The sequence below is a fragment of the Aedes albopictus genome, chromosome 3 (assembly GCF_035046485.1).
Source record: "Aedes albopictus strain Foshan chromosome 3, AalbF5, whole genome shotgun sequence".
Classification (NCBI taxonomy): Eukaryota; Metazoa; Arthropoda; class Insecta; order Diptera; family Culicidae; genus Aedes; species Aedes albopictus.
In genome coordinates, this window is record NC_085138.1 from 247,193,098 (window position 1) to 247,481,455 (window position 288,358).

Consider the following 288,358-nt stretch of genomic DNA (forward strand, 5'->3'; position numbering starts at 1 on the left):
TCACTGCCGTCTGCATCTGCTCTTTTCCAATCAGGACTGCATGAATTGGAAGATTTGAAACAGTATTTAAACATTGATCTGAATACGCTGCTTAAACGTCGCTTAAGGTGTCCCTGATAAAAAATATCATAAAAATACGATAAATTTTATTGTTACAACACCATTTTTTCGAAAAATATTCACCATTAGACATATTGTAATTTACACGGCACACTTACCATCACCCCTATTGTTCTATACCATTCAGCGAATGGTAAATGGCACTTTTACAATAAAAAATGGTGGTCGTTATGTATCTTAACCATAAAACTTAGAGAAAATTTTCATACACTGTTTCGCGAAAAACAATAGAATGTATTGTGTTTTTATGAGACATTTTTAGGGCAATTTTCAAAAGATAACAATATATCTTAATGTTTTTTCATTGTTCTTACAATACAAATACAATTAATTGAATGGCGTCAAATGAATCGTTGTTACAATAAAAAATACAATAATATTTGTTGTTATTTGTAAGCAGTTTTCGCTTTTGAAAACCCATAGAATTTATATTTCCCGCTAACATTTATATCCAGCATTTACGAGCACTAACGTCCGCCAGAATGATATGCACATTTTATGATAAGAATCAAACACTCTGATGTCTGTCTGGTATATATTGCTTGGCAGTTGTTGATAAGATCTATCTTCAATCTTTTCAAATAACTGCCAAATATCACAAGTCAGACCTCAGGTCGTATCTGTAAATGCTGGAGAAAAATGTTACCGAGAAATATTAATTCTTTGGGTTTTCAAAGGCGAAATCTGTTTACATAACAACAAATATTATTGCATGTTTATTTTAACATCGGCTCAATTGAACCCATTAAACTAATTATATTTGTATTGTTATCAATGGTAGTTTACTATTTACTAGATTCCTTTAATTTATTGGAAAACATTAGAATAATCATTGTTCATCTTTTTCTTGTCGTAACATCCTCACTTGGATAAACCTGCTTTTCAGCTAGTTTTCTATATGTACTTCCTCAGTTATTCATTGAGAGCTTCCTCTGCTACACGGCTTGACGTCTGTCAGTCGTTGAAATTTTAGCGAAAAACATTCGATAACCGAATCATCTACTGTACTTAAATTTAAAACGAAATCTATAAAAAATATGTCAAGTGATTTTGTATTTGATTATACAAAACATGATCCAAGCAACAATAATATTTATAGTTATTTATTTGTTACGAATTGTTTTTAAGTGTAATTAAGAATAAACTATTTTTTAATAAAAAGTCCATGAGAACTTTACAGGCACTTTTGCAACTATTTAAAACAACTTTAATTAATGTTTACTGATAGTAACTTTAAATTATTATAGAACTATTGAAAAACAATCGAATCAATTAGTCACTAATAAAGCTAATGTTCACTTATTGTACGAACTATATGGGCTTGATTTTTATTGTAAAAAGTAACAATATATCTACTATGTGTTTTATTGTGAACAATAAAACCAGTCATTTGTTAATAATATTTACCATGTAATGAATGGTAATTTTTTATCCGGGGTGTTATTCGACTAATTGTTTACATCAACACTGAAGCTGATCAACGTTTGATTAATCATGTCCGCAACGTTTATTCGTGTAAATAAAGTTTTCAGTAAGCTTTGAGCAAAACGGTGAGTCGATAAGGAGAGCGTCCAATATAGCTCTGGTCCTCACAAGTTCCTACCTCATGCTTCCACGGGTCAAGCGATGACAAAGACCGCCAGCTAAGAGTTGTGTGCTTAGCTGGTAGTGCAGCCTGGGCACTGTTGTCCTTCTGACTTCAGCTAGATTGAGGAGGTACGATCCGAGTGTCTGTTCACCAAGGAGGTGCGGCTCAAACAGCGTCTGTTCTGGCATCCAGCGGCTGAGTAAGAAACGCTGCACCACGCCCAGCTAGATCCAAGGTGGTAGCCCCATCAGCGTGGTCGTCCCAGTGTTGGTTGGGACGTTAAACAGAACTGGCACGATGGCCCTCCGGCGAGACAGGAGTGTTGGCGTAGGCCCAATAAGCCACCCGTAAAAATCCCCATTGCGAATAACATAGGAGAAAATACGACTCGATACAATCGGCAAAGACCCACGCGACGAAATAAGGACTACGATTGGAAACTTGGAACATGGAATTGCAAGTCACTAGGTTTCGCAGGATGTGACAGGATAATCTACGACGAACTACATCCCCGCAACTTCGACATCGTGGCGTTGTAGGAACTTTGTTGGACTGGACAGAAAGTGTGGAAAAGCGGGCATCGAGCGGCTACCTTCTACCAAAGCTGTGGCACCACCAATGAACTGGGAACAGGATTTATAGTGCTGGGCAAGATGCGACAACGTGTGATCGGGTGGCAGCCGATCAACGCAAGGATGTGCATGTTGAGAGTTAAGGGCCGTTTCTTCAACTACAGCATCATCAACGTCCACTGCCCACACGAAGGGAGACCCGATGACGAGAAAGAAGCGTTCTACGCGCAGTTAGAGCAAACATACGATGGTTGCTCGCCGCGTGACGTGAAAATCGTTGTCGGCGACATGAACGCGCAGGTAGGAAGGGAGGAAATGTACAGACCGGTAATCGGGCGAAACAGCCTGCACGCCGTATCGAATGATAACGGCCAGCGATGCGTAAACTTTGCAGCCTCCCGTGGTATGGTAGTCCGAAGCACCTTCTTCCCCCGCAAAGATATCCACAAAGCCACCTGGAGATCACCCGACCATCAAACAGAAAACCAAATCGACCACGTTCTAATCGACGGTAAATTCTTCTCAGATATAACCAACGTCCGCACATACCGCAGTGCGAATATAGATTCGGATCACTACTTAGTCGCTGTATGCATGCGCTCAAAACTTTCGACAGTTATCACCACGCGTCGAAGTCGAACGCCGCGGCTCAACATCGAGCAACTTCGTAACGTAGAAGTGGCTCAAGACTACGCGCAGCAGTTAGCAGTGGCCCTACCACGCGCAGCAGTTAGCAGTGGCCCTACCAACGGAAGAGCAGCTTGGCGCAGCTACACTTGAAGATGGCTGGAGGGACATCCGATCCGCCATAGGTAGTACCTCGGCTACAGCACTAGGTTTCGCGACTCCGAATCACAGAAACGACTGGTACGACGGCGAATGTGAACAGTTGAAAAAACGAGAAGAATGCAGCATGGGCGAGAATGCTGCAACACCGTACGAGAGCGAATGAGGCACGTTACAAACAGGCGCGGAACAGGCAGAACTCAGTCTTCCGGATGAAGAAGCGCCAGCAGGAAGAACGAGATCGCGAAGCGATGGAAGAGCTGTACCGCGCTAAGGAAACACGAAAGTTCTACGAGAAGCTGAACCGCTCGCGCAGAGGCTTTGTGCCACAAGCCGACATGTGCCGAGATAATCACGGGAATATTCTCACGAGCGAGCGTGAGGTGGTCGAGAGGTGGCGGCAGCATTACGATGAGCACCTCAATGGCGACGTTGCAAGTACCGAAGGTGGCGTGGTAACAGATCTAGGAGTACGTGCACAGGACGAAAGACTTCCGGCCCCTGACCTTCAAGAGATTGAGGAGGAGGTTGGCCGGTTGAAAAACAACAAAGCCGCTGGAGCAGATCAACTACCAAGCGAGCTTCTAAAATACGGTGGAGAAGCACTGATGAGAGCTCTACACTGGGTCATTACCAAGATTTGGGAGGAGGAAGTATTACCGGAGGAATGGATGGAAGGTATCGTGTGTCCCATCTACAAAAAGGGCGACAAGTTGGATTGCGGGAACTACCGCGCGATCACACTACTGAGCGCTGCCTACAAAATACTCTCTCAAATTTTATGCCGCCGTCTATCACCGATTGCAAGAGAGTTCGTGGGGCAATATCAGGCTGGATTTATGGGTGAACGCGCTACAACGGACCAGATGTTCGCCATCCCCCAGGTGTTGCAGAAATGCCGCGAATACAACGTGCCCACACATCACTTGTTCATCGATTTCAAATCGGCGTATGATACAATCGATCGAGAACAGCTATGGCAGATTATGCACGAATACGGATTCCCGGATAAACTGATACGGTTGATCAAGGCGACGATGGATCGAGTGGTGTGCGTAGTTCGAGTATCAGGGACACTCTCGAGTCCCTTCGAATCTCGCAGAGGGCTACGGCAAGGTGATGGTCTTTCGTGCTTGCTGTTCAACATTGCTTTGGAGGGTGTAATAAGAAGAGCGGGAATAAACACGAGTGGGACGATTTTCACGAAGTCCGTTCAGCTGCTTGGTTTCGCCGATGATATTGATATTATTGCTCGTAAATTTGAGACGATGGCGGAAACGTACATCCGACTAAAGAGTGAAGCCAGGCGAATCGGATTAGTCATTAATGTGTCGAAGACAAAGTACATGATGGCAAAGGGCTCCAGGGAGGAATCACCGCGCCCGCCACCCCGAATTCATATCGACGGTGATGAAATCGAGGCGGTTGAAGAATTCGTGTACTTGGGCTCACTGGTGACCGACGACAACGACACCAGCAGAGAAATTCAGAGGCGCATTGTGGCAGGAAATCGTGCCTACTTTGGACTCCGCAGAGCTGTACGATCGAATAAAGTTCGCCGTAACACGAAGTTGACTATCTACAAAACGCTGATTAGACTGGTAGTTCTCTATGGGCACGAAACATTGACCCTACGTGGCGAGGACCAACGTGCCCTTGGAGTTTTCGAACGGAAGGTGTTGCGTACCATCTACGGCGGAGTGCAGATGGAAGACGGGACTTGGAGAAGACCAGCTGCTGAGAGAACCAACCATCGTCCACACCGCGAAAATCGGGAGGCTACGGTGGACGGGTCACGTCATCAGGATGTCGGATAGCACCCGACTAAAATGGTTCTCGAGAGTCATCAAACCGGTACAAAAAGACGTGGTGCGTAGCGAGCTAGATGGGTTCAGGTAGAGGACAATCTGCCATGGACCGAGTAGAATGGAGACGGCTACTATGTACAGCAGAGGCCACACAGGCCTTAGCCTGACCGGTAAGGTAAGTAACTTCCAATTCCACTACAGGTTCCTTCGGAAGTTGCACAAAGAGTTTTGTGTAAAACTCCTCCAGGGAATTCTATAGAAATTTCATCAGAGATCTGCCTTATTTCTTCCAGGACTTTTATTTTTCAGAATAATCCTTCGGAAATTCCCATAAGCATTCTCCCAGTCGATCTTCCAAGGATTTATACCGAAACTTTCTTTGAGGTTTGCTTTAGAATTTGTTCCAGGATTTTTTCAAATATGAATTTCTGTTAAAAAATCTTCCTGGGATTTCTTTAGGAATTCCTCCAGGGACTCCAATTCGAAAAATTGTGAGATCCATTCGGGATTTTTTTGCAGGGATTCCTATAGAAACTTTCGTAGGGGATCCTTCACAATTTTTTAGGAATTCTTTCTGAAAACCCATGGCTTTTATTATATATTCGATTAATAATTTCTTCCAGATATATCCTTACAAATTTCTCCAAGGATTACTTTGAAAAACTTCCACAGATTTCTCGAAAATTGATGATAGCATGGACCCTTGCTGAAATTCATCCTGAAAAAATCTCCCAGGGATATTTAAAGCAATTCTTTCGGGGACTCCTTTTTAAACTCTTCGTAGATTCAGTTTACAAAATCATCCAGGAAATTCTAAAAAAAAAAATCAGTCAGACATTCTTTCACAACATCTTCTAGAAATTCCTTCAAACTTTAGAATGTCTTCCAGAAATTTCTCCCACGACTCCTTAAGAAAGTCTTGCACGGATAGTTAAATACTTCAAGAATTCCTTTCAGAAAATCTTGCATAGATTGTTCCAGAAATTCATCTACACATTTGTTCAGATTTTTTAGATTCCTCCAGGCATTTTTGGAAGCACTCATCTAGAAAAGTTTCTCAAAAATACTCCATGGATTTTTTTAGAAAAAAGTTTCACGGATGCATTACCATTCAGAAATTCAGAATTTCTCAGAAGGTTTCTAAAGAATTTTCTCCAAGGATTGCTTTTGAAAATTCTACAAGAGGAAATTCCCCAGATTTCTTCACATTCTTTTAGATATTCCTTCAAGACATTTCTCTTCCATAAATATCTCCAAATATTTCCTAAGAAAGTCTTAGAAAATCCTCCAAGGATTCCTTCAGACATTTTTCTACACATTCTTTGAGAGATTCTGATAAGGTTTCTTATGGAAAGACTGGAAGACATTCTTGTAGACATTCCTGCTGAAATTCACTCAGAGATTTCATCAGAAATTCTGCCGGGGTATTGCTCTATGTATTTTCTCAAAAATTTCTCTAAGTTCCTCTTAGAATTTTTCCAGGAATTCATAAAAATTTCTTAGGATTCTTATTAGGTGACTTCTTTAGAGTTTTTTTTATTATCTCAAGAGATTTTGTTACATATATTAGGTATTCATTTTGGAATTTATTCAGCAAATCCATCAATGGATTGTTAAATTATTCCTGTTTTTTTTAGAAATTCTTTCAGGAGTTCTTTTAGAATTTTCTTCAGTTATTTTTTTTTAAATTTCTTCTGAAATTTCATCAGCGATATTTTCGGAAATATGTTTAGATACTTCTTCAATATTTCCAGAATTACCTACTTCATAAATTTCAGTAGGGGTATCTTCAAAAATTGTTCCATGAATTCTTTCAGAAGTTGTTCCAGCAGTTCCTTCAGGAATTCATCAAGGGGAATATAGGTTTCAAAAGGTCCTCAAGACGTTTCACACTGATGACCTGAAAGACGCTGTTCATAAACTACGTAGACTCATTTTTGGTCATCTCAAGTACAAAAGTCTACAAAATTTTCGAAATATGTATGGACCGTACACTTGGGTTTTATTTGCTTGAAGATGCCCCAATGAAATTGTGAGTTCTACAGTTCTAGGTACCGAACTTCCAATCGGTCGAATTGTCATCTTACATAGCACGCGCCTAATTTTGGATCATCCATCTTCAACCGACTACACTAAATCGTTACAATAATGATAATCTATGGCGCTGTCCTACGAATGGGGCAACCACCCCCTCCGGAATACGGCCATAATTTCCGTTCGTGGGTGCCCTAGAGCCTTCTCACCATCCATCGTTTACAGCTGTGCTGCCGAGGTTCAGTGCATAGCGAGCCGCTCGAACGTGGTGCACGTGTTTTCGAGAGCCGAAGCCACCGAACGCTAGCTGTGGAACACTACTAGGTACCTATACACTGTGTTTTCCGTCCCAGCAACATTGCTGCAAAGCTGCTTTCCACCCGCGCGTTTTTCGTATCGCAGCCTCGCTCGCAGGGGATGCAGCAGATTTTCCCCCAAGTGCTCTATATAGGAGAAGTGGAATAATTTAATTCGAGGCATTCAACTAGCTGGCGGTGGTTTTGGAGCGGCGGCCGGGAAAAGCTACTTGTCTCCAGGAAAGAGTGCTTCAACGGACGAAGAGATTCCTATAGCTTGTTTGCGCAAAATATTCATGTTTGTACCCTCGGGCGGTTTTGTCAACATTTAGCTTGGGGCTAAACTATTAAGTGGATTCTAGTGGAGCGCAATTAGAGGATTACACGGTATTGCGGTGTCAAGTGTGGTGTTAGGTATTTATCGAACATACATTGTCCAGAGTGCTTCGTTTGGACCGGAGTGCTTATCGGTTAGTGAGAATTGGTTTGGATATTACATAAGTTTGGCCAGCTGGAACCTTTGGTGGAAGAGAGACTTTTCCCTTTCAAACAGCTGTTTGCACTGCGGACGCCATTGTTTGGTTAAAGTTTGTCTTGTCCATGATTGGAGTCGATCCACGTTGGATAGTGGAAGGAGGATTCGATGCTGTCGGTTGTGTTTGCACGATTTACTGTGTAGCTGCATGAAGTAAGCTGTAGTAGTTACTTTGTAATTTGAACAGTTTAATTTCCAATAGTGTGTTCTGGCGTGCAAAACGATTTGTTTCCGGTTGATGTTTCTTAATTATTCAGAGTAGCATATGGGATTTATTCGGTTGTTTTTGTTTCTTCAGATTGTTTTATGATTAGTATCTTGTTTGGAACAAATTGCTCAAGGTAAAACTTTTTTCTTCCATTTTTCTGGCTCTATGTTCACTCTGGAACTTGACCTGCCTCTCTTCAATTTAGTGTTGTTTTTGCATCTCCATTGTTTTTTTTTATTATCGTACAAATTGGAACGAAGGTTCTCAGAAATTATTTTTTTCATAGATAGGGTTCTTATGAACAAGAATTTAATTGAAAAAAAATCAGGGTCGCCTACTTTTCCGGAAAACTCCAGTGGAAAACAAACATTTTCCACTGATACCACCTACTTTGAAAAATCATAACTCAATGCTTAGTTCATCTAGACATTTTTTTTGTGAAATCATAAGCTCTCTCAGCAATTAAAAAAATACAAAATAAAAACTCTTTCCATAAATTTTTCCACCTTTGTAGTCCGGAAAATTTTTCTTAAAAATATTTTCGAAAGGAAATTTTATAAACTATATTCTGAAAAATTTTCACGATGTGGTTTTTCTCCGTTCCTGGGTTATGACAAGTTTTGTGGAAATTGTCCAGATGTGCTAGGTATATGAGTCGTTTGTTTAAAAAAAATCATAACTCCAGAACGAAGCATAGTAGATACAATGTTTTTTATGTGAAATCGTAAGCAATTTTTCTCAGCAAATAAAAAAAAAATACAAATTGAAAATTGTTTTCCACAAATTTTTCACTGTCGGAACAACTATTTTCGAAGTCCGGAAAAATTCCCAAAAAATACATTTTTGAAAGGAAATTTTATAGGCTATACAGATCGAAAAAAAAAAGTGTAAAATTCTGTGACATATGATGCACATAATTGGAGCGTGGGATATCATAGAAGTTAAAAAGACATATCATGTAAAATTCATGAAATATCATGTAAACTTCCATTTCCTCTGAGAGTTTACATGACATATAACACAAATTTATATATCATGTAAACCATCATAACATTAAGTTTACATGACTTAAATGAAGTTTCCATGACGTGTAAATATATAAATATGAAACCAAAGGAGTTTGGTACTGCAGCGCGTGAGGGTCAATTGTCGGGACGGGTGTTCTTGGTTGACAGCGATAACGGATCGATGACATGGAATCTGATGCTTGTGGACTTTTTTTTTTAAATTTTTCATTTACCAAACTATTCTTACTCAAGAACAGTTAGGCCGGAACAAATCTCAATTTCTTCTTTTGTCACTTTACTCGTTGACTCGCCAGGGGGGGATGATAAATAATAAACGTATTTGATGAAAAATTACCCAAACAATTTGGCAAAATCGTCAAACTCATCGGATTTGTTAAGAAATTTTCTCGACAACTCTAATTTCAGTACATTTTTTTTAAATTTTTGAATAATTTATTTGTGTCCCCCTTCAAAATGTCGAATTCCGACCAAAATTTTCCGAGGGGCCCCCCTCGGTGACATAAGAGAAAATCGAAATTTGTGTCAGCCTTACTCTTGCTCAAAAATGATTAATTGAAGATAACTACAATTAACATATTTGATTTACAACATGTGATAATGTAAGCCTAAAAAGTGGGTGTCAATAAACTGCGCGCCCAATGGTCATAAGACAAAATGGCTAGAATAGTAAAAAATACTTTAATTAGATGAGAAACCAGGCCATACTAATCCAGAGCCTTGTAATTTTACATGCTAGATGTAATAAGCGCATATACATGATGATATTGTAGAGAAAATTTAAAATGTTATTTTATCAGATATGGAATTTAGCGACCTGTGTACTTTTTAGTGGTTTCAAAATTTTGATTGTCTTCAGCTTCAGTTGCCGTCTTGTAAAGATGAGTGACCAAAATGGGATTTTTTAAAATAACTTTTCAGAAAACTAGTTTGTTAGAGATCACGGAACGTTAAAACACAGATTGGTTAACATCAAATGGACGAAAATGAGGATTGAAGTTGAAAAACACTTTCGCATTATTCCCTGCCGCATACTGTATATGATCAATTTGACTATGGAATGCTTTGATAAAACCATCATGAAAACAAATAAAACCAAATAGAATCAAGATTGTTACTTGGGCATTAATGCCACATATTCCGCCGTTATGTTCTAGGCAGAGTTGAAAAACATCGGAACTCTCTGTTGACTGCTTGACCACCTTCACTATCAATCTATTGTAATGGAGGCCGGTCAATATCAAGACGGTAATTGAAAGCTAAAATGCACAGATCACTTTGCGGTTTACAACATAGTTTTTTTTTTCTTCACGCTTCAATAGAGACGAACCAGCCAAGGGCTGAAAGTCTCTTTAATAAAGACAAATCAATCAAATCAATTCTTCACTCTTCAGGCTGTATTTTACTAGCTTTGATAGCAAGATTCATGTAAAATTTAATAAAAAAAAATGTAGGCAAGTGAAATTTCCCCTACCTACTGTTATTTTAAACGCTAAAAGGAGTTTGAGAAGACTAGGTTGTTTTTTATTTTCTCAAACAACGTTGACTACTCCTTCAGTATATTTACACCTCAGGAGTCTAAAATGGCGTGATTTGATGAGATCGCTTTAGTTTTGTCAAGATTTTGTTCTCCTACACATATTTATCGTTAGCATTGATTTTGTTCACTTCCGTAATTTCGATGAATCACCCAACGCTGGGTCTACAACACCACCTGTAGTCTCTAATGTGGTCTGAGATTATTTTTTTGCTATGGGTCATTTTTACATCCGGTGGGACACCCGAAACTAGTTCCGGAACACTACCGGTTGCCCAAATATGGTTTGAGACACCGATTTACCGTTCATTAGGTTATCAAAAAAGCTGCTATTTGATGAACCGCATGTATGAGTTCGATTCATTTTTACATTTGATCACTTCCGGTAGGGCACTCGGAACCGGTAACACTACCGGTAGTAACTTATGTGGTCTGAGCTTATTGTTTGAGTAACCGTTAATCAAGTTATCGACAAAGCCGCGATTTGATGTACCGTAAGCATGGATTTGATTCAATTTTACATATTAGCACTTTCGATGGGACACTAGGAACCTGTTCCGGGACAGTATCGATTGTCTCAAATATGTTCTGAGACTAGTTTCTTGTTAACTGTTTAGGGTAAACAGGTATAATATGCTCCCCCCCCAAGGAAGAATGGAAATATCTCTGCACTCGTCACCGTATTTTACTCAATCAATGCATTTATTGATTGAGCAAAGTGTTAGCTAAGTGTCCCAGCTACGGTATAATATGATCCATAACAACGGGTTAGAATGCCCCTCTGTAGTGGGGCATTACGCTCCATAACAAACGTCAAATATCGGAACTGAGATCAGCTGATGCAGTGCATTGGCTGTGAGCCATATTTTCCAGCTGACGATGGGGCATATTTCCCGTTTGAGTGTGACTATGAAAAAACTTAATATTTACAAAATTTAATTACAATATTCTTATTTTAACTGCAGAGGTAATATTGTACAGTCAGATCTTTTTTAACGCGGTTTTCATTTACGCGGCCGCGTAAATAAGAAATTCCATACAAAAAAAAAAATCATCGTCTTATTTTTGCATGATTCGTTGAGAAATGGGGAGACTTTTTTACGCGTTTTATCGAATTTTGAACTGAGATTTTTTTACGCGGTACGTATCCCCCGCGTAAAAAAAATCTGACTGTATCGACTTTTCGAACCCACTTCGAATGAATGTAAACAGTTTCGTACCTTTTAATTCCACCTTATTTTGCTTATCCTTTGACAGATACGCGTATTTCGACTACCACTTGTAATCTTCCTCAGTGTCAGTTATCCACAGTGGATAACTGACACTGAGGAAGATTACAAGTGGTAGTCGAAAAGGGGCGCATTATACCTGTTAACCCTTTCAGGTTTCCTAAAAAAACCGCGATTTGATGTAGCGCATGCATTGGTTTGGTTCTTTTTCACATTTGATCAATTCCGTCGGAAAACCCGGAACGAGTTCTGGAACACTACCGGTTGTTTCTAATGTGATCTGAAGCTAATTTTTCTGTAAACCGCTCATCAGGTTATCGATTTGATGTGTCGCATCTATGGGTTTGATTCTCTTTTAAATTTTACCATTTCCGACGAGACACCCGGAACCGGTCCCGGAACACTAGCGGTTGTCCCAAATATGGTCTGAAATTATTTTCTTCCAAACCATTGATCGGGTTACCTAAAGAGCCGTGATTTGATGTGTCGCATGCACGGGTTTGCTTCGCTTTTACTTTTGCCCACTTCCGGCGAGAACCTGGAACCGGTTCGGTTCCGGAACACTACCACTTCAGATATGGTCTAAGACAATTTTCCTGCTAATCGTTTATCAGGTTATCGAAAAAGCCGCTATTTGATGTGTGGCATGCATGGATTTGGTTGACTTTTATATTTGGCCACTTCCAGCGGGACACCCGCAACCGGTTCCGGTACTCAACCGGTTCAGATATGGTGAGAGACTATTTTCCTGCTTGCCATTCATCAGCACATCGAAAATGCCGCGGTTTGATGTGTCGCGTGCATGGGTTTATAGCGTTTTTATATCTGGCCCTTTCCTGGGGTATCGGTCCAGAACACCTAGATGGCCATAACTCCGGAATGGTTGGACCGATCCGAACCATTTTCAATAGTGTGGTCTGGCCAAAGTCTACGCTCCACACAAATTTCAAAATTTTTGTATGAACAAAAGGTTACGGGGGGAGAGGGGGGGGGCAAATTTTGGTCAACGTGGTTAATGAACAGCCCCTATAGCCTTTCTAGTACACCTAGTGTACGAAAAAGGGAAAAAAGTTAAGTTTCTTGTTTCATTGATATATACCTAAAATTAAAATTTTACGAAATTGCGCAGTTTGTGACACCATTCAACACTAAATTTTGTTATGGGATGAAAAAAAATAGGAGGGTTTTTTTTTTTTCCTTCTAAACCATAGGGGGATAAATCGTCGGTTTCCTGCAATAGGGGCACAACTCAAAAAATGTAAATTTTCAGAATGAGCGTTTGAAAATTGGCAACTTTGAAGCACCTCCTACAAGTTCACTTATTTCTCTCAACATTCGACAAAAGTAAACGAATTTCGATTGTTGTATCATGGGAAGGATCTGCAGGACTATCTGTTTCATGAATTTTGGATAACTATTTTTCATCGACTATTGAAAAAGTTGACTGATTTTGAGTTGTGCCTTTACTGCGGAAAGTTGGTGAAAATGCCAAAATCTCACGTATCTTTATGAATTTCGGAACGGGTCTTTGTGAGAGGAAAGTTTACATAGTTTTTCATCATTTGTCATCAAAATCTCAAAAATGACAAATTTTGAGTTGTGCCCCTATTGCAGGAAACCGACGAAATCTGCTCATCAGACACCCTAACAGGAAGGTTAGGGTAGTGTGGGGTTAAGGGCGTCTTCTACGATGCCGGTAGAAGCCAGGACTACTCTCTCCTCGACCCACTAAAACACATTCCTATGGTCGCCAAACCCTACGTCTCTCCGGAACCACCAAGAAGGTATTGCTTCAGAGAGGGGCTAGTGCATATCGCACCCTCAAGGTTAGCTGCCGTAGCCTAGCAGCAACGAACATCGATGACTCGCTCTGGAGAGTCCATCACGATAGCATGCTGGCGCTTAGCCAGTTTCCCGAGTGGTCCTCGCCACTCCCTTTGTCCTCGGAAGGCGGGCAGGGTCAACCCCGCCCGCGCCCTACTGCTGAGCGGACATCAAGAACTGATGCCCACGTGCAACCCGATCTGACCTGCCCGTAAGGAATGGTATCACTACCCTTCAGGCCCTATCAGATGCACCCGTAGGTTGCAGACAGCAGGGTCTCACCTACCCCGACCCTTGCCGGGGACCCCTTTCCAACCGCGGGCTCAGATCCAACCCAGTAGACTGACGCCATGACAGCACCGCTACCGGGACTTCCTCTCCGCGGCCACTTAATCGCTGTAAGGGTCGATCTCGACCGCAGGGCACCGGTATGACCTACGAAGCCGACTTCGAACCCCTGGACCACCTCTTGTACTGCATCTGGACTAGCCATTCTCCGAGTCCACGCGCCACCTCCTCTGTAGCTCCCAGACGATATGGGTGATAGCCGTTGAAACGGCATTCCAGCTAATCTCATCCCTACACATTCTCTGGACCAAGTTGTCCGGAGTTGTGTCCTCCCCGCATGTGGCAAGCATGCGGTCACGCATTGTGCGAAAACGCGGGCACACGAACAAAACGTGTTCCGCCGTTTCCTCTAAACCATTGCACACTGGGCATTCGGGAGAATCCGCATGCCCGAAACGGTGTAGATACTGTCGGAAGCAACCATGACCTGTAAGGACCTGTGTCAGGTGGAATGTAACTTCCCCATGGCGCCTATTAATCCAACTATCTACCCTCGGTATCAACCTATGGGTCCACCTTCCTTTGGTGGAACTGTCCCACGCGCGCTGCCATTTGACCATAGAGGCCATCCTGACAGTCTTGCGTATGCCTCTTGTGCCGCGCATTTCGAAGCACTCCATGTCCTCACTGATAAGAATGCTGATGGGCACCATACCAGTAATGACACAGAGAGCGTCGTGTGACACGGTACGGTACGCGCTTGCAACCCTCAGACACATAAGCCTGTAAGTACTTTCCAGCTTCCGTCGGTAGCATTCAGTACTTAGCGCGGTACCCCACGCCGGGCCGCCATACCTAAGTATGGACGTAGCAACACTAGCCAGAAGCTTGCGCTTACTGGCGTACACCGCTAAGCTATTGGACATCATCCGGGACAGTGCCGCAATAGCTGTGGAGGCTCTTTTACAGGCATAATCGACATGGCTACCGAAGGTAAGTTTATCGTCGATCATCACGCCCAAGTGCTTGACAGAGCGCTTCGACAGGATAGTGCACTCTCCTACACTGATCTCCGTCTGCTGCGCCGACTGCATGTTGTTAACAACCGTCACCTCTGTCTTGTGGTGAGCCAGCTCCAGTTTTCTGGACCGCATCCACGCCTCCACAACCTTGATCGAGTGGTCGGTAGTCAACTTCACCTCCTTGATCGTTTCACCGTAGACTTCGAGCGTAATATCGTCGGCAAATCCAACAATCACCACTCCCACTGGGTACTCTAACCTCAACACATCGTCGTACATGACATTCCATAACACCGGACCCAGGATGGAACCTTGCGGGACTCCTGAGGTTATGTGAAAGCACTTCCGACCCACCTCCGTGTCGTAAACTAGTACGCGATTCTGGAAGTAGCCGCCGAGAATCTTGTACAAGTACTCCGGTATCCCCAGACGCAGGAGCGCATCGGCAATAGCAGCCCAACTGGCGCTATTAAATGCTTTCCTTACATCCAGAGTCACTACCCCGCAGAAGCGAATTCCCCTCCTCTTAGGCTCGAGTGCTTTCTCGGCGGTTTTTGTAACCGACAAGATAGCGTCTACGGTGGACCTCCCCTTCCGGAAGCCATACTGGTTACTCGAGAGACCATTTACGCCCTCAGTGAACTTCAACATTCTATTGAGGATGATCTTTTCGAGCACCTTCCCCGCCGTGTCAATCAAGCATATTGGTCTATATGCCGACGGGTCTCCGGGTGGTTTCCCCGCCTTTGGCAATAGTACCAGGCTCTGCCTCTTCCAAGCTTCTGGGAAAACTCCCTCGTCCAGGCATTTCTGCATAGCAGACCTGAACATCTCGGGAGCTTCTGCAATAGCTACTTTTAAGGCCAGGTTCGGAACTCCGTCCGGACCTGGGGCCTTACCTACGCTAAGGGACTTAGCTATCCCCGCAAGTTCCACATCGGTGACCCTTTCCTCATCGCCAGCCCCAGTCCCCGGCTGTCCTACGAAAGGAGGCCAAGGACTAGGATCATGACGCGGAAAAAGTCCTCCAATGATCCCCTCCAACATCTCTGGAGATTGCTCTGTAGGAGCCATCACACCTCTCGTCTTGGCCATAACGATCCTGTAGGCATCACCCCACGGGTTCGTATTGGCACTCTGACAGAGACCCTCAAAGCAGGCCTTTTTGCTTGCTCTTATCTCGGTCTTGAGCGCGGCTTTTGCAGCGGCGAACACCACCCGCCGTTCGTTTCGCTCTTCCTCTGATCGTGCTCGCTGCATCCGCCGCCTAGCCCGTAGGCAGGCGCGGCGCAGGTCCGCAATCGCGTCGGTCCACCAGTAAGCCGGTGGCCTCCCATTTCTAGGGTGGACTCGCCTAGGCATGGTCGCATCACACGCACGTGAGAGCACCGCTACCAGCTCGTCGCCGTCTAAACCGATTAAGTTTCGCTCACGGTGGAGCGCTTCCCTAAATACCTCTTCGTCGAAGTATGATGTCTTCCACCTACGAGGGCTTGGCCTTGGCCTAGCCGCCTCTTCTTCTATCCGCTGTCTGCTGTTGTTGTAGTCGATACTGTAGCGAACCGCCAGGTGGTCGCTGTGAGTGTAGCCATCATCTACTCTTCAGTTCGGACTACTTGTTAGGCCAGGACTACAAAAGGTCACGTCAATAATTGACTCCGCTTCATTTCGACTATAGGTACTCTTGGTACCGACGTTAGCCAAGTCGACATCTAAGATGGCCAGTGTTTCTAGCAGGATCTGACCCCGCTGGTTCGTGAAACGGCCCAGGCATTAAAGTCACCCGCTATTACCACCGGCCTTCGCCCTGTTAGCACGGTCGTTAAGCGGTCCAGCATTTGCGTGAACCGCTCGATCGGCCACCGCGGAGGCGCATAACAGCTACAGAAGAAGACCCCGTTTACTTTGGCGACCACGAAGCCCTCGTAGGTAGTAGACACCAACTCCTGCACGGGGTATTTACCCGTCGTCCATATCGCCGCCATTTTCCTGGTCCCATCCGAGGCCCAGTTGCCGTTGCCGGCGGGTACTCGGTATGGGTCCGAAATGATGGCGATATCCGTCTCCCACTCAGAAACCGCCTGACAAAGCAGTTGCTGAGCCGCATCACAGTGGTTCAGGTTCAGCTGCGTTACCTGCACTGTGATTTGTTGTTCACTGCGGCTTTCTTAAAGGCCGGGCACCCTGGACCACCCATCGGATGTCTGTTGTTCGAGGTTTTCCCGGTACAGATCATGCAGATGGTCGGACTCGTGCAGCTTTGGGCCTTATGACCTTCAGCGCCGCAAGTGTCATAGTGAAAGAATTTTTGAAAAATATTGGACCGGGCCTTCACAGTTCAAAACAGAAGTTTGTATGGAGAACTTGGGGTGTTCAATTGATATGCGCATTATAACGCGCTGTGCTGTTAGGCGTTAGGCAATAACGAAACTAACCCAAATACCGAAAACGCCTAAAAATATGCACGGCACGTTCCAATACACATATCAATTGAACACCCCAAGTTCTCCATACAAACTTCGGTTTTAAACTGTGAAGGCCCGGTCCAATATTTTTCAAAAAAATTTCACTATGACACTTCTAGGGTCCCACACCCCTGTTTTTTTTTTCTCATCCCATAACACCAAATTTTGTAAAATTTTGTCGAGCAGTGTGATTAATAATCTAGTTCAGTCAAACTTATGCAATGGGCGAATCACAAAATCACTTGTCGTCTAGCTAGACGGACGTTTCTCTGAATATGCATTTATTTTGAAATATTTGTACTTTGAACGATTGTGTGTTGAACCATATGAGCTGGGGGTCCTGTTTTGGATACCTTTTGCTATAAATTACCTATTTTTATCTTAATATAATTGAAATTTTGTTCACGGTTAAATTCTGATACGGTGTCCAACTGTGTACACAAATTAGGTCTATTGATTTCAAATTGATTTGATTATAGTCCAATAACCCATTCGTCAATGCATGCTGAATGTGTTATGATGGCTCGATGAATCTTGAATTCCACATTTCACGTGTTCACGACAGTGCAAACCAAGGTGCAAACTCAATAAAGTTGATTTTTATTAAACATCATTAGACGAGAGAAAGGTTACATACAGCACATGGTGGATGGCCAACCTTGAACAATAGTGATAGTGATAACTGAAAAAACGTTTTCGCGCAAAACAGGATTATACGCCGGAAGCAAACAGCTCTTCTAGGTGAGTGAGTACTAATCTATCCTTCCGTTGTATATTTTGTGTTGTTTCTCGCTGTCGCACTTAGCCAACTAATTAAGATGGACATTTTCCCCAGGCACCGTGCAGTTGCTTTCCACGTACAATTAATTACTGGAAAAATAAAAAAAAACTCAAAACAGAAGCATTCAATTTGCATATATTTTTGTGCTTCACTTAAGCCATATTGTTCATCAGTGTCGCGCCAACAACAACTTGTGAGTGGATCAACGTTGACGTTGTGTGTATTACCTACTTGGTATGTCGCATCCGACGGGAAACTTTGATGATGTTTTGCTAGCTGCTGAAAAAAGAAATCTGAAAACTTATTAAGGACGAGACATGATGCCCATTTTCTGTCTTCTTCGGGTGAGAGGAGGAGGATTTGGATACAGTGATCCATATAAAAAGATTGTTGGTCTTTTTACGCAGCAGATGGAGAAAAAAGTAGCATCTGTATATCCAAACAATCATATTTATTTGATAATTTAAACAATACCGATTCATTATCACTGAATGAAGCCATTCATAACGGAAATAAAAATAGTCAAAGCATTTTTTTCTAGTCCCTGTCGTAGCTCGAGGAATGGTTTAACGTGGTTCAAGTGGAGCAATCAACACAGCCAGCGAAGTGAGAGGTGGCTCAAATTTGCGACGACTACTTCGCAAGAAACGAAGGCCTATTTTGTCCCGATTTGGCATTCTTGCAGAGTAGCTTTTGGGTGGTACGGGATTTTTAGTGAGCGTGGGTTCGTTGCAATACGGATGGATGATTTTGGATGGTTCATTTTCACGGAAATGTCGTTATTTTTTTGGCAGCAACGAAATAAATTCAACAATATTGTGATCATAGAACTAACATAATAAAAATTGTTCAATTGAGTGAACCACAGTTTTTGACACGCTCAACAAACAGCGGGTTTTCTTAATAAAAGCAATACATTAGGTTCATATAGATTATAGGCCCAAACAAAATGCGAAAATTTTAAAAGACACTGAAAAGCTGCTGGAGCAAAATGCAACATGAGGTGTAGCAAAACTACCTCTGGCATTTCGCGCTTTGAATTTTAATGAATTACCATGCGGCCCCATCCAACTGTTTTTTCTTTTTTTTTTATAGAAAAAGGAAATCTGTTGATCAAATACCCGAGATGTGGGTCCACGGTTTATGTGGATTTCGACTCACTAAAACCACAGACAAACATACGTCTCACTCTTCTCACTTCCCATCATTTGCCTCTTTAACGTATTATTCAAGTATTCCGTAGTTCGCAAATCGCTCGTTCATGGCCCTCGCATCGTTTTTGCTCCTGTTTGACGTTTGCTCACTATCGCCATCTACTCAGTGGGTTTGCGAACCACAGCGTAATTAGCATTGGGCGATTATGTGATGATACGTGTGTTTGTCTGTGCTAAAACCTTATTTTCTCTCTTTCTTACCTTCGCGGTACGCCCGTTAGGGATGGCTGCGAGAAGAGGGGACCGTACATACACTCTAATGGTAAGCGTTCCACCATCTACCGCCATAAGTTGTTCTCTTTCCCTCCGGAGGATTGGGTCTTGGCTAATACTTAGACTACCCTTTGGGTTAAAGCTCCAGGATCAGAAGAGGCCCAACACAACTTGCTGTTGTTCAACCCGCCATCTTCTCTGTAGTTCAAGTACGAATACCACTTGTCCGTTCAACAATGATATCCGGAGTGATATCTCTACCGCATATCTCTTGCATACTCGACTTTTGCTCCACGAAGCAAGAACATTCAAAGAGCACATGTTCCGCGGTCTCTTCGCAGTTCGCTCACTCCGGACATGCGGGGAACCTGCATGTCCGAATCTGTGCAGATACCACCTAAAGCACCCATGGCCTTACATATTTGAAGTGAAAGTTCACCCCGCCATGGGGCCTACTTACCTTACCGATCAGGCTAAGACCGGGGTGTCTCCAGTTCCACACTCTGCGTAGGGTCCGCCGATCGTCCTCCACTTGGTCGACCCACCTAGCTCGCTCCGCGCCACGTCATCTTGTACCGGTCGGATGACTCTCGAGAGCCATTTAAGTCGGTTTGCTATCCGACATCCTGATGACGTGAGCCGTCCTCCCGATTTTAGCGGTGTGGACGATGGTTGATTCTTTCAGCATCTGATGCAGCTCGTGGTTCATTCGTCTTTTCCAAGTTCCGTTTTCCATCTGCACTTCGCCCTATATGGTACGCAATGCCTTCCGTTCGAAAACCCCAAGGGCGCGGTGGTCCTCTGCACGTAGGGTCCATGCTTCGTGACCATAGAGGACTACCGGTCTAAGCAGCGATTTGTAGATAGTTATCTTCGTGTGACAGCGAACTTTTGGTCGATCGTAGAGTTCTGCGGAGTCCAAAGTAACCTCGATTTCCTGCCACAATGCGTCTCTGAATTTCTCTGCTGGTGTCGTTGTCGACGGTCACCAGTGAGCCCAAGTACACGAATTCTTCAACCGCCTCGATTTCATCACCGTCGATATAAATTTGGGGGGCGGGCTCGGTGATTCCACCCCTGGGGCTCTTTCCATCTTGTACTTTGTCTTCGACACATTGATGACTAATCCGATTCGCCTGGCTTCACTCTTTGGTCGGATGTACTTTTCCGCCATCGTCTCAAATTTACGAGCTATAATATCAATATCATCAGCGAAACCTAGAAGCTGAACGAACTTCGTGAAAATCGTCCCATTCGTGTTTATCCCCGGCCCCGCTCTCCTTATTACACCCTCTAACGCAATGTTGAACAGCAAGCACGAAAGACCGTCACCTTGCCGTAACCCGCTGCAAGATTCGAAGGGACTCGATAGTGTCCCTGATACTCGAACTACGCACATCACTCGATCCATCGTCGCCTTGATTAATCGTATCAATTTATCCGGGAATCCGGGAATGTTCTCGATCGATTGTATCATACGCCGATTTGAAATCGATGAAAAAGTGATGTGTGGGCACGTTGTATTCGCGGCATTTTAGCAACACCTGGCGGATGGCGAACGTCTGGTCCGTTGTAGCGCGTTCACCCATAAATCCAGTCTGATATTGTCCCACAAACTCTCTTGCAATCGGTGATAGACGGTGGCATAAAATTTGAGAGAGTACCTTGTAGGCAGCGCCCAGTAGTGTGATCGCGCGATAGTTCCCGCAATCCAACTTGTCGCCCTTTTTGTAGATGGGACACACGATACCTTCCATCCACTCCTCCGGTAATACTTCCTCCTCCAAAATCTTGGTAATGACCCAGTGTAGTGTTTTAACCAGTGCTTATTCACCGTGTTTTAGTAACTCGCATGGTAGTTGATCTGCTCCAGCGGCTTTGTTGTTTTCAACTGGCCTACCTCCTCTTCAATCTCTTGGAGGTTAGGGCTGGATATCTTTCGTCCTGTGCACGTACTTCAAGATCTGTTACCACACCACCTTCGGTGCTTGCTATGTCGCCCTTGAGGTGTTTATCGTAATGCTCGTAGAACTTTCGGATGTCTTTAGCGTGGTACAGCACTTCCATTGTTTCGCGATCTATTTCTTCCTGCTGTCGCTTCTCTGGGAGACTAAGTTCTAACTAACGTGCCTCATACGCTCTCGTACGGTGTTGCAGCATTCTTCTCATTTTTCAACTGTTCACATTCGCCTTCGTACCAGTCGTTTCTGTGATTCGGAGTCGCGAAGCCTAGTGCTGTAGCCGAGGCACTACCTATGGCGGATCGGATGTACCTCCAGCCATCTTCAAATGTAGTTGCGCCAAGCTACTTTTCCGTTGGTAGGGCCACTGCTAACTGCTGCGCGTAGTATTGAGTCATTCCTACGTTACGCAGCTGCTCGATGTTGAGCTGCGGCGTTCGACTTCGACGCGTGGTGATAACTGTCGAAAGTTTTGAGCACATGCATACAGCGACTAAGTAGTGATCCGAATTTATATTCGCACTGCGGTATGTGCGGACATTGGGTATATTCGAGAAAAATTTACCGTCGATTAGAGCGTGGTCGATTTGGTTTTCTATTTGATGGTCGAGTGATCTCCAGGTGGCTTTGTAGATTTTTTTCCGGGGAAGAAGGTGCTTCGGACTACCATACCACGGCAGGCTGCAAAGTTTACGCATCGCTGGCCGCTATCATTCGATACGGCGTGCAGGCTGTTTCGCCCGATTACCGGTCTGTACATATCCTCCCTTCCTACCTGCGCGTTCATGTCGCCGACAACGTTTTTCACGTCACGCGGTGAGCAACCATCGTATGTTTGCTCTAAATGCGCGTAGAACGCTTCTTTCTCGTCATCAGGTCTCCCTTCGTGTGGGCAGTGGACGTTGATGATGCTGTAGTTGAAGAAACGGCCCTTAACTCTCAACATGCACATCCTTGCGTTGATCGGCTGCCACCCGATCACACGTTATCGCATCTTGCCCAATACTATAAATTCTGTTCCCAGTTCATTGGTACATAGAAACACGCTCGGTATGAGCCTGTGTTACCCTTACTGAAGGAATCACATTATCTCTGCCAGCGTCATTATAAAATATAGGTACCATGCGTACGGGTTTTAGGTGGATAATGCCATAAAAATGTCATTTCGTTATTTGCTAATTTCTTTTCCCTTAGTCGGAAATGTTAATCGATGACATCGCTGATCATCCAGCATTATGGACTTGTGATGTGTACGAACAGGAAATTTACAGCGGAAGTGGTGTAAATAGAAAAATATCATGACATTTTTTTTTAAATTCCGCGACATTTTCCGTCCCTGATTCTGTGACGATAAGGTATACATGAAAGGTCGATAACAATCGAGCTTTTTACACTGTCTAATGCTCCGGTCCAGATAGCCATAGCGGTAAACGTGCGGGTATTCAGCAAACCATGCAGAGAGTATCGTTTTATATTTCCGATCGATCCAGAAACTTTTCGTTATGACCATGTCCTTGACTTCCTTGAGCATATAGTATCTTCGTGTTCGACATACGATGTCGATATACACATGCTAAATAACCATTGGAAGAGGAAGCTCTCAGTTAATAACTGCGGAACCGCTCACAGTTTAAGGTGATGAAGGCTTTGTTTCACGTGGGGCGTTGCTCCTATAGGAGGAGACTCAAGTAACATTTTAAGTTTTGTTCAGCTCCATAAGAGATCTTCATGACCAATTTTATAAAACTTGCAATAAAACTGATTTATACATCAAAGTTGAAAAGTTTTCATTCTCGAAAAGAGGTTACGATGATTGTTATTTTTTTTTTTATTCAACAAAAATTATGACAGCTCAAGATGTAAGTAGAAAGCGATCATTTCAATGTAATATTGTAGTAGTTATTGTGTTGATAGAAACATAAAATTAATGCGCTTCGAAAATGGTGAATATTATCGTCTTAGAATGAAATAAATCAACTTGTTAATTTAGTAAAATTATCTCGAATCACAAGAAAACTCAGCTGAGAGAGATTATTTATGTGGGCAAGTTATGGAAATGGCGGCAAACTATCAATTCATTGCTAATTTGAGCAAAATTAACTATTTTCAATTCACATCAGCATCACCTTTTTTTTAATATGGCGACGACCATAATTAGCGAAAATAAAACGAAAGCAATTTTACTTTTATGATGACCGCAATAAACCCAACAGTGTCGTAGTTTCTACTTTTTCACCAACAGATGTCGTTACTAATCGAACGGATCGCCATCTGTTGAGAGTTTTTTTTAGTTTTATTTTGGTAATGATAAATGCCAGAAGGTTTACATATCGGAGAGTTTTGTTTACTCTTGAAATCTGGCTATATGGATATCTTCAAATATACTATAAAACATTTCATCAATGGTTTTCATAAAAGTAGTCATAACACTGTGAGATTTAATTATTGTTAGAATTGTTACTTGGGGAAGAAAAAGAGCTCTGGTTGTACATTTTCATGTACTTGGTGTAATTGTGCTTTTTTTGTGGTTCAATGCTTCAGACATAGTTATAGTGATAAAAAGTATGCAATTCAAAGATCACATACCCTGACACAGAGCGACTGCGAAGCGAAAGAAAAACTTTGAACGCATAACAAAAAGTTTGCTCAACCAGGAAAATGTTTTTTTTTTGCTGACCTGACCTTCCGGTAGGTGCAGTCAGGAAAAAATGTAGCAGTTTATACTCACGCCGGGACACCAATGTTAATTTGTTCTAAGGTCAACGAGGGCTCATATATAGTTTGTACATAAGTTTTAATATCGTGTGCGAACTATGACTTGGATCCATAAATATATTTCTAATCAATACAATGTATCTTAACCTTTGGAGCCAGATTGTTTCGCCACTGCTGTGGTGTCGGCAACGTTCAAACGTCAAATTTTCTGTGGGAGTAAACAGGCCAGCATAAATTCGTGCAGTGGACCATTATAACCCACCATGCTTTATATCATTTAAACCAATGTAACATTTTGGGCGTCAGTAATCACTTCTGCTCTTACATCGATCAGACATGACCCTGCATATTTGTCAGAAACATTATCCTTCTATCAAGGATGAGAACACTCACTTGCAAAGAGTTACACTCACTTGCAGTTTTCTCAGCTCAGAAGCGTGCAATCAAAAAACGATGTGTGGACGACGTTTGCCTGGTGATTTTGTCTAAAACTTTGCCGAATAGAGTAGGGGTAGGTCGCACACGCATACCGAAGTCGTGAGGGAGCTGCGAAGGCAACTCTCCACGAGGTGAATGTAAATTACACTCACCTCGTGGAGAGTCGCTTTCACAGCTCTGTCACGACTTTGGGATCCGTGTGCCACCCCTACTCTGTCCGGCAAAGTTTTAGAAAAAACCACAAGGCAAAACTCGTCCATACATCGTTTTTTGATTGCACGCTTCTGAGCTAAGAAAATAGCAAGTGAGCGTAATTCTTTGCAAGTGAGTGTTCCCATCCCTGCCTTCTATCGCACTTTTCAGTGTCCGTATAATTCGCATTGAGCAAACAAAAAAAAGGTCTAATATTGCGGAGATTCCACCTGTTTAGGCTCCTGCGCGAAAATTAGTTGCGAGGATTTTTCTTGCGTGGGCCCACAGATATAAAACCAGACCGTGTCCTGGTGAGTCACATTTGACTTTTACTGTGCGAACTGTTTTCAAATTTTCTTTGGGAGTGAGCAGTACGCCAGATTCGTGCAGAGGCTCATTGAAAGCTACTGTGTGGTCTATAGTGTTTATTGGGCTATGGCGGTTTGTGGTAGGTCAGGAATGTTAGGTACGTACCGGTGATGTGCTGGCAAGCGCTCGCTGATGGCTACTGACGACAATGGCGGCTGAGGGCGTCGGTTCAAGTGCCAAGTTGAATGGCGGATCTGATGGTGGTCTGGCTTGGCAAGTGGGATGGCGTCTCCCCTGTTGTAGGGCCTTTTTCGTGATCTAGGCTTAGCTACGGGTTCTTCCTTCGTTGGCAAGATCGATGGATCGCAGACGAGACCGTATTGGCCACACTGAGTAAGTAAAGCAATTCTGCCCTGTCGATTTAAATTATGTGAATATGCTATCTATGGAGGATTTTAAATTTTTTATGGAGTATTTCATATTTTCTATGGTGCAGTTTGATAATACTTATGGAGAATTCATCTATTTTCTATGGTGCAATTTCCATTTTTTATGCTGCAATTTAATTTTTCTGAGCAATATTCAATTTTCTATGAGTACAATTTTAATTTTTTATGAAGCGTTTGCATTTTTCTATGGAGCATTTGTATTTTATTATGGAGCGTTTCAGTATTATTTATTGGTGCAAAATTTCACTTTTAATGAGAAAATTTTATGTTTTACCGGTATATTTTTTAAAAAGTATGGAACGTTTTCAATTATTTATGGAACATATGTTCATTCTTTATGGAGCACTTTTTGATTTTCTATGGAGCGTTTCTATTTGTTTAGGGTTCATTTACAAATGTCATAACGCCAAAATTGGCCTTTTTTGACACCCACCCACCCCTTCGTAACATTATTTATATGGGAAGAAAAAAATTTTGTTCGAGCTGTAACACCATGAAGTACACCCACCCACCCCCTCCTGCGTTATGACATTTGTGAACAAGCCCTTACGGGTGCAATAAATAGGCTGCTAAAGTTAACCCATTTCACCACATTTCGAAAAAATGAGGCAATTTTGTGTTAAGTTTTAGTATGTAAATTTTAACAAATATGTGTGGTTCAATGTCTATGCAGTAAGTACCAAAATAAGTCAAGAAGAATTAAAATTAAATGAAAGATATCAGCAAACCACTTTTTCATGTTTTACGATAGTGACCCCAAACTTTTGACCGATACATCATTTTGAGGAGTGACCCCAATCATTTGGTCGATGACATCAAAAGTTAATTTACTTAATAACTTTTTTTTCTTGATTTTTTTAGCTAAGTTAGGAAAAAACAGTTGAAAGCTAATAGAAAATAAGTTATATTACCACTCTCACCTCAACATTTGGTCGGCCCAATTTCCAGCGACACTGCCGTAAGTTTCAATTCATTTTTTTTTTGAAAACTTGACTACATTAACTGCCACAGTTGACTTCCACCCGCCGCCCATTTTAACCACAGTTTATTCAGATTCAGATTAAACATTCTACCAAGCTAATACAAATTACATTTTTTTAACCCTCTAATATCCAACCCCGCCTTCCGACGAGGTATATCTTGAGCATTTTTGAAATTTTTGTTACGTGGAAAACCATTTTTTATATTTTTGGTTGGACTGTTCTGTATAGGGTGACGATGGATATTATCGGCAGGTTTGTTCTCTTCGTCATGGTTTTTTTTTGTGGGCCAAATTGCCTAGAAACTCATATAACTCAGCTTGGTTGGGAAGGATTTGAGGCCAACTCTGAGACCTACAGGTTTCAAAAAACCCCCCATGACGAAGAGAACAAAACTGCCGAGAGAGAATACGTAAGTTCCCCTATCTCAAAATGGTTCTTGGTGTATTTTAAAGCGTATATACATTTTTTTTAAATCATCGCAAATTATGTTTTAGTCACCTTTTAGAATAAAAAAAATGGGTATTAGAGGGTTAACTAACAAAACTTACTATTAACCCTCGAGTGATCGTGCTGTTGTATTTTGTACAACACGCTGAAAAAAATCTCGCTATTTGTATTCAATATTAGCGTGGAGTTGGCGGTGGTGGCAACTGCACGAGTTACGGAAGGTTTAAACCAAACACTAATCAAACAAATACTACAGTTTTCTTACCAAAATGCACAAAATTTAAATAAATCTGGGGATCTTGTAACTAAACGGTTACTAGTGATAAGAGCATCTCTAGCATCATACACAATCGTGTGATGACTTAGGCGTCAACAAAAAATCCAATAAAGTTTTTACCACAATATTCTCTGGGATCATTTCTCTGCACATCACTTACAATTAATTTATTGTCACAAATTATCCTATCCTTCAGATAGCTAAGCTAAAAATTGGTTTAAAAAACAAAGCTTTACATAATAAAAAATATGCTTCTGTATGCAAATTCTGAACTGTCTTCAACCCTAAGGGAGCGTCCATAAATGACGTAGCTTTTTAGGGGGAAGGGGAGTCTGGGATTGTGTGACGAGCCATGTATTAGGTATGGGAAAATATTCTACAAGGGGGGAGGGGTGTAAAAAATCGACCAAAAATGCTACGTCATTTGTGAACGTTCGCTTAATGAATTCCAAAAAATGAACTGAAGCTTGGATTTGTTTATGTTATGTCATGGTAATGTTCATCCTCTTTTGAAAAGAGACACTGCTCTATCCTGACAAAAATACAAAAATAACAAACATAATCAAATAACGTTCATCACCTTTGTTTTAAGTAGGATAATAATGGGAGCACCGTACTGAGGATGAGAATCATTCCCCTTGGTTTTCTTTCTTATATTTTGCATGGTTTTATATTATCGCAAAAGCTGAATCAGATGACGACGAAAAAGCACATGCTCGTCCGCTCAGGCACGTGTCTTCGAGTATTTTAACATGTGCCAGAAGTCAAGCATAAGGGTCTCCGCATACAATCAAGTAATCCATTGTATCATTCGTTTTCCCGTGTAATCCACAGATTATTATTGATATTAATGGTCCATTCAACACAGACCGAAGCACCACCAGCTGGTGTAGAGATACGTTCAACTCCTACGCCTGATTGGGTAGCCTGCCATATGCTTTTGCCGAAACCAGCCAGCAATGTAATCGTATTTATTGGATCGATTATTTACAAGTTACTTACAGGATCACGCCATAATCTTACCAATAAAGCAATCAAGTGGTCTTTGAATGATTGATTAATAAGCTAGGAATGAAAGATCTATTTTTATTTATTGCAGAAATTTTCTGATATAACATTTGAAAAGAACTCAAAAACTGAAACATTATTGACCCTAGTAGGATTATGGGGTCAATATGACCCAGATAGGCACGCTGAACGTACACTACGTCATCGAGGTGCGAACAACCTAACATCTTAGGAGGGTTAAGGTGAACTTGAGTATTACCGCCAGGTTTGTTCTCTTCGTAATAAAGGGTTTTTGACGGTCAAATTCAGCTTGGATGGGAAGGATTTGAGGTCAACTGTGAGTTCAGCAGGCTCCAAAAAAAAAAACCATGACGAAGAGAACAAAACTACCGAAAACACGAATATTTTTTTTTATTTGAAAAATGTCTAAAATGGAAAAAAATGTTTTGTCTGGGTAAAGTTTACGGTCCATATAAATGTCGCAAATATCGTAAATACAATAAATAGTCAAGTTGGAGGGCGGAGGGGGGTAATCTTAGATGTTCAGAAATGAGTTTGTAATTAATAGACAGCGCCTAGTAATAGAAATAAGTTGGCATCTTCTAAACCACGAGGCAAATGTTTAGAAGTGAAGGGAAGTAAACATTATTCTGTGAGCATGTAACAGTAATACCGATTTGTTCGTTTATCTGCGTATAAATTTTCTTATTCTTGAAATTTTTGAACATTGTACTTGAAATGTTACCCATATGTAAGCTAATACCGCTTAGCACTAAAATGTGTAAGACCAAAACCTACTCAAAAGTGCTTAATTTCCAGGCCACACAAAAAATGTGTAACGGTCACAAAATCACCTCGTACACTCTTCTAAATGCGAAATGTCTTTTTTTTGTGTTCACCAAGGTGACAAGAAAACCTAGGCAAATTGTCGTACATTTTTTTTTTGCAATTGCACTATGGGCCAGAAATCAAAATTTCGCGACAAAATTCAAAAAAGTTGTTTTTCTAAGACCAATCAATTTTCATATTTGCCCAAATACTATGTTTGATTATATACCGACTGATTTTTTCGATTTGTAACAAAATTGTATTGTTTTTTTGTATGGAAAAATTTCTTTTAAGCGAAAATTCTCGATTCAAACCAATTTTCAGAAAAATGTTATTTTTTGTGAAAAATGTGCCCAACAAGTATAACGCATACATTTCCTAAAAGTAAATTTACTATATTTTGCACATTTGGTTCACAAATTGCGATGCTTTAAAGATTAAAAATAAATTTTAAAATATTTTGCTCAAATATTACGGTTTATTAGCCAATGTGTTCCAAAAGTAGGAGTATTCGACCGTATTAGACATGCAACCGGTCTAGGATGCTAGTTTAGACTCTTCTTAATCGAATGCTTCCGGACTTTTTGCTTTAATTTTACAATATTTCACGCTGTGCTTCATCTACTCTTGCCATTACGACACAATGACTTTATGGCTTGCGAAACAATATACATAGCAACAAACAACTACCATTCTGGAAGATTTTGTGTCAGATATAAATGTGATTATAAGCTTTTAAATCAAGACCACACACTTACTCAATGTGCAAAGTTTCGGTATATCAATCCGTGTGATCAATTAGAATTTTAAATTAACTCAACGTTCAAACTTATGTACAGATGGATACATTAATCATGAACGATTCATTATTAATGACACGGCATTTTAAATATTTCAAGGAAAATCAAACATTTCTATTTATCGCTAATATATCCATCCCACTTGCACATATGTACGAAGAGCGAGCGTAATTTATTTATTCAAATACCGGCTCCGAGTCATTTAGCCGACTGTCATTTAGGTGATTGCCGCTTGGCCGAACGCCATTTGGCCGAAAGGGTCATTTGGCCGAACGCCATTTGGCCGAAGAAGAAACGATCGAGCCACTGTTCTCTACGTCAATATAACTCAAAAGTCAAAGTCGCCTTTGATTAAAATTTGAGCAAGATATTGTAAAAATTTAGTTTAAACTTAAAGATATTGGAATTTGTGCATCAAATATGCAAAATATACTAAATTTATTGTTAGGAAATCTTTTTCTTCTTCTTTATGGCTCGACGTCCCCACTAGGATTGGTCCGCCTCGCTTCAACTTAGTGTTCTTTGAGCACTTCCACAGTTATTAATTGAAGGGCTTTCTTTGCCTGCCATTGCATGGAACGGGTATCAAACCCGCCGTCTCCAGATTGGCGATCCATGGCCTTAACCACTAGGCTAACTGGAGACCCGCTGTTAGGAAGTGTAGGCATTATATTTGCAGGGCGCAATTTTCACCACAAATTACATTTTTCTTAATATTGATTAAAATTGGGAATTTCCGCTTACAAGAAGTTTCTCCATACAAAAAACGATACAATTTTGTTACAAATAAAAAAATCAGTCGGCATATCATCAAACATAGCCCAAACAATCATACATATATAACAATCGATTGATCTAAATAAAAAACAACTTTTTTGAATTTTGTCGCGAAATTTTGATTACTGGCCCATAGTGAATTGTTGACGTAGGAGCTGATTTTTTGTGTGGTCTGGAAATTATGAACTTATGAGTAGTAGCGTGGGTCATCGGAACCGATTTCTCAGATCAAAGCTTTTTCGGTTTCATTTCGGGTCCTGAGTATCTGTGCAAAATTTGAGCACGATCGGTTGCGTCTACACTTTGCACATTGCAATTGAAATTTGTATGGGATTTTGTATGGGAAAACATATTTTTTTGGATTGTTGTCATAAGTTGAATAAGCTTGTCTGAAACTATTTAACCAATGGTGTAAAATTATAGCCTAGGATGTCCTGAAAAACTTTGTCGAAGACCACAAAACGATCCAATGCTTGTAAATAAAGTTATATTTAACAAACCGCATGCATGTGTTTAAGTTTAAACATGTAAACTCGAGCAGGAGAAAATAGCTGAAGAATAACTAACTCAGGTATGGAAAACCGAATACCTACAACCTGAATGAGGTATTAAGTAGCCCTGCATCAGAGGTGAAATACCTAAAATAATAACTGGTGTGTATTCTGTGCATAACGCGTGAATGATGACTTCAGGTATGGCAATACCTAAATAATAGTCGTCGATTTTTTCATACAAATAGCGATTTTTTCATAATTGAATAATACCTCAAGCAGTCCTCAACACCAAACCAATAACTCATTGAGGTATTGTATCAATACCTACAAAATACCAAAATAAGTTATTTTCAATACCTGGATAACCGACCAATACCTTGTCTTGGAATGATACCTGACTTTGGTATTCTCCAATTATGTGTCAGTTATTTATTCCTGTTCGGGAAGGAATAACAATAGCAACAAAATCATGCTGTTTCGGCAAGCAATGCCAACGCAATAACTTATTTAATAGTCATCAGGTCACTTCATGGTTTTAGACAAAGTTTTTCAGGACACCTTAGGCTATGTTTTCACATCATCGGTTAGGTACATAGTTTTGGAAAAATTCGAGCTTCTCTTGAGAGAAATGCAAAAAAGTATGTTTTCCCATGCAAAATCCTATACAAACTTCAAATGCGATGCGCCAAACGTAGACATAACCGATTGTGCCCAAATTTTGCATAGTTTTTTGGGTCCTGAAATGGGACCTAAAAACTATGATCTAATGGGATGTCATCCAAGGTTGCAACCATTCATTTGCAAAAAAATACATTCATTTGCTATTATCTCAGTTCAGAAGCATGCTATCGAAAAACAATGTATGGATGAATTTAACCTTGTAGATTTATCTAAAAGTTTGCCGAATGACATTGGGGTTGCACACGTATTCCAAAGTCGTGAGCGAGCTGTGAAGGCGACTTTCCACAGCGTGAATGAAATTTATATTCACCGCGTGGAGAGTTGCTTTCACAGCTCGCTCACGACTCTGGTATACGTTTGCGACCCCAATGTTATTCGGCAAACTTTCAGATAAAACTACAAGGTTAAATTCATCCATACATTGTTTTTCGATAGCATGCTTCTGAACTGAGATAATAGCAAATGAATGTAAATCTTTGCAAATGAATGGTCGCAACCTTGAGGTAAAGCTTTTAAATGTCTTCTTATTCGAGGATTTGGTGGGTGGATGACATCTGCACCACTCACCGAGTAGCAGCAAACCAGGTTTTATGATGCGTTCAAACTGTGATGGGACAAAAGTCCCTATAGAAAAGAAAAACGTGACCAGTCCGCCCGTCGACACCTGATACCTACCTACAACTAAAAGCTTCTTGGAATACATCAAAATTTGTAATGCTAGCAGTCACTCTCTTGGTTAAAGGGCTGTCTAGAGTTGCTCAAGGAGCAATCCCTTGTTTCTAGCGCACAAACAAACAAAAATAGTACACCTAGTTTCTTAATGTTTTCAAAATCACGAACATTTTACAATGCAGGAAATATGATTTTTTTTTTCATTTTTATTAACGTGTATTTTAACTTAAATGCTAATTCTACACTTAACTATAAATATGAATAAATTGTATAAGATTATGTGGTACGACAACAACAACTAAACAGAAACATGTAATGTTTCTGTTTAGTTGTAGCTAGGTACTCACTTCTTAACCTTATCTAGTTTACAAAAAAAAACACACACACAAAATAAAATCGTTTATTTCTATCGATGACCAAAATGGATGATGCATAATTACATGCAGGTTTTGAAATCGTGCTTAATATAGTTTTTAGTAGAACAGTTTTTGGGTTTTACCTGAAAATCAAGCCCTACATTTAAAAAAAAAATGAAATTAACAAAAATTCAAATATCTTGCGTTGCTGTAAACCTTTTCATTTTTTTTTGCATGAACGGAAAGCTGAATATAAGATGTTTTGACCATCTAAACAAAACTTTTGTATCGGATTGGTGCAAGTCAAGATATTGGTGAGTGGATACGACAACATCCTAATACTTTAGCGAAATTTTCAAAAAATGGTTCAGATTTTTATCAATATGAAAAAGGTACACCTAAACCTCGTTTTACTTACCTTACCGGTCAGGCTAAGGCCGGGGTGGCCTCTGCTGTACATAGTAGCCGCCTCCATTCCACTCGGTCCATGGATGTTTGTCTCCAGTTCCGCACTCTGCGTAGGGTCCGCAGATCGTCCTCTACTTGGTCGACCCACCTAGCTCGCTGCGCTCCACGTCTTCTTGTACCGGTCGGATGACTCTCGAGAACCATTTTAGTCGGGTTGCTATCCGACATCCTGATGACGTGACCCGCCCACCGTAGCCTCCCGATTTTCGCGGTATGGACGATGGTTGGTTCTCCCAGCAGCTGATGCAGCTCGTGGTTCATTCGCCTTCTCCAAGTCCCGTCTTCCATCTGCACTCCGGCGTAGATGGTACGCAACACCTTCCGTTCGAAAGCTCCAAGGGCGCGTTGGTCCTCTGCACGTAGGGTCCATGTTTCGTGCCCATAGAGGACGACCGGTCTAATCAACGTTTTGTAGATGGTTAACTTCGTGTTACGGCGAACTTTATTCGATCGTAGAGTTCTGCGGAGTCCAAAGTAGGCACGATTTCCTGCCACAATGCGCCTCTGAATTTCTCTGCTGGTGTCGTTGTCGTCGGTCACCAGTGAGCCCAAGTACACGAATTCTTCAACCGCCTCGATTTCATCACCGTCGATATGAATTCGGGGTGGCGGGCGCGGTGATTCCTCCCTGGAGCCCTTTGCCATCATGTACTTTGTCTTCGACACATTAATGACTAATCCGATTCGCCTGGCTTCACTCTTTAGTCGGATGTACGTTTCCGCCATCGTCTCAAATTTACGAGCAATAATATCAACATCATCGGCGAAACCAAGCAGCTGAACGGATTTCGTGAAAATCGTCCCACTCGTGTTTATCCCCGCTCTTCGTATTACACCCTCCAAAGCAATGTTGAACAGCAAGCACGAAAGACCATCACCTTGCCGTAACCCTCTGCGAGATTCGAAGGGACTCGAGAGTGTCCCTGATACTCGAACTACGCACATCACTCGATCCATCGTCGCCTTGATCAACCGTATCAGTTTATCCGGGAATCCGTATTCGTGCATAATCTGCCATAGCTGTTCTCGATCGATTGTATCATACGCCGATTTGAAATCGATGAACAAGTGATGTGTGGGCACGTTGTATTCGCGGCATTTCTGCAACACCTGGCGGATGGCGAACATCTGGTCCGTTGTAGCGCGTTTACCCATGAATCCAGCCTGATATTGCCCCACGAACTCTCTTGCAATCGGTGATAGACGGCGGCATAAAATTTGAGAGAGTATCTTGTAGGCAGCGCTCAGTAGTGTGATCGCGCGGTAGTTCCCGCAATCCAACTTGTCGCCCTTTTTGTAGATGGGACAAACGATACCTTCCATCCATTCCTCCGGTAATACTTCCTCCTCCCAAATCTTGGTAATGACCCAGTGTAGTGCTCTCACCAGTGCTTCTCCACCGTATTTTAGAAGCTCGCTTGGTAGTTGATCTGCTCCAGCGGCTTTGTTGTTTTTCAACCGGCCAACCTCCTCCTCAATCTCTTGAAGGTCAGGGGCCGGAAATCTTTCGTCCTGTGCACATACTCCTAGATCTGTTACCACGCCACCTTCGGTACTTGCAACGTCGCCATTGAGGTGCTCATCGTAATGCTGCCGCCACCTCTCGACCACCTCACGCTCGCTCGTGAGAATATTCCCGTGATTATCTCGGCACATGTCGGCTTGTGGCACAAAGCCTCTGCGCGAGCGGTTCAGCTTCTCGTAGAACTTTCGTGTGTCCTTAGCGCGGTACAGCTCTTCCATCGCTTCGCGATCTCGTTCTTCCTGCTGGCGCTTCTTCATCCGGAAGACTGAGTTCTGCCTGTTCCGCGCCTGTTTGTAACGTGCCTCATTCGCTCTCGTACGGTGTTGCAGCATTCTCGCCCATGCTGCATTCTTCTCGTTTTTCAACTGTTCACATTCGCCGTCGTACCAGTCGTTTCTGTGATTCGGAGTCGCGAAGCCTAGTGCTGTAGCCGAGGTACTACCTATGGCGGATCGGATGTCCCTCCAGCCATCTTCAAGTGTAGCTGCGCCAAGCTGCTCTTCCGTTGGTAGGGCCACTGCTAACTGCTGCGCGTAGTCTTGAGCCACTTCTACGTTACGAAGTTGCTCGATGTTGAGCCGCGGCGTTCGACTTCGACGCGTGGTGATAACTGTCGAAAGTTTTGAGCGCATGCATACAGCGACTAAGTAGTGATCCGAATCTATATTCGCACTGCGGTATGTGCGGACGTTGGTTATATCTGAGAAGAATTTACCGTCGATTAGAACGTGGTCGATTTGGTTTTCTGTTTGATGGTCGGGTGATCTCCAGGTGGCTTTGTGGATATCTTTGCGGGGGAAGAAGGTGCTTCGGACTACCATTCCACGGGAGGCTGCAAAGTTTACGCATCGCTGGCCGTTATCATTCGATACGGCATGCAGGCTGTTTCGCCCGATTACCGGTCTGTACATTTCCTCCCTTCCTACCTGCGCGTTCATGTCGCCGACAACGATTTTCACGTCACGCGGCGAGCAACCATCGTATGTTTGCTCTAACTGCGCGTAGAACGCTTCTTTCTCGTCATCGGGTCTCCCTTCGTGTGGGCAGTGGACGTTGATGATGCTGTAGTTGAAGAAACGGCCCTTAACTCTCAACATGCACATCCTTGCGTTGATCGGCTGCCACCCGATCACACGTTGTCGCATCTTGCCTAACACTATAAATCCTGTTCCCAGTTCATTGGTGGTGCCACAGCTTTGGTAGAAGGTAGCCGCTCGATGCCCGCTTTTCCACACTTTCTGTCCAGTCCAACAAAGTTCCTGCAACGCCACGATGTCGAAGTTGCGGGGATGTAGTTCGTCGTAGATTATCCTGTCACATCCTGCGAAACCTAGTGACTTGCAATTCCATGTTCCAAGTTTCCAATCGTAGTCCTTATTTCGTCGCGTGGGTCTTTGCCGATTGTATCGAGTCGTATTTTCTCCTATGTTATTCGCAATGGGGATTTTTACGGGTGGCTTATTGGGCCTACGCCAACACTCCTGTCTCGCCGGAGGGCCATCGTGCCAGTTCTGTTTAACGTCCCAACCAACACTGGGACGACCACGCTGATGGGGCTACCACCTTGGATCTAGCTGGGCGTGGTGCAGCGTTTCTTACTCAGCCGCTGGATGCCAGAACAGACGCTGTTTGAGCCGCACCTCCTTGGTGAACAGACACTCGGATCGTACCTCCTCAATCTAGCTGAAGTCAGAAGGACAACAGTGCCCAGGCTGCACTACCAGCTAAGCACACAACTCTTAGCTGGCGGTCTTTGTCATCGCTTGACCCGTGGAAGCATGAGGTAGGAGCTTGTGAGGACCAGAGCAATATTGGACGCTCTCCTTATCGACTCACCGTTTTGCAGCCTCGTTTTACGTCCACTATTGGCTTAGCCAAATAAAGTTCTGCTGCCAAAATAATAATTAAAATAGACATTTTTTTTTTATTTTTGTACACTTCTCCTAATCACTGAGATGTTTTAAAAAATATAAAAATGTTGAGTTTGCTCATTGTCTTGGCGGTAGAATTATTTGTCGCTTAGCCATGCATGGACGTAAAAAAAGGACGAGGTGTAGTTTAATTTTTTTTTCAGTGTGAGTGCAAGCCGTCTCTTGTTATTAGCCGCCTTCGCCAATATATATATATATATATATATAAGTTATCGCATCAGTTTGCCCCAACTCCGAAGAAGCCATACTTAGCCAACTAGGAGACATCCAACAACAACAACAACAGTTAGCAACATCGTTAGCAACTTTGAACGAGGCACACAACGGACGATGAGCAAGATCAGCAGTTTCCACGGAATCCACACCTGTCTTCAACCTTACTGAAACCAGCATGTCAGCATCGCGCCACCGGACGACGCGATCCAATTACACATATGGTAAATTAGCCAGGGAACCATTCCTCTTCCTAGGCAGGCCTCTGTAAGCTTAAAATAATAAACGACAGTTAGTCTTTATCCATTAATCGACGAGTGCAGTTCTGTTTTGTTTTTTTAAAAACCCCGATCCAAAAGCCGAACTCAAAGCTGGCGCAGTCTCGACTTGGGGGATAGCCACCCGTTGTGTTTCATAGTGAAATCGTAGTGTGAAAGCAGATAGGAAACATTGTGTTCATCTAGAAGCTGCAACAAGCGATCATCACCGGCAGAACCAACGTAGGAAGAGCGCCCCAAGGAACCAGAACGCTCGGTAGGCCCGACCAAATCATCTTACCCGCTCTTGGCGTCGCTGGCTGCATACCAGTCGACTCGAGGTAAGTGATCTTTTTTTTTTTATCTATTCAGTGTTAGTTATAAGAAGTGAATAAAGTGTTAGTTATAAGAAGTGAATAAAGTGTATGATAACTAGGAATATGGAGGCTTTACAAAGGTTGGTTGATGAACTCACCAACCAAATGGAGGCTCAACGGCTCCAAATACAAAATTTGGAGGAAATTAGGCAGGCTTCGGCGGTCCGACCTGTCCCTTCAGTAGTGTCACCTACAAACTTCGATGCATCTAGGATTCCTGATGCAATTAAAATGGTCGTACCGTATGCCGGCGACCCCAAATTACTAGCAACCTGGCTGAAATCAGTCGAAGATAAAATTAAATTTGCGGAAGCAACTTGCCCGTCACAGCAAGACATCGCACAGTGGGGAAAAACCGACCCAAAAAGGCACCTAATTATTGCGGCTGATTGCGATCTTTGAAGTCCATCTTTTCCGAATGGAAAAATGCCAAGGAATCGATTGGTGATAGTTTCATTTACCGGAATTGAGTGTAAGTGTCCATTTTGCCCCATTTTCCCCTAAAAAACACTGTTTTTCTGAATTAAATAATGGTTGCAACTGATTGCGGCTAACCAACCAATTTTTTATTGATGTAGAATTGACAGGTGCATTTTATGGGGCATACCTCAATCTGTGTCTTTGACTGGAAGTGCTCATTTTGCCTCATTTTCCCCTAAAAATACTGTTTTTCTGAATTAAAAAATAGTTTGAACTCATTGCGGCTAACCAACCATTATTTTTTTGATGTAGAATTAACAGGTGCATTCTACGGAACACACTTTGATTTGTGTTATTGACTGAAAGTGCCCATTTTGCCTCATTTTCCCCTAAAATAGTGTTTATCTGAATTAAAAAATAGTTTCAATTGATTGCGACCAACCAACCAATTTTTACCTGATGTAGAACTAACCGGCGTATATTTTGGGGTGCACCTCGATATATGTCATTGACTGGAAGTGCCCATTTTGCCTCATTTTCCCCTAAAAACACTGTTTTTCTGAATTAAAAATTAATATCAACTGATTGCTGCTTACCTACCATTTTATTCTTGATGTAGAATTGACAGGTACATTTCATGAGGCTTACCTCGATCCGTGTCTTTGACTGGAAGTGCCCATTTTGCCCCATTTTCCCCTATAAATACTGTTTTACTGGATTAAAAAATAGTTGTAACTAATTGCGGCTAACCAACCAATTTTTACCTGATGTAGAATTAATTGACGCATACTTTGGGGCACACCTTGATCCGTGTCATTGACTGGAAGTTCCCATTTTGTCTTATTTTCCCCTAGAAATACTATTTTTCTGAATTAAACAATGGTATCAACTGATTGCGGCAAACCAATCAATTTTTACTTGATGTAGAATTAACCGGCGCATATTTTGGGGCACGCCTCGTTCTGTGTCTTTGGGTGGTGGTGCCTATTTTGCTCCAGTTTCCTCTAAACCACGGATTTTCTGGATTTAAAAATAGTTTCAATTGATTGCAACTAACCAATATTTTTTCCTGATCGAACTATGCATACTATGGGTTACACCTCGCGCTATGCGTTAGTCTGAAATTGCCCGTTTCTCCCCATTTTCCCTCAAAATGCTGTTTTTCTTCCAGAACTATCTCCTCCGTCGTTTCCTTTCGCCGGATGCACCGTAACATCGCGGCTTTACGCTTTTTCGACACTCGTGGCATGTTTACTTTGATTTTTGGTTTGCGTCGCTCGGATGGTTTATTATTGTTTTCATTTTTCGGTCGTGGGCAGTGTTGCCGATTTGAACATTTAAATTTTAGTCACTGAGCATAATGATTTGCTTTACACATAATTTGATGTGACAGAATAAAATACTGTTATCATTTTAATAATATAATATTAAACCTATTTTTCACACGCTCAAAGTCAAGCTTAAAGTTCAGAAAAAATGAGATTTTTTTTCTTCTTATGAAGTTTGTATCTTAATTTATTTGGCATCACTGGAAATGATGATTGATGATTCAATACCCACACTCCTGAATGAGTAGTGTGTGGTATGAATGAAACTGAAAAAGAAGTTGCCGTGTTTGATTCGAGTTATATTTTGATGAATTATGAAGAATATTCAATTAAGTGATATGAAATGCGGTTTAAATAGTGAGTTTATGTGTAATAATGGCTATGATACTTTTTTAGAACTGTGCGAAGTGTTGAAGTGTTACAAATCACCCATCAAAATAGTGGTCACCAAAGTTAATAAAAACACCAAGAAGAAGAAGAGTAGAGCACCGGAATGCGTGATTTTTGTGGCAGGTAATGGATTTCAATAATGAACAATTTAAAACTTGCTCCGTTTGATGGAATTGATCGGTAATTGTTCAATCTATTATGTGATACAATCTTGTTGAAATATTCCAAGTAAAACTAGTGGAATTTTGAAGTTATTCAAAACAAGCTGAATTTTTACGCACACAACTACATAATTACGTCAATGATTATCAATACGCCATATTTGACTGATACCGTAAACGGCCTTAAAAAGTTTGTTCCAACTAACTAAAACAGTGCTTTAGGGGAAAATAGGACAAAATGATAACTTCCAGTCAATGACACAAAGTTTGTCTGACAATATGCACTGATCAATTCTACATGAGGAAAAACTTGTTTTGTTAGCTAAAATTAGTTGAAACTAGAAAAAACAGTGTTTTAGGGGGAAAAACGTGCACTTCTAGTCAATGACTCAGAACAAGTTGTGCCCCATATATGCATCGTTTAATTTCACATTGGGAAAAAATGCTTGGCTAACCGCAATTAGTTGGAACTATTTAGGGGAAAATGGGGTGAAACGGGCAATTTCAGACTAACGCACAGCGCGAGGTGTATCACACAGTATGCATAGGTCGATTCTACATCAGGAAAACTTTATTGATTAGCTGCAATCGGTTGAAACTATGTTTAAATCCAGAAAATCCGTAGTTTAAGGGAGAATGGAGCAAAATGGGCATCACCACCCAAAGACACAGAACGGGGTGCACCTTAAAGTATGCGCCGGTTAATTCTACATCAAGTAAAAAATGATTGGTTAGCCGCAATCAGTTGATACGATTGTTTAATTCAGAAAAATAGTAGTTTTAGGGGAAAATTAGACAAAACGGGTACTTCCAGTCAATAACACAGATCAAGGTGTGCCCCAAAGTATGCGCCAATTAATTCTACATCAGGTAAAAATTGGTTGGTTAGCCGCAATCAGTTACAACTATTTTTTAATCCAGTAAAACAGTATTTATAGGGGAAAATGGGGCAAAATGGGCACTTCCAGTCAAAGACACGGATCGAGGTAAGCCTCATGAAATGTACCTGTCAATTCTACATCAAGAATAAAATGGTAGGTAAGCAGCAATCAGTTGATATTAATTTTTAATTCAGAAAAATAGTATTTTTAGGAGAAAATGAGGCAAAATGGGCACTTCCAGTCAATGACATATATCGAGGTGCACCCCAAAATATACGCCGGTTAGTTCTACATCAGGTAAAAATTGGTTGGTTGGCCGCAATCAATTGAAACTATTTTTTAATTCAGATAAACAATATTTTATGGGAAAATGAGGCAAAATGGGCACTTTCAGTCAATAACACAAATCAAGGTGTGTTCCGTAGAATGCACCTGTTAATTCTACATCAAAAAATAATGGTTGGTTAGCCGCAATGAGTTCAAACTATTTTTTAATTCAGAAAAACAGTATTTTTAGGGGAAAATGAGGCAAAATGAGCACTTCCAGTCAAAGACACAGATTGAGGTATGCCCCATAAAATACACCTGTCAATTCTACATCAATAAAAAATTGGTTGGTTAGCCGCAATCAGTTGCAACCATTATTTAATTCAGAAAAACAGTGTTTTTTAGGGGAAAATGGGGCAAAATGGACACTTACACTCAATTCCGGTGAATGAAACTATCACCAATCGATTCCTTGGCATTTTTCCATTCGGAAAAGTTGGACTTCAAAGATCGCAATCAGCAGCAATAATTAGGTGCCTTTTTGGGTCGGTTTTTCCCCACTGTGCATCGATCGTGCTATGCCCCTATGGACTAGCATTATACGAGACAAAATCGTTGATAAAGCTAACGAAGCTTTGGTGTCAAACCATACTCCGGTTGTGTGAGCTGATATACAAAGCACTTTGAGAGAATATTTTGGGGACAAGAGAGATCTCGGTACACTTGTCACCAAAATATCATACCTTCAACAAGGCTCGAGAAGCATTACCGATTTCTATAATGAATGCAGAGAACTTTTGGCGGATATAATAGCCAAGATTTCTCTCGACAACGACACGGCGGCGTGTGCTAAACCACTAGTGACAAGCTATGAATACATGGTAACCAACGCGTATATTGATGGTTTGAATGAGCCCTACTCGACACTCACTAGAGTGTCTCGTCCGGCCTCATTGAATGAAGCGCATCAAAGCGCAATAGAGCAGTACAACGCGTCTCAACGAAAAAAGGATAAGTTCCCTAAACAACCAGCCACTTTTCAAAAACCAGCCTTAAATAAACCACAAAATAGCTGGCAAAATTCTAGACCACCATACAAACCCTTTCCTTCAGTTCAGCACACACCCTACGGCAATAGATTCCCACCATTTCCATCGCTAAACCCATCATTTAACAGATTCCAAGGTAATGCGTCTTCAAACAATGCGTCTCCGCCACCTCAAGCGATTAAACCCGATCCATCGGGTCCAAATAGATACCCTTTTGGTCAGAACAGTTATAAGCAAGTAGTTCCTTACCAAAGGACAGCACCTACACAAGTAAATTCGCACGAAAGTTCGGAAGACATTCCTACCGAACTCCCCTATGCCGAGGATCCTTACATCAACAACCCACAACAGCAAGAAATTTATCCACAGACGGAACAATGTGATGAGCTAAATTTTTGTACAGATCCGGATCAACAGAACCCGGAATGAAAAATAATTTCCTTCCGTATCTAGAAATACCCAGAAGAGACGGCAGACCTCTGAGATTTCTAGTTGATACGGGGGCAAATAAAAATTACATTACCCCTGAGCTAATACCTGCTAGTAGTATTGCAACTGGACCCCAGCAAAATATTAAGAACTTGAGCGGTACGCATCGTATTAATCAGTACACATATGTGAATCCATTTGTCAACTTTATAAAAGACCTACCTAAATTAAAATTCTTCTTGTTCCGATTCCATGATTTTTTTGACGGATTGATCGGATTTGAATCTCTCCGAACTATCGGTGCGGTAATTGACACAGCATCGAATACCCTTGCAATAAACAATACAACGATAACATTAAAAAAAAAGTTCCCAACTAAGGAACAACTCAACTTCCACGAAGGCGAGACCTTAGTGAAAGAATTTCCCGTTCGAATAAAGGATGGTGATTTCTTAATTGAACATGACATTATGATTGGTCCAGAAGTCATTATACCCTCAGGAGTATACAATGCTCATAATGGTATAGCCACCTTCCCGTTGATCAACCAGAGTAATAAACCAGCAGTAATGAGCATCGACAACGAGGCGATATTTACAGAACTCCTGAATTTTGAAGAGATTGCTCCTAGCCAATCTTCCAAAGATAAAATAAAGGTTAAATTAGACCTTACGAAAAACATTCGAACGGACCATCTAAACAAAGAAGAAGAAGAAAAACTCTTCAAAGTTTTAAAACAGGTTCCAGAGGTATTCTACACAAATGATGAAAAATTAACATTCACCAATGCTGTAAGACATACCATTCACACGAAGGACGAATTACCCGTCTATTCGAAAAACTATCGCTACCCCTTCTGTCATAGAGAAGAGGTCCAAAAACAAATCGTACAAATGTTGGACCAAGGAATAATTCGTCCATCGAACAGTCCCTGGTCCTCGCCAATATGGGTCGTACCCAAGAAGGCCGACGCTTCGGGTACAAGGAAGTGGCGACTTGTAATCGATTACCGGAAACTCAACCAAAAAACCACCGATGATCGATACCCTATCCCCAATATCACGGACATACTCGATAAGTTGGGGAGGTGTCAATACTTTTCAACCCTGGACCTTGCTTCAGGGTTCCATCAAATAGAGGTCCATGTAAAAGACATTCCAAAACTGCGTTTAATGTCGAAGGCGGACACTACGAGTTTGTCCGAATGCCTTTTGGACTGAAAAACGCACCTGCCACGTTCCAGCGGGTGATGGACAACGTTCTCCGAGAGCATATCGGGGTACGTTGCTTAGTGTATATGTTTACAGTTTACAGTTTACAGTTTACAGGAACACTTGGTTAACCTCAAAAAGGTTATGAAGACACTTCGCAAATACAATTTCAAAATTCAAATTGATAAATGCGAATTTCTTCAGAAAGAGGTAGCCTTTCTCGGACACATTGTTACTCCCGAGGGAGTGAAACCTAATCCAGAGAAAATAAGTGCTATTAAAGGTTGGCCATTGCCCAACAACGAAACTGAGCTTAGAGGATTCCTGGGAGTAGTTGGTTATTACCGCAAGTTCATCAAAGACTTTGCACAGATAGCCAAACCCTTGACCCAGCCGTTACGAAAAGGAGAAAGGATTGAACATACGCATGAATTTGTTTCCGCATTCAATCGGTTGAAAAGTATTCTAACTAGTAGCCATGTGCTACAATATCCAGATTTCTCCAAGCGATTCATTTTAACAACGGATGCTTCTAACTACGCGTTAGGTGCGGTTTTATCTCAGGGCCCCATTGGCCATGATAAGCCGATCGCATTCGCCTCGCGCACGCTCACAAAAACTGAGGAGAACTATTCGGCTATCGAAAAGGAGCTCCTTGCTATTGATTGGGCGTGTAAATATTTTCGGCCATATTTGTTTGGCCGAAAGTTCACTCTTTTTACTGATCATAAGCCGCTCACTTACGCTCTAAATCTCAAGTCACCAAATGATAGGTTGATCAAAATGAAATTGCGTTTAGAGGAGTTTGACTATGAAATCCAGTACAAACCGGGCAAACAGAATGTGGTAGCCGACGGATTGTCTAGGATTTCACACGAAATTAACATGAATGAAAGTGAATCATCATCATCATCGGATTCAGAGACGGTACATTCAGCTGAATCAGATAATGAAGACTTAATCCGCATGGTCGAAACACCGCTGAACTTTTTCAAAAACCAAATTCTTATTGAAAAGGGAGAAAAGAATGAGGAAAAATACGAAGAGATATTTCCAGGAATCTTCAGGCGGACAATGACGCGTGCTTTCTTCGGAGTCCCTATTGCAGTAAAAATCTTCCGCGAATACATGCACCCTACAAGAGTAAATTGTATTCTTTGCCCGGAGGAATGGTTGAACATCATGCAAGTGACCTACAAGAATCACTTCTCACGCGCTAAAAGTTTCAAAATAAAATTAACACAGTTAATTTTACAGGACGTCACCATAGAAGAAGAACAAAATGACATCATTGAGGACACACACCAGCGTACCCATAGAGGAGCAGTGGAGAACTACGAAGTCATTAAGAAAAAGTTTTACTTCCCTAAAATCAAGGACAAGGTACAACGCTTTATCAACCTCTGTGAGACGTGCCTTGAGAGTAAGTACGAAAGAAAACCTTACAAACTCAAATTTGCCGAAACCCCTTTACCAAGAAAACCTCTCGATATAATCCATATTGATATCTTTATATCAAGCCCTAACATATTCCTTTAGATAAACTTTCAAAATTTGCAATGTTAATACCCTTAAAATCCAGGTCTACACCAGACGTAAAACGCGGCCTCGTTAAATTAATTTCAACATATGGAACTCCTTCCATGATAGTATGGGACAACGAAGCTGCGTTCAAGTCAATTGAAGTCCGAGGACTTCTCCAAAGGTTAAGAGTGCAGTTGTATTACACCCCATCGAACCACAGTGAGGTCAATGGAACGGTAGAACGATTCCACTCTACCCTTAACGAAATATTTATTTGCATTAAAAATAAATATGACGATCTCTCTAATAAAGAAATATATCGCATCGCAACTACTTTGTACAACTCTACGATTCATAGCGTTACTAAATTAAAACCAATTGAAATTTTCTATGGCATAAAAGAAGGAGAAGAGAGACCCTTAAACTTGGAAACCATACTAGAAAACCGCAATAGAATCTTCGACGAAATTATAGAAAAACTACAAAAAAACCAACAACAAACATTAGAAAACAGAAACAAACACAGAGAAGATGATCCAACTTTCATTAGAAACGAACGAGTCTACAATAAAATTCAAGGTATCAAAAATAAAAGAAAAGCCAGGTATAAAAAAGTTGTAATTAAACATAATAGAAGGAAAACTTACGTGGATCACAGAGATATTAAACTGCATAAAACCAAATTGAAACGGAAGAGGAATCCCTTACATAATTAACCATATAGTCTCAAACCTCTATCTAACCTACTAACACCCTGCTATATTTGTTAATTTACAGACCGGAATAATCCCCTTACTGATATTGACGATCACCCTTACTCAAGCACAAAAACTAACCATTAGAAACCTGCACGACGAACCTTTATTGCTTGTAAAGGAAAGACATTGTAAAATTCAAACTGGAACAATTAAAATAATCCACCCGATAAACCTGTCTTCTATAGAAGAAACAGCGGAGATCCTGATTAAATCATCTTACCATAATAATGCCCAAACTACTAATCCACTAACAAATATTTTAAAGTATCCAGCTTTCCACGCTCGCCATAATGGCGGATGCTATAAAATAATTTGACAGTATCTGTGCCCCAGTTGAACTGAAATTATTAAACAATATTCTTAGCAACCCTTGACTACCATGGAATATGTTTTGTTGACCGGTAACTACCGAGAAAAATGGCAAGAAATCAAAAAGTGTCCAACAAATAAAATTTGTGATTTTATTGTCCTAATTAAACTAAATATTTTCTATTTTAGGTTTTGTAATACAGTCAACTCTCCACAACTCGATATCCAAGGGACCATCGAGTTATAGAATTATCGAGTTATAGAACATATGAAGAGAAAAAAATCTGACGATCAAAAATCTCGAAATTAGGTTTTAAATGCTGTTTTGAGCTGGAAATTCTGTGTTCAATAATTTTACTTCTTGAATTAAAAAAATAACCCTGCGCAGTGGTCTGAAAGCCGTATCTGGTTGGACAAAATTGTTTACGTCTAAATTATTAGTTTAGGCTGTATGCTGTCTTTGGAAGGGTATCTTCAAAATTATTGTGACAATTTTACAATATTGAAAAGAAGTAAAATTAGGGTGGCCTAGATAATTTTCAAGACAACAATGTTAACCTTCAAGTTTTTCCAAATATATAAATTTGTTTCCCAAATTTCAGAAGAACTTGATTTCAAATAACTTCAAAAACTTCAAATAACTGAACTGTAATTCCATCGCTTATGGTTCAAGAGATTTTATTCTTTTAAAAAAAGTTAGGGTGGCACCTAAAAATGAGTTTCTTTTAATAACATTTTATTCGTTGATTGCTCGCAAATACGTTTTTCTGAGTACTTTCAGAGCGTTCAATATTCAACATGTTTCTCAAAGACAGCAAAGTTCTATATCTTCATTTTTTTTGGTTTTTCGGGGGTTTCTTCTTAAACCGGTTTATTTTCGACACCTAATATTTCAGAATGCTGGAAATGGATTTTCAATCTCTGAATATGAAGTACAATGAAAAAGCTTTTATTTTTATCTTTAAATAATGGAAAAAGTTCTTTGGTTCCAAAAGATTGAATATCTACTTGCACTACTCTCAAATATTTTAAAGTCAAGAAAAGAAGAAAACTACTAATTTTTAAATTAAAGATACACAACTTTTATGTCTTTGGGAAAGATGTAGAATATTTAATGCTCTAAAAGTGCTCAGAATATAGTTTGCACTAGAAATCAGTGAATAAAAAGTAATTGAAAGAAAACCTTTTTTTTTATGTCAGCCTAACTTTTTTCATTGAAAATTTTGTCTTGTTCAACCATAAGAGATAGAAATATGATTTTTGTTTCGGAGAAGTTGTTTTGAATTAAGTGCTTTTCAACTTTGGTGCTGTCCAAAAACCAAGTAGACTTTTTTCAGGGCATCTCAGACCACCCCCTCCCCCTCGTAGACTTTTGACCATACACAATTTTCGAAATTGGTGTGGAGCGTTGACTTTGACCAGAACCCCCCTCCCCCCTAAAAGTCTTCGTAGTTTATGGACAGGCCCTTTGTAGAATACTGTGGATTGCACTATCTAAAAAAAAAACTAAATGTATAGTTGACATCGTGGTTTATAAAAAAAACTGGACCACCCTAACTTTGCAATATAGAAAAAAAAAACACGTGAAAAAATATGAACAAACTTTCGTAAAGACAGCATATAGCAAGAACTATTAGTTAGGCGTGAAACTTTTCTTTCAACTTGGTACGGCTCTGAGCCCGTTATGCATGACATATTAAAAAGTAAGAATTTAACAATTTTTAAAAATTGTAGTTTTCGTCTTCTCAAGTATTAATCAATTGCAAACTATTTCAAATGGTTTCATAACTATACGTCGTTTATTATGCACTAAGTGTATTGAACATTCAATCTAACATCGAGTTATAGAAGTAAAATTATACATAGCGTGACATCGACCAAAGGAAGCATCGAGTTATAGAAATATCGACTTATGGAGAGTACGGTGTATGGAAAAGTGAAAGGACTGACGAATCCATCGAGTTATAGAAAATATCGAGTTGTAGAACATCGAGTTGTGGAGAGTCGACTGTATAAGAAAATGACTGAGTTAAATCTTCATTCTTTCTAACTTGATTCCGATCGACCACCAAGGATCCCACTTCAATAATTGAGTTAACCCAAGATCCTGACTGGTGAACCCGGAGTAGTTGTGCGGTCCTAGATGTGGACTGGCCTTCCTGGGTGGGTACTCAAGACCTTCTACCTCCCGGGTCCCAGGGCGTGTTAGTAGAGGAAAGCTTCAGATGCGGAAGTCCTAAAACAAATATTATTGAAGATTCTAGGCGGTGGGCGGTGATGGTGTGCAGTGCACCACATGCTAATGTAGAGGAGGGTGCCACACCTCAAATTTTCAAAAGCTCAAACCTGGGGAACCGATAGTTGGATTGCGCTGAAAAGTTGATCGTTTGGTTACCCGCTGATGGTGACCAATCGATCAACTTTTGAGCGCAAACCGACCCTCGGTTCTTCAGATTTGTGCTCTTGAAAATTAAAGGTATGGCTTCGTCATATCTTTACCTTCTTCCGCCATTCATGTGAAAATCTATAACAATTTCTTGCAGGACTCAAGCAGGACTTCTAAATAAAGAAATATTTGGTGTTCCGGGGGATTTCCTTTCGGGATTATGAAGAAACATCGAGTGACATCTGTCGGAGATTCCGTAAAAACTAAAGAATAATTAACATTAGAGATATCATAGAATTTAAGAGTTTTTTCCTTACAGGAAGATACAAAGAATATTTTGACGAAAATCAATGGGTATCCTACACAAGTTTTCAGAAGAAATCTTGAAATTCTAAGTAGATTTTGAAGATAGCGTTGTTGTCGTACGGTAACATTTTGTTTTATTCTGGTACGATGTGAGACGGTAAATTTGTTAAAGACAGCAACGTCCAAATGAAATCGGTGGCCAAAAAAGTGTCGAGCCAAGTCTTTCTTTTTTTTTGAAAGTGTTGGAGGTTTCAGGCTAGTTTAGACCACCATGACTCTGATAAGTCCCAAGATGAGACTGGCAGATCAGCGAAGCTCTGCTCCACCAATCCTGCAGGATTTTTCATCATTTTTTTCAACGCGGCCTTACCCACGTCGACCACATGGCGAGCATACAACTTAGCGGAACCCTGGAGCTGCCCGCCATCTCTGTGAACTCCAAGGTGACCGGGGCTGCCCGCCTAGTACGAAAGCATCAAGCTAAGTTCTTCGGTGGTCCCATACGACTTCTACAGCCATCCGTGTCAGCAAGCACCGGAGACTACCCGACTGTTACTGTGGACAATAGTATGGGACAAATATCAAATTCTCGCTCCAGTCGACTTTTTAGATTCCATTTAGGTCCCATATGAACTGTGCAAAATTTCAGCGCGATCAGTAAAACTATAATTTAGCGCAAGCGTTTCAAAGTTTTCATAGGATTTACTATGGGAAAAGTTACACTTTCAGATAAAAAATCCCAGAGGTCGCCCTTTGTCTCCTTAATTCAAATCGATCAACGCTTCTTGTAGGAAAATCATTTATGAAACTTTCCTTCGAAGACCGCAAAACAATTGGATGCTTGTAGAAAAAGTTATTGATTTATTACCGATTAGTGATCCAACGAGCGGCTTTTTGTTTTGTTTTATTAGCAGCACTGTAGCTGCTGCCTTGGTTGCTGCTGTTTCCGGGGGTGGTGATGCCTCCCGTCACCCCATGCAACAACGGCAGCAGCAGTGCTGCTGATAAAACAAAACAAAAAGCCGTTCGTTGGATCACTAATCGGTAATAAATCAATAACTTTTTCCACAAGCATCCAATCGTTGTTCGGTCTTCGAAGGAAAGTTTCATAAATGATTGTACTACAAGAAACATTGATCGATTTGAATTAAGGAGACAAGGGGCGACCTCTGGGATTTTTTGTTTGAAAGTGTAATTTATCCCATAGTAAATCCTATGCAAACTTTGAGCCGCTTGCGCTAAATTATAGTTTCACCGATTGCGCTGAAATTTTGCACAGTTCATATGGGACCTAAATGGAATCAAAAAAGTCGACTGGAGCGAGGATTTATTTTTTCCATACAAGCGGGTCCCATACTAGTGGACAATCGTTGTCACGTCGCCACGCATTCACGCCTTCTCTCCGCCTCCGGTAAGGCCGTCGATTCGTGACGCCAGAAGCCGTCTCGCAGGTCATCGTCAAGCTCTCGTCTACCTGCACGTTCATCAAGTGTGGTGATTCGAAACCGTTGCTCCACTGTGTCGCCCGGCCCATCCATCTATGTACTCCTCTACGGACTTCCACATTCGATACTGGTTCAAAACCGGTGCCTACCGGTGTTTCCGGCCCATTCATCGGCACCCTCCTCCAATAATAACATTTGTTTTTAGGCCTCTCACATCTAAAGCTCTCCTCTACTAACACGCCCTGGGACCCGGGAGGTAGAAGGTCTTGAGTACCCATTCCGGAAGGCCACTCCTCGTCTAGGACTGCGCAACTCCTCCGAAGTCACTAATCAGGATCTGGGTTGATTCAATGATTGAAGTGGGATCCTTGGTGGTCGATCGGAATCATGGTAGAAAAAAAGAAGATTTTACTCAGTCATGTATTCACCTTTCTTAAATTACAAAACCTAAAATAGAAAAATGTTTAATAAGGACAATTAATCAGATATTTTATTTGTTGGACACTTTTTGATTTCTTGTCATTTTTCTCGATAGTTACCGGTCAACAAAACATTTTCCATGGGAATCAAGGGTTGCTAAGAATATTGTTTAATAATTTCAGTTCAACTGGGGCACAGATACTGTCAAATTATTTTATGGCATCCGCCATTATGGCGAGCGTGGAAAGCTGGATAAAGCGAAGAAATTATACAGCAACATATATCAACTGAAACCTCAACCACACCACCGATCAAGGAGGTGGAACACCGTTGGAACTGTGTGGAAATGGATCGCGGGAACCCCCGACGCATCTGATCTCCAAGCCATCAATACTACGATGAACGACTTGATTGACCAAAACAACCAACAGATCATAGTTAATCAAAATCTCAACACTCGGATTCAGCAACTTACTCACGCTATACAGGAAGTAACCAATCAGGCCAACCTAAACGACTTGCTAATGGACGACATCGAAACAATTACATCCATCGTAAACGTAGATATTCTCAATCAGCTGCTCGAGGACATTCAAGACGCAATTCTGCTCTCAAAAATGTCTATTACTTCAAACAAAATCCTATCTATTCGAGAAATTACAACGATAAGAGAACTTCTTCAAGACCAAGGAATTAACATTCACTTACCGGATGAAGCACTACAATACGTTACGCCAAAATTCGCAACGAGTCATGGAACATTATTATATTTTATGCATGTACCACTGTTAGAGGAGAACACCGCGGAAATCATCAGAATATACCCAATCATCAATAGTAATCAATCAATCATCCAATTCCCAGAATTCATAGTCAAAAGTGGTAACCGTATTTTTGTCACACAAAATCCGGAAGACTTCGTTCAAAAATCTTCATTCTTGACGGATCTCGGGGACGAATGTATCAAACCGTTAATAACCGGAGTGAAGCCTAAATGCAACGTTGTATTCAATAATCAAACAATAATCAAACTAATTTCTGACAACACCATTTTGATATCCAATATAAGGAATCAAACATTAGAATCAACCTGCGGACCAGATAATCGAAGCCTAGAAGGAAATGTGATCATCAATTTTGAAAACTGCACAATACAACTCAACAACGAAACATTTAGAAACGAGGAATATATCGGCGAGCCCAATATCATGTATAACGCATTCTATAATCTCAAACCAAACTGGAAGCTACAGGAAGACATCGATTTAGGAAAAATTCATCACGACACAATACAAAACCGACGACACCTCGAGCATGTATACCTAGAACAAAATAATCTCAACTTTAAGTTTTGGAGCCTGTTTGGAGGATTTTCTTTTACCGGAATTACAGCAGTGATTATCATCATGCTAATCATAATCAGATACGGTGGAAAAGGACCGGGACGTTCCTCACTTAGGGAGGGAGAAGTTATCGCATCAGTTTGCCCCAACTCCGAAGAAGCCATACTTAGCCAACTAGGAGACATCCAACAACAACAACAACAGTTAGCAACATCGTTAGCAACTTTGAACGAGGCACACAACGGACGATGAGCAAGATCAGCAGTTTCCACGGAATCCACACCTGTCTTCAACCTTACTGAAACCAGCATGTCAGCATCGCGCCACCGGACGACGCGATCCAATTACACATATGGTAAATTAGCCAGGGAACCATTCCTCTTCCTAGGCAGGCCTCTGTAAGCTTAAAATAATAAACGACAGTTAGTCTTTATCCATTAATCGACGAGTGCAGTTCTGTTTTGTTTTTTTAAAAACCCCGATCCAAAAGCCGAACTCAAAGCTTATATATATATATATATATATATATATATATATATATATATATATATATATATATATAATTTTTGATACAATGTGAGCAAACTTCAAATTCGTCAAATGAGTATGTTATGATTCTTGAAAATTTGATTCCAACGTAGGTATTTATCAGACGTTTTCCAATCGGAAAAGCATCCTCATATTAGAGTTTATTGCATAAAAAACATATTTTTAATATACAGGGGATAGACAAAATGATCGGGACAGGCAAAATTTTCACTTTTCAAAAAAAGTTCAACTAGCTGTAACTTTTAGAAAAGTATGTGTGTGTGTGTATACAATTCAACTCCCACTGTCCGGCAGTGGTATTATGGAAGAAAGATGTCTGCAGTTGTATGTATGATTTTTACTGAATTTCACACTACAAACTGAAATCATCTTTAGCCCGGGAGTTGAAAGGTGATAGCTCTGTTGAGATCCAGTGACCCGTTTCAGAATGTCTGGTTACTCACGTCCATTCAGAAGTCACTTTCACTTACAACAAGCCCCGCATGTGTGCATTACCGTTATCAAATGGATAATGATATTGCAAACACACTTCCTGTTTCAAAGATAATCTTCGAAACTAGCACGTATTTAGTTGAATTTGATATAGTTACGATCAGAACAATCTCACCAAAAATCATCCAAGGTAGCGCTGCCATCACCATAACGTCTGTGCAGCGCAGTCAGGCTTATTCTTTGTCTCGCCTTCGTCGCGCCGTCCGTCATCATTGGAACAAACGTCGCTTCATCACGCACAAAATAGATATGAAGTTACACGTTCTGATTCTGGAACCACTCGCGGATCATTGATGGCGATCGAGTTATATTAGCTAAAGACGTAAAAAAACACGAAAAACATTAGCGCCACACCACCAACACTTCAAACCGAAAAACTACCGAACGGAAAACGCGAATTTGCCCCGAGCAGCGACATGCAATCAATAAAACACCTCCGGACGGCGTAGCTCCACCATCCTTTCGCGCAACACGGAACACAATCCTCCACAAATTCATCATTCTTCTAAAACTCAATAAATTACTTCTTATTAAAATAAACACAGTACACACACTTATTCACACGCGGGCGGAAGAACCATCCGGATGGCGTAGCACCGGCACAAACTGTCAGCGGAAACGTGAAAATGAAAAAAAAAAGTGACGAACGCGAAAGAATGTGACGAGCAGCTCAAAACACGTCTGCACGCGGCAACGCCTACTGGTGTTTTTTTTTCAAGCTGTAACTTTTAGAAAAGTGCATCGAAATTCCTAAATTTTTACTGTAAGTTCATCAACTAGTTGTGTATCAGTGATCTAAATTTGGGAAAGATCGGGCCATTTTCCACGAAGAAATTATTCGATAGCCAACTCTGAGCTGTTATATCTCCGGATTCAAAGAACCGAATGCAATGAAATTTTGATCATTTATGACTTATATAATGAGCTATGAAAAACCGTTGACTAAACTTGAAATTCTTAACACGGAAGAAAATTATAACGATTAGATTTTTTTTTTCTATCTAAACACCTGATTATCCAAAACTTCAACATTGTTTTAAAATTCAAGATGCAAATTATAGTTCATTTTATTTCCCTCTAATTGACTTATATATAAAGATGTTTTGAAAAAAGTAACAACATAGCCACCAACAAATTGAAAAAAGTAATAAAAAACATATTAAAAATAGACCAATTTGCTAAAAAATCGTGAAAAATATTGAATTGCTATAACTTTTTCTCTTGTTAAAAAATTCAAGTTAGTTCAAATGTTTTCTAGAGTGAATTATATAAGTCATTAATGGTCAAAATTTCTTTGCAATCGGTTCATTAAATCCGGAAATATAATAGCTCAAAGTTGGCTATCGGATAATTTTACCTTTTTCAAGAATCTTTATAACTTCGTGGAAAATGGCCCGATCTTTCCCAAATTTGGACCACTGATACACAACTAGTTGATGAACTTACAGTAAAAATTTAAGAATATTCGATGCACTTTTCGAAAAGTTACAGCTAGTTGAACATTTTTTGATAAGTGACAATTATGCCTGTCCCGATCATTTTGTCTATCCCCTGTATAACACAGCGTAACAAAGAATTACTTTTTGTCTGTCTCAAGAGCAAATTTATGTGTCTCCGAAGGATTTTGGGCCGCTGAATCCGAATCCGGGCTCAGATTTGCTCTAACACGTCACAATTTTGAGCTATACCTCAATTTATAGGCAAAATATGCGATTTTGGGCTTTTTTGACAGCAAGTCATTAAGCAAGGAAATATTTTTTTAAGCAATCAAAAGGTTAATTGGTCAATTAACATTTAAATTTACGACTCATGCAAAATATTTCGTTTTACCTAATCAAATTTGATAGTTTTAACCTTTCAGTACTCGCGCCAATTTTTGTAACGCGAGCAGTCGCGCGTTGTACTTTGTACAACACCCATACATTCTGAAATATCTAAGGATCCTGATTGTTTAGAAAAGGACTGTCTTTGGCAAAGTTGTTGTAAATTTCATGGGCTACTTGATGCTGACAAAGTTGATTCGTAATACGTCCACTAGGCGGCGCTAGTGAGCAATTTCATGTTATATCTTATATCTCAGGATCCTGATGTCTTAGAAAGATGGTGTCTTCGGCAAAATTGTTTAGTAGGTAAACGGCTTACAGATTATTGGGCGTTTAAATGTAAATTCCACCACTAGGCGGCGCTAGTGAGCAAATAAACTTTATATCCTATGTATCTCGGGAATCTGATAACTTAGAAAGATGGTGTCTTCGACAAAATTGTCTGGTAGATCAAGTACTTACGGATGATTCGCTGTTTAATTTGAAATTGCATCACTTGGCGGCGCTAGTGAGCACGTAAATATTATATATTATGTATCTCTGGACCCTCATTACTTAGAAAGATAGTGTCTTGGGCAAAGATGTGTGGTATATCAAGGGCTTATAGATGAGTGACAGTTTGATTTCAAATGCCACCACTAGGAGGCGCTAGTGAGCATGTAAATTTTTAATTTCATATAGCTCAGGATCCCGATTAGAAAGGCACGGAACACCGTCTTCAGCCAGAGGCTGTACAGACTGAACAGAACTCAACACTAGACCATGGACACGACATACATTACATGCACCAGTGGATAGCATGGTGCGGTTACACACTTGGTAACGCTAACCGAATGGCCACGAAAGCTCCACTTTACTCAGAAAGATGGTGTCTTCGGCAAAGTTGTTTCACGCTCAGAAATCCGTTCTGATAAACGTGAACAAACAAACGCAAATATGAGAACAGCAAATATACACCGTGAACTGGAACTAGTTCCAGCTGTCAATATGGGCGTTCTAGAAAACGTGAACTCTAGTTCACGGTGTACATTTCTTATTGTTGTTATCGTTGCTATGCATAGTTCCCGTTGCCGTGACTGGGAGTTCACGTATATCGGAACGGATTTTTTTTGCGTGTTGGTAGATCAAAGACCAAATGGAGGAAAAGTTACCTCTCGTGCCGACCTTCTAAAAGATCGAAAACTTACAGATAGTTGTCCGTTTGAATCGTAGTTTCACCACTAGATGACGCCAGTGTTGGTAAAATCATACTCAAAGCACACTCATGAACCGCTCCTGCGTGAGCAAACTCGCGCGCGATTCTGAATCATTTTCTCACACGCGAGATTTTCATGCAAAATCTCGCTCTCACGAGTCAAGCGCCGAAATCTCGTTCGCTTGTAAAACGAATCCAAATCAATTTGAACGACATCCAATGTTGTTGTACGATAGGTTTGCTTTTGTTCTATCATATAATCCTAAAAACATCGATGTTAGTAATAAGAATACCAAGAAATAAAGCAATGAGTGAAATCGCGAGTCAACTCATGCATGATTTTTTCGACGGTGAGTTTGGCGAGTCAAGAATCGCGCGTGAAACAACTCAAGCATGAGATTTGAGAATTTGAGCTTTTACCAACACTGGATGACGCTAGTGAACATAAAAAATGTATATGCAATAATTCTCAGGATCCTGGTTACTAGAAGAGAGATGGTGGTTTCGGCAAAGTTGTCACATAGGTTAAGTGCATTTGGTTGATGGGTCGTTGAAATCAATATTTCGCCAGTAAATGGTGCTAATGAGTATGCAAATTTTATATCTTATATATGTATCTCCGAGTCTGCCCAAGCAACACGACTTGTTTCAAAGCCAGTACCAGCAACATCAGTGCAATTTAATCACTGTTCAAATTAAGGACAACAACACAATTGCTTCTTCTTTGAAACGCAAAAAACGCAAATTTCAAATCTATATGCAGGCTTGACAGAAACTCCCTCGCGAGAAAATGAGGAAGCGATTTTGGCGATTTTCTGAGGAGTGAAAATAAAACTCAGAAATCACAACACAAATCCTCAACAGCACCGAGCGTGAGTTTGCCGCGCAGCGAGGAGTTCGTCCAATACTCATAATTGCTTGTTGTGTTTCTCACGTCCACTCTCTCGCGAGTTGCACTGCCATACAAAGAAAGGCTCTCGAGGCGAAAATCGCACTCAAAAACCCGAAATAATCATCGGCTCTTTTTTCGTTCCCCTCTTCCTCGCTCAGTTTTTATTGCCTCTGTGTTTGGGGTTCGTTCGCTCCCTCGCGACGAGGCAAAAGCAAAACACCGCTCTAGAGCATGTTGCAAAACTCATTTGATTTCGAGGAGGATTATCAACCTGTCTATATGCAACTTGACCTAGGGGGAATGATAAAAAATGAAAAAAATATATTCAGACTCGAACCATGGACACCAGGAGTATTAACCACTCACCTTACATACTACACCAGAAGCTCTGTGAAAGATTTGCTGCTCAATGCACCATAAAAGCTACTGAAGTTACGCGTTACTTCACTGTACCGTCTTTGCCACAAGTTAGAAAGCTGTCAAAATGAAAAGACGCGCAAGTTTTCCACAACACATTTGGAACCTAATCTGAACAAACAAACCAGAGTAAGATGTTTCATGTGTGTTACATAGCACATTTAATGCAAGCTGACTGTATTGCCACTTGTGAGGAATATGTAAGCTCCGCCTCCATAAATCGATGTAAAATACGATGTTATTTGTAATTCCTATGAAACAAAGCTGCAACTTAACGATATTCGGAGTTTAAATGCAACTCAACTGACAAGATGGAAGTTGCGTGCGCTTTTATTGCAACTCTTTTAGACCAAAGCATAGTAAACCACATTTTGGATGATGTTACAGGTGCTGCTTGGGTGATTACCTGGGAAGTTGATATCTTTGGCAAGGTTGGTTGGTAGATCAGAAGACACCATCTTTTTAAGTGATCAGGGTCCTGAGACATATGAGTTATAAAATTTGAATACCCACTAGCGCCACCTAGATGTGGAGTTTCAAATCATACGGCTCTCCATCAGTTAGTGTTCGATCTACTAAACAACTTTGCTGAAGACATCATCTTTCTAAGTAATCAGGATCTCGAGATATATGAGTTATAACATTTGAGTACTCACTTGCGCCACCTGGATGTGGAATTCCACATCATAAGGTATCCCGGGGCAAGTGGGACCTAAAAAAATGCTAGTTTGGTTTTGTCAAGCCAAAAAATTCTAAACATAAATAATTTTATAATTCCAATAGTTCTAAAAGACATTGTTGGCATATTTCTTCTTATTAACGGGCATTAAAACTGTTTCAAAATTTTTAAATTCTGTATATTATGTATATAATGAAAAGTGGAGCAAATCTTCATTTACACCGTATCACGGGGCAAGTGGGACCTATTCGGATTTTTTGTACAAATGGCTAAATACGGTTGCTGCATATTTATAAGGTAGCATAAATTTTAATTATCTTATGCGAATAACTATGTTTAGCGACTTATGTTGGAAAAGTTGTGTGGTATCATGCATAAATTACGTAACACATATAATAACTAATCACTGAGCAAAAAAGTAATTTAACTCTAGCAGTTCGTGCCAAACAAATTGATTTTATTTATACAAAAAGCACCCTAAGGTTTAATGCCGAAAGATTTGCAAACATCATTTTCATATTACGTAGTTGATGAATCTCGCCAAAAGATTTTTTCAAGATTTACAGATGTTATGTTTTCCTTTACATAATTTTACGATCACTAAATAAAGATTTTTAAATCGAATGAACTTTGAATAAGTCGTTTTTGATTTTTTTTTCATACTTTATTGCCGGTTCCTCAACATTCATAAAAACTCATTATGCAGCGAAAAACTAAAAAATAATAGAATTTGCTTGAACGAAAATATGAAAAATAGATGGTTTTGAAAAAACAATATGTTCTACCAAGACTTTACCATTTTAAACAATAGCTTCATCATCAGAATAGAAGTAATTAAGTATAATTCAACAATTGATTACTTGAGGCGCCGATTTTTACTTTACTTTTGTGTGAATTTCGACTTAGGCTGAAGAAAGCGAGATCAAACTATGGAATTGTGTTTGTTTACTCTCATAGGTCTCACTTGCCCCAGATGCTGAAATGTACTGGTGCAAGTGAGAGCAGTTAACTAAAGGTAATAAATTAAAATAAACTACAACTTGTTCGCTTAAATTAATTTGCAAGCACTCCAAATATTATCCTGAAACTGAAAAAGTTTGACTTTATTTGTTATTCTATTTTTAAACGAAGAATGTAGTAGAGTACATAAATCTCACTTAGTGAATTGAAAATTACATATGAACAACAATAACATCTATGATCTCTTTATGGTGAGAACAATAACAATGTTTGAATTCAAAGTATCCGTTGGTGTGATACCTATGTTTTCTATGAAGAATGTTTTCCTTAAAACTAAAAAATTAAAAAAATAATGGCTGTAGGTCTCACTTGCCCCGGATTCTCACTTGCCCCGGGGTACCTTACTTGTCTTCATCAGTTAATGTTTGATCTACTAAACAACTTTGCAGAAGACACCATCTTTCTATGTAATCAGGGTCCTGAGATGTATGAGTTATAAAATTTCAATGCCCACTAGCGCCACCTAGATGTGGAGTTTCAAACCAAACGGCTCTCCATCAGTTAGTGTTTAACCAACCAAACAACTTTGCCGAAGACACCATCTTTCTAAGTACTCAGGATCCTGAGTTATATGGGATATAAAAATTACATGCTCACTAGCGCCGCCTATCGGTTGAAATCTGAATTTCTCAGATCACCTCGCGAAGGCCCTTGATATCCCAAGTAACTTTGCCGAAGATACCATATTTCTAGATCATTTAGATTTTGAAATACACTAATTCACATTCAACTGTCTATCTTATCTTAAATATAGTACGTTCTTCATATTGCGATTTTCAATTTTCCGCATTATAAGGAGTTATACTGTTTTCAAAAAAAGTCTTATAATATTCCAAATAAGATTCCTGTAGAATACATTTGGGGTTGACATCGATAGAAAAGATGGTTTCAAAGTAATAGTCGATAATTCTCATGTGTTGTACAAAGTACAACAGCGCGATTAACGGAAGGTTAAAAAAAATATTTCCTTGCTTAATGGCTTGCTGTCAAAAACGCCCAAAATCGCATATTTTGCGCTATAAATTGAGGTATAGCTCAAAATTGTGACGTGTTAGAGCAAATCTGAGCCCGGATTCGGATTCAGCGGCCCAAAATCCTTCGGAGACACATAAGTTCGCTCTTGAGACAAAAAAATGTTGCGCTGTGTAATTAATTGCAATTTACAAATTTCACGTAGAATTCACCTTGTCTTTAAAATGCTTAAGGTGGCGGTTTTCTGAAAGTCCTTGCCAAAAAGTAAGCGAAATGCATTTGGTTACTCAAATTGATGGACCCCTGGTTAGTTAGAGCCACAACAATTTTTGCGGACCCCTCGATTTTGGTCAAATGTTTGCTCATTTGAACTGTTATAAACTTGAAAGTTTCTTCAAAATTAAACGTAGTTGAAAAGAGTAAAGATAGAGCTACTATTTACAGTTGCAACAAGTTGCAACTCTTTTCTCGCCATGTTGGCAACCGCCGATTTCAAAATTTTTGCATCAATTGAAAGCTGAAACACTTATACACCTCGTTCTTATTTTACGTCCATGCTTGGCTTAGCGACAAAAATTCGACCGCCGAGACAATGAGCAAACTCAACATTTTTATATTTTTTAAACATCTCCTTGATTAGGAGATATGTACAAAAATATCAAAATGTGTGTTTTGATCATTATTTTGGCTGTAGAATTTCATTTCGCTAAGCCAATAGTGGACGTAAATAAGGTTTAGGTGTACATCACATAATAAAAAATAGAGATGTCGTTTTTTTCCTATCAAAAATTATCTGCAGTTTTGTAAATCATTCTTTATGAATTTTGTCAACGTTGGAAAATTTTGCGGAAAACTTTTTCCGCTTCAATTTATTTTATATTCCTGAAAAAAATTGCTTTCACTTTGACTAAAAAAAGTTTGTTTCTACGACGCTTCGTTCTTGAGTTATGGTTTTTCAAAGAAAAGGCTTATATGACACATTTGGACATTTTTTAACAAAATCGGCCATAACTGAAAAACGAAAAATAAGTACATTGCAAATGTAATGACTCACTTATAAAATAACATTCTCAAAAAAAAAAAATGAAAATTTTCACAAGTTCGGGCATAAATTTTTCGGCTTCTCTTACGTTTTTTTTTTCAACTATGGAACATGTTGTGGAAAACTTTTACCAGTACATATTTTTGTTTTGATTTCTGAGAAAATTTGCTTTCATTTTCTAAAAAAAACTTTGTTTCTACGATGCTTCGTTCCTGAGTTATGATTTTTCAATGTAGTGTCAGGAGAGAAAAAAAAACCGGGAAAATCTGCGACCCTGGATTTTTGTCAATTTTTTTGTTTATATACCCATAAGCCCTGCCCGTGGAAAAAGTTTCATGAAAATCTGAGACCCTTCGGCCCAAACCCGTACGGTAATAAAAAAAAACCATTGACACCCTTGACACCTAGGTGTTAAAGTCTAAAGGATACGGATAAGGACTTCGGCACATTCGCGTACTCGTGCAGGCTTGAGCCATTCAGATGTGTACAGATTTTTTTTTATTTGTGAATTTTAGCCTAGGCCAATTCTTCACACCAGATGTACAGATGTACGCGTCAAACGGGGTTACTTGCAACTTGCAACACGATGACATACAGTAAATGTAAACTATTTTCTCATAATAATGAAAGCTAATATACTCCAATATTTCCGTTATCGAGATTATTTTAGTAGAGAAATCAGTTTTTTTCTTTGTTAATTGTTTGGCCACACTGTTAAAATGATTTGCTCATTTTATGCCATAAAAACAGTATGAATATCGTGCTTCACCTCTCTCCTATGGTAAGTGCGATAAGCCTGATGACCTACCTCGTAGTTAGGGTATCTAATAGGGGAGCAGGGAGCATCCATTAAGTACGTCACGCTAAAATAAGGTATTTAGGACCCCCCTACCTCCTTCGTACGGGTTTTTCATATTCCTAATACATTGCTTGCCACACTTTTAACAACACCTCTCCCCCCTTGAACCGTGACGTACTTAATGGATGGACCCTAGTAAGCTTACCAGAACAATAAAAGCTTTATAAATTTATTTATAAATCTATATATAAAAATGCAGTGACATACGTGGGACCGCGCATAACTTGCGAACGGATAGTCCGATTTGGGTCGTTTGAGTTTTGTACTCTTAGTTTTCACCCAAGGAAGGTTTATGAGACAAAAAACATGGAAAATTGAGAGTTTTTTGAAAATCGGGTTTTCGTGCATTTTGAACGGGGACTTGGACTTGACTAGGGACTTGAAACGTCAAAAAAACGCAGTAGGCAAGACAAAGTTTGCCGGGTACAGCTAGGGTAAAAGCCCCCTTCTTCGGGCTAGTACCTATATTCATCTCATTTTGTCTCAAAGACTAGAGATGTGCGCCGTCGAGATTTATTACTTCACGCCGCCGGATGTTTTGATTTTCTAGCACGCCGCCAGCTTAAAACTCATCACGCCGCCGAACTTAGAATTTCCCCAATAATCTTCAGAAAATAATCGATTTAAGTTTAAACGCTCCCAAAATAAATGCATGTCATTCATAGTGGTTTCGCAGCGCGGCGTCACGAACACTAATGCAAATCTACTGGTTGAAAATATTCCCATTTGATTTTGCCGGGAACAGCTGATTTTTGTTTACTATTTTCAACCAGTAACTCAGGTAGTGTTCGTGTAATGCAACGTGTACGTACATGCAACACCACTACAAGCAGAAACCACTATTGCCGAATAAACAAAATATTCCGTTCAATGATCCTGTTGAGATTTTAGTTACTTTTTAGTCACTTATATATCATCATATAAAAATCCTAGCAAATATCATATTCTTCACACAAGGTGTATAAAGCATGCAATGACAGCATGCATGCTTTTCCCCGCGTGACGTCATAACGACGTTCGTTTATAATTGAGGGGGTTAGAAGCAAAGGGGTGTAAGTGACAAAAACCCACTTTTGAGTAAATGAGGTTTAAAATTTTTCGTCAATTTTTCATTACATACATACAAAATGTGAAGAATTTCAAAATAAACCCAATTTTCTCCGATTTATTATAAGTTTTTTTTTAATCATCGTAAAAATAATCTTAAAAAAGTTCCTGAAAGCTTGAAATCTGAAGAATTCAGGTCCTAATATTGTCGTCGCGGTTGAAACCCGAAGTTTCCCCACACCCGACAATCGAATTTCCTCAAAATCCATACGTAAAACCTAACGTCGGACGTATTGCGCTGGACAGTGGACCTGACCCGATGTCCAGCGCACTGTGCCCGACGTACGTCCGACACACGGTATAGGAGAAAAATCGATTTTCGCGTGCCAAAAATTCCGATTTTTAACTGCACGAACAATAATTCAATTCATTCCATAACTTAAGAGTTATTTAGGTAGCATCCATTTATTACGTAACGCTAAATTTGATATTTTTGCGACCCCCTCCCTCCCCCTCCGTAACGCTTTTTTGTATGGAAATCCAAAAAAAATTGTATGGGCCGTAACGCTTGGCCATATTACCCCCCTCCCCCTGCCCCTTATGGATTTTTTTTATTATGGAACGTTTAATTGTCTGCCGCACTATATACGAGTGCGCAATTACAAGTTACTACACTAAAATCTCAATTTATGCACATGGCTGGGGGTGCATAAATTAAAAAAGGCATAAAATGAGGGAAATTTGTGCATAAAAAACTCCTCCATAACGCTTCCGTAACGCCTCTGAATCCCGCCGAAATTGCTCTGAAACTTCCTGAAATGGCTCCGAAATTCCCCTTAACCTTTTGAAGCCGGATTGTTTTGTCTTCACTGCCGCAACCTCGCTGGCCTCGAACACGTTTCTTATGCTCAGTTTCATCGCCGGGGTCATATTGACCCCTCCGGCTCCAAAGGGTTAAACCGCCTCGGACCCCATGCAACGCACCTGCGACGCTCCAAAACCCCCGAAATCTCCTCCGTAACGCTTCCGTAACGCCTCCGAATCCCAAACCCCAAAATTCCTCTTAATAAGACGCTTCGAAACCCCCGAAACGCCTCCATAAGGCCTCTGAATCCCGCCAAAAATGCTCTGAAACTTCCTGAAATGCCTCCAAAATCCCCTCGGACCCAATGTAACGCATCTGAACCCCCAAAAACGCCTGCCTAACGCCTCCGAATCCATCTAAGACCCACTTGCACCCGTTTAACGCACGTGAGATCCTCGGAAACCCCCGAAAACGTACCAGTAACGCCTCCAAACCCCGTCGAAAATCCTCTGAAACTCTCTGCAATGCTTTCGAAAACCCCCTCAGACCCCCGAAAACCCCCCGGAGATCTCCTGGTACCTCGCGGAAACACCTGGGAACCCCCTGAAACTCCCCTGTGACTTCCATTTGCTCATCCTTATAAACACCCTTTAGCCGCCGTTGCAATAGTTACCGTCATTATTAAATATTCTTATGCACAATATTGTTTCTGAGTAGCTTTCCCTTAATTTATGCAGGTCATAAAAAAGGTGCATAAATTAAAAAGTGCATCAAAATAATATGCATAAATTGAGGTTTTAGTGTATTTACATTCTCATATGCAAAGTATACACGGAAAAACGAAAGTACCCAAAAGTGAGTTCATTCCACCCAACTTCGAGGTTACGTGCGGGAAGCCAATTTTGAGTTGCTGGAGTCGATGTTTAGGTAGGTAGTTTGCATTTAGGCGTATACGGTCAAAGCACCTAAAGTCAAGGTTCTTTTTACTCAACCGTCAGTTAAAATTACTCAACTTTCGGTACTGTGCCACTTACTCAATTTTGGCTTCCCGCATCGAACTCTCAAAGTTGGGTTGTTTTGCTATTCACTCTCTGACAACAATAAAGAGAGCGAATGAAACAGGATGCAAAAAAGAACTCAAAAGTGAGTTTAAAAATACTCAAATTTGGGTTCTCTTGTTTTTCAGTGTAGTTTGTTAAAATGTTTCGCTATATGAGATGTAAAAAAACGAAATATTGAATTCTCATTTTTAACGCCGCCGCCGCCGACGACCAAAAATGATGTTTTAACCGCGGCGCACATCTCTGCCGAAGCACCAAAGCAAGCATCACAGCGGTGCCAGACATCAAGAAACAAGTAGTTAATTGAATGAGATTTGGTCACTACAAATACGATGTTTTTTTCAATCAGAATATGGTCGTTTCTTGGTTTAACATCTTGGTAATTGAACTTCTACGCAAATCGATCAATAATTTCATTTTCCAACGCCATTTCTTTCAAAATATTTGGTTTGATTTTCATCTAAATATGCTGCTACCGCTCAAGCTTTACGAACTATCATCCAGTTCGGCAGCACTGATTTGCCAATCAGCTGTGAATGTATGCGAGTGCAAAACGTGGGGAGCGAGCATAGATGATTCGTCGCGCCGCACATTGTTATGACTTCTCCTTTGCGAGAGAGGAAAACAATCACAATGAAACTGTCACCTGCTAGGGAAAGGGAGTGCGTTAGTGGGTGAGTGCAGAATGCTCTACGGTGAGAAAATGTGAGAGTGGTTGTGGATTTGCTGTAAATACTGTTGAGATGAATAAGGGGCCACCCGGTGGACCGCGATGAGATGAAAATTTTACGGTGTGCTGAAGATAGGTGCGAGTGACTCGCGATTTGTGATCGCAATTAAATCAAATATTGAAGGTAAATCCCACTCTAGTGCATCGTAAGATCAACAGTGGAAGTGAGCACGTGTGTTAAAGGTTTGTATCATTAAGTTTGAAGCGTATACATTGCGCTGTGAGTGATTTTTCATGTTGCACATCCTTAATGAGACTAAGATAGGCACAAATACCCTAGTTATTTATAAATTATTCATTAGGAGGATTCATTTAACAGCGTAAACTGATTAAACTGATTAAACTTCGCGATCACCAAGGCAATCTTTGATTATTTCATTCGCAAAATCATGAAATATTTCAAATAAGCAGAAAATCATGGCCTACGCAGCAATTTAATCTGTTGAGTGAGTACCCCTATTGTCATTTTCAACAACCACTATGGGGTAACTAGCAACAGTTAAAATAGTTAAAATTTTCTAATAGGGTCTGTCGTGACCAGAGCTACTAACTCTGTCACTTGCCCACAGCTTTAAATAGCCGCAGTGAGGAAATTCCAAAATCCTCACTGCCGGTAAACTGCGATATGGCTGCTGTTGCCGACTTTCCAACGCTCCGACTTGCAGAAAGCGGTTCCACCCGCTTGCTTTTTGTCGGAGCGAAGTTACTCCTGTTGAGCCTGTCCGTCGTCGTTTGCTTCAATCTATCAACTGACTCGCACACTGCTCAGCGCACAGTTTGCATGAGGCTCGCTCACACGTTGCCACGTTTTTTCTTGATTCTGACAAGCGCTCATATTATCAAGCAATGGGCGATCTCGCTAGTACGTTATAGGGGTGTTACCTACCTTGATACCTTGTTGGCTACAAAGTAACTTTACTCCAATGCCGAGCGTATAGTAGAGCACCATCTTCGTCGGTCTTGGGCGATGTTCCTCCAGTTTCCCCGAACGTGTAGGGATCGTAGATCTTCTTCAACCGCGTGCAGCCAGCGAGTTCGCGGCCGCCCACGAAGTCGCCTACCTCTACCGGGTTCTCTGCTGAATATTGTTTTCGCTATTCTTTCTTCCGACATTCGCACTACGTGTCCAGCCCACTGAAGTCTGCCGTATTTTATACGTTTCACAATATTCGCATCTTCGTACACTTGGTACAACTCGTGATTCATGCGTCTGCGCCACATTCCATTTTCTTGTTTCCCACCGAGAATTGTCCGCAGCACTTTGCGCTCAAAAACTCCAAAAGCTTTTCGGTCTACCTCCTTTAACGTCCACGCTTCGTGACCGTAGAGGGCAACCGGAAGAATCAGCGTCTTATACAGAGCGAATTTTGTTTGCGTTTGCAAGTTACGGGACCTAAGCTGGCTACGCAATCCGTAAAAGGCCCTATTCGCAGCTGCAATACGCCTTTTCACTTCACGGGAAACGTCATTGTCACATGTCACAAGTGTTCCAAGGTAAACAAATTCTTCAACAACTTCAAACACTTCCCCATCAATCACTACCTCAGCACTAACACCACTAGGCCTGCTTCTGTCTCTACCCGCTATCATGTACTTCGTCTTGGTAGAGTTAATCGTCAAGCCTATCCTCGCTGTCTCTCTCTTCAGAGGAGCATAAGCTTCCTCAACTGCCCTACGATCGATGCCGATGAGATCAATATCGTCCGCAAAACCGAGGAGCATGTGCGACCGTGTGATGATAGAGCCATTCCTCTGCACGCCTGACCTCCTAATCGCTCCTTCGAGTGCAATGTTGAACAATAAATTTGAAAGAGCATCCCCCTGCTTCAATCCATCCAAGGTCACAAACGACGTAGACACTTCGTCCGCGATCCGAATACTTGATTTTGATCCATCCAGCGTTGCGCGTATCAGCCTAATTAGTTTCGCCGGAAAACCATGTTCTGACATTATCTGCCAAAGCTCATTTCTTTTCACTGAATCGTACGCTGCTTTAAAATCAATGAACAGATGGTGAGTCTGCAAGTTATATTCCCGAAATTTATCTAGGATCATCCGCAGGGTAAACATTTGATCCGTCGTTGATCGGCCCTCACGAAAACCAGCCTGGTATTCGCCGACGAAGGACTCCTCAAGAGGTCGCAGTCTGTTGAACAGGATACGCGACAGTATCTTATACGCCGAATTCAAAAGGGTAATCCCTCTGTAATTGGCACACTCCAGTCTGTGCCCTTTCTTGTAGATTGGGCATATGAGGCCATCCAACCAACTGGTGGGCAATTCTTCATCCTCCCAAATCTTTATAATAATCTGATGGATTGATTGATGTAGCTGCTCGCTTCCGTGCTTAAGAAGTTCGACCGGGATCTCGTCCTTCCCAGCAGCCTTGCTGTTTTTCAGCTCCTTAAGGGCCTTTTTAACCTCATCCAGTGTTGGTGGTTCCACTGCTTGACTGTCATCCATTATGTTAATCCTGTTCCTGGGTGCTCCTTCGCTGCTACCATTCAACAAATCTTCGAAGTGCTCCTTCCACCTGGCTGCCACCATTGTTTTGTCTGTCAGCAAATTTCCTTCCCGATCATTGCACATGGCGGGCACTGGCGCAGTCTTGTGCCGCGCGCCATTGACAGTTGCATAAAACCTCCGCATATCGTTCCTGTCCATACTTTCCTGCGCTTCAGCAATAACACTCTCTTCGTGTTGCCGTTTTTTCCTGCGGTGGATTCGTTTCTCTTCTGCTCTTGCAACCCTGTACCGCTCTCTGTTCTGCCGGGTACCGGCCACTAGCATTCGACTTCTGGCGGCATTCTTTTCGTTCGTCGCTCGTTGGCAGTCCTCGTCAAACCAACCATTACGTTGGCGTCGCTGAGCGGTACCAATCACCTCTTGCGCTGTTGTTGTCACTGCTTCGTGGATATTTCCCCATAAGCTGTTGACATCTCCAGATCCGTTGGTCTCTCCTATCCTCTCGTCTAGCTTCTGATGGTACTGTGCAGCAACCCCTTCGGCTGACAAGCGCTGGATATTGAAACGCATCGTCCTGTTGTTTCTTGAACTCGTGACGCTGGATAATCGCGCCCGAATTTTAGCGGCTACAAGATAATGATCCGAGTCGATGTTCGGGCCTCTGTAGGACCTCACATCTATGACGTCCGAGAAATGTCGCCCGTCGACCAGCACGTGGTCTATCTGGGAGCAAGTGTCACTACTCGGGTGTCGCCAGGTGTGTTTTCGGATATTCTTACGTGCGAAGTAGGTACTGCTGATTGCCATCCCTCTAGCAGCAGCGAATGTCACAAGGCGCAGACCATTATCGTTGGTAACAGAATGAAGGCTTTCCGTTCCAATGACAGGCCGAAAGAAACTTTCTCTGCCGATCTGCGCATTTGCATCTCCGATGACTATTTTGACATCTTGTTTTGGGCACTCTCCGTAGGCCTTATCAAGGCTCTCATAGAATTCATCCTTCATGTCATCGGGTTTGTCGTTCGTTGGCGCATAGATGCTGATCAGGCTGTAGTTGAAGAACTTGCCCTTCATCCTCAACACACAGATTCGGTCGCTTATCGGCTTCCACCGAATAACTCGCTTCATCTGCTTCCCGATCACTATAAAGCCAACTCCGCGTTCTGCCTTATCGCCGCCGCTGTAGTAGATGTGGTACTTGAATGAAGTGTTGGCGATGGGATCCACCGCTCGGAATTCGCGTTCTCCAGTTTTGGGCCAGCGTATCTCCTGGATAGCGGCCACATTAACGCCGACATTCTGCAGTTCACGAGCCAGGAGCCCAACACGTGCGGGTTCATTCAAAGTTCTCACGTTCCAAGATCCGACTTTCCAATCGTTGTCCTTTATTCGTTGCCGGGTCTGTTGCCGTTGAATCAATCCGTTTACTCTACTATTGCTTTTCTGGGTGTTTGAAGGTTTTCAGCAGGCTACCTTACCGGGGCCGCGCTGCCTACATTGCGTTGAAGGGGCTGCCTTCTTAGGTATAGCTGACGCAATACAGCATTTCATACTCAGCCGCTGGATGCCAGAACAGACGCTGTTTGAGCCGCACCTCCTTGGTGAACAGACGCTCGGGACGTACCTCCTCAATCTAGCTGAAGTCAGAAGGACAACAGTGCCCAGGCTGCACTACCAGCTTAGCACACAACTCTTAGCTGGCGGTCTTTGTCATCGTTTGACCCGTGGAAGCATGAGGTAGGAACTTGTGAGGACCAGAGCTATGTTGGACGCTCTCCTTATCGACTCACCGTTTTGCAGCCCAGGGGTGTTTATGTATTTTTATTTCGATGTATTTTTTTTCTCTTCCGTATCAGTATTTAATTCTACAATTCTTATACATTTCAATACCATAACTTTTATATTATTCAATACCCAATCTCTTATCCTACAATTCCTCTCACCCCTACTCTTCTGTTATAGACTCCATCACTAGTATTGAATCAATGAGCCATGTAACGAAACGACAACAGTGTTGATATTGAAATTGACATTCACGCATTAGGATGCCACCACTTGTCAAATTTGTATTCATTAAATCTTCTCGTAAAATGGACTATTCATTGACATAGCTTTTGAAAATTTTACAATTGGGCTGTTTAGCGATAAAATTATTGATATGTTTATAGCTTAATCGAGAGCATATTGTTCTGAGTATAACAGGACTCAATATCTTTGTTTTGATAGTCAAATTTACAAAACAATTCCAATTTCCGTGGATAAATTAACAGCTCAATCAAAAAACTAACTGTTCGTTGAGAGGCATAGCCTTTTCTCCTTGACTATTCCACCACAAAATTTGTTTAGGCTCTCTAATTATTATCTTGCCTTTAGCAAAACTAGTTTTGAATCTACTAGTATGTGACTTTTTCATCACTTCCACACTTTGAAATTACCAATTACGCTATCATTAAATTAAATTTTCACGATGCCATTCTTTGTCATATTGCACCTGTTCTTTTAAAATAATATCATCCAAATTGAAACCGTTGAAACTAAAACTCCAAATTTGTACTGATTCCATCTTTCCTTTTGTGTTCCACTACAAATTAATAACCCTCCATGTTTACTGTCACTTGGGTTTGATTAAACTTTTGTTTTAAGTCTATGATGTTGACTGCATAAATGAAAACTACACAACTTTCATTGAATTATTCAGTCTATTCTAGTTCATGTTCTACTACACCTTAACCTTCCGTAACTCGCGCGGTTGACTACCTGCGTCAGCACCACACTAATGCTGAGTACAAAAAGCGAGATTTTTTCAACGTGTTGTACAAAATACAACAGCGCGATCGCTCGAGGGTTAATATAGTCCTGCTTTCTGGTAGTTTTTCAGGCTCTAGAATATTCCATAAAGCAGAGTTATCACCAAATATGCCATCTAAGTTGTAGCTTTCTAGGCTCAAAAAGTTTCCATTAAGCTATGAATCATATTGTTTTTCTTTATATCCAGAGTAACTACATTCTTAACTAATTAAAGTATCTCGTTACTGGATTAAGTTTTTATGGAAATTTAAAAATGTGTTACGACTCCACCTTATGATTCACATAGTTTTATTAGCCTTTTGTATCTCCATAGCGCCGCGCCGTGCCCATTATATTGCCTTCAGTCATTGCTCTATTGCTATCATTAATTTTCCCCTTTTTCAAATTTTTGAATATCATCCTTCTTGCAGTTCGGTATTCTGTGCTTTTAGAAAGCCTATCATTCGTTCGGAAGCCTTTCGGAACTAATACTCAAGCTATTTACCCCATAGTCTTACGCTTTGAAAATTCATAGCATTCTTACGTCTAGCATACTTGTCTTTTGCTCGATCCTACCTTGCTATAGTTGCTTCCAAAATCATTCTCCATCACCAACTTGTAAAAAGACCTAATATGTTAAATTGGAAAGAGCTTGCCAGACTCCTAAACAAATTTACCAAACGTAACATCTTCTCGATATTATTAGCTTTCCAACTATAACTTTTTTTAACCAATTTGAATTCCAAAATCAATTAAGGAACTTAAAGTTCAGTTGATCTCAGTAATCAATTTATGAGCTGATCAGAAGTATAACCGGGAGTTGCGGTACAATCTTCGTTGCTATTAAAAATTCTCAGTGAAGGTTCCCCTCCTTATTTGCATTCAACAAACCAACGCAAATCTAACCTTATCACGCCATCTTATTTCCTCGCCAGATTGGATTATTTATAAGCCAGATTGGATTATTTATAATTTCTTTTTCAATCTGTCAATCTCTCACTCCTAAACCAAAATATTTCTTTGTCAATTAATCTTTCTATTTGCATTCTTATATTTTATTATTCCAATTGGGAAAAACGCTGTTGACTTTTATTATAATCAACTTAATTACAAAATTATATTCAAATTATTCAACAAGAAATCCAACCGCTTCGGAACACCAGTCAATAACATCAAGCTGCTACAGTTTCACTCTCGTCGTCACTAAATATTTATCATTAAAAAAACGGCAGATTAGTATTTCTTCGTTTTATCTAAAAAAATATATATCTTAAAACGTGCAAACTTCCATCTCTGTGAAATGAGTCTAATGATGCTTCATAGATGAAGCTTGCCAGGCTTCAAGTGTCCTTCGAGCAAAGATAAAGTACTTCAGCAGCTATCGAGCCTATAAATTTAAATTCACTTATTGTATAATTGTAGATTTCGTCTGTGCCATCTTTGGTGGAGCTCACTAGGCTCCAGAAGTGTCCATCGAATATAAGCATCAAAGCGTGCCAAAATCTATCTCTGAGAAATAAGCAGTTATATTGTGGATGAAGTTTGTCTGGATTTAGGTGTCATCAAGCATTGAAATTCAACTCAGTCAGTGCCTTGATGACCAGGCTCCAGAAGCAATGAAATTAAAGCGTGTCACTGAGGAATAGGACAGATCTATGATGCTCTCATTGACTATCAGGCTTCAAGTGCTTATCAAGCATCAAAATCAAATCTCGTTCCTTCTTCAGTGGAGCTTACCAGGCTCCAGAAGTTTTCACTATCCATATAACATAAACTATCCATCTACAACGCATAATCATGTTTTATAAGCTCTCCCAAAAAAATAAACCGTAATATCAACAGTAATATTCGTCTGTCTATTGATCTTTCTTCTTGCATTCTCATATTTTATTATTCTCATTACAAAATTCTGGTCGCTATCATTATAATCAACTCGACTGTACTCAATTAAACAAGAAACCCAACCGCATCCAAATTGCAATCAATAACACCAAACTGCCATAGTTTCACCCATCGTTACTGAATATCACCACAACGAACATCGGGTTTGTAACTGTTCACTACCATTTCGTTTCATCTAAGAAAAACTATCCCTTTACGCCGGAAAACTTCTTTTTTTTTCAATACAAATATGACCTCTAGCCAATACTATTTTCAGTTAGCAAAGCTGTCCTATTGTTTCGCCAGCAAGTCAATTTAATTTCCTCACAGAAAATCTGTCCACGGTCTGAGTGTCAGTCTTTTACAATCCTGGATTACTACACTTCTTCATTGAAACTCTTCATTACGATAGCTTGCAACATCCTTTTCTTCAATAACTAATCTGTTTTCACTAGCAAATCTGTCCTTGTACACGCCAGATTGCCTCTGTTTTACAGTGTAACTCTTTTTTTTCGTGTCAGATTATTGCACTATTTCATAAAAAAGCAAAATTATCCATGTTGCCATGTATGCAACAGTATTCTTCTTCACTTGCAAATCCGTCCTTTTACACGCCAGATTGCCTCCGTTTTACAGTAAATTCGTCCTTTTTCTCTTCGCCAGATTTCTGAACCCTTTTGCTAGATTGCATCGCATTTTTCTCTACTTACAAATATATCTTTTTACAAGCGAGATTGTCTTCGTTTTGCAGTAAACCTGTCCTTTACCTCTGCGCCAGATTACTGCACTGTTTCTTAGAAAAAGTAAAAACCGTCCATTTCGCTTGCATACATTTTTTCTCTTTTTGCAAATCTGTCCTTTTACACGCCAGATTGCTTTTGTTTTACAGTTAACCTGTCCTTTTTCTCGCCAGATTACTGTACTGCTTCATAAAAAACAAAACTATTTGCCACGTCAGCTTGTAATTGTCTCTATTTTTTTTTTTGCATATCTGTCCTTTTGCACGCCAGATTGCCTTAGTTTTACAGTAAATCTGTCCTTGTCCTCGCCAGATTACTGCACTGTTTCATCAAAAAGCAAAAGCTGTCCATTACGCCAGCTTGCAATAATATTTTCTCTTTTTGCAAATCTGTCCTTTTCCACGCCAGATTGCTTTTGTTTTACAGTTAACCTGTCCTTTTTTTCTGCGCCAGATTACTGCACTGTTTCACAGAAAAAGCATTAATTTTTCCTCTACTTGCAAATCTGTCCTTTGACACGCCAGATTGCCAGATTGATTAACAGTAAATCTGTCCTTTCTCTCGCCAGATTACTGCACTGCTTCATAAAAGGTAAAACTATTTGTCACGTCAGCTTGTAATTTTCTTTGTTTGCAAATCTGTCCTTTTGCACGCCAGATTGCCTTTGTTTCACAGTAAATCTGTCCTTTTCCTCGCCAGATTACTGCGTTACTTTTAAGCATAACTGTCCATTACGCCAGCTAGCTAATAATCACTCCACTCTTTGATACTTACTAATTTGAGGGAGACTACGCTGCGCCAATTGTCGTGACCAGAGCTACTAACTCTGTCACTTGCCCACAGCTTTAAATAGCCGCAGTGAGGAAATTCCAAAATCCTCACTGCCGGTAAACTGCGATATGGCTGCTGTTGCCGACTTTCCAACGCTCCGACTTGCAGAAAGCGGTTCCACCCGCTTGCTTTTTGTCGGAGCGAAGTTACTCCTGTTGAGCCTGTCCGTCGTCGTTTGCTTCAATCTATCAACTGACTCGCACACTGCTCAGCGCACAGTTTGCATGAGGCTCGCTCACACGTTGCCACGTTTTTTCTTGATTCTGACAAGCGCTCATATTATCAAGCAATGGGCGATCTCGCTAGTACGTTATAGGGGTGTTTATGTATTTTTATTTCGATGTATTTTTTTTCTCTTCCGTATCAGTATTTAATTCTACAATTCTTATACATTTCAATACCATAACTTTTATATTATTCAATACCCAATCTCTTATCCTACAGGGTCTTGTACCATTTGGGCAGGTGCGCCTATTTTGGGCACTTGCTGCTATAACTCAGTCAATTTTGAACCGATTCACTTGATTGTTGAGACAGGATCAGATACGCACAGTATCTAATCCTATACAAAAATTGAAATCAATTGGTTTGAAATTGATTTAGTTATAGCGGTAAGTGCCTAAAATAGGTACACCTGCCCAAATGGTACAGGACCCTATTTATTTTTATTTCACGATATATCTGATAGACACAATCAAAAAGGAACATTTATCGATAACGTAACGCGCAATTTTCAAATGCCGACTCAATTTTTAGGTTTTTGCACGTGACCTTCAAACATGGTTAAGGACTGCCATATTTTGAACTTTTTCATGTTTCACTTTGTTGAAAGTTTAACTTAATAATGCACGTTTTAAAGCAATCGCCAATATCAATTTTGAACCTGAATGGAGTAAATTATTTCAGTTGATGGCCCAAACTGCTTTGATATTTACAAAGTTTTTAAATCGTGTTATATTAGCTTAAACAATGAAACACCACTGGAAATTACCTCAAGATGACTCACTTTACCATTTCAAGAAACGGCATTAAGGGAGACTTGATCCCTAGGGAGATTTGTTCCCCCCATGATTTCGCGAAATCAAAAACTATTGTCTTCTTGCATATTTTTCCAAGACTACATGTGGACAATAGACTATGTTTTAGCTACAAGTGATTTCGATTGTATATTGCATTATTTTTTGACGGGCTGATGGTTTGTTTTCTATTCGTCAGAAATCTTTTTGGCGATTCTGAAAAAAAAAACATCAAAAATTTTGCGGAAATTCAATAGTCAAAATTTGACTAAAGCCTGTATCCGCAATAATTGGGACACAGAAATACAGCTGTAGCTTTGCAATAGATACATTAAAATTACTCAAATTTGGCCTAATAACATCTTAAGATGTGTTGATTACACCTACAAAATTTCATGTGAATCTAAGCAGTACTTTTTGTTTTAGCAATGAAAGAGTAGAACGTGCACCATTGAATTTTGTACAGCCCCTAGTTTTGCTTTTCAGCGCTGTAACTTTTGAATTTGGCAGAGGAAATGGCTGAAATTTTGAACACAAACCTCTCAATCTACATTTGTTGCATAGGCAAAATTTTAAAAAAATCGATGCACCATAAACAATTTTATAGTCGAAACATGTATTGGGACTGAATGTGATTTTAGCCCCTTAGACAGCAATTAGTAAGCACCCTTTATTGTTTCGATTGTACTATTGAAAGTACTATAGCAATAATCATCAAAATTTTGCAGGCATAATATACACATTATCGACTATCATTTGTGAAAATTTCATGAAAATTGGCAGAGAAATTCAAAAGTTATGAATAGACAAACGTTGCACATGAAAAACACGAAAAATTTTCCCTAACACTCACCCCTATCAACACCAGTAGCTTTCAAACCTGTTAATCAATGTTGATAAAATTTTGCAAGAAAGTGTCTCTATAAGTATCATAACTGCTGCCGAAATTTCATAATTATCATCACAGAACTTTGAACTGTGGCGTAAAAGAACCATCTATTATGCGAATGAAAATTGGTCATGATTGTACAAAATACCTAAAACCACGTCTGTTTGTTTTTCATCCACAGTTAAAAGTAATGCATCGATATTTACGAAATTTGGTACAAATAATAAACATACACCAAAGAGTTCTCAGTCAATTATTTGACCAATTTTACCGATAAATTACAGAGTTATACCCGTACTTCTGTGTCCCGATTTTTGCGGATACAGGCTTTACAACAATAATTTAAAGTCTTGCTGTTGCGTATAAACTTGCAATAGATGCTACTTGTCATTCGGTGCAAAAATTGGATCTAGTCTTGTGTTACAGGCAAATTAGGAAAAAGGGATCAAGTCTATCCAGTCTCCCATGCCCTAAGCATTGTTGACATTTGTAACAAGTACTGTGTCACGAGATTCATAAAAATTTGAAATTTGAGGGACGTGCGACCTGTTGTGAAACGATATACTCTCACTTGTAATAACTACCAAACCCTTCATGTAAATCATAATTCAGCTGGTTAGTCTACATCTTTTCGATGTTTTTTTCATGCATTACATCAAAAATTCATAATATGACTAAATACTTGAATGTTAGCGCAGTTTAATGATAGCTAACTTAGCTTTATGTCATGTTTTGCAAGTTATCCCACAGATGGGGTAACTTGCAATAAGTGCTGAAAATTTCATTTCGTCATATCTAAATTCAATCACCTACAGCTCATTTTAGAAGCTGAACCTGAGAATATGGTATATGAAAAACTTGTGCGGCTTGACCAGTTCTGCAAGAAAGTCACGGAAAAACCGCTATTGTTCGAATACTTAATGTAAATGTCACGGACTACCTTTGAAAAATGCCAAATGATATTCACCGTGAATATCATTTGGATCTTTGGAAAGTAGTCCGTGACATTTACCTTAAATATTCGAAAAATAGCGGTTTTTCCGTGACTTTCTTGCAGAACTGGTCAAGCCGCACAAGTTTTTCATATACCATATTCTCAGGTTCAGCTTCTAAAATGAGCTGTAGGTGATTGAATTTAGATATGACGAAATGAATTTTTCAGCACTGCTGCAACAAGCATGTATTTTTCGCCTCCTGATAAGATGGCAACGTATTTTGGTAAATCAAGCGGTGCATAGTATTCTATACGTGGTATGGTAAGAAATCAAACTTTGAACTAGTCAAATTGTAATCTTAATTTGAACCATTTCGAAATTCATTAAAATGACGAACTTTTTAGGCATATATTGTTCCGAAAAAGATGTTGAACAGCTTTCCGTAATATAACCTGATAACATGGACTTTAAAAGCATTGAAAAAAGCGTTTTTGTCATGGAAAACAGCAAAACAGGCAATTGAAAAATCACTGTGATTTCACCCATTTCCCCCAAAGAAACCACATTTTCGGTGCACTCGTACAGCTCATGCATTGTATCACACGCAATATGTGAATACGTCAGATGAAAGCATTTTTTTATCGTAGAATCGACCAACCGAATAATATTCCACATTATTTGTCATAAAATTATCAAATTTAAGTAATTTTTACTTGGAGAATGTTATCTTAAGTTGAACCATTTGTAATCTAAATTTAAACTAGTAAACGGGGGCAAGCTTCCAGTGTTGGCCTGCAGACTGCGCTAGTGGTTGTTTTGTTTACTCTTGCACGGTGTGTTGCGTAGAACAAATTCAAAACAAAAAAATTCGGCATGTCTGAAAATTTGACACAATTAAGCTGAGACTTCCTCCTTTCATTTACGATCAACACCAAAATAAACTGTCGGGGGGTCTGGAGTAATTTTTTTTTTCAAAAATTTTCTGTATATGACACATTCTACGCACTCCTACACCGCGGTTTTTGAACTTCATCGAGCGATATTTCCGGGCTCCTGCTATCGATTTTGATTCTTTTTGCAACAAAATAAAGATATTTACTTATATCCTTCTAATAATATTCGAAACTTTGAAAACTGCCTACAGAAAGTAACAAATTTCTTGGCGTGTAGTCAAAATTTGACGGAATGTGTCATATGATGTACATTAGCGAGGACACAATTATAGGAAAAATGTTAAGTCTCACTACCTGCACAACCTACTTTTTTAATTTCATTTAGGTCCCATATCAACTATGCTAAAAATCAGCTTGATTTGAGAAACTGTATTTTCGCCGATCAAAGTTTACATAGATTTTTCTATGGGACTTTTTTGAAGAAAAGCTGCTGGAGGGCACCCAGTATACCCTCAAATCAAAACGCTGATGTATTCTCATCAGGGGCCTACATCGTCGAAACCAAAACATGACGCTGAAAACGAGCGCCCATCAGCATCGGACGGACGCCGACGACGGGAACATTCACAACAACATCCAAGCGCTTCGCTTCATCCGTTCTTTTTGTCGCTTTCTTCGACGCAACGACGGGCGGCGGCTCATTTTCACACCGACTGAGCTTCAATTGAAATTTTCAAATTATCTAAAATGTTTGTTTGCTTAATTTTTTATGGGTAATAGACTATTTCAGTAAAATATGCATAGCATACATCAACATACCACAGATTTGTCGGTTGTTACACTCATTAATTGAGTTACAACAGAGAAATTCATTTGATGTCGAACGAGCGTGCGTAAGCTTGTGAGTGCGAAACAAAGCGGCATCGGCGACGGCGCAGCACCGTCGGTTCATCGGTGACGATGACAGTCGGACTGGGCGACGACGACGGCGCCTTGCTTCCATTGACGATTGAAAACATTGTTTACAAACTTCACCTGAAAATTTCAATTGAAATTGAAAATGTTGGGCCCTGATTCTCATATAAAATTCCGCGATAAATTAGATATCTGAAATACCATAAGAAGTTTGTGGAAAAAGATATTAAGCCATATCCGAACGAATAAATGACGAAATGTTCAATATAACATGCCAATTATAATATTCAATCGGTTTAATGTCAATACCTTTTTAACAAGCATCATTACGCTTGGTAGTCTTGGAAAGTCTTGTTTCTTGTAAAAAAAATCTTTTAAACATGTATCAACGCCCACTTTTCTTTTTGAAATGAATTGCAGATTTGGTACATAAAGAAGAGTAGTGATACTAAGATAAAAGGTATGATATAACGCATAAATATTTATTGCTATTAGAATTCAAACGGATATGTTAAAGAATTAATTGTGTATGTCTTTACAAATGGTTACTGTTATACAAAACAACTGAACGAAGCAAGTGATCGTCGTAGTGCTCTGATGACTCTGGAACTTTCAACTTGTCCCAAGTTAGACCAAAATCAAAATGGACGGTCTCACTAGCCTGTTCGCCATATCGTCCTAATCCGGATCCAACGGAATTGCAAAATTCTGGAACATGGAATCGCAGGATGTGGAACTTGGAACTGTTCGGAAGTTTCGCCTCGATCCAGTGTGCTGTAAATTCTTCAAGGGAGTCTTGGTAGCCAACTTCAAGTTTTTCTTGAAGGCAAGCCTTGAAAACGGCAGCGAAACTGTCGAGTACCTATACAAAATATATAATTAGTTACAGTTAGTATGAGAAATTTCAATACATTCTTACAGATCGAAACATTCCGAGCGGCCCATCAAATTCCAACATGGTTCTTTTGTCCAGTAGTTTGTGGCAATGTCTTCCAGTGAATCCATATTTGCTGTGTCGTTGACAAGGACTGACTTTTACCCACTGCTCAGCAGTTTCTGGATCGGCAGTCTCAACCGCCTTAAAGACTGCATTTATTATCCCAAGAACGATATGGAGCACGGGAGGTGGACACAGCATCACTGTTGTTTGATCGGGTGACCCACATAGCAAAGGGTATTGAACACAATTGTAAAAATTCTTTGCTCGTTTGTCTTCGGCACCATCATCTTCCCATTTTTTGTAATTGGTTCTGATTAATCCAAGTGTTCTTGGAATCATGCACTCTTGGGATAACTTCGATTTACTTGTGCAGCAATATGGACAAGGATGGGAAGAGCTGTGTCCCATGAGTCCCAGCAAAAGATTGACAATTTTAAGGTCCCCTGCCACTACTGCCTCGAATTCATTCAATTTGAGTACTGTTGACCAAACTTTCGCAATATTGGTGTATTTTTCCGTTATGCCTGGTACAACAGCGAGCAGTAACAATTTCTTGACTCCTGTGTCCTTTCCTCCTTTTTAATTTCTTTGATTTTTTCGACGATAGACAACGTGATTTTGAATGATCCTCCACCACCATCCGCTCCTATCTTGAAGAATACGTATGCTAGAGACAACGATCGCACCGTCAGAATAAACTGTATTAACGCCTTGACATCGTTACAATAAACTGCCGGTTTCGTTGACGCACATGCTTGCGGATTCTTCTTCTCTTTCTCCAAATCGAAACAAATGCGAGTAATGGAGAAAAACTCTTTAAGCATCTGGTTCGCGTTTGTTATTTGCTGGGGTAAATTCGAGGGAACCTCGATATACATATTCCGGAGGGCACTACTTAGTCGCAAGGTTTTTCTGGTACTCAAATCGCATATGTTTTTGATAAGAAACATATCATCCATGGATAAAACTTTCGTACTGTGTGAAACTGCAGAACCCGTGACCCAGTGCGACGGTCGTCCTCTTATGATTGCTAATGCAATAGATCCATCTGAATCACGGTTCTCCTTTAAATATGCAGCTACGACTGAATCTCCCACGGGGGTGCTACGGTGATCTGATTTTGCTGCCGCTTATCATGCGCAACTAGTGCTCACTAATACTAACGTTCACTCAATACAGCAGCGGGAGAAAACAAGGAAAAATGCACTTTGGCGAACAAAGTTTGCGAAAAGAGCTGTTGTGTGTCTTTTCACAAGCAATTCCCAATCTCTGTAGGAGCTTTACCCAAACATCGACACTCTGACATTGAAAATTATCAATTAATGCCGCTTTTTCATGATCAACACTTTTTTGAGATCTAATGTGATGTAAGCGTTTTGCACCGATATCCCTCGTAAAAAGGTAAACATTCAAATTTCACGACTGTGTTGGTGAATATTTTGGCTGGAGCATAAACTTATGCTCCACGTAAGGAGGCACAAACCAACCTGTCAAACTCCATAGTGAAAAAAATAGGTTGCCGTCCTCTTGGAATCTCCGGACCGTGGGCGGTCGCCTGTTACCATTTGCAGGAGGTTTTGCTGCCTCTCAACTCGGGTACACGAATGCCTTTTGCCCTTGGAAAGTTCGGAATAACAAATGCTACAAAGTTTTGCTGTTCGTACCTTTTTTGAATTCTCTGACACCGAAGGCCTCCCACGTTTCTTAGAGTTGTTGATCTGATAGCTGCCGAACTGAGTCAAGGTCACACGAGCAGCAACACACACGTCACATTTACACAACATTCCACTCCTTGTAGATACACGCTGAAAGTTTTTGTACTTGTGGACTTCCTCGTTTTGATTTTCATTTATAGCAAATGAGCAACGACAGCAAAATTTGCTTCGGGTAATACCCGCTTCTTACGTCAATGTCCGGCAGCAACCGATTGTTTACCAAGAGCACTGTTTTTTCGGATATTTGTCTTAAATTTGATTTCTTGAGACACAAAACACAAACTTTGCTTCGATTTTCCTTGCGAGTTCTAGGAGGCGTCATCTTTACGCAGCGCGATTACAGGTTATGTGAGGTATGCACTTCAAACGGAATCGCTCAAGTAATTTTCGTTCAGTGCATTGTTTTTCCGTGACCGGAATGGACAAGAAATTTAACACAGCAAGCCCCATTTGATTTGACGTTTCGTTTCAGCTCCGTACTAGGATCCGGAATCGCATCGAGATAGGCCAAGAAATTTCTTGCGATCAGCGTACTACCCATAAGATTGGAAGAAATTGCTTTCCAACAGATTTATAGGATGGTTGTTTATATGAACCAACGAAACAACAGCAATTATGCTAGCAATCCCTGGTAAATTCTATCCAGCCTACTGCGTTTTCGACGTTCCAAAGTCCCAGTTCAAAATTTTCAAAAATCAATTTTCAAAAAATATCTAATTCATCATGTGTTACCTTACAAACTAATTGATCAACTTTTCAACGTGACTGACCATTCGGTTCGCTAGGTATGTGCTCATGAAATTTCGTCGTGGCTTCGTTCTACTACCACCTTAAGAAGGCTTAGTCATTATAATAGCCAATATAACATCCTAATTAAATTAAGAACTTCACACTGCATTTCTTTTGTTTCTAGGCTAAATTAACGTTAATTAAAATGAAAAAATAACTTCAAAAAAAAGTTGCTCTCGACCCCCCGACAGTTTATTTTGGTCATAGTCGCAAATGAAAGGGGAAAGTCCAAACTTTCTTCTGTCCAATTTTGAGACATGCCGATTTTTTTTTTATAAAGTTATACTAAAAAGACACCGTGTTGAGGGATGAAAAATTCCAAATTTAGATTCCAAGTTCCTGAGGAGTTAAGAACATTCTTAGTCGAAATTCCACTGCCTAATGAAAAATAGTTATGGGAATTAGCAGATCCATATGTTTTTCTATTGTTCAGCACGAAATTGGCTGTTGTGGGAGATGCTCGAGCTGCTGCCGCCAGTAGTTCAAATTAAGATTAAAATTGGTTCAAATTATGATTACGATGGTTCAAATTAAGATTAAAATCATTGTTGACGAATAATCGATTTTTCCAATGAAATTCGGTGCCAATATAAACATTTTACCACTTAACAGAAAGCTTATACCCGTGGCTTTCATGTACATACGATTTTGCCGTAGTAAATTATTTCCATGTGGGAGAAAAAATCACTCAAAATTTGTGCTACTTCGGAAAGCCGCAATTTGGTTCAACTTTTGATTACCTACCCTAATAAGTGTACACGATGCTTTACAGTATATTTCAAATGTTTATATTTTCAATGATATTGCTTCGCTATTAGTCGAGTGTTGCAAGTTATCCCATTTAACGGTATAAAACCTTCACATATCATTCAGATTTATGTTGTATTCGTTTCGCAAGCGTTTTGGTAATCATCTGAATAGTAGTCTATACTGCCGTAATTTTGCAAAGTGACGTAAGCGACATTGATAGTTTTGACCCATTTTTTGGTTATTATGCATAAAACTTTTGCTCATTCTCTAAGTTTCTTTCCATAGATGATAGATTACGACTAGATCTTGCATTCTAATATAGCAGGCACACCACAGTGTTACCACGTCACTTTGCAGAATTACGGCAGTATAGGGTAAATGCACTAATCTTCGCCCCCTCCCCAATTTTCGCCCCCCTAATAAAACATTCGTAGTTTTTGTGATTAATTAGGTAGATTGTTGTTTGCTTTTCAACGTATCTGAGAGAGCAAATAAAAATCAATCTTGTGCACTAATGATATTCCACAAAACCAATAACTTAATCTATCGAATTAGCGATTGTAAAATAGTCATGGCAATGATGTATGTTTTTTTCAACGCAATGCAAACAGTAGCGATAATCAGAAGCTGGAAAGATATACAAAATCAACTCTTCCAACCAAAATAATGAACATTGATAATCATACAAGTCTTAGGAATACACAGCAGGTTATTTATTCAGCTAAAATGATAAAACTTATCAACTTTTAGCTATTTTTATCGGTGGCGAAAATTAGAGCACAAAACTTTAAGTTTCCAATTTTCGCCCCTGGCGAAATCCTTTGTCCCGTTCTATTTGTATTGCGTGTTTCAGTTTTCGCCCATCCCTTTCTCGTACTGAAATCGGGTGTGGAAATAACGGATGAGGTGAAGTTGATTTTTATGATAAAGGGGAAAGAGGGGCAAAATGTACCATTTATGCAAACGTGGTAATTCTAATATATTTAATAAGTGTCTTCTGTGATTTTTGGCCACTGAATTCGGGGGTCGATTCGACACCCAATTTTAAACGCAATTTTCAACGATCCTCGTCAAATTGAGTCTCCTAGCAATCACACAAACTACTTCGTTTTTGATGCGACGTCTTGCTGTCATCGTTGCAAAAAAGGAAGAGAGCGAAAATGAAATGCGAGCAAGCCAGCCAGAAAAGAACGTGCCAATCTGTCACTTTTGGCACATTTGACTGTGAAGGCGAAAACGGGTGATTTTTAGGACTGTTCGTGGCACGAATGTTCCAAACTGTCGTGTTCTATAAGGGAATGCCCGCTCAATCTATTTTGGAAGGTAGTTTACTATTTTGTATAAAAGACGTCAATTTTTGGCTCACGTGACGCAAATTTACCGAATCATATAAATAATTGAGGAGTCCAGATGTAAGTGACCTTTTTTTCCAACATAAAAAAATCCAAAAGTTAAACTTTTCTAAACTTGTTTAAAACTATGTTCACGTTGATGAGAAGAAATACAAAAAATGGGTGAGAAAATGGAATAGATTGTAAAAGAATTTGCATGGGGTAAACAATTGGTGATAAATTTTGCGCCTCTTTTACTCACGAGGGTTTATCACAACATTCTATTGCTCAAACTCTCTGAATTTAAAAAAGTGTTAAATTTTAGGTTTGGAAAATTATACGGGGCAAAACGTCCGCTGGCATTTTTCGCTTTGGCTAGTAATGAAATGTAACTTCCATTCAACTCTCATTTAACTATTCGCAACAGCTATGAAAGATTATAAACGCTTGTGGTAAGGGCCGATTCAAATATGACGTCCATCATTTATCAGGATTTCTAGACCCCTCCCCCTCTTCACTCTGTCTTGCTTTTTCGTGTAAGGTACACCAGGGCAAGTTGAAACGGGTGGGGCAAGATGAAACAGCGAGTTAACATGTTGTTATCCAATGATGGTAAACAGCTTGAATGTCATAACACATAGTTTTTGATCCAAACAATCTTATGGAGAACGAAAAAAATCCAAATTATATTAAAATCTATTTCAAAACTTCGCGTTTCATCTTGCCCCACCCGTTTCAACTTGCCGCGGTGTACCTTACCTAATTCATGAAGTGTCACACTTTCTCAGACCTCCTCGCCCCTAAACGATGGACGTCATATTTGAATGACCCCTAGTTAATCAGTCAATGTCAATCGCTTGAATTCCATGTACTTCAAATTAGAAAAACTTTTTGACGTAATTTATTTATAAGAATATTTCTGGCGTTTGATTTAAATAAGTCGTAAGTTTGCTGTGATTGAGAACAGCCGAATTCGCAAATTTTGTTATATCTAGTATATGATTTCAAAATAAGTAGCCCTAATAGATATTTTTTTCGTGACGTAATTTATGGATGTTCCCCTTAAGTTACGTAATGCAAAAAAAATCCATTTCAAGATCATCCCTTCCATTCTAATTGTTTGCATAGGACGTTAACAGACCACCCACTTCTCCCCACAAAGCGTGACGTAATTTGTGTACGTACCTCATTAATACGTAATTTTGAGTTGGCCATGTTTTCTACTTTACAATCTATCTATTGATATATGCATGAATTGTTTCATTCTGTTAATTTAAGCTCAAGGAGGCGAATAATATGCATACAGAAAAAAAAAATTTTCTTGATTTTCCAGAGGGGAGCTTGCTTTGCATAACTCAAAAACGCAGAAGACAGTACTAAGCTGGCCGGGATAACTCGTATTCAATAAAATTTTAAGGATAGCCATGATCGAATTGAGGAAAACTTATGGGCAACTGTAGGGGCGAAAATTAGAGCGGAGGTGGGGCGAAGATTGAGTTTTGGGGGGCGAAAAATAAATCATAAATCAATATTGAAAATTGTCATTTTAATGTATTAAATCTTCATTTAATGGTACTTTTGAGCTGGGTTATCACTGATTGAAGGATAATTAGCAAGAATCACCAAAGAAACATAGATATCTTCGGAAATATATGGTGAAACTCAATAATATAGATAGTTCAATGCTTTAGGGGGGCGAAATCTAGTGCTTTTACCCTATAATTGCAGCTTTTAGTTTCTATGTAGTTGGTCAATTCACTTGACTTAATTGTCTGCACAGCTGCTGGCTGAAGACGGTGTCCGTGGTTTCTTTAAGAACAAGGTATTTGGAGTACATAGCTCAAAATTTCTAGAGCACCGTTTTTTAGAACCGTTGAACCGATTTGGATGAAAATACATCACGCTAATTGTTCAGTGGTTGTCAATCGCGTGATGCATTTTAATCCAAATCCGTTCAGCGGTTCTAAAAAACGGTGCTCTAGAAATTTTAAGCAATTTACTCCAAATACCTTGTCCTTCGCTGGCTAGCAGTTGTTCTCAACAATCGAACTCTGTTGGTTAATTTGTGCATTTTTTTCGATTCGATTTCAGACACTAAACAATGGTCTTCGTCAGCTCGGCAGTCCTTGGGGCGGCTGCTGGTACAGGATTGGCTCTGCTGGTTGCCGTAACGATAGTGATGTATCGATATTATGTCGTCCGCCGCAAGGGAAAGGAGTGGGCTGAGCTGGATCGGCTGGAGGAAAAGAAGGCAGCCAGGAAAATTAATCTACAGGTATGATAATTTCACGCCTTTTGATTTGCATTGTAATTTCCCTGTCGCATCCGTTTTCCTTTGCAGCAGGAATGCAGCGTTATTAGTGGCTCCCATCCAGTACAACCAGCATGCAACATTTCACCGCACACGCTAGAGGGAGAAGGAAAAGCCGGGCCTGTGGATTTAAGTTCCAGCCCATTGCAACCGAGTTTGGATCAGAAGAAGCCTTACTCAGGACGACAGAAGCCACCCACTTCCGCCTCTAGGAATAACAGCATGGAAAGTGTGCACTCGAGAGCGTCGGTTTGTATTTTGTTGCTTCTCTTCTTTTGCGTTGCCATAATTTAATGTAATAATATCCCGCAGAGTTGTCGAGAAGTATCTTCTAAATTTGCGTCAAATGCTAATCCTGAAACGAGGTCAACAATTTCGGACAACTTCGTTATGCAGGTAATTTCCGGGTTCAATTTTGTTGAATTAAAAGCAAAGCAATAACTTATTGATGTACACATGTATAGAAATCCCGGTCTCCCAACCGAATGAGAACGTACAGTCTGGAGGGTAAACTTCCATCAGGTCAAGACGGTGATGTTCGGTCACCCAAAGCACCGCAAGGAAGCATGACGTCGGTGGTGAGCGTTAGTCCTCGGGACATCATTTCATCCAAGAAAAGGAACAGCACAGTCTCCACGGCAACGCTACCCCGGCCAGGCGAGTTCGTCGCCCCTGATAGCCCGAGTGGATCCATTCGGTCGGACAGCAGTCGATCTCCTAGGAGACGAGTGCCGATTATAATGGCTGCTAACGATATCAACACGGTCCTGGGAAGATTCCATCTGAGATTGAAGTACGACGGCAGCAAGGAGGAATTGCTGGTCCATTTGGTGGAAGGTGAGTATCAGAGCGTAGTAAATGCAGTAATACCCGTGCAGGAATGAATATAACTGCCATATAACTGCAGGACAACAAGTATCATACCAAAACACTATAAAATTATTGAAAAAATGTCATTTGTTTCTTTTACATAATAATATGTATAATAATAAGAGATTTGTAGAGTTGAATACTCTCTAAAATTGTTTTTCCTTAAATTACACGGAACATATAGTTATCCATGACAAAATTTAAAATAATAATACTTCAACAATAATCATCATATCTCAAAATATTTCTATCTTAAAAACCGGTTTTATTTATTTATTTATTTATTTATTTATTTATTTATTTATTTATTTATTTCATGTAGTCAATCATAAGTAGACCGTTTCAAATAAGCTTCCAAAAATAGGAAAGTGAATAGATATTCATAAATAATGATTTAAACCACCAGGTTCCGTTACAAACACACAAGTTACAGTACACAGCGCACCTAGTATTTTTTTTTTGATTATACATAAACAGTGTTATGTTACATGATCAACTAGCTCATAGAAAATCAACAGAGACTAGATATAATGTACTTTCGAATTAATGAGGGTTATCCAAATTGTCCTACAATTCAGAACATGGGACCTGCAGCCGTATCCAGAACATTTTCTACACGAATTTTGAGTTAGGCACTGCAAAATGGTGAATCGACACCTGGAAGGAGCGTCCAACATAGCTCTCCTCAGCTCCTCATAAGTTTCTACCTCATGCTTCCACGGGTCAGCTAATAACAAAGATCGCCAGCTATGGGAGCATCCATAGCTGACTTAGTATTTTTTGCTACTTTTTGATACCTCCTCTCCCCTCGTAGCCTACTTGCCCATACCTAAAATACATGGATCGTTACCAAGATCGTTACATTGTAAGCAACATCCCCCTCCCTCTATAATGTTACGTACTTTATGGATGCTCGCTAAGGGTTGTTTGCTTAGCTGGTAGTGCAGCATGACTAGATTGCGGAATTACGTCCCGAGCATCTGTTCACCAAAGAGGTGCGGTTAAATCAGCGTATGTTCTGGTATCCAGCGGCTGAGTATTATATCGTCGGTTTCCTGCAATAGGGGCACAACTCAAAAAATGTGAATTTTCAGAATAAGCGTTTGAAAATTGGCAATCTTGAAGCACCTCTTGCAAATTCACTTATTTCTCTCATCATTTGACAAAAGTAAACACATTTTGATTGTTGTATCATTGAAAGGGGCTGAAAGACTATCTGTGTCATGAATTTTTGACTACTATTTTTCAACGACTATTGAAAAAGTTGGCTGATTTTGAGTTGTGCCCTTACTGCGGAAAATTGGTGAAAATGCCCAAATCTAGCGTTTCACAACGAATTTCGGAACGGGTCTTTGTGAGATGCAATTTTACATAGTTTTTCACCATTTGCCATCAAAATCTCAAAAATGACAAATTTTGAGTTGTGCCCCTATTGCAGGAAACCGACGATATACGCCACAGCTATACCTAGGAGCAGCCCCTTCACCACGATAAGGCAGAATGTGGATTTGACTTCACAGTGATCACGAAGCAGAAGAAGCGAGTTATTCGGTGGAAGCAGATAAACGACCGTATATGTGAATTGAAAGTTAGTGTCAAATTGGTCAATTACAGTCTAATTAGCATTAATGCCTAAATGAGCGATAAGCTTGATGACATGAGGGATGAACGATTCAGTGATACCAACGGCATGGCTGAATTAATGAGAAGTGCCAAAACCACCGCTGCCGTGACTTATATCTGGCTCTATGGGGTGTGGTACAGGGTGGCAATAGCAGAAAGAAAACAAACCCACTGCAACAATAATCGACCGCCTCTGGGTCTGCCTCTGCTGCGATGTCCTGCTGGGTTCCAATCTAACGCATACTTGCAGATTTCATTTCCGCCCCAGCGTAGAGTGTGGCCGACCCACCCCCACTTGCGCTCCAGAATTTCCGTCGCTATCGGCTTTCGATGACATTTACGATGGTGCTCCACGTTGGAGATCCAATTGTGAGGCCAACATGCACTAATTATAAACCGCAGGCATCTATTTATGCCTTCGAGTTGAAAATTCGTATTTTGGTGCGTCGACTAATCTGGTTGTTTTTCCATACATTTATTAAACTCGTGAAAGCAGCCTTCGCCTTCTTGATCCGTGCACCTATGCCGATCTTGGTGCCGCCATTGGCCGCCATTTGGCTACCAAGATATTGGAAGCTTTCAACATTCTCCACTGATTGCCCAGCTAATGTAAAACTGGAAGGGTTGACCGATTTGGTATTGTTGACGTTGATGGTAAGACCTGCCGCTGAGAAGATCATCGAGCTTGCTCTGCATATCAGAGCGCCGTTGAGCAAGGAGAGCAACGTCATCAGCCAATTCGAAGTCATTTAGGTGCTCCATGGTAATGGGCTGCCAAAGCAATCCACGATTTGGTTCATGATCAATCGCACCTACCAAGATCTCGTCGATTACGATGAAGAACATTATCGGTGATAGTATACATCCTTGCCTCACTCCAGCAACGACCCGGTTGGGATCAGACAAATCGCCGTTGTGCAGTACTCTGCACAACAATGCCCTGTACTGTTATTCAATGAGGCCGATGATTTTCTCAGGGAGACCCTTGCGCCTGAGGGCATCCCACATGTTTCCGTGATTGAGACCAAGGATGGAAATCTAGTGATCATGATCAGATCTCGAATGTGTCGCGGTTGAAAGGCATCGCGCGATCATAGCAACAATGATAACATTTTGTCGTCAAGCATCATAACAAACTACGGTCCGAGAAGAATGATTCGCTCGGCATGTGCGGGCGCGATGCGATCGCTATCATGAAGTTGAAATGATAAATTCGCGATTTCATTCACTTTTTGAGCATTCTTACTTATTTAACTTCAAGATATGCTTATGAATGTATTATTTCTAATAATGAATGCGGTTTACGGGTACATAAGTGGCCTAAATTGTAATGAATCAAATTTATCACGACTTGTAACATGATCCGATAACGGGTCATCACGCGATAAAGCGTGCATCAGATGCTTTGATTGCTCTGTGATACGAGTACGGTGTGAGGCGTCGGCATCATGCTACTGCAAGAACAAGGCTATCTTGGATTATTCGTATCCTGTTTCATTTATCGCTTGAAGTGATTTTCTTCCATCCTTGATTGAGACGGTCAAAAACTTTTTCGTAGGTAACACTGGTCGACAGTAGATCACAAACTTTGACCACTTGATCCATTTCCGAAGGATTTTGGCCCGCTGATTCCGAATCTGACTTCGGAATTGCTGTAACACGTACAGTTTTTGAGAAAAATAAGGTTTTATTCACAAAATTTCATATTTTTATAGAAAACAAAATGTTGTCTTAATATTTATAATTTTTTTATCTGCTCATCATAACCAGTATTTAAATTCAATAGATTTTGATTCACTGATTCAGAATCTGACCTAAGAATTTTTGTAAAACGTATTTTTTTTGAGAAAAATGGGGTTTTATTTACAAAATTTCATATTTTTTAAGAAAATATACTATTGTCTTTTTAATTTCCATTTTTTATCTCCTCATTTTAGCCAATATTTATATTTATTAGATCTTCATCCACCGATTTGGTAACTAACCTTAAAATCTCTGTAACACGTGCAGTTTTTGAGAAAAATGGGGGTTTATTCACAAAATTTCATATTTTCAAAGAAAATAAAATATTGTCTTTATAACTTTAAAGTTTTTATCTACTCATCTTAATTCATATTTTACATTTAAAAGATTCTATTTCACTTCTTCGTATTCTCACCTATGAATTTCTGTAACACGTAAAATTTATGAGAAAAATATTTTATTCACAAAATTTCATATTTTCATGGAAAAACTATTGTCTTTATAATTTTATTTTTTTATCTGCTCATCTTAACAAATATTTATGTTTAATGGATTTACATATACTGATTCGAAATCTGACCCAAGAATTTCTGTAACACGTACAATTTTTAAGAAAAATAAAAGGAAAGCACAGTCTGGGTAGTTGCCAAACTGGGCAGCTTCAAAGTTGCAAATATATTTCGATTAATTCAATAGCATATACAAAAAAAAATGATCTACTTACATTTCTGGGTAACAACCTTATTAACCTGCGCTACAATGGGGTTTTATTTTTTCTCAAAAAATTCACGGGTTACAGAAATTCTTAGGTCAGTTTCCGAATCATTGGATCAAAATCTATTAAATATTGGTTAAGATGAGGAGATAAAATTTTAAAGACAGTATTTTCTTTTCTCTAAAAATATGAAATTTTGTGTTTTTTTCTTAAAAGCTGTACGTGTTACAGAGATTCTGAGGTCAGTATATGAAAATCTATTAAATACAAATATTGGTTAAGATGCGCAGATAAAAATATGAAAATTATGAAGACAACAGTTTATTTTCTATGAGAATATGATTTTTTTTGTATAATTCCATTTTTCTCCAAAATTTTACGTGTTACAGAAATTCTTAGGTCAGATTCTGAATCAGAATATTAAAATCTTTTAAATACAAATATTGGTTAAAATGAGCAGATAAAAATATTAAACTTATAAAGACATATGAAAATATGAAATTTTTTGAATAATTCCTACTAAAATTTTACCTGTTACGGAAATTCTTAGGCCACATTCTGAATCAGTAGATCAAAATCTTTTCAATAATAAAATTGGTTATGATGAGCAGGTGGAAAATTTAAAATTATAAAAACAATATTTTATTTTGTATGAAAATATGAAATTTGTGAATAAAACCCTATTATTCTCAAAAATTGTACGTGTTACAGAAATTCTCAGGTCAGATTCCAAATCACTATATGAAAATCTATTAAAACAAATATTGGTTGAGATGAGCAGATAGAAAAAATTAAAATTATAAAGACAATAGTTTATTTTCTATGAAAAAAATAAAATTATAAAGACATCAGTAGTTTATTTTCTATGGAAATATGAAATTTTGTATTTAAAATTCTATTTTTCTCAAAAATTTTACGTGTTACAGAAATTTTTAGGTCAGATTCTGACTTAATGGATCAAAATTTATTGAATATGAATATTGGTTATAATGAGCAGATGAAAAATTTGAAATTATAAAGACAATATTAAGTTTTCTCTGAGAATATGAAATTTTGTGAATAATACCCTACTTTCTTAAAAATTTTACGTGTTACAGAAACTCTTAGGCCAGATTCTGAATCAGTGGATCAAAATCTATTGAATAAAAATATTGGTTATGATGAGCAGATGGAAAATTGAAAAATATAAAAAAAATATTTTATTTTACACACTCAATCTTGGTTTCCCTGTTCGGTAATTTATTTTACGGTTTTTGATCCACAAAATATTGCTGAAGATCAGTAAATGTGAATGAAAAAGCTGAAGACTCAGTACTTTTTGACGTTTTACTGAATACCGTAACATTGCATACCGATAATTCAGCAAAAAATCAGATTTACTGAAAAGAATCAAAAGTCAGTAAAAATCAAGTACCGACTTTTCGGCATAAGATCACTTTCACTGAGTTTTCGTCAAAATAAAATGTAAACATTCAGCTGCGCGCGCATCTAGCTGTCAAAATAATATTTCCAAAGATGAAGCCCGCAGATCCAGATTCAACGACGGCATCGAATAAGAGAAGATTCTTATTTAATACTTGTTATTCCGATTCATGCGCTCATGCTGCTTTTTTTTGGTAAGTATTAGGAGGCATAAAACTTGAACCATCTACCGGGAATAATTGATTAGGCAGCTTTCGGTTTAGCCACTTCAGCTGCTGCACGGGTTGTGTGCCAGCAGGATACTCCTGCGGCCTTGTGCATTGCTTTTCAATATACAAAGAATTCATTCTGCTGGAGTTGTGGCAAACTTCTGTACTTTACGGCGTTTGTAATCTTTTCATGCAAACCTGGCAGAAGCAACTACATCGGATGCTGGAAACAAATTGAAATTGAAAGATTTAGAAAACATGAACCTGGGGAGGGACCAAAATCTTTTCCAGAACTGAAAAAGTCAGTAAAAAAGAAATAAACAAAAAAGCTACCGAAAAAAGACAGTAACTATTACTGACTAAGTCAGCTTTTATTTTGACAGCTTAATTTTTTTGCTTTACTGAGTTTTCGGTATTTACAAAATATTACTGAGTTAACTCTGCTGTTCAAAAACCCAGTAAAATTTTACCGACTTCGGTAATCGAATCTGAGTCGAATCGAATCTATTGAATATGAATATTGGTTATAATGAGCAGATGAAAAATTTAAAATTTCAAAGACAATATTAAATTTTCTTTGAAAATATGAAAATTTGTGAATAAAACCCTATTTTTTCTCAAAAACTGTACGTGTTACAGGAATTCTGAAGTCAGATTTGGATTCAGCGGGCCAAATTCCATTAGAAATGGAACAAATGGTCAAAGTGCGTGAAAAAAGTTTCAATTTTGTCGACTTGTGTAATCAATGAGCACCAGGTAGAGAGACTCTTTGAATTCATTGATTTGTTCCAGGATGATACGGAGCGTGACCAGCGGTCGGAATTTTCGCTCATTCTCACGAAAATAGAATTCTCCCTCACGCCAATTTTCAGCGAAAATCTGGCTTGAGAAATCTCCCGCACAAAGAGCAGAGCGAAAACATTTCTTCACTCACTCCAAGGGGTTGGTCACTCGGCACATTGTGCCCGGCACACATGCCGGCACATCTCGGCACACATGCCGGCACATCTCGGCACACATGCCGGCACAATTCGGCACACATGGGCACAACAATAAAATCCAACGTTGCTCTATAGAATCAACCTGTCAAAATGCTCACGATTGAAAAAAACCGTTTATTCACATTTTTATCAAGTATGCTGGGTTGGATTTTGTTTGTAAACACCAATCAGATCAACAACATTCGACAAAAATTGACAGGGTGTTTCATTAGCGCAAAAACATTCAAAGAAAAAAACCCACTGGGCACGTGCGGCACACCTTCGACACGTTCGGCACACTTGGGCACACACTGAAAATTATCCGGCACAGTTTTGGCACACATTGGCACACGCTCAAAAATAATGGCACAAACGAAGTGTGCTGAATGGCCAACCCCTTGACTCACTCCCAAAGGTGCGAGAATTTCGTTTGCCCTTTGTCGGCCGATCGACAACGGACCAGATCTTTACCGTACGGCAAATCCTCCAGAAATGCCGTGAATACCAGGTCCCAACGCACCACCTGTTCATTGACTTCAAAGCGGCATACGATAGTATCGACCGCGCAGAGCTATGGAGAATCATGGACGAAAACGGCTTTCCTGGGAAGCTGACTAGACTGATTAAAGCAACGATGGACGGTGTGCAAAACTGCGTAAGGGTTTCGGGTGAACTATCCAGTTCATTCGTATCTCACCGGGGACTGCGACAAGGTGACGGACTCTCATGTCTACTCTTCAACATCGCGCTGGAAGGTGTGATGCGACGAGTCGGGCTCAACAGCCGGGGAACGATTTTCACAAAATCCGGTCAATTTGTGTGCTTTGCGGACGACATGGACATTATCGCTAGAACATTTGGAACGGTGGCAGAACTGTACACCCGCCTGAAACGCGAAGCAGCAAAGGTCGGACTGGTGGTGAATGCCTCAAAAACAAAGTACATGCTGGTAGGCGGAACCGAACACGACCGGATCCGTCTGGGTAGTAATGTTACGATAGACGGGGATACTTTCGAGGTGGTGGAGGAATTCGTCTACCTCGGATCCTTACTGACGGCTGACAACAACGTGAGCCGTGAAATTCGGAGGCGCATCATCAGCGGAAGTCGGGCCTACTACGGGCTCCAGAAGAAACTGCGGTCGAAAAAGATTCACCCACGCACCAAATGCACCATGTACAAAACGTTAATAAGACCGGTAATCCTCTACGGGCACGAGACATGGACCATGCTCGAGGAGGACCTACAAGCACTCGGAGTTTTCGAGCGACGCGTGCTAAGAACGATCTTCGGCGGTGTGCAGGAGAACGGTGTGTGGCGGAGAAGGATGAACCACGAGCTCGCTGCACTTTACGGCGAACCCAGCATCCAGAAGGTGGCCAAAGCTGGAAGGATACGGTGGGCAGGGCATGTTGCAAGAATGCCGGACAACAACCCTGCAAAGCTGGTGTTTGCAACTGATCCGGTTGGCACAAGAAGGCGTGGAGCGCAGAGAGCACGATGGGCGGACCAGGTGGAGCGTGACTTGGCGAGCATTGGGCGTGACCGAGGATGGAGAGCGGCAGCCACAAACCGAGTATTGTGGCGTACTATTGTTGATTATGTCTTGTCTTAATGATGTGGAACAAATAAATGTATGTATGTTTGTCGGCCGATTATGTTGTCTTTCCTTGACTCATATGACGCCGACGATGATTGGTTTTATGCATTATATTTTCTACACCCTCTGTGTGGTTGGCGTGGTGGTGTGGATAGAGTGCGCGTGTCGCGTATGTTTTTAGTAATGTTCCAGGTTCGAATCCCGTCGCGGGCACAATTTTTGTTAATCTGCTTTGAAAAGATTTTCGTGAAAAATGGGTGAGAGAAAATTTAACAGAACGAAAAGAAATTATCTGCAGGTTGAAGCGATTTTCAGTTATCATGAATCGCTACTCTCGAAAGAAGTGCTGGAGGGGAAAAGTGTTCCTCAAGCAGAATAGTGAAAATAAGCTCTCCCACCGCCGTGAGAATAGCCATATTTCGTATCGCTGAAACGAAAATTCCGAACCCTGAGCGTGACAATATGGTCCACACAGAATCGTCCGTCACGGAATCCTGCTTGCTACCATCGGAGAGTTGCGGCAATATTCTCCTGTATTCGGTTGAGAATCACTTTGCAGAGAACTTTAAGAACGATAAACAGTAACATGATGCCCCGCCAATTATCGCATACAGTAAGGTCACTCTTTTTGGGTACCTTGCATCCAGTCGGCCGGAAATGTAGCCGTTTCCCATATGTTGCAGAATAATTGATGCAGTAATTGTGTGGATACTACGGGGCCAGCTTTGATTTCATGCTACGGATGGCTGTTTCTATCTCCTGCACTGATGGAGCTTCGGCGTTGAAACCTTGGCGGATCATGCTGAGATGTTGATAGCGTGGCCGACACTTGAAAAAGGCTTCCAAAGTGCTCGAACCAGCGTTTCAACTGGGGTCGGTCAGTAACTGTCCAGACGTGTCTTTCACTGGCATCGTAGTATTCATCTTGGTCCCACTAAGGCGACGTGAAACATCGTAGAGGAGACGGATGTCGCCGATGTTTGAGGATTTTTTGCCTTCGTCGGCTAGGGAGTCCGCCCACGCTCTTTTGTCCCGTCTACATGAGCGTTTCACTTCCTTCTCGAGAGCCGAATAGCGCTAATGGGCTACGGCTTTGGCTCCTCGTGTTTTCGCTCGCTCTATAGTGGCCTTGGTGTTCCTTCGCTTCTCTATCTTCCTTCAGGTATCATCTGTGATCCACTGCTTTTTCCGGGTGCGTAGCTCTCTCAAATTCTCGTCTGTGGCGATGAAGGCATTCTTGATGGCACTCCATTGATCTTCTACGCTTCCACCTTCTGGAATATTCGCAGCACGATTTTCCAGCTCCTCGACGAAGGACCTTTTCCCCGCAGCGTCTTCCAGTCGACGTGTGTGGAACCGCCGCCCGATTTTTTCCTCCTGTCGATGGATCCTACCAATACGCAGTCGGACCTCGCCGATGGTTTATCGGAGATGATGGTCGGACGCAATGTCGGCGCTACGTTTGTTCCGCACATCAAGAAGGCTCCGTCTCCATTTTCGACTGATGCAGATGTGGTCGATTTGATTTTCCGTGACGCCACCATGGGAAACCCATGTCACTTTGTTCACTGGTCGATGAAGAAAGAGCCAATCACCATGTGATCGTTGCCACAAAACTCTGCAAACAGCGCTTCGTGCGACCATGGCGTCCCATGACGTGCTCATAGTCCGAGTTGTCGGAACCAACCTTCGCGTTGAAGTCACCAATGACGATCTTGAAATCACCTTTCGGAACCTTGTCCACGACAGCATTCAGTTGGCTGTAAAAGTTATTTTTGTCTTGCAATTCGGCAGCGTCGGTTGATGCGTAACATTAGATCATGGTAAGGTTTCCAACCCGTGTTCTGAATCTGGCTACAATTATCCTCTCATTAATAGGTTCCCACTAAGTGTAGAATAAGCTCAGTGTTAAAATACACGTTCGCTTGGAAGCATGAGGTAGGAACTTGTGAGGACCAGAGCTACTGACTCACCGTTTTGCAGCCTTGCAGATATACTTATGAAATAATACGATAACATATCTTCAAAAGTTCAGAGTGCACTTTTTGAACTTATCACCGAAAATATAAAAATGGATTGTCGAACAACTTATTGAATTACTTCCAATTTTTTTTTGTAAAATGCAAATAAATGAATGTTACATACATACATTTATTTGTTCAACATCATTAAGACAAGACATAATCAACAAGAGTACGCCACAATACTCGGTTTGTGGCTGCCGCTCTCCATCCTCGGTCGCGCCCAATGCTCGCCAAGTCACGCTCCACCTGGTCCGCCCATCGTGCTCTCTGCGTTCCACGCCTTCTTGTGCCAACCGGATCAGTTGCAAACATCAGCTTTGCAGGGTTGTTGTCCGGCATTCTTGCAACATGCCCTGCCCACCGTACCCTTCCGGCTTTGGCCACCTTCTGGATGCTGGGTTCGCCGTAAAGTGCAGCGAGCTCGTGGTTCACCCTTCTCCGCCACACACCGTTGTCCTGCACACCGCCGAAGATCGTTCTTAGCACGCGTCGCTCGAAAACTCCGAGTGCTTGTAGGTCCTCCTCGAGCATGGTCCATGTCTCGTGCCCGTAGAGGATCACCAGTCTTATTAGCGTTTTGTACATGGTGCATTTGGTGCGTGGGTGAATCTTTTTCGACCGCAGTTTCTTCTGGAGCCCGTAGTAGGCCCGACTTCCGCTGCTGATGCGCCTCCGAATTTCTCGGCTCACGTTGTTGTCAGCCGTCAGTAAGGATCCGAGGTAGACGAATTCCTCCACCACCTCGAAAATAACCCCGTCTATCGTAACATTACTACCCAGACGGATCCGGTCGTGTTCGGTTCCGCCTACCAGCATGTACTTTGTTTTTGAGGCATTCACCACCAGTCCGACCTTTGCTGCTTCTCGTTTCAGGCGGGTGTACAGTTCTGCCACCGTTCCAAATGTTCTAGCGATAATGTCCATGTCGTCCGCAAAGCACACAAATTGTCCGGATTTTGTGAAAATCGTTCCCCGGCTGTTGAGCCCGGCTCGTCGCATCACACCTTCCAGCGCGATGTTGAAGAGTAGACATGAGAGTCCGTCACCTTGTCGCAGTCCCCGGCGAGATACGAATGAACTGGATAGTTCACCCGCAATCCTTACGCAGTTTTGCACACCGTCCATCGTTGGTTTAATCAGTCTAGTCAGCTTCCCAGGAAAGCCGTTTTCGTCCACGATTCTCCATAGCTCTGCGTGGTCGATACTGTCGTATGCCGCTTTGAAGCCGATGAACAGGTGGTGCGTTGGGACCTGGTATTCTCGGCATTTCTGGAGGATTTGCCGTACGGTAAAGATCTGGTCCGTTGTCGACCGGCCGTCGATGAAGCCGGCTTGATAACTTCCCACGAACTCATTTGTTTTAGGTGACAGACGACGGAAGATGATCTGGGATAGCACTTTATAGGCAGCATTCAAAATAGTGATCGCCCTGAAGTTCTCACATTCCAAATGGTCGCCTTTCTTGTGAATGGGGCAGATTACCCCTTCCTTCCACTCCTCCGGTAGCTGTTCGGTTTCCTGGATCCTGACTATTAGCCGATGCAGACAGGTGGCCAACTTTTCTGGGCCCATCTTGATGAGTTCAGCTGCGATACCATCCTTACCAGCTGCTTTGTTGGTTTTGAGCTGGTGAATGGCATCCTTAACTTCCCTCAGCGTGGGAGTTGGTTCATTTCCGTCCTCCGCTGCACTGGCGTCGTCGTTCCTTCCGTTGCCGTGGGCTCCCGTGCCTACGTTCTCCACGCCGTTCAGGTGTTGATCGAAGTGCTGCTTCCACCTTTCGATCACCTCACGTCCGTCCGTCAAGAGGCCTCCGTCTTTGTCCCTGCATATTTCGGCTCGCGGCACGAAGCCGTTGCGGGATGCGTTGAGCTTCTGATAGAACTTCCGTGTTTCTTGGGAACGGCACAGCAGTTCCATTTCTTCACACTCCGCTTCTTCCAGGCGGCGCTTTTTCTCCCGAAAGAGGCGGGTCTGCTGTTTCCGCTTCTGTTTGTAACGTTCCACGTTCTGTCGAGTCCCTTGCTGCAGCATTACCGCCCTTGCGTTCTTCTCCTCCAAAACCGTTCTGCACTCTTCTTCTTTATTCTTTTTTCTTTATTGATATAATTCAACGGACTTATAATAGTCTAATTGAATGTATACTTAATCTAAATGCACTTCAATTTTGATACAAATAATACATCCTCACTTCATTGACATTCAAAAACTTTTAAAAAAATGAACATAATTCCGAGAACATCAATAATTACATTTTAAAACAACTACCATCTACTATTCAATTACAGACTATGAAAAAGAATTACGCAGTATCAGGTCTCCACGAGTTTTCTAACATTGTCGCACTCAGACTCACTGGCACCTAGACATCGCGAAACCATCAGCTGGACATCTCCCTCAGAAACGCTTCCGTTAATGTTGGATAGTACTAAAGCGAACTTCTCATCTCCGTCTGTTGAAATGGAATACCCTTCCGAGCGCTCCGAAACTTCGATCGAATATGACGGTTCTCTGCTAGAGTTTGTTGTACTTTTTCCGCTATCAGGTCGTCTAGTCGGAGTCGAATGTCGCATTACAGAGGTCATTGCGCATTCAGTATTTGAAGCAAGCACAGCCCTCGTCTGGCAACGCGGCTTCGAGATTCTGCGCGTATGCTGAGGCGACATCCGGTTGCTTCAGTCGGTCTAGGTTGTACCGTGGCGGTCGCCGGTACCGTACATTGTTGATGACGGAGAGTTTTGGGCGCAGTTTGACCATCACCAAATAGTGGTCGGAGTCGATGTTGGCGCCACGATAGGTCCTGACGTCGATAATGTCGGAGAAGTGCCGTCCGTCAATCAGAACGTGGTCGATTTGAGATTCCGTCTGCTGTGGTGATCTCCAGGTGTAACGATAAGGGAGGCTGTGTTGGAAAAAGGTGCTACGAATGGCCATATTTTTGGAGGCGGCGAAATCAATGAATCGTAGGCCGTTTTCGTTCGTTTGCTGGTGGGCGCTGAACTTACCAATCGTCGGTCTGAATTCCTCCTCCTGGCCTACCTGAGTGTTCAAATCTCCTATGATGATCTTGACGTCGTGGCTTGGGCAGCGATCGTACTTGCGTTCTTTTTTTTTTTTTTTTTTTTTTTTTTTTTTTTTTTTTTTTTTTTTTGCGTCCTTGTCATCCTCAGTACTTCCGGAGTGTAGGCTGTGCACGTTTATTATGCTGAACCCGCGGTCCTTCAGTAGATCGGCGAGTATGCGGGTGCTCCCAATGTAGTTGAGAGATCGGCAGTTCCACGTACCGAGTTTCCAATCGCAAGTCCTTTTTGTTCGCTGGGGTCGTTGCCGTTGGTCTCGGTTCGTATTATTCTGTTGCTGATTTTCCGTTACAATGGATTTTTACGGCTGGCTCGTAGGGCCTGACACCAACCTCCTACTTTCCGGAGGACCATAGTGCAGAGTTGAGCTTAGAGTCCTTCCCTGGCACTCGGACGTAGATCAGCCGCCCCAAACATGGGGATCAGACGCTGTTGTGAGCCGCTCCTCCTGGAGAACAGACGCTCAGGTTTGCCGAAGCAAACCCCCCCTTCCCTGTCAGCCTACGACCAAAGTTCCCACCGGGGTTGATTACCCGATCTTCCCTAAAGGTTGCTCATAGTTTCCGGCCGGTACCGCGTGGAGGTATGGATAGGAGTTGCTGGGCAGAGGCTAGTGGATCACAATGGGATCTGAATTGCGCAGCATACCCAGCCTTTACCGTGCCATAAATGAATGTTATGGATATTTTTCAAAAATATTGCGGTAAAAATACAACAAGTTATTTACTTAATTAAATGCTTTTAAAACAGTTTTCAATGGAAATTCGAAAAAAAACAGAAACTCTTAATAACATGCGTAAGTGATGGTTTGAGAACTATCAAAACGAGCCAACTTTTAAAGAAACTTTGAAAAAATAAAATCTGCAAATAGACATTAAATGCTAAGGGGCGCAAATCTGGGAACTTGACAAGGGCACCGCCGTGAAACCACGCTACGGTTGCGAATGGTTTACGGAATTCGTAATTTAATGAACAATTATCTACCTGGAATTTAACATATCTGTACCAGCTAATAATAACTTTATTTCCTTCACAGCGCAAGATCTAACGCCATCTTCGGAGAGTGGCTTCCGCGATCCCTATGTTCGAATGTACCTGGATAGTGATGAAGAGCACCGTACATTGCAGACGGCTGTTCACCGCGCAGAAACTCATCCCTATTTCGATCAACATTTTTCCTTCCCACTGAAGCCCAGGAATCTGGTTAAAAGTAACTTCATCTTGCAGGTAAGTGTAAATACAGAAGATTGAATATAATTAAACAAAAGCTATAAAACTTACGTAAACGTAACACTGACTAAGAAATGTTACTTCGCAATTCATATATCTATCATTTTCTTTTTATATTTTCAATAGCTACTCGACTACGATCGGTTTTCTCGAGACGAGGTCATTGGCGAAATCAAATTTCTGCTGAACACGCTGGATTTGTCTGGTTGCGAGATATGGGGCGACCTGATTGCGGTTCGGAAACCAGTGGAACATTCGCCGGAGTTGCTGATATCGTTGAGCTTTTTACCACAAGCGGAGCGACTCACGGTTGTGGTGATGAAGGCTAAGAATCTGCACGTTCTCCATGATCCGTTTGTGAAGGTTGCTGATTAATGTTGTTTGAACTTGTTTTCAGAAATTTAAATTCATTTATCTGCTCGTTCTAGTTGTACCTGATTATCAACGATAAGCGTGCAAAGAAGCGTAAAACTAGTGCCATTCGAGCAACGGACCCTGCAAATCCCATCTGGAACGAAGCGTTTACCTTTGATCTGCCGGCATCTCAAATGCAGGACGCCGGAATCGAGCTGTTTGTGACATCCAACGAAGGAGAACTTCATGAACCGGGTTGTGCAATTGGGCTGCAAGAGGGCGGAACCGGCTGCCAGCACTGGCAGGATATGATGCAAAACAATCGCAAGCCAATTGCCATGTGGCACGTGCTGAGATAAAATGTGGCTTCTGCTTTTGACGCTACGGAGCAGTAATGTTCGTTCGATACGAAATGTTATGATTTTTTTTATTTGATATCAAAAGGATTGACTCCTTCCAGCCAAGGTTTCAGTCGTTTTTATACGATTCATGGATACAGTTTTGCTATAAGACTACATGTGTATAATCAGCACTAAGATATGCTTGGGCATGTGCTACAAATTTTACAATGAGATAATTTAGTCAATTTATTTATTACAGAGATAAATAGGGATGCACTCGATGAGACAAAGTGCACTACAACTTATGTCGTTAAGCCGTTAAACAATATAATTTGTTAAATTACAGTGGTACACATTAACTGCGCATATTGATTGGTAAACCTTTATAATTCATCTATATATATAAAAATGCAGTGGCATACGTGGGACCGCGCATAACTTGCGAACGGATGGTCCGATTTGGGTCGTCCAAGTTTTGTTCTGTTAGTTTTCACCCAAGGAAGGTTTATGAGGCCAAAAACATGGGAAAATTGCGAGTTTTTGAAAATTGGGTTTTCATACATTTTTAACGGGGACTTGGGCGCTTGGCTAAGACTTGAAACGTCAAAAAACGCAGTAGGCAAGACAAAGTTTGCCGGGGACAGCTAGTATGTTATAAACCTACAGAGTAAATTTATGCCAAATGGGCCCTGTGGTCGAATAACGTTTGACTGAATTATGATTAATCGTGTTACTAACGTTGTTCCGACAAAACATATTCAACACAGATTTTGTCTTGTCAAACATAAACTGTTCATTCCTGACTTACGGTCAAGGAGATTTTTGTCTAAGCTACTTTCTTCTTTGTCTTCTAATGTCTTATGGGAATTTCAAGATAGTTTGCCATGTTTTTATAAAAAAAGCTATGCTGCATTGTTTCACACTGTTAAGAACAATTGTTGCTGCTATTTTTTTTTGCCAGAAATTTGCTCTTTAAACATGGGTTATTTGGCATTCGGTATTCGGCAAAATGGTGTCAACTGTCTCGCAACCGCTAGCTAGTGTCTCTGTCTACAATCATGTATATATTCGTCAGTATAAAGTTCATACAAGGTAGGAATTTTGTTAATTTCTAGCTTCCCAGCGTTGCTCTAATCAGCCTAAGTATTTTCGTTTGAAATCAATGTTGTCAAACAGACCTTCTTTACACTTTTTCATCCTTATCATCGAACAATTGATCTAAATGCGCCTTCTCTCTAGTTGTTATAATTTTCTATCGGTCCATACAGATCTCCCTTTCAATCATAGTAATTGGTGCGCAAATTGCGCTATCTTAGGCTACACGCCTTTGGCGGTTGCATAAAATCTCTGCATATTGTTTTGGTCCCTGCTTATTTGTTTTTCAACTATCGCAGTATTCGGCAGCCTATTCGTTTTTCTTCTTCTATGGCTATCTTGTGGCATTCTTTGACCCCATCTGAGGAGATATTTCAAATCTCTGAGATTCATCAGATTCTTGAAAGATTTTTTGCCTGAAATTTTTGAATTTATCTTCAGAAATCAGTATCTATTTCGAATCACTATCATAATGTTGCTGAATATACTCGGCGAGATCCAATCACGTGAGTTGTAGGTAAAGTGACCATCTACCAATATGCGTATCACTCTGATCAGTTATTTTGCTCTTATTTGTTACCCCCTTTTGCACCTGCACGATAGATTACAAATGCCGTCAAACGGAACGAAAAATATTGGTAGACTGAGTTTTTGCTGCAGCAAATTAAGAACTTATGAATCATAACGTCATGCTTAGTTTATATCATAGTATAGCATAGTTTATATAAGCAGATTCAACCAAATATATATTGACAAGTATTAGAGCTTAAATATAAATATTCATATATATGAAATAAAGGGAATTTTATATATCTTACAAGAATGAAAACATGAATCTAAATCGTACAGCACACAAATGGATGTGAATTTTAAAATTAAAATTATTTTATACAACAGATTAACAACAGTTAAACAATTTGTAAAATGTCTATTAGCACAGTGTTCTGTGACAGAATGGTACCATCTAGCAGATATATTTATTTTGCCTAAAACAGTTATTGTGCTCCAAAATGAATTAGTAGCTAGGTATATTGTGAGATCATTAGATTTTAAAGCCTAAAATGTAGAAAATCCTGAATACACCTGCAACAGTAAAAAAAAGAAACATTTTATTATGTAAAATTGCGTTGTTGAACAAATAGTATATCGAAAAGTTATCCACATATATTTTCGGTACTAACGATGGGAATGTTCAATACACTACGAGTGTCGTAAACGCATAAAAATTTGACGTTCCCGATGCATAAGAACAAAAAAAAACTATCAATATTATAAAACATTTCTTCTGGCTTTTCTGTCAGCGCTTATATTTTGAAAATAGTTTATTTCACTCTTTTTTTTTATTTCATATAATAAATGATTTTTTGTTGTAACGAAACATTTCATAAATAAATGTGCATTTCTTTCGATTAATAATGCGCTCGATTGTCTGCTGTTTATTGTTTCTTGCCCAAAAAATACTTCACCTTATTACCACACTTCATAATTACTTTTCGATGCACTATTTATCATATGATTCCAATAAAATGCCTCAATGTGTATTAGAAGCTAGGCACGCAGTTTTTTATTTCCATCCAGACATAATTATGATCTATCCAGTACCATGACCACAACGCAGTGAGATGTACCAAAAATCCCAACTTTGGCAATTCTAATGATGCACTGAATGATAATCCCAAATACATCTGATCTGGTAATCAATCTTCTGGTGTTTGTTTTATTTTATCCAAAAACTACTTATCTTATCGAGATAATCTTTTTCATGTTCTTCAATCACTAAATAAAGTCATGAGATGCTTCAGTGCGAGTTCAGCTCCTCATTTGAGTTCGACAAGCGATAACTAACTCCAACCTAGAGTTGGCCGAAGCAAGTGCTTTAAAAACAGCCTGACTATCTGAACAAAAGTATAATACTTTGCCTATTACGTGCTGTTGAAGTGCTGATTGCACTCCGCACATGAGAGCAAACATTTCAGCCTGAAAAACAATGCAGTGTCTACTATGTGAGTTAGACTGATATAGCCTTAGCTCACGAGAGTGGACACCAGCACATGCTCGACCTTCGAGAAGGGAGACATCAAAGTAACATTGGTTTATTGATTGATTTGTTTTTATTATAGAGACTTTCAGCCCATCAAAGTAACATACGATGCCGTCTGAAATACTTCTCTCCAGATGACCGGATGTCCACTCTTCCCGGGAAGAGAATTTCGTGGTAAATGTTCTATATGGATTACAAGCAATTGTAAGATCAATTGGATCAAGGACACTATTTTCCCAATCCACCAAAAGTGGAAACAACGAGATGTGTGTTGATCTGCGGTACACAGGAGTTTCCTCTGGTATACCGAGTACCGGTAGGTGGTAAGTGCAAGAAAATGCTTCTTGTTTAAGATCCAAGACAACTTCGGGCGCTGCCGTGAGAGTTGAAGAGAACCCTCTAGACATCGCCATTAAGCACATACTTTGTAGATTGCCTAATTACGATTGGATCGTTCAGAGGCACCCTCGATATCTAAGAAAACACCCAAACAAAATTGCTTTTTTTTAATTCTTTTTATTCGTGAATTTAAACTTAAGCTAATTCTTCACACAACAAAATTGCTTTTGAGCGAATGCTTTCTCGATATCATAAACAACCTTGTGTAAAAGAGTCTCTGTGGGCTTTCCAGATTGGTAAGCATGTTGGTTCACATGAAGAGGCACGCTGGCCAGATGAACATCACGGATCTGATGATCCACAATGCATTCTAACCATTTCAGAAGAAAAGAGGTCAAACTTATAGACCTGAGACTGTTTGTCGCACGACCCACTTTCAGAATAAACAGTATTGTAATATCCCGCCAGGATTTGGGAATATACCCTGTAGCAAAACTGCTGACAAGTAGTTTTTTCAAAACATGTTTGGAATCAATCCCTTTTGAAGCAAAATAGGATGTGTATATCCCATCTGCTCCAGGAGATTTGATTGTGCGATATTTGCCAGAAAACCATTCGCCAGAATGCCGTTGGCCAGAAAGACATTTGCCAGAAAATGCCATTTCCCAGAAAACCATTAGCCAGAATGTACCATTCCCCAGAAAGTACCATTTTCCAGAAATTTCCAAAGTTCACAATCCAGAAGTGTTGCCAATCTAATGATAATTGAAAACATCCTTATTGAAAAATAAATCGTGTTTTTTTATTTGTTTGGGATCGATTAGCGAAAGTTAAATAATTTATTGGAACTGATGTAAGGGCAAACAAGAAATGGTTTTAGAGTAACTTTGAAAGAAAAGCCTATAGTTTGAAGAAGGGCAAATCACTCCGTAACAAAAAATTGATGTAAACTCAAACCTTGCAAACTTCACAATACATTAAATCTTTTATGTTATTTAATTACTTCACTGCGCACTACAGCTTATTTTTTCAATAAGAACATTTCCACAAATTTGTCTGGTGGACAAGTTGATCATGATGTGGATCCAATTGATCAAATATTATTTTGACGAAATTTGATCAATACTCATCACAGACTTTCCTTTTTTCAACACATAGGATGTTCTTTCCAGCTTTTACTGATTTTATCTGCTCCAGAAGATTTGAAAGAAACAATGGTATTGTGTGCCTACTCAATCGATTCTATAGTTCTGAATTATTACTAAAAATTAGTCCGATCCGAGCCGAAGCTCAACAATCATAACTACAAGAAAATACAGGTTCATCCGAAGATGTAATATCCACATTTCCGGGGAAGTATGTACTGAATAAACATTCCAAAACTTCTTCATCTGAGGAAGTGAAGTAACTATTTGGCATACAAAGTTCGTTCATTCGGAAATTCCTAGACTTTGCAAGGATTTTTTTCAACCGACTGACTTCACTCAAACTTGAAACATTTGTACAAAGGATTTTCCAGCCGGATCGTTTAGCAGACCGAAGAGCTTTCTGGTAGGCCTTGCGAGTCGACCTGAAAGCCACCTCGTCGTCACGTCGTCTGTTCATACTCTTTCTACATTGTTACCTGAGCTTGGTCAAATCAGAATCCCACCAAGAAGGGGTGCCTCTTGTGGTCTTTACAGGCCGCAGACGGCGAGCTTCTTCAAAAACATCTACGATGAAGGTCGTTGTAGTATCAACGGCATCATCTAAATCACTTGGAGTGTCAATGCATGGTAAGTATCCAAGGAATTTGGCCGCAACCAAATCAATAAAGAGATCCCAGTTGGTTGAACGGGGATTCCTGAAACGCAATGTTTGCGAAGTAACATTTAAATGTTCCAAAAAAAAAAATGTAGCGATGGTCAGATAAAGATTCTTCATCTGACACATGCCAATCTATGCCAATTGGTCAGCTCGTGACTTATTCTACTAGAGCAAAGCGTTATGTCTAACACTTCCACTCTAGCAGATACCATGAAGGTTGGGCGGTTGCCTATGTTAAGTAATGCAAGATCTGTACTAATTAAGTACTCCATCAAACTGGAGCCTCTCAAGTTTATGTCTGAGCTGCCCCAGATGATATGGTGAGCATTAGCATCACTGCCAACAATTAGCGGAAGGCCTTTTGGAATACAGTATGCGATGACTTGTTTGAAAGCATCCATAGGGGATGGTTCATCATGCGGTTAATAAACCGAACAATAGACGTATTTCCTGTTGAGGTTTCTAACAGATACACAGAAAAAAATATTCATGTAAAATTCAGCGAAAAATCATGCACATAAAGGGAATGCTAGAGTTAGTGTATATTTACATGAGATATCATGTAAAATTACGTTACGTTCGTGTAAATTTCCGCTAATAGTCGCCAAACCGGTTGGTGTCCATGATGATTTACGCGATGGTTGGCGGAAATTTACACGATGGTAATGTAATTTTACATTATATCTCTTGTTAAAGTGCACTAATTCTAGCATTCCCTTTATGTGCATGATTTCTCGTTGAATTTTAATTACATATTTTTTTCTGTGTACATCAATTGTGATAGCACATACATCTCTGGTGGTTAGTTCAGAGATGAGTGTAGCAACTATTGCATTGTTGACAAGCACACAGGCTCGAGGAATGACACGCAAGTTTGCCATTTCATGTTTACTGAAAGTAGCAAATACCGGGTTCACAAGGTTTCCTAGATAGAAATTCGCCTTACGAAAGTAAGGTTCTTGGACTTGGGCCACTTGGGTTGTACCATTTTGCATACGCCTGTTTGCAAAGATTGATCGTTGCTGTTATTTTATGCTGAATATTGATCTGAGCTATCCTAAGCGTACACGGAGAAATCAAACTACCTAATTTTTGGGTCGATTTTACTCAAAGCTGAGTATATCGAATAAACTAGTTACCCAAAATTAGGTTGTTTTCCCTCTTTCCCCCACCTATGTTGTCAAAAACAAACAGAGATGCATCTACCCAATGGGGGTCCTTGAGCCCAATAAGCCAATTTTGAGTAAATGTAGGTATACTCAAATTTGGGTTGAATGAGGGGGGGTCTTGGGTTGAATTTACCTACCCTTAAGTATATTTTTTTTACTAGAGGTAAAGGCAATTTACCTAGTGTGAGTTTAATCGATTTACTCAAATTTGGCTTATTGGGCGGAACTATGGGATTGCGTCAAAAGAACTCAATTTTGGGTAGTTTGGCGGTCCCGTGTAGCCAATACCCAAACTACACAGATCGAAAAAAGAGTGTAAAATTCTGTGACATATGATGCACATAATTGGAGCGTAGGATATCACAGAAGTTTACATGACATATCATGTAAGTCATAAAATATCATGTAAACTTCCATTATACAGGGGATAGACAAAATGATTGGGACAGGTAAAATTATCCCTTCTCAAAAAAAATATTCAAATAGCTGTAACTTTTCTAAAAGTGCATCAAATATTCTCAAATTTTTACTGTAAGTGGATTAACTAGTTGTGTATCAGTGGACAAAATTTGGAAAAGATCGGGCTATTCTGCACGAAGTTATAAAGATTCTAGAAAAAGGTATATTAATCCGATAGCCAACTTTGAGCTGTTATATCTCCAGATTCAATGAACCGAATGCAATGAAATTTTGAACATTTATGACTTATATAATGAGCTTTGAAAAACTTTTGATTTAACTTAAAATTCTTAACACGGAAGAAAATTATAACGATTAGATTATTTTTCCAATGAAACACCAAATTTTCTTAAATTTTAACATTGTTTTAAAATTCAAGATGCTAATTATAGTTTATTAATATTCCGTCTAATTGTCTTGAATATAAATATGTTTTGAAAGAAAGTAACAACACAGCCGGCAATTCATTGAAAAAGTAATGGGATGCATATTAAAAGTAGACCAATTTACTAAAAAATCATAAAATAAATGAAATAGCTATAACTTTTTCTCATGTTAATAATTTCAAGTTGAGTCAAACGTTTTTCAAAGCTCATTATATAAGTCGTAAATGGTCAAAATTTCATTGCATTCGGTTCATTGAATCTGGAGATATAACAGCTCAAAGTTGGCTATCGGATAAATATACCTTTTTTTAGAATCTTTATAACTTCGTGCAGAATAGCCCGATCTTTTCCAAATTTTGTCCAATGATACGCAACTAGTTAATCCACTTACAGTAAAAATTTGAGAATATTTGATGCACTTTTAGAGAAGTTACAGCTATTTGAATATTTTTTGAGGAGGGAAAATTTTGCCTGTCCCGATCATTTTGTCTATCCCCTGTATGTCATGTACTCTGAGAGTTTACATGACATATAACACAAATTTACTGATATATCATGTAAACCCTGTAAACCATCATAACTATAAGTTTACATGACTAAATGATGTTTACATGACCAGAGTTGATGTAACATGACGTGTAAATATCATTATTTTTATCTGTGTAGGCATGATTAATCTCTTAACAACCACAGCACAACAAAGTTCAACAGCAATTAAAGTTTAAACTAGATCGGTATTGATTGAAAAACGCCAAAGGTGAAAATACACAGAATACACTGTGTAAATAGCATAACGCGAAACCATATAGGTGAAAATTTAAACTAAGATCGGACTGGTGTAAAAACTTCAAACTTTCGAAGATTCATCCCCGCACTAAAGGTACCATGTGCAGGACGCTTATAAGACCAATGGTCTTCTACGCATAGGAGGACCTGCAAGAACGATCTGTGATGGTATATCGCGGTAATGAATCGCTGCGATCTAGGATGAATCCAGAATCTAGAAGGTTGTCAAAACGAGCAGGATACCGTGGGTTGGGCATGTGGCAAGAATTCCGGGTAGAAACAATGGAAAGAATGTGTGTTGCAAGAAATTTAAGGTTCCAGCGGACAGCGACATTCCCGAGGTTGAAGAGAATCAGCAACGAATCGAAATGTTTAGCTATTATTGAGGACCTCATCTTATCTGTATAAAGATGTTGAACTAAATAAATAAAATGAAGAATATAATTGAAACAAACTGAAAAACATACAACGTTCTACTCCTCCGTGTCTCGATTTGAAAATTAGATGTGCGAAGAAAGTTCCACTGTCGCTGATCGTGAGACGATGCTGACGACGATGATGATGATCGTGTCGTCGTAGATTATGCTCGAACCGCATGGTTGGGATGGCCGTCGCGAGTGGCGGTGTGACAGCCTTCTTTCATTGCATTCCATTCGAGTAGAAACGCGCCGCCGCGTGCGACACCAAAGTCGTCATCCGTCCGTCCGTCGTCGGTGGGTCCCGTGCGCGACGGAGGACTCTTCTGCTGCTTGCCCGGCGACTGGCGGATCCGGCGTGAAGTCGTAAACCGAATCGATCCTCTGTCGCGTACGGAGCACGAGTTTAGTGCTCAACGAATCGTGATCGCGATAGGACGTCCGAGTGTGTGATCGGCCGGTTAGTTGTGGAATAATAATAATATTTTTACGCTGTCGTTTCGTTTCCGTACAGCTACTTGAGTTTCTAGAGACGTGCGAAAAAATATAAAAATAAGAGAGTGAGTGATCTTCGTTGTGATGTCGTCTGACTGCGTCTCAAGTGGTGCTGAAATGGTTTAACAGGCTGGCATAAGTTTGCAGCGTTTGATAGCGCCGGGCACTTTGGGAACAAGCTACACCTTGGTTTATTTATTTTTACTCGGAATGGAATGATCAAAGCGGCCGGACGACGTATTCGACGGATTGTTACTAGTTTTCCTAAACGCTGACCTAGGTAATAAGTAAATCAATAAACATGTGTGATCATGGAACACATTACTTACAATGATTTTACTATGATACCTTCATCATTGATCATTATGCGCATTTTAATCCTTTGAACTCAGTCGATGTACCTAGCTAATGCTACAATATCTTTCAGAAGAAACTTCTGAAAGAATGACAGAGGGAGCTTTTGGAAGAATTCTGAAAGCCCTGCAAACATGTCAGAAGGAGGTTCCTGAGCAAGTCCAGAAGAAACACATGCCAAATTTTCGAAAAAAAAAAATCCTAGAGATATCTCAGAATTAATTCCTAGAGGAATCTCGGAAGAAATTTCTAAAGGAACCCCAGCAGGATTTCTAAGAGGAATCTCGAAAAAAAAACCTTGCAGGAATTCCACATAGAAACTTTTTGGGAGTCTCATAAGAAACCGCTGGAAAAATATCGGAATGAGCAGAGGAATCACAAAAAAAATCTGGACGGAACTTGCAACAAATTTCTGTAGAAATCGCTGAAGGAATCCCAGCATAAATTGCTGAGGGAATCTCTGAAAGAATTCCCGAAGGAATACTCGAGAAATCTCGGAACGAATTACTAGACCAGCGGTTTTCAGATCGTGCACCGCGGTGCACTTGGTACTCCGCGAATCCTGGACAAGTGCACCGCGGCAGCTCACACTTTTCTGGCAGCCTTTTTTGCTGCTTTGATTTGAATCGGCTCTCTCTTTCACTCCGTTGTATGAGCAGAATGACGTTTGAACCACTTTTAGTTTGAACGATGTGCAGATTAACGAGAGTCAAATCATTATTATCAATAAAAAGTTTTTAAATTAGAAGCGGTAAAACCAACGGGAGTAGACGGTATTACATAGGATCTGAGAAGGGATCTGTCAATGATTTCAATCAGTTTTCCAGAACTTCTATTGAACATGTGTTATTGATTTCAAATGAATCTTCTTTGAATTTCGTGATTTGGCCAGAAACCCTTGAAGAAATTTGCCAAATACCTTGCCAGAAATATGCAAACGCTCAGAAAGTGAAGCTTCCAGGATCTTGCAGGATTTTTTGACAAAGATCTCTTCAGAAATCCGGTAATATTATTGGTAAAACAAAAGTAATCATACAGAGTCCAAGCAGGTGTACGTTGAATTTTTAATGTGGTCAAAACTTTCTAATGCGCAAGAATTTCACAATTTCATGACCTCAAACGGAGATTTCCAGAAAAAAATATCCAGAATAAAATATAAATAAAAAAACGCAAGTCAATGTCATAATCACATCTGTTTGTGAAAAAATATTTGAAAAACGAGTGGATGCACCTGAGAGTCGCTTTTCACAAATACGATAAATTTTTAACAAATCCGATTTTACACTTTGGGCAATAATGACCAGGTGCACCGCGTAGAGATTTATTTCCAAAAAGTGCACCGCGAACCAAAAGGTCTGAAAACCCCTGCTCTATATGCCCAGGAAGTCGAGAAAAGTTTCCCGACCGCACCGGGAATTGAACCCGCCGTCTCCGGATTGGCGATCCATAGCCTTAGTCACTAGGCTAACTGGAACTTTTTAAATCACATAACAGATTTTATAGAAATATATCCTTAGATGTGCCATTGTCAAAAAACCGCAAAGTGATCAGATGCTTGTAGAAAAAGATATTAGGTACATAAAGACCGTCTGGTGATGCTCAACATTTAACACGAAAGGAATAATGACTAATGATCACTTTCTGGCCCTTAACAAAGTTTTGCTATAGTTCTAGTTATAGGCAAGAGATGAACCAGCCTAGGGCTGAAAATCTCTATAATAAAGTAATAATAATAATAATAGTTATAGGCTATAGTTCTATTTTATCGGCTGTGATTTAAGAAAATTTAGAAACCCTCACGCTATTTTCCCATATAAACTTCAAATGAGTTTAGCTCCGCCCAAACAATAACGAATTCAGCTGAAAACTTGACCAGGGCTCGTGGCGTCATATAGAATTACATGAGAAGGGGCCCATTGAACTTTTTGACCTGTATTGCCATACAAGCGTGAACCACTTTATTACAGGCCCATCAAGTTTTAGCATGTTTGTTGAAAACAAAATCACCGATTAAAAGATATTTTCCTGAATTAGCTTAGGGTGGTTCAAGACAAACTGCATTTTTGGCTGTTGCTTTTTAAATTCCAAATTCTCATCAAATTCATTCAAGAAACAATTAGATAATTTGTTAACGCGTCCTTTCTTGCGCGAAGACGGTCGTTATCTCTTTTGGTGCAGTAGTTACAGGCATAAAGCCTGTGCACTTTAGAATCGGTACATTTTCATCGGCTACAGATCAAGAACGGTTTGACATAGGAAAAAAGTGTTGTAAGAAGCAAATGAAGCTGATTTATTGTACTTTATAGGAAAAATATAACATTTTCTGTTTCTACTTTTCTAGATATTGACCTGAATTCGTAATTAGTGCAGGTTTGTTCTGCATAATTCGAACGAAAATCAATGTTCGTCGGATTCATGATTTGCGAAGGAACCTAATATCGCTAAATTCACCATAAACACAAAATAGAAACGTTTTAAATATGATAATTCTTGACTTAAAAATGTTAAAATATTTCAAGGGTGTTTTAAAATAATCGATATAGCTATGGTAAACCATGGAAAGTTTTATGGAAAATCAAAGGCTCAAAAAGTCATTTTCGCGTAAGCTGAAGTTCTGAAAATACACATCGAGAAAGGGTACTATACTAATATTACTGCCATACAACAAACAAATGTTTTGATCCAAAACAATATCAATAATTTTTACCCGTATGGACGTTTGTTGACGAAATTCGTTGGATTCGTTTCAATGGCATGTAATATATTTTACTAAAACTGAATCTACTCAGAGTTTTTGAACTGTGATCATAGTATTAGATCTAAAGATTCAGAATCTGTATGGTTTTCAGTATTTAATCCATGAATACCGTCCATTTTGAGTTCAATAAGGAAGAGTTCGCACGATTGTTAATTTTCGACTGCTGTGTGGGAAAACAAGTCATAATTCCAAAAATAACCCAGTTTTAGGTATGAAATATGAAAGACCACTTGTTTTATGGAATTGAAGGGACTCTAGGAAAAAAAATCACAAAAATACTTTGAAGAAAATGTTGTTTTGAATATTGCGTGAATAGGCTTAATAAGGCTATTATATTGAAAGTGGCCTTGCAAACCTTACATAAGAAAAAAATAATGTGGTAACGAATTTGGGACATATCTTTGATGCATATACATTTGTTTCTTGTAGAAATACCAGTTCTTAAGCTATAAAATTTTCAAATGTCGATGATCGTGGGTTTGTGCAGATAGAATTGCAAAATTGCAATAATAATAGATCGATACTTCATATCAAAGAAACAAAAACAGCACATTCCATATTTTTCCTACACAATAAATAAGCATCATTTGCTACTTATAACATTTTTTTCTATGTCAAACCGTTTTTGATCTGTAGTCGATTGAAAGTGTACCGATTCTAAAGTGCGCAGGCTTTTGGCTTTTTTCTTTAAAAGTCATCGTTTATGCAAAAGGCGATATTACAGGTTGCGGCAAACGATTGTGCGATATTTGCCAGAAAACCGTTTGCCAGAAAACCATTCGCCAGAGTGACAAACGCCAGAAAACCATTTGCCAGAATGTACCATTTGCCAGAATACTATTTGCCCGAAAGTACCATTTGCCAGAATGTACCAATCCCCAGAATCTATTTAATATTAAATATTAAATTCCGGGGATTAGTACATTTTTGTTGTTTTGTTCCTTATTGTTTTACCGCAATCAACAATTAATGTCAAAATCTAGTCTTACTAACTAAGAAGAACAGCCTATGTTTAAAAGAAGGCAAAATTCACTAGTTGAACATCAACGATTTCGGTGCAAAAACCTATTTTTCTACAACGAAACTATTCTCTCTAGTTCAAATAGTGAATTTTTCCTTCTTCTAAACACAGGCTGTTCTTTCTAGTTTCATTGTAAGACTAGTTTTTGGCATAAATTACTGATTATGTTAGACCCATAAAGCAATATTGATAGTTTAGTCACAGACAAACAGACGTAACACCTTGAACGATTTTCATGGAAATCCATCGCCCAGTTCACACTACTATCACCTGGTGGTAAAGTTGCACGTATCACTGTGTTGTGCCATTTTGTCAACAGAAGGCGCTAGTGTGAAACGTCAAACGCATAGAAAAATGATGCGCGCGCCTCTGGTTGTGAAAGCCACAACTATGAAAATTTAAAATGATCGTTAAAAGCGTGGTCGATGGAAATTTCGCAAGTGTTACGTCTGTTTGTCTGTGGTTTAGTTATTGAAAAAAATAACAGATCTTAAACCCGTTTATTGTTTCTATATTTAAAAGAAGAAAAGATTCATGGGTAAACTAGTGTAGCTCCAACTTTAACAATTATTTTAAAAGCATAAAAGGAGAAAACGAAAAAAATGGCTATTCGGCAAAACAACTTTTTGACCTAACCAACTGCTACCAAATGACATTCGACCCAACGCCCTTCAGCCGAATGCCCTAATATCATTGATATTAAGATTCTATAACAGTAGCCGGAGCGCCATTAGTCAGAATACTATAAGCCCAAATATGTTAAGCTCACATGTTACAATCACCGTGATAAGGAAATATGTTTGTTAAAATTGGCGCGAATAAACTAAGCAATTCATCTAAAAAGAACAGCAGATGATTGAAAGAAGGAAAAAACTCTTCTGGAATTATTAGAGTTAATTACCTCAAGAACAAGCTTTTTATAGCATTTGATCAAGTGATATTCAGCCTAATGGTACATTCAAGCTTGTGATATCGGGGGTACTGGCTTTCGGGCAGTGACAGTCAGGCTAATGGTATAGGTAAAACCGTCACTTAAGTTATTATTTCTGTGTATTTTACTCGTTGCTTCCAAAAGGTTTTTGTTTATGGTATTCGAGTGACTTAAGTGTGTGATCAACAATTCCGGGTAATTTTGCTGTTTGGCACAACAATTATGATTTAAAGTGATTATGTCATTGTTTTTGTCAAAAATAAGCTTAAATATCACTCTCAATTGAAAGAAGGGAATCTTTGAAGAATATAAGTAAAGCCAAAAATTCCATATCAGAAAAAGCTGGAAAGAACATCCTATGTGTTAAAGAAACGAAAATCTTTGATGAGTATTGATCAAATACCGTCAAAATAATATTTGATCAATTGGATCCACATTATGATCAACTTGTCCACAAGACAAATTTGTGGAAAAGTTCTGATTGAAAAAATAAGCTGTTGTGCGCAATAAAATAATTAAATAAAATTTTTCAAACTACAGTGGACGTTCGATAACTGCAACATGTTTACGTTTCACTTAGCGAACAAAATTCGATAACTGCAACGTCAGATAGACGTCAACAACCTATCAATTACGCAATATTCATTCGACTGATTATTTGGGCTAACTTGGCGCACCGTTTTGACGGATAGCGGTGCGGTAACTGCAAATTTGTTGCACTTACCGGACTTGCAGTTAAAAAGCATTGCAGTTAAACCGTTTGCACCGACCGAACGTCTACTGTATAGGCTTTTCTTTAATAGTTACTCTAAAGCCATTTCTTGTATGCTCTTACTTCAGTTCCAATAATTTATTGAACTTTCGCATATAAATCTGAACAAAAATAAAATTTTACATTTTTACAATCGTTATCGTGGGCTAATCGATCCCAAACAAATAAAAAAACACGATTTATGTGTCAATGAGAATGTTTTAAATATTCATTAGATTGGGAACACTTCTGGATTGAGAACTTTAGAAAATTTCTGGGAAATAATACTTTCTGGGGAATGGTACATTCTGGCAAATGGTTTTCTGGGAAAGGGTTCTTTCTGGCAAACGGTTTTCTGGGAAATGGTATTTTCTGGCAAATGTCTTTCTGGCCAATATATAGGGTTTGTGTTCCATCAGTAATCTCACGCTCCCAATTTCATCCTATTCGAAAACAAGCGATTACGGCACCGAATGATTCCGTTCTTTTTGTTTTCATGCGTGCTCACTTCTAACAAAAAATACAAAAATAAGAAACACAACAAACAGTTCTTCATTCCTTTGTTTTTCGTAGGATGAAAATGGGAACCACATGCTTAATAAGGGAACCAATACCCTAGTTACAACACGTATAAAAAAATAGAGAGGTGTTCTTTCTGTAACTCAAGAAAGAAAAGTTAAAAAATACCTATTTTTTACTAGAAAATTTTATTTGGTGCAGCAACAAACTCTAAAATCTTAGACTCTCAGCTTCCTAACGATGAGTTCAGAATAGGACAGATCGATGTAGTACTAGAAAAGCACCGTAACAATTTGTAGTAATGAGCTGAATTTCAGTACACGGAACTACAAATCAACCCAAATTTAAGTTTTTTTGACGCAATCCCGCACCTCCGTGGAATTACTCAAATTTGCGTCAAACCGCGATTGTGATCACTAAGTAGTTCTCATTTGATCGCGGCAAAAATTTTCACCCAGCGGAGGCTTTATTTGACGCAAATTTGGGTTTAGTCAAGATAAACCAAATTTGGCTTCTTCCACGGAGCAGCACGCATGTGTCGGTGCTTCTCTCTTCGTTTTTGATAACATTCGTGTGGGGCGAGGGGGAAAACAACCCAATGCTGAGTAAAAACTAAAAGCTGTTTAGCCAAATTTGAGTTTTTTAAACTTTTTCCTTGGGTTAAAATATTATTCAGTGTATGGTGAGAAAGTCAATTCATCGTTTCTGCCAGGCTTGTCCGCACTGAGCGCATGAAAATTCTGCTCTTTTGATTTACACCACCAAAACCATTGTATTTATGTAATCTTTCTATCTTACTTGATAGAAGGATGTTTGAATATCCAAAATGTCATTTCAAACTGTCAAAAAATCGCACCGCAGTGCCGCACTGAGCGTGCAAAGAGAAAATCACTGGGGTGAATTCACCCGGGTGAAATTCTCTTTGCGCGCACAGTGTGACACTGCGGTGCAATTTTTTGACAGTTCCAAATGACATTTAGGATATTTCAACATCCTTCTATCAGATAAGGTAGGAAGATTGCATTGATACGATGGTTTTGGTGGTGTAAATCAAAAGAGCAGAATTTTCATGCGCTGAGTGCGGACAAGCCTGGTTTCTGCTATGAAATGGTGCAGAAAGCGTGGGTATTATGATTCCATGCCTAATTTGATGCTGTTTGAGCAAAACTTTGGGAAACAGTGTTGTTGTTTTCTCCATTTCTTGCAACATGAACAACATAGTTATCCAAAGCTTTGCTCAATCAGTATCAAATTAGGCGAGGAATCATAATACTTACGCTTTTTGCACCACTTAATTGCGAAAACGGAGAATTGACCTTCTCACCATACTAAAATTCAGCTCATTACTACAAATCTAGTACTATAGACACATTCCAGCGTAACGGGACACCGCGAGGAACTAACTTTTGTGAACAAATGACGTCCGCAATCGAATATAATGTTCATGCTCATATGGTTTAACAGGTTTTATAACAAGCCTATTAGATGTACTTTCTGGTGCAATACTTGTTTTATGGGGTTTTGGTTCCAATTTACATGATATAACATGTTACATTTCGCCGAGGACCTGGGATCGAATCCCACTCCCGACATACTCACAAAATGTGGGTTTTTCCTTCGGAAGGGAAGTAAAAAGTGGGTCCCGAGATGAACTAGCCTAGGGTTAAAAATCTCGTAAATACAGACAAACAAAAAAAAATGTTACATTTCGTAACGGGACACCATCGCAGAAATCTTGTTTTTAAAATTTTCAAACTGAAATGCGTATATCAGCTCTGTTATGAGGTTTTGAATAATAGAGTCTTCTAGACATTTCTTTTTCGGATTGATGTGAGCAAGATTGCCGAAGTAAGTTTTACTGAGAAATGTATAGTTTTGGAAATATTCTTGATTTAGTTTTGGGAGCGCAGCGTTACGCTCGCGTGAAAACAGTGTTTTGCAAATGGTGTCCCGTTACGGCTAAAGACATCTAGTTGTAGATCAAATATTTTGCTAGATAGAATGTTGGTGTCTTCGGCAATGTTTTTCAGACAGATGGTATCTGTCCGGCAGGACACAAATAGGCCTTCAAACCCGCTCTGCCCCTATGGTGGCCATCGGAATGGGCCCTGGGGAACCTGTTTCGAGATTTATTTAACCTATACGTACCCGATACCGACAACTTATTTTTTTGAAGTCACCCTCAATTGATCATAAATTGGTGCTAGTTTATTATACTCAAGTGGCCATGCAATATCCGGAACCATTCCGGCGATATTCCGGGTTGTGCTGGGGTCAGGGGGTTGTCAAAATGACTAAAAGTGATTATTTTGTGTGTTGTTGTGTTTGAATCATCGATTTTCAGCCAAACAGTGAAACACAACAGCTATAACCAGATTTGAGTAAGTTGGCCCATCCGGATCCCCGTGACAAGTTCCGCGGGGCCTCGTTGGGGACACTTCTGATTTTCAACCTAAGCATGCCGTGCGACATATCAATCTTCACGATTTCGAATGACTGAGTCAGAAACGATAGACTGAAGTATGTATCAACTAATATGGCCACCCGGATCATATAGCACAGGTTGCACGAGGGTGTCATCGGGGACATTTCTGGTTTCCAACCAAAACACGCGGAGCGACGTATCAATCTTCATGATTTCGAAAGAATTGGATAGAGAAAATGACTTAAGTATGTATCAACTGATATGGCCGCTCCATAACACCTGGAGCAGGTTCTGCTGGGGCCTCTGAGACACAATAACACACACGAAATAATCACTTTTAGCCATTTTGCAAAACAAACCCCTTCCCCACTGACTACAGTACAATCCGGAATATATCCGGAATTGTTCCGGATACTACATGGCTACTTGAGTGCAATGAATAAGCACCAATTTATGATCGATCAAGGGAGACTTCAAAACAAAATCGGAGGAAAATTCACAAAATTCCAACATTTTGAAAATGAGTTATCGGGGGTCGGGTACGTGAAGGTTAATTGTATCTTCAAAACTATGGTTGTGCGGAGTATCTATCTTCGCGATTTTTCCACATTCTACATTATAATGATCCGAAGAAGATTCTATGATACATATATACAGTACATTCATTCAGAACAGTCTTTTCAAGCATATGTCGTATGTTTCTTTAAACCTTTATTTGAAGGCTCATGCGCCTTGGGAATAAAGGAGCCAATTTCATTTGAAATAAATTTTACATTTTGAGGGGATTTTTCCTTTATACTATGTTAGTTTTGGGGAACCGTTAAACTCGCCGTTTGGTCAAGGATAGAGAGAACAATATTTTTTTTGAAGGGGTGGGATTATGGGGGCTTTCCGTTGATATTTAGCTAACGACAACCAGTAACGATACAAGGATTTCGAGAAGAAAAAAAGGTTGGCTATCAAAATGACAAGAGAAAGGTCGCTAGACTTTTAATCAATGGTTACTAATTTATGTTGTCACAAAAAGTAATGCAACGCCATTTTCGTGCTGCATTTTATATTGTTTTTAAATTTTCAATAAGAACATAAGCTTCAAAATATGTTTGTCGTCATAAAAGTGAGTTTTACGATGATTCATGGGTTAAAGAAGGAATGCCAACCATCACTTCTGGAACTTCAAGTTTTGAATGTTGGGTGATTCTATAAGCCTTTTTATCATCATGGTGGTAATTCATAGTACATGTTAAAAAGGTTATAGCATTTAAAGAGTATGTTATCACCACAAAACTTCATAAAATATCACTTGTTATACTGATCCACCAAAATACCTGCTCTTTGTTTACGTAGTTTTCGTGAGCTGAGAAACGGGTTTTGTTCCAGTAGGGGCGTTACATTAGGAAGGATAATGAAAATATATACACCCTATAATATCATTTTATCATGGTTACGTTTTTTGGGTTAAATATTTGATCAAACGAAACTTATTTATCAACTTATGGAAGTCTTTAAAATTTTCGTAACGGGACACCATCTCTACGTACCCATTGTAACGCCTAAGATAACGCGTCGGTCAAGGTAACCCATATGTTGGAAGAAAGGTCTCCACGAGTACTAAGAGAATCCAGAAAATTATTTTTCTTAAGTTCGTAATGAATTCGTTATAACAACAAATGTGCTAGTTTCGTAACGGGACACCATTAAATTGCGGTTATTGCAAAAAGTGCTTAAAACTTGTCACAACCCACTTGTATGAAAAGTTATCTTTTGGTGTATAAAATATACATTATTATACTACATTAACAAAAAATAGGTATAATGTTTTCAAACTTTAACATACAAGCAGCCATATTTGAAAATTACACTAGTTTACAAAATAAAACGAAAGTCGTGAACTTCTGTCAACGATCAAAATTTTTGAAGCACAATTTAGCGCTGATTTCGAAACCGACCTTCAAAAATTTTCAAGTAGACCAGTTTTTGAGTTTTAGCTTAATATCGAGTTTTACAACTTTTCAAAATATGTAATTTACTAAAATTCAAATACATTGCGTTTTGTTCAACCAATTTTTATTCTTTTTCCATAAATTAAAAGCTGAATACAATACCATTCGATCATCTGAATACATGTTTTGCATCAGATTGATGAATTTCAAGATATTGGCGAGTTTTGGGGACAATCTCCTTAAATTTTAGCAAAATTCCCAAAATTTTTTGAAGAAATGTATTTTTTTTCCAATAAGAAAATCCCTCTTTAGAAATTCTTTCTCGACGTTTATTTGACATATCATGTATAGGCGAGTTACAGTAAAAATTTCAGCCCAATCGGAGCATTGATTATGGAGAAGGAGATGTTTGAAGTGAGCGACATTGCTTAAAAATAGAACGAAAATCGTTTTCAAATCATCACCCAAAGTCGAAAAAATTTCCGCTCTACTGATTTTTTTTTCTTTTGCGTTTTAGAACTCAGGGCATGATTCTACACCAAAAATGATCATCAGCTTACCGAGTTCAAAAATGCTGTAAACTAGTGTTATCAATGAAAAATTTCATTTTTCTTACATAAAATGCTATTACTTCACCTAACTATTTAAATACGTTACCAGTCAAATTTTAAGTATAACAAATGATTTTCCTAAGATTGAACCTACCGTTATCCATATGCTGGAATGCTTGGGGCAAAACAGTCACTTTGAAATTTCATACCCTTGGCGTAGAAGTGCGTGGAATGTGTCTATACCGAACGTACATTGAAATCGGTGGTTGCGCACACAGCAAAAATCGCGATTTAATGATAAAATTCAATAGGGCGGCCAAATTCAAGATGTTTGTCAAAACATTTTCACCTTCAAATGAAAGGTGTATACTTTCTCTTCATAGAAATGTGAAGTATTGTACATGTTACAACATGAATTTTCGAGATATGACGCGATCCTAATTTGATGCAAAATTTTCATTTTTGTCACCTTCTGCCCCTTGGCAAGAAAGGGGTCCATCATACCCAATCAAAGCGGTTTTCATCCTTTTTTAATCATTTTCCAAATGTGCATTTTGGAAAGCTTCAAAGATTGTTCGTATTGAAAACTTTGATAATAAAGTTGAAACAATAATGATAGCGTTTGCGTTTGTTCTAGCGCAAACCCTATGAAAACTGTGGAAAAATGCTCAAAATCGGTCAGTCCAAAGCTACATAAACCTGTCATCAGCCAGCATAAAAAAATGATAGATCTATAATTTTGCCGAAAAATGCATAAAGCTGATCTTGCAAACAAAATAATAGTTTTCAATTTCTTCGAAAATATGGATCATCCTAATTTTCAACAACAATGGAAAAATGACCTTTTTATTAGAAACAACTTTGTAGACGACCATATTTGTCTTAAAAATCATTTGAAGGCGTTGAATGTATCTTTCCTCGTAATTCTGGGTCCTGGACCAACGATGGGAATGGGACCTTTAGAGTAATTTTTCCCTACGATGCAATAGATTGTCATATTCCAACAAATGCCACACATTAAAAAATCAATTTGCGAGCACAAAGAGCAACCCGTGTCAGTACCCACCAGGAAAGCTTCACTTGTGTCCGCGTCAACTCCGTAGATTGTATTTTTCACCGTGCTCAGTACGCATCCAGCATGTGGTCTGGTGGTCTGCTGTGCCATTATTGTGAATAAGATGCTTGATTAATTAATCAATTGAAACGAAGAGTAATGTGAGCGTCTACGTTTGTTAACCGAACAATTTAGCGACTACAACTGCTGTCGTGGTGGCACACGAGCTGCCTCGCACTGCATATAAATTTGAAATATTTGCGTTATGAAGTGGTTCTGTACGCCTCCGAACCATACAATAGGCAGCTAGGATGCAATTTTTTACTAACTGTACAACAGTTAACAGGGTCTGGTTTTACTAAACGATGTGTATTAATAACGAACTATAAATTGATGGCTGACTATGAAGTGGAAGTGCTGCGGTGAATCTTAATTGGGCAGTTACAAATAATTGCATAATGAGCGGCGATAAGTGATTCAAGTTTATCGAAGAAGTGGCGACTTGCGGTGCAGCGAAACCTCGGAGTCTTTAAATTTTGAATGGGACAGCTTGTGACTGACCACGAGACGTGCCGCGAGTGAGCTTATATAGCTTGGAGAGGGGTGTTAAGTTTCAAAGCGAATGAGCGTGTTTCCGTTGGACAGCAGCTTGATTACGGCGGACAATGAGTTGGCGTTATCGAGTGTTGGCGCTTTGTGGCTTGGCGGCAGTATCGCTTGCATGGAGTTCCGGATCGGCGGAATATCAGGATGACGATTTGACGCAGCCAGCTTATGTTAACATGACAGGTGAGTATTTTGATGATTTGAGCTGTATCTTATTTCAAACGGAAAATGTATGCAAGATGTTTTATTCATGGTTGTTTATAGCCAAGTTTAAAGCTTTATATCCGATAACACAACAAAAAGGTAGATAAGAATTGATTGATTCCCCGCAATCGAGAGTAAATTGATCACTTTTACAATATATTAGTGGATTAAAAAAACGCTGAAATTATTATTTTAATTAGTAATTCCTTTATCATTTGATTTGGTTTCTTGAGTAGAAAATATTTTTCACCTCTATCTTTTTTTATTGGCGTAACGTCCTGACTGTGATAAAGCCTGCTTCTCGGCTCAAGAGCAAACTTATGTGTCTCTGACAGATTTTGGACCGCTGAATCCGAATCCGGGCTCAGATTTGCTCCAGCACGTCATAATTTTGAGCTATACCTCAATTTATGATGCAGAATATGCGATTTTGGGCTTTTTTGACTGCCAGCCTTTAAGTACGGAAATATTTTTTAAGCAATCAAAAGGTAAATTAGTCAATTATCATCTAAATTAACTACTTACTTACTTTCAGTCCTGGGTACCCACGGTGGTGCAGAGGGCCGAATTGAAAGATTTCCATCCTGAGCGATTGCCAGCCATCGCCTTGACCTGTGTCCAGATCAAATTTCTATCGACTTGCTTGATTTCGTTGTTGAGGCTGCGCCGCCATGAGCCTCTGAGTCTGCCTCTGCTGCGATGTCCTGCTGGGTTCCAATCTAACGCTTGCTTGCAGATTTCGTTTCCGCCCCTGCGTAGAGTGTGGCCGACCCACCTCCACTTTCGCTCCCGAATTTCTGTCGCTATCGGCTTTTGATGATATCGACGATGGAGCTCCACCTTAGAAATTGTGAGGCCACCATGCATGAATTACATACCGCAGGCATCTATTGATGAAGACCTGCAGCCGTTGAGTGTTCTCAACTGATACACACCAGGTTTCACTGGCGTATAGCAGCACAGATTTCACGTTCGAGTTGAAAATTCAGATTTTGGTGCGTTGATCAATCTGGTTGTTTTTCCATACATTTCTTAAACTCGTCTTCTTGATCTGTGCACCTATGCCGATCTTGGTGCCACCATCAGCCGCCATTTGGCTACCAATATATTGGAAGCTTTCAACATTCTTCACTGATCGCCCAGCTACCGTAAAGCTGGAAGGGTTAACCGTGTTTACATCCAACGATTTGGTCTTGTTGACGTTGATGGTAAGACCTTCCGCGACTGGCAAGATCATCTTGAGATGAGCTTGCTCTGCATATCAGAGCGCCGTTGAGCTAGGAGATCAAGGTCATCAGCCAATTCGAAGTCATTTAGGTGCTCCAAGGTGATGGGCTGCCGCAGCAATCCATTATAATTCTTGCCTCACTCCAGCAACGACCCGGATGGAATCGGACAAGACACCGTTGTGCAGTACTCTGCACGAAAATGCCCTGTACTGTGCTTCAATGAGGCCGAGACCCTTTCGCCTGGGGGTTTCCCACATGTTTTCGTGAATGAGATGGTCAAAAGCTTTTTCGTAATCAATGAACACCAGAGAGACTCTTGGAATTCATTGATTTGCTCCAAAATGACACGAAGCGTGACAATATGGCCCACACAGGATCGTCCGGCACGGAATCCTGCTTACTGCCGTCGGAGAGTTGCGGCAATCTTCCCCTGTATCCGGTTGAGAATCACTTTGCAGAGGACTTTGAGAACGATACACAGTATCATGATGCCCCGCCAATTATCGCATACAGTCAGGTTACCCTTTTTGGGTACCTTTACTACAACGCCTTGCATCCAGTCGACCGGAAATGTCGCGGTTTCTCATATGTTGCAGAATAATTGATGCACTAGTTGTGCGGATACTACGGGGTCAGCTTTGAGCATCTCAGCTGATATGCGATCGACCCCTGGGGCCCTGTTCGATTTCATGCTACGGATGGCTGTTTCTATCTCCTGCACTGATGGAGCGTCGGTGTTGACACAGGTAATGCGTCGAAACCTTGGCGGATCATGCTGAGGTGTTGATGGCGTGGCCGACACTTGAAAAAGGTTTTCAAAGTGCTCGAACCAGCGTTTCAACTGGTCAGTTGGGTCGATCAGTAACTGTCCAGAGGTTACTTTCACGGGCATCGTAGCATTTATCTTAGTCCGACTAAGGCGACGTAAAACATCGTAGAGGAGACGAATGTCGCCAGTGGCGATGAAGACGTTCTTGATGGCACTCCATCGATCTTCTACGCTTCCACCTGCTGGAATATCCGCAGCATGGTTCTTTAGCTCCTCGACGAAGGACCTTTTCACCGTAGCGTCTTCCAGTCGGCGTGTGTTGAACCGGCACCCGATTTTCTCCTTCTGTCGGTGGATCCTGGCAATGCGCAGTCGGATCTCGCTGATTAGAAGATGATGGTCGGACGCAATGTCGGCGCTATGTTTGTTCCGTACATCAAGAAGGCTCCGTCTCCATTTTAGCTGATGCAGATGTGGTCGATTTGATTTTCCGTGACACTTAAAACTATCAAATTCGATTTGGTAAAACGAAATATTTTGCATGAGTCGTTAATTTAGATGTTGATTGACCAATTTACCTTTTGATTGCTTAAAAAAAATATTTCCATGCTTAATGGCTTGCAGTCAAAAAAGCCCAAAATCGCATATTTTGCCTCATATATTGAGGTATAGCTCAAAATTATGACGTGCTGGAGCAAATCTGATGTTGTTACGCAGTGTTATCTATTTTACAGTATTAACGAACATTTCCCAAAACTAAGAAAATTTTAAAATTTGGTACCAGAAATTCCATAGAGTATTCGAAGGTTGGGATAAATTTAGGAAAAATGCCGTGAAGCAACAACTACAAGATCCATCAAACAAAAAAAGATGTTCTTCTACCTATTTGATTATATATTTTTTTCTTTTTGTTCTGGCTCAAGACTGAGCCTGTGGCGCACCAGCGAAATGTTCACGGCGTACCAGGGCGCCTCGGCGCACAGTTCGGGAAGAACTGAACTGAGTGCATCCTCTGTCAATGATCAGTATGTCAGTATGTGATACACAACGTGTGGCACGTTCGAAAATATTCTATGCCTAAGGGAGTCAAAAAAAAAACAGAAATTTTACAAATTTCTAGCCCAAGCAGGAATTAACACCGTCATTATTCTTAGTATGGTCGTGCCAAATACTTGCCAAAAGAGTCAGCATTCACCTCTATGGTGTTATCACTATCTTTGCTGGAAGTGTCCTATGGCGAAGTATCCCATCACTTAACGTTTTTTAGCCGTATAATCTATATCACAATCAGGGTGTATGTAATGATAGAAAAAAGAAGATGAATATTTAATTAAATTTCTATCTTGAGCAGACCTTTATACGGCCAAACAGTATCCTTCACTTACACATAATTCTAAGACATCACAAGTTTCAATAGCCATAAGCTACACTCGGTGCTGTCCACCTCGGTAAATGATTCGAGCTTATTGGTTGATCAACTCTGGAACGCTCCATACGATGGAAGGCTATGCTTCTGGCAGAAATAATTAAAACGTCAAAATAATCAAGGAACGCAGTTCTCGCCACGTTGTGGTGCTGATAACTACGGCAGCATCAGCCAACTGGCATCGCTTCGGTCTGCTGCAGGGCGCGCAGTCAATCAAGGTATCTCAGAATGCGGTGCGGTGCGAAGCGGTGGAAGATGATGTACGGACCTTTTTCCATATCATTTATGTTCCATCTCTACCGTTGAATATAATTGCATCTGTCGCGGGACTCCCGATGAAGAATGGATTGTATATGCGTCTTATACGTCTGGTTGGCTGAAAGGGCAGAGAGGATCACACTTCTAGCTCGTTACGGATTGCAACAGTCTGAAACCAATTAGCAGTGATGTTGAGGTGTTCTGGTTTATTTCTAAAATAAGAGTGATGAAGTCGGGCTTAAATTGTTTGGGGCATGTTAGGACTGGATTACAGAAAGACATATTGAATAAGTAAAAAGAAAATCGGTTTAAGTACTGTTCCTTTGAATTCCACTAAGAATTTGCATCTGTTAAAGGATGCAAATTCTTAGTGGAATTCAAAGGAACAATACTTAACCCGATTTTCTTTTTTACTTACAGATATTCCCCTAACAAGCCCAGGTTAATCATCATCGTATTGAATAATTATTGCATATACAAATTATAGTTTAGTCACTATTGGCTTCTTAAAATAACAGCAACGTTGGAAAAGTGCCATGTTAGGCCAATCCATCAGAACCTTGAAGTTTCCGGCATAGATATCAGAAGAAATCAATTTCATTTGTTGATTTAGTATTACAAAAATAAAAATGAAACAACAATACCTCGCCACAACACTCGGTTCGTAACTGCAGTGCTTCATCGTCGGCCGCATCCCACATTTCCCAGATTGTTCTGCACCTGGTTCGCCCACCTTGCATGAGACCTCCAGGTACCACCTGAGTTCCTCTTGAATACTCCTGAGTCTCCAGATATCCCTTGAAACCCACTGGGCCCCTCTGAAACTCCCTACATCCTAAAGACCCCTGAAACGCTCTTGATACCTCCTGGTACCCCTTGAAACGCCCCTAGAAGCCCCCTGAAACTCCCTGTGACCCGCTAGAAAGCCCATGAGATCATCTGAAGCGCCCCTGAGACCTCTTGGTACTCCTTGAAACCCCGTGAAACGCCTCTGAGACCTCTAGATGCTCCCTGAGGCCGTTTTGAGACCCCTGGAACGCCCCTGAGTTCCCCTGGGATACAATGAAAAGCCTCTGAGGTGCCTCAAAACACACCTGAGATACAAAGCACCAGAGAACACCACTAAAACCCTGTGACCCCACTGAAATCCCCCAGAAACCATCTGAGACCCTCTCAAACGCCCCAGAGACCCTCTCTAGCGCCCTGAAACGACCCTGAGATTTCTTGGTACACCATGTAACCCCATATGACGCCCTTGAAACACTCCTGAATTTTTTTGGTATCCCCTGAAACCCTATGGGACTCCTTGAAACGCCCCACCAACCTCCATTTCGTCTTCCCTATTTCTCACAATATAAGGTTCCTAAATCTTGGATCAAAGCTCAATAACTGTCGCAGATAATCAGGTGTTATGAATGAAATGTTGCAGAATTTTGTGCCGCAATAATTGTTCCTCATCCATAAAGCTGATGGTTTCCAATTCATTATTTTTTACAAGATACAGACGACCCTCCTTTAAGACGATGAGACGATGCCATCTACTTTATGACCACCAAATCTACCAAGAAATTGCAGTAGGTGGAAAAGGGATAACACCGGCTTATAGAGACCCGTCTGTACGGTTTGCTAGCTCAAGCATATGCTGTTGGCAATCCAAGATTAAAACATGTTAAAATTCAAGCTAAAGCGCGACCTTTTCCTAGATATAAACGCAATCTATTTGTTTTTGCATAACATTATTACACATTTGAAGAACGTGCGATAAACAGCAATTATTATAAAAGCCACAAAAAATGTGCAAGAGCATCAGTTTTGGGTCATCCACCGTTCCAACTTGTAACACTTTTTGCCTAGGTCGACACTTACAATTTCAATGACCTTTTTGATCGGCCTTTTTATTGCCGCCATCGCGGCTACTGCGTCGGCCGTTTACTACCCACCATCGGTTCCCGTAGATGTTGAGGAATCACATTTCGCCTACCAACTGAAGAGCTTCCGGCAAGAGCTGGACGAATGCGCGGAATACCTTCAAGTCTCACCAGCATCCGTTGAAAACCTCGTGGCGTACAACTATGTCACAGATGATCCCAGTTTGAAGTGTTTGATTCGGTGTGCCGGTATCAACGCTGGATGGTGGAGTGTTGGAGGAAACAACTCCGGACTGCACGGACCTGTCATCGAAAGCTATTTCGCGCCAGGTTGTGGTGATACTTGTTATGTGAAACGTACTCAGGACTGTGTCAGTGCCAATGTAGCCCCGTGCCAAGATGATTGCACACAAGCTTATCAGGCATTCTTGTGCTACTATCATCAGTATGGTAATCTCAAGAGCTCCGAAGAATACATTCCACTCCCACAGCTGGACGCCGTTCAAGCTGCTATTGATTGTATGCTTATTTTACGCACACCGAAGGAATTGCTTGAGCAATACGCACAGAATGTATTCCCAGAAGTTCCTGAAACTCAGTGTCTATTCAGATGCCAATATCTGGCTGAAGGGCTTTATGATGGAGTTACCTTCAACTTAACTCGTAAATACATTCGCGAGTTTGCTATTCCTTCACCTCAGCTCAAAGATCCAGCAACACAGGCTTGTGTAGATTCTGCCCTGGCTGCCCCTAACTGTAATGAATGCGCTCGATTCTGGGCAGGTCGTGCTTGCATCAAGGACTATGGTGTGCTGAACCACATAGAAAGTTACTTCCAGGTGGCTGCTGGGCTCGTTCTTGCTCAGAGAACATGCTTAGATGAAGACTTGAACCCTCGTTACAATGCCGGTGGCCCTGCACCGCCAGCTCCTTCTCCAGCTCCGACGCCTGCTCCAATGCCAGCTCCTACTCCAGCTCCGACGCCAGCTCCAGCACCGGCTCCCACTCCTGGGTGCATGTACAACTGTGGTTCATAAATGTTAAGCCTTTGAAGCAGAGGAAATTGAATATTTCTATGATATCAACGATGATGATTAATAAATATCTTGTTATGAATCCCAAATGATGATTTACTAGTTTATCCAGCGACGCCTTTTAAGATACTAACTTTCTTTGTTGCGAGTTTTTGTATCGTAACAGTTATGCAATTCCTAGGGAATTATTTAATGTACTCTTTGTTGTGATTAGTTTGCAAACAAAACCCTATTTTTTCAGTTGAGCGGACCTGGTGCGATCGTTAAAGCACGTGACTATCACGCTGAAGACCTGGGATCGAATCCCACTCCCGAAAAACTCACAAAACAATGTCAGTTCTTCCTTCGTAAGGGAAGTAAGGCGTGGGCCCCGAGATGAACTAGCCCAGGGCAAAAAATCTCATTAATACAGACAGAAAATACATAATAAAAAAAAACTATTTTCAGATTCTCCGTTCCTGACGTCTGTCACGTGGTGTATTTTAATGCTGTTTCAATGTGGTGTGCAATTTGTCACAAATTTTGGGCTCAACGTCTTCATGAGTTATGGCATTAATAGAAATCGGTGCAATTCGTTAAAATCAAGCAATAATTTTTAATATTCAATGTTCAATCGTTCTATGCTAATTTTACAGTTCATTGTTGAACGAAACTACATCGAGAGTTGTGGCCGAGTTTTCCTTTTTAGTTAAAATTCTCTGTGATAGAAAAATAAATAAGTAGGTAAGTGAATCATTTTTCTCACAAAAATGAGTATTAAAGGGATTTCTGAAGCATTTCAGGAAGAATCAGAGGACTTCCGGTGGTCTTCCAATATGATACAGAGGCGTTATATAAGCGTTTTTTTTTCTGGGGTTTCAGAGGGATTCAGTGCGTTACTCGAGGTCCGAGGGCGTATTATATGGCGTGTTGGGGGGATTTCTGAGCCATTTCAGGAAGCTTCAGAGGATATTCGGCAGCTTTCGAGACGTTACATAGATGTTTTTGGAGGTTTCGGAGGGTTTCTGGTTCGTTACATGGGGTCCGAGGGGGATTTGGGGGATTTTAGGGGAATTTTGGAGGCATTTTGGGATGTTTCAGTGAATTTTTGGCAGGTTTCAGAGACGTTTACGGTTGTGTCCGGAGGTTTTTGGATGCGTTACGTGGAATCCGAGGAGGCTTTAGGGGAATTTCAGAGGCATTCAGGAAGTTTCAGTGGATTTCGGCAGGTTTCAGAGACGTTACAAAGGCGTTACATATGCGTTTTCGAGGGTTTCGGAAATATTCAAGTGCGTTACATGGGGTCCGAGGGGTTTTAATGGAATACAGAGGGATTTCAAGAAGTTTCGAAGAATTTTTAGCTAGGGGGTTTTAGGGGGATTTTGGAGGCATTTCAGGAAATTTAAATGAATTTTCGGTGGGTTTCCGAGACGTTTCAGAGGCGTTACATAGACGTTCTCGACGATCCTTACATGGGGTCCGAGGGGGGGTTTAGGGGGATTTCGTAGGTATTTCAAAGGATTTTTGGCGTTTTCGTGGTCTCAGGTACATTACAGGGGTCTAACGGCTTTTTCGAGAGTTCTGGACGATTTTCAGTAGGGCCCCTAAGAATCTCCCTAAAACATCCATGAATCTCTAAAACCCCCTCAAACGCCTCTGAAACCACTCTGAAGCATCCTGTAATTAGAAGCCTCCCTTGAAGCATCCTCAAACTCCCTGAAGTCCCTGAAACGTCATTTTCTCACATCTACCGTGACTTGGCTATTTTGTGCGGTTTTTTTTCAATGACACGGTTTTTACGACGTTTTATGAATAACTGGTTGCTTATGCGGTACCATTACCGTCGTAAAAATAATATCTGTGTAATAAAATGAGAATTGAATTCAATTTTTAACAAAGGGATTGTCCATTATTGACGCAAAACTCTTTTTCTCCTAATGGAAGTTTCGATTAAAATTTGAAAACATTTTTTTTTTCACAACTCTAGATTGCGTTTATCTAAACAGCTGGTTTATTATTTTCGGAGGTTTGACAATTACTATTTAGTTTTGAAGCTTTCTAAGGTCGGCTCCAGAAGCACCTTCTACTCCATTTGGGAAATTTCTGCCATCGCCTTGAACACGAGCATATTCATCATTTACCTGAGGGAGAGGGGAAGGAAAAAAGATGGAACTGGGAAAAGGACAGGTAATGGAATATGATCGTCAGACACGCATAAGCGTACCATAATGGGTTCAAACAGTGCCCTGAGAAGGGCACTCTGATGACACATAAAGCGTAAAGAGAGCTCTTTACCACAGCGGGTCAAGAACTACAGAACATCCTTGAAGATTCAGGTTTCTGTAGTCAGTTTCACTTAATGAGTGTTTACCGAGTACTCGGAAACGCACTGCCCATATTCGCATAGTCGATGTAACCACCATTGGCAATGCCACCGTACAAAAGCTAATATCTAACGCGTGCACATATTTGTGGCCAGTTTTATTCAAAAGATCACAAGATCTAACCCTTAGTTAGATGTAAACGCGGAAAAAATATTGAACTTTATATTTATTCATTGTTAAACTTCCAAAAGTATGTTGAAAAGTACAGTGGCGCTTACATCGACTATGCGAATATGGGCAGCGCAGTTGTGCCAAAAGTTGACAGTTACATACCGTCTACCCCCATTGATTTGAACGACATCTCATGCAAACCAACGGGGTTAATTTTTAATTTGAACTTCTTGCAACCCGGTTTGCATCGAAAAACAAACTACTGGCAACCTGATTTGGTGTTTTGTTTTGGTTTTGCGTTCCGTTTCACACCGCTCCAGTAGCAGAATGACGTTTGAACCATTTTTAGTTTGAACGATGTGCAGATTAGAGGGGGTCAAACTAAAAAGTGTTCAGATTACATGCGGTCAAACCAACGGGGGTAGACGGTAATCGGATTCACAGCTATCACATACAAATAAATCAGCTGGCTTAATATACGCCATGTAATAGCTGAGTCGGCAGTGGCCAGTCAATGCTTTCCTTTGACCAGCATTCTGCAATTCTGCTTTGACAGATTTGTTAGATACTTCGCCACCGCTGGAGATGGCTTAGTACAATACAATTTTGTTTGATGACATGACTCCAAACTATTCCAACATTGTTTGTGCTGAGTGGCAGCCAGGTGTATTCTGAAGCTTAACCCAACACTTGGTAATTGGAACAGCTGGCTCAGGGCCAATAAAGTCATGTTATGCTCCAGTGCGAGCTAACTCATCAGCCATTTCATTTCCAGCGATGGAAGAAAGGCCAGGTACCCTTCTTCTTCTTCTTCTTGGCGTAACGTCCTCACTGGGACAAAGCCTGCTTCTCAGCTCAGTGTTCAATGAGCACTTCCACAGTTTTTAACTGAGAGCTTCCTCTGCCAATGACCATTTTGCATGTGTATATCGTGTGGCAGGCACGATGATACTCTATGCCCAAGGAAGTCAAGGAAATACGGAAATAAGGCCAGGTACCCATACAAGGTAAAAAGTATTTGCTGAATTCAGCTCCTCGATTCGAGTTCGACAAGCGATAACTATCTTTGGCCTAGAGTTGGCCAAAGCAAGTGCTTTAATAGCAGCCTTGCTATCTGAACAGATACGACTTTGCCCATTACGTGCTGCTGAAGTGCTAATTGCACTCCGCACATAAGAGCACAGATTTCAGCCTGAAAAACGAACCAGTGTCGACTAAGTGAGTAAGACTGATGTAGCTTTAGTTCACGAGAGTGGACATTTGCATCTGCTCGACATTCGAGAAGGGAGCCATCAGTGTAACATACGATGCCGTCTGAAATACTTCTCTTCAGATACCTAGATATCCACTTATCCCAAGAAGGGAATTTCGTGGAAAATGTCCTATATGGAAAATTACAAGCAACTGTAAGATTACTTGGAGCAAGGACCACATTGTCCCAATTCCTCAATAGTGGAAACAACGAGGTGTGTGTTGATCTGCGGTTCACAGGAGTTTCCCCTAGTAAACCGAGTACCCATAGGCGGTAAGTGCAAGAAAGGGCTTCTTGTTTGAGATGAATGTGTAGTGGGGCAACGTCAAAGAAAACTTCGAGCGCTGCCGTGGGAGTTGAAGAGAACGCTCCAGACATCGCCATTGACCACATCGTTTGGAGATGGTCTAATTTTGATTGGATTGTTTTCACTTAGCCCTTTTGCCACCACACAAGACATCCATAGGCCAATATTGACCGAACAACAGTTGTGTAAATCCATTTGATATACTTGGGTTTTAGACCCCAAGTTTTACCAAAGGTTCGCCGGCAATGTCCGAAGGCTATGCAAGCTTTTTTGATTCTGAACTCAATTTGAGGTGTCCATGACAGCTTGGAATCAAGAATATCTCCAACGTACTTTGCCTGATCTTCAGAATAAAAGAGACGCAAAGGTCGAACGCCATTACGGTTTCGCTTTTCCGTGGAAAGAACAATAGATGTTTTATTCGGATTTACCGAAAGGCCATATTGGCGACACCAACCCTCAACTACATACCTGAAGGATACTTGAGGGGCCCAGAATCGAAGGGGTGTAAGTGACCATTTTGTCGATTTTGAGCTGAGCATATCATAAAATTCTTCAGGTTTCAAGCTTTCAGGAACTTTTCTAAGATTGTTTCCACGATGATTGGAAAAATTACAATAAATCAGAGAAAATTGGGTTGATTTTGAAGCTCCATACATTTTGTATGGGATGAAAAATTGGTCGAAAACTTTTAACCTCATTTACTCGATAGTGGGTTTTTGTTACTTACACCCCTTTGCTTCTAACCCCCTCACTTGGCATCAGGTCGAAAAGAGTGCTGAAGCTCATACTGACTAACAATGTTAGATAGTCGCCGGCAAAACCATAAGTAGGAATTCCACTATTATTGAGTTGCCTCAATAGCGTACACGGAGAAACTGAAAAACTCAAAATTAGGTACTTTTAAACTCAATTTTGAGTTCTTTTTCATCTCCCTTTTCATGCGCTCTTTCTATTGTTGTCAGAGAGTGAAGAGAGAAACAGCCCAACTTTTGCAGTTCCGTGCGTCAAGCCAAAACTGAGTTTCTAGCACAGTACTCAAATTTGAGTAAATACAACCTAGTCGAAATTTCGGTTGGGTGAAAAAAACCTAAAATTAGGTACTTTTTTCACATGGAAGCAAGCGGGAACAACCCAACAAAAACATCGATTCCATCAACTCAAAATTGGCTTGACGCACGCAACCCCGAAGTTGAATGGAAAGAACTTACTTTTGGGTAGTTTCGTCTCTCCGTGTAGAGGAACTGCGGCAATAACGCCCATAGGGGGCAAGATGCGCCACCCTTGTTTTAGGCAAACCACGTTACTTTTTATATCTTTTTCAACTGGAATCGTTAAAATAAGAATAAAAATGCTTTTAAATATTTAAGTTTACACATTTTTACCATAAAAATTGTACAAAAACATCAAAATACTTTTTGTTACTTTTGATGTAACTTTTTCCTGTCAAATTTTTGCACTTTTTTACATAATTTTAAAGCAATTTCTTCTCGCTATCCCCATAACTTATTTTGCACACTTTCATCCAGGGTTCCTAATTTCCACTTTTCATCTTCTTCCACATTCGAAGACAGTCAGCAGCGAACGGTTGTCGCTTTAGTTCGTGTGTATGCTTGTCAGCGACGACAGCAAACTCCGGCGAACGGTGGGAAGCCACACTTGGAAATTACTCATTCGTCCACATTCGCATCGCAAGCGAATGCGATTCATGAGTGATGCGGTTGACATTGTGCGTACGAATTTTTGATGTTTTCGAATTATTTTCTTTGCTAATCTAGCATTTCAACAACAATACAGTAAAAATGTATGCATTACATGCAGAAATTCTCTTCTACTTATGATAATAGCCGCTTCGATCGCTCACCAGCATTCTTCACCATTCGCCATTCATTTATTCGCTTGCGATCCAAACTGCGACGCATGGCAACGAATATGCATGTCAAACAGCTGGCTCATCGCTTCCCATTGGTGATGGGGTTGCGTGTTTGATCATGGACGATCCGTTTGCTGCATCTTTCTCGATTCGCTTCAGCAAAGAGGAGTGAATATGAATGGAGTGAGGCGAATATACCGATTCTTGCTTCCATCCCACCCCTAGTTAATTACATTAAAATAGCCATTAAGATCCAAATTTTGGCATAAAATGTGTAGAACACTATAACTAAAACAGTTCATTAAACATTTAAATGGAATTGACCCATAATTACAGGTTATCCATAATTATGTATTGGCTGTACACCGTTCACGAACAATAAAACTTGACAATAAACCATGCACGCAGGTATATATGCACAATTTGGCATCCTGGCGTTAGCTGTAGCTAGTGGCGCGTTTTACCCCGCATTTAAATTAAAATGCTGAAAATCAATCTTTTTTCAAATATGAATTTTTGAAACTGGTTGATAGTTTCTTCCATTTAGAAGAAAACATGTTGATGCTTTATATTTGTGTCAAAAAAGTGTGTATTATAAAGTGTTTCGTGGTCAAAGTTGGGCTCTCCCTTAACGTGGGCGTCTTACTCCCAGTTTCCCTATCTGCTACGAGATTCAACAAAAGTGGTGACAAGACTCCGCCTTGGGGGCATCCACAAAGACTCAATTTCCTAATCGCTGATTGACGCAATGTCGAGAAGAGATGTCGGTTTTCGAGCATTTGGTAAATACAATTGGAAGTCATTAGAGATACCTATACTATTACTCCGTGCGGCTTTCAATATGGCATCGAAAGTCACTATGTCAAAATCACCCTATCTAAGAAAACACCCAAACAAGATTGCTTTTGAGTGAATGCTTTCTCATTGAAGTACAGCTGAAGCAAATCTGAGCCCAGATTCGGATTCAGCGGACCAAAATCTGTCAGAGACACATAAGTTTGCTCTTGAGACAAAATAATGTTGCGCTGTGTTATCATGTTATTACATTTTATCAAAGATGAACAATCTAGTAAATATTTTTGATGATGTGTTCAAATTTGCCATAGTATGAAATTCAACCAAATAATCCCAGATATAGGTTAAAAGAAAATGTAGCTTCCTGAGCTTTATACTGATTAAAACATATTCAAATGCCAATTAAAGCTTCCAAACAACTTACAATTCAACCCAGTTCCTTTGAAATAGACACAATCTGCTTGTGTATTTATATAACATCATCACGCATTTGAAATACGTGCGGAAACATGCGATTGTTATAAAAGCCACAAAAAGAATGAATTATGCCATCAGTTTCGGGTCACCCACCGCTGAAATTGTTCATTTTTTGCATAGGTCGACAAATTCAGTTTTAATGAACATAATAGTTGCCCTTTTTATTGTCGCCATTGCGGCAACTGCGTCGGCCGTTTACTACCCACCATCGGTTCCCGTAGATGTTGAGGAGTCACATTTCGCCTACCAACTGAAGAGCTTCCGACAAGAGCTGGACGAATGCGCGGAATACCTTCAAGTCTCACCAGCATCCGTTGAAAACCTCGTGGCTTACAACTATGTCACAGATGATCCCAGTTTGAAGTGTTTGATTCGGTGTGCCGGTATCAACGCTGGATGGTGGAGTGTTGGAGGAAACAACTCCGGACTGCACGGGCCGGTCATCGAAAGCTATTTCGCGCCAGGTTGTGGCGATACCTGTTATGTGAAGCGTACTCAGGACTGTGTCAGTGCCAATATAGCCCCGTGCCAAGACGATTGCACGCAAGCTTATCAGGCATTCTTGTGCTACTACCACCAATATGGTAACCTCAAGAGCTCCGAAGAATACATTCCGCTGCCACAGTTGGACGCTGTTCAAGCTGCTGTTGATTGCATGCTTATTTTGCGTACACCGAAGGAATTGCTTGAGCAATATGCTCAGGGAGTGTTTCCGGAAGTTCCTGAAACTCAATGTCTGTACAGATGCCAGTATCTGGCTGAAGGGCTTTATGATGGGGTTACTTTCAACTTGACTCGTAAATACATTCGCGAGTATGCTGTGCCTACACCGCAGATCAAGGACCCAGCAACGCAAGTTTGTGTGGATTCCGCTCTTGGTGCCCCTAATTGTAATGAATGTGCTCGATTCTGGACTGGCCATGCCTGCATGAAGGATTATGGTGTAGCAAACCATTCGGCTGGATACTTCCAGGTGGCTGCTGGGCTTGTTCTTGCTCAGAGAACATGCTTAGATGAAGACTTGAACCCTCGTTACAATGCCGGCGGCCCTGCACCACCAGCTCCTACTCCAGCTCCGACGCCAGCTCCTTCCTCAGCTCCGACGCCAGCTCCAGCTCCGGCCCCCACTCCTGGTTGCATGTACAACTGTGGTTCATAATTGTTAAACTTTTGAAACATAGGAAATTGTTTGTTTCTATGATGTCAACGATGATGATTAATAAATATCTTGTTATGAATCCCAAATGATAAACTAGTAATTTATCCAGCGATGCCGTTTGAGAAACTTACATTTTGCAATTTCTCATCGTCAACATCGACAACACTATTAGCAAAGACATTAGACGGTGAACGATATCCATGATTTGTAAGTATAGATTCTAAGATATTGTACAAAACAACATTTAAAATAAACCCTCCCCCCAGTTCCCCTGAAGAAGGCATCAACAATTGCCGAAACGTAGGGACGAGTCCTAAAGGGACGTTCTAGAGAACTTTAGACTGCAAAGCCGAACTCCCATCATTTCGTTAGAAGTTATGATACTTATAGATACACTTTTTTTTTTATATGTTACGAAAAATTTCCTGAATTTTCTGATAAAAATATAAAACCAGGGTACCGAGACCATGGAAACGTGCATATTTTATAGTACTCTTTACATGTTAGCCCTTTTAACGTGTTTTTAAATAGCTTTCAAACAAAAAAACTAGGGGTGGGTAATGTCTGAGACATAACCGCAAGCTTGACGTAGGACAACTTTTAGCGTGTAATAAACTTTTTTGAAGCTTCTACCCTATCTGGTGAATGCGCAGCTATCTAGCAACAGCAAGGGTGTCTGGACGTCATTTCCGTTACGGTCGAGGATCTTGACTTCCGTGTTTGTGCGTACGAACATTGCAGATTTGAAAGAAAATTCTCAGTTGTTAATAGTTGTTTAAGTGATGATTAAACGCTGAGCTGAGAGACAGGCTCCGTTTCAGTTTGGATTTCTGCCAAGAAGAACAAAAAGAAGTAGAAAAAGAAGTAGAGAAGAAATAGAAGAAGTGTCAAGAACAGAAATGAAAATATTTGGATCTGGAATTCTCCAATAACTCTTGTGGACTATTTTTGGTGGTCCTGAAAAGGACCGTTTGGTGTTTGGTGGTTCTGATGTTCCTGGGAAGGTTCTTGTGCTACCGATGATTGTTAGCGACCAGGTGTTGTTTGTGGTGAGCATTTGCTGTGTATCGTATCGAATAACGTTGCATTCCGGGCTCCGGTTTCTTGAGCGTAGCGATGTATTTCCTGTAGATTAGATGTTTGATGGTTCGGGCACTTCTACTGCGAGCACAGATAAAATTGGACGGTGATAAGAAAAATAAGAGCAATAGCGTCTACACTCTGCGCTAATATTTTTAATAAAGGTTAAATCAATACACGAACCACCTAGTGTGGTTGCTTCGTTATGAGGATTAGCTAATGTTAAATTTAAATGCTTCTTCATGAAGTTAAGGAAATCAAAATTTTCTTGTTTGGAAACGTCAATATTAAAGTCTCCAGTGACAACCATTGGTGTGTCCAGTCTAACATATCTGAACAATTTCCGCGTCATGAACAACTTCGTATTTCTTATGGTTGTTCCTGGTGAAATGTAAACCGACATCAGAAGTACTTCGGTTCCCATAACATTAACCTTTGCTGCACATATGTCTCCATAGTTGATCACTTCGGCAAACGTCTCGTCTCGATCCTCACCGAGTTGCTTGATGGGATGCGGAACAGCCACGGTTGATGCCGTTTCTTTCTGATAGATCGCGACTCCAGCCGCTCTCATACCCATTCGCTTGCACTGGGTGATGCGCTTATATCCATCAATCTCTATTAGAGAGGTAGCATCCATCCAGGTTTCATTCAGAGCGAGAAATTCTACGCTTGAAAGGATTCGATCAGTCGCTATGTCCTGCGCGTGAGCGTTCAAACTCTGTACATTGAGGCTCATCAATGTGCATGCAGAGCCGCTGTTTTCAACTACTTCACTCAGTTCATCTCCTAGTGTACGCAGTCGGTGATTACTCAAACGCAACAACTCGTTCCTTAAATCCACCATCTTTGGTGAGTTGCTACCCTTAGCATGATGAAATTTAAACGAGTTTGCGGTGTTCGTCAAGTAAAGGCCTTGAAGCGTCGTAACACGTGACAAGCCAACGTACACCAATTGCTGATCTTGACTCTTGTCATAATCATACACGACCTCGGAGAAAGTGCCACCTTGCGACTTATGAACTGTTAACGCACAGGCACTAACCACCGGAAACTGTATGCGTTTGCATTTAATGATGCTGCTTAGCTTTATGTTACCTGAACGCTTTGCAATAGGAGTCCAATCGGGTTGCAGAATTCCTGGTCTTGAATAGACAGTTGGTCGCGATTTGATCCTCAACGCAGCACCTATCGTCTCGTTGTCGTACTTGAACCATAGTTTCACAACTGAGCCGTCTTCATCCTTTTCAATATATTTCAGCTCACCTATCGCACCATTCACTACGCCATCTTCTACATCGACGTTGGTTGTAATCATGTATGGCATACCAACGGAAAGGCGTAGCAAATACGGTAACCCACCGGTTTCCACGACGCTCATCTTGTAGAGCTTGATGCGAGAGCTTGCCAGTTGACCAGCGTCCTTGTATCCCGCGAAAACGTCATCCGCTATACAGTCCAGAGCATCCTGATTATGCAGTACTTCGTTGTTGTATGCTTCAACATCCGCATTCCGATGATAAAGCCTTATTGCTCCTGGTGCGTTTTGTTTACACCACTCTACAGTACGGAACCGACTTTCAATCAGTTTGGTCTCCTCAGCAGTCATTTGCTGGCCATTACCAATCTTAGTGAGTATACTGGAGAACTCTACATCTGTCTGCCGCATCACCTTAACAAGCGGTAAGAAATCCAATGCTTGCCAAAGAACAGCACCGTGAAAGGAATTACCTGTAGGCTTGTAAACAGGCCTTGCATTGACGGGTGGCAATTGTCGCAAGTCTCCACAGAATACGATGTTAATTCCGCCAAATGGATCATCATAATTGCCACTAATGTCCTGAAGACGCGCATGAATGGTGTTGAGAATATCCGCACCAATCATACTAACTTCATCGATTATGACCGCCTTAATGTTTGCAAAAGCATTGCGGTACAACTGCAGCATCTCAAAGCTGAGTTTCGAATTGGCTCGCCTTGACATAGTGATCCGAAACGCTGAATGAACGGTTGTTCCTCCTATAGCAACGGCTGCTTTTCCGGTGGAAGCACACGCCACATAGGCGTTCTTCTGCGCGTTGTGGGCTTGACTGTAGCGATTTATCGTCTCCATTAAAATGCGCAGAGTGAATGTTTTACCGCACCCAGCAGGTCCAGTAAAGAAAATCTGCATCGGCTTGCTGCTTTCATCGTAACTGTGCAAACTGTGGATCATTTGCAGGATGAGGTCGCGCTGCTCAGCATTGGTTGTCCGCACCATTGCACAGTAATCTTCTTTCGACATGACATTAGTACGTTGCCTGATGACAGCATTCAGTGCTCCTGTGGGCAAATGTTCAATATCGTCGTTGTTGGGCTCCATGATGATCGTTCGCACAAATTCATCATTCTTCTCTGTAGCGGCATTCTCCTGCTCACCAACCTCTTCGTTCTCACAAGTACGAAGGTATTCCTCTACAGTCTGTTCCAAGTTCAGCTCGCAGTCATATTCCCTTCGTTTTCTCAAGAGATCTGCCTCGTTCATATCATAAAGCTGAAGAAACTTGTTGCCATCCAGAATGTCGCAGACTTCGCTTCTGAATGGCCAAAACAAAAGTACCGATTCACGCTTGTACTCAGCCAACTCGTTCATGCTGTAGCCACGCCATCTCAATATTCGTGGAACATTCCGGATAGTGTAGGTGTTAGTACCTCTTCTTTGAGTGTACCGTGCTGCGAAATCAGCTAAACACACATCTTCTAAGCCATCGCGCTCTTCGTATTTCTGGATAATGTTCTTGGTCCACACATCAGTCGAATCCTCATCGATTTCCTCTTCATCCATCTGCCTGTACTGTTTCCTAGATCTTATCCTTTCATGAGGCCACATCGTTGGTAAGAATTGAACTTTCCTGCTGGCTTCAGACATAGGCAATCGCAGAAGTACCCATGCAGCTTCCTGGGCACACATCTCCACAGAGTTCAGCATTTTCAAACTAACCTTCTTCAGCAAAGCCGTGTAATCTTGGTCCGGATACTGCTCTTGCAGAGCGATAAGCTCTCGATGCAATCCACTTATACCGCGGTTGGACTTGTTGACATAGTCAACCAAGTAACACGCACATGAGTACACGTCGAGGATGAACTGCAAATCCATGTTAGAACGAAGCTTTTGAGCAATCCATGGGTTGAAAGGATTCGTCCATAGCTCATTCATCACTCGCTTCAGGAAGATCGTTGGTCGCTTAATCGAAGAACGCAGAACATCAAGGTAGTACTCGTATGTACATTTACAGTCGTCTAGAAACTCCTCTAACGTGTCAAATGCCTTGGTTTCCAAAATTTGTCTCATTTCCGAGGCACGCTTCCTCAATTGATCACGGCGACTATCATCAGCGGTGAGAGGAATCAGTGTTCGCTCTTCGTCCATTGGCCAGTACGGTATGTTAAACCTGCAACGCTTTTCATTACGTTTGTAGCAAGTACGCGTGTGGTCATGAATCTGCTTCTTGATCGTTTCTGGCAAATGCACAGCGCTGATGGAACTAACTTTCCTAATAAGTTCCATTGTAGCAGGCATATCTTCAGAAACAGTTTCGTTAGGATCGTTTGCGAGCCAAAGCATGATATGTGCATGTGGGCTGCCGCGATGCTGAAACTCGATGCGCTTGAAGGAGTCCACGACGTAATGCTTTCCCAACGGGCTGAACCTTGGTGAAGAAAGGATCGTCATGAGAACATCGACAAGCTTGTTGAAGTACAAGCAGCACGTGACGGCATCGTCATTGACCAGCGTTGCTCGCTGTAGAGCACTCAGCTCCTGCAGCGGGTCCGTTAAAGCAATGCCGTTATACTCACTGGAGAGTTTGTGTAGCTGCTTCAACAAAAGAGGCCATTGAGTTTCACTGGCGCTCAGAGTCAGGAACATTGTTGGCTTCCCCAACTGTCGTATCATGGCGAAAAGGTCCTGTTTCCTTTGATACCAATATTGCACTGAATTTGGTATCGACTTCATAAACGACAGGTTCCGTTCCATAAGACCTTCCACGAAAGCTCGGTCGTTGAGCTGTCCTCGCGTTATGTTCGCGGTTCCCATGCTTTTGAAGACATGCTGTAACCCTTCGGTAACTCGAAGACGCAGAATCTTCATAGCCATGTACAGCAAATGGTTGGGCTTGGCTCCTCGCCTATCACTCCGTCTCAGCTCACTAGTAGCCTTCATGAAAGGCGTGACGTGAATCCCAGCCTTGAATTTTCTGGGGTGTCCAAGATAAATATCCGGAAAGGAAAGCTCCTCGGCATCATCATCGTAAACGATGGATACTGGTCTCCTGTTTTGTGCTGGGGCGATTTCCAAGCACTTATCCTCATTCCACATAAGTGTCTGTTGTTGGCCAGCAAACATCTCCACATCATTGGCTTCCTCGATAACATCCAGCTGGATTGCGTCTCCATCCCGCGATGAACCAGGTTGAGGCTCAGAAGCAATAGCGTTCAATCGTTCTTGGTTAAAACTTACCCCCTCCCGTCTATACAAAGGAGTGGTAACGAGATATTCCAACCAAGCTTTCACCACAGACTTTTTGACGAATACAGACAAGTAATTTGATTTATGAATAAGGTGCTTTTTAATGCACACGTTAAAAGCATAATCATCTTCAAGCTCGCGTGGAAGTGCCCTAACCATCTCATCTACATCTACTGGAACATTGATCACCTGACCAATGATCGTGTAACTGCCTAAAATTTCGGATAACATTTTATATAATCGAATAAAATGAGAAAATGTATATGTCAATCATACCTTGCGCTTGGCGCAGGCGACGAATCTGCATAAATGGCAGTCGTGGTGAAATAAGCCTTTCACTAATTGGGTCCAGCGGTGGAAGACCCAAAGGATAAGGTGGATATTTGAACCCATTCGATGTTGACAAATTGGGTACAGCACCACGTTGCAAACTGCTGCGACAAGTCTGGCATACTTTGAATTCATTGACCGATTCAAAATGATTTCCCTCTATCAACACTCTCCCTGCAGCTTCGGTGATCGACTTTAGATCATTGATGAACCACAGCCTATCACATACGCTGCACGGTATACCAAATTCATTTTCAGTGAACCGTTTGTGGAACTCTCGATCAGCTTTATCGAATTTTGGTTCTTCTTGAATTGGTATAGATATGTCAATTCCTGTAAACATTAATTGATTCATTATGCGCACCATTTAGTAATGATAATACCAATAGTTTACTCACCCTGACCAAAGTGATCAGGAATTAGAACAGACTCGTTCTGCTCAGAACGAAATGGAACAAGTTCTGTAAAATGAGATTGAAAATAATGATTGAATGTTTGCCAAATCATTAATGCTTTTGGTAAAATGTGTCTGGCTTGGTGTCTGGCATAAATTATTTGAAATATTCTTGAGAAGAAAAATACACAAAATATTGTATACGTCAAAAAATGCTTTCTGTTGACAAATATGATCTTAGTTTTATAGGGGTATTCCTAAAGTAGTGTATATTAAGTATCGTCAATCAATAAACATAGGTTTCGTTGTGGAATTAATGTGGTGACAGGTAAACTTGAAAATCTTCACAACAATAATATGCATACAACAGTCAATATGCACTTACCTTGGGATCGAAATTGTTCAACATGGGCTTCCCCATCTACATGAATAGATGGAGCGATTCCTAGGAAAAATGAGGAAAATCTTTAACTTACTATACACTTGCCATTGAATAATGTTTGGATTACAAAGATTATACAACGTTCACATTTAGAGCTCAACGTGTTAACGTCAACCGTCGAGTCCCCCATGAGTGCTACAGATTTTCAATTTACGAATTTGTCGCTAAACTCTACCACATTAAGCACAAAAGTAAAAAGTAGTGGAATTGGAGTGCTTTAATCATTAGCATAAACATCAATACGTGAAAGCTTTCCCACGATAAGCTATTCAAATCGATATATTTCATATCAAACCCTGTACATTGTACCGAATCGTAAAAAGTCAGCAAGTAAAAAAAAAGCACGTAACCGAAGAAACAAGCCGAGTTTCAATGGAAAAATAAAACCAACTAAGTATTATGAATTGAAGAATGGTATTATTTAACAACACTTGCTCACTTAAAAAGATTAGATACATGCACTTTTAATGCTTTCAGTCAGCTATCTGCTATTTTTGAAAATACGACACTAGATGACAAACTAGCTTGCAGCAGTAATGCACAGCAGAAAACTTTTCCTGACAGCTGCACCGGGATCATACTATGCTAACGACTTAATGCTTGCGTGATACAAGTTGCATGACCGCGAATGCACTTTGAAAATGATAATTTTACTCACCGCTATATGAAACCGCACCATTTGGCAAGGTACCGTTGACTGGGACTGCTACAAATCTCACCGGATCATTGCTCCTGCCCGGAAGAGGTTCCAGCACAAAATTGAGCACCGGCTCAAGATTGGCAGCCGCAGTCGTACCGGCATTGACACCGGGCCGGACACCAACGCCGATAGTTTCCCGCGCATTTTTCCTCCGCTGCCTGTACTGCCTCATGCGTTCCGCATTCGTCACAGCAGGCCTCGGCGAGACTCCTTCGATTTCCTGCTCTTCACGCTTCCGCTTGCGGAAGTTCGCAAGATATTTTGCTTCCAAACGGCGCGGCATCCTTTCAGCAACGAACGGAATGTACTCACTATCACCTGTCACACAACAACCGGCACAACGAAACACTTCCTCGGAAGAACCACCTTCGGCGACTGAAGAGTCAAAATGGACAAAAGTCCATGCGAGATTCCGACTTTTATATCCTCAACATACATAACCACGATACGTTGGCAAATTTGGAATGGGCGGAGCTATGCATGGAGTAAAGTTGTAATGTAAACCATTTCGCTGAGCGTATTCATAAGTTATTCTAGTCAAAGTCGCAAGCTACCATGATTTCTAAATCGATGAAGGAAAATTATCCGATTCGCAACTCTTGAGGAATTAGATTCGGTGGTCCTGAAAAGGACCGTTTAATGGACGATTTTAGGAAGGAAACGACATGAATTCACCATGCCGTGTTGGTTCTCCCCGCCGTCGGAAACTGATTGCTGCCGTAGATTTACTTCTTGCCTGGTGAGATTCCTGGCCGAGCAGAGATTTGTCGCTGTGTTAGTGTGTGCTACTGCCGGGCTGGAGGCGCCACGAACCTCCTTGTCTGATCCAACGAAAATGACGAAAGAATGTTAGAATTACAACCATGTTTTACACAAAACGGTCTAGATATGATAATGTATCGATGAATTCCTTATACCATTAGCGGCCAGCTTGATCACTGTGTCAGAGCCATTTCACCACGCATATTTTCAGCTTTCGATTGCACCACGTTTTTGCCGATCTATGGAATGAAACCTTTGAGGAATCAGGATGATTTAAGAAAGGAAATTACATGAATTCACAATTTTGCACAATGCATGTTGGTTTTCTCCGCGTCAAATGCTGGGCCACCGAAGACTGATCCACTGTTTGCTGCCGTGAATAAAATTAATAGCCGACCTCACTCTTGCTGAGAAACGACGATGTCTTTTACTTTTTGGGTGCAACACTATTCTCGATCGAATCCAATTCTCTTTTGGAAAGATTTTCGGTGGTCCTGAAAAGGACCGTTTATATTATGGACGATTTTGATGAATTCACCACGCCACGCAATGCGTGTTGGTTTTCTCCATGCTGAATGCTGGAAGCCGTCGTAAACTGGCCCGCCGCTTGCTGCCTTGGATGAAATGTCCAGCCGAGCCGAGCCGTCGCTGGGTTGGTCTGTGCTGCTGTCGTACTGGAGGCGCCACCAACCTCTTTGACTGATCCAACGAAAATGACGAAAGAAAACCGAGGACAAAGCTTTTATACCCCTAGATTAGCAGGCGAAGCTCCTCCCATTTGGGTGGCTTTACAGTTTATTTCGTTTGCATGCCCCGCCCGCTTGTACCCAGACGCTTCAAACCATTAAGCAACCGAGAAATGAGTAAATTTCCATTGAAAGGATTAAATTATCGAAATATTAAATGGTTTGGATCATTTAAATTCGAAAAATGTTAGAATTAAACCATGCTTCACACAAAACGGTCCGGATAGGATAATGCGTTGATGAACTCTGTATACCATTAGCAGCCAGCTTCATCACTGGAGCCATTTTGCCATTTCACCAAGCATATTTTCACTTTTCGATTGCACCACGTTTTTGCCGATCTATGGAATGAAACCTTTGAGGAATCAGGATGATTTAAGAAAGAAAATTGAATGAATTAGCAATTTCACACAAAGCATGTTGGTTTTCTCCGCGCTAAATGCTGGGCTACCGAAAACTGATCCACTGTTTGCTGCCGTGAATAAAATTAATAGCCGACCTCACTCTTGCTGAGAAACGACGATGTCTTTTACTTTTTGGGTGCAACACTATTCTCGATCGAATCCAATTCTCTTTTGGAAAGATTTTCGGTGGTCCTGAAAAGGACCGTTTATATTATGGACGATTTTGATGAATTCACCACGCCACGCAATGCGTGTTGGTTTTCTCCATGCTGAATGCTGGAAGCAGTCGTAAACTGGCCCGCCGCTTGCTGCCTTGGATGAAATTTCCAGCCGAGCCGAGCCGTCGCTGGGTTGGTCTGTGCTGCTGTCGTACTGGAGGCGCTATCAACCTCTTTGACTGATCCAACGAAAATGACGAAAGAAAACCGGGGACAAAGCATTTATACCCCTAGATTAGCAGGTCAAGCTCCTCCCATTTGGCTGGCTTTCCAGTTTATTTCGTTTGCATGCCCCGCCCGCTTGCACCCAGACGCTTCAAACCATTAAGCAACCGAGAAATGAGCCAATTTTCGTTGAGCAATGTTTCTAATTTGGAAAATTCGATGTAGAATTCCAGGTGGAATCATTAGTGGCCGGCTTTATCATTGTTGCTGAGCCATCAAGCATTCAATATTTCACTTTTTTGTTGCACAACGCTTTTCGAGATCGATGGGCTTAAACCTTCAAGGAATCTGGACGATTTAAGAAAGAAAATTACATGAATTCACCATTTCACGCATGCGTGTTGGGTTTCTCCGCGGTGAATGCTGGATACCATCGAAAATTGCCTCGTAGCTTGCTTCCGTGGATAAGATTGAGTGACCGTCTCCGCTGTTGCCAAGCAACGAGTATTCACTCTTTTACTGTTTGGTTTCACAACACTTTTCTCGACTGATGGATGAAAATAATCCGATTTCTAACTCTTGATGAATCATTTTCGGTGGCCCTGATAAGGACCGTTTGTTCATGAATTCACCATGTCACGCGATGTGTGTTGGTTTTCTCTGCGCTAAATACTGGACCGCCGAAAACTGACTCACTGCTTGCTGCCGTGGATAAAATTAATGGTGGGCTTCACTTCTTCTGAGAAGCCGAGCTGTCTTTCACTTTGGATTGCACCAAGCTTTTCTCGATCGATGGCGGTCCAACTGTTCAGGGAAGACTTTATGTGGTCCTGAAAAGGACCGTTTATATTATGGACGATTTTGATGAATTCACCATGCCACGTAATACGTGTTGGTTTTCTCCATGCTGAATGCTGGAAGCCGTCGTATAGTGGCCCACCGCTTGCTGCCTTGGTCGAAATTTCCAGCCGAGCCGAGCCGTCGCTGGGTTGGTGTGTGCTGCTGTCGTAGTGGAGGCGCCACTAACCTCCTTGACTGATCCAACGAAAATGACGAAAGAAAACCGAGGACAAAGCTTTTATATCCCTAGATTAGCAGGCGAAGCTCCTCCCATTTGGGTGGCTTTCCAGTTTATTTCATTTGCATGCCCCGCCCGCATGTACCCCAACGCATCAAACGAATAACCAACCCAGAAATGAGTAAATTGTCAATGAACGGATAAAGTAACCAAAATATTGAATTGTGTAGATCATTGTAATTCGAAAAATGTTAGAATTAAACAATGTTTCACACAAAATGGCCTTAATAGGAAAAACGTTGCAAAATTCCAGGTGGAATCATTAGTGACTGGCTTCATCAATGTTGCTGATTAATGGCATTCAATTTTTTTCACTTTTTGGTTGCACTGCAGTTTTCTCGATCGATGAAGAAACATTTTTCGATTCGTAACTCTTGTGGAATTAGTTTCGGTGGTCCTGAAAAGGACCGGGACGAATGTTGGGCAATTGATTCAAATTATTTCTCCACGCAATGCAATGCGAGTGGGTTTTCTCCGCCACCGAAACATTGCCGCTTGCTGCCGTGAACGGATTTGCAATGCCACTCGCCTTTGGCACTGACAGTCCAAAGCCGAGGCACTTGCCAGCTCTTTCTCCGATGCTGGTCGAAATGGAACTGACGAACAGCTATCGCATGATCGCATTCCTTCCTGCACCAAAGTTGCCCATCACGATGCGCACCAATCAGAGAGCGTTGGTGGACTGAACGAGAAATTTTGTCCGCTACCCATATTTATAGATTTCAGCGTTTGCAATGTCAAACTTTAAAACAATTTTTCAACTATTTATCAATGATTTTCAGGTTTACCGAATGTTCCAAATGGAACGCGGGAGTTTCATCTTTCGTATAACGGGATTCTTTTATCATTTCGTTAAGTAGGGACGATACTGTGAGCGTTTGAAATCTTTCACTCAAACGTAACGCTCTCGGTATCATAAATTTTGAAATGACACCAGGTATAGAAAACAGAGACGTAGTCCTACGTCAAAAAGAAGTTTAAAATCGGTCTAATGGTTCAAAAGTAACGATTTTTTGAAAATTTTTGGTTTTAAAAAACCTTGATTTTTTGGATCACCCTATATGAAAATTGGTCACCCTAATGACGAAATAAAAAAAATACGGGTTTAAAATTTCAGTCATTTTGAAAATATTGCTTCGTTATTTAGTTAAAAATCAAAAACCAAAAAAATGAGGAAATGCGTCTAGTTTCGCTTTAATTCCAATTTTCAGTTTATACTTTCCTGACTTTGGCACGTGGTGATGTGACGTGGTGTGCAATTTGTTACATATTTAGGATTCAACGTCTTCATGAGCATGCCGAGTCGCACAGTGGATCTGCCATAGGTCATAAATCCAAAAACTAGACCACAATGAAAAAAGATTATTTCGATTTTTGTCGAATCATTTTTCCTTTTCATTAGCGTGAATTAAAGTTATTTTTAATTATTCGAGTAATTCTGAGTCTGAAATTAGATTCGACAGTTTATGGATACAATCATAAGTGAAGACAGCGTGTGGTTATTTTTAGAAAAGTTTGAAAAATGTGATTATAACAACAATGCGAGCGTGCATTTGATTTATCGGTGCAACTTTTGAAAACATGTGTATTTTTTGTGAATTACTTGCAACGTCAAAAATGCAGTACGCATGACAAAGTTTGCAGGAAATAGCTAGTTTTTAATCAAATACCTAATAGCAAGTGATTTATGCGTCTCGAAAATGGTGAAAATTAACATCATGGAATGAAATAATATAAACTCTTTTTTTTTTTGGAGGAACTATCTCAAATTAGATGAAATCTCTGCTGGGAAAGCTTGTTTATATGAAAATGCTATAGCAATGACGTCAAATCAATCACACAAAGAATCATAAAAATAGTCCCCAATAATTTGAACAAGGACCTGGTGCGCCTGGTCTTAACTAAACGAACGGAACGCCATCTGTTCAGAGCTCGGGTAGTTTTATTGACAGTCATACATAATAAAATTGAATTCATTTCACATATTATGTAATTAGGATTTTTAAAGTAAATTTATTTATTGAAAGGCCATCGCTTATGTTTCGTTGGTCCATTTCAGCTGGCACGCACGCCATTTCATTGGTATTTCGTCTCATTTTAACGAGTAATGGTTTTAAGTTGAAACAAATTAGGTTCCTGTCCTCACCATTGCTATAGTAGCAACTATGACCAGAAGAGAGTAAAAATATGAAACTCTGTATTGGTGTAGTACGAAGCCATTTTATTTTGTACAAAATAAAACGCAAATTAAACAAAAATGTCCATTTACCTGTTTTAATGAAATTTTTTGTGTTAAAGAAACATGGCTGCATATTATCTTGTTGATTCACAAACAAAACATGCTTGTATCCCTATTAAGAAAAATTTATTCCAAAATTTACGTTTCATGATGTTTATCGATAAACAAAGATCTTTAATGTAACGGACTCGTGACGTTTTAACTTCAGCTAATGAAATAGTATTTTTGGTAATTCGGATGTTCACGATTAATGAATTTGCAATTTTCCATACTCTCAAGTACACTCCCGTTCAAAAGTTTGGGGTCACCCCCTCAAAAACATGTCATTTTTTTAGGCCCATATCTCCACCAATTTGCGTCCGATTTCAAAACCCTAGGTTTCATTCAAAAAATAATAAGTCAAAGAAACTTTGAACATGTTTTAAAAGAAACTTTTTCAAAAAATTTTGTATGTAAACTTAACCTAAAGTTGCCAAATTTTCTAAAAAATGAATATAAACTTACGGCACTGTCGCTGGAAGTTGGGTCGACCAAATTTTAAGATGAGAGCGGTAATATGACCCATTTTCTATTAGCTTTCAACTGCTTTTTACAGAACTTAGCTAAAAAATCTAGAAAAAAAGTTATTAAGTAAATTAATCCTTGATGTCATCGACCAAAAGTTTGGGGTCACCCCTCAATATGATGTATCGGCCAAAAGTTTGGGGTCACTATCGTAAAACATGTAAAAGTGATTTGTTGATATCTTGGTCATCTTTCATTCAATTTTAATTCTTCTTGACTTATTTGAAACAAAATGAATGATACTTACTGCATAGACATTTAACCACACATATTTGTTGTTTACATACTAAAACTTAACGTAAAGTTGCCTCATTTTTTGAAGCGTGGTAAAATGTGCTAACTTTACATAACATTTTTATATACAAAAATCGTTAAATACGTTAAGTAAAAGACATCAAACGTAAATTTAGTTAATTATCTTTGAAATGAGCCATAAATAATTAAAATTGAACTATAGATGACGAAGATATCATCAAATCACTTTTCCATGTTTTACGAAAGTGACCCCAAACTTTTGGCCGATACATCATATTGAGGGGTGACCCCAAACTTTTGGTCGATGACATCAAGGATTAATTTACTTAATAACTTTTTTCTAGATTTTTTAGCTAAGTTCTGTAAAAAGCAGTTGAAAGCTAATAGAAAATGGGTCATATTAACGCTCTCATCTTAAAATTTGGTCGACCCAACTTCCAGCGACAGTGCCGTAAGTTTATATTCATTTTTTAGAGAATTTGGCAACTTTGGGTTAAGTTTACATACATTTTTTTTTTGAAAAAGTTTCTTTTAAATCATGTTCAAAGTTTCTTTGACTTATTATCTTTTGAATGAAACCTAGGGTTTTGAAATCGGACGCAAATTGGCGGAGATATGGGCCTAAAAAAATGACATGTTTTTGAGGGGGTGACCCCAAACTTTTGAACGGCTTCTCGTGATGCTGAACCATGCCGGAGAATTGATTTTGATGCATTTCTTCCCGGTGACCGGAAAGAGCAAGCGATCATAACCGAGCCTATTTAAAAATGGTGAGATTTTTTCTTTTCTATCTACTATTATTTTTTATTTGTCGAGTTTTTCATTAAAATTGATGCTTTTTTGCGATTATGGGAGGAGGGTAACTGGGAGGGCATTAAACATGTTGTTGGCTGAGGGAAGGAGTCGTGGTCACCAGGCCCAAATGACGGACAGATCCTCTGCTAACATCACTTTTATGATTGTAGTTAGATCAGCTCCAGCAGTCAGCAATATGTTTGACGCGCCCTTTAGGAACAAACTACCAGACGGAAATATTAATATGTTATGTAAAACATATTAAGAGGAATCGCACGACATGGCAAGACCTGCACTGGTGGTGGCTATCAATCACATCATCAAAACATCAATTATTGACCCTAATTTAGCATGAGAATGGGTGTGGGAGATCTTTGCGTTACACTCACCATTAGTATTAGGAATCTAGAAGGCAATTGACGCTAGGAAAAATGACAGTACAGTCTGGATGAATTAGCTGCCAATTCGCCATCAAATATTATCATCACCCCCAGTTGCTTCACCGCAAACATTACCGTCAGGAAGGTGACTCCAACATTCGCGAGATGGTGGCGTGTCGATTGTTGCAACGCTTGATAACCAATAGTAAATAATTGGTTGGACAACAATATTCAACATAAAATGTTTTCATTAATATTTAATCATAGCTTCTAGGCGAGTGAACTTGATTCTTTCATATGGGGATAGTTAATTTAAAGATCTCTGGTTTTGGGTATTTCCGCTATAACTTGATTGGTTATGCACAGGTTGAAAAAAATATTTTTGTGCACGATGTGATACGTAAGTGCAGTATTGATTTTATAATAATTTAATCACATAATTTATTCCTACTAAATTCCAGATCATTCCTAAACCAAAATCCAAACTCCTTTCTATTTACGAGGGCGTCGGTGAGTCGCTGACCTCTCGATAAATGGATATCATCCCTTTCCTACTATCCCTTCCCATTCACATAACGGGTTTCTTATCGTTTCAGAGAGCGATCAATAGCGCTTAAGCCTGGGCTTGTTAGCCAGGACACAGTGCAAATACCTGTGCCCCATCCCGAAAAAAAAGACCCATGGAGTGACAAAATCTTTTAGCTACCGTCGTTGGGGGTGAGAATGGGTCAAAAAAGGATACTCAAAGATTGTTTGTTAAATAACAAATGCAATTGAAGTCGGAATAACTTTTTATTTGGTATGTATACTCTTCTAAGTGGTATTGATAGTTTAGCAAAAAAAATATCACATTATATGAATTGCTTACTAAACTACAAATGATTGAAAATTGACCCAATCTCACCCCTTAGAGGGGGTGAGAATGGGTCAAAGTATTCGAAATCGCCTATCTATGAATATAAGTTAATTTTATTGATCATATTTAGTAACCCTACTTAAAAAACAATATAACTATGACTAAAAAAAATTTTGTAATTTTAAAAGATGATTAATCCTCCTTAAAGGACTAATACAATCGAAAAAAATGTTGAAATTTGATAAAATAACGTTTGTATGCTGTATCGCCATTTTTAGCCACCATAGTCATCCTCATTTAAAGTTTCAACCTCCATGAGAGGAGGGGGGGAGGATTACAATAAGGGAGGGATGCATTGAAAGATTGCATGAGAAATGTTCAACCAAACCAAAATTCGACGTTCATTCACTTTCCGACATTGTACTATGTTACCGGTTTTATAGCCCCTGTATTTCCTAGATCCCACTACTGTCTGGTAGTTTCAGGATATTTCCTTAAAATTTCAAAAATGAGTGGAGAACGTTTTTAAGTCTATTTTGTGAGATAACGATATTGCAGTACACTAAACGTTAGATGATGATTAGAGGAGCTGCCCATGTTTATTGTTATAAATGATTTTAAGCACTAAACATATGAACACACTCGCTTGACACTTCTTCGACATATTTTCGAAAAAAGCGTACTTTTATGAAGATACGGTAAACATGGCACCACTCTTACATCAAATGGGGACTGGATAACAAGTTCAATTTTTAGTTATAGTTATGTGCACACTTGACCCAATCTCACCCCCATTTTTAATATTTAGACATAGGGTCGAAAATATTGAAATTTTATATAAAAAGTTCATTGACAGCCCACTTTTTTCGTTGCATCAACCAGGTAATACCTACAGTAGTTAGTTATAAGAAAATATATGGTTAGGTGCTTGTGTGAAACATTGTGAAGGAGAAATTTTTTCAGAGTGATTTACTACTAGTTTCATCATATTAGTTTAGCCACAATTTGAACCAAAAACGATTATTGCTAAACATCTTTTTCTGCATCATGATGTGTAAAAACATCTCCTCTTTAAAATAATATAAAGTTTTCAATATAAATTAGTCATAGTTGATGAGCTATTTCAAATTTTATGTTTCTCCGTTTTGACCCAATCTCACCCCCCAGACCCATTGTCACCCCCATCGACGGTACGTCACTCCCAACGTTGGTGTTTGAATATACTAAAACACTTACACTCACACCAACACATCTACATGGTCTACTCAACTATACTTACATAATCTGAATATTGACTCTTCACTCGCTTATAGTGAATCCCAAATCAGCCCATTCCTAATATCCAACTCCTTGACACTATGGGGGCGTCGGTAAGTCGCTGACCTTTCGTAAAGCAGGTGTCATATCATCACATCCTTTCCTATCCTCGTGACGGAGAAGATGGGAGTGGCCGGCAATGGAAGTTTTCATGTCTTTCTTACTTCATCCTCTGATTGGATAGCTGTTCCTTCCAAAACAGCATTCCATAAGCAATTGGAATAGAAGTATTAAAGATATAACATGACAACTTTCAGTATGCAATCTACGAATTACTCCGTTACCTCGCAACGCAACGCAACGCAACGCAACGCAACGCAACGCAAAGATCTTTAATGTAACGGTCATTTTCAAACTATTTTCAAATTTCTTACCATATCATCAAAAAAATTGAAATGTTTTAGCCTTAGTATTCCAATTTGGTACAACACTAGGGATAAAAATTCAAAATTAAATCTTACGGACTCTATTTAGCTACCGTAGAATGAAAAACGTTTTGAACATTTTTCTTGCGTGCCGGAGCATACCTACGGATTCCAGAAAACGGAAGTGTACTGCTAGGCTTATAAAAACAAATAGAAAATAACATTATTGAAAATCGTATGCAAATTCAAAACGTGCATTTATTCAGATAATACGAATATCAGATGCAAAATAAAATTATGTTTCCTAAATATGTATTTTGTTTGAGAACTTATTGGACACGGAGTACTATCTGGGCGGTTATGATGATGTGATCAAATTTGCCAGAGTCTCTATTATGAAGTTCAACCATCCCAGAAATGCCATATAGGAAAATATGTCTTCCTGAGTTTTATACTGGTTAAAACAAGTTAAAATACCAATTAAAGCATCCAACCAACTTACCATCCAACCCAGTTCCTTTGAAATAAACGCAATCTACTTGTATTTATACAACATCATCACGCCTTTGGAATACGTGCAAAACAGGCGATTTTTATAAAAGCCACAAAAAGAATGAATTATGCCATCAGTTTCGGGTCACCCACCGCTGAAATTGTTCATTTTTTGCATAGGTCGACAAATTCAGTTTTAATGAACATAATAGTTGCCCTTTTTATTGTCGCCATTGCGGCAACTGCGTCGGCCGTTTACTACCCACCATCGGTTCCCGTAGATGTTGAGGAGTCACATTTCGCCTACCAACTGAAGAGCTTCCGACAAGAGCTGGACGAATGCGCGGAATACCTTCAAGTCTCACCAGCATCCGTTGAAAACCTCGTGGCTTATAACTATGTCACAGATGATCCCAGTTTGAAATGTTTGATTCGGTGTGCCGGTATCAACGCTGGATGGTGGAGTGTTGGAGGAAACGATTCCGGACTGCACGGACCGGTCATCGAAAGCTATTTTGCCCCCGCTTGTGGCGATACTTGTTACGTGAAGCGTACTCAGGATTGCGTCAGTGCCAATATAGCCCCGTGCCAAGACGATTGCACGCAAGCTTATCAGGCATTCTTGTGCTACTACCACCAATATGGTAACCTCAAGAGCTCCGAAGAATACATTCCGCTGCCACAGTTGGACGCTGTTCAAGCTGCTGTTGATTGCATGCTTATTTTGCGTACACCGAAGGAATTGCTTGAACAATATGCTCAGGGAGTGTTTCCGGAAGTTCCTGAAACTCAATGTCTGTACAGATGCCAGCATCTGGCTGAAGGAATTTATGATGGAGTTACTTTCAACTTGACTCGTAGCTATATTCGCGAGTATGCTGTGCCTACGCCTCAGATCAAGGACCCAGCAACGCGAGCTTGTGTGGATTCCGCTCTTGGTGCCCCTAGCTGTAATGAATGCGCTCGGTTCTGGGCTGGGCACGCCTGCTTGAAGGATTATGGTGTACCAAACCATTCGGCTGGATACTTCCAGGTGGCTGCTGGGCTTGTTCTTGCTCAGAGAACATGCTTAGATGAAGACTTGAATCCACGATATAATGCAGGAGGACCCGCACCGCCAGCTCCTTCTCCAGCTCCGACGCCAGCTCCAACGCCAGCCCCAGTTCCGGCACCCACTCCTGGTTGCATGTACAACTGTGGTTCATAGACGTATTGATTTGGAAGTAAAGGTAATCGACTGCTTACTGTTCAGACAATATTATGTGGATTAAAAATAAATATCGTGTTATGAAGCGTAAATAATAGTTTGATAATTTAAAAAATATATCGTTGAATTGCTGGAAAGGTAAATAAAATCTTTTATTTTAAATATTCCTAATAATTAAAAATATTCTGCTTATGTGTATATGGTAATAAACACTATTTGATCAGTCTTGTGAGCTTCCCAGTAAAGCCGTTTATGTTCATAATTTCCATAGCTCTGTGCGGTCGATACTGTCCTATACCTCCTTGAAGTCGATCAACAGGTGATGCGTGGGGACCAGGAATTCACGGCATATCTGGAGAATTTGCCGTACAGTGAAGATCTGTTCCGTTGTCGACCAGCCGTCGATGAAGCCGGCTTGATAACTTCCCACGAACTCATTCGTTCTAGGTGACAGACGACGGACGATGATCTGGGATAGCGCTCTGAAGTTCTCAGATTACCCCATCCTTCGACTCCTCCGGTAGCTATTGGGTTTCTCAGATTCTGACAGTCTACCGGTGCAGACAGGTGGCCAACTTTTCAAAGCCCATCTGGATGGGCAGCTTTGTTGGTTTTGAGCTGGTGAATGTCATCCGTAACTTCTCTCAGCGTGGGAGTTGGATCATTTCCGTCCTTTACTGTACTGGACTAGTCGTTGCATGCATACATGGGTTCCCATGCTTCCATTCTCCATGCCATTCAGGGGCTCATCGAAGTGCTGCTTCCATCTTTCAATCTCCTCACGTCCAACCATCAGGCAGGAGGCTTCCTCCTGCACTTGACCCCTCTTTCTCGTGTTTAGCTAGGGTGGAGAAAAAAGTAAAAGCTGCCCACGCTAGTGACCATCGGGTACGTGGAACGGAGTCGATAAAACATATCGTCGGTTACCTGCAATAGGGGCACAGCTTAAAAAATTTGAATTTTCATAATCGGCGTTTGAAAGGGATTTTATTAAATTTCAATGAAAACCCAGAATTATTTTTTTTGTTCTTATTGAATTATATTGATTTGACATAATTTGAAGTGTTAAACACTTATTGTGCAAATACATACTGAACAATTACTTTATGAACAAATGTCAATATAGAAAAATAAAAGTAGCATACTCATGTTTGCCTAGAATTGTCGGATCAAAAACGATACAATGAGGGAATGCATCCTGTTTCGCCATAATTACAATTTTAGGGAATCTCTTGTATTCCAAACACTTCATTGCAGAAGTTGGACTCTTTTGTGTAGAGTACATAAACACTATTGATGTACCCTGCGGTAATTAGATTTATGTTATATTTGTCATTTGTATGTCTATTGTCTGTGACGCTTTGGTTCAAGCTTTGGTCGTCTATTTGTCTATGGAAATGTCATTATTAAGAAGCTCAAAAATAAACAATAATAGTAGAAGTGTAACCACATCGGAAAGCGGAGTGACTAACAAATCGCTGTTCGTAACTTGAGTGAGGTATGCGGAATTTCTGTGTGGTATCCGAAACTGCACGTAATCCGGAGCGACTCGACAATTTGGCGCAGCCGGTACGATTTGTTTGCTACGGTAAGTTTCCTTTAAACTGCGGTTCCGGTTTTTGAGAGGGGACTTGAAAGTTGAACGATAATAAATGGATGTTTTGAGTTCTTGATGCTACATGTTCGATCAGTGATCATTGTGTGTATGCTTGAGAGGATTGTGTACGATGTAGATTATTGATTGCGGGGACGATTTGAAAAATTCCATGGCATCGTGAGGGATGTCGCAAGTTCTAAAGTGAAAATCGATTCTCTAGAAGTTGGAAGCTTAAAAGTGAAATCGAAGTGAAGAAAAGAAAAAAGAAAAGATGCGAGTCCGGTTGATGACCGAAGCGCACACCGAGGATGAAGTAAAAAAAAGATGCGAGTCCGGTTGGCGACCGTAGCGCACAACTGAAGAAGAAATGAAAAGATGCGAGTCCGGCTGAAGACCGTAGCGCACACCGAGAGTGTAACGACATTGAAAAGATGCGAGACCGGTTGAAGACCGTAGCGCCAAGAATAGAGGGTTTCAATGCGATTGACAGTATACAGCGTATGCTTCTCAGGAACCCTTGCGGGTTTTGGCCATTTTTGAAGCTTGGATAGCGATTCATGATACAAAGCCCAAGAATTATGCGGATTTCTTTTATGATTGAAGGGGCACAACGATGTCTGCTTAGCAAAGAGACGACTGAGGATCTCACGGTGTTGAAAGAAGGGTTAGAGGTATAAATACAGTGTTGTCCAAAAGAGGGTTGCGTTTCAAAGATTTCCGAACGTCCAGGTGGAGCTGTTGATTGATTACACCATGCTTCCAAGGAAGTTGGCTTACCTCAGAGTCCCTGTGGCAATGGATGCTAGGGTCAATCAGGGGCTTCAGGAAGTGCTCCATGCCGATATGATTGAACCAGTTATTGGGCCATCTGACTGAATTTCTCCAATGGTAGTGGTCCCAAAGGGGACTGATGATATGCGGCTATGTATTGATGTGCGATATCCCAATCAAGCGATACAACATGAGCACTATCCACTTCCAATTTTCGATACTTTTCTTAATAAGCTCAAAGGAGCGGTTGTTTTCCCAAAGCTTGATGTTTCCTCTGCCTACTACCACGTGGAACTACATCCTGAATCGCGAGAGGTAACAACCTTCATGACGAGCGGGGGTCTGATGCGTTTCAGGCGCCTAATGTTTGACATAAATTGCGCGCCAGAGATTTTTCAACGAATGAGCGAGATGTTGGCGGGCATTGATGGGGTAATAGTTTGTATCGATGATGTTGTGGTGTGGAGAGCGACTAACCGAGCACAATGAATGGTTACAAAAGGTGTTGGCTGTAATTAAGAGGAATCACGCTTTGCTGAACAAGGATGGATGCTTGTTTGAGGTGGAGGAGCTGGAGATACTTGGTTTCAAGATCAGCGGTCATGGTATAAGTCCTGCCGACGACAAAGTGGCAGCAATCAGAAGCTTTAGGGTGCCGGAGACAAGGGGAGAGGTTAGAAGCTTTGCGTTGTTTCGTTAGGGGTGAGGTGGATTTGTTTGGTACTGAGCAGAGGACAGCATTTGACGACCTTTGCAGCGAGCTAGCCGGCACTGTTTATCGTCTGGGATTCTTTGACCCTAATGACCCAACCGAACTGTATGTGGATGCGTCAGCAGTGGGTCTTGGTGCTGTGTTGACGCAGTTGTGTATGTTCCTGGAGCCGACAATATCTCGGACATCTTCTCGAGGCTGTGTCAGCGGACAGATCCACCTTTCGATGAGACTTCGGAGCACTATGTTTGTCGGTGACGGCCGATGGATGAGCTTAGAAAGAAAGCCAGTAATGAAGACGTACCCACAGAGGTTGCGAAGGCTATTGAATCTCAAGTGTGGCCATCACAGATGATTTCATATCAGTTTTATCCGAAGGAACTGGGGGTCATAGATAATCTAATGGTGAGAAATGGTGGAGTCATTTTTCCATCGGGGCTTCAGCAGGGTACGTTGGATATCGCACATAGGGGTCATCCTGGAGTTGTTTCAATGAGAATATGGCCGTATATGGACCGTTCCGTGGAAAATCGTGTGCAAGAGTGTGCAGAGTGTGCATCAGTAAGCCAATAAGGAAATCCTGAGCCGATGCTACGTAAAGAAATGCCTGATCGTGCGTGGCGGGATTTGGCATTGGATTTTTTTTTCTGCAAAGGAGTGTGTGACACTTTTGGTTATAGTTGATTGCTGCAGCCGATTTTTGACTGTGATTGAGATGAGGACAGCATGTGCGCACAAGAGTGTCGAGGCACTGGGGCGAGTGTTCGCGGAGCACACTTGTCCTGAAGCGGTTCGAACGGATGATGGACCTCCATTTGCCAGCGAGGAGTTTTCGAGCTGCTGTACCAGCGGGAAGCATCCAACTAGTCCGTGCCATCCTTGGTGTCATCCCCTACTGGCCCCAAATGAGTGAGTTGGTCGAACGACGGAACCAGGGGATGCTCCGAGCGTTGCGAGTTGGGAGGTCATTATGGGATGCCTGGAGGAGGGCGCTTGAGGATTGTGTGTATTCTTGCAGCACCGCTCCGCATTCTGTTGCCGGGGGGTCTCCGATGGAGCTGCTTACTGGAGGACCTGTAAGGGACCTGCTGCCTTCATTAGCACTTCACTGCGGGGGAGGCTGTGCCCCGATAAGCGACAGCACGCCAAAGGGGCAGATGTAACAATTGGAGACGCCGTCATGATCAAGGGTTATGAGACGGGAGAATTGGAGCCCAGCTTTCGACCGGAGTGTTCGGTGATTCAGAGAGGCGAAAGTGACGTTGTTGTTCTTGTTGGCAGTGGAGTTGGATATCGTCGGCCTGTAGCGCACCTCAGGGGGATGGCCCATTCCGCATGATGCAACGACCGATCCAGATCCTACAGATCCAGCTACGACAGATCCCGCTGTGACAGGTGCAGCTACGGCAGATGCAAAAACAGCTACCGAGAATGAGATGACTCGTAGCCCGATTTCTAAAGAAACGCCACCACCCAAGCGCACCAGAAGAATTTCAAAAATGCCAGCACGTTATAACGAATGATTGGGTCAATTTTATTTTTCAACACTATGTCGGTATCAATAAAATTCTTTGTTTTTGCGGTAATTAGATTTATGTTATATTTGTCGTTTGTATGTCTATTGTCTGTGACGCTTTGGTTCAAGCTTTGGTCGTCTATTTGTCTATGGAAATGTCATTATTAAGAAGCTCAAAAATAAACAATAATAGTAGAAGTGTAACCACATCGGAAAGCGGAGTGATTAACAAATCGCTGTTCGTAACTTGAGTGAGGTATGCGGAATTTCTGTGTGGTATCCGAAACTGCACGTAATCCGGAGCGACTCGACATTTTGCAATTGCGATTTTTGACAAACTTTAAAAACTTCGTAAATGTTTTTTTTTGCGATTTATTGACTCCCCTGAAAAATATATATTATAGCAGAAGTTTTGGCTCAGGTTTCGAAACACTACATTGAAATATAGCTTTTGGGCCATGTCCAGTTTGTTCTTGTGCCACAAGTATAACCTAGCGGCCAAATCCCGATGGTGGATGTGAGAAAACCGATTAAATATCCAAAGAGAAAATGGTCAGATGAAGTTTTGTCAAGATATTTGGCAGTTTCAACTTAACACGGGAAAATCCGTTCCCAAAAACATGACGAAAAAGTCATAAAATCATAAAGTATGCTGCTTTATGATATCAGGACTACAAGTCATAATATCATGACAAAAACAACGAATAGAGTCCGGGACCATTTGGGCAGGAGCAACTATATTGGGCACTTGCTGCTATAACTCAGTCAATTTCAAACCGGTTGACTTGAATTTTTGAACATGTTTAGATACTGATCGTGTCTCATAAATCAAGTCAATCGGTTGAAAATTGACTGAGTTATGGCAGCAAGTGCCCAAAATAGGTGCTCCTGCCCAAATGGTCCCAGACCTTATCATAAATATTTTTTACAATTTTCAGAAAAATAGTCATGGTTGCCAAGGACGTTACGACAAACCTTTTCTTGTTTACCTTTAGGCGCCGTCCACAAATTACGTAACGCTCTAGGGGGAGGGGGGAGTATGGCCGAGCGTTACGGCCCACCCAAAAACTTTGGGTTTCCATACAAAAAAGCGTTACGGAGGGGGAGGGGGGTCGAAATGATGATTATAGCGTTACGTAATAAATGGATGCTGCCTTATGCAACTTCATGACGCTGAGTCATAGAAGCATGCCGTAAAGCCATAGAGTTATGCCGCTGAGTCATAAAACCATAACAGAGCGGCATGAAGCAATGCCGCTTTGTATGTAATTTATGTCACCCATCACCATCGTCCCCCAGCTTCCATCGGCGGGTAGGTACGGGAATAGGTCCACGCACACTGTCAGTGGACTATCCGCCTCTGCGTTCACACCAAGTCCGTCGGTCGGCGGCAAAGTGCCACAACCGCAAAGACGACCGATCATGCTTGCTTCGTGTGCGAGAGCGAGCTCCACACCTATTCTGTGTTTCGTGGTAAGACGAAGTATTCTTTAAATAAAATACTGTAGGTATAACTCTAGCCTTATTAACTTTTAAGAATAATACTGTGGAGACCCCGTTGAGGATCTTCTGTAGCAAAAAGGAAGAGCTGTTGGTTTCCATGCAGAAACCTTCCAGAAAAGTTATTTTTTTCATTATCTATGACAGTGCCTTTTTTGAATTATTGATTTGAGAATCAAAATTACTTTCGCATCATTCAAAATTATGCTACCAGAGTTAGGAACTACAAAAAACCCAGATTAATCTACCTAGTGGTGATAGTGTCTTTCTCGTCGAATATGAGCTCATGAACTTTCCGTCGACGTTAGCCAAAATGTTCCTGAATCCTGAAAACACTTTATATAGAAAAGCAACAATTTTAACAAAGCCATCATCGATTTGGGAAACTTATTGATGGTACATATTCCGATGTAAAGTTCAACATCAATACAGAGCTGACAAATATCAGACCTCTCAGTTGACTGCTTGACCGCCTAAAGTGATCCTCAGGCCCATTTTTTCAACTGCTCATATTGCAACACCTGGGTCGATTTGTGAAACATTCGATACGTTATTCTTGATTATTTCTGGAGTAGAACAGCTTCCAAAAGAAACATTTCAAGGAATTCTACGGAAACATAGAGAACTGGACATCACGTGCGGCCCGCGGGCCGCACTTTGGTGACCACGGGCCTAAACCCTAGTCGTGCATTAGGGACATTATGACTCCATTTCATGCACTACGGCAGCGGGGTGCATGAAGAAGCTTAACTTTATTCACAATAACAGATCACTTTGTGATCTTCGCCAATGTTAATTTAGCACTCTTTAGGCTATTTTTTACCATTGGTAACACGATTCATGTAAAATTTGACCTTCTTACGAGAAAAATGCATAAAATGTAAACTTTCCATTCAAATTTCAATCGCAATGAGAAGAGTGAGGGCTCAACCAGACGCACCCAAATTGTGAGCAGTAATTTTAGAAGCAAAAGGAGATTGAAGATTGAAATATTGAAAACTGTATAAGGTGTTGATGCGATTAAATTATATTTTTTCCATAAAACGTTGATCCATCCTACTATACATTTACACCGCTGGAACCAGAAATTGTGTGATTTGAAGGGATCGCTTTGGTCACGACTTTGTTCTTTTGCATATATGCATATATATATAAAGGCTTTGGCCATTTCTTCACTTATAATCTTACCCAACGTTTACAGGCTATCAAAAAAGCCACGATTTGATATATTGCTTTAACATTTATTTTGTTCACTTCTATAATTCCGCTATTTGATGTACAGCTTGCATGGGTTTTGTTAAATTTCGCGTTTGGAGTGGTCACCTGGAATCGATTCCGGTTGTATCAAATATGGTCTGAGACTATGTTCTTGTCAATTGTTCATCGGGTTACCTAAGAAGCTAAAAATTAATGTAATCTGAGGCTATTTTCTTGGGGGCTGTCCATTAATTACGTAAGGGAAATTTTACGATTTTTCGACACCCCCACCCCCCCTTGTAAGACTTTTTGTATGAGAACGCAAATATTTTTGTATGACGCGTAAGATTTCTCAAACCCCCCCCTCCCCCCATAAACCTTTACGTAATTAATGGACAGCCCCTTGCCAACCGTACAGGAAATTTTTGGAAAACCCACGATTATATGTATCGCATGCATGATTTTGGTTTACTTCTATTAAATCGCTTCCGATGGAACACCCGCAACCGATTCCGAAATATTATTACAAGTTCTAGATGTGGCCTGATACTATTTTCTTGTTGACCGTTTATCAGATTATCAAAAACGCCGCTATGGTTTAGTTCCCTTCTATATTTTACCACTTCCGGTGGGTTACTCGTCTCGTCACCAGTTTTGGAATACTACCGGTTCTCCCAAATATGGGCTGAGATTATTTGTTGGCTGACCGTTTATCATGTTACTGAATAAGTCATTGATATGTCACATATATTGGTTCTCTTTTACATTCGACCATTTCTGGCGGGACACCCGGAATCGTTTCTCTAACACACTGATATGGCTTTCGTCTATTTTCTTGCAACTGTTCATCATGTTACCTAAAAAGCCGTGATTTGAGGTATCGCATGCATTGGTTTGGTTTCACTTCCGGCCCGAAACCGGTTGCGGAACACTACCGATAGTCTCTTAAGTAGTCTGAGCCTATTTGCTTGAAAATGTTTATTAGATTATCAAAAATTCCGCGCTTTGCTGTGTCACATGCATGGGTTTGGTACAATTTTATATTTAGCCGCTTTCGGAGGGAAACTCGGAACTAATTCCGGAACTACTAACAGTCCATAATGTGATCTTAGCATACTTCCTAGATAACCGGTCATGAAGTTGTCGGAAAAGCCTAGATCTGATGTGCCGCATGCAAAAGTTTTGTCAAATTTTATATACGGCCACTTCCGGTGGAGCTCGTGGAACCTGTTCCGCAACACTACCGATTCAGATATGGTCTGCGACTGTTTTCTTGCTTACAGTTCATCAGGTTATCGAAAATGCCGCAGGTTGATGTGTCGCATGCATGGGTTTGGATCACTTGTATATTTGACCACATCCAGCGTGACATCCGGAACCGGTTCCGAAACACTACCGGTTCAGATAAGGTCTGAGTCTTTTTTTATGCCATTGGATTATCAAAAAAGTCGCGCTTTGATATGTCGCATGCATAGATTTGGTTCACTTTTATATTTGACCACTTCCGGCGGGATATCCGGAACCGGATCCGGAACACAACCGGTTCTGATATGGTCTGAGACTGTTTTATTGCTAACTGTTCATCAGGGTATCGAAATTGCCGCAATTTGATGTGTCGCATGCATGGCTTTGGTATTTTTTTTATTTTGCCACTTCCGGCGAGACACCCAGAAACGGTTCCGGGTTACAACCGGTTCAGATATGGTCTGAGACTGTTTTCTTGCTAACTGTTCATCAGGTTATCGAAATTGCCGCAGGTTGATGTGTCGCATGCATGGGTTTGGATCACTTTTATATTTGACCACTTCCAGCGGGACATCCGGAACCGGTTCCGGAACATAACCGGTTCAGATATGGTCTGAAAATGTTTTCTTGCTAATTGTTTATCAAGTTATCCAAAACGCCACAGTTTGATGTGTCGCATGTATGTGTTTGCTCCATTTTTATGTATGGCCCCTTCCAAGGGTACTGGTCCGGAACACTTAAATGTCCATAACTCCGGAACGGCTGAACCGATCCGAACCATTTTCAATAGGAAACAATGGGACCAGATTCCGCGTCGAATAAACCATCGGTCATTAAAATCGGTTGAGGTTTACTGCCAAAAAGTGATGTGAGTTTTTTTGTATACATACACACACACATACACACACACATACACACACACATACACACACATACACACACACATACATACACACAGACATCACCTCAATTCGTCGAGCTGAGTCGATTGGTATATGTGACTCGACTCTCCGGGCCTTCTATCAAAAAGTCATTTTTGTAGTGAACATATAGCCTTTCCAGTACACTTAGTGTACGAGAAAGGCAAAAAGTAATTAGAACTATAACTCGTCAAACTGATTCAACATTTTTGATCGTCGTTAAACAGTACAAATACCTTGGTGTAAACATATTAGGCTTTTGCTAATGAAAACACAATAAATTCCTTGTTTGACTAAGGTACACCGGGGCAAGTTGAAACGGGTGTAGTAAGATGAAACAGCGTGTAAACATGATGTTATATAATCTACAAAAATAATTTAAATTTGATAACACATTGTATTTTAACCAAACAACTTTTGGTATAGGGTAAATGGACCAATAGTGGTGCTATTAGTAACTCCTTGTAGTAAAATAATTGAATAAAATTGATAATACCACAAAATAAAAAGTCTGAAAACGTTAATCGGTTTTTACTTAAATTTGCTAGGAAAAACCATTGTTTATTTCAGTTTTTGCTAGTAAATCACTTGCACCAACTATAGGTACACGGTTCCTATTATGGAGGTAAAATTAAAAATTGGTTCCTATAGTGGCGCATCCCGTTGAATTCTTATGGGACCCACCACTATAGGAACACTACCACCACTATAGGTGCAAAAGAGCAAAAAAATAAGGAAAATAATTGTTTAAGATAGGTTTTTCGGCAAATCCTGAATACAAAACCGAATTAATATTATGAATTAGGTATGATGCATCTATTAAAAATGTCATTTGCAAGCTTTATGGTCGAAATAGTGCTAAATTGCCACTACCACCACTATTGGTACTACCTCCACTAAGGGAGCTTTTACCCTAGAAAATCTTTACAAATTATTTTGAAAACTATTGAAAAATTTCTCGTCTTATCTTGCCCCACCCATTTCAACTTACCCCGGTTTACCTTATCTAATATGGCTTCAGATATTGTCGGTAGTGTTGTATTTGTCGGCCAAATTGCCTGAAACCTTATACTATACAATTAACTTTAAATGGTAATATTTTTACGTCGATTCTGAGTTCAGCAGGTTTTAAAAACATCACATTACGAAGAGAATAATGCTGAAAAAAAAACAACTAAAAACTTCTATTGAGCAAACCGTGCTCTATCGGACATCAATGGATGCGTATGTGGTTATTCTACATAGTTGGAACTTCACCCAGGCTTTCAATCCTCTAAGTTGACCCTTTCGTAATTGAGTACAAAAAAACATTCATATTTATAGACCATCATCACGCTTCCAAAAAATGTATGCAATAAAGCGTTACTTTAAAAAGCGGAGAAAAAGACGTGCATGGTATCATTTCTAGGTCATCCACCGCTTCAATTACATATTGTTTTCCAAACAGTTTCCAGTGCTGGCTCAATGAGTGTTTCAACTTTTTTGTACATTGCCGCTATCGTGGCATCAGCAACGGCTGTGTATTATCCACCATCAGTTCCAACAAATGTTGAGGAGTCACATTTTGCCTACCAGCTGAAGAGTTTCCGGCAAGAATTGGACGAATGTGCTGAATATCTGCAAGTCACACCAGGATCCGTGGACAACCTTGCGGCCAATAATTATGTTACGGAGGATCCTACTTTGAAGTGTTTGATTCGGTGTGTTGGTATCAATGCGGGATGGTGGACTGTTGGAGGAAACAATTCCGGACTGCATGGGCCTGTTATTGAAAGCTACTTTGCGCCGGGTTGTGCCGATACTTGTTATGCAAAACGTACTCAGGATTGTGTCGCTTCTAAAGTAACCCCATGCCAAGATGATTGCACAAATGCCTATCAAGCATTCTTGTGCTACTACCACCAATATGGCAATCTTAAAAGTTCCGAAGAGTACCTCCCAGTACCACAGCTGGATGCCGTTCAAGCTGCTGTCGATTGCATGCTTCTTTTGCGAACACCCAAGGAATTGCTTGAACAATATGTTCAGGGAGTGTTTCCAGAAGTTCCTGAAACTCAGTGCCTGTATCGATGCCAATATTTGGCCGAAGGACTTTATGATGGAGTTACACTGAATCTGACCCGTGTCTACATTCGCAACTATAAGACTCCAGCACCTCAGATAAAGAGTCCAGAAATCCAATCATGTGTAGATTCCAGGCTGCGTGAAAATTGCAACGAATGTGCCCGTGTCTTTCAGGTTTCTAAATGTCCGGACAAGTATGCTGATCCTGACTTCTCAGCCAAAATCTTCAGGGTTGCTGCAGGGCTTGTTCTTGCACAGAGAACATGCCTTGATGAAGATTTGAAGCCACGTTACAATGCTGGAAGCGCGAGATAAGTCTAGATACCTTAACCATTCATATTTGGCAGTGTTTAAAATTATGAGTATGTAGTCTATATTTTACTTTTAAATGGTTTTATATAATGTGCTATCCATAAAAATAATAAATTATTGTTTATTACACTTAAATAATGAACGAATTCGAGAGAACCACTTTTTAAAGAAAAATCGTACTGAAATTGAAATACCTCAGAAGAAATGATTTCCTTCATATTTATAATACTTTTTACATATCGTCGGTTTCCTGCAATAGTGGCACAACTCAAAAAATGTGAATTTTCAGAATGAGCGTTTGAAAATTGGCAATCTTGTAGCACCTCCTGCAAATACACTTATTTCTCTCACCATTTGACAAAAGTAAACGAATTTTGATTGTTGTATCATGGAGATGGACTGAAGGACTATCTGTTTCATGAATTTTGGATTACTATTTTTCATTGACTATTGAAAAAGTTGACTGATTTTGAGTTGTGCCTTTATTGCGGAAAATTGGTAAAATTGCAAAAATCTCGCGTTTCTCAACGAATTTCGGTACTGGTCTTTGTGAGATGAAAGTTTGCATAGTTTTTCATCATTTGCTATCAAAATCTCAAAAATGACAAATTTTGAGTTGTGCCCCTATTGTAGGAAACCGACGATATAATATCACACATGTTTGTCAAAGACGTCATATTCACAAAGTCATGATCATGATTCTATGGTAAATAAACACCGTATTTTGTAAACTGAACAAAGCGTCTCAAATACAAAATACTGTAAACCACTAAATACAAAACTTTTTTCATCGTTTAAAAATAAATGCGAGATCTTTCGAATGGCATCAATAACCATCTAAAGTACAGTCCCGATTCGTTCGTTGGCGGCTCGTTAGATGGGCCGCCTCGATGGTTGGATGTTCGCTGGTTGGGGCAAAACCCAACTAAAAAGCACTGTCAATGTCAAAATCGATGTCAAAACGAGTTTGACGTCTGACCGTCGTCGCATCGCTGCTCTTGTTTTCAGACTGTTTGCGCAAGTATGTCAGTGTTTCATGACGTATTTCTCGTCACATGTGTGTGTCTAGAGCATTTTAATCAGTTGTCAGTTGCCCCAACGAACGAACAAGATTCGCTAATCGGGGTGCAGTCGTGACCCAACGAGCGAATCCTCACTGTATCGAAAATAAGTAACTTTTAGAAGAAAATCATGAATATCTTTTCAAATTGGGAATATAGAACTGTGCGGCCTAAAAAAACATTATTGAGAAATATAAGGAAATTTTCCAGAAGACACCATACAGCTTAAGTTAATCGTTTTTACGAAATAATTTTGTCCTACTAGATACGGTGGATGTTTGTAAAATAAAAAAAAACACCTAGTTTAAAACAACTTTGTCAAAAAAAATCTTCTATTTCTTATAATTGGATAGTTACTATATTTTAAAGCGAACTGTTAGAGTGACACACGACAAAAGGGATATCTTTTAATAACTTCAACAAGCATAGGGGAGACTGGGGAGACTTGATCCCTTTTTCAAAATTTACCTGAAACTTTAAGAAAAAACACAAAACTAGATCCGATTTCCGTACAAAATGGCAGGTAAATATCTATTGCAAGTTAATACACAACAGAAGGCCTTTAAATTATTGTCAAAGTTTTTAAAATTGTATTTTTATGGAGGCATGTATTTTTCAAAAATGGGTGACACTTGATCCCCCTTTGAGCACATGGTTTATTTAAAGGGAAAATAATTCCAGAGTCTTCCTATTCATTTTCTTTTCGAGTTCTCTTGTATTTTTGATGAATATGGAGTGTTTGAAATTGTAAGATTTCCTCTATTTTTAAGGATATGCCGTATTTTCAAAATGGGGAGACTTGATCCCCCTTTTCTTGGTTTGTACTAAAGTTATAATTATCTGACACATTTTATCATTGAATAGACTACAATTCCAAGTAAATAGAGGCTTCCGAATAGAATTTTATTTTTCACATGTATAATGTGTGTGTAATCCTCGAGGGATCAAGTCTCCCCATGTCACTGTTGTGTATACTAAGCTGAACTAATTAAAATATGTTAACAACAGCCTTATTAGGATAAATAAGTTTGAAAGTATTTTATTTAAACTATGTGCTGTGAAATTTTGACACGATTTGGTTCAATTTTCACAATGTTATTGAGATTTTTCGGAATCGCCTAAAAGATTTCTGAAGGACTGAAAACAAACCATCAGCCATTAAAAAATAATGCAATGTACAATCGAAATCACTTGTAGCCAAAACATAGTCATTTGTCCAGGAATAGTTTTGGAAAAATTATGCTAGAAGAAAAATGTTTTTGATTCCGAGCAAATATGGGGGGAACAAGTCTCCCCAGGGATCAAGTCTCCTCAGTCTCCCCTAAATATTAAACATTCTTTAATCCTAAGACATCAAGCTTCCATATCCTATTTTTATGCTATTAGCACAATTCAAACAATTTCAATTCCATTTTCCATAAAAAAATAACTGAAAATGTTGCAAATTTGATTTTATGCATAGGAAAACAATCTTAACTTTGAACATTAAGGATGATACGATATGCATGATAAATAAAGCCTGCGCACTTTAGATTCGGTACATTTTCAACCGACTGCAGATCAAAAATGGTTTAACCTAGAAAACATATTGTAAGAAGCAAATGAAGCTTATTTATTGTATTTTGTAGGAAAAATATGAAAAATTCATCTTGTACCGACTTTTCGAACCCTCTAAGCAGAATACCCTCTTTGAATGAGTGTAATCAGTTTCGTACCTTTTAATACCGCCCTATGTTGCTTATCCTTTGACAGATACGCGTATTTCGACTACCACTTGTAATCTTCCTCAGTGTCAGTTATCCACTGGATAACTGACACTGAGGAAGATTACCAGTGGTAGTCGAAATACGCGTATCTGTCAAAGGATAAGCAACATAGGGCGGAATTAAAAGGTACGAAACTGATTACACTCATTCAAAAAATGAAAAATTCAGTTTTTATTTATTCAAGATAAAATTTTGACCTGATTGTGAAATTCATACCGTTTTATTCTGCACAAACCAATGATCGTCTACATTCGCAAATTTCACAGATTACGGGCTGATATTTCCACAAGCAATAAAATTATATTCATCAAAGATATGCTCAAAACAAGTTACGACATTAAATTCTTGACAAATATGGTTCACAAGACCATAATAAACTTATAGCCTTATTGTCCGTTCAAAACATAATTTTACTCAAAGTAATTTTTTCGAAAAAATATTTCCTGGGATCGTTTTTTTGCTCAATAATTCCCCAACTTAATTCATATCGAAACCTGGATTATTTTTGGAATTGTTAGCAGTTTTCCCTCACAGTAGTCGGAAATTAACAATCATATGGCTAACTCCTCATAATAAGCCTAAAATAAGATAGTTTTCATGGATAAAACACTGAAAACCATATAGATTATGGAACTATAGATGTGATTCTATGATAACAAAAAAAAATGAGTAGATTCAGTTTTATTGAAAAAATCGTTAGATATTTCACGCCATCAAAACACATCCAATGAATTTCGTCAGCATTTCGTCCATACAGCTTTCGAGCCACGATTATTTATATTGTTCTCATCAAATCATTGGTTTTTTGTATACCAATACTATTTATTCGTATAGTATCCTTCCCGTATGCGTATTTGTCGAACTAAAGTTTATGCGAAATCAACTTTTTTGACCTTAAATATCTATAGGGTCAAGTGGGGTAAAATGCCATTTTTCAAACTTTCATCGTTTTCAATGATAATTAGCCTCATTTGTTAGGCTTCCAAAGTGGTAACAGCAACTAGACAATATTTGCTCGATACTTCATCAAAAATATTCACAAAACTATTGCATTTTCATCGATTTTCAGCGATTTTAAAAACTGATTCGTAAAACGGAAGTGGTACAAAACGACTATCTGCCATGGGGTAAGATGCCACTTCATGAAAACATTCAAAAATTACGTCCATCAGTTTTCAGGCATTTCCGACTCCTTTTCCCCCCTGTGTCACGCTTTTTTCGTATACTCAATAAATGGAGTTTTACCCCCCTCCCCGCAAAACGATGATCGTAATATTTGAATGACCCCTAACATGGAAAGCTTTGACATCAACAACCATGCGTCTCCATGTGTGCCTCAATCTCGTTGGAAACACTTGGCTGGTAATAAAATCACCAGAAAACCTTAATTGCAAGCACGAAAAACCGGAAGTTGCCAATTTTCATTGGGAAATCAAAGGATTTTTCGTGGGTTTGGTGACCTAGCTTCTAGAAGAATGTTTGATGCAAACATATCTTGACACCATTTACCTATATCAATGATCAAGTCCCATTCAGGAATGATTTTATGAGTTGGACCATTTTACCCCATCTTGGCATTTTGGGCTTTGTTCCCCTACAAGCCTTTGATTTTCCATAAAACCCTTCAAAGGTTTACAATAGCTACACTACCCGCCATAAATATGGAATCGCATCGTCTAGTATTGCAACACCCCAGTTGAATATTGCAGCACCCCCAGAAAGTTTGGCATCACCTGAAGACTTCATCACTTTCTGAACTGTATCTCAAAAACCATATCCCCTGCATAGTTTAGACCTTCAGCAAAGTTGATCAGAAGACCTATGGCTATCAAATGGTGTTAAGTTTAGTGCGTAATTCCGCCGCTAGGTGGCGCCAGTGTGCATTTAAAACGAAGTACTTGGACATGGTTTATCTCATGATTCTGACCACCTAGAAAGTTCGTGTCTTCGGCAAAGTTGATCAGAAGGTCTATGGCTATCAAATGGTGGTAAATATAGTGCGTAATTCCGCCGCTATGTGACGCCAGTGTGCATTTAAAACGAAATACTTTGACATGGTTTATCTCATAATTCTGACCACCTAGAATGTTCGTGTCTTCGGCAAAGTTGATCAGACGGTCTAAGGTTATCAAATGGTGGTAAGTTTAGTGCGTAATTCCGTCGCTATGTGGCGCCAGAGTGCATTTAAAACGAAGTACTTTGACATGGTTTCCTCCTGGAATTTCTTCCATGATTTATTTTAGAATTCCTACGGAGATTCCTCCTTGATTTCCTCCAGGGATTCCTCATAGAATTCCTCCACGAGTCCACCTGGAATTTCTTCGAGGATTTCTCCTAGAGTTTCTTCAGAGATTTCTTCTGAACTCCCTATGGGGTTTCCTCTTCCCCCTGGGATTCCTGCAGGGATTTTTCCTGTAATTTCTTCGGAGATTTTTCTTGAAATTTCTTCAGGACATCCTCCAGGAATTCCGTCGAAGTATTCATTTCTCCTTGAATTATTTCGGGGATTGATCCTCGAGTTCTTTCGGAAATTCCGGCTGAACTTCCTTCAAGGATTCCTCTTGAAATTTCTTCGGAGGTTCCTCCTGACATTCCGTCAGGGATTCCCCCTGGAATTTCTACGGGAACTCCTCCAGCAATTACTTCGAAGGTTCTTCCTGGATTTCCTTTGGAGTTCCTCTTGGAATTTCTGTTGTGATTCCTCTTCGAATTTCTTCGGAGATTGCTCCAGAAATTTCTCATTGAATTCTTCCGGAGATTCCACCTAGAATTCCTTCGGGGTTTCCTACTGGAATTCCTTGGGGAATTTCTTCTGGAATTAATTCGGGGATTCCTCTTGGAATTCCTTCGGTGATTTCTCCTAGAATTCACTCACGAATTTCTCCTGGAACTCAGAGGATATTTTCCGTTGATCCGTTATTGAAATCCTTTGGAGATTCTTACCCGAACTCCCTTGGAAGTTCCCACTGGAGTCCTGCTGGAATTACTTTGGGATTCACGCAGGATTATTTTCGGAATTTGCTTTTGAAATTCCTGCAGGGATTCCTCCTTGAATGCCTATGGGGATTCCCCTTAAACTTCCTTCGAATATCCTTTTTCAATTTTGTCCACGAGTTCCTCATGCAATTTCTCCGAGGATTCCTCTTTTTTTTCGATGGTTCCTCCTAGAATTCTTTTGAGGATTCCTTCATGAATTACTTTGAAAAATTCTTTTTGGAATTTCTTTGGGGATTCCTCCTGGACTTCCTGGATTCCTCCTGAAATTCTTTTGGGGATTCCTCTTGATATTGCGTCGTGAATTCCACCGGGAATTCCTTCGGGGTATCCTCTTAGAGTTCCTTCGGGGATTTGTCTTGGAATTCCTTCGTGGATTCCTGCTGGACTTCCTTCAAAGTTTCCTCCTGATATTTCTTCGGGTATTCCTCCTGATATTCCGTCGGGGATTCCTCCTAAAATGAACACGGGAACTCCTCCTGGAATAACTTTGAAGTTTCCTCTTGGAATTCCTGTGGTGATTCCCCTTTAATTTTTTCGGAGATTTCTCCTGGAATTCCTTAAATTCTCCATGGAATTCCTCCTGGAATTCCTTCAGGGTTTCCTTCTTGAATTTATTCGGTGATTCCTCCTGGGATTTCTGCATAAATTTCTCCTGTAATTTCTTGGGAGATTCCTTCGAAGATTCTTTCTGGAATTCCTGCGGGGATTCCTCTTAGAATTCCTTTGGGGACTCTTTTTCTAACTTTATTCTAAACTCCCACTTGAATTATTTTGAGGTTTTATGCTGGAAAATCTTTCGGAATTTCTCCTGGATATTTTTCGTCCTAGAATTCCTTGCTTAAAGAATTCCTTCTCAAATTCCCTTAGAAATTCCCGCTGGAATTCCTTCGAGGATTTCTGCTGTAAAACCCATAGGATTTCTTCTTGAATTCATTTATGGAAATCCTGGATTTCCTCTGAAATTCCTCGAAAATTTCAATCATGGATTGCTTTAGAAGTTTATGCAGGGATCTCTCTAAGACAGACTCTTGAACCACCAGAGATTTCTGTAGTAGTTCCTTCAGGATTTCATACAGTAGTTCCTGCAGAGATGAGCCCAGAATTTTCTTCATGGATTTCTCCAGTTTCTTTCAAGGTGCCTCCTGGAATTCCTTCTCAGATTCCTCCCTGAAGGAACGCGATTCCTTCCCTCTATATAAATGAAACAAAAACTGTAGCAAAATGTCTATTGTATTGCCTTCAATTGCAATGCAGTATTGCAACATGAACTACACTAAGGATGCGGGTAATGTCACAATAGGTCTAATCACTGGTCGCAGCGACGGGTCTGAACAGGACTTACAAAAGGTATTCATTCAATCAATAGTTTATGTCATCAATGGTCATGAAATAGCTCAGACTACAAATTCTAGAGCGTATTAATAACTTGTTTGCTTTGTCAATGTAACATTATGGTCAAATTTTGGTCACGCCGATTCACGCCGCCGAAAGCTGCCACCGGCGTGACGCCACCGCCGACGGCCAAAAATGGCCCTCACGCTGCCGCCGAGCAAAATATGGTCGGCGCATAGAATCATGAGATAAACCATTTCGATCGATCTTTTGGGTGGCTTTCTCAGTCTTTAAGTCGAGAACGAAAAGTTTCCTACTCTCCCGACGTTTCGGCCGAAGTACTTTGTTGTCAATGCACACTGGCGCCACATAGTGGCGGAATTACTCACTTAACTTACTACCATTTGATAGCCATAGACCGCCTGACAAACTTGGCTGAGGACACGAAGTTTCTACGTGGTCAGAATCATGAGATAAACCATGTTAAAGTACTTTGTTGTAAATGCACACTGGTGCCGCCTAGCGGCGAAATTACGCGCCAAACTTACCACTATTTGATAGCTATAGACCTTCTGATCAACTTTGCTGAAGACACGAACTTTCTAGGTGGTCCGAATCTTGAAATAAACCATGTCAAAGTAATTCATTTTAAATGCACACTGGCGACACATAGCGGCGGAATTACGCACTAAACTTACTACCATTTGATAGCCAAAGACCTTATGATCAAAATTTCTGAAGACAGGAACATTCTAGGTGGTCAGAATTATGAGATAAAATATGTCAAAGTACTTTGTTTCAAATGCACACTGGCGCCACATAGCGGTGGATTTACGCACTAAACTTACTACCAATTGATAGCCATAGACCTTATGATCAACATTTCTGAAAACACGAACATTCTAGGTGGTCAGAATCATGAGATAGACCATGTCAAAGTACTTCATTGTAAATGCACACTAGCGCCACATAGCGGCGGAATTACGCACTAAAATTACCACCACTTGATAGCCATAGACCTTCTGATCAACATTGCTCAAGACACGAACATTCTAGACGGTCCGAATAATGAGATAAACCATGTCAAAGTACTTCGTTGTAAATGCACACTAGCGCCACATAGCGGCGGAATTACGTACTAAACTTACGATCATTTGATTGCCATAACCATTCTGATCAACATTGCCGAAGACACGAACATTCTAGGTGGTCAGAATCTAGCGCCACATAGCGGTGGAATTACGTACCAAACATTTCACCATTTGAAGGTCATAAAGCTGCTGAATAACTTTACCGAAGGTCTAAACTTTGCAGAGGATACGGTTTTTGAGATATGGTTTAGTAAATCATAAGCTTTTCAGGTGATGCCAAACTCACTTCTACTGAGAAACATCAAATCAAAACTCAGCAGAAAAGGGTTTTCATTTTTTTTTGCGATTCAAAACATTTTTCAAATTCACGAAAACTTTTATTTGGAAGTTTTGGAATTGATTGCGAAAAATATATTAAAAAAAAAACAAACATTTGATGGCATAACTTTGTAAAAATGGATTTTTTGGAGGGATTCCTAAAAAAATATATGAATTCTTGAAACAATTGCTGGAAGAATGTCTGGGATGATACCCAAGAGAATACATAGGTACCTTAAGATAGCCACTTAATTCATAGAAAAAAAAAATCATGCGAAACTTCCAAAGGAACTCTGCAAGTAATTCCAAGGAAAAATGCTGGAGAAATGTCTGGAGAAATTCAGGAAAAAATCCGTAAATGAATTTCTGAAGGAATCTTTAAAGACATGTTTGCAGAAATCGCTAAACAAGATACTGGTGGTATTATTGAAGAAATCCCTTAATAAGTTTGTGAAGGATCCCTGGAGGATTTTCTGAAGGAATCCTTGTAAGAACTCCTGAAGGAATTCTCAAAAAAAATCCTTTGCAATTTCTGAAGAGATTTGAGGAAACAAAACTGAGGAATAGATTCTGGAGTAATTTTTGCAGGAGTTGTTTTGAGAGTCTTTGAAAAAAAAACTTAAATAATTCCAGAAAAAAGTTCTGAATAAATCCAAACCAAGCAGCTGAAACTGCACCGCACACGCACTGTATATGACTAATGAGTTTTTTTGTAGTGCTGTTCTTTTTACTACTACGCGCGTCCTGAAGGGTTAAGGAACCTTTGGGAAAATTCAAGCAATAATTACTGAAAAACTTTCTTGATATATTTCTGAATTCATTAAGAAAACTCTAGTGGAATTTCTGAAAGAATCTCCGAATCTCTAAAAAAATGAAAAAAGTTATGGCAAGCATCATGCGTTTGACGTGATTTTTGGTTCACATCGAACACAAACTTTGTACTCGTGCTCGCGAACCCAAATAGCGAGAGCGGTTCACGGTTTGCGAAGCGAAGAACCAACATAAAACAAATGTCAAACGAGCCGGATCGCAGTTGGTTCGCCAGAAGGATCGCAATTTGCTCACACTCCCCAAGTTGCACTTGTAACTTACGGAATATTTTAGAAAAATAATAAAGATTGCATAGCCGTTTCACTTCAGACTACTCGTAACTGTTCTATATTTCCAGTATACATCTTGGTTGATCAGACATCGCAATGCAACCTTAATTTTGCAGAAGCTACATTAATGTCACATGGTAGCTTTCGTGGTATATGCTTCTGAACTGTCAAATTCGGAAAGGGGGCATCCATTTAGTACGTCACGCTCAAAATGGGAATTTTAGACCCCCCCTTCCCCCTTCGTACGGGTTTTTCCTTGGTCCTTAATACATTGCTTGTCACACTTTTCAGAACCCCCCTCCCCCTCTAAGCGTGGCGTACTTTATGGATGCCCCCAAAGTTACATACACACTAAGATCAGCTCGGTATTTTTCCCATCTTTTTACCGAGTTCTCAACAGCAGATTTAACTCGGTACGCTCGGTTATCCCTTTTGCTGAAAACTCTGTAAATAAGTTAACGAGCTCTGCAAATTAACTGTCAAAAATTACAGATGCACGGTAAATATCGTTACTGGTGAACGGTAAATATGATTACCGAGTGTACCGAGTTAAATCTGCTGTTGAGAACTCAGTAAAGAGATAGAAAAAAATACTGAATTCAGTGAAAAATTTACTGAGCTGGAAAATCAGAATCTTAGTGTGTACTTGACATTATCCTGTTACATCGAAACCAAAAACCAAAACAAATGATCAACCCACCAGCAGCGAAGTCAGTGTTTGGTTACCATGTATCATGTAACCGAATGCCGTTTCCAAATAACGACAGTGTAACTTTTTGTTGTTTCATTGTAAACACATATAAGACGCACGAAAACGTACGCTTACTTAGTCACAAATGTGCAACCTAACTGTTACTAGTAGGTTAAGATCAACACTGCATGTCAAAAGTACTTAGTAATAAGATTTGTTTGTATGCTAAAACTTAAAAAATACTATGTTTAGAAATTATTATGTTAACCCTCTGATGCCCAAATTTTTGATTTTGATCTAACTATCATTTTTCGTCATCTAAAATCGATTTAAACTGTTTTGGAAGATGATTCTTTTTCAAATTCTCGATTTTGTGAATTTTGGTTATTGATTTTTCTAATTTTTATTTTTGAACATCTCTACACTTTTATATTTTTCCTAGAAGCCTTTTTGGCATACCGTTTTTTGAGACGAAAACATTTTGAGATTTTAAAATTATTGCTAAATTATTATTTTTTTTAAATTTTTATCAAGGAAAATTCTATTTTCCGTGTAACTTTTAAGAAAATAATTTAAGTGTGTATTCAACTCTCTAAAACTCTTTTACTATAATAGAATGATTGAAGAAAAAAAAATACTTTAATTGTAGAGATAAATACAAAAGAAACAATGGCATCCAAAAGGTTATCAACATATAATTTTTTCAATGATTTAAAAAATCAGAGGGGTGTGTGCAAGACACAACCGAATGACGTAAACTACGTAAAACAATTTATTATGATTGATAACGGACTTCTGTTTGCTGTTTTGTCGAACAAATCATACAATTTGTTTAGACCAACTTCAAGGTTTGTGGTTTGGCTAGATCGGAAGCTACTTTAAGTTTGTAGAACTTTTGGCGGACAGCTCGGTTGGTGTATACCATGGTTGTCTTCATTCGGTGATTTCTATTCTTCCTCCTCTTTGTTGTTTTATAAGCGATTACATTCTTAAACGTAACTCATTTCTGATTTCCATTAGCAAATTATTGAAATTTTGGGAAAAATGCATTCCTAACCTAAATTGTTCTTCAATATTAATTATTAGCCTTTTCCAGACGGGTAGGCTTAATATTACCGAATATTATAATATTTAGTAAATAATTGTATGTAATACACATTTTAAGAATTTTCGGCAAAAATTACTGGTAATTACAGATATTGAATATTTTGTAATTTCTGAGATCTTATTCAAATTTGTCAACACTGGTTAACAATTTTCATTTTTAGGCAAACCAGCAAATTGTAGAAGAAATTTCACTCAGTTTTCTAATAAATTCCCATTTAATTTTAATCTTTTGACGCCCGGGTTAGCTCCGAAGAAGAAGATTCTTCCCAGTTGACATGACCAACCACTCGCTATGAGAGAATGCGAATGGGACACCCCGTTACTGCTACGTTTCTGGCGGTGCGTTTGCTGCGAGAATTCGGTTTTAACTCTAGCAGAAAATTCAGAATTGTAGCCCTGAGAAGGGCTGTTTAAATTGGATTCAGCAAAACCAAATCTGTTCAACAGTAAGGAGGGATTTCTTCCTTCGATGATGGTGCTGCATCCGATGATGAAAACTTTTCCGCGTGCTGCTGTACCCATCCGCAACCGCACTGGGAGATTTCGAATGAGCCACCGCCGATGACCCGGCGTTAGCAAACTGAACTCCGCTTCCCGGCTATGCTTCTGCGTCGATGGGTCAAGCGGTTAAAATCTCTCCGATGAAAATTCCAAGTTGCTGTGTCATGCCTATCCGCTACCGCACTGGGGAAATGCCAATGAGCCACCATCGCCGGCGGTGCGTCTACCGCGCTCGGCAGCGGTTTCGCTGAAATTTGTTTTAATGTCAGCACTTACTTGTTTTCACTTTCTAGGATAATTCTGAATGAACTCTTATGCAGAAATTTAAAATTGTAGCCCTCACAAGGGCTGTTTAAATTTGATTTCGCCACACCAAAATATATTCCACTTTCAGGAGGGAGATTTGCCTCCGGCGAAGGTGTTGGATCCGATGTTGAAATTTCCATTCCGTTGCTGCCGGGCGCATCCGCTACCGCACTGGGAACACGCGATTGAGCCACCACCGCCGGTGCTGCTTGGTTGCTGACGGCACGTCCAACGCGCTCGGCAGTGTGAAGCAGAATGGGAGAGCGAAAATGCTCTCTCCCGCTCCACCGCGGTCGACGCTCGGAAGAATACTAACTCAGACCGGCAGCGCTCTGCCGATGCGTTCCCATCGAGTAGTCGAAGAGGACTGATGGAAGATGAGAAGAAGCAGTAATCTTTTATACTGCCCGTTTCTTCCTCAAACTTGTGCTCGCACGTGATTGGCTGGATAAAATTAAAACATGGGTTCACTATTTCCAAATTTTCAATAGTTTAGTATTGAAAATAGTAACTTTTGTGTATTGTAGAAAATTGTTGTGCAGTTTTCCCATCGATTCGAGCTATAATCCGGAAAATCCATCGATTACTTTTTGAGTTATAAGCGTTTGAAATCTGATGCAATTTCGTGACGGTCGCAAAATTTTAGATTTTCATTTTGCACCCGGTACCGTGGTACAGTACCGTACCTTCCCCTTAGACGTAGTTTACGTCAAAAATGTTAATGCGCTTTAAACACCAAAAACCATTGTGAGATATACAGACAGTCCTTAAAATCCGCTTAAGAAATAAAAAAAAAAAAATCTCAGGTAAGAAAAAAGTGCTCAAACTATACCCCGTCTAAAGGCGGGGTTGGGTATTAGAAGGTTAAAATAGCTCACAGAATATCCGAACTACCTATATTTTTGGGTGAAATTTACCAAAAAATTGAGAATATCGAATGAACTAGTTTCTCAAAAAAAAAAAAAAAAAGATAGAGATGCATCGACCCAAGTGAGATCTTGGGCCAAATAAGTCAATTTCGGGAAAATATAATCTAACTCAAAGTTGAGTTGTTTGCTTAAGAGCAGTGGGGATCTTGGGTTGAATTTACTACTCTTGAGTATATTTTTTTGATGGAGGAAAGGTAATTTATCTAGTGCGATTTACATAAATTATCGAAATACGGGTTGCCGTTAAAAGAGCTCAAGTATGACGGTTCCGTGAATTCAAAAAATCTTGCTTTCAAACTTATAGTTGGGAATTCTGTATGAAGTAATGTTTGATGTGGATATTGATATCTTCAGACATCCAACCGGCAATGTGTTTTCCGCTAGTAAAAGTGACAATTTCACCAGAAAAATACATTTGTCAGTCAATTTTAGGACGGTGCACCGACGAAACACATTTCCATTTTACTTGAGTGATACATACTTTTTTCCAATCGCCATGGCCATGTTTCTGATCCACCATCATTTTCCATAATTAATATGACGAAACAAGCAATGTAACTTTGAGTTTATTTTTCTATTGAAGTTTAAACAAACTATATTACACATTGGTTACCATCTAATCTCTTATGCGACGAACGACATGTTGCACAACTATAAAAAAAAAACATAATTCTAGTAAAATAATATCATTATATACAGGGAATAGACAAAATGATCGGGACAGGAAAAATTTTCAGTTTTCAAAAAATGGTCAAAAAGCTGTAAATTTTTGAAATGTGCATAAAAAAATCTAAAAATTCTGTAAGTTGATTGTGTATCAATGGTCAAAACTTGGGAAAGATCAGGCTATTCTGCATGAAGCTAGAAGGATTCTAGAAAAAGTCAAAGTTATCCGATAGCCAAGTTTGAACTGTTAGATCTCCGGATTCAATAAACCGATTGCAATGAAATTTTATGCGTTTATGACTCGTATAATGAGCTTTAAAAAAAATTGACTAAATTTAAAATTATTAATAATAAAGAAAGTTACAGCGATTTCATTTATTTTAGGGTTTGTTAGTAAATTGGTCTAACTTTAAATTGCTTCCCATTACTTTTTCAATTTATTGCCGGTTATTAAGTAACGTCCTTTCAAAACATATTCATATTGAAGTCTATTATAGGGAATTCAAATAAACTATAATTACCATCTCGAATTTTGAATCGATGTTGACATTTTCGATAATTTGGTGTTACTTCAGAAAAATAATCTTAACGCTGTAATTTTCTTCCGTGTTAACAATTTTAGGTTATGTCAAAAGTTTTTCAAAGCTTATCATATAAGTCATGAACGGTCAACATTTCATTGCATTTGGTTCATTGAATCCGAAGATATAACAACTCAAAGTTGGCTATCGGATAATTATAACTTTTTCTAGAATCTTTCTTACTTAATGCATAATAGCTTGATCTTTCCCAAAATCGAATCATTGATACACAACTAGTTGAACAAGTTACAGTACAAATTTCAGTTTTTTTTATACACTTTTCGATAAGTTACAGCTATTTGACCATTTTTTGAAAAGTGAAAATTTTGCCTGTCCCGTTCATTTTGTCTATCCCCTGTAAGTCTTGAATCGGATAATTAAATCTAGAGACATAACAGTTCAAAGTTGGATATCGGATAATTATGCCTTTTACTTGAATGTTCTTTACTTCGTGTAGAATAGCCCGATCTTTCCCAAATTTGGACCACTAATAGACATCTAGCTAAAAAACTTACAGTACAATTTTTTGAGATTTTTTGATGCACGTTCCGAAAAATTCAGCTACCATTTTTTCAAAAATGAAAAATCTGCCAGTTCCAGTCAGTCGGCTTTAAAACTTATTGGATGTGAACTCCCAGTCTATTTCATTATTTAAGTTATCCCAGTTTAGATCAGATTTGTGTGAATCTTGCTCATTTTGAGAGTTTCTTAGGGTAAAGAGCATTTTTATTTTTTTAGAATGACATTTCTTCTTGCCCGTGCTTACGAGCATTTTATACAATTTCGAGAAAACTGAAATTAGATCTGTGACCGTTTGAGCAGGTAGTTTTGCGTAACACTAAACAGTTTAGGGTGAAGCTTGACTTGACATTTTCAGAAAATCAATATCATTTTTTTTCGTTGAAAGATAGAGACATGTCTTCGACAAATCACGTATTTTCGCATTCCTGCAAACTATGTAGGAAATGGGATAAAATTAAAAATACCGTTCAAAATGTATACTCAAAGAACTAGTTTTAAGAGATTGTTTATGACAAAACGCCCTTAATTTCAACGTGTCGAGCATATAGAGAGCAATATTGTATTCGGAAATGTTTCTTGTAACAATTTTTCTGTAGAAATTTAGCCTCTAATATTGGTTTTTGCCCAAATAATTTTTCGATCTCACTTTTAGGTGGATTAATCACTTAACTCATTTAACATTTTATGGCTTTATCGGTCTTTTTCTGCTCAGAGTGTAAGGGAGTAGAGATCAAAGTGGATAATGAAATGATAGATATGATAGTATTTGCTTAAGGGCCCATATAGCCGAGGCGGTAAACGCACGGATATTCCGCAAGACCATGCTGAGGGTGACGGGTTCGATTCCCGGTCGGTCCAGGATCTTTTCGTAAAGGAAATTTCCTTGACTTCCTTGGGCATAGAGTATCTTCGTGCCTGCCACACGATATACACATGCAAAATGGTCATTGGCAAAGGAAGCTCTCAGTTAATAACTGTGGAAGTGCCATAGAACACTAAGCTGAGAAGCAGGCTTTGTCCCAGTGAGGACGTTACGCCAAGAAGAAGAAGAAGTATTTGCTAGGTTGCGAACAAGTGTGAAAATTTATAGAAGGTGAAATTATTCATGGAGACCATGTATTGAACGAATAAATCGAATGCGTGAAACTTCTGCCGTACGACCTGTACTTTTAAACAGATCGGCTTGGTTGGTAGTTCATACCACCATACCAAGATTGGCAAAAGTTTCAGGCACCCGACAAATAAGTGCTTGTTGAGGTTATTTTTTATAATTATAAATGGATTTTTGTCAACTTCTTCAGGACTAGGAGATTTGCATATGGCCCGGCTTAGGAGAGGTTTCTGCGGGAGCATTAACGTCGGTGGTCAGATGATGTATCACCTAGGGGGTGATACACAAATTATGTCATGCTAAAATTGACCTTTTTCAACCCCTCCCCCCTCCCCCCTGTCACACTTTTTGTATGGGACCTCTATAATTTTTCTATGAACCGTCACGTTATGCAAAACCCCCCTCCTCCTTAAAAGCGTGACGTAATTTGTGCATGACCCCTAGTGTTGCGTCCTCTGTCTCGAAGACCTATTCGTTATTTATATTAGCTGAAAATAACTCTCCCCATAGTCCGTGCCATGCAGGCTTGCTTCACACTGGAACTTTGTAAACATTGTCCAATTGCATGATATAAGCTTCCTGGAAATTGCTCCCTTTTCTTACAAGCCCATAGATAGTCACTTATCCACTTAACCGTGTAAAACTCCCAGCCCTCCCAGAGTAGAAAAAGACCGATAAAGCCATAAAATGTTTTAAATAGAATACGGTCGATAAATCAGAATGTCACTATACTTATTATGATAAAATATGTGCGGTATCATATCAAGAAACTTCACCGAATTCACAGAATATCTATAACCAGTAGTTTTATGCCAAATGGGGTAGAACCAGTTGAAGGTCATTTGGCATAATGCCGTTTAACATAGTACGAAGAACAACCTTCTTGAAAAGAATGTGCATAATCGTTGTAATGCAAAATGGCCGTTATGTCAAATAGCTTTATGCCAAACGGCATTATGGCAAATGGCATAATGCATAATGGGGTACAGCCTTGCAAATTTTTTTCGCTGCATAATGAACCAATGGGGGAAAGTAGATGTTACTGAAATGTTTTTAAATATGTGAAAGAAAGTTATTTTGTGCAATTCAGTATCATAATTTCTATTTTACATAACTCATTTTGGTATCATAATGGTCAATTTTTCCAAACTGATTCATTATGCAACTGAAATGAGTTGTATAATGAAAAACAGTTGCATAATGTTCATTATGCAACTCAAATGAGTTGTATGATGAAAAAATCATTGCATAAAATATTGTATGTTACTCGTTGCAAAACTCGAATTTTTCAGCACTTTTCGTATTTATTTGCAAGCCTCGTTGGATAAATGTACGACTCGTGCTGAAAAAATCAACTTTTTGCAACTCTTCACATAAATAACTATTATTTTACAAAAATATCATCCCAAGGGATGTTTAACCAGACCATTAGCAAAGTATCGTTTTGTATGAACGACGACCGTTTCATATAAGTAGCCTATTGGACTATCCTGGGCACAGATTTTATTTGCTCCTACCACAAGATATTCAATTTGGTGCACTGTAGATCTGTCCATTGTACACTAAACTGAAAAGCAGACTCTGCCTCAGGTGGGCCTTGCAGAGCAGAGGTCCTCGCCCATATGTTTTTTGCTCTTCAAATGTCGGCAAGTCTATTATGAATAGAATCTGCAATACATAGTTATAGCATTCTTACGGTAACTGCTGAGTTATGCAATTTTATTGTACCTTAAACTCCAGAAGTAGGGTTACATAATGCATAACACTGTTCCAACCATCAGCAGTAAGTACACGTAATGCCAAACGTAAGACTTGTCTTTCACACATGCTGTATTGAAAACCTTCGGGTGATAAAAGAAAGTAGACAAAATGTGTTTACGCACCAGAACGTGCTTTACGAGCGTTCTAAGCCTTTTGAAGGTATGCCGTAGGAGCTCACGTGACATAATGGAAAGAAGTTTTGAAATGCATTTTCCAAACTATGACTATAAAAACTGGCAATAATAACGATATGGCATCAGTCACAGTTATTCCTTCATTCCAATCGAATATACAGTTTTCGAATTAAGGGTTTGAGTAATTATTCAAATGAAGGTTTTCACTGGTCTGCTCATTGCAGCCATCGCGGCTTCAGCATCCGCTGTATATTATCCACCTTCGGTGCCCGTAGATGTTGAGGAATCACATTTCGCCTACCAACTGAAGAGTTTCCGACAAGAATTGGATGAATGTGCGGAATACCTTCAGGTCTCGCCAGGATCCGTTGAAAACCTCGTCGCTTATAACTATGTAACGGACGACCCCAGCTTGAAATGTTTGATTCGGTGTGCTGGCATCAACGCTGGATGGTGGAGTGTAGGAGGGAACAACTCCGGACTGCACGGACCTGTCATCGAAAGTTATTTTGCTCCAGCTTGTGATGATACTTGTTATGTGAAGCGTACTCAGGATTGTGTCAGTGCCAATGTAGTCCCATGCCAAGACGATTGCTCGCAAGCTTATCAGGCATTCTTGTGCTACTACCATCAATACGGTAACCTCAAGAGCTCCGAAGAATATATTCCGCTGCCACAGCTGGATGCAGTTCAAGCTGCTGTTGATTGTATGCTTATTTTACGCACACCAAAGGAATTGCTTGAACAATATGCTCAGGGAGTGTTCCCTGAAGTTCCTGAAACTCAGTGTCTGTACAGATGCCAGTATCTGGCTGAGGGTCTTTACGATGGAGTTGCCTTCAACTCGACTCGTATTTACATCCGTGAATACGCTGTTCCATCTCCCCAGATTAAGGACCCAGCAACACAAGCCTGTGTGGACAATGGCCTCGGCGCTCCCAATTGCAACGAATGTGCTCGATTCTGGGCTGGAAAGGTCTGCTATGATCCTTATGGTGTACCAAAGCATTCGGCAGGATACTTCCAGGTAGCCGCCGGACTTGTTCTTGCACAGAGAACATGCCTCGACGAAGACTTGAACCCCCGATACAATGCCGGCGGTCCATCACCACCAGCTCCTCCTCCACCAGCACCAGCTCCGACGCCAGCCCCAGCACCAGCCCCCACTCCAGGTTGCATGTACAACTGTGGTGTTTAAATTGGATCTTCATAGGCATCATATTATTCGTGATTCCATTTTATAATGAGAGAAATAAAAATAAACATTTTTGATTGAGCATAACTTTTACGGCTTTTCATTCGTGTGACAAAAGTATATTCAAATTGAATCTACATTTATTTCGTATCAAAAGCGTACGAGTCATATTTGTGCGTTAGAGCACGGGCTGTTTTGACGTAGGACTACGTCTCTGTTTTCTATACCTGGTGTCATTTCAAAATTTATGATACCGAGAGCGTTACGTTTGAGTGAAAGATTTCAAACGCTCACAGTATCGTCCCTACTTAACGAAATGATAAAAGAATCCCGTTATACGAAAGATGAAACTCCCGCGTTCCATTTGGAACATTCGGTAAACCTGAAAATCATTGATAAATAGTTGAAAAATTGTTTTAAAGTTTGACATTGCAAACGCTGAAATCTATAAATATGGGTAGCGGACAAAATTTCTCGTTCAGTCCACCAACGCTCTCTGATTGGTGCGCATCGTGATGGGCAACTTTGGTGCAGGAAGGAATGCGATCATGCGATAGCTGTTCGTCAGTTCCATTTCGACCAGCATCGGAGAAAGAGCTGGCAAGTGCCTCGGCTTTGGACTGTCAGTGCCAAAGGCGAGTGGCATTGCAAATCCGTTCACGGCAGCAAGCGGCAATGTTTCGGTGGCGGAGAAAACCCACTCGCATTGCATTGCGTGGAGAAATAATTTGAATCAATTGCCCAACATTCGTCCCGGTCCTTTTCAGGACCACCGAAACTAATTCCACAAGAGTTACGAATCGAAAAATGTTTCTTCATCGATCGAGAAAACTGCAGTGCAACCAAAAAGTGAAAAAAATTGAATGCCATTAATCAGCAACATTGATGAAGCCAGTCACTAATGATTCCACCTGGAATTTTGCAACGTTTTTCCTATTAAGGCCATTTTGTGTGAAACATTGTTTAATTCTAACATTTTTCGAATTACAATGATCTACACAATTCAATATTTTGGTTACTTTATCCGTTCATTGACAATTTACTCATTTCTGGGTTGGTTATTCGTTTGATGCGTTGGGGTACATGCGGGCGGGGCATGCAAATGAAATAAACTGGAAAGCCACCCAAATGGGAGGAGCTTCGCCTGCTAATCTAGGGATATAAAAGCTTTGTCCTCGGTTTTCTTTCGTCATTTTCGTTGGATCAGTCAAGGAGGTTAGTGGCGCCTCCACTACGACAGCAGCACACACCAACCCAGCGACGGCTCGGCTCGGCTGGAAATTTCGACCAAGGCAGCAAGCGGTGGGCCACTATACGACGGCTTCCAGCATTCAGCATGGAGAAAACCAACACGTATTACGTGGCATGGTGAATTCATCAAAATCGTCCATAATATAAACGGTCCTTTTCAGGACCACATAAAGTCTTCCCTGAACAGTTGGACCGCCATCGATCGAGAAAAGCTTGGTGCAATCCAAAGTGAAAGACAGCTCGGCTTCTCAGAAGAAGTGAAGCCCACCATTAATTTTATCCACGGCAGCAAGCAGTGAGTCAGTTTTCGGCGGTCCAGTATTTAGCGCAGAGAAAACCAACACACATCGCGTGACATGGTGAATTCATGAACAAACGGTCCTTATCAGGGCCACCGAAAATGATTCATCAAGAGTTAGAAATCGGATTATTTTCATCCATCAGTCGAGAAAAGTGTTGTGAAACCAAACAGTAAAAGAGTGAATACTCGTTGCTTGGCAACAGCGGAGACGGTCACTCAATCTTATCCACGGAAGCAAGCTACGAGGCAATTTTCGATGGTATCCAGCATTCACCGCGGAGAAACCCAACACGCATGCGTGAAATGGTGAATTCATGTAATTTTCTTTCTTAAATCGTCCAGATTCCTTGAAGGTTTAAGCCCATCGATCTCGAAAAGCGTTGTGCAACAAAAAAGTGAAATATTGAATGCTTGATGGCTCAGCAACAATGATAAAGCCGGCCACTAATGATTCCACCTGGAATTCTACATCGAATTTTCCAAATTAGAAACATTGCTCAACGAAAATTGGCTCATTTCTCGGTTGCTTAATGGTTTGAAGCGTCTGGGTGCAAGCGGGCGGGGCATGCAAACGAAATAAACTGGAAAGCCAGCCAAATGGGAGGAGCTTGACCTGCTAATCTAGGGGTATAAATGCTTTGTCCCCGGTTTTCTTTCGTCATTTTCGTTGGATCAGTCAAAGAGGTTGATAGCGCCTCCAGTACGACAGCAGCACAGACCAACCCAGCGACGGCTCGGCTCGGCTGGAAATTTCATCCAAGGCAGCAAGCGGCGGGCCAGTTTACGACTGCTTCCAGCATTCAGCATGGAGAAAACCAACACGCATTGCGTGGCGTGGTGAATTCATCAAAATCGTCCATAATATAAACGGTCCTTTTCAGGACCACCGAAAATCTTTCCAAAAGAGAATTGGATTCGATCGAGAATAGTGTTGCACCCAAAAAGTAAAAGACATCGTCGTTTCTCAGCAAGAGTGAGGTCGGCTATTAATTTTATTCACGGCAGCAAACAGTGGATCAGTTTTCGGTAGCCCAGCATTTAGCGCGGAGAAAACCAACATGCTTTGTGTGAAATTGCTAATTCATTCAATTTTCTTTCTTAAATCATCCTGATTCCTCAAAGGTTTCATTCCATAGATCGGCAAAAACGTGGTGCAATCGAAAAGTGAAAATATGCTTGGTGAAATGGCAAAATGGCTCCAGTGATGAAGCTGGCTGCTAATGGTATACAGAGTTCATCAACGCATTATCCTATCCGGACCGTTTTGTGTGAAGCATGGTTTAATTCTAACATTTTTCGAATTTAAATGATCCAAACCATTTAATATTTCGATAATTTAATCCTTTCAATGGAAATTTACTCATTTCTCGGTTGCTTAATGGTTTGAAGCGTCTGGGTACAAGCGGGCGGGGCATGCAAACGAAATAAACTGTAAAGCCACCCAAATGGGAGGAGCTTCGCCTGCTAATCTAGGGGTATAAAAGCTTTGTCCTCGGTTTTCTTTCGTCATTTTCGTTGGATCAGTCAAAGAGGTTGGTGGCGCCTCCAGTACGACAGCAGCACAGACCAACCCAGCGACGGCTCGGCTCGGCTGGACATTTCATCCAAGGCAGCAAGCGGCGGGCCAGTTTACGACGGCTTCCAGCATTCAGCATGGAGAAAACCAACACGCATTGCGTGGCGTGGTGAATTCATCAAAATCGTCCATAATATAAACGGTCCTTTTCAGGACCACCGAAAATCTTTCCAAAAGAGAATTGGATTCGATCGAGAATAGTGTTGCACCCAAAAAGTAAAAGACATCGTCGTTTCTCAGCAAGAGTGAGGTCGGCTATTAATTTTATTCACGGCAGCAAACAGTGGATCAGTCTTCGGTGGCCCAGCATTTGACGCGGAGAAAACCAACATGCATTGTGCAAAATTGTGAATTCATGTAATTTCCTTTCTTAAATCATCCTGATTCCTCAAAGGTTTCATTCCATAGATCGGCAAAAACGTGGTGCAATCGAAAGCTGAAAATATGCGTGGTGAAATGGCTCTGACACAGTGATCAAGCTGGCCGCTAATGGTATAAGGAATTCATCGATACATTATCATATCTAGACCGTTTTGTGTAAAACATGGTTGTAATTCTAACATTCTTTCGTCATTTTCGTTGGATCAGACAAGGAGGTTCGTGGCGCCTCCAGCCCGGCAGTAGCACACACTAACACAGCGACAAATCTCTGCTCGGCCAGGAATCTCACCAGGCAAGAAGTAAATCTACGGCAGCAATCAGTTTCCGACGGCGGGGAGAACCAACACGGCATGGTGAATTCATGTCGTTTCCTTCCTAAAATCGTCCATTAAACGGTCCTTTTCAGGACCACCGAATCTAATTCCTCAAGAGTTGCGAATCGGATAATTTTCCTTCATCGATTTAGAAATCATGGTAGCTTGCGACTTTGACTAGAATAACTTATGAATACGCTCAGCGAAATGGTTTACATTACAACTTTACTCCATGCATAGCTCCGCCCATTCCAAATTTGCCAACGTATCGTGGTTATGTATGTTGAGGATATAAAAGTCGGAATCTCGCATGGACTTTTGTCCATTTTGACTCTTCAGTCGCCGAAGGTGGTTCTTCCGAGGAAGTGTTTCGTTGTGCCGGTTGTTGTGTGACAGGTGATAGTGAGTACATTCCGTTCGTTGCTGAAAGGATGCCGCGCCGTTTGGAAGCAAAATATCTTGCGAACTTCCGCAAGCGGAAGCGTGAAGAGCAGGAAATCGAAGGAGTCTCGCCGAGGCCTGCTGTGACGAATGCGGAACGCATGAGGCAGTACAGGCAGCGGAGGAAAAATGCGCGGGAAACTATCGGCGTTGGTGTCCGGCCCGGTGTCAATGCCGGTACGACTGCGGCTGCCAATCTTGAGCCGGTGCTCAATTTTGTGCTGGAACCTCTTCCGGGCAGGAGCAATGATCCGGTGAGATTTGTAGCAGTCCCAGTCAACGGTACCTTGCCAAATGGTGCGGTTTCATATAGCGGTGAGTAAAATTATCATTTTCAAAGTGCATTCGCGGTCATGCAACTTGTATCACGCAAGCATTAAGTCGTTAGCATAGTATGATCCCGGTGCAGCTGTCAGGAAAAGTTTTCTGCTGTGCATTACTGCTGCAAGCTAGTTTGTCATCTAGTGTCGTATTTTCAAAAATAGCAGATAGCTGACTGAAAGCATTAAAAGTGCATGTATCTAATCTTTTTAAGTGAGCAAGTGTTGTTAAATAATACCATTCTTCAATTCATAATACTTAGTTGGTTTTATTTTTCCATTGAAACTCGGCTTGTTTCTTCGGTTACGTGCTTTTTTTTTACTTGCTGACTTTTTACGATTCGGTACAATGTACAGGGTTTGATATGAAATATATCGATTTGAATAGCTTATCGTGGGAAAGCTTTCACGTATTGATGTTTATGCTAATGATTAAAGCACTCCAATTCCACTACTTTTTACTTTTGTGCTTAATGTGGTAGAGTTTAGCGACAAATTCGTAAATTGAAAATCTGTAGCACTCATGGGGGACTCGACGGTTGACGTTAACACGTTGAGCTCTAAATGTGAACGTTGTATAATCTTTGTAATCCAAACATTATTCAATGGCAAGTGTATAGTAAGTTAAAGATTTTCCTCATTTTTCCTAGGAATCGCTCCATCTATTCATGTAGATGGGGAAGCCCATGTTGAACAATTTCGATCCCAAGGTAAGTGCATATTGACTGTTGTATGCATATTATTGTTGTGAAGATTTTCAAGTTTACCTGTCACCACATTAATTCCACAACGAAACCTATGTTTATTGATTGACGATACTTAATATACACTACTTTAGGAATACCCCTATAAAACTAAGATCATATTTGTCAACAGAAAGCATTTTTTGACGTATACAATATTTTGTGTATTTTTCTTCTCAAGAATATTTCAAATAATTTATGCCAGACACCAAGCCAGACACATTTTACCAAAAGCATTAATGATTTGGCAAACATTCAATCATTATTTTCAATCTCATTTTACAGAACTTGTTCCATTTCGTTCTGAGCAGAACGAGTCTGTTCTAATTCCTGATCACTTTGGTCAGGGTGAGTAAACTATTGGTATTATCATTACTAAATGGTGCGCATAATGAATCAATTAATGTTTACAGGAATTGACATATCTATACCAATTCAAGAAGAACCAAAATTCGATAAAGCTGATCGAGAGTTCCACAAACGGTTCACTGAAAATGAATTTGGTATACCGTGCAGCGTATGTGATAGGCTGTGGTTCATCAATGATCTAAAGTCGATCACCGAAGCTGCAGGGAGAGTGTTGATAGAGGGAAATCATTTTGAATCGGTCAATGAATTCAAAGTATGCCAGACTTGTCGCAGCAGTTTGCAACGTGGTGCTGTACCCAATTTGTCAACATCGAATGGGTTCAAATATCCACCTTATCCTTTGGGTCTTCCACCGCTGGACCCAATTAGTGAAAGGCTTATTTCACCACGACTGCCATTTATGCAGATTCGTCGCCTGCGCCAAGCGCAAGGTATGATTGACATATACATTTTCTCATTTTATTCGATTATATAAAATGTTATCCGAAATTTTAGGCAGTTACACGATCATTGGTCAGGTGATCAATGTTCCAGTAGATGTAGATGAGATGGTTAGGGCACTTCCACGCGAGCTTGAAGATGATTATGCTTTTAACGTGTGCATTAAAAAGCACCTTATTCATAAATCAAATTACTTGTCTGTATTCGTCAAAAAGTCTGTGGTGAAAGCTTGGTTGGAATATCTCGTTACCACTCCTTTGTATAGACGGGAGGGGGTAAGTTTTAACCAAGAACGATTGAACGCTATTGCTTCTGAGCCTCAACCTGGTTCATCGCGGGATGGAGACGCAATCCAGCTGGATGTTATCGAGGAAGCCAATGATGTGGAGATGTTTGCTGGCCAACAACAGACACTTATGTGGAATGAGGATAAGTGCTTGGAAATCGCCCCAGCACAAAACAGGAGACCAGTATCCATCGTTTACGATGATGATGCCGAGGAGCTTTCCTTTCCGGATATTTATCTTGGACACCCCAGAAAATTCAAGGCTGGGATTCACGTCACGCCTTTCATGAAGGCTACTAGTGAGCTGAGACGGAGTGATAGGCGAGGAGCCAAGCCCAACCATTTGCTGTACATGGCTATGAAGATTCTGCGTCTTCGAGTTACCGAAGGGTTACAGCATGTCTTCAAAAGCATGGGAACCGCGAACATAACGCGAGGACAGCTCAACGACCGAGCTTTCGTGGAAGGTCTTATGGAACGGAACCTGTCGTTTATGAAGTCGATACCAAATTCAGTGCAATATTGGTATCAAAGGAAACAGGACCTTTTCGCCATGATACGACAGTTGGGGAAGCCAACAATGTTCCTGACTCTGAGCGCCAGTGAAACTCAATGGCCTCTTTTGTTGAAGCAGCTACACAAACTCTCCAGTGAGTATAACGGCATTGCTTTAACGGACCCGCTGCAGGAGCTGAGTGCTCTACAGCGAGCAACGCTGGTCAATGACGATGCCGTCACGTGCTGCTTGTACTTCAACAAGCTTGTCGATGTTCTCATGACGATCCTTTCTTCACCAAGGTTCAGCCCGTTGGGAAAGCATTACGTCGTGGACTCCTTCAAGCGCATCGAGTTTCAGCATCGCGGCAGCCCACATGCACATATCATGCTTTGGCTCGCAAACGATCCTAACGAAACTGTTTCTGAAGATATGCCTGCTACAATGGAACTTATTAGGAAAGTTAGTTCCATCAGCGCTGTGCATTTGCCAGAAACGATCAAGAAGCAGATTCATGACCACACGCGTACTTGCTACAAACGTAATGAAAAGCGTTGCAGGTTTAACATACCGTACTGGCCAATGGACGAAGAGCGAACACTGATTCCTCTCACCGCTGATGATAGTCGCCGTGATCAATTGAGGAAGCGTGCCTCGGAAATGAGACAAATTTTGGAAACCAAGGCATTTGACACGTTAGAGGAGTTTCTAGACGACTGTAAATGTACATACGAGTACTACCTTGATGTTCTGCGTTCTTCGATTAAGCGACCAACGATCTTCCTGAAGCGAGTGATGAATGAGCTATGGACGAATCCTTTCAACCCATGGATTGCTCAAAAGCTTCGTTCTAACATGGATTTGCAGTTCATCCTCGACGTGTACTCATGTGCGTGTTACTTGGTTGACTATGTCAACAAGTCCAACCGCGGTATAAGTGGATTGCATCGAGAGCTTATCGCTCTGCAAGAGCAGTATCCGGACCAAGATTACACGGCTTTGCTGAAGAAGGTTAGTTTGAAAATGCTGAACTCTGTGGAGATGTGTGCCCAGGAAGCTGCATGGGTACTTCTGCGATTGCCTATGTCTGAAGCCAGCAGGAAAGTTCAATTCTTACCAACGATGTGGCCTCATGAAAGGATAAGATCTAGGAAACAGTACAGGCAGATGGATGAAGAGGAAATCGATGAGGATTCGACTGATGTGTGGACCAAGAACATTATCCAGAAATACGAAGAGCGCGATGGCTTAGAAGATGTGTGTTTAGCTGATTTCGCAGCACGGTACACTCAAAGAAGAGGTACTAACACCTACACTATCCGGAATGTTCCACGAATATTGAGATGGCGTGGCTACAGCATGAACGAGTTGGCTGAGTACAAGCGTGAATCGGTACTTTTGTTTTGGCCATTCAGAAGCGAAGTCTGCGACATTCTGGATGGCAACAAGTTTCTTCAGCTTTATGATATGAACGAGGCAGATCTCTTGAGAAAACGAAGGGAATATGACTGCGAGCTGAACTTGGAACAGACTGTAGAGGAATACCTTCGTACTTGTGAGAACGAAGAGGTTGGTGAGCAGGAGAATGCCGCTACAGAGAAGAATGATGAATTTGTGCGAACGATCATCATGGAGCCCAACAACGACGATATTGAACATTTGCCCACAGGAGCACTGAATGCTGTCATCAGGCAACGTACTAATGTCATGTCGAAAGAAGATTACTGTGCAATGGTGCGGACAACCAATGCTGAGCAGCGCGACCTCATCCTGCAAATGATCCACAGTTTGCACAGTTACGATGAAAGCAGCAAGCCGATGCAGATTTTCTTTACTGGACCTGCTGGGTGCGGTAAAACATTCACTCTGCGCATTTTAATGGAGACGATAAATCGCTACAGTCAAGCCCACAACGCGCAGAAGAACGCCTATGTGGCGTGTGCTTCCACCGGAAAAGCAGCCGTTGCTATAGGAGGAACAACCGTTCATTCAGCGTTTCGGATCACTATGTCAAGGCGAGCCAATTCGAAACTCAGCTTTGAGATGCTGCAGTTGTACCGCAATGCTTTTGCAAACATTAAGGCGGTCATAATCGATGAAGTTAGTATGATTGGTGCGGATATTCTCAACACCATTCATGCGCGTCTTCAGGACATTAGTGGCAATTATGATGATCCATTTGGCGGAATTAACATCGTATTCTGTGGAGACTTGCGACAATTGCCACCCGTCAATGCAAGGCCTGTTTACAAGCCTACAGGTAATTCCTTTCACGGTGCTGTTCTTTGGCAAGCATTGGATTTCTTACCGCTTGTTAAGGTGATGCGGCAGACAGATGTAGAGTTCTCCAGTATACTCACTAAGATTGGTAATGGCCAGCAAATGACTGCTGAGGAGACCAAACTGATTGAAAGTCGGTTCCGTACTGTAGAGTGGTGTAAACAAAACGCACCAGGAGCAATAAGGCTTTATCATCGGAATGCGGATGTTGAAGCATACAACAACGAAGTACTGCATAATCAGGATGCTCTGGACTGTATAGCGGATGACGTTTTCGCGGGATACAAGGACGCTGGTCAACTGGCAAGCTCTCGCATCAAGCTCTACAAGATGAGCGTCGTGGAAACCGGTGGGTTACCGTATTTGCTACGCCTTTCCGTTGGTATGCCATACATGATTACAACCAACGTCGATGTAGAAGATGGCGTAGTGAATGGTGCGATAGGTGAGCTGAAATATATTGAAAAGGATGAAGACGGCTCAGTTGTGAAACTATGGTTCAAGTACGACAACGAGACGATAGGTGCTGCGTTGAGGATCAAATCGCGACCAACTGTCTATTCAAGACCAGGAATTCTGCAACCCGATTGGACTCCTATTGCAAAGCGTTCAGGTAACATAAAGCTAAGCAGCATCATTAAATGCAAACGCATACAGTTTCCGGTGGTTAGTGCCTGTGCGTTAACAGTTCATAAGTCGCAAGGTGGCACTTTCTCCGAGGTCGTGTATGATTATGACAAGAGTCAAGATCAGCAATTGGTGTACGTTGGCTTGTCACGTGTTACGACGCTTCAAGGCCTTTACTTGACGAACACCGCAAACTCGTTTAAATTTCATCATGCTAAGGGTAGCAACTCACCAAAGATGGTGGATTTAAGGAACGAGTTGTTGCGTTTGAGTAATCACCGACTGCGTACACTAGGAGATGAACTGAGTGAAGTAGTTGAAAACAGCGGCTCTGCATGCACATTGATGAGCCTCAATGTACAGAGTTTGAACGCTCACGCGCAGGACATAGCGACTGATCGAATCCTTTCAAGCGTAGAATTTCTCGCTCTGAATGAAACCTGGATGGATGCTACCTCTCTAATAGAGATTGATGGATATAAGCGCATCACCCAGTGCAAGCGAATGGGTATGAGAGCGGCTGGAGTCGCGATCTATCAGAAAGAAACGGCATCAACCGTGGCTGTTCCGCATCCCATCAAGCAACTCGGTGAGGATCGAGACGAGACGTTTGCCGAAGTGATCAACTATGGAGACATATGTGCAGCAAAGGTTAATGTTATGGGAACCGAAGTACTTCTGATGTCGGTTTACATTTCACCAGGAACAACCATAAGAAATACGAAGTTGTTCATGACGCGGAAATTGTTCAGATATGTTAGACTGGACACACCAATGGTTGTCACTGGAGACTTTAATATTGACGTTTCCAAACAAGAAAATTTTGATTTCCTTAACTTCATGAAGAAGCATTTAAATTTAACATTAGCTAATCCTCATAACGAAGCAACCACACTAGGTGGTTCGTGTATTGATTTAACCTTTATTAAAAATATTAGCGCAGAGTGTAGACGCTATTGCTCTTATTTTTCTTATCACCGTCCAATTTTATCTGTGCTCGCAGTAGAAGTGCCCGAACCATCAAACATCTAATCTACAGGAAATACATCGCTACGCTCAAGAAACCGGAGCCCGGAATGCAACGTTATTCGATACGATACACAGCAAATGCTCACCACAAACAACACCTGGTCGCTAACAATCATCGGTAGCACAAGAACCTTCCCAGGAACATCAGAACCACCAAACACCAAACGGTCCTTTTCAGGACCACCAAAAATAGTCCACAAGAGTTATTGGAGAATTCCAGATCCAAATATTTTCATTTCTGTTCTTGACACTTCTTCTATTTCTTCTCTACTTCTTTTTCTACTTCTTTTTGTTCTTCTTGGCAGAAATCCAAACTGAAACGGAGCCTGTCTCTCAGCTCAGCGTTTAATCATCACTTAAACAACTATTAACAACTGAGAATTTTCTTTCAAATCTGCAATGTTCGTACGCACAAACACGGAAGTCAAGATCCTCGACCGTAACGGAAATGACGTCCAGACACCCTTGCTGTTGCTAGATAGCTGCGCATTCACCAGATAGGGTAGAAGCTTCAAAAAAGTTTATTACACGCTAAAAGTTGTCCTACGTCAAGCTTGCGGTTATGTCTCAGACATTACCCACCCCTAGTTTTTAGACTTCTAAGAATGCTGCTGAAAAAGTCACACTGTTTGCAAGCGGATCGTACTCAGAGAAGATTTGCTTGTTTTGCCTGTGCCTATTAGCGCCGCTACTATAGTCGTTTGTGTTGCAGACGGGAGAGGTAGGACAGATATAGGATAAATTCACAACGTACACCCTAAAACGAAACAACACAGGCTTGTGTACAATGTACACAGGCTTATGTACAATGTACACAGATTTGTGTACTACTAGATCTGCCTCCACCCCTGTGTCAAATGTACACAGTCACTTTTCTGGCTCTAGCGCGGGTATGGGAGCAAAGTTCATAACTAATTTTCTCTGAACGATGACATGCATTATCAGGAATTGATCAATGCAAAAATAATTGTTAATTTTGTTTTCATGCCAGCGCTGGAGCCGGAAAAGTATCTGTGTACATTTGACACAGCCGTGAGGCTGATCTAGTAGATACACAAATCTGTGTAACTTCTGTAACCGTGTATCACATCGGTTGAGATGCTCGAGTTTGGTGTTAGCATTATAATGGGCGTCACTTTAGCGTTCGATATCTCTTTATAAATTTTCTCTTACGTAATAAATGTGGACAACTAAGCTGAGGAGCAGGTTTTATCCTCGTGAGGACGTTAATAAAAAAAGATTCTGCTTCTGTTCAGTCGCTTATTGTTTAAATTAATCTTTTTTTACTTGAAGAATCAAAATTATTACAAAAAGTAACTCTTTCCACTACATTGCTGAGAAGAATTCGGTCGGCATTAAACTTAAATATTATATTTATATGAATGCATAGCTGCAGGTATCATAATATATTTCTTTCGCAGCTGATTTCCTGCCATGGGTCATCGCAATCTTATCAAACCATCTTCATCTCAACACCCAAACATAGGAATGGAAAAGAAATAAAGAAAAAAAAAAAACATCAACCACAACACCCACTTACTGAGTGCATTCTAAAGTGTCGTTTTTTTTGCTTCGAGTTGTCTTGTCCTATTTATGATGCCATAAAGTATGGAGTGGACTCAATCTCACATTCGTGTTTTTGTTTGTTCTTTGCAGATATCTTCTCATGCTGTTCGGGTGTGCACGGTTCATGTAAAGCGGCGTGTGAAAGCGTAAGTGTACGGAAGTCGAAGAAAAGATTTTTGTTTGCAGTTTAAATATTTTTATACATATCCTTCAACAAACCGGTTTGAGTTTATAGGCTTCTATAGGGTGTCCCAGAAAGTATGAGCTTAACTTTGCAGCTCAACCATTTGACAGTGAGTGCACAGCATTGTTTTCACACACCGCCGGTTTCCTGCAATAGGGGCACAGCTCTAAATTTGTCATTTTGATCTGGTATTTTGATGATAAAAGATGAAAAACTAAGCAAAATTTCCATCTCATAAAGACCCGTTCCGCAGTTCATTGAGAAACGCTATATTTAGTTATGTGTTTGTGGCAATTATACAAATTGACAGTAGTCAACATCGGCCAATTTTTTCTATAGTCTATTTACTAGGTTTAATCACCGCATGATTTTATCATAATTAATTTTAATTGGCTTTAAGGAAGTAAGGAAGGTAACGTAAGAATACGGTGGATAGATACGCAAGTGGCAAGTGAGTGGTAAGAGAAATTGAAATCAACAGAGGGCTGTTGTTGAACAACATAATCACAACGACGATCTTTTTGCCTAACGTCCTGGTGTTGAACGGCTATGTAATAGTAGTACCCAGGTAACCAATAAGCAGTTATAATGGCATTAATTCGGCACTATATGCGCCTTTACAGCAGGTCATCAATGCTATTTTGCCGTATATGCGTCATAAGTGCTTCTATTTTTATCCTCACTCTCCTGCTGTGCAACTTTTGAGGCTTGGGGGCACGTTTTGAAATGTTGTTGTTTTTTTTACTAATTTCGGCGAAATTGTGTTTTGATCCCTCGATCCTCGGGTTAACGATGGTGCTGAACCGCGCTACGATGTATGCTATAGATGATTAGATAATGTGCGTTGGTTTTTTTTTGATCAATTTAAAGCTTGAATGTTACACCGGCAGTTGCTTCGTTAGATTTGTGGTGTTAGATTTGGCATGTGCTGATAATTAAATCGGGCATTGGAACGTAACCAAAACCATGAAATTTATTAGCCAAAGCATGTTTTTTTATTGCTCCTCTACAAACGATAGGGCATGGAATGATTGTGGCATCTACAGCTGGGACACGTAATTAAAAAATTGGAAATGTGATGTGGGTTAGCATCACTCATCCCACTTAGCAGTTTTATGGCAATAATGTAGCAGTTATGCTGCTTGTTGATCAAAAAATACCGTGCATCTGAAATGCTACATAACTGCTGTCAGGTATTAAGTAGCATTTCAATTGCTAATATAGATCAGTTTAGCAGTCGAAATGCTATCATACGGCAGTAAGCAGGTCGAATGCAGATATAAAATAGAAATACGGCTTATTCAAATGCTTATTGGTTACCTTGGTACTATCCCCAGACTGGAAAAAAGATCGTAGTTGTGCTCTGTCAAATGTTGTTCGGCGATATTTTCGGTTCTATCGATCGGTGGTATTTGTTCAGAGATTCACGTCGAGTGAACGTTACTCATTGTAACGTAACATATTGTGCGTATCTATTCACCGCATTCTTTCATTACTTTACCTTACTCCCTCTTACTTTGAGTAGTATTCATATAACCAAAAAAAAAAAAACAATTTAAATTAGTTGTGATAAAGTGATGCGGTGATTAAACCTAGTAAATATAAAATCCAATTGGCAAAAACTAATGAAACTTCGGTTTTCAATAAAGATCATTAGGGTAGAATAAGAGCATGCGAGATGAAAACGCGAAAAAAATCAATAAGTAGCGTTTGCTGCACATGAATCTCTGAACAAGTACCACCGATCGATAGAACCGAAAAAATCGTCGAACAACATTTAACAGATCACAACCACGATCTTTTTGCCTGTCTAGAGATAGTAGTACTCATCTAACTACTATTACCCTGCGACTATTACCTAGCCGTTCAAAACCAAAACGTTAGGCAAGAAGATCGTTGTTGTGGTTGTTTTGTTCAAAAATGACCCTCTGACAAATTCAATTTCTCTTATCGCTCACTTGCGTGTCTATCCACCGTATTCTTTCATTACTTTCCTTCTCCCTCTTACTCCGAGTAGAATTCATTAGGTCTGTCCACTTGTTCTCTGATTCTCAAGTCTACCCGCATATTTTAATTGGCATCCTAAAAACTGGTCAAAATTTCAGCCAAATCCATTGAAATTAAGGTGATTGTTATTGTTATTTATTTTTAACTAACAATTTTGAAAAAGGGAAAAGCCCCTTCGAGTGATTTCCTAATCTACGATATCTATCTCAAAAGGGCATAAAACATATTTATCTTTTCGAAAAATCATTGTAACATAAACTTAAAACTAAAGAATCATCCGGGAAAGTATCCATAATCGAGCCGTGATCTTGATGCGGATTTGTCAAGGGATGAACCAAGGTAATCTGTCTACGATGAATAAAATTTTAAACATCAAGGACAGGAATTGGACGCAGTTCTTGCAAACTGGAAAAAATAAATTTTAAAGAGTATCAAACAGCATAACCAATTTCAATAAAATATCTGAAAAGAATTTTCATCATGACTAAATATTTACAACCTAGAATATCTCTAACAGATACAGGAAAAGAAAAGCCTAAATTTTTAAATGTTTCATGATTCATCACAAATACATAAATTTGAATCTACAATATTGATACAATATAGGGTGCGTGTACCAATTATGGCCCTACCTAAGGAAAGCTATTTATACAAAAATAACGAGGAGACCAACGAACGTCATCAATAAGTTAAAAGACAGCTTAGTTTCCATACTTTACAGGAAAAATATAGAAAAGGAGCCAAATCTACTTTTAGTATTTATTACAGCGTGTGTCAATGATAGGAGCCCTGTACCAGTTATGGTTACATTTATCAACCTCGGTTCCTTTTCGTACTATTTGCATGCATTCCTTATGGGGTTAGCCATAACTGGTACACTATGGCGAAAAAGGGTGCAAGGAAACCGAAATTTTAAGGAAAATGATTTATTTCTACCATGATTGTGCATAATGTGGAGTTTAAATGAGTGCGACCATCTTTTGTGAACGTGATCTGTTGTTCACAATTTTTTTCTTTTTGATTTACATCGTTAAAGGGTGAAAATCAACTATGGCGAATAATTGGTACTATAGCCATAATTGGTACACTTACCCTAAATGACTATTAGAAATATAATGATTAGACATATAATCTTGCAAACAGACAAATAAAATCTCTACTAGTAGATAAATGTTTGTACAAAGGTTTCTTATCCACAACAGGACAAATGGAATGGCACTAACGACCTTTATCGCTACAATCCCAATCAATTTGCCAAGAAGATTTCGATTTTTGTTTGATTTCAGCAAACTATTCCGAATGAAAAAAATTACGTTCATAAATAATACCACGAGTAGCACCTAATTTGGCCAAACACTCAGCTTGTTCATTACCAAAAATTTGACAATGTTCAGGAACCCAAACAAATTTTTATAATAAATCCTCGGCGTTGTAAATCGTATACTAATTTTCTCAGCATTAGGTTTATATTATGAATTTTAAAATTAAAATTTGTCTATTTAATTGCATTTAAACAACTCAAACTATCAGTACATATGATGCACAAATTTGGAGAATACCCTTCAATAACACAGCATGTGAAATATAAAGCAATCAATTCAGCAACAAAAAAGGAACAAGGATATTTCAATTGAAAAAAATGAGCCACCTCAATATTATAAACTCCAAAACCAATACTATTTCTAATGAATGAACCATCTGTATAAAATAAATACTGAGGTCCAATTCCGCCAAATTTACAGTCAATTAACAATTTAGCAAATCGAGAATGCTCATAGTATGGAATTTGTTTTATTTTCAAAAATAAAGAGATCTGATTATAAAAATTAATTGAATCAATAGGGACAATGTTTCTAGAAGAACAATAAATAAATAAATTTAGGTTGTTACAAGAGGGATTAATTTCATACAAATCTTTCAGTATGTCAATTATTGGGTGGTTATTGGTAAAGCACTGGACAACAAATTTAGTATTCAATTCATTGAAACGAATTTTGAGAGGAACAATGCCAGCTAAAACTTCAATAGATTTTGTGTGCGTGGAATTCATCAATTTTAGACAAATTCTTAAACAACGCAATTGAATTTTTTTTTTCGAGTTTCGCCAAATGTGTTTGAGAAGTACAACCAAAAGTAAAACAACCATATTCCATTATGTACTGAACGAATTGTTGTCTTGTAAAGTATTATCATATCAGATGGATGAGCAGCCCACCAAGTGCCAGTGATAATGCGAAGAAAATTTATTCTCTTCGAGCAAATTTTCTGAATATACTTAATATGATAAGTCAAATTCAGTTTAGAATCATACCAAATACCTAGATACTTGTAATCACTAACCTGCTCTATTTCAATACCATTAAGATATAAATCTACACTAATAGTGGAATGTTTTCGAGAAAAATAATGAATTTTGCTTTTGAACCGAAAAGTTAAAGCCATTATTGAAAGCCCATAAGCCAATATTATTCAAATTAACATGCATAAAATGACGAATAATTTCTCTGTTTTTGCCATTTACGGAAATAACCAGTGAAGAGAATTGTCAGACAAAAGCATTAGTATTAGCATTAGCATTAGCATTAAGCGAGTCGCACAAATTCGTAGGTGGTACAGTCCTAGATCGCTGTTATGAGGGTTGCCTCCTTCCCGTCTGAACCAAAGCACAAAGATTTGGGACTAATCTCTGACTCTTAGACAAGCCTGACGCAATCCTCCAATGGTCGAGCACTGTCCTGGCCACGTCCTTGCGACTGCTGGGGAATAGGAAGGGATGGTTAGTTTTGGACACCTATGGAAAAATGTAGACAACTCTACGATCTCTCAGGCCTAGGTGTCACGGGAATTTGGGTGTTGTTAGTGGAAGGGTAAACTCCAAAGGATACGATTGGTCCATGTTCAGGCATACTATTGTTAGCCTTCTTCGAATCAGTTGTCTGCCCGAATCATCCTTGTTTCCTCGTCGTCTTGATGGTATTTGGTTGAATTACTAGATTCTTCGGTTGATAATCTGAAATATAAAATAATATTAACATTGAGAAGAGAATTGTCAGACAAAAGAGGCACAAAACAAGCAACAAAGAAGTTGCGACGATTACTCTTTATCCCTACTGGTGACAGATAATGACATGATCTCGAATTTTTTTGTTGTAGACAAAACGGAAGCTGAATTTGTTGTGTACTTTTCAACTCGTGAATAATCAATTATTACTAACCCAAAGTCTAAACTGTTTGATGATGGAGCTTCACCAGAGTTGCAGTGTTTACCGACTCGAAGTTACCGTTTGAAAATCGCAATGCAAGGCTTAAAAATCTCTAAACTCGTGGTGTACGATGTTAATCCCATTATTTTCAAGTTGGGACAAACTTATGTCGTATGGGTTGTTTTGTCGCAACAAATACAGGTTGCGACATTGTCATTATTGTTGCGCGATGGTTGAATTTTGATTCACTGGAAATAACCTTATACCAGCGTACTGAATTCACTTACAACCATTTGGAATGATTGCTGAAATATCACTAGTGAATAAATTATATAAAAAGGGACTTAAACAAGAGCCTTGAGGAAGTCCATAATAACTATCACGAAAAAGTTTAGAAGACCCATTGTGATAAAAGTATGTACATAATTTTATATGAGAATAACCATATAATTATGGGAATTTTCAAAGTATTCATTTTTTGGAAAAGTAAATCTATAAGTACAGAATCATAGGCTTCAGATACATCAAGAAATGTGGAAATCTTGTTTTTGATTTAAAGGAAGTGTAATTTTAGAGGCCAAAAGACCTGTGCAATTACGAGTACCACGACCTTTTCTAAATCTAAATTGAGAAGTTGAAAATGTTTCATTATTTTCAGCCCATAGCTCAAGACGATTTAAAATCATCCTCTTCATAAGTTTACAAAGACACGATAATAAACTAATTGGTCTACGACTATCAGCCAAAGAAGGGTCTTTATCTGGTTTCAGAATACTAACTACTTTAATAGAACGCCATTCTAATGGTAAAATATTTTGAAAAAGAAAAGAGTTATAGATTAACAATACATGAATTTTCCCTTCGAATGGTAAATTTTTAAGTACAATGAACCTAACATTATCAATACCTGGAGCAGGATTATTTGTTATAGTTAATGCCAAGTTTAGCTCACCTAACGAAAATGGAGAAAAAAATTCAGGAAAATAATTGTGTAATTCTATATTTTTTTAAATCCTAGAACGGGGAACAAAATCAGGACATATTTTCAATGCAAATTGACCAATCCAATTATCTGAATATTCTAATGTAACAGGAGACGAATTATCCTGTTTCCTTGCTACTGACCATAACAAAGTTTCTTCATCAAGATTCTCAACAAAATGTTTACAATAATTTCTTTTTTTAAATTTAGTAATGCGAGTTAGCAAAGCTACAGTAGGACAAATATTTTTCCATAGTGCCTGAACGACGACTTTTTTTAATGCAGTTGATTTTTTTTTTTCAAAGCAATTGAACAATCATTAGAGTAAAGTGGGGCAAAAGTTCGAGTGGGGCAAGAGTTTCTTTTGAAGTTATCGAGCTCAATTCAAATTATTTCTTTCTGTTGTCAAGGTTGTTTGAAGCCTTTTTGAAAAAAAAAACTTTCACTTCAAATAATATGACAAAACTTATTGTTTTTGATAAAAAAATTGTAATATGCGATGGTCTTTCGAACGCATGGAATAGAATTGTAATGAAATCGAATTCGATTTTATTTTGGGGCATAACTAGGCTTAGTTTGAAAAAAACGCATAAACTTAGCTCGCTAAAATTTAAAAAAAAATATATTCGTGATGTTCTATTATACAATTGGCTTGAATTCGATATATAGGACACCCTATAGGTATAAGAAAATGCAGGTTTTTCTTTTCTTTCAGAAAAACAATGCTAAATTTTATGCGCAAACCAACTCAATAAAACTGTCCTTGTTAGGGAGCTCGCTTCGCCCAAGCCTCAAATCGGGTCAACCAAATTTTAAGATGAGAGCGATAAGGTAGTGCAGCGACCCGACCTACGTTTTGTTCTACAACCCTTCACAGGTGGTTTCCGCAACCCATGTCAACAAATGCCAAAAAAGTACGACAATCAGAGTGGGTGAACGTTGATTAAAGTAGATCCGTACCGTGCAATGCCCTAATACCGTGACCTTAAGGATGCTCTTCACTTCAAAGATCCCTGTAAAAATCAATAATCCTTGTTTCTTGATTTTTCAAACGTTATATTATTGCTTATTGTGTGTATTATGTATAATAAATATGATTAATGGAATTCCAAATGTTCAATCCATTGTTAAAATCAAAATTGTAAAACATAGCATTGTTCCTAATACCGTGTATGTGACCCGCATACATTGGCGGTCCTTTGAATCATCACTATATCAATCATACTTAAAAGAACCTATGCGTCAAACGTTGCCTAGAGGTTTGTGCAAGTGATTCATAAAGTTAAAGGTATCAATAATATTTTCAGTTTTCAAGTTTTAGCCGAAACACGGTATTTGGAACACAAAAGGAACCATGCCCTAATACCGTGTATTGTTACTTTGAACTCACATTGTGTAAATATTTTTATTTGCTTGTTTTTGTAAATATGTGCCAAATTTATCACGCATAAATTGAGAAGGTTTGATATGCCAATGATTGAATTAGTTACTTAGTTAAAAAAATAATACACTTAGTAAAATATTTTAGTTTTTTGTCAAATACACGGTATTAGGGCATGGCACGGTAAACGATGCAGTTATGTGGCGTAAAATTTCCAAAGTGTAGAAATGTGTATTTAAAAACTAAATAAATTAAATACTTTAAATGTATACATACTATGTATATGTATAGTGTGGAAATATTCGCTCCATTATTTTATAGTTCCTATCTAATGCGCAGCAAAATTAACTTCACACACATTTTGATGTGATGTCCTCCTCTCCTCTTCTCTTCTTGACGTAACGTCTTCACTGGGACAAAGCCTGCTTCTCAGCTTAGTGTTCTATGGAGCACTTCCACAGTTATTAACTGAGAGCTTCCTCTGCCAATGACCATTTTGCATGTGTATATCGTGTGGCAGGCACGAAGATACTCTATGCCCAAGGAAGTCAAGGAAATTTCCTTTACGAAAAGATCCTGGATAGACCGGTAATCGAACCCGTCACCCTCAGCATGGTCATGCTGAATACCCGTGCGTTTACCGCCTCGGCTACATGGGCCCTAACAAGTGATGTATGTGATGTATGTGCCGCTTAATCGGTGTCTAATTCGATGCATCCGATGTATATCAGCATGGCTTGGTTTCCGTGTTTCCGTACGCTTAGCGTGACACATGATTAAATTAATCGTTGAAAATTAATTCGATCGTGAGGGCTCCACTTGCAAGCCCTTGCTGTCGTACGTTGAGTACGGATAAATGTGTGAACGAAAGGTCGATGATCTCTCCAAAGAAGTTGCGAACAAAAAGTCCACTGCATTTAAAATGCGAACGATTCTTACTTATGCACCCGACTTGTCACCTCTGTGAGGCACAGGAAGAAGACATGTAATAAATTATGACCGTTGGGGTAAACGACAAACAAAAAACATACGATTTCATATTCCGACACCCAAACGTGATCCGCAGAAGCTAACAAGAAGGGCATATATAGCATGCCACCAGAGTATTGAAAACAAACAAGATGCATGCGTAGACGAAACTTGAAGTTGTATAAATCATAAAAGATGATAGGAACGACAACCAAATGCGTCATCCATGGAATTTTAGACTTAATCCATATTGCGACGGGTTCCTCGAACAAGCCAGGCAGCAAACGACAAGTGAAAAGCAACAATGCGTAAATTCATTAATATGCACGACATACAAATCCCAATGGAACGGACGGAAGGCATCGATGATTGAGTCGTCCGCGGTCCAAGTGAAGGAAGCCAACAACCATTTAATATGATCAGTTTCGTCGCGGGCCAAAAGTCATCAATCACAATTGATAAATTCGAAGAAATGGTACCGTAGTTTGAGAGAAAATTGATCTTTCGGTATTTACTTTTCCAGAGAATATTTGCAAATTAGTCAAACAAAGCTAAACACTTTGAAACTTGAAATAATTTTAAAAGTACCATTCGATATGTATATTATATAGCACAAATCTATATGGTACTCTGTTAAAATAACTGTAAATAAAGTGCCCTCACTGATATCAGGATGACCATTCCAAATTCATTGATCAAATTCTCACCTGATAACGGTAGCAATGATTCCATAATGGAACAAAGGCAGGAAGATTTTTTTTCCAATATTAAATCAGTCACAGGCAAACTAAAACGCTCAAAGTATACAATGCTGTTAGCACATTCTACGATCCATTCTACTTGCATTGATTGAACAGTTGTTGTCTCATTCATTAAAATAATGCAAGACAGCAAGCCTGTACAAACAAACCAATAAACCGCAGCAATGCTTCGCTGATAACTACTGCTCTATCAGATCAGTTCCACAAATGACTCAGTTCATTCAATACATACATTCATCATGGTGCATCGCTTAGTTCTAATCTTTCTAGCAATTGCATGCAGTTCTGCTACTGCTTCAAACAAATCGATATTCGATCAGCCACACAATAAACCCATTTCATCGAGATTCGTGTCGATTCGAAAAGCATCCAACCATGCCCATCTCTGCTGGGCCATCAAAGTGGCCCCGACGGCATTTGCCACCAGCTGGGATTGTCTGGAAGGGTATAGAAAAACTCAAATTACGATGGTCTACGGTGACATTGAGCCAACGAAGAACGATCGCCAGATTTTGGAGAAGAAAATAGTAAAGCTTGCCCGCAAATGTCGTCACAGTATTGAAAACATTGCTCTTCTGGTGCAAAATAAACAGTCGCTGTTGTTTGAAACAGTTTTGAACTACGTTACCTCCTATGGAATGCTTGGCTATGATTCGAAGTGCAAGGAATGTAGGATACTGAAAATTCAAAGGAGATTCCGTTGTCCAGTTAAAAACATCGCTATTGTTTACAACAACTGTATTGAGCACGTACAATTTTCATGATTATTACTTGTGGTAAAACTCTGTTTATCTGGTGGAGTTTCAATATGGAAAACGAGCAATAGTCTCGTTTGTCACATTTTGTTGTCATCTTTCATAAGAAACTCATGATTTTCACGTAAACTTCCTGTAAGAATAATCTTCTAGGCAATAAATGCTAATGTAAGAAGTTTTATTTTCAACTACAAATAAATATCACATGAACACTCCAATTGCCATAGCTTACTACACTAACGCTAATCTCGATGTTAAATATTTATTCGATTCATCTAAACGATCTAAACTGATGTAAGCACTCAAACTGAGTGGAAATATGAGGTAAACTGTCAAGCTTACTTCAGATTTTTTCTTCTAAGCAATATGCCAATATAGGTATGCTTCTAATAATAAGTTCAACAGACACCTGAACAAGGAGGCCCAGAAAGTGTAGGGGTAGGGACTGTCTCCGACAACCAAAGTAGAAACCAGGGCTATCATTTATCCGATCCACTCAACATTCCCATTTCTGCCAAATTCTTCGACTCTACGGAACCGACAAGGAAGCATTGCTTCAGAGAGGGGCTAGTGCACATTGCACCCTCAAGGTTATATAGCTACGTAGCCTGCAGTAACTAACAACGATGACTCGCTTTGAGAAGTCTACTAAGGTAGCATGATGGCGCTTAGCCAGTTTTCCGAGTGGTTTTTACTAAAGTGTCTCGAGTATACCAAAGTGGCGAATCCTGGTCGTTTTGACAGGTCTCCTGCTCGATTGGAACTATGGGGATGACATTTAATCGACTGTTCCAATTTTGACGTTTCTCCTCTTTGTTTTATGCAGGCTCGTTAGTTTTTACCACTTCCTTTGCCCTCGGGAGGCAGGCAGGGTCGACACTCTCAGGTAGACACCACGCCTGCTTCCAACTGCACAGCAAACACCCAGAACTGGTACCACGTGCACAGTGATTTGACCTTCCCGCAAGTAAACCCCCGCAAGTGATTTGACCTTTTTTTTTTTTTTTCTGTTCGGGTGAGCCACTGCGACCAGTATTTAGATCTTTTGTGGCATTACCCGTATCCTTAATATTTAGTGCATGTCGTACTACTCCATTGCCATTGAGAGGCAATGAAGCATCGATTTCTGTACAGTTCCTGTTTTGTTATCTCAGAGGTGCAAGAAATCGATTGCGATAAAAAGGTCCCGTTATCATAGAGATTTAAATCCCAGTGAAAGAGTGCCCCCAATCAAACACAATCTATTTGAATTCTGAGGAAAACAAAACGGTGGTACTGATATTTATCCATGCATCGGAACTCTAGCCCATCCATGTGTTGCTTCTAGTTTAGTCCCAGGACAACATAGAAAAACCCGGGACTTTAGGCTAGTTGCAAAACTGTGTAAAATTAGAGAATGTGTTCTGCAATAAGAATACACGTGAGTCCTTGAATTACCAGAACTTAACAGTCCTTGATAGGTTAGTACGCAGTTAGATACGTAAAGCATGTTTGTTTTCCTAACATCAAGTGTAGTCTCGGGTGGGCAAAGTCCGATTCTTTAACTATCAGCAAGACAGAATAAATGCAATTTTAGAAACTGTCACCAGTAACAAGGACTTTGTACCATGAATCCTTATTACCAAAACACATTACCCCAACTTGACAAACCGGATGTCACTAGGGTTCGGTTTGGTAGATCTTGAACCGCAACGCAACACATAAAGGCGATCTACCTACGTTACGGGCTCCGTTAAAGATCGAGCATATTTTAAACCCCCTCAACCATTCATCCATCAGCACGGGTCGCCTGACACCTTGGATTGGGGTTCCCTGTTTAGTGGACTTTTACCCCCGGAACAGGTGATCCGTAGTGTTATTCTTAGCCAATTGAGACAACCGCTACCGACACTACACAGCTATCTAGGCTGATCGGGGAAAGAAGTTAATATTGATGATCAACTTCATACGGACCCGAACAGCCGGCGATTTGACCTTCCCGCAAGTACACCCCTAGCACACAGACGGACGTGTCCACGTGCCGATTTGCACCATACCAGTGGTGACGCAGAGCACATCGTGCAACACGGTACGGTACGCACTCGCAACCCTCAGGCACATTATTTTCCAGCTTACCACGGTAGAGGAATTCCACGGAGTCATGTCAGTCGATCCTGAGCGACCATTTCAAAAATATCTGAAACTTTGCACAGTTTTTCAATTTCATATAAATCGCCATTTTTCGATATTAAACCTTCATATTCACTCACGACTAACTTTTCAAAAGGGTGTATGCGAAAATGATTCAAAAATATTCTAAAAGCTGTACAGCAAAAACGGATTGTTCGATTGTTATGAATTTTTCAGCAAAGTTAGATAACTAAATTATGATTCCTCAGAAAATATACACTGTAAAAAAATTCTTTTTTTACTTTAAAAAAATATGATCTTTGTCACAAAAACTCAAATATCTCAAAACCCTATCTTTTTACCAACGTCATTTTTTTAGGGGAAATGGCCCATTATATCAGCTATCTACCATAAAATTTTGGTGATGGTAAACTGATAAATAAAAAAGTTATGACATTTCAAACATTTCACAATTTTTACATTTAGTAACAAAAAAAAAATTTTTTCTGTGTAAATTATTTCGAGAATTATATTTTGATGCTGATTTTATTGTAAAGGCTACCGCCTGAATTAAACAAGTTGTTTTTATGATATTTGAGTTGATTATTCATAATTACTTTAGTATCTATTTGAAACTTAGACGCGATCCAGTGTTGTGATCAAAAATATTGAGAGTGTCATACTTTTTATTGTACGTGACTGGTGAAAAAATCCCTTGATAGTGTTGAAAAACTGTTGATTATAAGAAAAATGGAATTAAACTTTTTTTAAGACAAAAGCTGTATAAAAAAAGTTTTATATACGCGTAAACGTCTAGTTTATCTGCAAAAAAAAATACCTCTTAGAGAACAGACTTTATGATCGGAAGAATGCGAGTAACATCAACAACAAATGCATGAGAGGTACATACCACAGACAAACAGACGAAACGCCTAGAACAATTTTAGTGAAAATCCATCGCCCAGTTCACACTACCACCACCTGGTGGAAATGTTTCACGAAACACTGCGTTGTGCAATATCGTCATCAGAAGGCGCTAGTGTGAAACGTCAAACGCAAAGAAAAACGATGGGCGCTCTTCTGGTTATGAAAGCTACAACCAAGATTCAAAATGATCGTTAAAGGCGTGGTCAATGAAAATTTCGTCAGTGTTACGTATGTTTGTCTGTATACATACCATGACAATGCTCACGAAAAAGCAAAAAAATACTACCGCTATGGATATTAAAAATTGTATAGTGAATTTTTTCTTCAGCCACCCACCAACACCAAACTAGTCAGTTAAAACTAATAAGTGATTTTGTTTATTATAATCTAACGAACAACATGAACAATCGCTTTCTCAAAGGTCTTCAACTCAACGCTCTCTTGTAGACCGTTTGATGAAAAAAAAATGTTCAAAAGAGTTACGAAATCTCACCGAAAGCACCATAGATAAACCCAAATGTCCACGCATTTGCACGTCCAGCCGTCTAGAATTTGACAAACGAGCCATCTGTATATCATCGGTAAAGCAGGGCGCAGGAAGTTCAAAAACGACAACAACTGAGAAATTGCCAGAAGTGCTACGTGCAGAGAGTCATGCCACCGTACCATCAGCGACATCTGTTTAAACAATTTAATTACGCCCCTTTTCAAAAATGCTTTGAAATATTCTTCAACATCTATACCCATTTCAATATTTTTAACGTTGCAAAACATGATTTCAACATTCATCTTGAAGAAGAGGGAAAACACTTGTCCTCAAATGTAACAGCAAATTAATGAATAAACGACCAATGCGCGGAGAGCGTGATAAAATCGGAACATTACTGTGCATAGTATATTATATGTATACTAGCTGTACCCGGCAAACTTTGTCTTGCCTACTGTGTTTTTTTGACGTTTCAAGTTTCTATCCAAGACCAAGTACCCCCGGTCACAAAGTATGGATGTTCAATTTTCAAAAACTCTCATTTTTTCCATGCTTTTCACCTCATAAACCTTCCTTGGGTGAAAACTAACAGAACAAAACTAAGACGATCAAAATCGGACCTTCCGTTTGCAAGCTATGCGCGGTCCCACGTATGCCACTGCATTTTTATATATATATATATATATATATATATATATATATATATATATATATATATATATATATAGATATAGATAGATATAATATATAATAAAAACAACTTGTTTTACTCACGCAAGGCCATTAACAATAAAATCAGCATCAAACTGCGATTTCCGGTCGAAATAATTTACACTAAAAAAAATTATTACTAAATGTGAAAATTGTGAAATGTTTGAATTGTCATAACTTTTTTGTTAATATGTTTATCATCACCAAATTTTTATGGTAGATTGCTAATACAATGGACCGTTTTCTCTAAAAAATTCAAGTTGGTAAAAAAGTAGGGTTTTGAGATATTTGAGTTTTTGTGACAAAAATGATATTTTTTAATGTTAAAAAAGATTTTTTTTCACAGTGTATATTTTCTTAGGAATCACCATATAGTTGTCTAACTTTGTTGAACAATAAAATCAGCATCAAATCGCGATTTCCGGCCGAAATAATTTACACAGAAAATTTATTTTTTTACTAAATGTAAAAATTGTGAAATTTTTGAAATGTTATAACTTTTTTGTTTTTTAGTTTACCATCACCAAATTTTTATGGTAGATTGCTAATACAATGGACCGTTTTCCCTAAAAAATTCAAGTTGGTAAAAAGATAGGGTTTTGAGATATTTGAGTTTTTGTGACAAAAATGATATTTTTCAATGATAAAAAAGATTTTTTTTCACAGTGTATATTTTCTTAGAAATCACCATTTAGTTATCTAACTTTGCTGAAAAATTCATAACAATCGAACAATCCGTTTTTGCTGTGCATATTTTTGAATATTTTTGAACCATTTTCACATACACCCTTTTGAAAAGTTAGTCGTGGCTCTAAATAAAAATTTGATATCGAAAAATGGCGATTTAGATGGAACTGAAAAACTGTGCAAAGTTTCAGTTCAATAGAAAATCATGAATTAAAAAATTTCCTTAATTTTGATGCTGTTGCTTGGAATCGCTCGGTAGCTTTTGGTACTTGTTGACGTGCCCCAAGCCGAGCCGCGATACCTTAGTATGGATGAGGCGACCCTTGCAGAAACTTGCGCTAACTGGTATACACCGCAAATGGGACATCATCCGAGACAGTGCTTCTATTCGCCTTGACGGAGGCTCTCTGAGAGAATTCAGGCCAAACATTTCAATAGGTCCTATCTGCATTTGAGAGGCTCTCTTTGTTCACTTTCTCTTTCAATTACTGCAATGTAATGGTACACTTTTCAACTACTTTTGCAGTACAAATCAAAAGACGATTGTTTTGACCATCGTTCAATGCAAGGAGACAATCATAATACAAATAAACAGCTGAGATATTAACGAAAGAGAGGGAAACCAAAGAGAGCCTCTCTTCTGCAGATAGGACCTTTAGACATGTTTGGCCTGAATTGCGCTGTGCGTGAAAACATTTTTTTTAACATGGGAAAGGATAGGACGGCATTTTCAAATGCTTCTAATTCTATATAGATTTTTTTTAAGCGAAACGTTCTTAATGTTATCGAATGAGATTTTGATACGCTATATTATAGATATAACATTGTGATTTAAAAACTTTTTGTCTATAACCAGTTATAGTGTAGCTAATTGAAAGGTTGAAAGTATATTGCAAAACATAAACACTTTTTTCAATCTGAAGTCCCTAAAATATTTTAGAAGCATTTGAAAATGCAGCTCCTATACTTTCCCATGTTAAAAAAAAATGTTTTCACGCACAGCGCAATTCTCTCAGAGAGCCTCCGTCAAGGCGAATACCTGTGGAGGCTCTCTTGCAGATATGTACACTGAAGTTTTTTTTTACGACGGTAATGGTCCCGCGTAAAAAAAAACCGCGTAAAAAAAAACCGCGTTATTTCAAGACCCGTCGTAAAAAAAAACCGCGTTATTTCAAGACCCGTCGTAAAAAAAAACCGCGTTATTTCAAAAAACGTCGTAAAAAAAGTCAAGTCACGTTAGATGTGGTGCTGACTATTTTACGCGTGTTTTTGAAAAAACGCGGATTTTTTTTACGACGGGTCTTGAAATAACGCGGTTTTTTTTTACGACGGGTCTTGAAATAACGCGGTTTTTTTTTAGGACGGACCGCGTAAAAAAAACCGCGTAAAAAAAAACCGCGTAAAAAAAAACCGCGTAAAAAAAAACTTCAGTGTATATTCATGAGGCTACCGAAAGTAACAAACACTGCAGTGTTTGATGCAGCGCTTCAATAGGATGGTGTAATCGCCTATACATTGATCACCGCTTGCTGCTTCGAATTTCGGTTGTTCACTACTACCACCTTAGTTTTGTGATGACCCAATTACAGCTTCCTGGAGCTCATTCACTCCTCCACAATTGTGGTCGAGTGGGCTGCTGCCAATTTCACTTCTTCGATCGATTCACCGTAGATCTCTAGTACAGTGTAATATCGCCAGTAAAGTCAACGATTGTGAAAGCACCTCCGTATCGTTAACTCGTACCCGATTCTGCAAGTAACTTCCGAGAATCCTCCACAGGTACCCGGGTATCCCCAGACATAGGAGCGCATCGGCAATAATCGCCCAACTAGCACTATTAAACGTATTCTTCACATCCAGAGTAGGCCGTCCCTTATTTTGCAAAAATTGGAAATGTTATAAGTTCGTTAGTGGAAAATGATCGTTTTAGCTAAAAAATGATCGTGTCAAAATTTGAAGTCCGTATCTCAAGGCTAAGTGGTCCCTCAAGGGGCCTAAAGTTGTCAAAAATTGTATGGGACCAAAAAAACATGAAATTTTTTTCGACAAAAAAAATACGTTATTCTACAAAAACCGGTGATTTTAGGACCCTAAAGGGCCAAAAATGTGCTTAGATTTGCGATATCTCTACTCATTTTTGAGTTATGGAACAAAACAGGGTAAGTTTTCTTCGGAATCTAAAAAAATGGTCAAAAATGCTGATTTTTCAGTTGTTTATTGTCAATATCTTGGAAACGAGTAGAGATATCGCAAATCTAAGTACAGTTTTGGCCCTTTAGGGTCCTAAAATCACCGGTTTTAGTAGAATAGCGTATTTTTTTGTCAAAAAAAATTTCATGTTTTTTTGGTCCCATACAATTTTTGACAACTTTAGGCCCCTTGAGGGACCACTTAGCCTTGAGATACGGACTTCAAATTTTGACACGATCATTTTTTAGCTAAAATGATCATTTTCCACTAACGAACTTAGAACATTTCAAATTTTTGCAAAATAAGGGACGGCCTAATCCAGAGTCACTACTGCATAGTAGTGAATCCCTCTCCTCTTACGTTGGAGCGCTATCTCGACGGTTTTTTTGTAACCGACAGGATAGTGTCTACGGTGGACCAGTTCCGGTGATAGTGTCTACGGTGAACCAGTTCCGGAATCCGAACTGGTTACTCGAGAGACCATTTACTCCCTCGGTGTGCCTCTATAGTGTACTGAGGGTGATATTTTTGAGCACCTTCTCCGCCGGGGCCGTGTCGATCAAGCATATTTCTAGACGAACATTTGAAAAGGGCCTATCTGCTTTTTGTAAACAAACATGTTTCTGTCTCTGCAGGGCCCATCTGCATCCACCCACGCCCATCAACACCCTTAAGAGATAGCTTGAAGAAGGCTCTTTCTGATAGGGTGTTGGTGTGCGTGGGTGGATGCAGATAGACCCTGCAGAGACAAGAACATGTTTGTTTACGCAAAGCAGATAGGCCCTTTTCAAATGTTCGTCTAGATTTGTCAATATGACAATGGGTCTCCAGGTGGTTCACCGCCTTTGGAAACAGAACCAAGCTCTGCTGCTTCCAAACTTCTGGGAAAACTCCCTCGCCCAGGTATTTCTGTCTCTGCAATAGCTACATCTAAGGTCAGGTTTACAACCGTCCGGACCTGGGGCCTTACCTAAGCTGAGTGAGTCCCCTCGCAAGTTTCACATCGGCGACCCTCTCCTCATTGCCAGCCCCAGTCTTCGGCTGTCCTACGCACCATAACAACCGCCCCAACCCCCAGTTAGGATCATTACGAGGAAAAAGTCCCACGATGTTCCCCTCTTGGCCATTGCGATCCTGTAGGATTCGCATTGGTACTCTGACAGACCCTCAAAACAGGCCTTTTTACTTGCCCTTATCTCGTTCTTCAGCGCGACTTTAGCAGCAGCGAATACCACCCGCCGTTCGTTTCACTCATCCTCAGTTCGTGCTCTCTGCATTCGCCTCTGCACCGTCTTCTGGACGGTGTATTTATCCGTCGTCCACATCGCTGTCATTTTTCTGGACCCATCCGAGACCCAATTTGCCGTTACCGGCGGGTACTCGGTATGGGTCCGCTATGGTGGCGATTTCCGTATTTCACTCAGAAACCGCCTGACAAAGCAGTTGATGAGCTGCGTCACAGTAGTTCAGGTTCAGCTGCGTTACCTGCACTGTGATTTGTTCACTGTGGCACGTTATTGAAGGCCGGGCACCTTGGATCACCCGCTGAGTGACTGTTGTTAACGGATTTTCCGTTAAAAACATATTCCAGACGAATGGGTGGACTCGAGCAGCATTGTGCCTTATGCAGTGAAGAGAATTATCAGAAAAAAGAGGCACAAAACAAGCAATAAAGAAAGCGCGATGGTTACTCTTTATCCGAAGGGATGACACTCTGATCTTTTGAGGTTAATCATTTTTGAATCTTTCGGAATCTTTTTGAATCTTTCTGAATCAGCCAAATCCCGACCAAAGAATTTCAGAGAACTTTTACTTCAGTGTTTTGTGCGCCTTCTGTCAAAAACGATCCGACGCTGACGTCGATCGACATGTCCGACATCGCCAAAACAAAACCGCGTTTTTTTCGTGAAATTCTTTCAATTTCTAGTGCAGGTATTTTAGGTATTTTATACCGAGAACCTACCGGACATTCCCCCGGAAAATTCCGGAGCCGCGAACAAATCCCGATCTCGAACGATAAGATCAAAAGATCAAGTGAAAAAACGAGAGCCGAAGTGTGAAGTATTGTGATTCCGGAAACGGGTTCGGCAGTAAACGGGAAACAGTAAACCGGACCAGGATTTCACTGCCACAAGGAGACCAGATTCGCCCCTCCCTCCGTTTTCCCTTCGCCTTCCCCGACCGTTCCTGCTCGATGCTAAACTATATACAGAAAAACTGGAAAGCTTATTGGTAGGTAAGAAAAAACGGAAATAATTAGGTGCTTCAAGCGCTTCAGGTTCATTCATAAATCATAACACAACATATTTTCATAGATAAGAAAATCAACAATTTATTCTACGCCATACATTTCGGTTTGCTACTGCTTCCTCGGGAACATCGCCACATCACCTGATCAGACCACCTTGTGCTCCACGTCGTACCATCCGGATGTCTTGCGAACATAATCGTTGCATGATTACTATCCGGCATACTTGCAGCATGCCCTGCCCACCGTATCCTTCCAGTTTTGATCACCTTGTGGAAGTTGCGTTCGTCGTAGAGTGCAGCGAGCTCATGGTTCATCCTTCGCTAACACCACCATCCTCGAGCAAGGTCCGTAGAGCGATCATCGGTTTTTAATCAAGCGTTTTGTACATGGTACATTTGGTGCGGGCATGAATCGAGGTAAGCAAGATACACAGCAAACGCTTGTTTCTTAGATTACATTATTATTATGGCTGAATGATGGATTGCTAACAACTTCTATGTTGGCCCATATAGTCACAGCTGTAAAGGCGTAGGTATTCAGCATTACCATGCTGAGGGTGACGGGTTCGATTATTGTCTATCATTGAGGATAGCGTCAGTAATGAAGCATAGGTGCAAGGTACGATCACTGCAAGATAGTAGTCTTCGTTCGTTGTTCGACCGTTATGATTCGATAAACTATTTTACATCTTCAATCATTGGAGTTATTGCGCGTTTCGCCGTAGATTATCGCGCAAAAATGTTCAGAGTCGCTCATAAATCGTGGCCAGTAAATCACAATACGTTCGTGTCTTCTAAAATAAGTGCGGAAATCAGCTAAGGAATGACCCCGTAGAAGACATTGAAACGATTAAATGCAACCGCGCATATCTATTAGCGTTTTCGCACAATTTTGCGCGATATTGTTTCTTTTGAATATAGCAGAATAGCAGAATTTTGCGCGATATTGTTTCTTGCAATTGGCTTCCAAATCCAAATTTTCATGAGTTTTGGTGCCCGGGAACCTATTTAAAAATCAATTTGAAGTTTGTATGGAAGCGAAAGCGATTTTATGAATCACTCCTCGTCGGATTTTGTAATGGGTGGAGCTGTCAAACAGTTGCCCAGCTGTTGATTTTAGAAAATCTCTTTGAAATTGATTTTAAAAGTTTTAAAAATCTGTAAAAAATCATAGTGGCTAAAAAAAGGTGCTCTTTCGCATAAAATTAAAAATTCAATAAATTTTTCAAAATTCAAAAACCCAATTGTTATTATTGCTATTTATTAACAACACTTTACCATTATTAATGTGACATGCGAGAAACCAGTAACAAATTTTGAAAACGACGTATAATCAATGCTACACCATTGATTATACGTCGTTTTCAAAATTTGTTACTGAAACAATCTTTAGAGTGGCATAGGCACAGTTGTCAACATAGACAGCATTTTGTCGCGTCGTGTACTGAGTACACGTGCCATGAAAAATGCACGCTTGTGGTATACAACGTGAGCGTGGCGTCGCTGCAGGTAGTCGAAGATGCGACTGCTCAAGGGTTAAGACTAGGCAGACCAGATTTGTCCCGTTTTAATACGGGACACATTTTGGAAATCCAACATATAGGGAATCAATTCCAAAAACAGAATTTATTTAGTCTTTTATTCATTTACATTACATCATTATCTTGATTTATTATCTTGCATATGCTTGCACTTATCCCACGTATCTAAAAGCAATCCGTTAATCCATTTTTAAATGTATTCCAGCAATTCCTTATCGTCACTATTAACCATGGCTTGCCAGGTCTAATTTGATTACTTATATTTTATTTTATGTTTTTGTATTTATATGTGAATAAATAGTTCTGCTTGGGTGGGGGGGGGGGTGGGTAGGAGGGGGTTTGTTTCTATGGGTATTTATAAACATCCGAAATTCACTGGAGGGGGACGGGCGTCTGTTTAAAAAAATAGTACACTTCTTTATTAAGTTAATCTAGTAGTTCACAAGATCAAGACATTCTTCAAAATAATCATATTTTGTCATTGAAAGGGTTCACCATGTCCTTTCAAGTTGTTAGGTGACACAAAATATCGTTACTTCGTCCTATCCTGCCACCACGCTTCGACCAACAGAAATAAGTCACTTCTGAAAGTCAATGGTCATAATCCATAAGGAGGACACCATACAATAGTATGCATAAACAGATCCTGCATACGGGTAAGTACATATATTTAAATAAAATGTTCTGTCTAATAGATCAACAGTTACTGTCTTATGTTATAACAATGCTCAAGACAATCTTATTCTCCGCCTACTTATTCACCATGTTCACTGAAGTTGTTTAGTTACGCACCGAAAATCTATTTTACTCTATAATCAGAACTTGTCGTTAAAAAGGTTTGCCAAGTCCTCTGAAGTCGTTTGGTGGCGCGCAATAGATCTTCTTTGAAAAGCATTAGAACTTGGCTTTGAAAAGGTTCACCAAGTCCTCTGAAGTCGTTTGGTGACGTACAATACATCTACTTTTAAAATAGATCAGTTTGTTTTATAGTTATTCCTCCTACTGAACAGATTTTGCCGTGAAGAAGGTTCACCAAGTCCTCTGAAGTCGTTTGGTGACGCACAATTCTACTTTTAAAATAGATCAGTTTGCTTTATAGTTATTCCTCCTACTTAGCAGATTTTGCCGTGAAGAAGGTTCACCAAGTCCTCTGAAGTCGTTTGGTGACGCACAATACATCTACTTATAAAATAGATCAGTTTGCTTTACAGTTATTCCTCCTACTTAGTAGATCTTATCGAGCAGAAGGTTCACCAAGTCCTCTAAAGTCGTTTGGCGACGCACAATACATCTACTTTTAAAATAGATCAGTTTGCTTTATAGTTATTCCTCCTACTGAACAGATCTTATCGAGCAGAAGGTTCACCAAGTCCTCTGAAGTCGTTTGGTGACGCACAATACATCTACTTATAAAATAGATCAGTTTGCTTTACAGTTATTCCTCCTACTTAGTAGATCTTATCGAGCAGAAGGTTCACCAAGTCCTCTGAAGTCGTTTGGCGACGCACAATACATCTACTTTTAAAATAGATCAGTTTGCTTTATAGTTATTCCTCCTACTGAACAGATCTTATCGAGCAGAAGGTTCACCAAGTCCTCTGAAGTCGTTTGGTGACGCACAATACATCTACTTATAAAATAGATCAGTTTGCTTTACAGTTATTCCTCCTACTTAGTAGATCTTATCGAGCAGAAGGTTCACCAAGTCCTCTGAAGTCGTTTGGTGACGCACAATTCTACTTTTAAAATAGATCAGTTTGCTTTATAGTTATTCCTCCTACTTAGCAGATTTTGCCGTGAAGAAGGTTCACCAAGTCCTCTGAAGTCGTTTGGTGACGCACAATACATCTACTTATAAAATAGATCAGTTTGCTTTACAGTTATTCCTCCTACTTAGTAGATCTTATCGAGCAGAAGGTTCACCAAGTCCTCTGAAGTCGTTTGGCGACGCACAATACATCTACTTTTAAAATAGATCAGTTTGCTTTACAGTTATTCCTCCTACTTAGTAGATCTTATCGTGCAGAAGGTTCACCAAGTCCTCTGAAGTCGTTTGGCGACGCACAATACATCTACTTTTAAAATAGATCAGTTTGCTTTATAGTTATTCCTCCTACTGAACAGATCTTATCGAGCAGAAGGTTCACCAAGTCCTCTGAAGTCGTTTGGTGACGCACAATACATCTACTTTTAAAATAGATCAGTTTGCTTTATAGTTATTCCTCCTACTTAGCAGATTTTGCCGTGAAGAAGGTTCACCAAGTCCTCTGAAGTTGTTTGGTGACGCACAATACATCTACTTTTAAAATAGATCAGTTTGTTTTATAGTTATTCCTCCTACTTAGCAGATTTTGCCGTGAAGAAGGTTCACCAAGTCCTCTGAAGTCGTTTGGTGACGCACAATACATCTACTTATAAAATAGATCAGTTTGCTTTACAGTTATTCCTCCTACTTAGTAGATCTTATCGAGCAGAAGGTTCACCAAGTCCTCTGAAGTCGTTTGGTGACGCACAATTTATCTACTTTTAAAATAGATCAGTTTGTTTTATAGTTATTCCTCCTACTGAACAGATTTTGCCGTGAAGAAGGTTCACCAAGTCCTCTGAAGTCGTTTGGTGACGCACAATACATCTACTTATAAAATAGATCAGTTTGCTTTACAGTTATTCCTCCTACTTAGTAGATCTTATCGAGCAGAAGGTTCACCAAGTCCTCTGAAGTCGTTTGGCGATGCACAATACATCTACTTTTAAAATAGATCAGTTTGCTTTATAGTTATTCCTCCTACTGAACAGATCTTATCGAGCAGAAGGTTCACCAAGTCCTCTGAAGTCGTTTGGTGACGCACAATACATCTACTTATAAAATAGATCAGTTTGCTTTACAGTTATTCCTCCTACTTAGTAGATCTTATCGAGCAGAAGGTTCACCAAGTCCTCTGAAGTCGTTTGGTGACGCACAATACATCTACTTTTAAAATAGATCAGTTTGTTTTATAGTTATTCCTCCTACTGAACAGATTTTGCCGTGAAGAAGGTTCACCAAGTCCCCTGAAGTCGTTTGGTGACGCACAATACATCTACTTAAAAAATAGATCAGTTTGTTTTATAGTTATTCCTCCTACTGAACAGATTTTGCCGTGAAGAAGGTTCACCAAGTCCTCTGAAGTCGTTTGGTGACGCACAATACATCTACTTATAAAATAGATCAGTTTGCTTTACAGTTATTCCTCCTACTTAGTAGATCTTATCGAGCAGAAGGTTCACCAAGTCCTCTGAAGTCGTTTGGTGACGCACAATTTATCTACTTTTAAAATAGATCAGTTTGTTTTATAGTTATTCCTCCTACTGAACAGATTTTGCCGTGAAGAAGGTTCACCAAGTCCTCTGAAGTCGTTTGGTGACGCACAATACATCTACTTATAAAATAGATCAGTTTGCTTTACAGTTATTCCTCCTACTTAGTAGATCTTATCGAGCAGAAGGTTCACCAAGTCCTCTGAAGTCGTTTGGCGATGCACAATACATCTACTTTTAAAATAGATCAGTTTGCTTTATAGTTATTCCTCCTACTGAACAGATCTTATCGAGCAGAAGGTTCACCAAGTCCTCTGAAGTCGTTTGGCGACGCACAATACATCTACTTTTAAAATAGATCAGTTTGCTTTATAGTTATTCCTCCTACTGAACAGATCTTATCGAGCAGAAGGTTCACCAAGTCCTCTGAAGTCGTTTGGTGACGCACAATACATCTTCTTTTAAAATAGATCAGTTTGCTTTATAGTTATTCCTCCTACTTAGCAGATTTTGCCGTGAAGAAGGTTCACCAAGTCCTCTGAAGTTGTTTGGTGACGCACAATACATCTACTTTTAAAATAGATCAGTTTGTTTTATAGTTATTCCTCCTACCTAGCAGATTTTGCCGTGAAGAAGGTTCACCAAGTCCCCTGAAGTCGTTTGGTGACGCACAATACATCTACTTTTAAAATAGATCAGTTTGCTTTATAGTTATTCCTCCTACTTAGCAGATTTTGCCGTGAAGAAGGTTCACCAAGTCCTCTGAAGTCGTTTGGTGACGTACAATACATCATACTTATGAAATAGATCAGTTTGCTTTATAGTTATTCCTCCTACTTAACAGATCTTGCCGTGCCGTGAAGAAGGTTTACCAAGTCCTCTGATGTTGCTTGGTGAGGCACAGCATATCTTTGAAAATAGATCCACCCCTCCTAATCTCCAGAACTCATCAAGAAGGGTCAGCAAGTCGTCTTTTGGAGTTGTTTGGTGACGCATAATAGATATGAAAATATGGACTTTATAAGCTAAATTTGTCCGAAAAGAAACCAATGCTCAAACATCTTGTTTGACTCGATCGAATTTTCATTAGTGTCAAACCCTGTCTTTATCCCTACCGGTAACAGATAAAGACATGATATCGAAAAATTTTGTTGCGTACTTTTCAACTTGTGAATAATAAATTATTACTAACCCAAAATCGAAACTGTTTGATGATAGATCTTCAGCAGAGTTGCAGTGTTTACCGACTCGAAATCACCGTTCGAAAATCGCAATGCAAGGCTTAAAAATCATCAAACTCGTGGTGCACGATGTTTATCTCATTATTTTCAAGTTGGGACAAACTTATGTCGCATTGGGTGGATTGTCGCAACAAATACAGGTTGCGACATTGTCATTATTGTTGCGCGATGGTTGAATTTTGATTCACTGATGCCATTCGGCGACGCATCGCCTGCACAGCTTGATCCTGCCAGGGCCTTTGCAGTCCCATGACATGTGTCTGTAGTGTCCAGATTGGGCGCGTTCTGAAATAACAAATGAATTTAAACATGTGCTGAATTTTTATATAAATGAATACTCTTGCTTAACCGTGTACCGATGTGAATGTCATATCGACTTGCTATGAATGTAGCATCTGAGCATTGAAATACAGACCAGCATACATACATACATACATATCATAACATTGAAATACAGACCAGCAGCGATGGGCCGGTCTCATTCGCTGACTGATTAGAAACGTGAAAAGTATTGTTTTATACTCCTAGCCAGAAACCCCGGATCGCGTACATTTCATTGTCCTGGTTCTAAACACCTGAAGCAAACCTTTGGTGGCTCATGAAAGGTCAGATCTTCCCTACTTTATCGGACTTATTTACGTCCATCATAGGTAGCGCTACCAAGGCTACTCCTGTCCCTGCCGGCCCCTTGCGTAGCCGACGGCTACGGTGCCCACCTGTACCGCGCACTGTTTCCGCAGTGCTGTGACGAGCTCTTCCGTTTCAGTGACCTCATCTAGGTTCTTCACCTTCAGAGTCGCCTTTGCGGTACATAAGAGCTCTCACCTTCGCTAAGGACCTCTTCCGCCAAGGACCTCTGTTTCGCCCTACTACACACTTAAAATTGATTCTTGAGCTCGGCAGAAAATATTGCTGATCTAGATCGGCAACATACGATTTTGGCAGTATCTCGGCAACCGGCATAGGTTTACTGAGATTTACCAAAAAAATTTGCCGAGATATCAGCAGAAGATCAGAATTTTTCAAAGACTGTCAGAATTATTTGCTGAGAATGTCAGCAAACAAAAAAAATACTGAAAACAGTAAACCTTTTTACTGAGATCTCGGCAATGATGCAATGCATTGTCGAATTTCGCCAAAAGAGCTGTCAGTTTTGATTACACCATTGGGACACCCTTTTTCCAGATCTGTGAAAGTGGAAGAACCGAATCTTTAATCACCTAATTAATTTGTGATAAAAAAAAACTGCTGTTTTCAGCAAACAGTTACGAGTTAGAGGATACGGGAAACTGTAAGAATAAAAAATGCATACGTAAGTTATAAGAATGTTTAATCTATACTTTTTTGCAGAACGAATGAAGTTGCTTTGGGAGAGCCCGTTCGCACCGTGCTTGACCTGATCCCATTATTAGCCAAAGATTGGCGGAGTCCGGTGTGTGATGGCAATGAAATGAGAAATTTAACAATTTACGCTTTAGTCAAGTAATAAATATATTGGAAGCTTCTATTTTTCTTTAATTTTCCTTGAATCTGTTAATTTTCATCCTTTTTCTTCTTCTTTTCTTCCCAAAACAAGCTATCAAAACAAACCAAAAGTACCGAGATTCAGTAATTCGGTTTACTGAGAATCTCGGCAAAAAAGTGACAGCTGCCAATTTCGGGATTGCTGAGATTCCGGCATATAATTTTTTTGCTGAGATGATTGCCGAGCACTCGGCGGTGCCAATCTCGGCAATTCGTTTGCCGAGATTCGGCAAAAAACATAGTGTGTATGTGGTTGCTGAGGGCCCAACATTGGTCGCAACCCCCAGTTCCATTCCATGCGGGACGGACCAGCCTTTTCAGGCCCACCCTTTTCAGCTTTCCGGGATGCCTGGCTGAGATCCGACATGCCGGCATTACTGCCTTGCGGGCACTGCCAGATATAGCTTCTCACCTGACGGTTATCTCACCCGCTTCTGCACATGCTTAGGGGAGACTGAGGAGACTTGATCCCTGGGGAGACTTGTTCCCCCCATATTTTCTCGGAATCAAAAACAGTTTTCTTCTAGCATATTTTTTCCAAAACAACATCTGGACAGACGACAATGTTTTGGCTACAAGTGATTTTTATTGTACATTGCATTATTTTTTAACGGCTGATGGTTTGTTTTCAGTCCTTCAGAAATCTTTTCAGCGATTCCGAAAAAACTCAATAACTTTGTGAAAATTGAACCAAATCGTGTCAAAATTTCACAGCACATAGTTTGAATAAAATGCTTTCAAACTTATTTATCCAAATAAGGCTGTTGTTAACATATTTTAATTAATTCGGCTTAGTATACACAACAGTGACATGGGGAGACTTGATCCCTCGAGGATTACACACACATTATACAAGTGAAAAATAAAATTCTACTCGGAAGCCTCTATTTACTTGGAATTCTAGTCTATTCAACGATAAAATGTGTCAGATAATTATAACTTTAGTACAAACCAAGAAAAGGGGGATCAAGTCTCCCCATTTTGAAAATACGGCATATCCTTAAACATTTAAGGAAATCTTACAATTCCAAACACTCCATGTTCATCGAAAATACAAGAAAACTCGAAAAGAAAATGAATAGGAAGACTCTGGAATGATTTTCCCTTTAAATAAAGCATTTGCTGAAAGGGGGATCAAGTGTCACCCAAACACAGTTTTGAAAACTTTAACAATAATTTAAAGGCCTTCTGCTGTGTATGAACTTGCAATACATGTTTACCTGCCATTTTGAACGGAAATCGGATCTAGTTTTGTGTTTTTTCTTAAAGTTTCAGGTAAATTAAGAAAAAGGGCTCAAGTCTCCCTAGTCTCCCCTATCGTCTTGATATTGACCGGCCTCCATTACAATGGATGTGATGGTTAGAATACTTGACTATCACGCTGAGGTCCTGGGATCGAATCCCACTCCCGACAAACTCGCAAAATGTGAGTTCTTCCTTCGGAAGGGAAGTAAAGCGTGGGTCCCGAGATGAACTAGCCTAGGGCTAAAATTCTCGTTAATACAGATAAAAAAAAAAAGAAAAAGGGATCAAGTCTCCCCAGTCTCCCCTATCCAAAACAGTCATCCGAAATTCTGTACCTTGATCAGTCCTACGAAAAGCCTTTTAGGGAAAAGAAGTTTTCTGATCAAAGTCTACAATCCATAAAAAAAAATTCTGTATGAAGAGAGGTGAAGAATGGTTTCTTAGATGACTAAATTTTAGCCTACGAGAGTTATGAACGGCATCTTTGCTCTGTGCCATTAGGGTATCAGAAGGCCGGCCATTAGGGTGCTTGATGGAATGCATCCATCAAAAGGGTGTCGTTTTCATTCCTGTACATTCCGGCTCATGACACGAAGCCTTTGCTCCATTTTAATTCGAAACGCATCCAGTTCTATACTGCCGTTCTACGCATACTTGTCCCATGTTATATGGGATTCCATATAACATGGGAGTGGGACAATCGGAGAATAAGAATACATATTTAGGCCCGCTTTGAACATGTAATTATATGTCATTCTAACTTTTACTAATCAAAATATTTATTACTTCTTTACGTTCCCACAGCTGTCACTGGTCAAACTTGCAACAGACAGCGCAAACAAAGATTGGAAGCTGCACGATATACGACGGTTATGCCAATCATCTGAGTCTCCATTTTGGCATTGCATGAACAACACCCTAGCATCTATTCAAAAAGGCATGACCTGGCCTGGTCGGGCATGTTGTGCATTGGGAATGTCCCTGAGGTGCCAGAATACATGCGCGAGGGCATCTAGAAGAGAAGACCTGCTGACTGGCTGTCGACACAGTGACGAACAACAGCTATTCAACTGCGTCGAGCGGCAAGAGGATGGCGATAGCTGTTGTGGTCAGGCCAGAACATCGGAGTGCTTACTGGCGTGCAAAGATGTCTTTCGGTCGAATCAAACCCCCAACAAACACCAACGGGAGTTGGTGCAAAATACATGCAGTAACAACAATACGGATGTTTTGCAATGTATCAAGGGATACGTTGAAGTGACTATCAATGGAAATTTGAAACATTGTAAGCATCATTCTAGTAATGAAGGAAGTTGTGTAATCACTTGTTCATACCTCTTCTAGACCTTCCATGCTGTGATCAAACAACTGAAAGCCAATGTAAAAAAGCGTGTCGTGACACTCTGTTGGATGGCAGTTTTACAGAAGAAGAAACCATCGATATTCTTCAAAGTTCAGGTTGTGGAGTCCCTTTGCCACATGATCCGTTGTGGAAGTGTTTCTTCTCGTTTGGTAAAAGTAAAGTAGTGCCAGTCAATTCGAACGAAATATCCCGCATCAACCAGGTGGGAATGGATTCGGCCAAGATGCATTGTTGCCTGAAAGCCAACTCAACCAGATGTAGGAAATTTTGCATTGCAACGTACTCAAACGAGTGGACTACGAATTTAGCGGAGTTCGAACAAGGTTGTTTGCTTTCTATGGAAGAATACAGTATGAAACAATGCGTTGATGAAGGTGAGTTAGCAAATCAACAGACTTAAGAGAGATTCAAACTGATTTCCTTTTTGCAGTCGATGAACCATGTGAGTTGGGCTGTGATGGCCTTTCGTATTGCAGTAATTTTAACAATCGTCCAACGGAGCTTTTTCGCAGCTGTAGGGCTCAATCGGATAATGCAGCCCTAAGTGATGTGGAACAGTGGAAGGAACAGCACTTTGTTAGGTTGCCTGGTATTAATCTTCCGATCCGAAACATAAGCGAGTGTTCGCTGGAAACGTGGAAATCTATTGCATGTTTGTTACAGATAAAGCCTTGTACTCGAAGTTACCACACCAATCGGATCTGCAGAGAAGATTGCTATGAAGTGCTGGGACGTTGCGTAGACTGGAATAGGATGACAGTGAAGCATTCAGTAGCCTCCCTCTGTGAGATGTTTTCTCCCAACGATGACAATGAATCGGAATGCGTTTCGCTGAAAAGATATCTAGAGCCTAGTGATGTTCTGTTAAAGAATACTGATGTGCTCCTAGTTTCACCTTGTAAGGGGAATCCTTGTAACTCAAGCCAAGTTTGCATCGTTAATCGGGATGGGACATTTGGATACAAGTGTGTCAACGGATGTCCTCTTGGAGAAGCTTCCTCTTATATGGTGCCAGAAGGAACATTCGTTCGAATTCCAGTGTCATCTACAATTAAAGGATGCCTCAAAGTATGTCGATGTGGAGCTGGTGGCAGGATAGAGAAATGCCAACCTATTCCGTGTATAAGCTACGATTCATGTGTTCTTGCGGGAAAACGTATCGAGCACTTGTCGTTCTTTTATGTAGAGTGTAACATATGTAGTTGCTTTGCTGGTGAAATCACCTGTACCAAGAAGCAATGTCGTAGGCCAGGACTTACTAACAAATCGTTCACCACATTGCCCTGCAATTGTCCTGTCCACTATGTCCCAGTTTGTGCCCGCAATGGCAATACGTACCCTTCGGCATGCATAGCTAAATGTGCTGGCATTCAGGACGGAGACATCCAGTTTGGACCCTGTCGTGCCAGAGATCCTTGCGATGGAATTGAATGCAACCCATTGTCAGTATGCATTCCGGATAGGAACGTTTGCTTATCTACGATGCACAAGCCGTGTCCTCAACATCAATGTGGTAAGTGTAACTTATTGTTGCTTTGTTCAGTCTGATGTTTTTGTGAGAATTATTTATGCATGTATTTTTTGAATGACTATTTACATTATTAGAATTTTGTTTTAAGGTACACCGGGGCAAGTTGAAACGGGTGGGGCAAGATGAAACAGCGGGTTAACATGATGTTTTCTAATGATGATAAACAGTTTGATCGCCATAACGCATCGTTTTTGATTCAAACAATCTTTTACCGAAGGATAAATTACCAAATTATATTGAAATCTGTTTCAAAATTTCGTGTTTCATCTTGCCCCGGTGTACCTTACGTCGAAATCGTGTGTAAAGGATTTAAGTGTACCTCAACGCCACCAACGGAGACTACTCCACATATAAAGTCGATTTGACCCCACGATGGCAGTGTTTATTGTTAAAATACACTAGCCCATAAAGCGACACGAGCGCCAAACGGCCAAAAACGGCGAGCACTGGAAACTTACCCAGCTTTTAATCCGCTTTCTCAATATTTAGTTTAAACATTCCCGTATTGAACCTGCCGTCCTTAATCCCTAGTTTCTGTGTTACTTTTAGTATCTGTCGCATGTCTACATACTTGCAGCAATGCATAGGCCTTGGCTGAGAAAATACCACCGAGACCGTGTAACCGGTCGCAGCTGCTTACAGCCTCTCCATCCCAGACACTCCATTACCTACTTCCTCTTGTACAAATGCAGCTGCAACCTCTCTAAAGATTACCTGAGCTACTTCAGCCCCGCATGCGTCCCTCATTCGCAAATCGTTGGATGTATGAAATTATCATTGGATAAATGTACGGCTCATGCAACGCTTTGCAACAACTAAGGCACCCTACACACCACTCAAACCGTTTGACCAACATTGCCACCGCCCCCTGGTTCGTCGAACCAGCTTATGTTCCTGCAACCGTATGACGAACTGCCAAATCGTGTTGCACCAACATGTCACCACAGAGAACAGACATCCAGGCTAGAACAAATTTCATTCGGAAAGTTGTGTAAGGATTTGAATCTTTACTTGAGTAAGGTTGCAAACCAATACACGATGGCAACACTAACGCCACCAAACACCATATTGCCACAGTCAGTGGTGAATTGAAACATTTCAAGTGGTGAATTAAATTAGTATGGGAAATTAACCGATTGCAGCGCCACGTTATTGCCACTTGTGTTGCCGATTTCAAATGGCCGTTAAATTCCTTACACAGTTTCGGAACTGGACTTGGATGTCTGTTCTCTGTGATGTCACTGAGGTTGCACCAACATACTCTCCCATTTGAAATCGCACTATGTTTGTGCAACAACACTACACACGGTACGATCGGTTCGTCAAACATTGGCTCCGCCCACCGTTGGTTTGAGTAAAATCAAACTGGTTTGATTTTTGCCAACCAAACCGTCAAATCGGTTTGACGAACTGCCAAATCGGTTCGTCAAACAGCATCACACACGGTCAAACTTAGCACCAACTTCAACACCAACCTGGGGGCGGATTCAATGTTGGTCAAACCGTTTGACTGGTGTGTAGGGTGCCTTACATAAAGAATTATTACTAAACTTAAACCATTTTTCTTGTTTCGTTTCAGTAAGCTTGGCATCTGTCAACTGTTCGGTGATAACATCTATTCGGGACACGAACCTGAACTTCTACCCTACTGTATGCGACCTGGTCAAGTCGGGAGGTTTGTTTGCGTATCGGGAGAAGTACTTCACGCACTGTGAAACTTCCAGGAAGCGCACACAAGTTTGCGGGGTCAACGGAATCACCTATCGGAGTGAATGTGAAGCGTGGGCTGACTACTCCACGGTCGACTACAACGGGCCATGCCAAGAGGTTGGTGTGATAAGTGATTCACTGGAAGCAAAATGTAGCTCGGTTAAATGTCCCAAACGGAAGTCCTATGAATGCAGCCAGGTGATTCCGCCAGGAGCGTGCTGTCCTGTTTGCGGGACGGCCTTGCGAATTGTGTATTCCAGGAAGCAAGTTGATCGTGCCTTGTATGCCCTGAAAGGCGTGAATACGGAAATCCTTACCCTTAAATCTATCCTTAGCTCTCTAGAACGATTACTACAAACGGTGGAATGTAGAATAAGCGGACAGCTGACTTTCGAGAACGACATCTATGTGATTGTTGAGAATGTGTCCAAGCATCCAAATTATTTGCAAGTTGAAATTTGTAGTCGCGAGGCGGAAAAATTAGTTACCCTGATAAGAACGCAAAGTCATATGATAACTAGCGAGCTCAATCTTAGTGCATTGATAGTTGCTAATTTAGTCAAAACAAACGTAGACAGTGGAGCCCATAAAATAAGTAATAGTTTGTTATTAGTGTTGATATTTGTGCAATCCTTAATTCTAGTTCGATCATTTCTCAGATGACCTATGATGTAATTCATACCGTGAAAATTTAGTGCCACATCCATATTAGGAGACTCTTACCGCAATAAAAGCTGTGATATTTGTGAATTTAATCCAATGTACCAAAGTATGCTTAGATTCCTGTAGATATGGTTGCAATAAACTTCTAGTCCTGGTTTTTGTTACAAAAACTTGTAAACAGTGTGTTTTTTAACTTGAGGTGACATAAAACCAGTAACAAAAATACTATAACCACAGAGAAACAGACGTAACACTTGGAACAAATTATATTAAAAATCATCGTCACGAAATCGTAATCGCCCACGCCCAGTGCTAATCATGCCATGATTGTACAAGCCACCACTAGATGACGATAGTGAGCAAACGTCAAACAGGAGCAAAAACGCTACCAGCGCCACGACTGGTAAAAAAAAATAGTTTTTCTTTCATGAGCATGCAGCTCAGGCTGCGGCTTATTTTTCAGAAGTTGTCTAAACCCGGAATTCGTAAGCTCTTTTGGATTCAAACAACATAAAAAGAGAAACGTGTGATTAAAAAATTTTGAGATTTAGAGGTGGTGCAATCGACTTAAAAGTTGAATTGTCGAGTAATAAAAAAGGTGTTTTCACTTTCAATCTTTTTTTTATGAATCGCTCACAAATTGAATTTCGATTGAATTTGTAGAACATTAAATCTTTCCAAAGTCACGCAAAATATTTTATTTTTTCCTCTTTTTACAAAAAGGTTCAACCTTAGGATCCGATAACTTATTAACCACTTGACCAATTTCTAATCTTTTAGTGTGCTTTTGTAGTTATTATGTTGCATGCTGTGAATAGACTGTATTTTTATAAAATAATTAATAGAATGGATAAAAAAATGGTTAAATAGATAAATATCACGTATTTTACACGAAAAATGAGAATTTTAGCAAAAATTCAATTGTTGTCACGCTTAGTTTCAGGCTTAAAGTGAAAAAGTTATTCTTAATAATCATACCCAAGGAACAATTCCTTTGCTAATTGGTTTTGTTTGATTTTTATTAGAATTATATTGCAGCAATAGTTAAAACACAGACAAACAGACGAAACACTTGCGAAATTTCCATCGACCACGCTTTTAACGATCATTTTAAATTTTCATAGTTGTGGCTTTCACAACTAGAAGTGCGCGCATCGTTTTTCTATGTGTTTGACGTTTCACACTAGCGCCTTCTGTTGACGATATGGTACAACACAGTGATTCGTGCAACTTTTCCACCATGTGATGGTAGTGTGAACTGGGCGATGGATTTCCATGAAAATCGTTATTGGTGTTACGTCTGTTTGTCTGTGGTTAAACTCGCAGTTTTATGATCACTTTTATGAAAACCATTGATGAAATCTTTTATAGTATACTTGAAAATATCCATCAAGGCAGATATTAAGAGTAAACAAAACTCTTCGATATGTAAACCTTCTGGCATTCATCATTACCACAATAAAACTGTTAAAACTCTCAACAGATGGCGATCCGATCGATTAGTAACGACATCTGTTTTTTTTTTTTTTTTTTCAATTCATTTATTTAATAGGTCCATGCGCCCGAGAGCTTAACGGGACCGAAAAGTATGTTTTTACAATAAAATAACAGACGAATTGGAATCACAGTCGCTCTGTGATCCCAGAATAGCACCACACACTTTCTTCTTCTCTTTTCCACGTTTGGTCGACAGCCGCCGCTTGTTTGTACCGTCGCAGCTTTCGTACGGAGAAGATGAGCTATCGTCGTGATCGTTCCCAACGTCGTCGTCGTCATCATCACCATCGGTATTTGTTCTCTGCTGCTGTACTTGGCTCGTAGGTACGTTGTTCGGTTGAGGCTCGCATTCAGCAAACGTACGTTTGTCTCTTGCTTCGACCGATGGACTGATTGGTGGGAAATCAGCCTCGTCGAATTTCTGCTCGGTGGATGATGATTGATTGGTAACCGCGGTGGCGGCGGCGGGACGTATGTTAGAGGAAGTTACCTCCAAACATTTCTGCTGCGGATGGACAGGTTTGCAGCACCATCTACACGTCTTAACTTGGTTTTGATGAAATACGGTGGCAATTTCATTGCTGATAGTAATGAACGACGGGATGGGCTGTTTGAGTCTTATCTGAAGCACTCGGACACCGTTGAAAACACCGGGAAAATAGTTCTTCCATCGTTCACCTTGTATCGATATCACATCACCGAACCTTCTCATATACTCCGCGACAACTACGTGGGGTATGGATGGAGGAAGGTCGCACACACGAACTGTAACAGCCTCGCTATCCACATACACGGGGATCTTGAACGGCTTGCCGTTGCACACAATAGACCGTTGGATATTGTGCGCTTTTTCATACCGCAGCGCCGTCTCGTTGTCTATCATCTCAATAAAGACACAGTTGCGGGTGTTGTGTAGTTGAATACACTTTACGTCCGCGAGATTTAGTTTAAGTTCCTTTTCCATGAAACACTCGATTTTACATAATTCGGGTCGCGTAGGAAGAACGCCAAAATCAACCACAAGCGTATTTTTCCGAATACAGCTCATTTTAACAATGGAAGGAAAGCAATGTACGGGAGCGATATGCAAACACGACCGAAGGCTGTGAGCGTAGGCTGTCAACTGAACGACATCTGTTGGTGGAAAAGCAGAAACTACGAAACTGCTAGGTTTATTGCGGTCATCCTAAAAGTAAACTTGCTGTCGTTTTATATTTGCTAATTATGGTCGTCGCCATATTGAAGAATTAGCTGACATGAATGAAACATAGTTATGTTTGCTCAAATAAGCAATGAATTGATAGTGTGCTGCTATTTCCATAACATGCTGACATAAATCAATTCTCTCAGCTGAGTTTTCTTGTGATTCGAGACAGTTTTACTAAATTAGTAAATTGATTTATTTTATTCTAAGGTAATAATATTCATTATTTTCGAAGCGCATTAATTTTATGTTTCCGCAATCCCAATATTCACGGTAAAATTAAATGCGCATAAGCTTACCAACACAATAATTACTAAAATATTACTGTGAAATGATCGCTTTCTACTTACGAATGATGAAGCCTCCTAAACTTATTTACGTGCTATCGAAGAAGCTTCTCTGCATCTGGAGCTATCATAGTTTTCGTTAAAAAAACAACAACAATCATCATAACCTCTTTTCAAGAATGGAAAAATTTTCAACTAGGTTTTAAAACAGTTTTATTGCTACTCATAATACGATTTGCAAAACCTCTCCGAGAGTGGTCCACTTAGCCGGAAGATGCTCTTAAAGAGGTTATCAAGAGGCTTTGTATAAATCAGTTTTATTGCGAGTTTCATAAAATTGGTCATGAAGATCTCTTATAGAGCCGAACAAAATTTTAAATGTTAAATCTTTCTAAGAAATCAGGATTCTAAGATATATAAGATATAACATTTGTATGCTCACTAGCGCCGATTTGTGGTGAAGTATCAAATCAAACGGTTCATCATCTGTAAGCCCTTGCCCAAACAAACAATTTTGCCGAAGACACCACCTCTACTAGTAGTCAGGAGCTAGCGATATGAGATCTTAATTTCTTCAGTGTTACATCTATTTGTCTGTGGTGTCTCTTTGGGTTCATTCAAATAATACGTAACGCTAAATTAGAAAATTTTGGATCGCCTCTCTACTCCACGTAACAATTTTTGTATGGGAAATTTAGAAAATTTGTTTAAAGCACACAGCGCTTGACCCCGAGAATATATGTTGGGACCCCAGGGTCGAGGGTCCCAAAAAGGACCATCATTTAAGGCAGTGATCCTCAGGCCCATTTTTTCAACTGCTCGTAATGCAATACCTGGATGGATTTATTTATCATTTAACACGTTATTCTTGATTATTTCGAGAGTAGAACAACTTGCATAAGAAACATTGTAAGGCAGCGTTTCTCAAAGTATGGGTCGCGACCCACTGGTGGGACAATCTGAAGAGCCATATCTATAAATGAGGCTTACCTTCATTCTTTATTTAAAATTGAAACTACTGTCTGCGTTCTGAAATAAATTCTGAAACTATGAGTTTTCAACCAGAAGTTTTAGGATTCTGGTAAGATTTCAGATTTTCCTTGTGTTTTGAAAAAAAAAAGTGTGTTGAAGTAGTTACTTGCAGTTTGCATTTTTTGTTAGATTTACACGCCAAGTTCAGCAGTAGGAATTTCAGAAGAAAAAAAATAAAACACCAAAAATCAGAAACAAAATACCAAATTTCAACAAGAAACAACTGTAAGTTTGGTAATCTCCTCTGAATTATATGTTTATTTTTGCCAAAATTCGGTAACGCTTAACTTCAGTAAAATTATGCTGAATTCGATAATTTTGGCTTTTACAGAAAACAGATCAGCTCAAATTGATTTCAATAATATAGGATTGAAATAGAAAACTCATCTAACCATTCAGCAGTACTATAATTCTAAAGAGACGCGCCAACTTGGTCAAATTTTTAGGATGGGGGCAAAGCATGGTTTTTCTGATTTTAAGTATGGGAAAATCGGATTGTCAAATATTGGGAGGGGCGCAACTATGATTGGCAAACCCCAAACCAACTCAATGATTTGCAAGATTAGGCGCTACATAAATTTATCAAAACCAGTGAAAGCGATAAAATGTATTTATTCAAAAATATTGTTCAAATTTTCTAAAATGATGTATGTTATGGAAATACGTGCTGGTGGGTCGCCAAATCTGGCATCCCTGCTGTGAACTAGCTACTTTGTTTTTGTGCTCCGCTAAACACAAGATATTTCCCTGGAAAACGACGAAACTATTCCGCCCGCCATACATCAAATCGTTCCTACTGCTGCTGCCTAGCTGATGGACGTCCGAAACTCCCGATGTGAGTAGAATTCACGGAAAATACATCCGATCCAGTATACCACTCAGATGCTGCTGTCTACCACCATTACAACCGCCACCCGCCACCCACCACTCCGCTACCACGCTGCCCTGCCGCCCCACCCGCACCTATCATAAACAAGTTCCAAAACAACTGCTTGTTGCTGCTGCTGTTTGCGCTGATCATATGCTGCTGCTGTTGCCGTTACCGAACATATTCGCTTTCAAAACGCCGATAATCGACAATTAGTGAATTGCCCAAACCACAATTGTACCCAAGCTGCTGCAATAAACAAATATTCCTGCTGGTTGTTTTTATTCCCCTGCCACCGCCACCCGTCCTTGCTGCTGGCATCAGCCCTCCTGAGACCTGCGTGCAATGCCCTATCGGAGGATTTGCCTTGTGGAACAATCGCTGCTGTACAAGTATTGACGTTCGACTTCTCAACATTGCCACTACGAAGATCGCTCCTGCATATCCAAAACCTGCTGGTCATCCGACACTGTGTGAGTAAATAATCTAGATCTTGTTGCTGTGTATAGCTGTGTATGATCACCAGAATCAATCATACAGACGTCACGTTCAATCATTTTTCGCAAAGCGCCATCTGCTAGCGAATACTAGAAACATGACAACAGCAGCTCGTATAAACGTAGCAGAGTTGCCAAATCTGATTTCTAATGCGCTCAATGAGCATGCAAATAAGTTACTTGCGAATATCGAGCACAGTCAGCAATTCTTGTCGGACAAATTGGACGATTTCGGCAATCAGATAATTCAACTGAAATCGGAAATTGCTAAATTGAAATCGGAGAACACCTTCTTGAAGAAAACGTTGTCTGATCTTTCAACTAAAACCGAAGTAGTATCGGTTGCAGTTGACAAACAAGAGTCTACACTAGATATGCAACGGCGTTCAGAATTAGCCTCTAACGCCATTCTGCTAGGAATACCGCGTTTACCGAACGAAGATACAAAATCTTTAGTTGCCAAAACATGTGAATTGCTCGGTTGCGGTGATGAGGATGATGCTATTATTTCATGTACCAGACTAATTTCCAACAAAGCAGAAAACAATCCGATCAGAATTACGTTCAAAACTACACTGAAAAAAATATTATAGTAATTTGAACCATTAGGATGTGTTTATTTTTACTATGCCGAAATTCAGTTGACATAAATACGATTTGAGTTACCGTAACCATGTTTCAATCAATTTTACCATGTACTGAAAACGAATGTATGGTACACGCAACAATGCACTCATGTTTATTACCACCATGTCCAAAATAGTAAAAACTATCTTCAAATATGTCAAATTATAGTAGAGATTACTATGATTTTCCAGAATAGTAATCATCACAACTTAGCATAGTCAGATTAAATAATTTCTTGTCATTTCATTTGACTATACTCATAGTTCTCCCAAACTGTTTTGTAGTAGGCTTCAAAATAACCTAATGTGCAGAAAAATATTAATTAATAATATTTGGTCTTAAACATTTATTACTTCAGGAGCACCAAATCAGTGTTCACGTAAATTGTGCGCAGATAAATATTAGGGGCGTCTATTCATCACAATCGATCACGATCCATTTATTGCTCAAACGCCGGTACAATCTAGAAATTTCTAGTACATAATAGTACATTGCAAAAGTTGCTGATGGGTAAATCCGGAAGAGCATCTGGCAGTGGATTCTTTGTAACAGTGGCTTCCGCATAGAAGACAGGTGAGGAAGACAATTGGAGCCTTGGTCAGCAGGAGTAAAAATGTATGTAAATGCTTAGAAAAGCCCTTTTCTAATTGGCAAAACAACGAAGAATATCGATAATGTTTTGTTACAGCAAGAATTTGTTCTATTTTAAATAACAGGCCACTGACTGACCTTCCTCCACAAAAACATCTACGTGCGGGAACTACTGTGGACTCGGCAGCCACTCTTGAAACTGGAGGAACATGGAAGGATATTTGCATCGACGAGGAGCGTCGAGACTTATGGAATCCCTTCGGAATGTCTTATCGGGAATCTCAACGAAACATACTCAACCAAAAAACCACATTTGCGGCTGCAGCGGTTCCTTTTGATCGTGAACAGCACTTGTGATGCAACAAACAAGGTTTCTTCTACAGTAGTAAACAGCTTCCGTGATAGATAACTCCGGCATGGACAGTATACCCTTTTCCGCCAGCTCAAACGATTCTCTCTCTTCCATTCTGGAAGTCGATCTAATCGAAGTGCACATTGCTGACCCACAAACAATGCTCTCGCCAGCTCCAGTAATTTCAGGAATATCCATTGAATGCTAGGAACATCCTGGACTCGCTCACGGTCCCCGGAAAGAATCCCCTGCCAGGCCAACATTTGTCCATGCAAAAGCAATTTCGCTCTAGCTTCCGGACAACGTCATGAAATTCCAACTGGACATCCTGCAGAAACAACATTAAAGTCGGCAAATCACTCCGTTTCAGCCGCTGCTGGGATACTATTCTTAAAATTAAATAAGCCTTATGTTTATTTTGTAATCATAATCGAAAAGCAATAAAACTATAGTTAAATTTATTTTTCAGCGATTTTCGGAATGTAAATAAAGCAAGAAAGATACTGCCGCTAATACCATACACATTGTAATTAGAAACATATGGCCATAGTCAAACGAACCATGCTGTTTATCATGCCCATAGTAAAATCAACTTTAGAATGCGGTTCAAGAATACTATGAAATGTAAACAAAAATCGACATAGTAAATTGAACCCTGCACATGGTAGATTCAAGAAAAAAATATGGTCTACCAAAATCAAGTAGTAAAGATGTTTTAATTTCACCCTCGATACAGTCAGAATTACTATGCCCTTTTTTTCAGTGTACCCAGGCCAAAGAACGTCTAATTGCTAGGAAGAGACAATTTGGCACACTCACTGTTTCGATGATTGCTGGCGTTAGGTGGCCTAATGGCTGGACCAACAAGGTTTTTATTCGAGATGAGCTATCCCCACTCTCTCTGGATATCTTTCGTGAACTAAAAACGAAAAAGACCTCGCTGAAATATCGCTACGTTTGGCCTGGTCGAGATGGAGTGATATATGTGAAATTTACTGAAAATTCCTCCCCTATCAAAATCCGATCGCGGAGCGATCTACAAAAGCTAACGCTGAGAACCCAACAATAATGGTAGAGAGCAAGCCAGTAAAAATGCAATCTATCATAAATGGATTCGATCAATCAAGCTCAAAATCATCGCGCGAACTCTTTGGAAAACCTGCTGGAACACTTCAACTCTGCTGGTTTGAACATGGTGCAGATTAATCTTCGAGGTATAAATCGATTCGAAAAGTTGGATTCACTTTGCATTTTCCTGCAAGGTCTTCCCATTGTCGTTGACGTTCTGGTCATTGGAGAAACTTGGATTAAAGCTAGCAGACAAAAGTATTACAACATCCCGGGATTTAGTAGCATTCACTCTTGTCGCACAACATCCTCTGGAGGGCTTGCCGTTTTCATCAGAAATGGGTTCAATTTTGAAGTGAAAGCTAACACAGCTGACGATGGTTTACACCACATTGAAACCGCTATACTAACTGGGAAATCTCGTGTCACGGTTCATGGAATCTATCGACCTCCTAGCTTCGATTCCAACCGCTTTTTCTCCTTCGTGGAAAGCATCATATCATTGTCGGATCCAAGAAACCCTTGCTTCATCCTTGGGGATATCAATTTCCCTATAAACAGTATCGATTCGCGCGGTGCCCAAACGTATCTACAGTTATTGGCTTCGTACAACATGCTTGTCACAAATACGCATGTTACACGCCCCACAAGCAGCAATATACTTGATCATGTCGTTTGTCATGCTGAAACCTCCGAGCGCATTACGAACTGCACAATGGATTGTAATTTAAGTGATCATTGTTACATAGTAACTCACTTCAATACTAAAATAGAAAAATGCACCAGAACATTATACAAATCTGTTGTAAACCACCGATTATTAGAAACACATTTCCTATCGTTTCTGGAGACCACCGATTTTTCATCCATGCAACCCAACGATCGACTGCTAGCAATTACCAGCCGCTATAAGCAGCTCAAAGATTCCTTCTCCAAGACAATCACAGTAGAGGTGAAAGTAAAAAAAAATGTTTGCCCGTGGTACAATTTGGACATTTGGAAGCTCGGAAGAATATCGAATAATCTGTTTCAAAGGTGGAAAAGGAATCGTCAGGATCAACATGTGAAGGATCTCCTAAAACATGCCAATAACAAGTTGGCTGAAGCTAAAAGGCGTGCAAAATCTAGATACTACCAACGATTCTTCTCTACGAGTAATCCCAAAGTATTCTGGACCCGAGTCAACGACGCACTTGGAAACAAAACCGGCGAACACAAGCAACACAAACTCATCGTAGAAGGTCACCTTGTTACTGAGCCCGGTGAAGTAGGTGATGTATTCAACAGCTTCTTTACATCTGTGGGAGAAAACGTTGCTAGTTGTTTGCAATCGGATGGCAATATCAACAGGTTCAATACCGTGGAGTTATCTGATAGATCTATATTCTTCAGACCTGCTACACAATCAGAAGTGATCAACATCATAGGAACATTAGACAGCTCTAAAGCAACAGGAGTAGACAGCTTCCCTGTATCAGCACTTAAGCAGTACAGCGCAGTATTATCTGGTATTATCTGCAACTGCTTCAATGATAGTTTGTCATCTGGAGCGTATCCCGACTGTTTGAAAAAGGCCCTCGTGTATCCAGTCTTCAAAAGCGGCGATCCAACAAATCCAACCAACTATAGACCCATTTCCGTCCTACCAACTATCAACAAAGTATTTGAAAAACTTTTGTCGACACGTTTGCACTGTTTCCTAGAGACTACAGGCCTGCTTTATGAAAGACAATTCGGGTTCAGACAAGGATCTACGACCGATGTAGCTATTTTAGAGTTGGTGGACGACATCGCTCGATCTGTAGATCGAAGGAAGGTAGCCGGAGCAGTGTTTTTGGATCTGTCTAAGGCCTTTGACACCATTAATCATTCGATACTTCTGAAGAAACTCGACGCCTATGGAATCCGTGGTATTGCGAATGATCTCATTAATAGCTATCTCACCGGTCGATATCAGAAGGTTATGGTTGACGGGATTTGTAGTGAGTATCGAAGCGTTAGTTGTGGCGTTCCTCAAGGAAGCAACATCGGCCCTTTGCTGTTTTTGCTTTATATAAACGATATTGCAAAGCTCCCGTTGGAAGGACAACCTAGATTATTTGCAGACGATACAGCGCTTACGTACGAAACCAACTCTGTGGCTGAACTGTATCAACATATGTGCAACGATCTACATCTTGTTACAGCTTACCTAGAGAATAACCTTCTTGCGCTGAACCTGAGCAAAACAAAATTGATGGTTTTTGGTGCCAAAGAGGATGAAACATCATTGTTTCCTACTCTGACTATCAAAGGAGAGATTCTCGAAAGGGTGTCGTACTACAAATACTTAGGTGTTCACATAGATGATCAACTACGATGGGACGTTCATATACGGAAAACTGTTGCAAACTGTGCATCTCTGTGTGGGATTCTGCGTAAACTCGCGAGATATGTACCTCAACATGTGCTGCTCAAAGTGTATTTCGCGTACATCCATAGCCGGTACCAGTACGGTATCTCTGCTTGGGGATCGTCTTATAACACCTATCTCAAGGACATCCAAATTCAGCAAAACCGATGTATAAAAGCAATATTCAAGCTACCTTTCCTACATCCAACGAACGATCTGTACAATACGACAGAACATAATATTCTACCAATTCAAGGACTCTACACTCTTAGAGTCTGTATGATCATGTACAAAACCACGAATAGCCTCAACATGCACCACAATTGGTCGTTCAACTCCGCATCCCATCACTATCGCACGCGGTACGCTCATCTCTTGCAGAGACCTGGTTTCAGATCTGAGGTAGGAAGGAAACGATTCCAGAATATAGGACCAGACACATTTAATCGACTGCCAGAGGACATCAAGAACGCTCAATCCATAGCTCAGTTTAAACGTCGTTTTATAGCTCATATAAAAAGTAATATTGAAACCTTCATTGTTCGTTGAGTTCCTGTGAACAACTTTTTTTTCTAGTTATAATCATTGTTATTTCATTATCTTCCTTTTTTAATTGTAATGAATAATTTACTAAGCTAGTTCAATAAGATCTGATGACCCTTTCAAAGAACAATAGTTCAATAGGGATCATACTTAATTACCAACTGTTAAATATGTACTATGAATTGAAATAAATAAATAAAATAAATAAATTCTATAACAACTCAAAGTGGGTCGCAAGCTGAAAAAGTTTGAGAACCCCTGTTGTAAGGAATTGTACGGCAATTGAGGGTTAACCGGATACAGGAGAAGATTAACGCAACTCTCCGACGGCAGCAAGCAGGATTCCGTGCCGGACGATCCTTTGTTGATCATATTGTCACGCTCCGTATCATCCTGGAGCAAATCAATGAATTCCAAGAGTCTCTCTACCTGGTGTTCATTGATTACGAAAAAGCTTTCGACCGTCTCAATCACGGAAACATGTGGGAAGCCCTCAGGCGCAAGGGTCTCCCTGAGAAAATCATTGGCCTTATTGAAGCACATACAGGGCATTTTCGTGCAGAGTACTGCACAACGGTGTTTTGTCCGATCCCATCCGGGTCGTTGTTAGAGTGAGGCATGGATGTATTCTATCATCGCTACTGTTCCTCATCGCTATCGACGAGATCCTGGTAGGCGCGTTTGACCGTGAACCAAACCGTGGGTTGCTGTGGCAGCCCATTACCATGAAGCATCTTAATGACTTTTAACAGGCTGATGGCGTTGCTCTCCTAGCTGAACGTCGCTCTGATATGCAGATCAAGCTCGGTGATCTTGCCAATCGCTCCTCAGTGGCAGCTCTTACCATCAACGTCAACAAGACCAAATCGTTGGATGTGAACACGGTCAACCCTTCCAGCTATACGGCAGCTGGGCAATCAGTGGAGAATGTTGAAAGCTTCCAATATCTTGGTAGATAAATGGCGGCCGATGGCGGCACCAAGATCGACATGCACGGATCAAGAAGGCACCAAATCCGAATTTTCAACTTGAATGTGAAATCTGTGCTGCTATACGCCAGTGAAACCTGGTGGGTATGAGTGGAGAACACTCAACGGCTGCAGGTCTTCATCAATAGATGCCTGCGGTATATAATTCGTGCATGGTGGCCTCACAATTGGATCTCCAATGTGTAGCTCCATCGTCGATGTCATCAAAAGCCGATAGCGACAGCAATTCGAGAGGGAAAGTGGAGGTGGGTCGGCCACACTCTACGCAGGGGCAGAAACGAAATCTGCAAGCAAGCGTTAGATTGAAACCCAGCAGGACATTGCAGCAGAGGCAGATCAGATCCAGAGGCTCATGGCGGCGCAGCCTCAACAACGAAATCAAGCAAGTCGACAGAAATTTGACCTGGCCACAGGTCAAGACGATGGTTGGCAATCGCCCAGGATGGAAATCTTTCCATTCGGCCCTCTGCACCACCGTGGACGTCCAGGACTGAAAGTAAGTCAGTAACAGCCGTTCAGTACGCTTTTGGTGTACAGAATAGGCATAAAGAATTTCATATCTACTTGGTACTGCTTAATCAATTTTAAATAGCTGGTGGATCGGAAATCGGATACAACTATTTCAACACTGTTTTTTTTTACAAAAAATTGTAAACAATTTATTTCATTTTCTGCTTATGATGACATTAAACCAAACATAAAATTACTGTCTTACAATTAAAATTGATTTAGCATGAAACCTCACTTCAAATTTACATATGTAGCATCGGTGGTAAGGCCACAGTTATTATCTTTCATTGCCATCAAGGCGTACCCATCGTTACCCCAATAATTGGACCAGGAGTTCTTGATCAGCCAGTAATCCTCTCCTTTCAGTTTTCCATATCCCACTGCTAGCACAGCGTGATCTAATCCATCCAAGTTGTTCCTGCATTCCGGTTCGTAGTACACTCCATTTGCGTAGTAGCTGAAGGTCTTGTGGCCGGCATCGATGGCAATCGACAACGGTCCATGTTTGAACAGTGCCACCTTCATGGCTTCAGCATCTCCGGAAGTTACGTTGACCCACCCATCGATGGCTGCGTACAGCGTTTTGTTCTCCAGCCTGCAGTAACCATCCTGTCCCAAGTAGCCACCATATTCTTCTTCCGAAGGAATGCCACCGACTTCCATCATCCATTGGTAAGCACGGAAGTCCTCGCCACCATCGCAGCCGTTATTGCCATATCCCCAGGAGCAATCGATCAAGGCTTGTTGCGAAAAACGCATCAATTTGTTGTACTTCAGGAAGTAGGCGGATTCGATATGTCCAGCTGTTCCGAAGGACCAGCACGATCCACATACCGATTGATCCTTGACCGGTGTTACGGCACCAGCGATGCGCCAATCCAAACTCTCCGGCAGTTCATCCTTGAAGTCTTCCGGGTTGTATGGGAATGGCTGACCTCCGTTGTAGACGTTGGACGACTTGAATCCGCGAAGGGCCTTCAGTTCTTCATCGGTACGATCAGCCAGATGGTTTACGGCAACAGTAAAACTTTTTCCAGCACGGTTGTGCGAGTGGATGAATCGCAGATTTTGACGGAAGATATCGCGGCGAATATCATGCTCCTTATCGTTGTGATAGCTCTTGCCGTGCTTGTACTTGAACCGTGTGAATTCATTATCCAAATGTTCTTCGGAACGCGGATGGATGAATTCTTGCATTGGGTTGAATGTGGCGTAGTGTCCACTGCCGGGACCCGGGAAACCGATGCAGGGATCAGCTGCGATAAGATTTAAGTTGATGTTATGAACAACTAAACGAAGCCTTAAACTTAATATGAAACTTACTGGTTTTGACTTGGAACACATCGGCGGGAATATCCTGATGTTCGTAGGATTCGTAATCCAAATAATAATGATCGTAATGTGAGCCGAGCAACGTATTGTAACCCTTCATTTCGTAGCGAACCGGGATGGGCATACGGGAAGCCGGATACTTGGGAGACTTGACATACCGCACCCAGAGACTGTAGTAGTTGCGTTTCTGACCCACATCATCAACCAGCACAAATTTGTCGCAGTTGAAACCGTTTCGTTGTTCAGTACCTTCAGAAAGAAAAGAAAACTTATCAAAAATGCTCCTTACTCACAGAAACCTTCAAAACCTTCTCACCCGCCAATTTGAAGTTCTTCGTATCGGGCAGAATACCCTGCACTGAGATAGGGTTATCACTGCTGCCGTTGACCTGCAGACATGTTTGCTTGTTCATCGTTTCGCGGTTGGTGACCGGTGCAACCTTCAGACTCGTTCCGTAATCGCCTTCCTTTGTTAGCTGGTACGTTTGCACCATGTCGCCGTAGTAATCGATACGGGAGCGACCGTTGGCTTCATCGTACCACGCGTAGAACGGTTCCGTGATTTCGGCGTACGGGATGTTCAGGACACCACTTACTGAGTAGGTTTTGGGCCATTTCGGTGGATTGGTGGCAAGAGCTGGAGAATGGATAAATAATTACATTGGTAAGTTGATAACAAAACAAAGTACCGTCATTTTATTCATTTTTTTTATGCGGAGAATTATGCTTTCAGGAACTTTTGAAGAAATTATCCAAGAAATTAAAAGAAGGCCTAAAACATACATATTTCACAGTTTTCAAGGCATTGAACCACATTTTTTAGGATTACGTTTGTGCCAGACTTTCTTCAAAGAATTTATATTAAAATAGAACACAACATCTACTTAACCCGATGAAAATTAAAAACTCAAAAAGTCGCCAACAGGCGATTTTTAAACCGAATTTTATAATATTTCGAGCCCCTACTCGCATATCTCCTAGTTTTGAAAATATATGGGATCAAAATTTTCTTGAACTTCTGGGCGTAGTAAGGCCGGTGGGTCCCTGGGACAGGTCGGGCAAACAATTTTCAAGTATGATCTCTTATAAACTAAGTATTTCAATGGCAGTTTCCAAGATGCTTTCTTTGAGTTCTTGAAATATTTATCACTTCTGAACTATCGAAGTCTACGATAACGTGTGTTATTTTCAAATTATTTGAAACACGAGATAGAGTTCGCTTCGCTTATTGACCTCAGACGTCATTACACCCATCCTCAGAACACCTATCGCCATTTAACCAGTCTTCATAATTCTTGGATATCGCGATAGATTGTCCTTACAGAACATGGGTGATCGGAATAATCATCACAGACTATTTTCTATTGTATTGCATTGCTCTTTCTGGCACCAATACTTAAAAAAGGGTATAGTAAAAATAATCAACGAGTATAGCAAAAATATTGACGCCCTGATTGAAGTCAGGCTTCTTCTTCTTCTTCTTCTTGGCGTAACGTCTTCACTGGGACAAAGCCTGCTTCTCAGCTTATTGTTATTAACTGAGAGCTTCCTCTGCCAATGACCATTTTTGCATGTGTATATCGTGTGGCAGGCACGAAGATACTCTATGCCCAAGGAAGTCAAGGAAATTTCCTTTACGAAAAGATCCTGGACCGACCGGGAATCGAACCCGTCACCCTCAGCATGGTCATGCTGAATACCCGTGCGTTTACCGCCTTGAGGCCTTGAGTTCAATAAACTGAAGACGAATGTTTGCTTAAGTGGGACTTCTACAAGCTACATACAATCATACTGACCTATTCAATGAGAAAGTCTGTTGTAACAAAAATATCGTCATCCAGGAGAATATTTGGTGACCTAACTAAAGTCATGCCTTGACTTCAGAGAACTGTAGGTAGTCAAAAAAGCAGTGTAATTTGCGCTTGAAAACCCTCTGTTAACTACAGAAATTAATGTTACATCGGTGAGGATGAAGTAAGTTTCTCGACAATATTCCAGAGTATCTAAGACACATGTGAGCTAGGAACAGCTCTTATCGTGATGGGCTACATGCAGAAACACGATTGGTGGCCGATCGACGAACGAATGTGCAGGTTGAGGATCAAGGACCGATTCTTCAGCTTCAGTATGTTATATAGTTAGGGTTCATTATATACGGTACCACCCACTTTACCCCCACCGCAATTTCTCTGTTGCCTTTCAACCAATTCAGTACATTTTTGGAAGGTAATTAGCTTAAACGATATACCGCAACTACACACAAAAAATGCGCTCAATCGGATGTAAGGCAGCCGAAAAATTGCGATGGGCGTAAAGTACCACCCACCGTGCATAACGAATCCTGGCTGTAATCCTGGAAGCACTGATAATGACAAAGACGCATTTTGTGCGCAGCTTGAACGCGAGTACTACACTCAGAATAAATAACACATAGGTTCCCAAACTTTCAGGTGCGCGATCCCCTTTGGCCAGCAGACGTACTTATCGCGACCCCCCCTAGAAATTCTTTCATTTGATGTGTGTTGCAGAATAATATTCAACTGTCCACCGCGACCCCCTGAGCGATGGCCGCTGACCCCCCTGGGGGGTCGCGACCCACAATTTGGGAAACCATGAAATAACATCTTCTTCTTCTTCTTGGCGTAACGTCCTCACTGGGACAAAGCCTGCTTCTCAGCTTAGTGTTCTATGAGCACTTCCACAGTTATTAACTGAGAGCTTCCTCTGCCAATGACCATTTTCCATGTGTATATCGTGTGGCAGGCACGAAGATACTCCATGCCCAAGGAAGTCAAGGGAATTTCCTTTACGAAAAGATCCTGGACCGACCGGGAATCGAACCCGTCACCCTCAGCATGGTCATGCTGAATACCCGTGCGTTTACCGCCTCGGCTATATGGCCCCCCATGAAATAACATATTAAATTTAAAAGTTTTGCACTTAGATTGTGACCAGTTGCTTTTGCACTTAGAAATGTGCAGCGCTATCGAATCTTTGACGATTCAATCATGATAGAATTTATGTGCGTCGCTACTGGTTTTCAATCGTTCAGTGCACAGTTTTCATTGAGATGAATAATAACATGATTTACACGTGGGATTAGCTTAAAATGTAAATAAATCAAAATTTCGCATAGTGTATGACCGAGCTGATTTTATTAAATACCACCAGGAAAAACATCTGACTTAACATTAGGTACTTTAGCCCCAATTTGCATCTGCATCCGGCAGCTCCCGAATCGTTTACGAGTCCGTGCTTCCTGACCTGGCATTGTTGACGATGGAGAAGCAGTCGCCAATGGAGTACATTTCTATAGAAAAAAACAAAAGAAATGTAAGTAGTTTGAAAAAGTTTGTGAAGCAGATAGTTAACTTCTTACCTTCAAAACCAGCAAGTGACTCGATCCACGGAACACAACGAATGAAAAAGAAATCCTCCGAACGCGCCATGTTCGTTTCATGTTTGATATGCTTGCGTTTGGAATTTATGTTGGTAGGGTTGCTTTTTATGTTGCCACACTCGAAATTAATTATGGGAGGAATGAAATATTGTATTGTAACTTTTAATTTTCATTAGTTGCACATAGAATGATTTTTTTCTTTCTCGTTTGTAGACTATGTGTTTCTGCACTTAGATTATATCAGTAAATTAATTTGAGTGTACCGCTGCCCAAGCCACGACGTCAAGATCATCATAGGAGACTTAAATTGAGTTGTCAAAAAAAGTCTCTCGAAACTTACTTCAAGCCTATCCATATACGAGAGTACATAAGATGTTTACAAAATTCTTACAAATTGTTTACACGGGGAATTTGAACACAAACCACTACCATGCATTTGGATTGGTCAATGATCAGGTAGGCTAAGAAGAGGAACTCAGACAGATGATTGGAAAGGTCAGCATGCACCAGCTGACAAACGAAAACGGCCTATACGACTCATTTAGGCACGGTAAAGGCTGGGTATGCTGCGCAATACAGATCCCATTGTGATGCACTAGCCTCTGCCCAGCAACTCCTCGTGGTACCGGCCGGAAACTATGAGCAACCTTAGGGAAGGTCGGGTAACCAACCCCGGTGGGAGCTTTGGTCGTAGGCTGACAGGGAAGGAGGTCTGAGCGTCTGTTCTCCAGGAGGAGCAGCTCACAACAGCGTTCGATCCCCATGTTAGGGGCGGCTGATCAACGTCCGAGTGCCAGGGAAGGCCTCTAAGCTCAACTGTGCACTATGCGAACAAGAAGAACTTGCGATTGGAAACTCGGTACGTGGAACTGCCGATCTCACAATTTCATTGGGAGCACCCGCATACTCGCCGCATAGTAGCCGATCTACTAAAGGACCGCGGGCATCGTAGCGCTGCAGGAAGTGTGTTGGACAGGACCCATGGTGCGAACGTTCAGAGGTAATCATATCATCTACCAGAGCTGCGGCAAAACACGCGAACTGGGAACAGCTTTCATCGTGAAGGGTGATATGCAAAGGGGCGTGATCGGTTGGTGGCCAATCGATGAAAGAATGTGTAGGTTGAGGATCAAGGGCCGATTCATCAACTTCAGCATGTGGGCTTCGTGGCCGTGCGGTTAGCGGCGGCAGTCGTCTAGACGAATCGTGAGCCTCGGAGTGTGGATTCGATTCCCGCTCTAGTAGGTGGGAACTTGTCGTCAAAGGAAAAATTCATCACTGGGCCACTGGGTGTTCTGTGTTGTCCGTTGTCTAGTATATGTAATGTGTTCAGTCTATGCAGTCTCTGGCTGAAGACGGTGTGAATTGTCTTTTAATAATAAACGTGCGCAGCCTACACTCCGGAAGCACTGATGATGACAAGCACTCATTTTACGCGCAGCTCGAACGAGAGTACAACCGCTGCCCAAGCCACGACGTCAAGATCATCATAGGAGATTTAAACGCTCAGGTAGGCCACGAGGAGGGATTCAGACCGACGATTCGAAAGTTCAGCGCCTACCAGCAGACGAACGAAAACGGCCTACGACTCATTGATTTCGCCGCCTTCAAAAACATGGCCATACGAAGCACCCTTTTTCAACACAGCCTCCCTTATCGTATCGATCGCCACAGCAGACGGAATCTCAAATCGACCACGTTCTGATTGACGGACGGCACTTCTCCGACATTATCGACGTCAGGACCTGTCGTGGCGCCAACATCGACTCCGACCACTATCTGGTGATGGTCAAACTGCGCCCAAAAGTTTCCGTCATCAACAATGTACGGTACCGGCGACCGCCACGGTACAACCTAGAGCGATTAAAACAACCGGATGTCGCCTCAGCATACGTGCAGAATCTCGAGGCCGCGTTTCCAGATGAGGGCGAGCTCGATGAGGCCCCTCTAGAGGACTTCTGGACTACAGTGGAAGCAGCAATCAACGACGCAGCGGAGAGCACCATCGGGTGCGAACGGAATCGACGGAACGGTTTTGGAGGAGAAGAACGCAGCGAGGGACTCGACAGAACGTGGAACGTTACAAACAGAAGCGGAAACAGCAGACCGCCTGGATGCAGCGGAGTGCGAAGAAATGGACCTGCTGTGCCGTTCCCAAGAAACACGGAAGTTCTTTCAGAAGCTCAACGCATCCCGCAACGGCTCGGTGCCGCGAGCCGAAATATGCAGGGATAAAGACGGAGGCCTCTTGACGGACGGACGTTAGGTGATCGAAAGATGGCCCAAGCAACACACATGTTATATATTAGTTACAGCAGCGCAGGTTTATGTTGTATAGAAGTTTATCTAACGTTATTCCAACACAATGTTAGAATTACGTAAAATTAACTTCTATACAACCAAAACTTGCGCTGTCATAACTCTTATATAACATGTGTGTTGCTTGGGGGAAGCAGCACTTCGATCAGCACCTGAACGGCGTGGAGAACGTAGGCACGGGAGCCCACGGGAACGGAGGAAACGACGACGCCAGTGCAGCGGAGGACGGAAATGAACCAACTCTCACGCTGAAGGAAGTTAAGGCTCAAGCATCCGTCATCATTTTTCGGAAATAGAAAAGCAGTTTTTTCGCAGTAAATCAAAACAATGACCACGAAAATGTATTCACTGTGTTCTATTCTTCATATGGAATACAGTGAATCCATTTTCGTTGCAAAAAATGATTGATATGAACGAAAAAACTGCTTTCAAATGTTTGATGATGACGATGATTTCAATGACGAATGGTTCAACGTTAAGGATGCCATTCACAAGTTAAAAACCAACAAGGCAGCTGGTAAGGATGGTATCACAGCTGATCTCTTCAAGATGGGCCCAGAAAAGTTGGCCACCTGTCTGCATCGGCTGATAGTCAGGATCTGAGAAACCGAACCTACCACTACAGGTGGAGTGGAAGGAAGGGGTAATTTGTCCCATTCACAAGAAAGGCGACCATTTGGAATATGACAACTTCAGGGCTTTCACTATTTTGAATGCTGCCTACATCGTGCTATCCCAGATCATCTTCCGTCGTCTGTCACCTAAAACGAATGAGTTCATGGGAAGTTATCAAGCCGGCTTCATCGACGGCCGATCGACAACGGACCAGATCTTTACCGTACGGCAAATCCTCCAGAAATGCCGTGAATACCAGGTCCCAACGCATCACCTGTTCATCGATTTCAAAGCGGCATACGACAGTATCGACCGCACAGAGCTATGGAAAATTATGGACGAGAACAGCTTTTTCCGGGAAGCTGACTAGACTGATAAGAGTAACGATGGACGGTGTGCAGAACAGCGTAAGGATTTCGGGTGAACTATCCAGTTCATTCGAATCTCGACAGGGACTACGTCAAGGTGATGGACTTTCTTGCCTACTATTCAACATCGCCCTGGACGGTGTTATGCGACGAGCCGGGCTCAACAGCCGGGGTACGATCTTCACGAAATCCAGGCAATTTGTCCGTTTTGCGGATGACATGGATATTATTGCTAGAACATTTGGAACGGTGGCAGAACTGTACACCCGCCTGAAATGTGAAGCGGCAAAGGTCGGACTGGTGGTGAATGCGGCTAAGACAAAGTACATGCTGGTAGGTGGGACTGAGCGAGACAGGACAAGCCTTGGCAGCAATGTTACGATAGACGGGCATACTTTAGAGGTGGTAGAAGAATTCGTCTACCTTGGTTCCTTGCTAACGGCTGACAAGAACGTGAGCCGTGAAATACGAAGGCGCATCATCAGTGGAAGTCGTGCCTACTATGGGCTCCAGAAGAAACTGCGGTCAAAAAAGATTCACCCCCGCACCAAATGTACCATGTACAAGACGTTATTAAGACCGGTGGTTCTCTACGGACACGAGACATGGACGATGCTCGAGGAGGACCTGCTAGCACTCGGAGTTTTCGAGCGACGGGTGCTAAGGACGATCTTCGGCGGCGTGCAGGAGAACGGTGTGTGGCGGAGAAGGATGAACCACGATCTCGCTGCACCTTACGGCGACCCCAGCTTCCAGTAGGTGGCCAAAGCCCTAGAGAGGATACCTTGGGTAGGGCATGTTGCAAGAATGCCGGACAACAACCCTGCAAAGTTGGTGCATGCGACTGATCCGGTTGGTACGAGAAGACGTGAAGCGCAGAGAGCAAGATGGACGGATCAGGCTGAGCGTGTCTTGGCGAGCATTGTGCCGAGGATGGAGAGCGGCAGTCACGAACCGTGTATTATGGAGAAATATCGTTGATTCATACTAAATTACATGAATCATCAACTAGTTGTCTCAATTTAGGAAAGATCAGGCTATTCTTCATGAAGTTAGAAAGATTCTATCTAGAAAAAGGCATTATTTTCCGATAGTCAACTTTGAACTGCTGAATCTCCGGATTTGATAAACCGAATGCAATAAAATTTTGAGCGTTTATAGCTAATATAATAAGCTTTGCAAACTTTTGACCTTACTTAAAATTGTTAACATGAAAAGAAAATGGTAGCGATTATATTATTTTTCTAATATAACATCAAATAAGGCAAAACTTTAAAATTCAAAATGGTAATAATAGTTCACTTAAGTTCTTACTAATTTACTCGAATACATATATGTTTTGGAAGGAAACAAATAATCATCAATAAATTGAATAAGGTATGGGAGGCATGTGAAATAATCCAACTGACTAAAAAATCATTGAATAAATTAAATCGTTATAACTTTTTTTTGTTATAATCAATGTAGAGTTAAGCAAAGCGTTTTTCATAGCTAATTATAAAAGTTATGATTTTTTCAGGGTGGCCACTCAGCTTGCTTAAATAAATTCCCGGTTCTTCAACAACGGTTTCCTTTTTTTTAAAACTGATGTATATGGTAAAATTGAAACACTGCCAGTAATATTTTTAATTTTCTTAATTTTCTGAAAAAGTGGATAACTAAAACTGAGGAAGACTAGAAGTGGTAGTCGAAAAACGCATATGGCAAAGGATGACCATTTGAGGACCAAATTAATCCTAATAGGATGTTGAAGTCAATAAGACCCAGACAGGCACGCTGAACGTGCGCTACGCCATCGTGGTGCAAAAAAAACTTAACATCTCCGGACGGTTTAAAGAGGGTATTCTGCTCAAAGGATACAAATACCAAAATAAAAAGTTATTGCGGGAATTGCAGGTATAACTTTGAGTCCCTGAATAAAAAAATCCTACTGGTAGCCACAGCCACTGGTAGATTATAACACAGTTTTCGTTGGAAGAATGCTCTGACAGAAATGTTGTTAGATTCTTTGTATAATATCCTATTAAAATTATGGTAGAGATTTCTTACGGAAATGCCAAATGAATTTGTGGGATAAAACTGTGTAGGTATCTATATTGAATAAACTTCTGGAGCAATCCCTGAGATCTCTGGGGGATTTTGGAAAAATCTTTTGAAGAAATGTGTGAAGGTAATCAGAGATTTAACAGTTGTTTTTGGAATCTCTGGAAAAAATTGGAGGTATACTCGCTACTGTTCACTGTTTCGATGACAGAATACTAATTAAATACCTATAGAAAGAAAACCATTCTTAGAAGAGTGAACATATTGTTAGTATTCCCATTTTTTTTCCAGAAATCCTTGAAAAATGTCATAAAAAACTTTGAAGAATATTTGTCATGGGTAAGGTAGAACAAAACATTTACTATCCTGCTCAAGAAATGTTGTGCGTGGTACATGTAGGGTTTTTTTATCCCATTCCCGGCACAACATGTAAGCAAAATTGTTCAATACCTAAATTCATAACGAAACGACTGTTTTCGTCCACTTCTTCCATTCGAATCAGATACCTTATTGCGTACAAGTTCACGCAACAGTGACTGTTGTGAAGATTTACTGCCGGAAAGTTGATTTTGAACGAGTTTACTGCACCTAGTCCAGCACCAATTCTTGGCACCAGTGCCGAACTTCCAGCAAAATCAAATGCGAAATCACTTCGGCACCCATCTTTGTGCTGACGAAGTGCACCCATCTGCGTGTAAAAATTGTTTTGAGCATTTGTGTGGCTTCAGAGGGAACATGAAGCTTATTGACGGTGGATCTCGCTGCGGAAATGTTGTGGGAGACGATTACCTACGAAAGTGCGTTTGAAAAATATGCGGCAAGTGATATTTTGATTTGTTTTGCTGTGAGGTGCCGGGAATTGACGCGGGTGCCCGGGTGGTTCAAAACCCTACTACCTGTCCTTACTACCTAATCCTAGCACAACTGGATTAATTATCAGACTGAAAATTTTTATCATTTTTCAGTGTGAAAACATCAATCTGTCTAAAAAAATTGTCAGTGTGTAACACAAAAGATTACAGGACGCATTTTCATTATCTTAAGCTTCCCATTTATTCCTTATGTTATTTCAAAAAGAAGTTCAACTTTCTTACAGTTACAGCTAGAAAAAAAAGTCAAATGTTTCAAAACAATTTTCAGGAATGTAGGATTGACATTCCCAAGCAACACACATGGTTACAAAACAGCAGCGTATAAGGGTTGCACAGAAGTCACAGGTATTATCGGCCGGATTATTCTCTTCGTCATGGGAGGTTTTGTTAGCCAAATTGCCTGAAACTTGGCCAAATAGGGTATGAGTGCCATCAGTAATCTCACACTCCCATATTCATCCTATTCGAAAACAAGCGAATACGGCACCGATTGATTCCGTTCTTTTTGTTTTTATGCATGCTCACTTCTAACAAAAAATATAAAAATAAGAAGCGCTTTAATCCTTTGTTTTTCGTAGGATGAAAATGGGAGCCACATGCTGAATAAGGGAATCAATACCCCAATTCACAATGGTTGGGGAGGATTTGAAGCCAACTCTGAGTTCAATAGGTTTCTTTCCTAAATTTGGACTATTATAGAACCAAGCATGGGAAAACTCATTCGCTCACCCGAATTCCGGCGATGCAAAATAGCAAAAGGAACGCCAACAACCCAATGCTGAGTGAGAGCACGGCGCCTTAGGAACGAACGCAACACGAACGGCTCGCCACCGACACAACCGAAGCGAATCAGGAGAAAAACAAATAGAGTGCGAAATAAATCAGCTTGTATCCTTGTATACGACAAGAACGTTCGCTCTCTCAACTACCGAGTGGCATTCAGCTGATTGAATCAAAACGCACTCACTGATTCAATTCCCAGTACTGAATGCTTCCACTGAACGCCAAATGAACGTTCCAAAATGAATGCTCTCGCACCCGACTCAGAACGCAAACATTCGTTCTATCTTGGTTCGTTCGCCTTCGGCACTCAGATTCGGTAGCGATTCATTCGGCCGTCGTTGCTTGCGTCGCTCGGTGCTCGGCGATTGGAAAGAATAGCCAATGAAAGTGAAAAGATTTTGCTTGGCTGGGGGAGAAGCACACTCGCATCAGATTGTGCGTGGATGTGAGTGAGGGATACGCAATAAATTAATGATTTTTTCCCATCCTTGTATAGAACGGATGAACTTACAGTGGAAATTTGAGAATATTTGAGGTACTTTTCGAAAAGTTACAGTTAGAAGACCATTTTTCAGGGTGGCTACTCAGAACGGCAAATAAACTTCCCGGGTATTCCCCGATTGCTTTTCGAAATTTTCCCGATTCTAAAATACTCATGGTTTACATTGTAAAGTAAATTTAGCCTTCTCAGGAAAATTTAGGAGAATTAACATTTTCAAAGCCTTACACCAAACTATCTAAATAAGTGTAGAACTGATTTACTACTTTTTTTAGGGATCATGTACGAATTTCGTCACGCTTTTAGGGGAAAGGGGGGTTTTGAATAACGTGACAGCTCATACTAAAAAATAGAGAGATACCATACAAACATAGGTAAAGGGGGGTGGGGGTTTGAAAAATGTCAATTTTAGCGTGACATAATTTGTGTATCACCCCTTAAGATCATGAGCTGTTTGATCTATTTGTCGCGTATACTATGATAAAAAATCGATGACGACATCTTTAGAAAAGATTCGTGAAATTCATAGATCAATTCTACTATTATGCAGCTATTTGTGGAAAGAAAAATAAAGAGAAGTCTTAGAGAAAAGACTATGATTATAGCACTATAGGATTTATTATAAGAATCTATGGAATATTGATAAAAAAAAGTTGAAGGAGGTTTTTCCAGGTACAATTCCAGCAGTCTCTTCCATAAGATTCTTGGCAAATTCATTTGCGAAACTAATAGTCAATAACAAAATGCCAAGAAACATAAACATTCTGGATGACCTTCTGGCGGAACATCTGGAAAGTTAACTCGTAAAAGAATTCTGGAAACACTTTCTAGGAAAATTACTGCCAACTTCTGGCGAAATACGAGTGAAATTTTTTATAGTCGTTCTTAAGCCATCCCATGGAATTTTTTGACGAATCAATGGCGGATTTTATGATAAAGTAAATGGTTACTGCAGGCCGGTTTCTAGGTTTCTAGGATAAATTTATGGGATCAAATAAATAATAGATTCTGTCTGGTGTTCGTCTAGCATTCGGTTATTTAATCAGTGATTGAAATATAAAATTATCAGAGATTTCGCTTCATGTGACATTTTCAAAAAAAAAAAAAAAAGAATACTTCAAAGATTGGTTTTTCTATTTCAGTAGAGACAGATCAATTATTTGAAAATTACACAGCGCAACATTTTTTTGTCTCAAGAGCAAACTTATGTGTCTCCGAAGGACTTTGGGCTGCTGAATCCGAATCCGGGCTCAGATTTGCTCCAACACGTCACAATTTTAAGCTATACCTCAATTTATAGGGCAAAATATGCGATTTTGGGCTTTTTTGACTGCAAGCCATTAAGCATGGAAATATTTTTTTTAATCAATCAAAAGGTTAATTGGTCAATTAACATCTAAATTTACGACTCATGCAAAATATTTCGTTTTACCTACCGCAAGCCATTAATTGCAGTCAAAAAAGCCCAAAATCGCATATTTTGTCCTATAAATTGAGGCATAGCTCGAAATTGTGACGTGTTGGAGCAAATCTGAGCCCGGATTTGGATTCAGCGGCCCAAAATCTGTCAGAGACACATAAGTTTGCTCTTGAGACAGACCAAAAGTTAATTTTTGTTACGCGGTGTTATTTAAAAAAAATGGGCCAAAATTTTAATTGGAAGTTCAGCTAGAAGCATATTCTCTAAATTCCCTAGAATTTCTTTATGAGTTAAGGGAATTTCACCAGAAATTAATGCAAAAGCTACACCAAAAGGGATTTTCGCAGCAATTCCTTCCGGTTTTCTTCAAAGATTTTTTTTTCACTAGTTCAACAAAAGTTTCACTACAACATAACTGAAAAAAAGCAGAAATTTATTTAAAAAAATATTAGAAACTGTTTCATGAAATCCACTGAGCGTGCTTTGAAAAATTCCACCAAGAAGTTCCTGCAGCTACTACTCAAAAATTCCTTTATATATACTTCCAAATGTTTATGACTTATTTTCAAATTGTGAGAATATTTTAGGCATTTCTTCATAACTACTCATCCAGTGAGCGTAATCAGTTTCGTACCTTTTAATTCCGCCCTATTTTGCTTATCCTTTGACTGATACGCGTATTTCGACTACCACTTGTCATCTAGCTCAGGGCGGAATTAAAAGGTACGACACTGATTACACTCATTCGAAGAGGGTAGAGGGTTCGAAAAGTCGGTACAAAAATACTCAACCAGGTTTTTATAGTTTTCATTATGAATTCCATCCTTACATATGCTCTTAATTAGAAATTCCCGGTGATTATTCAGAATTCCCGAGGTTTTTCCGAGTTTTTCCCTGTGGTTTCAAATTCCAGAGCTTTTCCCGGTTTTCTCGAAATTCCCAACTAGGTGGCCACCCTGATTTTTTCAAAAGTTAAAATTTTGCCTGTCCACGTCCAGATTATTTTGTGTATCCCCTGTAAATCCATCTGAGAACTGTGACAAAGTGAAAGCGTATACTTTGTATAGGAATTCAATATTCTGGAGTCACATGAGTTTATGAACTTTCATTGCGCACATAAATATTCCATTGACCATTAGAATATAATTTTTCATACAAGATAAGATACATTTTGGACACTTCTGTTCTTTCACGCTTCTGTAACTCAGTGAATTTTCTACCAATTGGCTTGATTTTTGGTATACGGTAAGATACACACATTATCTAGTCATGCACAAAACTGCATATCAATTGCTTTGAAACTGACTGAGTTATAGTAGCAAGTGCCCAAAATAGGTTCTCCTGCCCAAATGGTCCCAGACTCTATATACGATTCGAACACTGTAATTCTAAAATTAATAAATACGAATCAGCATTCTACAGACATTACAAAGGTTCAAAAAAACATGCGTAATACCGATCAATCACTATGGGAACCGTCGATCCTGTTGATAACAATAAACTTCATCGCCATATTCTTTTCATTGAACACAACTGGGCGTCTTTTGACCCTTTGTATTGTACTTTACAGCCATACTGTATAAAAAAACTGTTTCTCTCGCACTGTGCCATCGTACCACATTTTACGTTATATGGCTATATAGAACGCGGTCAGTGAGGTCGCGCACTAAGTAGATTACGAAAAACGCAACAACAAGCTGGAAGAACGATGCAAACTTCGGGGAAATTTCGCATTGGTACTACCTATGTAATGTAGGTATTGATGATCACTGCTATTTTTGACTAATTGATAATTACAAACGTTTCTAGTTGTTCAAACTCACCTGCCACAAAAATGCAGCTCCACAAAATAATTAATTGGCGCATACTGGCTTATATGCTAGGAAACACCACTAAGTAACTAATTTAAAACATCCAAACGATCTAAACGGTTTCAATCACTTGACGGAGGGTAGATGCTTCCTGACGCTAGTAAGGTTCAAACTAAAGTAAGCTCGTCCGTTTCGCAGGATTATATGTGGGCACAACGGCCCGTTGACCAGAGTGTGCGAGGCAAAAGGAACCGACAATAATGGCTCTATGTGTGCACATGTAAAATGTGGAATTGAGTGCCAAGTGAGAAAGTGAACGTGAGCACACAATTGTGGGAAGATTTACCTATATGATTCGTTTTGAACAGGATACGGGATGAAAAGAGCAGTCATTGTTCAAAGTGTGCGATCAGAATTGATTACGCCATATATTTTTGAAAAACTTCAGAAATTAACCAAATGAATCAATTTCTTGAATAATTCTCTTGTTAAAGTAAATGTTACATGTTTTATATTTTTAATACAAGTACTGGCCCTCTGAGCATGAGTTAAGCTACTCGAAAAAGTACTGTGAAACTTTAAAACCTGTTAAAATAGACTTTTTTATTTTATTTTTGATTTTGTAGATTTGGGGTAACATTGATCATGTCAGTGATCAAAGTTCGTGTGTTGAAAATATCTTGACTTACTAAATTTGGGGTCCTTACATATTTATTTACTAAATTTGGGGAAATGGCTTAACCCTTTGGAGCCGAAGGGGTCATATATGACCCCAACTTAGAAACAGCTGTATAAATACACCCATTCAATAGAACAAAATACTGTCTTCGGCAAAGTTGTTTAAAATTGAGTCCTCCATTTGGAAAAAAAATGGGAATATTTGTATTTTAGACTTAACTGACAATCTAGAACATCCTGAACACCATAAAGTTTGGAGAAACGAAATCATTGGCATACCAGTTGTTCTAAAAGTTGAACTTAGATATGGGTTACGTTCATATGTATTCATTTAGCCTTCGTCAAGGATGAAAAAGGTGTTTTATTTTTTGGGATGTTCTAGGTGTTCCAAATTAATAGGCTCACATATTCTACTGGTATCCGTGAAGCTTTTGGAATCTACAATGTCATTTATAGACACTTTAGGGTTATTCCAGGTCAGCCAAACGACCTTGGAGTTCAGAACTTGAAGTCTAATGTGTTTTCTTTATAAATAATAGCATTTCATAATCTGCTGGGATCCGTGAAGCTCTTGAAATCTCTAATATTATTTAGAGACACTATAGGGATATTCTAGGTCAGCCAAACTACCTTGGAGTTTAGAACTTCAGCTCTACACTCGTAACAGTAGCCGTATCTGATATACAGAGTAACGTTGCATAATCAACTGCAGTTCCAGGACCAACCTGAAGTCTACTAGAAATTACTATTAACCTTTGGGACATTTAGGATAGCTCAAACTGTCCCAGAGTAAAGTCCTTCAAATCTACAAGAATAATTTAATGTGTTTTCGCCATTAATAATAGCATTGCATAATCTGGTGGGATCCGTGAAGCTCTTGAAATCTCATTTAGAGACACTATAGGTAAATTCCAGGACAGCCAAACTATCTTGGAGTTCAGAACTTCAGCTCTACACTCGTAACAGTAGCCGTATCTGATATACTGAGTAACGTTGCATAGTCAATCGTGGTTGCTGGACCAACCTGAAGTCTACTATATATTACACTAGTTTACAGCATTTTTGAACTCGGTAAGCTGATGATTGTTTTTGGTGTAGTATCATGCCCTGAATTCGAAAACGCGAAAGAAAAAAATTACAGTAGAGCGGAAATTTTTTCGACTTTCCATACAAGGTTGATGATTTGAAATCGTTTTTTTTCTATTTTTAAGCAAAGTCGCTCACTTCACACATTTCATTCTCCGTAATTAATGCTCCGATTGAGCTGAATTTTATACTGTAACTCACCTACATATGACATGTCAAATTAACGTTGAGAAAGAATTTTTAAATTGTTTTTTTTTTATTGAAAAATAAATACATTTCTTCATATATTTTTGGAATTTTTGCTAAAATTTAAGGAGATCGTCCCCAAAACTCGCCAATATCTTGAATTTCATCAATCTGACGCGAAACCTGCATTCAGATGATCGAATGGTATTATACAGTATTGTTCCGATTTTATCACGCCCCTTTTGAAAAATGCTTTTGAATATTCCACAAAATCTACACGTATTTTCAATATTTTTAACGTTGCAAAGCGAGCTTTCAACATTCATCTTGAAGAAGAGGAGAAACATTTGCTCTCAAATGTTACAGTATATTAATAAAAAATGAAGGACTGACGCCCGGAGGGCGTGATAAAATCGGAACATTACTGTATTCAGCTTTTAATTTATGGATAAAGATTTAAAATTGGTTGAACAAAACGCAAGATAGGGGAAATTACCTATTCTCGGCCGTTTTGTTCTCTTCGTCTTTGGGGGTTTTTTGAAACCTATTGAACTCAGAGTTGGTCTCAAATCCTTCCCAACTAAGCTGAATTATATGGCCAAGTTTCAGGCAATTTGACTGGCAAAAACCCCCCATGACGAAGAGAACAAACCTGCCGATAATACCCATTGTCACCCTATATGAATTTTGTTAAATTCCATATTTTAAAAAGTTGTAAAACTCGATATTGAGCTAAAACTCAAAAACTGTTCTACTTTAATTTTTTTGAAGCACAGTTTCGAAATCAGCGCTAAATTATGCTTCAAAAATTTTGGTCGTTGACAGAAGTTCACGACTTTCGTTTTATTTTGTAAACTAGTGTTATTATGAACCTTTAGGACATTCAGTGCCGTTCGAACTGTCCTGAAGTTTATCTTTTGACACAATGAACTGTAACATTATACATCCAACTGTGGTTTGTAATCCCCCTGGCATTTCATGAGTCATTGCAAGATAGTTTTGAAATATTCCAGATCAACCAAACTACTTCGGCGACGATATCTTCAGGTTTACACTTGTAATAAAAGCTTTTGCCAGTTCGTTGGGTAGTGTTACATCCACTGTATTTACCAAAGTAATTCGTGAAACAATAAGTGTTGTTATATATTTTTGGGATATTATTGGCCATCGTTGTGGAGCTTAGTTGATAAAAACAACCATTGTAACATGAGGTGATTTCGTTTTAGATAATAACTTTAAAGGGTGTCCCGACTCAAATTGCACCACGAAAAATAGTGTATAACTTTTGATTGCATGCATCAAAATGGCTGATTTTTCAACCAGCAACAGTTTATTATATAGATAGTAGAGTAAACATAGATTCGTGGGCCCATATAGCCGAGGCGGTATACGCACGGGTATTCAGCATGACCATGCTGAGGGTGACGGGTTCGATTCCCGGTCGGTCCAGGATCTTTTCGTAAAGGAAATTTCCTTGACTTCCTTGGGCATAGAGTATCTTCGTGCCTGCCACACGCTACATACGCATGCAAAATGGTCATTGGCAGAGGAAGCTCTCAGTTAATAACTGTGGAAGTGCTCATAGAACACTAAGCTGAGAAGCAGGCTTTGTCCCAATGAGGACGTTACGCCAAGAAGAGAGAGAGAGAGATAGATTCGTGTGGATGAATCCGTTGTATCCAAACGAACTGTCAAAATTTGTATCCAAACGAGCATGACGTCACGATTTGGACAACATCAATAGAGCGCATGACGTCATATTCAACCGTCGCACTCTTGAAAATTACTACTTGCACGCTTGAAACATTTTAGTCAGTGGTGTCCGCGGATCTATGTTTACTCTACTATCTATAGTTTATTATATATAGATGACGCCATCAAAATTTCATCAGGTTTAGTATTGACGGAGATATCTCCGATGCGAGAAATTTAGATTTTGTGAATCTTGTACAAATAAAGAAAAAAATAACAATTATTTTACGTAAATGTAACATATGCTGATTTATCGACCGTATTCTATTAATAACTTGATGATTTTGTGGCTATATCGGTCTCTTTCTACTCATAGTATAAGCACAGAGAACAGACATCCAGGCTAGAACAAATTTCATTCGGAAAGTTGTGTAAGGATTTGAATCTTTACTTGAGTAAGGTTGCAAACCAATACACGATGGCAACACTAACGCCACCAAACACCATATTGCCACAGTCAGTGGTGAATTGAAACATTTCAAGTGGTGAATTAAATTAGTATGGGAAATTAACCGATTGCAGCGCCACGTTATTGCCACTTGTGTTGCCGATTTCAAATGGCCGTTAAATTCCTTACACAGTTTCGGAACTGGACTTGGATGTCTGTTCTCTGTGGTATAAGGGAGTAGAGATCAAAGTGGATAATGAAATGATAGATATAATAGAATTCGCTAGGTAGCGAACAAGTGTGAAAATTTTTATAGAAGGTGAAATTAGGCAAGTAGGCCATGTATTGAACGAATACATCGAATGCGTGAAACTTCTGCCGTGCGACCTGTGCTTTTAAACAGATCGGCTTGGTTGGTAGTTCATACCACCTTACCAAGACTGGCAAAAGTTTCAGGCACCCGACTGCCTAATGTATTGTTCTGATTTCATCACAAATTCTATCGATCGGTAGCTTTTTCGGAATTCGCACTCCGTTCATAGAGGTATGTCTATATCGCGGCGTGTTCTTCCTATTAGCTTTTTCGATCTTATAGGATAGAACACTTTTCTTTTTGAGCCAAACTTTTCATATCATATGCTGATTTATCGACCGTACGTATATAATTTACACTGTGCAGTGATGAAAGTTGGAAGGAAGGGAAACGGCTTTTTTGGTAATCCGTTTCTGGTTCTAGCGATCGCTACGAACATATGAATACATGAAATGTATTTGTAGGAGAAAGAGAAAGTAGAGAGAAAGTTACAAAGTAGGAGCGAAGGGACGAGTCGGGGATTAATCTCAGGACCTTCTGCATATGAATCAGAAGCGGTAGTCACCAGTCTCGTCTTGTTGTCCCAAGAAACTGAATTTCATTTGGATTTTAAGAAAACATGGGAATGAAAAGCTGCTGGAAGTTGCTCTTAAATAATGAAAATTCTCTGTAACCAAATGTTGGTGCGCGGCGACATTATCAAAAAATTCAAAAGGCGCCGCGATAGCAAAAAGTTTGGGAACCTCTGGTTTAATCGAACCCGTAAACACTCCAATCGTGTATATAACAAACCCTAAAGATATCAATGAAGAAATCCCGGGAAAAAAATCTGAAAGAATTCCTAGAGGAATCCTCGTTAGAAACCTGGAGATATCCAAGCAGAAAACCCAGGAAAATAAATAAAGGACTTCCGGTAAGAATCCCGGAGAAATCTGAAGAAATTAAATAAAAATGCCGGAAGAAATCTACAAAACAAACGCGGAAGAAATCAATGAAGAAATCTCAGGTTGCAACTCTGAAGGAATTCCAGGGAGGAATTCCGAATTGAAATCCTGGAGGAATTCTTATCGGAAACTCAGGATAAATTTCTAAAGAAATCCTAGGAGAATTCATCTCTGGAATATCTAGGAGGAGTCCCAAAATAAATCTCTAGTAGAATACCTGGTGTGGTAATGATATTTATATTATATTTGTCATTTGTATGTCTATTGTCTGTGACGCATTGGTTGTCTATTTGTCTATGGAAATGTCATATTGATGATGCTCATAATAAACAATAATAGTAAAATGTATAGAATGTGTTACATTACTTTGGTTATTGAAATACCACACCAGGAAAAAACACCAAGAAAGGAACCCAGAGGAAACTGCTAAAGCATTCCCGAAAAGAAGCTAGACGAAATGCCTAAACCCTAAAGAATCCCAGCAAAAATCGATGAAGAAATTCCGTAAGAAATCAACGAAATCAATGAAGAGGGAATCTCGAAAAGAGTTCCTTTTGGAATACCGAGAGGAACTCCTGAAAGAATTCTGGGAAGAATCCTCTTTATTTGAAGGAATTCCAGGAATAATCTTAACCCTCGAGCGATCGCGCTGTTGTATTTTGTACAACACGTTGAAAAAATCTCGCTTTTTGTACTCAGCATTAGCGTGGTGCTGACGCAGGTAGTCAACCGCGCGAGTTACGGAAGGTTAAGAGGAATACTAGGAGGAATTCCCAGAGAAATCATGAAACGACTCTGTACAGGATTCTCGGAAGTGCAAGACGAATCCAGGTGGGAACCATAGGAGATACCTTGTATCACAGAGAACAGACATCAAGGCTAGAACAAATTTCATTCGGAAAGTTGTGTAAGGATTTGAATCTTTACTTGAGTAAGGTTGCAAACCAATATACGATGACAACACTAACGCCACCAAACACCATATTGCCACAGTCAGTGGTGAATTGAAATATTTCAAGTGGTGAATTAAATTAGTACACGCTAAGGTCAGTTTACCCAAATATGAGTAAAGTTTACCCATAATCGCCGAAAAGTGCACAACCTCATTTTATGGGTAAAGACCCATTACCCATATTTGGGTAATGGGGATATATGAAACATATGAGTAATATTTACCCATAAATAAATATTTGATTTTGGGTAAATTTTACGCATATTTGAGTAAACGTTTTCTATTTGAAATTTATATGAATAATAATACTTATTTTTCAAATAATTTTAAAGAATGCGCAGAGTAATTAAATGAAGAAAAAGAAACAAGAAACTTTATTCTAATCATCAGCACACTAGTACATATTATTACAGCAATAGAACAAAATTGGTTCGATAAAATTGCGCGCTCGCTCGCATCGTCTACGACAGCTGTGGTCAATCCTCGTACATCGGAGGAGGTGGTGCTCGGGGTGGTGTCGGAGATCCCACGACCCACGATATCCCACGATGCGGCGGAATGCCATCGTACACCGTGGAATCGGAGCCAACGGGGAGATGCCTTGGACACGACGGCCGGTTGGTGTGCATGCACTTCATAGAAATTGAAAGGATAGTTGTTTCATGAGGACAGCGTTGAAGCTGCGAATATTCTGGCGTTTGCAACGGTGCCCTCGTACTGATTACGGAAAACATCTCATTCCGTACCTTTCGCTCTAGGGGTCCTGATGACGGATGTCCACTTCCTTGTTGTGATCGACGGCCATTTAGTCAACGTGAACATTACCTGGAAAAACATCGGTGGTTAAGTCCAGCAAATTTCCCTCTCGGTAAAACCCTGAGCTGTAATACTCACCTCTCGGATGATCCTCACCGGAACGCTTTTTCAACGTCCTTTGCCGGGCGGCGGCGGCGCCGGAGGCAGATTTCACTTGCGATTAAGCAATCTCAACCGGGAGTTACCGCTGTTCCGTGTGATTACAACCAGCTTATCGCGCGCATCCCGGATCTTTTGCCGCTTATGATGAACATGATGATTTTATCCTTCCGTCGATGATCAAGGCGGACTTACGAATTTCTCCTAGCCATGGTATTCTCACATAGTCACTGCTGCTGCTTTCAAACAACTTTGCTGATCGCGACTAACAGGAAAATTTTCATCCAAATATGGGTAAATCACGTTTACCCATATCTGAGTAAACTCACTTTACCAACAAAATGAGTATTGTTTACCGGTTTTTCTCAGTATATTTTACCCATAATATGAGTAATGCATATGAAACCCAAATATGGGTAAATAAACTACTCATTTATGGGTAAACTGATCTTAGCGTGTATGGGAAATTAACCGATTGCAGCGCCACGCTATTGCCACTTGTGTTGCCGATTTCAAATGGCCGTTAAATTCCTTACACAGTTTCGGAACTGGAGTTGGATGTCTGTTCTCTGTGCTTGTATGTAGACCAAGAGACATGATCTAAATTACACCAGTGCCATCTAGTGTGGTAATTGGTTTCTTTAACGGTAATGAGTTAGTTTCATATTCTTAAACTGCACACCAGTCTGGGGCGACATCAAAATTTTCATGAATTATGATGTCCGGGAATCTATTTAAAACATGTTTAAGTTTATATGGGAGCGATTTGGCCAAACACCTCTCGGCGGATTTTGTACTGGGCGGAGCTGTCAAGCAGTTGTCCACCTGTCAAAAGGTAATTTCAAAAAATCTCTTTGAAATTGATTTTCGGTATCAAAATAGTTTTTTTTTTTTTTTTATCTGTATTAACCCACCATCAGTCGCTTGCGTGTACTGAGTACACGCGTCTCAGAAAAATGCAAAAATATATTCGAAATTCGCACCAAATTGAACCGGGTGTTGGTCCTATTCCAAGATCCACTCTTCTTCTTGTTAGTAAGGCAGAAAAAAAACGAAAAAACGCACGGAAAGTACTCGAAAAATACGTAATTCTAACCTCACATTTTAAATGTGTACTCAGTACACCGGCGCGACCGCTGGTGTAACTTTTTTTTTGAACCAGACCGTTACACGAGCGGTCGCGTCGTGTACTCAGTACACGGCAAACGTTTTCAATTATGGTTTATATGCTTTACTAGATACAATGTTGGTGTCTTCGGCAAAAATGTCCAACTGGATAATGCGCGTCTGATAGTGGACATGTGGAACCGGTCAAAACGATCTGGTCCTGTCCCGGGTGTCGGAATGGCCCTCGCGGGAACCTGTTTCGTGGACATTTCAGTTATGGCACCAAAACTAGGCATGCGACGGCTCTATCTCCATGATTTTTCATGTACATCATCTTAGTAACCATGAAAATGACCAGTGACCTCCCTGGCTAACCCGTGGCCACCGGAATGTGCCCTGGAGGAACCTGTTACGAGGACATTGTGACCATGACACTGAAACTGGGCATGCGACGGCTCTATCTTCATGATTTTCCATATCCATTATTTTAGTAACCATGAAAATGACCAGTGACTTCCCTGACCAACCCGTGGCCACCGGGATGTGCCATGGAGGAACCCGTTTCGAGGACATTTTGACCATGACACCAAAACTAGGCATGCGACGGCTCTATCTTCATGATTTTTCATATCCATCATCTTAGTAACCATGAAAATGACCAGTGACCTCCCTGGCTAACCCGTGGCCACCGGAATGTGCCCTGGAGGAACCTGTTTCGGGGGCATTTTGACCATGATACCAAAACAAGGCATGCGACGGCTCTATCTTCATGATTTTCCATATCCATTATTTTAGTAACCATGAAAATGATCAGTGACCTCCCTGGCTAATCCGTGGCCACCGGAATGTGCCCTGGAGGAACCTGTTTCGGGGACATTTTGACCATGACACCAAAACAAGGCATGCGACGGCTCTATCTTCATGATTTTTCATATCCATCATCTTAGTAACCAATGGAATGTGCCCTGGAGGAACCTGTTTCGAGGACATTTTGACCATGACATCAAAACTAGGCATGCGACGGCTCTATCTTCATGATTTTTCATATCCATCATCTTAGTAACCATGAAAATGATCAGTGACCTCCCTGGCTAACCCGTGGCCACCGGAATGTGCCCTGGAGGAACCTGTTTCGGGGACATTTTGACCATGACACCAAAACAAGGCATGCGACGGCTCTGTCTTCATGATTTTCCATATCCATTATTTTAGTAACCATGAAAATGACCAGTGACCTCCCTGGCCAACCCGTGGCCAACGGAATGTGCCCTGGAGGAACCTGTTTCGAGGACATTTTGACCATGACACCAAAACTAGGCATGCGACGGCTCTATCTTCATGATTTTTCATATCCATCATCTTAGTAACCATGAAAATGATCAGTGACCTCCCTGGCTAACCCGTGGCCACCGGAATGTGCCCTGGAGGAACCTGTTTCGGGGACATTTTGACCATGACACCAAAACAAGGCATGCGACGGCTCTATCTTCATGATTTTTCACATCCATCATCTTAGTAACCAACGGAATGTGCCCTGGAGGAACCTGTTTCGAGGACATTTTGACCATGACACCAAAACTAGTCATGCGACGGCTCTATCTTCATGATTTTTCATATCCATCATCTTAGTAACCATGAAAATGATCAGTGACCTCCCTGGCTAACCCGTGGCCACCGGAATGTGCCCTGGAAGACCTTTTTCGGGGAATTTTTGACCATGACACCAAAACAAGGCATGCGACGGCTCTATCTTCATGATTTTCCATATCCATTATTTTAGTAACCATGAAAATGACCAGTGACCTCCCTGGCCAACCCGTGGCCAACGGAATGTGCCCTGGAGGAACCCGTTTCGAGGACATTTTGACCATGACACCAAAACTAGGCATGCGACGGCTCTATCTTCATGATTTTTCATATCCATCATCTTAGTAACTATGAAAATGATCAGTGACCTCCCTGGCCAAACCGTGGCCACCGGAATGTGCCCTGGAGGAACCAGTTTCGTGGACATTTTGGCTTTGACGCCAAAACTAGGTCGCTCTATCTTCCTGATTTTCCATATCCATCATCTTAGTAACCATGAAAAGGACCAATGACCTCCCTGGCCATCCCGTGGCTACTGGACTCTGCCTTGAAGGAACCTGTTTTGAGAACAATTTCGACCAAGGCGCCAAAACGAGGCATGCGACGGCTCTATCTTCATGATTTTTCATATCCATCATCTTAGTAACCATGAAAATGACCAGTGACCTCCCTGGCTAACCCGTGGCCACCGGAATGTGCCCTGGAGGAACCTGTTTCGGAGACATTTTAACCATGATACCAAAACAAGGCATGCGACGGCTGTATCTTCATGATTTCCATATCCATTATTTAAGTAACCATACAAATGACCAGTGACCTTCCTGACCAACCCGTGGCCACCGGGATGTGCCCTGGAGGAACCTGTTTCGAGAACATTATGACCATGACACTGAAACTGGGTATGCGACGGCTCTATCTTCATGATTTTCCATATCCATTATTTTAGTAACCATGAAAATGACCAGTGACCTCCCTGGCCAACGGAATGTGCCCTGGAGGAACCTGTTTCGAGGACATTTTGACCATGACACCAAAACTAGGCATGCGACGGCTCTATCTTCATGATTTTTCATATCCATCATCTTAGTAACCATGAAAATGATCAGTGACCTCCCTGGCTAACCCGTGGCCACCGGAATGTGCTCTGGTGGAACCAGTTTCGTAGACATTTTGGCTTTGACGCCAAAACTAGGCTTGCGACAGCTCTATCTTCCTGATTTTCCATATCCATCATCTTAGTAACCATGAAAAGGACCAGTGACCTCCCTGGCCATCCTGTGGCTACTGGACTTTGCCTTGAAGCAACCTGTTTTGAGAACAATTTTGACCAAGGCGCCAAAACTAGGCATGCAATTGCTCCATCTTTTTGATGTTATATATCCATCATCTAGGGTAAATCGCCAATTGTTACACACTTTAAAAACTTTAAAACTCGGTTGCTCATTTCATAAGTAATTTTTTTCCAAGGATTTCATCAGAAATTCTTCCGAAAACTCATGCTAGGATTTCGGCAAAAACCACCAGGATTTTTTTCAGAGATTCAATCAAAGATTGCTGGTTCCAGGAATCCCTGCTAAATTACTCCAGGGATGCCTCATTTTCTTTTCAAGCACTTATTTTAATGATTCCTTCAGGAATTTCGCCTTTTCCAAATATTCTCGCTGTGATTCCTCTAGAAGTTTGCTTTGAATCCCTCCAGAAATTCCCGCTGGTTTTCTGCATAAATTTTTCATGTGATTATTCCACGAATTCCTTTAGGAATTATACCAAGAATACCTTTGTATATTTCGGTGGAAATTCATCCGGGGGATATACCACGAAATTTCGCCAGAAATTTATCAAGAAATTTCTCTAGGGATTTATCAAAGAATTTCTGAGGCGATTTTCTGCAGGGTTCTTCTAAGACAAGGCAGGCTTGCCCCGGCGTTAAAACTCGCAGTATCGCATGAAACCTAATTTGCTTCCCCTGCTGTCTACTGTCATGTCTTTTGGAGTTTGTAGGCTATGTTTCAGTAGAAATGATATGTCAAGAATAAGTACAGTAGACGTTCGGTCGGTGCAAACGGTTTAACTGCAATGCTTCTTACCTGTAAATCCGGTAAGTTCAACAAATTTGGAGTTATCACACCGCCAAACGTCAAAATGATGTGCCATGTTTGCCCTAATAGGCTGGAGGAATTGAATGAATGTGGATGAATTAAACGAAGAGAAAAAAGCAGGATCTTCATATAACAAAATGTAAAAGTAACTGATGCTTTATCCTCATTCACGCTAGGTGAATAAGTTTCTCTGGCCTATGAACAGTCACATGAAGTTCACGTTCATTTTAAGTCAATTGATGGCTTGATGACATCTGTCAGGCGTTGCAGTTACTCAACTTCATTCGTTAAGTGAGACGTAAACATGTTGCAGTAAGCAGCTAAACAAAATTGCTGACACCGAAAACTATTATATAACTGCGAAATTGTTCGTATAACGCTAAACTGGCTAGCAGACTTGGTTCCAGGAGGAGCGTAATATCATAAAGTCTATTCCGTGAATCACGCTTATTATTCAAATAGCAAAACATTGGTACCATAAAAAATTTACGTTATATCGAGGTAAAAGTTACGTTATATTGAGTTACGTAATATCGAGGCTACGTTATACCGAGGTATGACTGTATAAAAATCAGTTGGTAACCAAAACCACAAAACAAAACATTTCGGCTCCGTGAAGCAATAAAAAAAATTTTTTATTTCTTTCTATTCGAAAATTACAAAACAAGATTGAACATACAATAAACGCTTTTGGGTGGGGAATAGGTATCAAATTAACGGATTCACCAAGCTATAAGCGAAAATTATATGCATGACCACCCTCATATAGAGTAGGAACCGTAAGCGCTGGTCTTTTTCACGGTTACTTAGGGTGAATTGCCAATTATTGCACACCTTGAAAACTTGCTAATTGTTGCAGACTCCATGTTTTGCTTATGAGATGTGCAACCATTGGCGAGTTTTTAAGGTGTGTAACAATTGGCGATTTACCCTAGATGATGGATATATAAAACCAAAAAGATAGAGCAGTTGCATGCCTAGTTTTGGCGCCTTGGTCAAAATTGTTCTCAAAACAGGTTCCTTCAAGGCAAAGTCCAGTAGCCACGGGATGGCCAGGGAGGTCACTGGTCCTTTTCATGGTTACTAAGATGATGGATATGGAAAATCAGGAAGGTAGAGCCGTCGCATGCCTAGTTTTGGCGTCATGGTCAAAATGTCCACGAAACTGGTTCCTCCAGGGCACATTCCGGTTGCCACGGTTTGGCCAGGGAGGTCACTGATCATTTTCATGATTACTAAGATGATGGATATGAAAAATTATGAAGATAGAGCCGTCGCATGCCTAGTTTTGGTGTCATGGTCATAATGTCCTCGAAACAGGTTCCTCCAGGGCACATTCCGTTGGCCACGGGTTGGCCAGAGAGGTAACTGGTCATTTTCATGGTTACTAAAATAATGGATATGGAAAATCATGAAGATAGAGCCGTCGCATGCCTTGTTTTGGTGTCACGGTCATAATGTCCTCGGAACAGGTTCCTCCAGGGCACATTCTGGTGGCCTCGGGTTGGCCAGGCAGGTCACTGGTTATTTTCATTGTAACTAATATAATGGATATGGAAAATCATGAAGATAGAGCCGTCGCAAGCCTAGTTTTGGTGTCATGGTCAAAATGTTCTCGAAACAGGTTCCTCCAGGGCACATTCCGGTGGCCACTGGTTGGCCAGGGAGGTCACTGGTCATTTTCATGGTTACTAAAATAATGGGTATAGGAAATCATGAAGATAGAGCCGTCGCATGCCTAGTTTTGGTGTCATGGTCAAAATGTCCTCGAAACAGGTTCTTCCAGGGCACATTCCGGTGGCCACGGGTTGGCCAGGCAGGTCACTGGTTATTTTCATTGTAACTAAAAAAATTGATTTGGAAAATCACGAAGATAGAACCGTCGCAAGCCTAGTTTTGGTGTCATGGTCGAAATGTCCTCTAAACATGTTCCTCCAGGGCACATTCCGGTGGCCGCGGGTTAGCCAGGGAGGTCACTGGTCATTTTCATGGTTACTAAGATGATGGATATGAAAAATCATGAAAATAGAGCCGTCGCATGTCTTGTTTTGGTGTCATGGTCAAAATGTCCTCGAAACAGGTTCCTCCAGGGCACATTCCGTTGGCCATGGGTTGGCCAGGGAGGTCACTGGTCATTTTCATGGTTACTAAAATAATTGATTTGGAAAATCATGAAGATAGAGCCGTCGCAAGCCTAGTTTTGGTGTCATGGTCACAATGTCCTCGAAACAGGTTCCTCCAGGGCACATTCCGGTATCCACGGGTTGGCCAAGGAGGTCACTGGTCATTTTCATGGTTACTAAGATGATGTACATGAAAAATCATGGAGATAGAGCCGTCGCATGCCTAGTTTTGGTGCCATAACTGAAATGTCCACGAAACAGGTTCCCGCGAGGGCCATTCCGACACCCGGGACAGGACCAGATCGTTTTGACCGGTTCCACATGTCCACTATCAGACGCGCATTATCCAGTTGGACATTTTTGCCGAAGACACCAACATTGTATCTAGTAAAGCATATAAACCATAATTGAAAGCGTTTGTCGTGTACTGAGTACACGATGCGACCGCTCGTGTAACTTTTTTTGATGCGACTGATAAAGGGTTAACGAGATTTTTAGCCCTAGGCTAGTTCATCTCGGGACCCACGCTTTACTTCCCTTCCGAAGGAAGAACTCACATTTTGCGAGTTTGTCGGGAGTGGGATTCGATCCCAGGTCCTCGGCGTGATAGTCAAGTGTTCTAACCATCACGCCAGGTCCGCTCCACTCCTAAAATAAAGTTCTAAAAATCTGAAAAAATCAGAGTGGCGCAGAAAAAGGTGCTCTTTCGTAAAAAAAATTAAAAAAAATAATAAATTTACAAATTTAAAAACCCAATTGTTAACTGGAAATCTTTGCGGCACTGATTTTTATACACTTGAACGATTTTGTTGAGAACGTCATCTTTATATCTCTTTACTTAGTCGAGATATTAGTAACAGTAGTTCTTTTTCACCCCAAGGCCACCTGCTCAAAGGATTCCTTACTAATAACACATTACCGGACTAAGCTAGTCCAGATATTTGCAGAAATACAACATGCTTCTGAACTGAGATAGTAGCAAGTAGGTATAACTTTTGCAGGTAAGTATTCCCAACACTGCGCTTAGGCTCGTTAGACAATATTGTTAGAAATTTGAAATGTTTAGATCCTTTGATCCTTTAGATACTGGCTAATTTTCTTTCCGAATAGTGAAACTCAAATGTTTTCCGTTTTGACTCTATTATTGGAACAAAGTAAAATGATAGAACATTACTTCTTACGCCACCTGTTCTGATGCAACCTCTTCATAAGGCTCATTTGGTAGTTTTGCAGGATTCTGCAAAAAAAAAAGAAATAGGACAATCTTACCGTGTTTATTTCATATGCATTCAGCAGCTTACCAGTTTTTTCGCGCGATCTTCCAGAATACCGTAGGCGAAATGATTCAAGTTTAACCCAATAGGCAGCGCCACGCCCTGTACCCTGTAGAGCGACAGTTGATCCTTGCTTGACTTGGGAATTTCGTGTATGGCGGCAATTGTACATTTTCCAAGCAATCCGGTGGAGCTGACCATGGGTCCTTTACTGATGTCAACGTGATCTCCCACTCGGTAAACCGTGATCAACCCATTGTTCTGGCTGGATATACTTGGAATCTGCTCACGCTTGTACGGGTTGTCGCTGAACATCTGCTGAGCTAACTCGCTGTTTACATCCAAACGTTCGATGGGAAGGTCCTGCTGGGCTAGTTTAACCATCTCAATCGACAAAGCACGTAGCTCTTGGATCGTTGGCTTCCATCCGTTTTTGGATAAGGCAATATCGTGGACAAAGCTACCCGTTTTCACTAAAACAAACATAGGTCTAAAGATAATTTAAAGAACCTCAAAAAACGCTATTTACTTACCATTTGGTTTGGGGAAACTGTGCAAGAACAGGCCTGCTTCATCCTTGAAGCTTTTGTGCAGAACCGCTCCAAGAAGGAATGAACAAGTTCTCCAGAATGCCTTGTTCACCAGATGCGGATCTGCCGAAGTGAAGTTCAGCAGTTGAATCGTGCAGGGTTCTTCCAATGGTCTTCGCATATCCCACGGAGTGTTGTTATCGAGAAGGGCCAGAGCGGAGAATCGGCAGTATTTTTCACCAATATCTGAAAAACAAAGGATTAATCAATAGGTTTGTCGTATTTATCCCAACAGATTCGTACAGAAAGAATCATCATATTACAACTTGTTTATACACTTTCCCGACTTTTTCCTGCATATTAAACGACAGACCACCATATAATATTTAGAAAATTTTACTACAAACTCTGCGTTAACGAGTTTTAATATCGCACTACATTACATAGCTGGTGCTCATGCTCTATGTTAAGATAAAATACTCTGTGAAACAAAAAACTTGCAGTTGAACTTACGTTTAGCGCAATCGAGTGGAGTAGAAAGTCCCCGATTCATCACCAGGGTTGTGTCTTTGGGCGTTCCGAGGTAACGGATCTCGATTTTCTCTATGCGACCAACCATATCCCTCTGACGAATCTGTTCTTCGGCGAATAAACTGCTGGCAGCGCTCTGCAATTTAGAGGTGGCCGAGAAAAATCCTGCAATGCAAACATGCTGTCGTCTGTCGAGGTCGTGAGTTCATACATGAAGGAGGAACTTACTTGATGCCTGCGGTAAGCTGGTCGCCGATAATAACTTCCTACTCACGTTGTACATTTTGTTACTCATAGCCATTGCGAGTTAATAACAAAATTATTGAATATGCGGCTTAATTTTAAAGTTACAAACTAAAAATTACTTGAAAACTTATGTCACACCAGCCACCGGGAGGGTTTTGTTTACTATTATCTAAACTGTCAATCGCAAAACGTCACGCAGCGCACGCCACGTTAGCTCTCTATGAGAAATACAGGGTGGTACAGAACGACAAAAACGTTTCATTGCTTTCAAATATAGATGGCGATTACGGCCTAACGCGATTGGTGGCGGACGAAATGCATAACTAGGCCACAGACAAACAGACGTAACACTTGCTAAATTTCCATCGACCACGCTTTTGACGATCATTTTAAATTTTCATAGTCATGGCTTTCACAACCAGAGGCGCGCGCATCGTTTTTCTATGCGTTTGACGTTTCACACTAGCGCCTTCTGTTGACGATATGGCACAACACAGTGGTTTGTGCAACTTTTCCACCAGGTGATGGTAGTGTGAACTGGGCGATGGATTTTCATGAAAATCGTTCAAGGTGTTACGTCTGTTTGTCTGTGAAGGCTGACCAGATACAGTAGACGTTCGCTCGGTGCAAACGGTTTAACTGCAATGCTTTTTAACTGCAAGTCCGGTAAGTGCAACAAATTTGCAGTTATCGCACCGCCAAACGTCAAAATGGTGCGCCATGTTAGCCCAAATGAACAGTCGGATCACGTTCACGGATATTTTTTGTCGTATTGTTGGCAATCGTAGCACAGTGGACCAGAACAACCTACCGGAATGACCAACTGGACAATTTCCGCCACCGGGATTCGTGATACGAAAGAAAGCAATAACTTCGCGGATCGTGTTTCTTTCAACTTTAATCATTAACGATCTAGTACGGACTAAAATAAACAAACAATATACATGGTCATTACGCTTCGTCTTTGTGGTGATTTATAATACTGCCGAGTTGGCCGTGATGTTTGTGTAATGTATTGGATTTTCGGATTCACTACTAACAGAGCGCGATGTTGTAGGTTTAAGCACGAGATCAAAACTGAATCGTTTATTCTAATAACTATTCGATTGCCCTCGGGGCACTCATCTCCACTAATGAACTTCGAGAATACAAATGTAAAAGGAATTCGCACTGAGGTCGAATTCATGGATACTATAGTTCTTTCCCCTAAAGTAACTATAACATAAAATTCATTAACAATTCAATTTTGCACTAATTCATAATTTACATAAGACAATTCGACAGAAAACTAATTCACAATTCATTACTAATTAATACTACTAATTCAAATTAAAATTCATGCATGATTCGAGTTTGGTTTTACATGTACACAAAATCTTCGTTCACTTTTCTTCGTTTCGTTCTCGATGATCGTCGTAGCGCTGGAAGGATTGCTTCTGGATCGCTTGGAGGCTTCGAATTCGTCTGTTCAGGTTGGAACGATCCTGATGTTGTTGAAGCTTCTTCCTCCGCCACCGTTACCACCCGGTTTCTCTTCGTGGAAGTAACCGGGACCATTACGTTCATGGTGGGAGTTTCAGCCTTCGAAATCTTCAATTGGTTTCGATGAGCGTTTGTGATTACGTTTCCAATTGCCACCTGGAAAACATTGATGGAAACACGTCTTACGAATTTTGCTTCGATCCATTTTTCTACTCGATTCATGCCATTATTCTTCAACCATGTTTTGTATCCTGGCATTAAGGTATCAAATGGATCGATGTTAACTAATGGCTGAGTAGAATTGGTTAAAGATTCTTGCTGGTGTTTGAACCTTGCAGGGCTTTCAACCAGTTGTCTTGAATAGTGCATCTTGGGGTTAATCAAGTCTATCAGTGTCTTTGGCTTGTAGCTATAGATTTTCTCAGATGGTATAGATCCATCTTTCGTCACGCAAGTATTTCGGTAGTTAATAAGAAAATAGTCAATTTGATCCTCTGTGTTCCAGTTGCGAACTTCTGGCTCAAGCAAAAACTTTTTGAAAACATCTTTCACCAACCTTACCATCCTCTCAGCTTGCCCATTGCTGGATGGATTGTAAGGCGGACTTTTAAAGACTTTTATTCCTTGTTTTTCAAGAAAGGATACAAATAATGCGGAATTAAAAGGAGGTCCGCCATCTGTCACTACCACGTCAGGTAATCCAAAACAGGAAAACATTTTCGTAAACTTTCGAATAACTCTCGAAGCATCTGTGCCATTCCTCATCCACTCAACTTCCAGCCATTTGGAATGGCTATCCGCAATTAACAAGAACACTTTATGCTCAAAATGGAAAAATCTGCGTGCAATCTACTGAATGGTCGCGTCGTTGGTATCCACTCTGTGGTTGAGCTGGGCTTGGGCACAACAGACATTTTTGTACAGGTATCACAGTTTCTCACGTATTCTTCTATATCTTTATTTACTCCCGGCCAGTAAACGATGCGTCTCGCAAGTTGTTTCATTTTAACAACTCCAGAATGGTTGACATGCAACATTCTAAGTATTGGTTTTCTTAAATTTGACGGAATCATTACTCTATCCTGAAACATTACGCATCCTTCAACTACTTCAAGATCATGCTGATTTGAGTGTATGTTTAGGAACATTTTATCTAGTTTTTCTGGCCAACCATTTTGAAGAAATGTTATTACTTTTTGCATGAAAGCATCGTTTGATGTTTCATTTGCAATCTTCGAAAAATCCATCGGTAATTCATTTGTAAGGTTGAGACTCTTGACGTATTCTACATCGCACTCTTTGGGAACTTCTTCTAATAATGGGAAACGCGAACAGAAATCTGCATTCCCCATTTTAGCTGATGGACGATATATGATATCAAAATCATATATTGACAACTCTAACACAGATCGTTGCAAACGGGTAACGTATATTGAATTTCCTCCTTCTTTACCGAATATCCCTACCAACGGTTTATGGTCAGTAAACACGGTAAATTTCTGACCATAAACAAATTTATGAAATTTTTTAATACTACAAACAAGAGCTAACGCCTCCAAATGTAAAATTGGGTATTTTTTTTGGGCTTCGTTCAAGGAAAACGATGTGAAGCATATTGGTTTCTCCACACCATTGATCACATGAGCAAGAACTCCTCCTAAGCCATAATTACAAGCATCTGAAACAATCACCAGCGGTTTCTTAGGGTCAAAATATTCTAAAAGATCGGCATTTATTAACTCTTGTTTACTATTTTCAAATGCAGTTTGGCAAGCCTTTGTCCAAATAAATTTTACGTTTTTCCTCAAAAGGTTATACAAGTCACTCAATTTTGTAGATAAATGTGGAACAAATTTCCCATAGTAATTCACTAGTCCTAAATAGGCCTTAAGTTCTGAAGTATTAATTGGAACTTTAGCCGCTCTGATAGTTTCTAGTTTGTCTGGACTGGGTAGCAAACCTCTATCTGTAACTATATGACCTAGATAAGGGAGCGTCGACACGAAGAACTTGCACTTTTCCCAATTAACTTTAACATTTGCTGCTAGTAACCTCTCTAAAACAATCTCTAATTTTCGTCTACAGTCTTCCACGTCTTTTCCAGCAATTAATACATCATCCAAATAGACGGTTACATTTTCAATTTCTGCTAATATTTGCTCCATTATTTGCTGGAAAATCGCCGCACTGGAAGATGCTCCTTGAGGCAAGCGATTGTATGTATAAAGTCCGAGCCGAAATATGCAGGGATAAAGACGGAGGCCTCTTGACGGACGGACGTGAGGTGATCGAAAGGTGGAAGCAGCACTTCGATCAGCACCTGAACGGCGTGGAGAACGTAGGCACGGGAGCCCACGGCAACGGAAGGAACGACGACGCCAGTGCAGCGGAGGACGGAAATGAACCAACTCCCACGCTGAGGGAAGTTAAGGATGCCATTCACCAGCTCAAATCCAACAAAGCAGCTGGTAAGGATGGTATCGCAGCTGAACTCATCAAGATGGGCCCAGAAAAGTTGGCCACCTGTCTGCATCGGCTGATAGTCAGGATCTGGGAAACCGAACAGCTACCGGAGGAGTGGAAGGAAGGGGTAATCTGCCCCATTCACAAGAAAGGCGACCATTTGGAATGTGAGAACTTCAGGGCGATCACTATTTTGAATGCTGCCTACAAAGTGCTATCCCAGATTATCTTCCGTCGTCTGTCACCTAAAACAAATGAGTTCGTGGGAAGTTATCAAGCCGGCTTCATCGACGGCCGGTCGACAACGGACCAGATCTTTACCGTACGGCAAATCCTCCAGAAATGCCGTGAATACCAGGTCCCAACGCACCACCTGTTCATCGACTTCAAAGCGGCATACGACAGTATCGACCGCGCAGAGCTATGGAGAATCATGGACGAAAACGGCTTTCCTGGGAAGCTGACTAGACTGATTAAAGCAACGATGGACGGTGTGCAAAACTGCGTAAGGGTTTCGGGTGAACTATCCAGTTCATTCGTATCTCGCCGGGGACTACGACAAGGTGACGGACTCTCATGTCTACTCTTCAACATCGCGCTGGAAGGTGTGATGCGACGAGCCGGGCTCAACAGCCGGGGAACGATTTTCACAAAATCCGGTCAATTTGTGTGCTTTGCGGACGACATGGACATTATCGCTAGAACATTTGGAACGGTGGCAGAACTGTACACCCGCCTGAAACGCGAAGCAGCAAAGGTCGGACTGGTGGTGAATGCCTCAAAAACAAAGTACATGCTGGTAGGCGGAACCGAAAACGACCGGATCCGTCTGGGTAGTAATGTTACGATAGACGGGGATACTTTCGAGGTGGTGGAGGAATTCGTCTACCTCGGATCCTTACTGACGGCTGACAACAACGTGAGCCGAGAAATTCGGAGGCGCATCATCAGCGGAAGTCGGGCCTACTACGGGCTCCAGAAGAAACTGCGGTCGAAAAAGATTCACCCACGCACCAAATGCACCATGTACAAAACGCTGATAAGACCGGTGATCCTCTACGGGCACGAGACATGGACGATGCTCGAGGAGGACCTGCAAGCACTCGGAGTTTTCGAGCGACGCGTGCTAAGAACGATCTTCGGCGGTGTGCAGGAGAACGGTGTGTGGCGGAGAAGGATGAACCACGAGCTCGCTGCACTTTACGGCGAACCCAGCATCCAGAAGGTGGCCAAAGCCGGAAGGATACGTTGGGCAGGGCATGTTGCAAGAATGCCGGACAACAACCCTGCAAAGCTGGTGTTTGCAACGGATCCGGTTGGCACAAGAAGGCGTGGAGCGCAGAGAGCACGATGGGCGGACCAGGTGGAGCGTGACTTGGCGAGCATTGGGCGCGACCGAGGATGGAGAGCGGCAGCCACAAACCGAGTATTGTGGCGTCCCAACTAACAATCACTCATTTAATAGGCACCATTATGACGAATTAATTCAGCATAATGTTGAATAACATTTGAATTATTTTCACGTACAACCTATGTTCGGGTTTTGTTCACACAAATTTGGAGAAGTTATAAAGCATCATGTTGTGCACCAACTTAATTTTTTGTTGTTCAAAACGTTTTATAAATGTACAGGAAAGCTGTTATTCAGCTTTGGCAAAAATGACTGAAAATAAATATAATGCAAAAATTTTGAACTCTCACGAGAGTAATTATTTGCTCTCATGTTGAAAACACCTATTATGAAATAAGAATTACATATAAAATTACCTAAATTCGGATTAGAACTCGAGACCTGTCGATTGCCAGCCGCATGCCTTCCTATCTGCGCCATCCTAGAGATAGTGAAATGCAGCACCCAAAGCAAAACATAATCTTCCCATGACTCAATAATGATCACTCCTGAACTTGTGTTCAGCAGTGGTGAATTAGCACAGTACGTGGTAATCAACTGAACAACGCCTCAACTTCAACAGCTGTTCAGCCCAAAACACGTGTTTTCCATTCTGATTTCGCTGTCAGTATTTTTATCGCACGGTGAGCAAATTTGTATCAAATGCGGCCAAAAAGTGTTGGTCCTCATTGAAGATATTGTTTCCGGAGGTACTAATTGCGATATGAATATATTTTATTTTTAATATTAAATATCGATCTTTAAAAATGTATGACAGTATGTGGTGCGGTATGGTCTTGGACATGGTGCATTCACAGCATCTGTTCAGGTTATCTACTCATGCTCAGTCAAAAATCCGTTAAGCATTTTTTTATTTATGCTTGTGTCTTGGAATCTTGATATTATGTTCAATAAATAGTGCATAAGGATATTTAGGGATACTTGAAATGTGTCGATTTCTGAATGCTTTTTGGTTATCTAGGTGACTGTGGGAACAATATTCAGTAATCACGACAGCACTGAAATGTCATATGCATCGATCCAAGCGTCTCGTACAATTGAACTGCTGCGGAAGATAAAAAATATAATATTGCTGACTGCACCCCAAATTGGACTGACACAATAGTGTGCACACACCTTCAAAGTGTGATTGCAACGCAGGGTCACGTCGGGTCGAGTTGAGGTCTTCGGTGCACTTATTCCTTGTAAATGGAGGAATAAGTGCACCGAAGACGTCGAGACGATCCGAGGCAAATGTGCACTTTTATCACACTTTTTAGGCGTACCAAAAAAAGTGTGATAGTCCAATTTGAGATGTAGTCTGCAATAATCAAGGTACAAGCTATCTTGTTACAGACTAATAAAAATAAATAAATGCCTCATTTTTATGTTGGTTACGTCTTTTGGCAATAAATGTTAAACTACATAATTCTATTATGTTTTATTTTATGTTATTCGTTTAAAATATTGGTTCTTTAATAACTTAGTTGTCTAAACAGTCTATGGTTTTAGCCACGATTTATCCCATAATCCGAACAAAGTTCCAAGTCAAACTACCACGGGCTGAAGGCGTTTATTTGTCAAGTGAAAAGCATATTGTTCAGGAGCATATGCTTATCGATACATCAGCTT

At 40.3% G+C, this 288,358-nt stretch overlaps 11 protein-coding genes and 1 long non-coding RNA gene across 24 annotated transcripts in view; 8 read left to right on the forward strand and 4 right to left on the reverse strand.

Annotated features, from left to right (window-relative positions):
* Nucleotides 1-7,113: 7,113 nt before the first annotated feature.
* Nucleotides 7,114-106,089, forward strand: LOC115253721 (synaptotagmin-6). 6 transcript variants are annotated; one of them, XM_062859956.1, is made up of 9 exons: nt 7,115-7,232; nt 17,955-18,078; nt 86,883-87,066; nt 87,133-87,351; nt 87,415-87,498; nt 87,567-87,939; nt 102,405-102,595; nt 102,725-102,961; nt 103,027-106,089. In XM_062859956.1, exons 3-9 carry the CDS (start codon nt 86,893-86,895, stop codon nt 103,309-103,311), a joined length of 1,563 nt encoding a protein of 520 aa, XP_062715940.1. In that variant the 5' UTR covers nt 7,115-7,232; nt 17,955-18,078; nt 86,883-86,892; the 3' UTR covers nt 103,312-106,089. The 6 variants fall into 6 exon arrangements, with proteins under 6 accessions (XP_062715944.1, XP_062715940.1, XP_062715939.1 ...); XM_062859954.1 differs by lacking the exon at nt 7,115-7,232 and adding an exon at nt 7,242-7,674; XM_062859958.1 differs by lacking the exon at nt 7,115-7,232 and adding an exon at nt 7,242-7,674 and having other exon boundaries at nt 87,136-87,351.
* Nucleotides 106,090-111,857: 5,768 nt separating this feature from the next.
* On the forward strand, nt 111,858-237,311 carry LOC109402885 (reversion-inducing cysteine-rich protein with Kazal motifs). Of its 8 annotated transcripts, none has more exons than XM_062859953.1 (7): nt 111,858-112,565; nt 124,932-125,381; nt 203,134-203,189; nt 232,299-232,779; nt 232,839-233,231; nt 233,288-233,446; nt 233,521-233,722. In XM_062859953.1, the coding sequence occupies exons 2-7, from the start codon at nt 125,258-125,260 to the stop codon at nt 233,577-233,579; spliced, it is 1,272 nt and encodes a 423-aa protein (XP_062715937.1). In that variant the 5' UTR covers nt 111,858-112,565; nt 124,932-125,257; the 3' UTR covers nt 233,580-233,722. The 8 variants fall into 8 exon arrangements, with proteins under 8 accessions (XP_062715937.1, XP_062715930.1, XP_062715932.1 ...); XM_062859946.1 differs by adding an exon at nt 235,968-237,311 and having other exon boundaries at nt 111,863-112,565; nt 233,288-234,370; XM_062859948.1 differs by adding an exon at nt 235,968-237,311 and having other exon boundaries at nt 111,863-112,350; nt 124,895-125,381; nt 233,288-234,370.
* Nucleotides 130,664-132,651, forward strand: LOC115264669 (uncharacterized). The gene has a single exon (XM_062859961.1). The coding sequence runs from the start codon at nt 130,958-130,960 to the stop codon at nt 131,987-131,989; it is 1,032 nt and encodes a 343-aa protein (XP_062715945.1). The 5' UTR covers nt 130,664-130,957; the 3' UTR covers nt 131,990-132,651.
* LOC109411823 (uncharacterized) lies at nt 138,423-140,754 on the forward strand. Its single transcript, XM_019685437.3, has one exon. It carries the CDS (start codon nt 139,226-139,228, stop codon nt 140,321-140,323), a length of 1,098 nt encoding a protein of 365 aa, XP_019540982.3. The 5' UTR covers nt 138,423-139,225; the 3' UTR covers nt 140,324-140,754.
* Nucleotides 157,918-159,736, forward strand: LOC109411826 (uncharacterized). The gene has a single exon (XM_019685439.3). It carries the CDS (start codon nt 158,534-158,536, stop codon nt 159,617-159,619), a length of 1,086 nt encoding a protein of 361 aa, XP_019540984.3. The 5' UTR covers nt 157,918-158,533; the 3' UTR covers nt 159,620-159,736.
* LOC109411828 (uncharacterized) lies at nt 169,375-174,313 on the forward strand. Its single transcript, XM_062859941.1, has one exon. It carries the CDS (start codon nt 170,470-170,472, stop codon nt 171,454-171,456), a length of 987 nt encoding a protein of 328 aa, XP_062715925.1. The 5' UTR covers nt 169,375-170,469; the 3' UTR covers nt 171,457-174,313.
* Nucleotides 189,160-202,224, forward strand: LOC115254136 (uncharacterized). The gene is made up of 2 exons (XM_062859942.1): nt 189,160-190,822; nt 202,073-202,224. The coding sequence occupies exon 1, from the start codon at nt 189,621-189,623 to the stop codon at nt 190,623-190,625; it is 1,005 nt and encodes a 334-aa protein (XP_062715926.1). The 5' UTR covers nt 189,160-189,620; the 3' UTR covers nt 190,626-190,822; nt 202,073-202,224.
* LOC115264693 (uncharacterized) lies at nt 211,487-213,344 on the forward strand. The gene has a single exon (XM_062859962.1). It carries the CDS (start codon nt 212,770-212,772, stop codon nt 213,292-213,294), a length of 525 nt encoding a protein of 174 aa, XP_062715946.1. The 5' UTR covers nt 211,487-212,769; the 3' UTR covers nt 213,295-213,344.
* Nucleotides 237,312-249,339: 12,028 nt separating the features above from the next.
* Nucleotides 249,340-264,860, reverse strand: LOC109411829 (digestive cysteine proteinase 1). Its single transcript, XM_019685443.3, has 4 exons — nt 264,693-264,860; nt 250,867-251,187; nt 250,542-250,799; nt 249,340-250,474 (listed from the first exon to the last, which is right to left on the reverse strand). Exons 1-4 carry the CDS (start codon nt 264,733-264,735, stop codon nt 249,450-249,452), a joined length of 1,647 nt encoding a protein of 548 aa, XP_019540988.3. The 5' UTR covers nt 264,736-264,860; the 3' UTR covers nt 249,340-249,449.
* A 6,465-nt stretch (nt 264,861-271,325) lies between these two features.
* Nucleotides 271,326-272,499, reverse strand: LOC134290000 (uncharacterized). Its single transcript, XR_009998788.1, has 2 exons — nt 271,874-272,499; nt 271,326-271,804 (listed from the first exon to the last, which is right to left on the reverse strand). It is a non-coding gene; the product is annotated as an uncharacterized LOC134290000 (long non-coding RNA).
* Nucleotides 272,500-279,933: 7,434 nt separating this feature from the next.
* LOC115264784 (large ribosomal subunit protein mL39) lies at nt 279,934-281,561 on the reverse strand. Its single transcript, XM_029868798.2, has 5 exons — nt 281,374-281,561; nt 281,128-281,310; nt 280,618-280,860; nt 280,112-280,557; nt 279,934-280,047 (listed from the first exon to the last, which is right to left on the reverse strand). The coding sequence occupies exons 1-5, from the start codon at nt 281,444-281,446 to the stop codon at nt 279,988-279,990; spliced, it is 1,005 nt and encodes a 334-aa protein (XP_029724658.2). The 5' UTR covers nt 281,447-281,561; the 3' UTR covers nt 279,934-279,987.
* Nucleotides 281,562-282,750: 1,189 nt separating this feature from the next.
* LOC134290683 (uncharacterized protein K02A2.6-like) overlaps nt 282,751-288,358 on the reverse strand; it is an 8,714-nt gene continuing 3,106 nt past the window's right edge. The window contains exon 3 of the mRNA XM_062857861.1: nt 282,751-283,029. Coding sequence (XP_062713845.1) covers nt 282,751-283,029 — 279 coding nt within the window. The remainder of the gene's footprint in view (nt 283,030-288,358) is intronic.

Coding starts and splice junctions, on each gene's coding strand:
- LOC109411828 (XM_062859941.1), top strand. CDS start 170,470: ATGGTATCATTTCTAGGTCATCCACCGCTTCAATTACATATTGTTTTC.
- LOC115264693 (XM_062859962.1), top strand. CDS start 212,770: ATGGTGCATCGCTTAGTTCTAATCTTTCTAGCAATTGCATGCAGTTCT.
- LOC115264784 (XM_029868798.2), bottom strand. CDS start 281,446: ATGGCTATGAGTAACAAAATGTACAACGTGAGTAGGAAGTTATTATCG. Junction 280,861..281,127: donor TCCACTCGATTGCGCTAAAC/GTAAGTTCAACT, acceptor TTTGTTTTTCAG/ATATTGGTGAAAAATACTGC. Junction 280,048..280,111: donor AAGATCGCGCGAAAAAACTG/GTAAGCTGCTGA, acceptor TTTTTTTTGCAG/AATCCTGCAAAACTACCAAA.
- LOC109411823 (XM_019685437.3), top strand. CDS start 139,226: ATGAATTATGCCATCAGTTTCGGGTCACCCACCGCTGAAATTGTTCAT.
- LOC109411829 (XM_019685443.3), bottom strand. CDS start 264,735: ATGCGCCAATTAATTATTTTGTGGAGCTGCATTTTTGTGGCAG. Junction 250,800..250,866: donor GAAGAACTTCAAATTGGCGG/GTGAGAAGGTTT, acceptor TTCTTTCTGAAG/GTACTGAACAACGAAACGGT. Junction 250,475..250,541: donor TGTGTTCCAAGTCAAAACCA/GTAAGTTTCATA, acceptor ATCTTATCGCAG/CTGATCCCTGCATCGGTTTC.
- LOC115253721 (XM_062859956.1), top strand. CDS start 86,893: ATGGTCTTCGTCAGCTCGGCAGTCCTTGGGGCGGCTGCTGGTACAGGA. Junction 87,067..87,132: donor CCAGGAAAATTAATCTACAG/GTATGATAATTT, acceptor TTTCCTTTGCAG/CAGGAATGCAGCGTTATTAG. Junction 102,962..103,026: donor TCCATGATCCGTTTGTGAAG/GTTGCTGATTAA, acceptor TGCTCGTTCTAG/TTGTACCTGATTATCAACGA.
- LOC115264669 (XM_062859961.1), top strand. CDS start 130,958: ATGACCTTTTTGATCGGCCTTTTTATTGCCGCCATCGCGGCTACTGCG.
- LOC115254136 (XM_062859942.1), top strand. CDS start 189,621: ATGAAGGTTTTCACTGGTCTGCTCATTGCAGCCATCGCGGCTTCAGCA.
- LOC109402885 (XM_062859946.1), top strand. CDS start 125,258: ATGAGTTGGCGTTATCGAGTGTTGGCGCTTTGTGGCTTGGCGGCAGTA. Junction 233,232..233,287: donor GAAACAATGCGTTGATGAAG/GTGAGTTAGCAA, acceptor TCCTTTTTGCAG/TCGATGAACCATGTGAGTTG. Junction 234,371..235,967: donor GTGTCCTCAACATCAATGTG/GTAAGTGTAACT, acceptor GTTTCGTTTCAG/TAAGCTTGGCATCTGTCAAC.
- LOC109411826 (XM_019685439.3), top strand. CDS start 158,534: ATGAATTATGCCATCAGTTTCGGGTCACCCACCGCTGAAATTGTTCAT.